Source organism: Fundulus heteroclitus, chromosome 4 (genome assembly GCF_011125445.2).
Source record: "Fundulus heteroclitus isolate FHET01 chromosome 4, MU-UCD_Fhet_4.1, whole genome shotgun sequence".
NCBI classification, from domain to species: domain Eukaryota; kingdom Metazoa; phylum Chordata; class Actinopteri; order Cyprinodontiformes; family Fundulidae; genus Fundulus; species Fundulus heteroclitus.
In genome coordinates this window covers 27,601,426-27,849,838 of record NC_046364.1, presented here as the reverse complement: position 1 = coordinate 27,849,838, position 248,413 = coordinate 27,601,426, and the positions used below count along the sequence as shown (strand labels likewise).

At 42.2% G+C, this 248,413-nt stretch overlaps 8 protein-coding genes and 1 long non-coding RNA gene across 13 annotated transcripts; 3 read left to right on the top strand and 6 right to left on the bottom strand.

Moving 5' to 3' along the window:
* Positions 1-6,120: 6,120 nt before the first annotated feature.
* LOC118562841 (mucin-5AC-like) lies at positions 6,121-9,261 on the bottom strand. The gene has a single exon (XM_036135722.1). It carries the CDS (start codon positions 9,226-9,228, stop codon positions 6,121-6,123), a length of 3,108 nt encoding a protein of 1,035 aa, XP_035991615.1. The 5' UTR covers positions 9,229-9,261.
* A 13-nt stretch (positions 9,262-9,274) lies between these two features.
* Positions 9,275-26,820, bottom strand: LOC105925652 (mucin-5AC). The gene is made up of 29 exons (XM_036135721.1): positions 26,764-26,820; positions 26,416-26,674; positions 25,619-25,733; positions 24,745-24,829; positions 23,771-23,877; positions 22,252-22,462; positions 21,995-22,120; positions 21,770-21,887; positions 21,219-21,357; positions 20,731-20,841; positions 19,677-19,746; positions 19,140-19,277; positions 18,869-19,033; positions 17,974-18,068; positions 17,760-17,886; positions 17,400-17,655; positions 16,021-16,070; positions 15,826-15,935; positions 15,576-15,727; positions 15,243-15,381; positions 14,981-15,091; positions 12,654-12,830; positions 12,159-12,398; positions 11,842-11,998; positions 11,353-11,481; positions 10,232-10,379; positions 9,704-9,747; positions 9,413-9,616; positions 9,275-9,321 (listed from the first exon to the last, which is right to left on the bottom strand). Exons 1-29 carry the CDS (start codon positions 26,798-26,800, stop codon positions 9,275-9,277), a joined length of 3,867 nt encoding a protein of 1,288 aa, XP_035991614.1. The 5' UTR covers positions 26,801-26,820.
* Positions 26,821-33,042: 6,222 nt separating this feature from the next.
* On the bottom strand, positions 33,043-53,680 carry snrpa1 (small nuclear ribonucleoprotein polypeptide A'). The gene is made up of 9 exons (XM_012861665.3): positions 53,462-53,680; positions 52,886-53,033; positions 51,520-51,598; positions 43,162-43,208; positions 42,971-43,073; positions 42,806-42,885; positions 42,591-42,666; positions 41,943-42,036; positions 33,043-33,289 (listed from the first exon to the last, which is right to left on the bottom strand). The coding sequence occupies exons 1-9, from the start codon at positions 53,541-53,543 to the stop codon at positions 33,144-33,146; spliced, it is 855 nt and encodes a 284-aa protein (XP_012717119.1). The 5' UTR covers positions 53,544-53,680; the 3' UTR covers positions 33,043-33,143.
* Positions 53,681-62,434: 8,754 nt separating this feature from the next.
* LOC118562959 lies at positions 62,435-65,316 on the top strand. Its single transcript, XM_036136309.1, has 3 exons — positions 62,435-62,512; positions 63,589-64,438; positions 64,519-65,316. Exons 2-3 carry the CDS (start codon positions 63,602-63,604, stop codon positions 64,843-64,845), a joined length of 1,164 nt encoding a protein of 387 aa, XP_035992202.1. The 5' UTR covers positions 62,435-62,512; positions 63,589-63,601; the 3' UTR covers positions 64,846-65,316.
* Positions 65,317-74,863: 9,547 nt separating this feature from the next.
* selenos (selenoprotein S) lies at positions 74,864-80,555 on the top strand. 2 transcript variants are annotated; one of them, XM_021315977.2, is made up of 6 exons: positions 74,864-75,134; positions 75,352-75,480; positions 77,384-77,490; positions 77,568-77,654; positions 78,445-78,517; positions 79,673-79,749. In XM_021315977.2, exons 1-6 carry the CDS (start codon positions 75,041-75,043, stop codon positions 79,747-79,749), a joined length of 567 nt encoding a protein of 188 aa, XP_021171652.1. In that variant the 5' UTR covers positions 74,864-75,040. The 2 variants fall into 2 exon arrangements, with proteins under 2 accessions (XP_021171652.1, XP_012717086.1); XM_012861632.3 differs by having other exon boundaries at positions 74,885-75,134; positions 75,349-75,480; positions 79,673-80,555.
* A 2,009-nt stretch (positions 80,556-82,564) lies between these two features.
* On the bottom strand, positions 82,565-83,787 carry LOC110368478. 3 transcript variants are annotated; one of them, XR_002428106.2, is made up of 5 exons: positions 83,663-83,787; positions 83,410-83,572; positions 83,279-83,334; positions 83,030-83,130; positions 82,565-82,926 (listed from the first exon to the last, which is right to left on the bottom strand). It is a non-coding gene; the product is annotated as an uncharacterized LOC110368478 (long non-coding RNA). The 3 variants fall into 3 exon arrangements; XR_002428105.2 differs by having other exon boundaries at positions 83,410-83,775; XR_004930917.1 differs by having other exon boundaries at positions 82,565-82,841; positions 83,410-83,775.
* A 127-nt stretch (positions 83,788-83,914) lies between these two features.
* chsy1 (chondroitin sulfate synthase 1) lies at positions 83,915-124,109 on the top strand. The gene is made up of 3 exons (XM_012861631.3): positions 83,915-84,645; positions 86,728-87,223; positions 121,380-124,109. The coding sequence occupies exons 1-3, from the start codon at positions 84,338-84,340 to the stop codon at positions 122,970-122,972; spliced, it is 2,397 nt and encodes a 798-aa protein (XP_012717085.1). The 5' UTR covers positions 83,915-84,337; the 3' UTR covers positions 122,973-124,109.
* Positions 124,110-136,435: 12,326 nt separating this feature from the next.
* On the bottom strand, positions 136,436-209,168 carry lrrk1 (leucine-rich repeat kinase 1). 2 transcript variants are annotated; one of them, XM_012861629.3, is made up of 38 exons: positions 208,985-209,168; positions 198,331-198,471; positions 191,647-191,828; positions 190,845-191,016; positions 189,374-189,553; positions 188,180-188,316; positions 186,467-186,693; positions 186,246-186,373; positions 185,742-185,905; positions 184,029-184,166; positions 183,087-183,199; positions 181,423-181,493; positions 179,755-179,884; positions 179,266-179,378; positions 178,624-178,838; positions 178,348-178,512; positions 175,874-176,046; positions 173,699-173,825; positions 172,025-172,184; positions 171,456-171,634; positions 171,270-171,367; positions 170,106-170,277; positions 169,855-170,021; positions 167,063-167,202; positions 166,093-166,345; positions 164,118-164,287; positions 162,070-162,273; positions 161,831-161,970; positions 161,597-161,734; positions 160,445-160,639; positions 158,347-158,498; positions 150,385-150,502; positions 150,180-150,296; positions 148,331-148,528; positions 147,985-148,199; positions 146,281-146,724; positions 145,348-145,449; positions 136,436-139,439 (listed from the first exon to the last, which is right to left on the bottom strand). In XM_012861629.3, exons 2-38 carry the CDS (start codon positions 198,398-198,400, stop codon positions 139,259-139,261), a joined length of 6,048 nt encoding a protein of 2,015 aa, XP_012717083.2. In that variant the 5' UTR covers positions 198,401-198,471; positions 208,985-209,168; the 3' UTR covers positions 136,436-139,258. The 2 variants fall into 2 exon arrangements, with proteins under 2 accessions (XP_012717083.2, XP_021171639.2); XM_021315964.2 differs by having other exon boundaries at positions 208,916-209,003.
* A 7,446-nt stretch (positions 209,169-216,614) lies between these two features.
* aldh1a3 (aldehyde dehydrogenase 1 family, member A3) lies at positions 216,615-244,303 on the bottom strand. The gene is made up of 13 exons (XM_012861630.3): positions 244,184-244,303; positions 243,950-244,054; positions 242,650-242,790; positions 240,961-241,090; positions 235,475-235,536; positions 234,227-234,355; positions 233,016-233,129; positions 224,555-224,657; positions 223,377-223,561; positions 222,273-222,437; positions 221,752-221,909; positions 221,500-221,574; positions 216,615-221,408 (listed from the first exon to the last, which is right to left on the bottom strand). Exons 1-13 carry the CDS (start codon positions 244,280-244,282, stop codon positions 221,339-221,341), a joined length of 1,536 nt encoding a protein of 511 aa, XP_012717084.2. The 5' UTR covers positions 244,283-244,303; the 3' UTR covers positions 216,615-221,338.
* Between the last annotated feature and the right edge of the window lie 4,110 nt (positions 244,304-248,413).

Here is a 248,413-nt window from a genome sequence, read left to right as displayed (position 1 = left end):
CCAGGTACTGCAGTTGTAGTTTCAACAACTTCTGTAATGGAGCCAGTCACCGGGCCTGTTGTGACAACTTTTGGAGGTTTTGTTGAGCCAATGTTTACAGTTGTTGTTTCTGAGCCAGTTGTTTCAACAAACTTTGTTGTAGCTCTCTGGGAGATGCTGAAAGGGCCTGGTGTAGTTGTTGTAGAAAGGGAGGGCTTTGATGATATAGTTGTTCCTTCGCTGCTTTTTGTAGTTGCCCCTGGCACTGAAGTTGTGGTTTCAAGAACTGCTGTGGTGGAGGATGTTAGTTGACCAGTGGTTGCTTCAACAGGCTTTCTTGTACTTGCAGTTGTTTCTTGACCTTCGGATGTTGTAGTTCCAGAAGCGTTTGTTGTAAATCCTCCAGTGGTTCTGGCTGGTGTTGTTGTGGTTTTGGTAACAATGGATGGCTTTAGATGTTACAACTGCTTCTTGACTTGTTGTCATGACTCCAGGTACTGCAGTTGTAGTTTCAACAACTTCTGTAATGGAGCCAGTCACCGGGCCTGTTGTGACAACTTTTGGAGGTTTTGTTGAGCCAATGTTTACAGTTGTTGTTTCTGAGCCAGTTGTTTCAACAAACTTTGTTGTAGCTTCTGGGAGATGCTGAAAGGGCCTGGTGTAGTTGTTGTAGAAAGGGAGGGCTTTGATGATATAGTTGTTCCTTCGCTGCTTTTTGTAGTTGCCCCTGGCACTGAAGTTGTGGTTTCATGAACTGCTGTGGTGGAGGATGTTAGTTGACCAGTGGTTGCTTCAACAGGCTTTCTTGTACTTGCAGTTGTTTCTTGACCTTCGGATGTTGTAGTTCCAGAAGCGTTTGTTGTAAATCCTCCAGTGGTTCTGGCTGGTGTTGTTGTGGTTTTGGTAACAATGGATGGTTTAGATGTTACAACTGCTTCTTGACTTGTTGTCATGACTCCAGGTACTGCAGTTGTAGTTTCAACAACTTCTGTAATGGAGCCAGTCACCGGGCCTGTTGTGACAACTTTTGGAGGTTTTGTTGAGCCAATGTTTACAGTTGTTGTTTCTGAGCCAGTTGTTTCAACAAACTTTGTTGTAGCTTTCTGGGAGATGCTGAAAGGGCCTGGTGTAGTTGTTGTAGAAAGGGAGGGCTTTGATGATATAGTTGTTCCTTCACTGCTTTTTGTAGTTGCCCCTGGCAGTGGAGTTGTGGTTTCAAGAACTGCTGTGGTGGAGGATGTTAGTTGACCAGTGGTTGCTTCAACAGGCTTTCTTGTACTTGCAGTTGTTTCTTGACCTTCGGATGTTGTAGTTCCAGAAGCGTTTGTTGTAAATCCTCCAGTGGTTCTGGCTGGTGTTGTTGTGGTTTTGGTAACAATGGATGGTTTAGATGTTACAACTGCTTCTTGACTTGTTGTCATGACTCCAGGTACTGCAGTTGTAGTTTCAACAACTTCTGTAATGGAGCCAGTCACCGGGCCTGTTGTGACAACTTTTGGAGGTTTTGTTGAGCCGAATGTTTACAGTTGTTGTTTCTGAGCCAGTTGTTTCAACAAACTTTGTTGTAGCTCTCTGGGAGATGCTGAAAGGGCCTGGTGTAGTTGTTGTAGAAAGGGAGGGCTTTGATGATATAGTTGTTCCTTCGCTGCTTTTTGTAGTTGCCCCTGGCACTGAAGTTGTGGTTTCAAGAACTGCTGTGGTGGAGGATGTTAGTTGACCAGTGGTTGCTTCAACAGGCTTTCTTGTACTTGCAGTTGTTTCTTGACCTTCGGATGTTGTAGTTCCAGAAGCGTTTGTTGTAAATCCTCCAGTGGTTCTGGCTGGTGTTGTTGTGGTTTTGGTAACAATGGATGGCTTTAGATGTTACAACTGCTTCTTGACTTGTTGTCATGACTTCCAGGTACTGCAGTTGTAGTTTCAACAACTTCTGTAATGGAGCCAGTCACCGGGCCTGTTGTGACAACTTTTGGAGGTTTTGTTGAGCCAATGTTTACAGTTGTTGTTTCTGAGCCAGTTGTTTCAACAAACTTTGTTGTAGCTCTCTGGGAGATGCTGAAAGGGCCTGGTGTAGTTGTTGTAGAAAGGGAGGGCTTTGATGATATAGTTGTTCCTTCGCTGCTTTTTGTAGTTGCCCCTGGCACTGAAGTTGTGGTTTCAAGAACTGCTGTGGTGGAGGATGTTAGTTGACCAGTGGTTGCTTCAACAGGCTTTCTTGTACTTGCAGTTGTTTCTTGACCTTCGGATGTTGTAGTTCCAGAAGCGTTTGTTGTAAATCCTCCAGTGGTTCTGGCTGGTGTTGTTGTGGTTTTGGTAACAATGGATGGCTTTAGATGTTACAACTGCTTCTTGACTTGTTGTCATGACTCCAGGTACTGCAGTTGTAGTTTCAACAACTTCTGTAATGGAGCCAGTCACCGGGCCTGTTGTGACAACTTTTGGAGGTTTTGTTGAGCCAATGTTTACAGTTGTTGTTTCTGAGCCAGTTGTTTCAACAAACTTTGTTGTAGCTCTCTGGGAGATGCTGAAAGGGCCTGGTGTAGTTGTTGTAGAAAGGGAGGGCTTTGATGATATAGTTGTTCCTTCAGCTGCTTTTTGTAGTTGCCCCTGGCACTGAAGTTGTGGTTTCAAGAACTGCTGTGGTGGAGGATGTTAGTTGAACAGTGGTTGCTTCAACAGGCTTTCTTGTACTTACAGTTGTTTCTTGACCTTCGGATGTTGTAGTTCCAGAAGCGTTTGTTGTAAATCCTCCAGTGGTTCTGGCTGGTGTTGTTGTGGTTTTGGTAACAATGGATGGCTTAGATGTTACAACTGCTTCCTGACTTGTTGTCATGACTTCCAGGTACTGCAGTTGTAGTTTCAACAACTTCTGTAATGGAGCCAGTCACCGGGCCTGTTGTGACAACTTTTGGAGGTTTTGTTGAGCCAATGTTTACAGTTGTTGTTTCTGAGCCAGTTGTTTCAACAAACTTTGTTGTAGCTCTCTGGGAGATGCTGAAAGGGCCTGGTGTAGTTGTTGTAGAAAGGGAGGGCTTTGATGATATAGTTGTTCCTTCGCTGCTTTTTGTAGTTGCCCCTGGCACTGAAGTTGTGGTTTCAAGAACTGCTGTGGTGGAGGATGTTAGTTGACCAGTGGTTGCTTCAACAGGCTTTCTTGTACTTGCAGTTGTTTCTTGACCTTCGGATGTTGTAGTTCCAGAAGCGTTTGTTGTAAATCCTCCAGTGGTTCTGGCTGGTGTTGTTGTGGATTTGGTAACAATGGATGGCTTAGATGTTACAACTGCTTCTTGACTTGTTGTCATGACTTCAGGTACTGCAGTTGTAGTTTCAACAACTTCTGTAATGGAGCCAGTCACCGGGCCTGTTGTGACAACTTTTGGAGGTTTTGTTGAGCCAATGTTTACAGTTGTTGTTTCTGAGCCAGTTGTTTCAACAAACTTTGTTGTAGCTCTCTGGGAGATGCTGAAAGGGCCTGGAGTAGTTGTTGTAGAAAGGGAGGGCTTTGATGATATAGTTGTTCCTTCGCTGCCTTTTGTAGTTGCCCCTGGCACTGAAGTTGTGGTTTCAAGAACTGCTGTGGTGGAGGATGTTAGTTGACCAGTGGTTGCTTCAACAGGCTTTCTTGTACTTGACAGTTGTTTCTTGACCTTCGGATGTTGTAGTTCCAGAAGCGTTTGTTGTAAATCCTCCAGTGGTTCTGGCTGGTGTTGTTGTGGTTTTGGTAACAATGGATGGCTTAGATGTTACAACTGCTTCCTGACTTGTTGTCATGACTTCCAGGTACTGCAGTTGTAGTTTCAACAACTTCTGTAATGGAGCCAGTCACCGGGCCTGTTGTGACAACTTTTGGAGGTTTTGTTGAGCCAATGTTTACAGTTGTTGTTTCTGAGCCAGTTGTTTCAACAAACTTTGTTGTAGCTCTCTGGGAGATGCTGAAAGGGCCTGGTGTAGTTGTTGTAGAAAGGGAGGGCTTTGATGATATAGTTGTTCCTTCGCTGCTTTTTGTAGTTGCCCCTGGCACTGAAGTTGTGGTTTCAAGAACTGCTGTGGTGGAGGATGTTAGTTGACCAGTGGTTGCTTCAACAGGCTTTCTTGTACTTACAGTTGTTTCTTGACCTTCGGATGTTGTAGTTCCAGAAGCGTTTGTTGTAAATCCTCCAGTGGTTCTGGCTGGTGTTGTTGTGGATTTGGTAACAATGGATGGCTTAGATGTTACAACTGCTTCTTGACTTGTTGTCATGACTTCAGGTACTGCAGTTGTAGTTTCAACAACTTCTGTAATGGAGCCAGTCACCGGGCCTGTTGTGACAACTTTTGGAGGTTTTGTTGAGCCAATGTTTACAGTTGTTGTTTCTGAGCCAGTTGTTTCAACAAACTTTGTTGTAGCTCTCTGGGAGATGCTGAAAGGGCCTGGTGTAGTTGTTGTAGAAAGGGAGGGCTTTGATGATATAGTTGTTCCTTCACTGCTTTTTGTAGTTGCCCCTGGCAGTGGAGATGTGGTTTCAAGAACTGCTGTGGTGGAGGATGTTAGTTGAACAGTGGTTGCTTCAACAGGCTTTCTTGTACTTACAGTTGTTTCTTGACCTTCGGATGTTGTAGTTCCAGAAGCGTTTGTTGTAAATCCTCCAGTGGTTCTGGCTGGTGTTGTTGTGGTTTTGGTAACAATGGATGGTTTAGATGTTACAACTGCTTCCTGACTTGTTGTCATGACTTCAGGTACTGCAGTTGTAGTTTCAACAACTTCTGTAATGGAGCCAGTCACCGGGCCTGTTGTGACAACTTTTGGAGGTTTTGTTGAGCCAATGTTTACAGTTGTTGTTTCTGAGCCAGTTGTTTCAACAAACTTTGTTGTAGCTCTCTGGGAGATGCTGAAAGGGCCTGGTGTAGTTGTTGTAGAAAGGGAGGGCTTTGATGATATAGTTGTTCCTTCGCTGCTTTTTGTAGTTGCCCCTGGCACTGAAGTTGTGGTTTCAAGAACTGCTGTGGTGGAGGATGTTAGTTGACCAGTGGTTGCTTCAACAGGCTTTCTTGTACTTACAGTTGTTTCTTGACCTTCGGATGTTGTAGTTCCAGAAGCGTTTGTTGTAAATCCTCCAGTGGTTCTGGCTGGTGTTGTTGTGGATTTTGGTAACAATGGATGGCTTAGATGTTACAACTGCTTCTTGACTTGTTGTCATGACTTCCAGGTACTGCAGTTGTAGTTTCAACAACTTCTGTAATGGAGCCAGTCACCGGGCCTGTTGTGACAACTTTTGGAGGTTTTGTTGAGCCAATGTTTACAGTTGTTGTTTCTGAGCCAGTTGTTTCAACAAACTTTGTTGTAGCTCTCTGGGAGATGCTGAAAGGGCCTGGTGTAGTTGTTGTAGAAAGGGAGGGCTTTGATGATATAGTTGTTCCTTCACTGCTTTTTGTAGTTGCCCCTGGCACTGAAGTTGTGGTTTCAAGAACTGCTGTGGTGGAGGATGTTAGTTGACCAGTGGTTGCTTCAACAGGCTTTCTTGTACTTGACAGTTGTTTCTTGACCTTCGGATGTTGTAGTTCCAGAAGCGTTTGTTGTAAATCCTCCAGTGGTTCTGGCTGGTGTTGTTGTGGTTTTGGTAACAATGGATGGCTTTAGATGTTACAACTGCTTCCTGACTTGTTGTCATGACTTCCAGGTACTGCAGTTGTAGTTTCAACAACTTCTGTAATGGAGCCAGTCACCGGGCCTGTTGTGACAACTTTTGGAGGTTTTGTTGAGCCAATGTTTACAGTTGTTGTTTCTGAGCCAGTTGTTTCAACAAACTTTGTTGTAGCTCTCTGGGAGATGCTGAAAGGGCCTGGTGTAGTTGTTGTAGAAAGGGAGGGCTTTGATGATATAGTTGTTCCTTCGCTGCTTTTTGTAGTTGCCCCTGGCACTGAAGTTGTGGTTTCAAGAACTGCTGTGGTGGAGGATGTTAGTTGACCAGTGGTTGCTTCAACAGGCTTTCTTGTACTTACAGTTGTTTCTTGACCTTCGGATGTTGTAGTTCCAGAAGCGTTTGTTGTAAATCCTCCAGTGGTTCTGGCTGGTGTTGTTGTGGTTTTGGTAACAATGGATGGCTTTAGATGTTACAACTGCTTCCTTGACTTGTTGTCATGACTTCAGGTACTGCAGTTGTAGTTTCAACAACTTCTGTAATGGAGCCAGTCACCGGGCCTGTTGTGACAACTTTTGGAGGTTTTGTTGAGCCGAATGTTTACAGTTGTTGTTTCTGAGCCAGTTGTTTCAACAAACTTTGTTGTAGCTCTCTGGGAGATGCTGAAAGGGCCTGGTGTAGTTGTTGTAGAAAGGGAGGGCTTTGATGATATAGTTGTTCCTTCGCTGCTTTTTGTAGTTGCCCCTGGCACTGAAGTTGTGGTTTCAAGAACTGCTGTGGTGGAGGATGTTAGTTGACCAGTGGTTGCTTCAACAGGCTTTCTTGTACTTACAGTTGTTTCTTGACCTTCGGATGTTGTAGTTCCAGAAGCGTTTGTTGTAAATCCTCCAGTGGTTCTGGCTGGTGTTGTTGTGGTTTTGGTAACAATGGATGGCTTAGATGTTACAACTGCTTCCTGACTTGTTGTCATGACTTCAGGTACTGCAGTTGTAGTTTCAACAACTTCTGTAATGGAGCCAGTCACCGGGCCTGTTGTGACAACTTTTGGAGGTTTTGTTGAGCCAATGTTTACAGTTGTTGTTTCTGAGCCAGTTGTTTCAACAAACTTTGTTGTAGCTCTCTGGGAGATGCTGAAAGGGCCTGGTGTAGTTGTTGTAGAAAGGGAGGGCTTTGATGATATAGTTGTTCCTTCACTGCTTTTTGTAGTTGCCCCTGGCAGTGGAGTTGTGGTTTCAAGAACTGCTGTGGTGGAGGATGTTAGTTGAACAGTGGTTGCTTCAACGGGCTTTCTTGTACTTACAGTTGTTTCTTGACCTTCGGATGTTGTAGTTCCAGAAGCGTTTGTTGTAAATCCTCCAGTGGTTCTGGCTGGTGTTGTTGTGGTTTTGGTAACAATGGATGGCTTAGATGTTACAACTGCTTCCTGACTTGTTGTCATGACTTCAGGTACTGCAGTTGTAGTTTCAACAACTTCTGTAATGGAGCCAGTCACCGGGCCTGTTGTGACAACTTTTGGAGGTTTTGTTGAGCCAATGTTTACAGTTGTTGTTTCTGAGCCAGTTGTTTCAACAAACTTTGTTGTAGCTCTCTGGGAGATGCTGAAAGGGCCTGGTGTAGTTGTTGTAGAAAGGGAGGGCTTTGATGATATAGTTGTTCCTTCACTGCTTTTTGTAGTTGCCCCTGGCAGTGGAGTTGTGGTTTCAAGAACTGCTGTGGTGGAGGATGTTAGTTGAACAGTGGTTGCTTCAACGGGCTTTCTTGTACTTACAGTTGTTTCTTGACCTTCGGATGTTGTAGTTCCAGAAGCGTTTGTTGTAAATCCTCCAGTGGTTCTGGCTGGTGTTGTTGTGGTTTTGGTAACAATGGATGGCTTAGATGTTACAACTGCTTCCTGACTTGTTGTCATGACTTCAGGTACTGCAGTTGTAGTTTCAACAACTTCTGTAATGGAGCCAGTCACCGGGCCTGTTGTGACAACTTTTGGAGGTTTTGTTGAGCCGATGTTTACAGTTGTTGTTTCTGAGCCAGTTGTTTCAACAAACTTTGTTGTAGCTCTCTGGGAGATGCTGAAAGGGCCTGGTGTAGTTGTTGTAGAAAGGGAGGGCTTTGATGATATAGTTGTTCCTTCACTGCTTTTTGTAGTTGCCCCTGGCACTGAAGTTGTGGTTTCAAGAACTGCTGTGGTGGAGGATGTTAGTTGACCAGTGGTTGCTTCAACGGGCTTTCTTGTACTTACAGTTGTTTCTTGACCTTCGGATGTTGTAGTTCCAGAAGCGTTTGTTGTAAATCCTCCAGTGGTTCTGGCTGGTGTTGTTGTGGTTTTGGTAACAATGGATGGCTTAGATGTTACAACTGCTTCCTGACTTGTTGTCATGACTTCAGGTACTGCAGTTGTAGTTTCAACAACTTCTGTAATGGAGCCAGTCACCGGGCCTGTTGTGACAACTTTTGGAGGTTTTGTTGAGCCGATGTTTACAGTTGTTGTTTCTGAGCCAGTTGTTTCAACAAACTTTGTTGTAGCTCTCTGGGAGATGCTGAAAGGGCCTGGTGTAGTTGTTGTAGAAAGGGAGGGCTTTGATGATATAGTTGTTCCTTCACTGCTTTGTGTAGTCGCCCCTGGCAGTGGAGTTGTGGTTTCAAGAACTGCTGTGGTGGAGGATGTTAGTTGACCAGTGGTTGCTTCAACAGGCTTTCTTGTACTTACAGTTGTTTCTTGACCTTCGGATGTTGTAGTTCCAGAAGCGTTTGTTGTAAATCCTCCAGTGGTTCTGGCTGGTGTTGTTGTGGTTTTGGTAACAATGGATGGCTTAGATGTTACAACTGCTTCCTGACTTGTTGTCATGACTTCAGGTACTGCAGTTGTAGTTTCAACAACTTCTGTAATGGAGCCAGTCACCGGGCCTGTTGTGACAACTTTTGGAGGTTTTGTTGAGCCAATGTTTACAGTTGTTGTTTCTGAGCCAGTTGTTTCAACAAACTTTGTTGTAGCTCTCTGGGAGATGCTGAAAGGGCCTGGTGTAGTTGTTGTAGAAAGGGAGGGCTTTGATGATATAGTTGTTCCTTCGCTGCTTTTTGTAGTTGCCCCTGGCACTGAAGTTGTGGTTTCAAGAACTGCTGTGGTGGAGGATGTTAGTTGAACAGTGGTTGCTTCAACAGGCTTTCTTGTACTTACAGTTGTTTCTTGACCTTCGGATGTTGTAGTTCCAGAAGCGTTTGTTGTAAATCCTCCAGTGGTTCTGGCTGGTGTTGTTGTGGTTTTGGTAACAATGGATGGCTTAGATGTTACAACTGCTTCCTGACTTGTTGTCATGACTTCAGGTACTGCAGTTGTAGTTTCAACAACTTCTGTAATGGAGCCAGTCACCGGGCCTGTTGTGACAACTTTTGGAGGTTTTGTTGAGCCAATGTTTACAGTTGTTGTTTCTGAGCCAGTTGTTTCAACAAACTTTGTTGTAGCTCTCTGGGAGATGCTGAAAGGGCCTGGTGTAGTTGTTGTAGAAAGGGAGGGCTTTGATGATATAGTTGTTCCTTCGCTGTTTTTTGTAGTTGTTTCTGAGACAATGGTTTCTACAATTTCAGTTGTATGTGTCTTAGAAGTTATGATTGGGCCTTCTGTAGTTTTGTTTCCTAACATTGTTGTAGTGATATATGTTGCTGTATTTGTTGTTTCCTCTGTTGGTTTACTTGTTGTTCCCTTTGTACTGGATGTGATGATCAACGTGGAAGTCTTTGTAACAGCTTAAAAAAAGATCAATACATATTAGAAAATATTTGATGAAGTTTTCATGTCATAACCAAACCATGATATTGACTTATACCTGTTGTAGGTGTCAGAGCTGTGCTAAATGTAAATGGAGATGTGGAAGGCCCAGCAGTTGTGGTACTAATGCATTGGGAGATTTTTCTTGATACTGTCCCATTGGCTGCACACTCAGCTGTCATGCAGTTTCCCAGACCATCCGAAGTGTTGTAGATGGTGGCACCATAGTTGTAAATTTTTCCATTTATTGTGCAGGTACAGACTGCAAGTTAAATATTTATTCAGATAAAACAGCCTTTATATTGTATATCAGGTATGCTGATTACTATCATTGATGATATATACTCACAATTAACACTGTAGGTACATATTATCCCAGATAATGTACAGGAGCTTAAAAGAATTAGAACACAATGTTAATTTCATTGTTTGTTATCAAATTGTTGAACAAAATATGAAATACACAAAAGTTTACCTTTGTATTTTCTTTTTTTAAATATCACTTTGTATTAAAATTACAATTACACAATAGCTCTTTCTAACTTCTTTCTAACCGATCAAGAAATGAAGAATTCAGTTCAGGAGAAAATTCTAAAAACACTGATTCAGATCAAGTATAAGTAGTCACAAAATAATTGCTATGTCACAGCTGGGGGAAATTACAAATCCTCAACCATGAATCATATTAGTATGCCCAGGACTCTAATGGAACATAGCTCATAATAAAGATACACACAAAGTCATGTAATATGAGTCTATATAGTAAGACAATTCCTTAATGAGTCAGACCAGACACATCATAATCAACTTATTAGTGTTTTATTGCACCAGTTAGGCTCATAAGATAATAAGATGGTGATCCCTATAAGAGACGTACCAAGTGTAACAGTTGCTGGATGGAACCTGCTCTCCAACGCTGTAATGGGTGCCTCTGTCATCATAGCATCCACACTGGTCCCATGCAACACATTTCATTGTGCCATCATCAAAAAATGGCTTGGTCTGAGGGCACTGTGGATAGCACCCTATGTAATACAACAACAACAACATATTAATTAATAGAGAATGAAATGGCAATTAAGCAGTAAAAGTGAGGAGAGGCATTTTTTTTTCTCATAATGTTTTAATGCATTGGATATTGGTAAAAAACAGGTAACTTCTGTTATACTGAAAAAACCTATTAAATTTTACTAACCATTATCTGCATAGCATATACCTCTTTGACACCTACTGATTTGTTTATTATTAATTATATATTATGCTGTGGGTAAATCAGGTTGTGGTACAAATATAATGTAGACCAATTAGCCAACTCTTTAGCCAAATATCTACCTCTGGAATCCAGAGGTAGATATCCTTCATTCATATGATCCCCCATCCCCATCAAACTAGCATGCGTTTGGTATGTGATCATAAAAAAGGCATACTCTGGAGTCCTTGCATTGTATTCATGTTTCAAAGTTTAAACTTAATTAGTATCACACATGCCTTCATGCTTTTTATCAGCCATTACGGCAATTTAAAAAAAAAAAAACATGCAAAGTTTGGATTCACTATGTGCACACATAGGCAAAGCTGAACGGCTTGATAAATATGACCCAAACAGAACGAAAATGAAACGAAACAATAGCCTTTTTTTGTGATGATTCTCTAAAGTTTGCACTCAGCTAAAGTTAGTAGGCAAGTTAAAGAAAGGTTTAAGATTTTACTACACTTAGTAATATTGTAATTTCTATTCGAGTGAAAGACAGCTTGGCTCTTTCAAAACACAGGTGGTGAAGGTCTAATAAGAACTGGAGAGGCAGGATGGTGCAGAAATGTCATTAATTTTCTCTTTTGTAAACACTCAGCACCACTGGCAGCTTGAACACATGAGCTTATGAAATGTATAAGCTTTATAGAACATCACTGATTAACATTTGCCTTTTAGCTGAGAAAAAATATCATATAACTGATCATTTATCATTGAGTTACAAGATTTGCTGAATACATGCATACCTTCCAGATTGCTGACGAGCTTGGAACAGTTTCCTGATGGATTTCTACATGTCTTCATACAGTCAGCTCCACAGGGCTTGTAATGCCATTCACAGCCACCGGGTGAGTTATAGTAGTCACAGAAAATAGCTAGAAAGACAAAACAAGCAAGGATTAGGTATTGGTTTAAAATTCAAGTTTACATGAAATAACAAGGCACAATACATTACACTGAGTAATGGTTTACTTCATACAAATATACCTAATATAAATATGCATATTTTGAATCTGATTTAAAAGAAGATTTAGCTAGATTGAAAAATGTATCTAAATAATTTATGTGTTTTTAAGATTTTTAGTTTTTGTATTTGTCAAGCATTTCAAAGTTACTAATGTACTGTATTGATGCTTTGTAAAAACAAAACTAAACAAATTAAAATTTTCATTCCTCTCTTATAGCTTCTAAAACTGCCCCAACATCATTGCAGCACTGGCGATGGACAAACTTACGGCACAGTTTTGGAGATCTCCACCTGATGCAGGCCCCAGCCGAGTTGCAAGCTTTGGCATAGGCGGCCACGGCAGTGCAAAAACACTCACAGTCACCGCCAGTGTCACAAGCGCAAGAGTCTCTCACGCAAGAATCATAGTATGGACCAGGATCAACCTTAGACACAAGGTAATTATATTCAGTAGTTCTCATTTTCATTATAACCATGTAAGATATACTCTAATGCTACATATATTGAAAGAAATTCAAGAAAGACCAATTCACAGAAAAACCTGCATACTCATTATAAATATTCTCCCTGCTGTATGTAGGTTACCTTTGCATGGCAGCTCTGGAAGGTGGTACTGGTTATGATGCTGCACTGCTTCTGAGACCAAGCTGCCCGGTAGCGGTTGGAGGCACATGGATCACTGACAAGCTGGGCATTGGAGCAGCTAGATGACACTTTCCAGCTGTTCCCAAACTCTAAAACATCTGTCACTGTCTCTTGAGAACGTGTGGTGAAATCATTTTTACTGTTGCCATCGTAGTTCCCACAGAGACCACAGACTTGACCCTAGCAGGGAGGGGAAAAAACCCAGAACAATCCTAAATCTGATATGAAAAGGCAATTTCTGGAAATTATTCAGGATTAATCGGAGGTGGGCAAAAATACAAAGAACTAATAAATGAAATAATCTTAACTAAATTAGATGCATTTATGCATCTTTCAGTCTTCTAATAGTGTGTTCTAACATTAGGCCTGTCTGAAGTCAACTGAAATAAAGCTTATAGATGTAGCTTATAGAAGCTGAAACTTGTGATTTTTTACCTGGAACTGTGGGCTGAGGGAAATGAAAAGGCTGGTCTTCTGGTCCCACATGACTACAAGCCCTGACTGGACAGTCACCACCAGGTAAATACCCATTTTTTGTACTGAAGCAGGGAGCACCTTGGTGTTGCCTTTTATCACGTGGAAACTGTCATCTTTAAGATGGAATTCATTATCCTGTACACAACAGGATTAAAAAAAAGCAGACAAAAATATTAAATACTGTAATGGTAAATGGCCTGTATTTGCATAGCGCTTTATCAAGTCCTGGGGACGCCAAAGCACTTTACACTACATTCAGTCATTCACACACTTTCACAGGCTGACGGATGGAGAGCTGCATTGTAGCCACATCGGCCCTGGGGCAGACTGACTGCATGGCTGCCAGACAATCACCGCCACCAGGAGAAGGGATGTTTGAACCAGCAACCCACCGTTTACAGGACCAACTCCTAGCTACGGCTCCACTGTCGCCCCAGTTCAGCTTATGTGTTAGCAGTACGTTGCCCATGGCTTTAAGGTGGTTTGCAATGAGGTTGGTGCTTTTCTTTATAAACACCCTGACAGTTTTCTGTCACATCTTATAGCCTGTGTCCGTGTTTCCCGCTGTATACATATTCTATTCTGCACCTGAACATTATTCTTATAGAAGAATACATGCATGAAAAATTCTCAACACCCAGGTGCGACAGTGCTACAAAAGGACACATTTTGTTTCAAATCAGATTTAATCTTGATCTTTTTAAGGTTCAAAAAAATTACCTTATTATGTGTTTCTGTTCTCACAAACCATGACATACACTGTGACGTGTGGTGGGTGGAAGCGCCAAGATTTCTTATTGCAAAGCAACCACTGAGCAAAATGGGGACACTTTATGTTACAGATTTTTGACCCTATCTGAAAACACCATTTTAAAATTTCCAAAATATATCAAATTTGACACAGTTGCTGAGCAGATCCGGTAAGCTTGTTGCTTTGTGACAACAGAGAGTTAAATAGTCTCAGAGACAGCCTCCAATGGAGCGACAGGAATGATGTCCTGTGATAAAAACCTTGTTACCTGTTTTAATAAATGAGAAAAACCATTTGTCTGGTGTTTTTCTCCTCTCTGCGGAAATATATGGCCCAGGACCATTCATACACTTTATGGGAACATAAGGGTTAACTTAAGTATCGGTCTAGGACTTTAATAGTTAGCTCAGGTAATCTGGTTTAGGACCAGAGAATTAATTATCCAAGCAAGAACCAGTTAATCTTTTTAAAATTGCATTATCATCTTTTATCATCCATCCATTAATCCATCATCTACCACCTATCTTAGATCAGGTCGCTGCGGCAACAGGACCAGGAGGAAAACCCCAGACATCCCTCTCCCCAATGACATCCTCCAGCTCATTGTGGGCAAACCTAAGGAGTTCCCAGAGCATATGGGATATAAAGTCCCTCCAGGGTGTTTAAGCTCCCACAGGTAACAGAGCTCATTTTGGCCGCTGGGATCCATACCTTAAGATCAGAGGTGAGAGTTGGAGCATAGGTGGACGACAACCAATAAATCTAGAGCTTTGCTTTTTGGCTCAACTTTTTCTTCCCTGCAACGGATCAAAAGCAGTGCCTGCATTACTGCAGACGAAGCCCCAATTCATCTTCCGTTCCATCCCACCATCACTCAGGAACCAACATAGTTAGACTCATCAGCTTGACTCCCAACCCAGGCTTTTATCCTCTTTCTAAAAAGTTACTGTTCCTAAACTATGAAAAAGTTGCATTGTTAATTTTCCAATGTTTACATTTGTATGAACCATAATCATTTCAAAGTGACCAAAATTGTCTTTAGCTTGTATTTGCTAAAGATACAAGCGGCCTTAGGTGTGGGTAAAATAAATAGACATCATCCTGTCAGATATTATTTTACCATTACATAACAAAAATACATCTCACTAAATTTATTTAACAGAATCTTAATCTGCTTTTTCCATTCTGGATTACTGAAAGGCTTCTAAGTTAATAGTCATTTCTTTTAGAAAAAAAAGACATCAAATTGTTATTGTTACAGATATTATGTTTTATGTTGTTTCCAGCTCCCTATATGTTGCTATGTATCTAGATAAATGATCAATAAAATTTGTTTTTATGAAATATTTGAACTATAACAGGCAGCAGTGTATCTATAAGTAGTATTATTGTATCAGGATTTTAAATATTTGTTAGAATATTGTTAGGTTGTTGTGTTTTTGCTTACGTGTCATAATCTCCTTCCAACCATTTGGAAGGTTTTTAGAACTAGATTACATGCAGTATATATACGCTATAGGTGTTGTGTGTTTACCTCCAGAAAGATCTTGATGGTCTTGGAACAGGTGGTTCCTGTGGTTCCACATGGAACATTCTCAGTGATAATACTGAAGCTCCCATTCCCCTGACCAGGGCTGCAATAATCCTGAGGAAGACAATGCAATTGATCCAATTACAGGATATCCTCTCTAGAGGTATGCTTCTTGTGATTTAAATACATTGTTACTGGTTTACTGTACAATACGTTTAAAATCTTTAAATTCCCTAAATTAAACATTGTCCCGTAGCCTCTGTACCTGCAGGAGGGTGTATTCGCATTCTCCACTGAAGTCAAACCTTTTGTCATCAAATGTAATGTAATGACCGTCTCCATAGATCCCACAAACTGCATTGCACACGTTGTTGGTACAAGTGAAGTTTCTTCCACTGCAAGAACTGCGGAGACACACAAGTCCGACATCCAAATTAAATCAAGGAAATATACAGATATCCGATAATATCTAAGTCAGATGTGAGAGATGGATGATGGCTGAACTGTGATGGCAGAGAATTAGGATCAAAGAGAAACATTTGTGATACAGTTTTGAGGTCATGGAGCAGCACCACAGTCAGAGATGCCTCAGACATACCAGGTGTTGCAGTCCACTGTCAGAGTCTGTCCCGGCTGGTAGATCTGCCCGTTGTGAACACACGGACAGCTCATCTCATTGATGCAGCCACCTGCTCCGTCTGATAGCAGGCCGTCTGGGCACATGCAGCCGGATGCACAACCTGTACTGATCTGTCAGCAGCCAGAGCCAAGCAACATGTTAGGCTACACAAGGCTGCTGGATTTGCATCCAAATGCTTTCTTAAACAGACATCTTCTGCTCTACTTACACAAGGCATGTCCACCGTGCTGCAGCTCCTCTGGCACTCAGCCCCAGTTGTCCCGGGCTTCGCCGTGGAGCAATCGAAATAAACCTCGGGGGCAATGCAGGTTTTGGCGGCTGGGAGATTTAGATTGTTTTAAAACGAGAAATTAAGGACTAAAACATCATCAGTTGGAAAGAGATAAAATGTGAGAAAACCTACTTTGTATTTGGGATCCTCCCAGGCAGCTGAGGACTCCATGTCTGCAGACACTGTGAGGACAAGACAGGCAGAGTAATAGTTGTGGTATTTGTGGAGGAAATCTACTGATCTGATCCCAAGTAACAGCTCAGGCTGCCAGTCAAGACACTTTTTGAATAGTTAGTGTCAGAAAAGTTGACTGCATTTAACCCCCCCACTGTTGCTCTACTTGTTATGGTCTTATCTCAGTAGGATTGAACACTGTGAACAGGACAACTGGTGCTCCTGTGGTTTGGAAGCATTTTGAAACAGTCCATGTTACAGAGGTTGAAAGGTCTCCTTGACCCCCCCCCCCCCCCCCCCCCCTCCCCAACCTTTAGCTCCCTCCAATGACAGATTCAAGAAGTGATAGAAGCAGTGGAGACTTCTGCCTCCCACTGACCAGCTGGTTCCTAGAAGACTGCCCAGCTGGTTGGAGAGGAGACAGCACTGACCAACTTCTCACCATTTATCAACACTACAACAAGTCCTTCAAACTAAATCAGACAGACAGTAAGGTCATGCAACACAATTTTGTTCCCAAAGGTGAGTAATAAGGCAAAATAACAGAATGGGAGAATAAACCCCTCTGGGTGAGGAAACCTTCTCAATGGTGGAGAATGTAGGTTTTCGTCACCCTATGCAGCTGGTTCACTTTATTTTAGGTGATAAAGCAAGAAATATGAAAAATAAATGGACGATTTAGGGATTGTAAGCTGCTTCAATGCTTTCAAGAACTTTAAACTTATGTTGTTCCACAGAGGCGGCGCGAGTACATCGCCAGGCTCACTGTCCCTGTATATTATATTCGGTACATATCCAGCTGTAAATTTAGTTCACAATACTAGTTATCTATATATTATACTCATAGGACAAATCTATCAGTAAAATTCTGTTTATAATAGTATCAATCTCTATATTTATTCAGTAAAAACCCATGACCTGTACTTATGGAACTATTGTTTATCCTGCACTTGCTGCTATTGCACTTCTGGTTAGACCTAAACTGCATTTCGTTGCCTTGTACCTGTACCTGTGTAATGTCAATAAAGTTAAATCTAATCTAATCTAATCTAATCTAAAGAGGTCATTGTCATATGCACACCATTTATTATCATAATGTACGCTGAGAATCAGAGCTGTAAAAATGCAGGTATCAGGCAGAGACTTGGTACCAGTGCATACTTCATATTAAAGAACTTTGACTGGTATCAGGGGCAACATACTTCTAACTGGAACATCTGGGATTTGGTTATAATTTCACTTTAAAACCAAAGGTCTCTTGGGGATAAAACTGTAATCTGGTAAAGTCAGGCTCATATGGATGTGAAAATCCCGAACGAGCATGTATGAGTGGTTACCATGTTATTCCGTCTTTGATGATAGCCTGTCCAGCAGGAATAAAGATGTCCTTGTCATAGCAGGGGCAGCTTGCACTGGACACACACTGTCTATCTTCGTTCATGTAGGTTCCCTCAGCACAGCCGCAGCCATCCACAGCGGCTAGGTCTACCTGGCAGGAGTAATCGGCCTGGCTGAGGGAGCGGCACGTACGGCCACAAGATGTCATGTTGTACTCATAAACCATCTCTGTCGGGCATGATTCGCTAAACTTTCCTGTTGAAAGAAAAATGCCAAAGAGCCGTCAAAACACTCCAGTGAACCTCGCAGAAGGCCATGTTTCTGCGAAGGAAAACGACGTGCTGTGGTGTTTCGCTCACCGCAGACGGTTTCCCTCCAGGCCCTGATGTGGACTCCTGCTGCTGAGCAGGCGTAGACGTACGAGGAGACGGCAGCGCACATACAGTCCTCACTTTTTTCACAGTTGCAGCTGTCATACATGCAGTTCTGGAGAAAGAAATAGCGGACATTGGGTAAATATGTGACACTTAAACGGGTTAATACGTGGCCAGTGCCTGGTGTTTGCAGACCTACATCTTTGTATGAGCTGGGGCTGACGACAGAGTGGCAAGGAGCAAACACTCCCAGGGGATCTGTCAGTTTGGAACACCAGAACTGTGCATAGTCCTCTGAAACACAGATAATATAAACGTAGTCATCATAAAAGATATACCTTTAATCGTACCCAGTAGTGGTTCTCTGGTGAATGGCGCTCCTGAATGAGAGTTTAATTAGAGTTTAATGTAGCAAATTGTCAGAGATTCTGGGCGGTGCGTCATTTCAGCTTTAACTTTCTGTTCTCTCTCTTTTTTCTTCATAGTAGGTAGACCTGGTCTGGCGTTCTGTTAACTGTGACATCATCCAGAGAAGACGGCTCACCCGCTACTACCATCTAATGTAGAACAGATAACTGGATCAATGTGTGCTTCTGTGCTTTTTTGTTTCTCTTGTTGTGTCTCTGTTCTGTCTTCTCTAACCCCAGTCGGTCGAGGCAGATGACCGTTCATACTGAGCCCGGTTCTGCTGGAGGTTTTCCTTCCCGTTAATGGGGAGTTTTTCTTTCCACTGTCGCTTCATGCTTGCTCAGTATGAGGGATTGCTGCAAAGCCATGGACAATGCAGACGACTCTCCCTGTGGCTCTACGTTTCTCCAGGAGTGAATGCTGCTTGTCGGGACTTTGATGCAATCAACTGGTTCCCTTATATAGGACATTTTTGACCAATCTGTATAATCTGACCCAATCTGTGTAATCTGATTGAACTTGACTTTGTAAAGTGCCTTGAGATGACATGTATCATGAATTGGAGCTATATAAATAAAATTGAATTGAATTGAATCCAATTGAAATGAATTGAATTAAATCCAATTGAATTGAATTGAATTGAATTGAATTGAATTGAATCACATCATGTGCAGGATTATCTGTACCTCTGCTGATGTCCTGGCTGCAGGGATGTCCAAAGCGTGGCACAACGTCAGGACAGCTGATTCTAGTTTTCCAGGTGTTGCCAAATGCTGCAGCAGTTCCCTCCACAAGGCCACTGATCACCCGGAAGTCGTCACTCATTATGTTGTTGAAGTTGCCACACAATCCTGTGGAGCATTGATGGACAGAGATGGGTGATAAACGCAAGGGTCATTAACCTGAGGCCGGTTAAGGTACCAGTTATGCTCTAAGATACAATACATGGAGACGTACCTGAGGTGGCTCCTTTGAGAGACACGTCAGCAGAAACGAACACTTGCATCACAGGGGAGAGCTGGACCATCACTTGGATGCCCACTTTGGTGCTGATTACGACATAGAAGGAGGACGGCTGAAAGGCGCTCAGCTCAGCTGCAGAGGTCAGAGTACAACACTGAGTGAACGGCCAGTATTAAAGCAACCTGTTTCATTTAAGCCACATGTCTATTTCAGTCCAAGAGCAGCTCCGTGGCCCGTTGCGGTGATGAGCAGCCTGCTAACTGCCTGGGGTTTGCTGCCTAGTTGGATGTTTGATTTCAGTCCTTCTCCAGCGTCTCTCTGGGTTGAGTCTGAGAGCTCTGGTTTTCCTCCATTTCATTATTTACCGTAGAAAACTGACCACAGGTGTGCATGCGTTTGGGATCATGTGGCTGCACACTGAATGTCAGCTTAGAAAGGCTGCACAATCCCACCACCTCATAGAGGAATACAGAACAGCTGTAGCTACTGGGTGTGCATGTTAGATGGAAAGAGATACTAAAGTCCACTTACATGTAAACAATGGAAGCTGAGAAAGAATGTTGTTGACGTAGACTTGACCAGATGCTTGAATTTTGATGACCTGGTATTTTGTGGAAAGACACAAGCGTGAATGTATTGTCATTTCAAAAATACAGTAAATGTTCATTTGCCTAGAGTGCCATATAAATAAAACGAGTCAGTTGTAATCAAGAGAACACTCAGTAAAAAAAAAAATTATATTACTACAGTCATATTCAGTCAATTAGATATATAATATAATATATAAAATAATCAGATAAAAAAAACTTTAAGCAAGTAACAAACATACATTTCATTAAGCAGAGATTGCTGTAATAAGGATGAGTTTCTTTTGTTGGTTTGAAGCTATATTCTGATCTTAAATGTCATGTTTCTATTTTAGGTACGGAAAAACTCATCGTTATTAACTGAAATAAACGCTTTAAAACATTAGTCTGTGAGTATTTAATCTATAAAACATGTTTACGGTAGTTAATTGGGTTACTGAAACAAACTGACTTTTTGATAATATTTTAATTTATCAATAATCACTGTCGCTTCATCCTTGCTTGGTATGAGGGATTGCTGCAAAGCCATGGACAATGCAGACGACTGTCCAGTGTGGCTCTACACTCTTTCAGGAGGAGTGAATGCTGCTTGTCAGGACTTTGATGCAATCTACTGGGTCCCTAGAGAGGAAATGCTTTGACCAATCTGTTTAATTTGACCCAGTCTGTATAATCTGATTGAAGTTGACTCTGGAAAGTGCCTTCAGATGACATGTTTCATGAATTGGTACTATATAAAATTTAATTGAATTAATTTATTGACTATGACTGTAGATGCACTCCTCTCAGGAGGGATTTGGTCTTTGGTTCAGTTTTTACCCCCTTGTTTTTCTGGTACTTTCAAAGTTTTAACAGACTTTAGCTAAATTGGGGAATAGCTTGATTAAAATTAAATGTATTTTAGATATTTCTCTAGATCTGTTTAGCTTCTTCCATTTTGGATTTAGTTTTCACAGACAAACTGATCCAAGTCTTTGGCATTTTTCCTGCGTGCTTACCACGGCATTGCTGCCCAGGGCCAGCGTGACCGCTCTGAGACAAGTCCTGCTGTCCGTCAGGCCACATTTGACCAGGTCCACCAACACGGTGTACAAAGAGCCATCACTCTGCTGCAACACACAATGAAACCAAACACATTACCACAAACCCCGTCCCAGTTAGAAGACCCATGTTGGTGTCAGCATGGGCTGGTTACCAGTATCAAGAGACACTGAAATGTTTCTGCTCCCAAAGTTTCTCCAGTTGTAAGTAGCATAGAGGCTAATGCTGCCCCTCTCACACCTGCTGCTGCGCACTGCTGCTTCGCTGGCTGAAAGAAGGCTACTATGTCTTTTCTTCTAGTTACAGAAAAGGCCAATTAGGTGGCCTAATTGCCACCTAAATATGCATTCCAATTAGGTAATGCATATTTTACTGCTCAGTAAGCACATTCATTATAAATGAATCTAAGCACTGATATGGTATACAGGGGTATAAAGCTCTTTACTTTAGCCAGAACATAGGAGCAATCTCCATGGAAGGTGTAGACTTTTCCATCGAAGGTAGTGACGTGAGCTCCTCCCTCCACTGAACAGGTCCCTGAGCAGTTTTCCTCCGTGCATATCCAGTGGCCCCGCTCACAAACACTGTGATCAACACACAAACACAGTTTAAATTATTCACTTGATAGGTGTTAAAGTAAACAACAGCATTCATTTAGTTGCGCTTTATTGCATCATTGCACCCTGATATAGCCGGTGAGCAGCTAGCGGGGTGTGTTATTGGACTCGTCCATGATAAGACTTTAGCTTTGAGCTCAACAGCTGCATGTGTAACCTGTGTACCTTCAAAGCATTAGCATGAGAGCATGAAATGCATGTTAAAAAATGCATTTTAAATCAATTATTCACCCAAAATATAGAGTCACTGTCTCTGCTTGTCCTGTGCACAGGTGAGTCAGGCATAGAGCACGTTTATGGCTTATTCAGATTTTGAACACTATGATTAGATTTCTTTCTACATCTTGACCTAACAATGTGACACATGTTGCCAGCTTACCAGGATTTACAGCTGAACGAGTAGGACTCTCCTGAATGATAGATCTGGGTTCCGTGAAGACATGGGCACTGATCAGCTGTGACGCATCCGGTGTTACCAATGTCATCAAACACCATTCCTGAAGGGAGGGTAGATGGTGTTAGATATACAGGTGCCTGAGCAATAACTAACGTCCCAAATGCTTCCTTAAATCAGCAAAATAAAACCCGATGAATGCGAGAATACCCGCAGGACAGCTGCAGCCATCGTGGCAGTGACGGTCGCAGGTCTGGCTGGCCTGTGGGTTGGAGCAGGAGTCCTGGCACGGGCTGCTACATTCCAGAAACTCCATGTTGAACGGACATTGCTTGTCTGCGAAAAAAAATAATTAGTTTTACTTCGCCGAATCAATCCAAGGAAGCTAATCTTGAAACAAAACAACGCATCCCAAAAAATACAAGACTTCAGGATTACGATCTTCAAATAAGGTTTGTTGAACTCACAGCAAAAGGTTTGATTCCTCCACGGCTGGGGGCTTCCTCCTGCATGGACACATTGTCTGGAGAACTCTGAGATGGTTTTGCAGAGGATGGAGTCTGTGCTTTCTTCTGAGTTGCACATGTCTTCCACACATGCTTTAGTAAATGATTCAACATCGAGAAGGTTCTGGCAGCTGCTGAATGGATCCCTGGAGAAGATCTCCTCACAGAGCAGCTGGGGGAGAAATATTGCATATAATTTCAGTCTGTTGCCTTCTCAGTTCTCGCTAGCTTCTGGTCAATTATGGGGATTCATTTATTATGCTGGTTTAAATCTTATCTATCGGACAGATTCCAGTTTGTTCATATTAATAATAAATCTTCTTCAAACTCTAGGATCACTTGTGGAGTACCACAGTGTCCAATCCTTGGGCCAATTCTCTTTACTATATATATGCTTCTGATTGGCAAAATTATCAGACAGCATGGGATTATTTTTTCCACTGTTATGCTGATGACACTCAGCTACATTTATCCATAAATCCTGATGAATCCAATCAGTTACTTGGACTACAGGCATGTCTTGATGACATCAAAACCTGGATGACCTTAATTTTTCTGCTTTTAAATTCTGACGACAGAAGTTGTCATTTTTTATCTAGAGTCCTTAAAAAATAAACTTCTTAATCACTTAATCTGGGTGGGATTAAATTGGCCTCTGGTAATTAAGTAAAAAAAAACTTTGGTGTCATTTTTTTCCAAGACATGTCATCTAAATCCCATATTAAACAGGTTTCCATGGTTTCCTTAGATTCCATGGTTTCCTTAGATTACCAAAATTAGAAATATTTTGTTAAGGAGTGATGCTGAAAAACTAGTCCATGCTTTGTTACTTCAAGGCTGGAATATTCTTTATCAGGAATCATTTCAGCTTTTAACTTTTTGCTCTCTCTCTTTTTCTTCATAGTAGGTACACCTGGTCTGGCGTTCTGTTAACTGTGACATCATCCAGAGAAGACAGATCACCTGCTACTACCATCTAATGTAGAACAGATTACTAGATCAATGTGTGCTTCTGTGCTTTTTTGTCTCTCTTGTTGTGTCTCTGTTCTGTCTTCTGTAACCCCAGTCGGTCGAGCCAGATGACCGTTCATACTGAGCCCGGTTCTGCTGGAGGTTTTTTTTCCCGTTAATGGGGAGTTTTTCTTTCCACTGTCGCTTCATGCTTGCTCAGTATGAGGGATTGCAGCAAAGCCATGTACAATGCAGACGACTCTCCCTGTGGCTCTACGGTTCCCCAGGAGTGAATGCTGCTTGTCAGGACTTTGATGCAATCAACTGGTTCCCTTATATAGGAATTTTTTGAACAATCTGTATAATATGATTGATTTTGACGTTGTAAAGTGCCTCGAGATGACATATTTCATGAATTGGCGCTATATAAATAAAATTGAATTGATCTGATGACACCTTTGCTCCAGAACAGTTTGTTGGTGATATCTGATGAGGAATAATGTGTGGGCTTGGTTCTGTGAGCCATTACCTTATCCCCACAGCTCAGGACAGGGCTGATGTCAGGCTCCACACAGGTCTCTGTGGGCCCGTTCACCTTGTAGGTCTCAGCGTAGTCAACCACAGACAAGACAGCCCCTACAAAACAGCAGTCAATCACTCAGCAGCCATCATCATCTGCTGTGTAAATACACCCTTCACATTGTTTTAGGAAAACTGAAAGGTGTGGTTGTAGAATATTAATTAAGAAACAAAAGAGAGTCCAAAATACATGTGCATGAAAGGGGCATCCAAAGGACAAAATTCTACATCAATAAGTAAATGATTCAGACAAAATACAAGCATAAACAGATTTAATAGTCATAATAGCTTTCTGAAAATGAGTTGGCATGTTTCTAACTTCCCCACATAACTGACTGAAAGAACAACAGAACAGTTATTTTCTATATATGTCTTTGAAACAGAGTAAAGCAAATTATTTCACAGGTCTATTAAATGTCATCAGCAAGCAATATAAGAAGCTGTGAAAAACTAAAAGCTAAAGTATACAACCATAATGTTATCCTCAGAAAAGGTTTCATTGAGTCATGCTTTTGAAGCCTGAGTGGATTTAGAGATGAAGAGAAAAAGAGTCCATTTCTCTTTCAAATGATGATCCAATTTCTTTTTTGGTGCAACTTTAGAGTTTCTCGTAGCAAACATGTGCTGCAGAAAACATACTGCCTCTTGAATGAATGTTCAAATGTAGAACTACACAACATGTCTTTGTGTGCCACATTGCAGGAATATAATCCTACAAACTAGGCAATTCTTAAGGCTTTTTCCTCTCAGACCCTGGTTATGTATGTCCAGAGCTGGTCCTTGTCAAAATTCTGGTTCCCACTTAACGTTCATTCTTATGAGGCAAATTTGAACACAACTAAAATCACTGACCAAGGAAAGCATTTGTAGAAGCTAACGGGAAATCTGCATCGCCCATTGAGATATTATTATAACAGGCATTACCATCTTTCATAAAATCATTAGACATCCCATCAAAGTTGCCACACAGTCCGCATGTCTGGTTCTGATATTTGTTGTCCAGTTCGATCTGTAAAGAGACAAAACATACGAAAAGAAGAGATTAGGTCATTAGATTTCATTTCAGTCTCTTAATAATGCTGCTTGTTTTAGAAATGTGTGTAAAGCCCAGAGACAAAGGCAGCAATGTGTGCTTGCCACCTTTTAAACTTGAGCAAATAAAAAAATAAAAACTTGAACTACAGTAATTATAACTGTGTTTGGTTTGAACAGTTATAATAATAGAGAGGTATCATAGCTCCATAACTATAAATGGCAGTGCTTACTGGGGTCTCAATCATAACTGAATTAAGTACATTTTGATTATTTTTTCTCTTCTTGGAGCCATGCTTCTGGATAACTTCTGGGTCTCTCACACAAGTGAAAAGCCCGTATATGTCCCTTAGGTAATTGTCTCAATGCAGAAATATCAAGACGAGATTTGCAACCAGCAGTAATCCCATATCTATGCTCTTAGGAACCAAACTCCTCCAGGGTATTAGTGCCCACCCCCACATAGTTGCTTTTATCAGGGACCACCTCCAGAATCTGGGGATGGGAAGGATAGAATAGCTACATGCGGTCTTCACCTTAAACCCTCTGAACATGTGTGGCCATACTAACCCCACTCTAGGTGTTAGTCCTAAATGTAGTCAGATAGAGCCATTTAATGTGTTGGTTTTACATTTGAGACATTTGTGTTATTGCAGGCATTCTAAGAGTTTGACACTTTGTTAAGAAAGAGTGCAATGTTGTGGAACAAGCTTCAGCGCATTTGGAAATTATGACAAAACTAGGGGTTAGTCTGTGTCCTGCGTACATCTAAGGAGTCATCCAGGTTCCAAATAGCCTTAATCCCAAGGTTAGCTTCAACAAAGATGCTTGAGGTGGTCCTTTTGATGGTCACTCCAAATGCAACGAGTGGCAGAGACACCCTGTAGCAAAGAGAGAGGATTTAAGATGAGTCGAAGCGCAGAAGCTAAAACTGAAGAAACATTCTGAGGCTAAATTAAATACGGATTTCTGGACTGAAGCTATTCAGTGCGCTTTACACAATAGTCACATTCACTTAGTCTAACAGTTGTTAAATGTCTTATTTGACAGCTAACATTTTTTTCTTCCCTTTTAACATAAAGATCCTTTAAGTGGAGAACTTGCAAGGTCATTTGGAAAATTTGACATCAGGTCCTGAAAACCGACAGAGAACAATCCTATGTGTGAATCCAAAATCATTACTATTTCCTCTTGGGGACAGAACTTAGTTCTCTACTGTAGGCGAGGCAGGTGGTTCAACTGTCACACAAGCACTCCTGTCTCATCCATGGAGCTCATGCATCCTTTCCTTGTTTTAACTATATAAACTGATGGCTCTCAGCCAAACTACCATCGCTACACGCTGTGTTTTGTCTACATACAACAACCTGTTTCCAGGGGAAATGATCACTGATCACAACTGCTTTTACAACAATGAGTTTAAATGCACACAACTGTGTCAAAAATAAATTCCCAAATATTCCCAAATGCCAAATATATGCAGCAGATATTCATATTGTAGCATACATGACATGAAACAGAGGATTTTATAAAGCCAGCAGACTATCTCTGGACCGGACTCACATCTGGCCGTTGAATATCACCGAGCTGTTAGAGAGCTCCACCACCGAACCATCCAGCTTCATGGAGATGCTGCTGATGGTGGGGATGTTGTCGACCAGGCCACGCCTCATCTGGATGATGAAGCTCTCATAGCTTCCCTTACAGTGTGAGACCAGCACATGGTTACAGGTGGAGGCCAGCTGGAAGAAATGGCCATCAAAGCTCTTGAAGTGAAAGTGGCCCCAGGTTGTGCAGACTCGGTCCAGGTGAGATGTGTTAGCTATAGAAGGAGCGCATCAGAAAAAAGCATCATAAATAAATAATGACATAAGGAACTGAACCACAGAATGTTGGTATTTGTGTAGTTACCTGAATTCAGATTCAGTGTTTGTAGAGAAGGGACCATCGTTACTGTGGTGAAAAAAAGAAATAAAGACTAATTGAACACAATATTTTTGTATTTTGAATCAAATATTTTGATAAATCATTAAAGCTCAGTACATAATTAATTCACAGGGATTTCTGTGGGATCACTGAATCAGTGTCACAAGACTTTCTTTTCAGTTGTACAGTTTGAAGTATTTTTCCATTTAAAGGGGTTCTATGGGAACGTGAATTCAACCTGTCCTGAAAATTACCATTCTCAGAAAGTAGAAAAAAAAAAAAAATTCAGACAACACATTTATATCAAGAACCATTTTATGTGGATATCCTTAGATGTTACAGTAAAGTAGTTAAGTTGGCAAGTAGCTTGACTCCAATTGTGAAGGTGTAAAATGTAAAAAGATTTACCAGTCTGAGACAGGGAGCCCACCAGCAGCGCCAGGTAGACGAGCCATAAGGTAAGCTGGAGTCCTTGGGTACCCATGTTGGTCCTATGGGTTGACTCTATGACACAACTCAACAGGAGCACCAGTCTTTTATAATATTCCAGCAAAGGTGGAGCTGGACTGCACACGACATTACAAAGTGTTTACTCAGGAATCATGCCGCTACTCTGAGCACCTTCTTCACTCTTTGTCTCAGCTACAGCTGTTTTTTTAACATTTGATTAAAAAAAAATTGATACAAACTCTGGGAATGAGTGCGAGATTTAACAATGCAGAATGGAAAACCACAAAAGCTGATGATGTCTGCTATAATTTAAATAAAATGAAACCATTACCAGAACATACAAAGGTTCTATGTTTCTTTCTTAATTTATTTATTTTTCAAAATACTATACGAAATTCCCCCTTGGACAAAAAAAAAAACATTCAAAAACATGATGGCCTGAAACAAAATCAAAGACACTGCACAGTTGTTGGCTTTTATGTCTGTGACAGGGGTGTCAAACTGATTTCTATATTTGGCCACTTTGGCATCATGAAGTCATTAAAAGGGCCTGTTGGACCTGTATAGATGATACTTTTGGCTTCATAATTTAATTCCAATTCACATAAAAATGTAAAGAAAAAAATCACAATAACATAAAATTAGCACCCTTAGGTCCATTTGAACAGTTTGTCTGCAAAAAAAAAGTTGATATTGGGGTGAGTTACACTTTTTCCCTTTTTGGACATTTCTGGGTTGTCTTAATGTGTTGAGGGAAAACTGTCATTTAGGGGCAGGATGCTGTTACTACACACTTCATGTCACTTTATGACACATAAATTCATTTTTTGGCTCTTGAGGGACGGATAAATTGCCTTGATGTGCCGGATTCGGGCCACGGGCCATGAGTGTGACACATGTGGTCTGTGATGTCATACAAAACTCCTGGGTTGGGCATGGTAGCGCGACCCATGTACGGAGGCCTTAGTCCTCGACGCGGTTTGACCCGCGATCGGTCCTTTGCCGCATGTCTCTCCCCCTCTTCTACCCCCCTTCCTGTCAGATAAACCTCTGATTATATAGGCAACTACGTGTGTCCCTCCATCTGGGTTATACAGCTCCGTTAAAATTGTACATTTCAGGGCGTTGTGGTGGTGTGGGGGCAGAACGTGAGAGACCCATGTACAGGGGCCTCAGAGTCCCCTGTACATGGGGCCGTACCGGGTGGAGTCCCAGCCTGTGGTACTTTGCTGTATGTCTCCCCCTGCTGAAGCTGATCAAAAATGTTAGCTTGATCTAAATCTCTGACCCTTAGGACACGAACACCACAGTCCTCATCTCTTCTCCCCCTTTACATCCACAAAAACAGAACTTTTATCCGCAAGCATTGAAATATTGGCAGCCCATGCCCAAAGTTTAAAACTTTATTTTATTAAATACATAATTTTTGCATTTATATAGTTTCATTACTCTGAATACTGTTTAAGAAGGTATTTTCTATTTATTTAATCATATAATGCTAGTGGTAATTAAAATATCCGTTAAGCTGATGCAGTTTAGTAGAGTCATATTTGTTTTTTAATCTATTCTATTTAAATAAATTCTGCATGAGTCAACGTTTTCTGGCTATTCTTTTATTTTATCACCAAATTACTGTGTTTCCTTTTAGTATTCTAGATGTTAACTGCATTACATTTAAAAGTGAATATTGCATGTTGCATTTAATATAAATGCTCTAAAGTTCTGTAGAGTAAAATGTGACCAGGCTGAGCAGATTATAATCCTACATACTGGGGCGCCATTCAGTAATGTTGAAAGTGAATATTAACCGACAGTAATAGTCTTGTATCAAATATTAGAAAAGGTTTCCTTGGCATGAACACCAGCTGCAATATCATCTTTATACTGTAGTAAATATCAATTTGCCGAGTTGATGCTCTAACATACTTCCTCTTTTACTTAGGTTGCTCTGTAACTCATGTTAATGTCAGAGATGACTGTATGTATATATATATATATATATATATATATATATATATATATATATATATATATATATATATATATATATATATATATAAATATATATGCATAAGGTGTTTCCGTAATAAACTTTATATGATTGAGAATACGCCTACAAATTGGCCCCAGAAGACACAAACTGTAATGACTAATTTGGTTGACTGTAAAAACAGATTATTATGCCTCCTTTGCTTACCTTTACTCATACTGATCAAACAAATGCAGCTTATTGACTTTCAGCGCTGTGCTTCTCTACTGGACATGGTCCTTTGTTATGAGTGTATGTCCCCATGCTTGTCTCTGTATCTCTATGGTGTCCATGGTTATTTCTGTAATCTCTCTAGTCTCCTTGGTTGTCTCTGCAGTCTCTATAGTGTCTTTATTGTCCATGGTTGTCTCTGCAGTCTCTATAGTGTCTTTATTGTCCATGGTTGTCTCTGTAGTCTCTCTAATCCCTATGGTTGTCTATATAGTGTCTCTAGTGTCTGTGGCTGTCTCTCCTTTGTGCCCATGATTGTCTCTTTAGTGTATTTAGTGTCCGTGGTTGTCTCCATAGTGTCTCCATAGTGTACATGGTTGTCCCTGTGGGGAAGTGGTGCCCTGTCCACATTATACTGTGCTTTGTGTGGACGTCTTTATTTTTTTCATCCACTGTGAGGGAACATTTGTGCTTTTGTTTTCCACTGACATTTCTACTTCTTGCTTAAGAAAATATGTTGAGATGCATCATTTCACCATTGTTTGCACTGGACTGGGCTCATTGCTTCCAGCTACATATCAGATCTAAAAAATATAAGCTGTGTAGGTCCCAGTTTGTTCCCTCTGTAGTATGATAAAATGCTTGCAGTGCAAACTAAAACATGTAAAATGCAAAACAGTAAATAAAAACATCCACCAAGTAGTCTTAATAAAAACATTTTGATGGAAGAAAAAATAGTAACTATTGTAAATGGGAATATTAAATCAGCAATGCCGAATTTTATGTTAATAGCATATTAATCCAAATATGATTCTGCAGTTATTACAAATATTTGTCAGAATTTCCAACAAATTGTAATATTATCTGCACTTGTCATTTTGAAAACTGAAGGTAATTTGGCCTATTGTTGAACCAAACACTTGTTCCTGCTTCTCTAAGGAGGACAACAATGTTGGAACCTGCGTCAGTCCAAGCGACTGAGCTCTCCTGCTCCAGGATGTTCATCCTGTAGCACCCAGTTAATCACCCACATCTGTTGGAAGAATTATTGTGTGATATTTGTGTTTGACTTGTAGTGTTTTTATCATTTTTTACTTATCCACTTTTCTCCTTTAAAGCGGAGCTTTCCAATAGGCTTATTACATGCATAATAAGCCTATAGCACAGGTTTTTATGGTGGAGTTGAAGATAGCACTAACAGCTTACAGTAATAACTTATGAGTAATTCTTTTTAATGTTTTCCAGATGGTTTTACAAAGTACATGCACTGCATGCAGCGTGTCTGCAGCTTTTTTGGATTCTTAGATAAACTCCGTACTCCTATGTACCACCTCAGTCTTGGAGATACAACATCATGAGAAATATTGCTATATTCTAATTTACGCTTTTTAGTGTTTCATATAAAATTAATGTAGCACATTTAGAGTTTTACAGCTGTAACATTTTGACAGTGCAGCTTTATTCTTCTGCTGCGGGAAAATCTCCACCTGATAAACCCTGAATAATTCTTGAGACATCGGAGTGCCAGGGGATGCCTTTGGGCTGGTAGACATGGTGTGATTCTCCTACTTTCCAGAAGTTCCCGTAAAGATTATCTCTATTTCTAAATCACACATTTCCTAACACATCAGGCTGGATTAAATCTGAATTATAAACATCCTTGTATAACAGGAATCTCATGGATACATTTTCTCTCCACTGGTTAAGACTATGAAAGATCTGACGTGGGGATGTTTGCAGTGTGGTACCGCCTTGCCCAAAGGCACTGTGTTCTGTTCAGCTCCATACTGTGTTTGATTTCTTAGCCCTGCCCTGGAACTCCTTTGAGACCTTTATTCTTAAAGTCCTGCGCAAATAGCAATGGTTAGGAGATCAACCGGGAGCAGGATGTGGCTTGGGCAACAATGTTAAGAGCTAATAGGCAAAGGCTTGATTGATGGCATTCAGCTTAATCTCAAGTACTACCACAGGCCAAGCTGGGAGCTGACTCATATACCCACACAAACATCTGATACGTGAACAACTGTCATTTGGAGCACATTCACTTTGTTCAAATAAACCTGGAGACAATTTGATCTAATTTATATTTGAGAACATACTATTCTGATGACCATTCTGTTCTGTTTCTGATTTTTAAATGTCTTGGAGGAGCTCTGGTCGATTGAGACCAAAACAAAATTTAGGGTGGTACCCCAGAAGGCCCCCCATGGATGGCTGAGAGATTTTAGATGTTGTTAATCGGTAAACCCTTTATAACTCATTCATAAGTGTTTATCATACATTAAAGGCAAGAAAGAGGCTAAACTGACCAGCTGTGCTCACAAAGTAGCAACTAAGTCTAGAAGAAATATATAGTTGAACAGGTTAGTCTATTTGGCAAGCAACTGGTCAGTTTTGTCTCTTCATTAAAGCATAAACACTTATGAATGAGCCATATAGTGGTTACAGATTAATGACATATCTATCAACCGGTTCCGGCCCGCCGAACAATTTAGTCCGGCACGGTGGCTAAATGCATTATCATTATTAAAAAAAATATATATATATATATATAATTTATTTTTCAGTGTCCTGTCTGGCAATGTGACAATAAGAATTGTCTTAATGCCAAAAAGAGCTCATCAGATTTGACTTTCACAAGTGGAGCAGTACTGCTTTTGCCATAGTGCTCCGCTTGATTTATGAATGTGAATAGTTTTATCATGATTCATGCGGGGAATATCTCAAATGATACGGACACTACAATGGGAAACGTTCAAGGTGTATGAATAACTTTGCAGAGCACTAAATGAGAGGGCTGAGGCTGTATTTTTTACTTTTTTGTTCTGTACATAAACATTCCTGTCTGATTCGACACATGAATATGAATTAGCTCATTAGTAATGTCTTTTGACCACGTCCACAGAGGACAGTACGGGTTGCTTATGGCATCTGAAATCTTCCATTTAAGTTCAGGGTATGATCTGGGTTGGACAGACCATGTTGACCTCCCTGGAGCAGCTGCTCCCACACAGGAGAGGAGACGCGTCAGATAGTCTCCACTTTTTTATGGACGTTTAGTTCTCCCAATCAAACAACTGTCTTCACATGACTCAGTGGTGTAGCTATTCTGATTAATCGGCCACAAATCCAAAATACATCCAATTCAAATCTATTCTATTGAGCACAAAACGCAGGAAAACCAGTTTATGTTTGGACATCATGCATTTAGCAGCCAGCTGTCTTGGTATGAACATCTGTTCACCTTCACTTGTGTTTTTTTTATTTTTTTTGGGGGGGGGGGAGACATGGAGCAAAACAAGCACAGCGCTTCCTCTGCTCCTGATTAGCAGCAGCAGTGTGGGATTCACACAGAGAACATGGCTACTTAGACAGGAAGCATTTACACTTTAGTTAGGTTTTTTATTTCTATTCCTGAAGTCTAATCATCCAGTGTGTGTAATTCCTACATAGAACCCACACCAAGAGCTCTGCAGTAGTGGTTCGGTTTTCAGCCTTTTGGACCCCAAGTCTCAGTAAATGGTCAGATAATGTTGCTGAAGTCAAGGAATGCAGCAATGGTTACAGAAGAAAAATAAACTGAGACTTTATTAGACAAAAGAATATTGCCTCACTCAGAGGAGTACAAGAAATCTGTTTAATGAGAGTCAATGTACAAAATAAAACAGCACTGATGTGCAACAAGAAAGGTAAGGAGAAAAAAAAAAAAACTGATTCAGGAGCCATTTTCATGAGGCTCATCCTCCATATCTTCTTCCTCTCCCTGGTCCCCGTTATTTACGCCATCTCCGTAACCTTCCTCCATATGCGTCTCTGCACCATCATAGTCTTCCTCTTCTTCCTCCTCCATGCCACTGGGATCTGATTTAAAAAAACGAAGACGCATGAGTTCATCTGTCATCACACAGAAAAGCAAGACTTCACATATCTAGATCCTGCCGCTCTTAAATGTCTGCCGGTTTTATTGGGGCTGGGAACAAGAGTTCTTCAGTTCTTGTTCCCAGTGGACTCAGTTCTTCGCTGATGTAATGCCAGCATGCGGCTCTATCAAGGTGTCACAGGAGGTTGAATTCAGAGTACAACAGTGATGGGAACCAAGCTAGTGCTGATTTAGCCTTGTCTGAGATCTCCAGGGAATCAGGTTTGTCTTGTGAGTCCTGTATGGATGTGAGCTCGCCCTTTAGGACCATTACCTTTAAAATGTCAGAGGATTGGGAAGCTTGGAAAGATACTTTTAGTAAATACAGCTGTGTTCCAGAGGTTCTTTACATTCTACTACACATTTCTAATCACTCATTGTTCAAACACAGAGACTTTAACAAATCAAAACAGCATTAAAGTCTAAGTACATTTCTACACAGACTTTAATCAGTTTGTCCGATTTTGCAAACGTGTGTCAACAATAAATGGAAATAAAGTGTGAAAAAAAAAGCTAACTTTTTTTACAGTAGCAGGCCACACACTATCATGTAGGAGGGCGCACTTATGCCGGTGCCCGAGCCCCGGAGGGGAGAGTTTTGAAAAATAGACTCTCCCTGATATATTTTGGAAGCTTTCAAGACAGGTGATTATTTAAACAATAGAGTCAGAGTGCATGTTTCAAATTCAATAAAAGGCAAAAAATGTGAATGATCAATTCTTCAAAAACATTTCTTTTTTATCATTATTCTTAAAACATTATTTTTTCACATGATGTTATCATCATGTTTTAACAAGGTAAGGTAATCTCCATTTGCATAAAATTAGTTTAATTTGAATTACTAGCACCACATAAAACAGATCAGATTAGGTGAGGTCTATTCATCTTATTATTATTATTCACAGTTCTGTTCTAAAAACGATGGTAACATTTCTTCACGAACAAAGTCAAATTTTTATGATAAAAATACAGGGTTGGAATTTGAAATTGAATTTACATGTTGAATTTATTTCAGTCAAATCGCTCTTTGGAAATCTCTTATCCCATTTTAATTTCACTTGCACTCATCACATACACAATATCATATATTCGGCGAGGATTCTAGAGACGAACACAAAATGCATCCCCTGAAAACTTTGATAATTTGCTGCTGTAATATTATATGTAATATTATAGATTTTTCAGAATAAAAAGCTAACAGATGTGCATAATCAAAAAATAGAAATACTATTATAGAGCATTCAGCATTGTAAGAAAGCCCACGCTGTTTCTGGATAAATACATTATTGTATGAGTTAAGTTCTATTCCGTTTTATTCCTCTTTCCTTGTAAGTTTGAAATGTCCCATGCTCCTGAATGCACCATAGCTTTCTGACACTTTCGAATGCATCACACTGGTCTGTGTAGATGCACGTTTGATCTTCCACTTAAAGCTTTGCAGTTTCAAAACTCACGTCGGTTCTCACGGTTTATTGTTGTGTGTGAATGACAGTAGACAACAACAAATAAATCAGCCGTTCCTCGGATAAAAACTTTGGATTTAATGTTGTTCATAACACCAGTAATTTTGTAAACGAATCTACCAAATAACAGTTTTCCCCCCACAAGAGGTTTAATAAAACGTTTTGATATCATTAATTTAAGAACAAGTAACTGCGTTGGTCACATTTTAATCTGTTTTCTTCGTCGATATTCAGTTGTACAGAGCGAGGCGCGTTCCCGCGACAGGGGATACATATCTCGGCAGGCAAGCACTTTTTGGAATAACACCGGTCTGTGTTTTGATCGGAAAAGTAGCATCTCGGTTGGAACAAGGAACCAAATCACTCGTTAATGTTGCTCTCAGTGGAGACAGATGCAAAGGGGATTTCTGGGATGTATAATCGGGGAAATGTAGGCGGGGGCAAGACCTGCTATAGACGCCGATTTGCCACCGCTGACCGGCTACTTTTGACTGCCATGTATGTATGTATGTAATATATATAATCACTGTTACTAAAATGTCTTTGTCTGTATACATTGCCTGAGTTCACACTATGTACGTCTAATTTTACCAGAAAGGATTGTAATCAGAACCACCCATTAAACGAGGTGAATAAAGTGACTCAAGCTGTGCGGTAATCAGGTAATTATTTTAGTGCAACAGTTTCAGATAAAAAAAGATTTATTATACTTATATCCTGCTTTGTTATCCAGGGTGGAATCACTGGCTTTGCGCATGCGTTATACATTTGCACTGTGAAAACAGAGCAGGTCTCCTCTCTGCTCTCTTTGCTCTGACTGCATGCAGGGCTTTCAGGACGAGGCAGCTGCCTCTGCCTGTGAGACAGAGCTGAGGGTATAGGGGGATATACCACAGCTCTAGTCGCTGTCTTGAGACAGTAACTGTAGACAGATTGCTGCTTTCACGCAAAGTCGCTAAATTGCCAAAAACAAAGAGAAAAGACTAGTTTCTACTCGCTTTTTTAATAAAAGCTGCTAGAGCAGTCTGAAAAGTCCCAAAATATAGTGAGAGAGACACTATGGCAGCACTAGGGCTGCAACAATTAGTCAACGTTATCGACAATGTCAACAATGAAAAATCTTTTACTGCAAAAACTTCCGCATCGACGTGTTGTTTAAAATATATCAACATTGCTGCGGTCTCAAAGTTTCACTTTGAATGTAGTTGAAATCCCAAGCAGTTCACTAAGGTTGCAGCAGAGGGCAGTATAGCCTCAGTCACATGACTGCAGCTCAATGCAGTATTGGCCGAATGAAGAAGGCACTGCAGTTGGTAAAGTTTGGTAAATTACACTTTATTTGATACAAAATTTACTTTTAGATTGATTTTAGGTGAAAATGTGGCTGTTTAAAGCCGAAATATCTGCTTGGTTTGTCAAAATGTGACTTAGGTGTGAAATGCCCGTTCTCGGTGATCAAGCTCCTCAGTCATGGAGGATGACTGTTTTGAATCTACGGTGACAATTCAATCAGATGAGATCTAACAGCTATTATTGGGTTCATTTCAGTGTTCATTTATCACTAAGAATACAGGTTGAGATTAAAGTGAAGCCAAAGGACGGGATCATTTTATTTAACTTTAATGTGTGACGAGAACGCTGGAGTTTATTTTGAAATGAATAATTTTTAATATTGATGCTCGGAATATTGCCTAATTAACGAGAACAAGCCTGACTGCAAACATGTTAATATGCTCCCCTTTTTTACACTGGGCCACAGTTTAAAATATTTTTAAACACTAAGCAACGTTAAAAGAGTGAAGGTCAGAAGATTGTTTTAAAAATATTTTTATAGTCAAAAATCTACTTTGATAGAAATATTAAAAATTAACCAAGTCAGTTAAATTTAAAATTATGAAAGATTATTTATAAAGTTAATAAAGGAGAGGTGACAACAAGAGGCAATAAAGAGGCGTTCGAAGGTGTGTAGACAAGAGCAGGTGAGTCAAAAACTTTTTTTGTATGATGGAAATCAGACCCAAAAAAAAAGTCCTGATTAGTCAACTAATGGAAAAAAATTATTGATAGATTAGTCGACAATAGAAACTAGAACTGCAAGCAGTTATTAACGGGTTCCAAGCCCACGCACCGCCCCCTTTGAGCATGTTCCTGGACTTCAGCATTCAATCCCACAGCATCTGGTGGAAAAACTGGAACATCTGGGCTTCAGCACACCCCTTCACCACTTCCTCACCTCCTGAGCACTGTCGGTCCGGGGTCTGACAGACCACCTCTGATGTCATCACCCATCAGCACGGGCTCCCCTCAGGGCTGCATCCGGAGCCCCTTGCTGTTTACTCTGATGACACACGACTGCACCCCCAGGTTCACACCCAATCACATCATGAAGTTCGCAGATGACATAAACTCATCAACAGCTCAGCTGTGGAGGTGGTTAGCTGGTTAGTTCCTCGGGGTGCACATCACGGTCAACCTCACCTGGTCTGTGAACACCACGTCACTGGTAAAGAGGGCACATAAGCGCTTGTACTTCCTGCAGAGGATGAGGAGAGCCCACCTGTCCCCGCACATTCTCACAACCTTCTACAGAAGTACCATAGAGAGCATTCTAACCAGCTGTCTCTCTGTGTGGTTTGGAGGCGGCAGCACCTCCGACTGGTGGAAAATGAGAGTGGTGGGGACAGCAGAAGGGATCATAGGGGCTCCTCTTTCCTCCATTAAGGACATTTCATCCCAGCGCTGCATGTCCCCAGCCCATAGCATCAGCGCTGCATGTCCCCAACCCATAGCATCAACAAATAATATGATTGAACTTGACTTTGTAAAGTGCCCTTGAGATGACATGTTTCATGATTTGGCGCTATAAAATTAAATTGAATTGAATTGAATTGAATTGAACAGAGACCCTCAAACCCCCACCATGAACTGTTCCCCATATATATATATATATATATATATATATATATATATATATATATATATATATATATATATATATAGATAGATAGATAGATAGATAGATAGATAGATAGATATAGATATATATATATATATAATGAATGTTCTTCATTTACAGTGACCCTTTAAACCATTAATGCTATTACTCCTTTTCATGACAACTCATAATATATGAATTACATGTTTCCCGTAACTTATACCTTTTTATTCTAAGTTCAACCAAGATATTCTCTTCTTATCCTTGTAGCTTGTAGTGTTAAATAAGACTAAAATCGTTTCATTTGAATCAAGGTATGCAGATGTTGATAGATATATCTATCTATCAGTGACGTGCGGTAGGGTTTATAGCTGGTGAAGCACTGACGTCATCAGTCAGATTTACAAATATATACACTCTACAGAGTAGACTCATTGCAAAGTGCTGAAGGGGACTGGTTGAGCCAAATCAATTAACCAAGAGACATGGAAAAAATATTGATTATTTGTTTAAAAAATAAATAAAACTAAATTATTTGTCATTTGATTGGTAGCAGTTTATGAGTTATGATGGATTTCTACATTTGTAACACATTCAAAAACTAACCTACATTACGCACATTTCATTACAAAAACAAAACATGAATAATTATTGCTGTCTTACTTCTACTTAGAAATGAAGTCCAGCTGCACTCTTTCTGAACAAAAATATCAGTCACTTTCCGGTAAAAGTTCTTTTTATCTTCTTCAGTTTTAAAAGTTTCTCAGTCTCAGTGGAGCTCACTGCCAGGGAGGAAAGCCTTCCTTCATCAGTCCTGTTCCAGCTGTATGTTTAGAGTCTTTTTAGTGCTTTACTTGTTTAGCAAAACTCGCTAATAACACATCCATAACTTGCTTTGACTCTACTATTTTGGGATAAGAGCGGTGCCCCTTGAGCGCCCCCCTGCCTAGAGGCCAAGGAACTGCCGGCCTCACCTACAACCAGCTCTTTGGCTTTTATGATCGCCCAGCAGCACACGAAAACACATAGTTTAATGACCAAAACAGAATTCGTAATCCACATATATTAAATTGTGGAAAATCAGTTCATCAGTGTTTGAACAATTGAATTTATGATCTAGAGACAGGAAGATGCATTCACGGAATGGAAGTCAGCGCAGTTAACATGGGATTGCGCAATCCATGGGGAGACCAAGATCGCTGGCTTGGTGGCGCTTCACTATCAAGCACCACCAAGGATTTACGTTTAAAATAGCCAAAAGTCTTCGACTTTAAAGAGAATATCATAAAAAAATAAGGAAATTAGATTAAAAAAACAATTATTATTACAAATGACTGAGTGAATCACAATATATATTGTTATCATTATTCTATATTTTCTTTCTTTCCATGATTGCCTCCCCTGAATGCATGTCACTGCTATCTATAACTATAACCCATAAACTTTGCACAACATTCGCATATTTGCTCATTTTGCATCATTGCATCTCCAACTAGCATTACAAATGCTGTCGAACTCTCAGTTTCTAAATGCATTCTCGCACAAATGCCCTTTGCACAATCAATTCAGTACATACAAATGGTTTTAAAAATCCTTACCTGTACACTGTGACTTTCTCATGCATTGTTTACACTTCAATTGTTTACTTTTAAATCACTGCTGCACCTTATACTGTAATTTAAATTCACTGTAATTTACAAGCTGTATTCTTGCACAAGTTGCCCTCTGCACAATCAATTCTGCATATATAAATGTTTTTTAAAAATACACACCTGTACACTGTGACTTCTCCTGATTTGTTTGCATTTCAATTGTTTACTTCAAATCACTGCTGCACCTTATACTGTAATTTATTTTACAGCAATTTACAAGCTGTATGCAACAGAATTTCGTTCTGTACGCACTCTGTGCATACAAAATGACAAATAAAGTTTTCTAATTCTCTCTAAGTCTATCTATCTATCTATCTATCCATATTATATTATAGCGTTACTTTTCGAATAAGTCTGATCCATATCTGAACTATGGATCTTTGCAAATGTTCTTGCCATTACTTCTACTTTTTATTCATTTGTTAATGCTGTTCCTTCTTCATGTTTTAGAACTGGATATGTTCTCTCTGATCTATTTCCCTTCATTTTCTTAATCATTCCCCATACCTCAGCTATAGAAGTTGTTCTGCCTATTGAATCACAAAAATCTCTCCATTTTGTCTTCTTTGCCTTCTAAATAACTTTCCTTGCTTCTGCTTGATCTTTTTTATATTCAATTAATTTTTTTAAATTATGTTTTCTTTAGAAAACCTTAAAAGCTATCCTCTCTCTTCAAGTCTCTGCTCCGCTTAGAAAAAACCACGGGATGTGACGTCACTTCCGGTGATGTGCCCAAATATGGGCATAATGGCCGTCCTGTTCACAGATCTGGATGGGAGAGCTCTGGTTGATGAGAGATGTGAACTGATCACAAACTTTATAAATTTGTTAAAAATCAACGGTTTGCTCTAAAATTCTGAAAATATTCATGGATCTCAAAGAGTGCTTTATCTAACTATGTGATTTTTTTAAACGCCCATTAAAAAAGCGTTTCAGAGAAAAAAAAATATTAGCCTTTATAGTCTTGCACGTGTGAATTTCAAAGTCTTTGAAATAGTTTAAAATCAGCTGGATTTTTCCCAAACTGAAGTAAACATTTAGTCTGAATGTGCTTTACAAATAGTGGCCATTTGTATTGGGATTGAACAATATTTGTGGAAAATACATTGATTTCTCCATTTTACAAACTTTTAAAAAATCAGAGTGTGCAACTTTGAAAAACCTTGATACATGCAGTGAGAGAATTGTTACACCTTATTCAAGGAATGCATCCTGAAAATCTGAGATCGTTACACCACAAAATTGATTTTTAGTAATTTTTTGAAGTTTTAAAGGTTTTTTTCACACTTTTGGAAATAGGCCCCGCCCACTTGTTTCAATCATTAACATATTTAAGACTTTAGTTAAGGGCTATTACTGGAAGGGGATGAAAAAGGTTTTGAAAAAATCGGATAAGCCATTCTTGCGTAGTAGATTTCTTGACATCACAGCGCCCCCTATTGATGGATGATTCTCAAACGCGGGTCACATGTGCAAAATCTTATTTGGACTATGTGTTATGAAGGACATGTCAAAATCTGTTATGGTTTTAGAATAATCAGCAATTACATTTAGAGCTAGCTAGCTAGCAATCACTTATTTTAGCGTTACTTTTCGAAAAAGTCAAAATTCAAAAATCTGCCGCGTTAACTTTTTTTATTTGTCCATTACATGGTTATATATGGAGTTTTGCGCAGATTGCACAAAATATGTAGGAGGAGTTTAACTAGAAAGGTTTAAGCTTTGTAGCCATGTAGCGCGAAAACTAGCTGGGAAACAAAGGGTGTGCCAATTCACTTTATTTTGCAGAATCCTCCAATAAACAAAGTGCCATCAAGTTTTTGAGTGTAGGACCAGTAGTTTGGTGGTTACAGGCGTAAACGCGTTGTCCTTTATTATAGCGCCCCCTAGTTGTTGAGGGGTCTGAATTTCTGGGTTTGAGTAGGGGCGCACGTTCTGCACTTAGATACCTGATCCATTTGATTCGTTACAAATCCGCGTGGGCTCCACAACGCGTTTTAATTCCGTAATAATAATAATAATAATAATAATAATAAATAATTTAAAAACACGAGAAAAACAATAGGGTTCTCTGCTCACAGAGCAGACGAACGGCATAGCCGTTCGCCTGCGCTGCGGGCTTGGAACCCTAATAATTGTTAGGCCACACTAGACTGTTGTTTCTAGTTTTCCTTCATTACCGAGAGCAGCGCACAGCAGCTTCAACACTAGCAGCTTCGCAGTATTTATTATTATTATTATTATTTATTATTTTCAAAATAAAGTCAATTTTAACATTTCATGATATTTAAACTCATTTTAAATTGTAATTATGATTAAAATAAGCGTGCAATTATACAGTAGCTATGCTATATGATATGCTTTACATGGTTTTAAAAAGTCATTTATGAAAACTACTTTTCGCCAATGATTTGGCCATTCTAAAAGTAGGATGAGTGAGCAACGTTGCCTCTTCAGATTGATAACACACATTAGGAACCAAAAATGGCCAAACACCCTCCCTGACTGGTTCAGAAGAATCAAACACTGGCCAATCAACACTGACCTTGTCTGGGATCTCGTCCTGGGATCTGTCCGGCCTGCAGCATCCCCTTCAACCTCTCCACCTCCGCCAGCGATGAGGCGTTGGCGATGGCATGCTGGAATACAAACGTTCACACAAAGCTCAGCTCATTTGGCCAGACTACAGCCACTCCAAGTCATTCTGCAAGTTCTCTGCACAAAAATGCAAACTCGGCTTCTGGTTTTCGGTAAATATCTGGGGTGCTTCGGCCCTGCTTTGGTTTTCCTCTCATTCCTCATTTGGTTGGATTTTAGAAATCATTTAGCTGATTGTCAGTGGCGATAACTGAACAGGTGATGGAGGCAAAGGCTTTGTAGGCAGGTGTGAACACATAACGCACATTATTAAAACAGTGAAATTAAAGGTTTAGTTAAGAATCTTATGAGCCCCAGTCTAAGTGTCAACACAAAGGTTTGCTCTCAGTATTACTGTTTCTACACTTTAAATATGGAATCTAGAAAAGCCAGAGAGCAGCTGAGAGTGTATGGCTGCAACTTTACACAGAGGTCTTAAATCGGAGTAAATCTGAGAGCAAACTCACACTCGTTTATTTTCAAAGCTTATGGGAAGTGCCTGAATCAAATCCCACACGTGCCCAGACCGCCCAGACGTCCCGTTGGACAAACTGACCTTGATGGCTTCCACATCAGCTTGAGATGGACCCGTCCTCCTCTTCTCAGGCTGCGCCGCCACTCCAGGAGTGAATCTGAAAGGAACAGGCCTCTTTAGACCACCGTCTCCTGGCCTGTATCTGTGACTGGGACAGGCTGCACACTGCGTGCTTCACCACTCCTAGTCTACTGAACAGGATGGAAAGACAGAACCCACCCACACTCTAAACTCACGTTTTTGATCGCCTGGCCATGTCCTTTGCGAGCTGAACGCCTCGTTTGCCTCTGAACATTTTCTCTGCCTCCTGCCGCTCCTGGAGCAACACACGTTGTAAGGAGAAATGTTCAGGGTCAGATTTATTAGCAACATCAGCAGCGTTCGGACGTGCCAGAACTTACCTTGAGCTTTACTTTCTGAAAATCGAGCACACGGATCTGTGGGATTTTGTTGATGACGTAGAGCCTGTAATGCTTCTTGTTTGTCACCGGGTTCTTTAACAAGCTGCAAAAGACAGAGAGGATTGTGACATAAGTCTGCGTGTCGATCACCAGCTGGTGGCCAGGGGTCACATCCGTTAGTAAAGTAATACCTGAGAAGGGTTAGCGTCTTCACTGAGGCCAGCGGGTCCAAGTCTCCCTGTGGAGAAAAGGGGACAAACATACAGAGAGCACGCAGCTGTTTTACAGTAGCTAGTCAGTCAAGACATGAACACACATACATTTTAGTTTTACAGCCTAGGGCTGGACGATAATTCAATAACAATATATATCGATCGATAGAGGTGTGGCGCGATAGGAAAAATAGGGTCGATAAAACTTTGATAGAGTTTTCCTTCCTTCCTTTCAGCCTATCATATTAGTTGATGCTACAGTCACTACTTCCTCTCGACCAATCGTAATGGCGGACCCAGGCACGCCGTCACAAAGCGCCGCCCTCTCAAACCACAACACAGTCTGGTAACGCAACCAACTTGTTTCATCACGTAAACCGCTCACTCCAACAGCAGCGCGAGCTGTGTCAGCCCCGCACGACAACGCGTCGTCTTCTTAGGAATCTTCTGCTTCTTCCAAAACAAAGCAGGTATAGCAGCTAAACTGGGCTCCCTTCTTTGTGATAAAATGGTATTGGTATATTTATTTTGGTCATTTTACTGGTCACTTTAGTTCTTTGTCAGTATTTAATAACATAACTCCGGTCTCTTAAGTTATTTTTCTTTTAAAAAAAAATTCTGTTATGGTTAAAAAAGTTGGTTAAATAAAGATTTAATTGGAATTCTGTGTTTGTGTTCTTTATTAAAATTAAATCATTTAGCAATATCATAAAATATCCAGGCAGAGTTGCACATAACATATGGTTCTATTTCATCCCTACTGACCGCCAGAGGCGGTGCTTAAAGCACTGAATGATCACTCTTGCGCATGCACAGGTCGAGAATCTTATACCAACATAGTCACGTGTGACCCCCGGTGACTCCGGAGCCCATATAGTCACGTGACAGCGACAGCTCAGTCCCTTTCAATCTTCTCGCATGCAGGTTGTGCAGGTGGTAAGTCACTGATTGTTGCTTGTCGCTGGTAGCCTCGAGACTACGGTCGGGGCTGCGAGGATTTTCTCGCCCTCCAGAGGCTGCGCAAGCTATTCTTATTACAACTCTTTCTTCAATTGGTAAGTTGTTTTCCTTTATTCGACGGGAAGCGGGACGCGTTCGCTCCCTGCGTCGATTTCCTTTGCCTTTTTGGCGACTCCGACCAACCTGTTGCTTGCCGTTTGGTTTTTGGTTGGTGCATATTTTGTTAATCGCTCCCGCTTTCGGGCGTGCGTTTCTTATTTACTCTACAGCCGTTTTTGCGGCTTGCCTTTATCTTGGCAAATTGCAGCCGTGTTGGCTTACATATACTGATTGAGCTTGCGTCTCATTACCGTGCAGCCGTTTTCGGGCTTGCCTCCTTCATTTACCGTGCAGCCGTTTTCGGGCTTGCCTCCTCCGTTTACCGTGCAGCCGTTTTCGGGCTTGCCTCCTCCGTTTACCGTGCAGCCGTTTTCGGGCTTGCCTCCTCCGTTTACCGTGCAGCCGTTTTCGGGCTTGCCTCCTTCATTTACCGTGCAGCCGTTTTCGGGCTTGCCTCCTCCGTTTACCGGGCAGCCGTTTTCGGGCTTGCCTCCTTCATTTACCGTGCAGCCGTTTTCGGGCTTGCCTCCTTTATTTGCCGGGCAGCCGTTCCCGAGCTTGCCTCCTTTATTTGCCGGGCAGCCGTTCCCGAGCTTGCCTCCCTTATTTACGGGGCAGCCGTTCCCGAGCTTGCCTCATTTATTTACCGGGCAGCCGTTCCCGAGCTTGCCTCCTTCATTTACCGGGCAGCCGTTCCCGAGCTTGCCTATTAAGTTAATTGCGGCCGTTTTCGGGCTCGCCTTCTCATTGTGAGCAGCCGTGTTCGGCTTCCCTCACAGTGCTCTTTGCAGCTTTTCCACTGCTGGGGAACCCCTGGTGGCGTGTTCTGCTCGACCGGGTTTCCTGGCCTATTTGCTCGTCTGCTAGTGTCAAGAGTAGCGTTTTCAGCTCGACCTGACCTAGTCCTGCGAGCACATGATGTTGGACGTGCCGTGCTGCAGAGCTTGTTTGGCCCCTCTCCAGTTAGAGGATGGGCATGACCTCTGTCCCTCTTGTTTGGGACCGGATCACCTGAGGGAGGCCTTGACTGAAGCGGCCTGCCCTAATTGTTCTGTTCTTCCCTTGTCCCTGCGTAATGCTCGCTTAGCTGACTGTCAGGGCACCGGCCAGCCTAGGAAGCGTACGGTTCCTGAGGCTGCGGGGCCCCCCCGGAAGAGGACCAAGAGAAACCCTACGGATTCCGAGGGCTTATCTGGGCAGGTGGCTCATCTTACTTCTGAGTTGAAGGAGATGAAAGCGCTGCTGGAGTCCCTCAGGGACGGACGTGGCGCGGGCTTGGTTGAAGACCCTGACCCGGTGCAGAGCATGGGTTCAGGACTCTCTGCCTTGGAGGACGATGCTATTTCCCTAGCAGCATCGGGTACTGATTTTCAGGATCAGCTTGACTCCGGCTCGCATCTGTCGGATGCCGGTTCGCATATCTCTTCCGATTCTCGGTCGGAAGAGGACGATTCTATAGTGGGTGCGTTAAAAACTGCTTTTGCCCGGTTGCAGCTGGATGCTCCGCAGAACCAACCTGTGACTTCCAGTGCGTTCTTTCGACGTCCTCCTGCTAGGTCGTCCTTTATGGTTCCCCCATCAGCCGAATATGTTAAAGAGGTTCATACCTGTTGGGCAGACACTAAGGTCTTCTCACGGCCGACCTCTGATGGCAGGGTTCTGGCGGCCATGCAAGATGCGCCCAAGTTTGGCTTGGGCCATATGCCTTCTGTTGAGCCCGCAATAGCATCCCTCATTGTGGCGCCAGATGAGGCTTTGAGAGCTAACGCCAGGTGTCCTCGTCCTCAGTGCCGGGTGACTGATGACCTGCTGTGCAGGGCCTATGATGCGGGGTCTCGTTTAGGGCGGCTTGGTAACTCGTTGTCTCATTTGTTACTAGGTCTCTCAGCCTCCTTGGAAGGCTTTGCAATTGACGCCCCCACTCGGGGGCTGTTGGACGCATCGCTTCATGCCTTTGCCCTTTTGTCAAGGGAAATCGGCCGTGTCCTGTCCACCCTGGTTCAGGCACGCCGTCAAGTGTGGCTGGCTCAGTCTCCTTTGACTGAAGCCTGTAGACGGACCCTGATGAGCCTTCCAGTGGTTCCGGGGGAGTTGTTTGGCTCTGCTGCACTTGCAGCCTTGGAGCGGTCGGCCCAGGCTTCCCGTACCAAGCAGCAGTTGGCTGGCCTTCATCGCAGACCATCGCGGCATCCTGCTGCGGGTGCCTCGGCATCCCTTTCACGCACATATGTTGCTCGGACTACACCCCCCATGGGGCCGCCGCGACCTGCTGCGGCACCTACTGCAGCGCCTACTGCAGGACCTGCTCGGGTCGCTTCCCGACCCGGACAGTTTCCTCGGCGGCCCTCCCGCCCTCTTAAGGGCAGGGGGTCTCGGAAATGACATCACCGAGCTGGCGGTGGGACACTTTACCCCGGACCAGCTCAGTTGTTGGGCCGCTCTCGTTCCCGATCCGTGGGTGGTGTCTACAATTACCCGGGGTTATGCGCTACAGTTCCGCCGCCGCCCCCCAGTTCCTGGTCGAGTCAGGATGACGGTGATTCACGGCCTGGAAATGGCTCAGACTCTGAGCCAAGAGATAGGCGCCTTGCTGGCCAAGGGTGCTATATTGCCTGTCGACCCCCTGCAGGATCCAGGGGCTTTTACTCAAAATATTTTTTAGTCCCAAAAAAGACTGGCGGACTCCGCCCAATTTTGGACCTGAGAGGTCTGAATGTTTTCTTGAAGGCTATCCCCTTCCACATGTTGAGCGTCAGGGATGTGCTTCAGGCAGTCTCCCCAGGCGACTGGTTCACCTTGGTCGACTTGAAGGACGCATACTTTCATGTCCCGATTGCACCGCATCATCAGCAGTTCCTCCTCTTTGCGTTTCAGGGCAAGCATTTTCAGTTCAGAGTCCTTCCGTTCGGCCTCTCCCAGTCCCCACGTGTGTTCACGCGGTGCGTAGCTGCGGCCCTGTGTCCTCTGCAGGCCAAGGGGTTGAAGATCCTGCCCTACTTGGACGACTGGCTCATCTGTGCGCCCACAGAAGCTCAAGCCGCTGCAGACACACGCACGCTGCTCGATCATATAGAGCTGTTGGGTCTTCATGTGAACTGGCAGAAGAGCAACTTGGTTCCATCTCAGGTGGTCACGTTTCTCGGCATCACGATGGACTCCTTAACCATGACTGCTCGACCATCGCCTCAGCGTGTCGAGAGCATTCTGCAGATGCTGCCCCGCTTTTCTGCCCGGCCATGCACCCCCCTTTATTCTCTATCTTCGTCTATTGGGCATGCTGACTGCGGCTGCTGCGGTAACACCCCTGGGGCTGCTGTCTCTGCGACCACTGCAAATGTGGCTCAACAGCCAGAGGCTGGACCCTTCTCTTACGCCGCACCGCCGCAAGAGGCTGCGGGTGTCCTCTTATTGCCTCGCGTCACTGGCTCAGTGGCGGGATGCAGCATTTATGACCCGGGGGGTTCCACTGGGCTCTCTGCCGTCTCGACGGGAGGTCGTCTCTACCGACGCATCCACCACAGGGTGGGGGGCGTCGTGGCAGCGGCAGATTGCCCGAGGGACATGGTCTCCGCAGGAAAAGCGGCAGCACATCAACGTCCTGGAGCTAGAGGCTGTGCGGCGGGCGTTGCAACACTTCCTCCCAGGCCTGCGCCACAGGCATGTCCTGGTGCGGTCGGACAATACTTCGGTGGTGTTTCATATCAACCATCAGGGGGGAACACGGTCGATAGCCCTGCTGAGGCTGACCCAGAAGCTCTTGTCTTGGGCGGCCCCTCTTTTCACCAGCCTCAGAGCAGCCCACATTCCAGGGGTCCAGAATGTTCCGGCCGATATTCTCTCTCGGGGACGCCCACCACCGGGGGAGTGGAGGCTCCATCCGGAGGTAGTGGAGATCATTTGGCAGAGGTACGGAAGGGCGGCTGTAGATCTGTTCGCATCCAAGGAGACAACACATTGCCCCCTGTGGTTCTCCCTGGCAGACAGTGCCAGTCCCCTGGGTCAGGATGCGCTGGCACACGACTGGCCCAGGGTGCTGCTCTATGCGTTTCCGCCACTTCCCCTGATAGGCCCAACACTCCTGAGGGTCCTTCAGGAAGGGCATCAGGTCGTTCTGGTAGCCCCCCGGTGGCCGGGGAGGACCTGGTTTCCACTGCTGCACAGGCTCTGTTGCAGCTCTCCGATGCCTCTTCCCCGCAGGAAGGACCTCCTGTCACAACTGGGTGGTCAGATCCTGCATCCCAACCCCAGTCGCCTCCATCTCTGGGTTTGGCCGCTACAGGGCCCGGCGTGTCCTTCTCTGAGTATGACGGAGACATCGGGCATACAATGACTAATGCCAGGGCCCCTTCCACACGACTGGTGTACACTCATAAGTGGAAAGTTTTTAGCAGCTGGTGTCAGGCAAGACACGAAGACCCGGTGCACTGCCCTGTTTCTGTTATTTTGACCTTCCTTCAAGGACTGCTCTCCCAAGGTCGGTCTCCTTCCACTCTGAAAGTTTATGTTGCTGCCATCTCTTGCTGGCATTCAGGGATGAGTGGGGAAACGGTTGGCCATAACAAAGATATTTCTTTGTTTCTGAGAGGCGCCCGTCGCTTGCGCCCTCCCACACGCCCTGTTGTGCCCGTGTGGGACCTCTCCCTTGTCCTCGCCGCCCTGCGATCTCCTCCATTTGAACCATTGGCGGAGGCGAGTCTTGAGTGCGTGTCAAAAAAGACAGCTTTTCTCCTCGCCATGGCTTCAGCAAAACGGGTGGGTGAGCTCCATGCGTTGTCTGTTCATGAGTCCTGTTGCCGCTGGAACCCGGCTGGTTCTGGCGTCACACTCTGGCCTGACGCTGCTTTTCTTCCCAAAGTGGCCTCTACTGCGAGCCATGCTGTGCCCCTCCAGCTTGCTCACCTTGATGCAGGTGGGGCCGATGAGCCTCTCTGCCCTGTTCGGGCACTAGAGGCATATGTCAGACTCACAGCTTCCCTCCGGCAGTCTAATAGTCTGTTTGTTTGCTATGCTGGGCCCCGCAAGGGGCAGGCCCTTTCTAAACAGCGTCTGGCACGTTGGATTGTGGACGTGGTAGAACAAGCTTACGTTCTACAGGGCCGACAGCCCCCTGCTGGTGTACGATGCCATTCCACCAGGAGCATTAGTGTGTCATGGGCTGCCATGACTGGGGTTTCTCTGGAGGCTATTTGTGCAGCAGCCTCTTGGTCATCCCCGAATACCTTTGCTAGGTTTTACAGGGTTAACCTGGCTGCCCTTCACCCAATGGAGGCGATCCTATCCCAAGGACCACCATCATCCCAGTGAGGTGGGCATGTTTTTTTTCTGGGGTCCTCTCTTTTCCATGTGTGATTCCTCAGGACTCTGTTGGTAATCGTCATCCAGTGCTTTAAGCACCGCCTCTGGCGGTCAGTAGGGATGAAATAGAACGAAAGTTACGACTGTAACTACGGTTCTATGAATCCCGGATGACCGCCAGAGCGCTCGGTCCCTCGGAATCATCGTGTTGTTCGCGAGAAGATTAAGGGACTGAGCTGTCGCTGTCACGTGACTATATGGGCTCCGGAGTCACCGGGGGTCACACGTGACTATGTTGGTATAAGATTCTCGACCTGTGCATGCGCAAGAGTGATCATTCAGTGCTTTAAGCACCGCCTCTGGCGGTCATCCGGGATTCATAGAACCGTAGTTACAGTCGTAACTTTCGTTTTAAATATTTTCAATAATTATCGATATCGATCAATATCCATTTTTTTTTAATCGATAAACTTTTCTATATCGTCCAGCCCTATTACAGCCCTGCTTAATTTAGACAAACGATCCCGGATAAGGCTGTGAGAGCGGCACCATGGGAAACTGTCATAGTCCATTCAGGCTGTCCGTCTAACCAGGACACCTGAACAGGAAGTAACCTGCTGAAGAGCTCAGGGCCTCATTTCTAAAACATAATATGCAGAATCCGGATGAAATTTTCCCATGAGTCAACAGAAAAACTGCGCAGTGAGCTGCCAGGTATCGACTGAGCTTCCAGCTGCCGAAGATTAGCGCGTCTACTCACTGCTCAGCGCCCACCTTTCCTCTCTCGCCAGGACTTGTTTTGATTGGTCAACATGGCCAATCACGTGAGGGCCATACCGTTATGTGAAAACAGATCGCCATCGGGAGTGTGAGGCCTGGAAGGAGGAGTGGGCCGCCTAGTTTGGGTCTGGGCCGCTGCAACCGCACCGCTCTAACTGCGCAGATGTCACTGCTGGCCGCTTCACCGCGACATTTTCATAGGGATAACGTGTAAATCCGCCGTGGTCGGTCCGAACACACCATTAGATTAACATTTAAATTAAAAAGGAGCAATAAGCCATTATTTTAGATAGAAAGGACAAAAAAAAAATTGTTCTCTGAAGAACTAAAAGGATCTTTTTGAATGGACTATGAAACGTTACACACCATCTCTCTGTGTTGTTCTCCAATCTCTTGTTTACGTAGCCGGGCCGGCCGCGCATTCACATTGGTGCACGCAAACAGGTTTTTTGCAGTTTGACTAAAGTATTACATCGTCCTGTAAATCAATTTTCTTACATTTTTAACGTGAACACTTAATTTCTCTCTGAATATGCCTTATTTATTATTAATTGCATAGAACTTCTCTCTCTGCTGCTGTACAGTTTAACTTTAAATCATATTAATTAATCTTGTGTATAAGTCTGGTGTCTAGGCCTACCTGCTTTGCCACTGTCACACCCAAATTTCCCCACTGTGGGACAGTAAAGGTATTTCTATTTTATTAAACATAGACAACAATAGTTTAAAAAGGAAGTATTTATTAAGCCTGAATCTAAAATTAGCCATTTACCTTTGTGATGAATGTGTAATTATTTTATTGTCCATTTGTGGACTAAAAAAAACCAAAGAGTTTAATTTAGCCCTTAAGTACACTAGAAGGGTTCCGTTTTATGTGAACAGAATTAAGCTTTGTAATCTAAAAAAAACAATAATCAACATGCAAGTGAAACTTTACGCATTTTTGTTTGTGATCATTTTCTCTACAGAGGCAGCTGCACTGTATTGATGTTAAGTCTACCACAAAGGGCTGAGTTTTTAACACTTTAATTCTAGAACCTTTTAGCTGAAAATTTAAAAGAATAGTATTATTTGCTAATTTGCATTTTTCCTTTATTCCTATTACCCAAAATAAACTTAAGTCAGGGTTTCCCCCAGCATATTATAAGCTTTGTTCCCCCTGACAAACAGCACAGAGGGAGCCTTTCAGAAAAAGTTACTCACCAGCTCCTGGATGCTGTTGTTTGTGAGCACCAGCTCTCTGAGACTCGGCAGGGACTGCTCCAGGTTCTCCCCGATCCGACTGGAGGAACACACGGCATGATTAGCAACACAAACAACCCGCCGCAACACGATCCTTTGGTGATGACAAGCGCAGCTCATGTAAAGGCCTTTCAGCCTTGATGACCAGCAGCGTCCTGCCCTCACTGGTAGACAAGAGGCCGAGACAGATCCCTGATATCCGGCACCACACTGAGACCCTCCGTCAGGCTCGGTCACCATGGCAGAGCCCGTAACTGGCAGCAGCAACTCACTTTCAGCAGATTATCTAAATAAATATCTAGCTTTTGTACCAAAAACACAATGACCAGTAAGGAACTGGCACATCCTGAAAAACACCAGAGGGCATAAGGGGTGGTCTCACAACCTGAGCATCTGACAGTGAAAACAGAGAGCGAAGGCCACATAACCCAGAGGGTGTCTCATTCATCCAACATACCGTATCAGGTCTACTCTTTACAGCATGAAATAAAGCGGAAATGTTCAGATACCCAGCAGTCCCAACATCGACCCACTGCTCCACCTGTGCACCTAACAAGCTGAGCCAGAAAATGACATTGCTCTTTTCATCCGTACCAGAGTCGCTCTCCTTCACAAGCTGTGCTTTTGACCAAGCGAATCTGGAAACACGGTGCACCTTGGTGGCGTGAAAATGTCTCCATCACCTGATCTCTAGAGACTGACCGTGGCTTCAGTCACAATGTCTCAGCGGGAGAGTTCGCCGTTTTCCATGCACAGAGAATATTTAACACCCAGGTCAGGCAGTGACTGTGCCTGTTTTACACCTTGGTACCAGACGTAAACAGCCCAGCATCAGTTAGCCTCTTACTATGACACTAATGGGCCGAACACATCTATGAACTGTGAACGTGGCTTGGATGCTCTGGCCTCTGCCTGATCAACACCACAGAGCCGCTCATCATGCCACCGCTTTCCTCTGACCACCTCTTTGGCTCATTTCCATGGATGGCTCAACATTCGCCTCTGAGGATAAAGTTATTTGACTATCAGGTAGGATTTGAGACTTAGACAACTTTATTTGTCATTGTGTATGCACAGAGTGCTTACAGAACGATACTTTGTTGCATACTGCTTGTAAATTGCAGTAGAAATCAAATTACAGTATAAGGTGCAGCAGTGATTTAAAAGTGAACAATTCAAACGTAGACAATGCAGGAGAAGTCACAGTGTACAGGTGAGTATTTTTAAAACCATTTGTATGCACAGAATTTGATTGTGCAAAGGGCATTTGTGCAAGAATGCATTTAGAAACTAAGAGTTCGGCAGAGTCTAGGCCAAGCTAACCTACCAGATTCTGTTGTTGTTCATCAGCAATGTTTTCAGCCTTCTGAGCAAAGGGAAGCCGTCCAGTTTCCTCACTTCGTTGTCAGAGAAATCGATGGTGTCAAACTGGTCCAGAGTGGCTCCGAGGTTTTCCAGGACTGGGATTTTATAGCCTTTAAAAAGGTAAATCACAGGAAATAGACTTTTAACACACGGTTCATTAAAAAAAGCACAATAATACAGTTTTTCACGCAAACACATCAGGCCTCCAGCTTTTTCTTTTAGCATACAAAGCCATGCTGGAAATTACAGAAACTCTCCTGATGGTGGATTAGCTCTGCCAACTTTAACTTCCTACCAAGTTAGCGTTAGCATCTGAGAATCTTCCCCAGCAGTTAGCAGGTTAGCTTCCACGGATTAGCCCAGCATCATTAATCAGCTACTAGCATCGCCGTAAAGTAAGGCAGTTGGTCAACAGGCCGTGTTGGAGCCGAGGTTCTACCCCGCTGACAGGGTTCCTCCACGGGCTAATGTGCGCTGATGGAACCGAGTTAAAAGCAACGAGGCCTGAAGCTGCCGTGCAGGAACCGGTTTTAGTTACCTCGTAAATCCAGCTCCCGGTCTCTCACCGGGTTGGTGTACTGAGCAGCCTGCTCTATCAGCTCCGCAGATAACTTCACCATGGCGGAAATAAAGCCACGCTTTTAACTTCAACTAGTTTCCTTGACCAAATGAATCAAAACGTGTCTGTTTCGGTGTCACACACACTACCGCCAGAACAAAGATTTCTTCTTCGTGCGTTTATTTTCTTCTTCGGCGGTAGGTGGCGGTTTGCAAACAGTTATAAAGCTCTATTACTGCCTCCTAGGGGCGGAGAGAGAGAATCAGATGTTTGAGAGGGATTCTCGGATAGAGTGGCTAAACCCAGTGAATAATGGAAAAAAAGCTACATAGTTACGCACCCCTTATTCTCCTGAGCAGGGTGGGTGGCTCTCTATTTCTCAAGCTCGGGTCCTACCAGAAGCTTGGGAGCTTCAGGGTTCTTCTTAGGATCTTAGCTAGTTTAGTTCCTAACATTGCACTCTTCTGGACTGAGATGTTTGATGTTTCTCCAGCTATCTATTGTAGACACTTCTCCAGAGTGGAGGTTACTGCCCTGAGGGCTCCAATGACCATGGGCACTACTGCGGTCTTCACCTTCCAGGCTCTATTGAGTTCTTCCCTGTTCCCTGAGCCCTTGGCATTTCTCCAGTTATGTATATATATAGTTTAAAAAAAAAAGACAAAAAAATAGAATTGTCCTGGGCAGAGGTTTTAGTGCTGTTAACCTACTGGCACAAAGTGGTTGATTCAGTCAGATGTGCTGGTCTTCATCAGGGTGTGATGTTAGTGCTACCGACCTGTAGCTGTTGAGGTCTCTGGAGTGTGCAGTTTTAGGCACTGGTACCACACAGGAGGTTTTCCATAGCACTGTAGTATTTTTCTTTGCTTCTGATGAAGATGTGCCCCATGATGCCATAGCTGATCTGCCCAGCGTTCCAGGAGCTTGGAGCTGATGCCATCCATTCTTGCAGCCTTTCTCACTCTGGTCTTTCGCAGAATGTTCCTCTCTTGGAGCACTGAAAAGGGCAAAGTAGTGGAAAGGGATTCATTTGTGTAGTCATCTGAAGCGGAGGGGGTTGATGAGAGTTGAGAACCGAAAGAACGCAGTTGTCCAGGGTGAGGGTGTTTACATGATAACAGATAATGGTTGGGGGCTGGTTGGTCAAACCTCAGAATGTGCTGATTCAGCTCACTCACCTATCTCAAGTCCCCGGCAGCCTGGATGTTCTCTTTGTGACTTGAAATTGTTTTCAGGCTTTTCCAAACCTCCCTGATTTTATCCTGCACCTCCATTCTCTTCCTGTAGCTGTTTATTCCTTCTCTGACCTTCCTAATCAGTTTTTTGCTGTACATCTCTCAGCTCTTCTTTATTTCCTGACCGGAAAGCCCTTCTCTTTTCCCTCAGCAAAGATTGATGGATTCTGTTATTCCGTCTATGTCCTCCCCATGAGGAAAGCAAAGTTCATTCCACACAGTGGAGCTGAAGCAGTCTCTCAGGGCTTCTTTGCCCTCCTCAGACTATTTCTTTACTGTATCACAACTGGTTCACTGTGCACAAGGGGTTTGTACACAGGCTGGGGTATACTAAATTGTGATCTGAGCCCCACAGGAGTGGGATGGATGATTAACTATATGGCTCTTTGCAACTTATATACACTAACTCCAGTATTTTTTATTGTTTCTAGTTTTGCAGATAACATGATGAAAGGTGAGTGGGGTGGAGGACATGGATGCATGGTTAAAGTCCCCTAAGTTTAGAAAAAGAGCTTGGGGATGTTTTGTTTGCATTCTGGTCATGATGGTGTGGACGACGTCACAGGCTGCCTCGATTGCGGATATGGGGGTCATACATATGATATCACGATCACATGTGAGAAATTTTCGGGTAAACACGTTAGGCCTCAGTCCAATGGTTAACAGCTCTGTATCCTTAGTGTCACTTTAATTTTAACATGTTCTGAGCTACACCATCTGTTATTAACAAACATGGCCACACCCCCTCCTCGCTTCTTACCACTGTCCCTCGTTCTGTCAGCTCTGACCAGATGGAAGCCATTGATGTTAACACTGGTGTCTGGGATTTGCTCTGTTAGCAAGGTCTCAGTTAGCATCAGCAAACTAGCCTCTCTATATAGTTTCTGCTGTTTTATTAGAGTATCCCATTCCTCCACTTTATCTGTTATGGATCTTACATTTCCACTGATGATGAATGGAGACGCGAGTCTATATCTTGGTTCTATATGTAGCCGCCTCCTGTAACGGAGGCAGGCAATGTGCCAAAAGTGGTGGAGATCATGACATTGTAACGAACGATAACGTAGGACCCAAGATTCGACACAGCACAGGTCAGTGGTTGGTAACAGGCTTTATTTTGACTGTGCATGCGCTGCGCGTGGAGCGCGCGGGTAGCTCTCGAGCCGGTAACCCCCTGAGACGGAGACAACAGGTTAGTGATCAGTCAGGGAGGAAAAAGGGAAAAGAGGTAATCTGAAACACTAACCTGTTAGAGGGTTTGTGAGCTTGGGGACCGGCTCGGCAGGAAGGGGCTTGCGGGGGTTTGAGCCGTTGAGCGGCTGACTGTCCACTGGGGTCTTTGACGGGTGATGGTCTGTGGGGCAAAGTCCAGTGAGCCAAATCCAGGCAGAGGTACAAGAGGGGAAATCCAGAAGGCAGGTCCAGGTCCAATCCAAGGTCCAAAAAACTAGCAGATACACAGACGTCAGGGGTTAGGCAGATTCGAAAAACTCACGGTCAGACAGGTCAGGTTCACAGGCAAGAAATCCAAGGCGAAGGCAGATGCAGAAATTCAGGGACGGGCCGGGTCAGGTTTCCAGACGTGGGCAGACAGAATCAGATAAGGGGTTAGGCACTCTCGGTGGTCAAGGCAGAACAGGTCAGGTACGGGTTAGCAGACAGAACAGGGAAAAACGCTGGAAGGTACTCGCTAGCAAGCTATGAGACGATCTGGCACTGGAAGCTGATTTGAACGGGGCTTATATGGAGGGGAAAACAGCTGAAGCCAGTAAAGGATAATTGTGAGCAGGGCAGAGAGGAACAGGTGTGCAGAGTGTAGAAAAATCAGCGCCAGTGCCAAGAACATCACAGACATTGTGTCTTGTACTGTACTTGCTCCTAAATGTTGCAATTGTGGAGGCAGTAATATGGCCTCTTTGACGGATTGTCACCAGTTTATAAAAGCTAAACAAGAGCAGGAAGTCAAACAACATCAACGGGTCTCTTATGCTGAAGCCTTGAAAAGGGTGGAAAGAAAGATTGATACATCAAGTACTGAAAACCCCTCATTGCGTGTGTCAACAGGGGGCAGCAGCCCACTGTCCAGTAACTCCAACTAAGACGTTCTTGTATATACAGAGGTTTTTTCTTGCTTTTATTGTGGATGTACTTTATGGGACCCGTGACGAACAATCAAGGTCTCACGTCATACAATTTGTGTCTGAAGCCTCTGTAAGATTGTTAGGGTTGTCTGGTTTGGGGCCTGCAACGCCTCAGACTGGAAATGTGGAGAGAGAGACAGAGAAAGGTCATCATATAGAAGAGTGGGACTTTGACAACATTGATGTTAATTTCTTATTTATATTATTATGGTCTGTGTCCTGCAGTAGAATGTAGAAGTCAGGAGTTGAAGTTAAACTGGACCTTATGTTTGCAGGAAACATGGTTGGAACTGTGCCTTGATTTCTCCATTCCAGAGTATGTCTGCCTTCACAAGGACATCATCAATAGGCCTGCAGGTGGATGTGCCACATTTATAAAAACAGGTCTACAATACAAATTGTGCTGTCAATTGAATGTTTCATTATTGAGGTGTGGACCACTGACGGTAAAAGGTGTGTAGTAAATAGTTACAAGTTAACCTCTGTAAACTCCTTGTGTTGACAGGGCTTGAGGAGTTCATTAATAAAACAGGGGGTCATGCTCTTCAGGTTGGTGATTTTAATGCCCACAGCCCACTGTGGGAAGTCAAGACCAAGATTCTAATGATATAGTGATTGAAGGATTTTATAGATAGAGGAAATTTAATATTCTTGAATAATAGCAGTCCTACACATTCATGCCTTGATCTAGGATTTGCTACTCCAGCTTTAGCTAAAATAGCAGAATGCAAAGTTTTGGATAAAGATACATTTTGTAGTGACAATTTTCATGTTATGTGTATTTTCAAAAAGTCTTTGGTGACAAATGTGACAGAGTGACTATAGGTACATTTTTTTCAAGAGCTGACTAGAACACGTTTAAGAGAAGGTACGTGTCACGTTTACACTTTCCAGGATCGACCCAGAAGCAACAAACAATCATGAGACAACAGTGTAGTGATAAAAGGTTTATTGAAGGTTTGGATATATGGGAGGAGAGAAAGTGGGATTGGGAACAGGCCAATTGGGTTGTATCAGGTCAGACTGTGGGGAAATAGAATAGAAAGAATTGAGCACTGGCAACAAGCGGGAAGGCAAGATGGTGCGGCAGAGGCTGGTTTACGCAGAGGGTAGTCTGTGGTGAGCCGGAGGTGATGAGGTAGGTGATGGTCAGTGCTGGGGGCCTGGGTGGAAGTGTGGTTGGAGGCTTGACGGAACAACACGTTGGAGGGTAGGCCAGGTTGTGATGGAAGCCAAGGACCCCAGCGAGGCTGGAGCAGCAGCAGTCAACATGAGTGCCAGGGACTTGGAACAGATTCTAGAGTGAGTGATCTTCTGGAAAATTGAGAGGAAAAACAAGGAGGTTTAGCTGAGGAGAACTAGGAACCAGAAGGACTTTGTATGAAACCTTCATAACTTTGAGCTTGGATCTGGCTAGCTATCGCTCAGGGTGAGCTAATGCTCTGACGCCTTCCATCCGTCTCCAAGGTTCCTCCTAATAGGTGTGAATAGGAAACACCTACAGCTGGCCTCCACCTGTCGCACCCTGCTGGAGAGAGGTGAGAACACACCACACATCCACTGCAGAGAACTGCATACCTGACAGTACAGTTAAAGGCTTGGATATGATTAATGATCGTTCAGTAGAGGGAATGGATGAATCATTAACAGATATGATTATAGGAGAAGGGTCAGAGTCCATCCCTTGTAGGGGGTTTCCCTTTTATCGATATATTGTGCCATGGTGGAACAAAGATTATGAGGAAGCAGTAAAAACACTTAACTGTAATACTCCAGTGAATTAGAGTTGGTCAATAATTAAGATGTCAGGTAAGATTGGTAATTTGTCAACTCCAGTTTTAAAAGATGGATGTACAGAGGCTATTTTTGACAAAGGAGAAAGCTGATATGTGAGCATTTAGAGATGACCATTACTCGACCTATGCTACGGGTCAGTAAAGGAGGCATATAAGTGACTTCTACCTTCTCTGGGCCACGGAGACCACAACTGTGTGTATCTCATGCCCATATACAGAACTGTGCTGAAGAGGGAAAAGGTATCTACAAAGGTCATTAAAGACTGGACTGAAGAATCTGTGCAGAATCTGTGCCTGTTTTGATCGTGTTAATTGGGACGTGTTCATGGAGGCTTTTTGGGAAGACCTAGATTAGTTAGTTGATGTAATATGTTCTTATATAGCATTTTGTAGAGACATGATCGTCAAATGCAAAAGGGTAAAAATGTATTGCAAAAATAAGCTACGATTCACTAAATCCGTCAATGGGACCGCCTCTGAACTGTACACAGTCACAAAAGATTTCAAAATTGAAATCCTTGGAGCTAAAAGGGACTACAAAACAATTCTGGAAAATAAAATAACTGCTACCAACTTGGGCTCAGCATGGTCAAGTATGAAATATCAGTAACTCAAAAAACAGTATCAACGTTATCTTGGAGAATTTTGCTCTTATTTGCTCTTATCAACCCCACATTTTAACTGAAAGACTGTAAGAGCAATTTAATTTGAGCAAAGATCTTGTGGGCTTGGTTTTAGATGTTGTCATTGTCAGCCTGCTACAAGGTAATAAGACAGGCCATGGCCCAGTCATCCAGGATTTTGTAGATAGGTGTTAGCAGTCCTTCCTACAGATGAACATTTCCAAAACAAAAATATGTCATAAAGTATGTTGACTTTAGGAAACTGCCCAGGGTTACAGAACCAACCAGTATAAATTGTCAGAAAGTGGAGTGTGTAGACAACTACAAACCTTGAGACCATCATCAACAGCAAACTAAGTTTTGAGGCAAACTGTGAGGCTGTGTATAAAAAGGCAAACCAGCGCCTACAATGCCCAAGGAAACTATCCTTCCATATGGACAAAAAGATGCTCACTATGTTTTACAGATGCTTCATTGAATCTGTAATTTCGTTTAGTCTGGTGTCCTGGTTCAGCAACCTACCCCTAAAAAAAAAAAAAACCTCAATGACTCAATCAGATTGTGAGGTGGGCCAGTATGTTAATAGGAGCCACAGCTGAATCTAGAAACCCTTTACACTAGGCAGCTACAGAGTTTAGTGGGGTCCATCCTAGAAGATGGATCCCACCCACAACACGGTGAATTCCATCTGGCCGTAGGTTTAAAATGCCTGCAGGTTAAACCAGAAGGTACAGAGGTAGTTTTGTTCCTTCGACTATAAAGACCCTGAAAAACACTTAGGCTATTTGTAGACTACACACTAATCTTTTTAAATTAGGCACAGCCTTCCTAATCTATTTATTTAATTATTTATGACCCAGATTTTTTGTACTTTTTTATAATATGGTGGTTTTTACTCTGTATTTTGTCTACGGTATTTTGATAGTACAATTTTTTATGTTTTACTATATGCCTGGAGCACATGCTGTTGTTGTTACTATTATGTCATTGCCTTCTGTCAATGTTGTCAGTGTTGTTTGTGTGTAGTGTGTGTATGCAGCTCACTCTTTCTACCTGCAACCAAATCTACCCTCAGGTACAAATAAAGTTGCCTTGACCTTGAATTCAGTTTTACAATCTGCAGGTTGGAAGTTGACAGGTAGAGTAGATACAAATAATTGTGCTTTTAATAAGTATTTTCTCTTAAAGGAACTAAAAGATGCAGTGAAGGCTGGTGCCAACATGTCACCAGGACAGGATAGAATAAGTTGCAAACTTGTGCAACACAATGATGGTGTTGTATTAGAGGAGATCCTTGTCCTCTTTATTACTTCTGGGAAACCAGAACTGTGCCTAAATCTTGGAAGAAGGCTGTGGCGTCCTCTCCATCATCTTATAGACACTGCGTTGCTGTGTCAGGTGATTTGTTTACTTTTTAGAAGTTGCTAGGTTTTTGTAATTATCAGAATGGGTGTAGAATTAGAATAACTCCATGGACTCTGTGATATTAGATGAGAGATTATCAATAAAGAACTAGTATTTTAAAATCCATATTTTAAGGTTCTCTGAGCTACAGGGAGCCAGTGGAAGGACTTTAGAACTGGGGTGATGTGCTCTATCTTCCTGATTTTAGTGGAATGGAGCATCCAATCAGAAAACTGTTGTCAAATGTGAAAAGATTAATAATGTGCTTCACAGTTTGTCAGACGCTGACAGAGAAGCAGAGGGATCTATAGGGTCTATAGACTGATGCTTAGGTTATAACGGAGTCATTACTGAACTTTGTTATAAACACACAAATAGTATTTTGTTGGTTCTTACATACGACTGCATTATGGAAACCAATGGGATTTAAGTGAGCCTGTGACTTTAAGAGTGGGAGCCCCTCACTGAGCTGTATAATACACTGGAGTGCTGATTTTGCCGAAAAACTGAAGCCACTGGCCGCCATCTTGCTACTCCCTACTCTCACAGAATCCCACAGGATTTGGTTGCAACAACAAGCAGTTTTCTGGCTGAGTGAAAACGTTTCACAGGTAATTCTACAGTCAGTGGATGTACTAACACTATCAACTTCTAGGAAATTAGGTGCTGAAATATTTTACATGTTATTCATATTAAATATACATATATGTATATATAAGTATGTGTATATGTATATATGTATATATATGTATACACATATGTAAATATATGTTGTTGTACATTGTTATTTATATATTTATAAATGTTAAACATATATATTTTACTACGGCGTATTAGGGCCATTTTAGACCAAAAAAAAAAAAAAAGTAAATTTCCGCCTAAAAACTCAGAAATTTGGAGATTAATTTCACATATTTTCCAGAAAAAAATCGGAAATTTTCTAATTTTGAAAAGTCACAAATCTCTTCCTAAAAACTCAGAAGTTTTGAGATTAATTTCACAAATTTTCAAGGGAAAACTCGGAAAATTTCGGTCGTTCATAGGTCGCACATTTGTGGGGAAATAAAACAAATATTTTCATGATTAAAGGCAGATATTTTTAACATTTAAAGTAGGATATTTTCCGACATTGTTAATTCAGAAATTTGCAAGAACAAAACTCTGCAATTTATTAGAAAAAAACTCTGAAATTTGCTGATATTTTAAAAGCAGATATTTCTGACAAATGATGCCTGAAGTCCTCTGAGATTGAAGTAGCAAATTAACGAGATGCGCTTCTAGACGTTTCCCAAAGTCTGCGGTCGCTACATGCGCTCTCTCTTCCTTGATGAGGTTGACTTCTCTCGGGTGCAGAATTGACATTATCCGCCTCGGACTTATCATCGTTTGTGAGGAAGAACCTTCCACATGGCTGCATCAAGTAGGTGGCATTATGCTTCTGTAGTAACTAATGCATGGGAGTTACAAGTCACATCTGAATTTTCTGGCAGACAGCTCAGTTAGCAGTCTTTTAGTTAACGCTAATGACATGGTGCTCCGAGCACGGTCTGTTAAGCTTTGGCACCAACTGTTTAAATATTGTTAGATAATGTTCTGATACAAAGACAACTTTTTGTTATCCTTCTATATAGATAATATGTTGGGGTGGTGTGATAAACAACAAATAAGTGGTGCACGTCTGTGCAAAATTGACAGTCAACCTGTTGCCACTGTTAGATATCCACTATTGTGTTACATCTTCACAGAAACGCGTGGAGTGACCACTGTGTCCGAATTTCTTCGTGAGCGCAGAGTTCCAGAAGAAGTCATCAACCGTTTGGAAGAGGAAAAGGTAACAGATGAGAGATCCTTATATGAATTGGAGTGATAATGGCCTAGGTTTATGAGTGGTGATTTATAAAAGATAATAGCACATGAATAAAACATTTATTCCAGCAGGATAACCGCAACACTTTAGGGCATATATGGCCAGTATGTAGGATTAAGAGCCATTTTTGTCCTAGTTTAGAGAGGATGTTTTATACTTTATCTAAAATTACTCGTATTTTCATTCTCCTGTAGCAATTTCTAATCATAATTTGCTAATGAATGTGCTTTATTTAGAATTAAACAGACTTGATGGGGTGTAAACGTAGATTACCAAAATGTGATTAAGTTGGTATACTGTAATAATAACTATGGGCTCAGAAAAGTGTAGATGAAAAAAATGCAGAGAAGCATTATTTATAAATTTAAAAAAGTTATACTTTTAGTGCACTTCATTTAAAATTATACTGAAATTGCATTCTTTTTCTTTAGTCCAATTTTTTAAGATCATTATTCATTTGAGTACTTAGCATTAAAACAGAAACTGAAAATGTTTGCTGTCGTACAGTATATATATAAAAAAAAAACATCCAAAAATGTCAGTCAGGCCTCACAATGGCTTCTTCTAATGTATTTGAATGTGCTTTATTTTGAATTAAACACACTTGTGTATTGTCACAATAATCATGAAAACTTACAAACAATGTCATTACTATAGCAACAAATTGAAGCCATAATAATTTTGGCTTAAGTCCTCAAATAGTTATCAGGGAATCCTTGACTTGGGAATTATTGCAATTCAAGGGTTGTAATTTTTAATATACAAAAGGTGTTCTTAGATTTTATACATGTATAGATCATGACAGCAAGTTTTGCATATTTTCTAATGTTATTCTCATTTATTTCTTACAATAAGCTTTTTATATCAGTAAGGCATGGGGATGATAAATAAAATATAAAGATATTTGCTTTTTAAAAGGGGACTAACTAAGTCCTTTTTATGTTTTTAGTGTGACAGTACTTCAACAGCTAGACCATTAGTGAATTTAATGTAGAAAAATATTCTGCAAAAATGGTAACTTTATTTTTATCTCTTCACAGACCTGGATCTGAAATGACGCCCATGACGGATGATCTAATTAAATTATACTTCTCCATTGGATTTAGTAACAAGGAGATACTAATGTTATTGGCACAGAATCACAGAATAGTGCTAAGTATCCGGACGTTAAAGAGACATTGCCGTGAACTGGGACTGTTCAGAAGAAAACACCATTCAGATCTGAATGACGTAAAAGCTTTTCTGCAGCAGGAACTACAGCATGATGGACAGATGCAAGGATATCGCTGGCTGCATCTTCGGGCAGTTCAGAATGGACTTGTGGTACAGCAGGACACAATACGACAGATCATCAAGTTCCTTGATCCTGAGGGTGTGGAACTTAGAAGAACTCGTCGTCTTAGAAGGCGGCAGTACAACACTAAAGGCCCAAACGCTCTTTGGCACATGGACTCTTATGATAAATTGAAACCCTATGGTATTGGGATTAATGGATGCATTGATGGCTTCAGCCGTTTTGTTTTATGGATGGAAGCTTACACAACAAACAATGACCCAAAAGTTGTAGCCAACTATTTTATAGAATGTGTCACACGTTTGGGTGGGTGTCCAGAGAGGATCCGGGCAGACAATGGAACTGAAAATGGAAATGTTGCCAACATGCAGGTGTTTCTAAGAAGAAACCACACCGACAGTTTTGCCAAAGACAGCAGTTTCATTTATGGACGGAGCACTGCCAATCAGCGCATAGAATCCTGGTGGGGAATTCTGAGAAAACAAAGCATTCAGTTCTGGATGAACATATTCAAAACACTTCAAGAGAATGGACATTTCTCTGGGAGCTTTTTGGATAAAAGCTTAGTCCAGTTTTGCTTTCTCAACCTGGTCCAGGTAGACCTCAGTTTTATCATTACTTGTTGCAAACAATAATCTACCTATATATTGTCCTAACCCTTTGTTTTCATCCCTAGAGAGATGTGAATGAAGTAGTGAGAACATGGAATACCCACTATATCAGACCAAGACCTGGACAAGAAGTTGCTGGAGGTCGACCCATCCTCATGTACACAGTCCCTCAGGAGTATGATGCTGAGGACTGTCTTAAAACAGTGGACATGGAGGAGGTTGCGGTATGCAAGGAGGAGTGCACACCCAAGAGTCAGTTTCCCTGTGATGAGACTGTCTTTGAGCTGTGTCTACTACTAATGCAGGAGAATGAATGGGAGGCTCCTACCGATGCTTATAATGCAGCTGAATTGTACACCTCACTTAGAGCAGTATTACTTCAAAATCTTTGAACATGCTGATTGATTTTCCAGTTTCAGCATCCTTGCTATTATATGGTGGCAGTGGTATCATAATTATTTCTTATTCAGTTAAATAATTAATGTTTGCTAATGTTAAAAACCTTCCTGATGTTTACTAAAGCAGTGAAGAAGCACACCCATCTAAGCAATATTGTGGGTTTTTTTGTTCATGAATTGCCTGGTTAGGGTTCAACAGTGACATGGTTTAAGTTACAGTAAGTTTTGTCTTTTAGGTTGGGTGTGCTGGTTGCAACGGTGTCTGTGTTATGTGATATACGAACTGCACTATAACACTGTACTACAATAAACTACTGTTAGAATTATTTTTACTATTCTCTATATGTTTATTTAATTTTCCATATTCATCGTATTTATCATGTAACAAATAAGCTTTTTACCTTGGTGTGCAGTTGTGTGATTGTAGTCTGTAATTAATTGAGCCGCAAAGAATCCCGATTTTAATTGCCGTTTTGGATTATGAAACTACGTTTTTCCTTCAACAACTGCAACCTGTAATAAAGGTGTCTAATTTCATTTTAACTCATACTGAAAAATCTCTTATAAGATTCTCTTATAAATCAGGGAAACAGCTAAAGTAAATAAGATGTGTTATAACAAATTTGAACACAGTTTTTAACTTGATTCATTACTTGTTCCTCCATGTTCACATGCCTTGGTGAAAACAGGATTTTTTAAGAGCCTTGTGTTATCTGCTTGTTTTGCTTTGGACTTTTCTGGACTTTCTCACCCTGTCACCTCTAAGCAACCAGCCACAGTCCAATCAGCTCAGCCAGCAGTCAATTAGCCCAGATGAGCTCCACCTGCTGCTAGTAGTTACTATCAACTCTGGTCACCTGTTCACCTGGCTACATACAGTACACCTGCTTCAGCCAACTCATCCCTGCCAGAACTTCTCGTCTTATCCCATCTCATGTGCTTTGACTCTACCAGTTCCTGTGTGCTTAGGCAGCTGGAATCTTCTGTTGCTTCTCTGAAGAAAGTTGCCTGTGTCTGCATGCTGCATTTCTGCCTGTTTCCCCATGAATTTCAATCACTTGCTCTGGCAGTTCTGTAGGTTCACAGATCCACATCGCCTGTTCTGGTCTGTTTACTACCTGAATCTTCTGTTCTGCTTCTCTCTGCCCACCTGCACCATCAGATATTATTCTGTCAAGTCTGGTTCTTCCTTCAATAAACCTTTAAACCAGATTGTAACTGTGGGCCGGCAATGGATTCATGTTTAAAGCCAGAATGTACAGTAATGAATAATGCTGGTGAACCTGATATTTAGCCGTACAGTGTTACAATTTAAAATATTTATTGAGGATGGGGACCAGACTTGACAGACTGTACAATGGCTGATGGCCATGGCAGGGATGAGCAGGAGACCAGAGGATGCAGGCAGTGACAGAGCAGAACAGGCAATGTGGACCCGGGAACCACCAGAACGTGCAGTGCGGGTGGCTTGAACTCACGGGGAAACAGGCAGAACTGCAGCATGCAGACACAAGTGACTTTCTTTAGAGAAGCGACAGAACAGTCCAGCTGTTTGAGCACACAGGATCTGGTAGAGTTGAAGCACATCAAACAAGAGAAGATGAGATGAAATGAGTAGAGAGGTTCTGGCATGGATGAGTTGGCTGAGGCATGTAAATGAAGGCAGGTGAACAGGTGAGCACGGCTGACAGTAATTACTGTCAGCGGGTGGAGTTGATTTGGGCTATTTGATGTTGACTGAGCTGATTGGATAGTGGCTGGTGGCTGAGAGGTGACAGGCTGATAAGAAAAGTCCAAAGCAAAATAAAAAGATCTAAATAAAGACAAGTTTGTTTGACATTACATGAAGCTTCAGGTTGTTGGAGCAAAAATTGGGAAAACACCAGATAATTCACATTGACACTATATCTGTATATTCAAGAAATATATATTTAGAAGTTTAATCAGATTTTTGATTCTCAACTAAAGGTGTCCTTTCTAGCATTTGGTATTATTTTTGTTACTTTTTAAAATCATTCACTGTCAGACTATATAGTTCTTGTGTGTAATCAAACATTTATTGAATATGAATGACAACTTGCATATTCCCTTTGTAACAAAATATGAAGCACATTTTTAAACAATTGTGCTGAGAAAATAAAGGTGCACTTGTGCTACTCAGCAGAGCATATGAGCAAAAAAAAACTAAATATAAACAGTTCAGTTGAACTTACAAATAAAGATTTTAAACATTTTTAAAATGCATACAAATTAAATATCAAATAGGGTGTATACACCAAAAACATAAATCCTCCATAACTGGAGCCTTCTTTACATGGCCTAAACCTCCATGTATAAATCATGCTGCTTGATTTTGCTATACAGAAAGGGATGTATAACTATAAGAAAAACATGAAGCTGTACCCCTTGAGGAATTTCAAGTAATTATGTAAATATTTTTTGTAACATGAACAATATTGAAATCTTTTCCTTGGCTGAAAGAAAATGTTGTCTATCGCAAAAAATGGGTACATATAAATGTTAATACACAAAGTTGTTTATAAAATGTGGATAAACAAGTGATCTAATATCTTGCTATTAAGCGATCATCAAACCCACCTCTTTTTAGTAGCCTTTGTTGAATGTATGTATGAGCTACACAATGTCCATAATCCAGATGTTGCAGTCCAACACTGCATTGAATTCATCATAGATAAGGTTAGTACTTGTGTCACCATGGTAATCAGGTTGTGTTAATGAAGGGTAGTCCATTGAGTAAACTTCTGTGATGTTGTGAAGGGAACCATCATCTTGCTCTTGTGGTAGGGAATCATTTTCTTCCTGAAAGTTAATGTTCCTCTCCTGACCAGCATCACATTCTCTCACTTGAACGACATACACATCGTCCAACAACAACACATCCTGATCGTCATCATTAATCTGCTCAGAATTTTCAAGGACTTTTATGACAGCATTATCCGGGGTTCCATCGTCCTCCACATCCTTCTTGGGGAAGGTAGCTATGTAAAAGCGTAGCCTGGACATGCAAAGAGTGTCATAGATCAAACCAATGGTTAGGTTGTCTTGGACAGGGTTTTGTTTGTAATCCCACACTTCAAAGTTAAAGTGTGATTCGTGGCCTTTGGTTGATATTCCATTTGGGAAAAATAATTCTTTGCCTTTTTGTAGAACAGTATCAATGCCGCATTGTACTCCAATAAGTACTGCCCTTGTGCCTCCTCCGTATTTTGCCCTGATATGTTTTACCTGTCCATTTTCACAGTGCAGCCAACCAATTTCAATTGTTCTGTGACTAGCTTTCCCTCTTCTCCTTTTAGGAACTGGAAGTACCCCTTCTTCTGTTGCTTTTGGGACTGAGTCTTTGTCTGTGGTTTTGTTTGCATCAGATTCCTTTCGCATCTGAAGTTTTGCCTGGAGTTTTTCAAACAGACCCATTTTTTGTGTCTTCATTGTTTTTTGGGCTTTGCAAAAGTTCAACAGTGCCAAGCGATCTCCATAAGAAGAAATATATTTGGCCAGGTCCCCGTCTTCCATAAGAGGAATGACATCTTTGTCGATCTGTTGAAAGAATGCGACAGAGTTAATATAGTTCTCTCTATGATAACATGCACTGATTTCTAATAAGGCTACACATATTGTCCCCTTTAGCATTATTTCATACATTCAGTGTCCAAATTTTGGATCAAATTGCACTCCAAAACATAAATATTACTTACAGAGTAACATCCTGTTAAAATTAAACTATGATTTTAAATTGAAACTTGCCAGATGTTAGAATAATTTTGAGCTGAACTGTCTTTGTCTATGGATAAAATACAAGTTATAGGAAAAAAGTAACTAAATGTACATCAATCAGTATAGTTGGTACAGTTTAGCCAAAAGATCTTACTGTAGATGGAATAGCATAGAATTTTCTCAACACATTATTGCAAAGAATTAATTGAAGAAACACGTTCCCATTCAAAATATTCTTAAATATATATAGCAAAAAATTATGGGACTAAACTGACCGAGTGAGAAACAGCTCCAGGAATAATGTAGTTATCAACAATGAATTTAGTTATCAAGAGAACTCTCGAACTGGCTACTACAGTAGTTAATTTGAATTCCATTCAATTTAATTTATATAGCGCTAATTCAGGATACATGTCATCTCAAGGCACTTTACAAAGTCAAATTCAATCAGATTATACAGATAGGATCACATTATACAGATTGGTCAAAAAGTTTCCTCTCTAAGGAAACCCAGTAGATTGCATCAAAGTCCCGACAAGCAGCATTCCCTCCTGGAGAAGCATAGAGCCACAGGGAGAGTCGTCTGCATTGTACATGGCTTTGCAGCAATCCCTCATACTGAGCAAGCATGAAACGACAGTGGAAAGAAAAACTACCCATTAGCGGGAAGGAAAAACCTCCGGCAGAACCGGGCTCAGTATGAACGGTCATCTGCCTCGACCGACTGGGGTTACAGAAGACAGAGTAGAGACACAACAAGAGAGACAAAAAAGCACAGAAGCATACATTGATCTAGTAATCTGTTCTACATTAGATGGTAGTAGCGGGTGATCTGTCTTCCCTGGATAATGTCACAGTTAACAGAACGTCAGACCAGGTGTACCTACTATGAAGAAAAAAATTACAGAACAAAAAGACAAAAGATTAAATAACAATCAAGCAAAGTAGATTGGAGAACTGATGGATAACTCAGCAGAGTGAGAGAAATAGACCCTGATGTCAGAGTTTGAAAGCATGACATTTAAAGTCATCCAGCTTTTGATGTCATCAAGACATGACTGTAGTCCAAGTAACTGATTGGATTCATCAGGATTTATGGATAAATATAGCTGAGTGTCATCAGCATAACAGTTGAAATTAATCCCATGCTGTCTGATAATTTTGCCAATCGGAAGCATATATATAGTAAAGAGAATTGGTCCAAGGACTGAACCCTGTGGTACTCCACAGATGACCCTAGAGTTTGAGGAAGATTTATTATTAACGTGAACAAACTGGAATCTGTCTGACAGATAAGATTTAAACCAGCCTAATGCTTTCCCCTTAATCCCTACAGTATGCTCAAGTCTTTGTAGGAGAATATTGTGATCAACTGTATCAAATGCAGCACTGAGATCTAACAGGACAAGTATAGACACAAGTCCATTATCTGAGGCCATGAGAATATCATCATAATGATATTCTCTCTCATATATATATATATATATATATATATATATATATATATATATATATATATATATATATATATATATATATATATATATATATATATCTTATTCACACTGCAATAAAGTTACACAGAACATCCACAGCAGAAGCCAGAGAAAGATCGGTCGAACCTCCACAACCTGAAACGTCTCTGAAGCAGGTGGATTCTCAGACTAAACTCTAATGATCTGCCTGTGTGTGTTCTGACTATTTATTTCATGTACCAGCTTCTTAATCTGAGTCTGACTCACAATTTACGCCGTAAAATACAAACATGAAAAAGTTTGATTTGATTTGTGTCTGATGATGAGCGAGTCAGCAAGCTACACTTTGGTAGAGCAGCACAGAGTAACAATAACAGAGCGCTCCATAAAGATGGTATTAATCAGAGGAATAAAAAGTTACTGTTTACAGTTTCTTATTGTTTTACAGCGGTTACACCCAGCAGGAAAACACGCCCATAGCAACACTCCTCAGCTCTCCGTAGCCCCATCTCCGGTTTACCTGTTTCTGTCTGAATATGCGCTTAAACTGCATCTGTAAATTGAATTGTGCCTGTCTGAATCACAATAAAAAGTAAAACAGCTCTGTGCGTGAGCATAATCAAGAAATTGCATCTATCACCACTAATCCCCCCAGCATGAGCGGTAATGGCAGCGGTGTGTGCGTGACATGCACGTCAGAGCTTGTCACTGGTTCAATCACGGCCCCATGAGCAGCGCTTTGTAGACGCTGCGCAATCCATAGAGATGGTCACTCATTTTAGTCTTCTAAATAAAACTTTTCGGCCCTCTGCTGATGTAAACAACGTAAATTCAGGAGAGAGAAAGAGACATTTTCTGATTCTAGCTCGTTTTCTTCTCCCGGATCCGTTGCGATTCTCTCTTCTGTTGCCTCCAATTTCTCTCTCACTCTCTTCCTCTCCTTCTTAATGACTAACTTTGACCTTAAATGTCTCACCTGCCTGACAGTTTCATGATTTCAGCCAATTGAGCATATTTGCCAGAATGATTTAAGCAGAGATCACAAGCCATGTGCGCATACAGCACAATGCAGATATTTCATCTTAAAATCAAGCGAAGAAGATTTGTTTTAAATAAATACATTTTCATGTGATTACTGTAACGTGCCATTACGACACCCAAGCACCAGACCGAGGTTTTGCTGCTAACACTTTATTTTAGGACGAACAGAATGGGACAGCTTTCACTCCGCCAGTCCCCTGAACCATCGCTCCTCCCCCCGGAAGCCATACATTTCTTCCAGTATGACTCCAAAACAACCTAACTTAAAGAAACAGTAAGTGTGCAACAGCATTTAGCAATAAAGCCTAATACGGGTCATTATAATTAAAAAAAATTATTGATTAAATTTACAGTTTTTAAATTTAATCTTGACAAAGGATATGTTTATTTATATGTCTTTATGGTGTGGGGGGAAAAATACTGTCACACTGCCATTACAGTTTTCAGCTCGTGCACCCTTGCATCAAACTTTGGGAATCCCTGCTATAGATGTGTAGAGCGCCATTTTCTCTCCAATTTACTCATATTGTGCAAGTATAGACACAAATTTCGAACGTAGCTCGAAATTAAACCAGCTTCCTCTGTATAATCAGCTTCTTTTTCAAGGGTCTAATGCAAAAACGCAACAAGGGAGTAACACCATCAACAAAGGCATCTATTTGTGAATTGGAAGAAACAACATTGCTGCCATCTGCAGGGCATTTCTGTGATACTGAAGATATTAAAAGGGGGACAGACTCTTTAAAGTTTGATACAGCATTATCTGATAAAGATCTACTATAATGAAACCTTCTTTTAGGGTTGAAGAACTCTTTTAAACTGAACTCAAAGGTTATCAAAAAATGGTCAGACAGGACAGGGTTGTGAGGAAATACTGTTCTTCACTATCAATGCCATATGTCAGCACATGGTCCAAAGTATGAAGGCAAGAGTGCATCGGTTTATGCACATTCTGCGCAAAACCAATTGAATCTAGGAAAGTTTTAAAGGCTACACTAAGGTTATCACATTCAGTGTCAACATGAATGTTAAATTCCCCCACTACAATAACCTTGTCAGTGTTTAACACCAAATCACATAAGAGGTCTGAGAACTGATCCAAAAATTGCGAGTAAGAGCCTGGTGGATTATACAAAACAACAAATAGAGGAGGTTTTATTGCTTAGCAGTTTGGATGAGGGAAACTGAGGGTTAAATATTCAAAGGAATTGTAGTTATTAATTGGCCTGGGACAAATTAATAAATCAGACTAGAAGATGGTTGATACTCCTCGACTGGCTAAGGGCCGGCTATCAGCTGTTTTTTCAACAGCACGGTGCTGCGTCACCAATTCTGACACCCTTGCTCCGAAAGCTACAAAATGTTCATGTACCATTATCTCTAAAGGATGCAGAGGAATACTTAAACATCTGACACAGAAAGCAGGAGATAGGAGGAGACTGAGACAGAGATGAAGAAGCTGAAGGAAGAGTAAAAGAAGAAGCCATTGCGAGGCCTGACTGACATTTTTGGATGGAGTTTTTTTATATACGTCAGCGGACATTTTCAGTTTCTATTTTAATGCTATGTACTCAAATGAATAATGATCTCAACAATTTGGACTAAAGAAAAAGCAGCCAATTTCCCTGCAATTTTAAATCAAGTGCACTAAATGTACAACTTTTGTTAAATTTATAAATAATGCTTCTCTGCTAACACTTTTCTGAGCCCATAGTTATTATTACAGTATACTAACTTAATCACATTTTGGTAATCTACGTTTGCACCCCATCAAGTCTGTTTAATTCTAAATAAAGCACATTCATTAGCAAATTATGATTAGAAATTGCTACAGGAAAATGAAAATACGAGTAATTTTAGATAAAGTATAAAACATCCTCTCTAAACTAGGACAAAAATGGCTCTTTATCCTACATACTGGCCATATAGGCCCTAAAGTGTTGTGGTTATCCTGCTGGAATAAATGTTTTATTCATGTGCTATTATCTTTTATAAATCACCACTCATAAACCTAGACCATTATCACTCCAATTCATATAAGGATCTCTCATCTGTTACCTTTTCCTCTTCCAAACGGTTGATGACTTCTTCTGGAACTCTGCGCTCACGAAGAAATTCGGACACGGTGGTCACTCCGCGCGTTTCTGTGAAGATGTAACACAATAGTGGATATCTAACAGTGGCAACAGGTTGACTGTCAATTTTGCACAGACGTGCACCACTTATTTGTTGTTTATCACACCACCCCAACACATTATCTATATAGAAGGATAACAAACAGTTGTCTTTGTATCAGAACATTATCTAACAATATTTAAACAGTTGGTGCCAAAGCTTAACAGACCGTGCTCGGAGCACCATGTCATTAGCGTTAACTAAAAGACTGCTAACTGAGCTGTCTGCCAGAAAATTCAGATGTGACTTGTAACTCCCATGCATTAGTTACTACAGAAGCATAATGCCACATACTTGATGCAGCCATGTGGAAGGTTCTTCCTCACAAACGATGATAAGTCCGAGGCGGATAATGTCAATTCTGCACCCGAGAGAAGTCAACCTCATCAAGGAAGAGAGAGCGCATGTAGCGACCGCAGACTTTGGGAAACGTCTAGAAGCGCATCTCGTTAATTTGCTACTTCAATCTCAGAGAACTTCAGGCATCATTTGTCAGAAATATCTGCTTTTAAAATATCAGCAAATTTCAGAGTTTTTTTCTAATAAATTGCAGAGTTTTGTTCTTGCAAATTTCTGAATTAACAATGTCGGAAAATATCCTACTTTAAATGTTAAAAATATCTGCCTTTAATCATGAAAATATTTGATTTATTTCCTCACAAATGTGCGACCTATGAACGACCGAAATTTTCCGAGTTTTCCCTTGAAAATTTGTGAAATTAATCTCAAAACTTCTGAGTTTTTAGGAAGAGATTTGTGACTTTTCAAAATTAGAAAATTTCCGATTTTTTTCTGGAAAATATGTGAAATTAATCTCCAAATTTCTGAGTCTTTAGGCGGAAATTTACTTTTTTTTCCTTTTTTTTTTGGTCTAAAATGGCCCTAATACGCCGTCGTAATATTTAAATGAATAAAATGCAAAATATTTCAGCACATGACTTTCTCAGTACTTCATATTTTTAGAACATAACATAAAACTATATGGCATTTGACATTTTAAAAGTTTTAAGCCCCCCCTGAACATGAGAAAATCCTCGTCATTCGATGCTGTAGCGCACATATTCCCTAGTTACTGGGGGGAAATAGGGAGTACCAATATGGCGGCTGGTGGCTTCAAAGCGACTCGTTCAAACAGACGGTGATTAGCACTCCAGTGTATAATATAGCTCAGTGGAGCCCCTCTGCTTTATTTCTTCTTTGGCGGTATTTTTGTCTTAAAATGTTTGTGCCCCCTTAGCTCTCCCCATTTGTGATCTTGTCCAGCAGTTAGATCCTGCTTATTATTATTTTTTTCATCAAAGCACATCCAGTTATTTATAGATTTATTAAGTAAATATGTTTTACCATCATCGTTGTCATGCATAGATCCACACAGATCTTTATTTTTACATAACATTTACTTTCTAACAGTTTATCTGGTTATTTGATATGCTTCGCTGGATGATATATATATATATATATGTGTGTGTGTGTGTGTGTGTGTGTGTGTGTGTGTGTGTGTGTGTGTGTGTGTGTTAATGACACTTATGTATGTATAAGTGTCATTATGCCTCCGCGCCAGGTGGCGGCGCCAAGCAAGCTCTGACGCGCCGACAGAAGAAGAGACGCCTGCGAAAACAAACACGTCACCGTGAATCTTCTGGACAGAGCGGCCGGTTTCTGGTCTTAGGTCGGTTTGCTGTGAACCCACTGAGGTGGAGCTGGAGCCTCTGGCTGATCTGGGCCTTTAATACCGCGGAGGCTGTTTGTAGCGGCCGGATAAAATGGATGACGTGGAAATAACAGATGTCGACGACGACAACTCTCCCCGCCAGGTTCCCCTGAAGAACCCGGACCTCAGTCCGCTGAGCTTCTCTGGTAACTTCCTGGAGCGTTCATGCCTCCGCCTATTACATAGAGACCATTTACCTGGCAGGGAACTATAGACATGGAGATCAGAAGAAAGTAGTGTTTAATGAGGCCGATGGGTTGTTGTGGGGAAGCCCACAGCATGGTCGGTGCAGTCTCAGGATTGAAGGTGTGATTGTGACCCTCTCCTCTCCTCTCCTCTCCTCTCCTCTCCCACCGGCAGCAGCGGAGTTCCTGTCCCTGTATGGGTGGCACCTGCTGGCTCTCAGCCTCGCAGTCTTCGTGCTCATCCAGCAGCTCAGGAAGAGGAGATCCGACCGGAACCGACGGGAGTCCGTCCTACAGACAATGCAAGGTCAGCATCAGGACCCATGAGTCCGACTGAAGCCGCCTTCCTAACAACATGTCCGCTTCCAGTTCCTTAGAAACAACCAATCTAGTGTTGGAGTAATGGAGCTGGACATGAGGTCCTTTTATGAGCAGCAGGCGTTCATGCTCTCTGTGGCAGTTCCATCTTTGGGGATACTTGTTGTTCAGCGGACACTGAGATCATCATAAAACGCAAAGAAGCTGTAAACGGCCTTTGTGATGACACTGTTGTGTTGAGATAAATCTAACTTTTGTTTTTCTCCCTGTGGTTGATTCAGCTGCTCACTAAATGCAATTAGTCTGCACAAGAACCCAAAGCACAAAGGTTCTGCTAAATATTTGTCCTTTTGAACCCATAGCAGCATTATTCCACGTCATGAGGTGATGTTTTCCCGACATGGCCTTAGTAGCAATAATAATAATCATAATAATAATAATAATGATGATGATTTAAAAACTACTGAACTAACACAGGACCTATAAATGTATCGCCTTCAGGTTTTTAGAGTTTCTGAAGATCTAAACATTGAGAGAGGAACAGAAGTTCAGGATACTGATGGGATCTGTAGTTTAGTGTTTTCACCAGGAATGCAGCTAAAGTAGTAAATGAGGGATTGCTGCCAAGGCAACAGCAGAATGGCAAGCAGCCGCCCCCCGTGGCTGCATGCTCATCCAGGAGGAAGGAAGTTAGATTTATTGCAGACGAGGAGAAAGTTAGGTAGTCTTCATTTAGACAGCGGTGCACAGCAACAGGTGGGGGAGGGCGTATTGCTCTATGACTCCAGTACTTTCTCTGGCATTTCATGAAAAAGGAGTTCAGAGTTTCCCCCAGAAAACTGGCTAAGCCTGGTGGGAGGTGCTGCTAGGGCGGCCCGCCATGTTTTGGTTAGAAGATGTTAAAAGTTGACAGTAAATTTGAAAATATGATTGTTTTCATTATGTGTTGTCGTACAGACGTTGACTATACTTAAACTCCAACTATAGACTCTTACAAAAAGGAACTCTCTTGAAATACATCATCAATAACACTAAATACAATTAAAAATGCTATATTTGCATTTTTAATAGCTTGCAACTAGTTTGCAGCTAGGATACGCCAGCAAATCTTAAAGCAAGCAATGCAATGCTGGCAACATTTGAAAGTAAAATAAATGAGTAAATAAAGTGCCTACAAGGAACCGACAAAGTGATCCTGCCAGGCCAAGGGATCAAACCAGGGAACTCCCAGAGGAGGCTTGTTGCTCTGTTTGGACCTCTACGTTATCTTGCGCCCCCTGCAGGTTGAGTCACTAAATGCAACCCCTCTGAGATTTTCCAAGCACTCCTCCAGAGCCTCTTGGTCGGCCAGCCCAGCCACAGAGAGTTCGTTTATTTTGATGCAGTGGTGGAGAGAACCATGTGTGTTTCGCACGTCTAGCCTATAAGTTGTTAAAGGATCTTCAACGAAGACTCTGGTTGAGGATCCTTGCGTTGTCCAGCGGCAGTGTGTGCGGCACCCAGAAAAACGTACTTAAGAACGCCACAGAAAAGCCACAGCTATTAATAAAGTGTCTCTAATGTTGAATTTAATAGCATTTTATTGCTAAACCAACATGAAATTAGAATGCATAAAATTGTTAAAATATACATGTGGTACAAAACATGCTTACCGCACTCTGTCTTGAACTAAGCATTCTGGGTTAAATCCACTAGCTCTATGTGTAGCTCTATGTGTAGCATCGCGGCTCGCAGAAGGCTGCTCTTAACATGCTAGCATCCACAATCTCCGCAGCAGAGAGCGGGGGGGTTAGGTTTGGTAGACACTGATAACCAGCCCAGGACTGTTCGGCTCCATTATCTTTCATATTAAAATTTAGCTTGGATTGTGCTTTTCCTCTCTATTCCTGAAGATGCATCTCTAGTGGCAAAAAGACAGGAGGCCATGGAAGCAGCTCGGCGAAAGATGCAGGAGGAGCTGGACGCCAAAGCTGCCATCTTTAAGGAGAAACAGAGACAGGTGCGGTGGTGGACCAGAGAGCGCCATGGCTGAGCCGGGCGCAGTCTTAACTTTACCCAATGTGTCGTTATCAACAGCAAGAAGAGGAGAAGAGAAGGCAGAAGATCGAGGACTGGGAGAACATGAAGCAGGGGAAGAGCTCCAAAGGAAACAAACTGTCTGAGGTAAGTTCAGTGTGGGCTAACTGGACAGAATCAGAGGCTGCTGCCTCAGCTTGGCGCGTTACTTCTGACACATTTAGTTTTGGCTCTTTTTGCCAGAATGCAGTTAAATGTATAACCCCTGTAAGGTCCCCTGGTAATTGCTCAGAAACAGCTTCAACACGGTTGCTTTGCTTTCTGATCATCTGTGTGTAAAAGAATGGAGTCAGGCCCGTCTTGGCATGTAGCTGTAGTTTGCTGTTGTGACTAGTGTTGCACCGATACCAGTATGACGGGAACCTGATCCAGCACTAAAATGGTGGTACCGGTATCAGCGAGTACCAACAAATAGGCACAGATACCATTTTGATGTTTGTATGTCACCTGAACGCAGCCTTCTCTCTCCCGACTGGTATTATACATGTTATAGAAGTTCATGAAAGTTGCACTATTTTGGCATTTGAGAGCCAAAACTTTGGGTTTAAAAGAGATTATTCAATTATTAATGTAATTTTACTGTTGCACTACTGTTATACATGTTATAATTTCACAAATGTTGCTCTATTTTGACCTTTGAGAGCCAACGGTTTATTCAACTATTGTCACCCATTCCAGGTAGGCAATAAAAAGTTCTACTACCCTAAGTAGTATGCAGTTCTTCATATACACACACACACATCAGTTTCAAACAGATGGTATCGGTATGGGCTAATACTGCACAGCCAGGTATCGGGTATTGGGGCCAAAAAAAGGCATTGGTGCAACACTAGTTGTGACACATCAAAGGTATCTGATACCTGTGTGACGCCTGCAGGGCACCGAGGAGGCCGGCTCATCGTCTGCTGCGCTGAAGCCGAAGACGGACAAGAAGCCGCTGCGCAGTGACGGTACGTCCTCAGAGCAGCAGGATCAGCCTGTGTATGGGGGGGAAATGCAAGATAACCAATAGAGTTAGAATATGTAGAAAAAGTCTGTGAGCAGAGGTCCTTTGAAGCAACAGCTGCAAGGGTTTCATTTCTTCAGTCTTCTACACGGAGCTTTCTCTCTCCTGTTTGCATTTCTCAGTTTCACGTCCTGTCCAGCTGCGGCTCAGCAGAAACAGGAGCAGTCATTTAACGGGCCTTGGCAACGTGTTCACAGCCCGTGGCAATCCTTTAAGGAAACTGGTTAGATGGTGGAAAACCAGGTGGACGATAACAACCCTAAACATGCGGCCGGATCTACAATGGAAGCGTTTTGACCAGGCCAGAGTCCACGCCTGAACCCAGCTCAGTGCTTAGACTTTAAACTAGAAGTGCACCCTGGGAAGAGCTTGACTGTCTGGATGTGCAGAGACTGGCCCAGAGGACCTGCAGCTGTGATGGCGCTGAAAGATGGTTCTACTCAGCAATGCCTCAGGGCGGCTAAAACAAAATGCTCACTTCACATTTTCATTTGGAAAAGAAAAACTTATAATTGCATATCTTTTTCTTTCCACTTGATGGTTATGCATTTCGCTGTCTTGGTCTTTCACATCAATCCCAATAAAACCCACAGTAGCCCAGGGCTGGACGATACGGCCAAAACCTATATCACAGTATATATTTACGAATTTCAGTCGATACAATATAAAGATATCAGTATAAACAAAATACAAACCCCAGACTGCCAAGAAAGCCCACATCAGATGCCTGTATAAAATTATGACAATTATTTTTGCCATGTTTATAAAACTCCTCCAATATAACATTTTAGAAATATTAGCTTTAAAAAACTAAAACTAAATAAAACCCAGAACATCAGTCAAGGACAGATGCTGTAATCATAGACTAAGGTATATTGAAATACATCAGCTTTAATGAATAAAGTAATAATGCAATATGTATTAATATTGAATTAGTGTCCAACCCTATTGGAGTCTGAGGTTAGAGAGTTGTAATTCTGCTCGGCCCTGTCACTGCTTCAGTTCAGGAGTCTCCTTTCTGATTTTCCTCCGTCTGCATGTGGACGCGTCCCATAAAGGGTGGAGGAAGGAGTCTTTAAGGTTTTTATCTGTGTTTCAGGCTACAATCCTCTGATGGGACCAGGAGGCTCCTGCACCTGGAGGCCGGGGAGGAGGGGCCCGTCAGCAGGTGGATGAGGTTAAACGCTGGAGGTGCTCTGACCACCTCCGGCGTAACGTGCACGCTGACTGCCTGGACCAAGCTGCCAGTGACACAGAGCCCATGCTTTTACATCACCGCTTAAACTTCTGCTCTAGAGACGTGAGCACATCCATTTAGAAAACCACACATCAGAAGGTGACTCCGTCCCACTCTCTGAACCCAGAACTGGTTCTCCTTCGCTCAGGCTGGAGAACCTGATTATACGGTAGTCAAAAATCAAACCAAAGCGATCCTTTTACTGTCCATTATTGTCACAATATCTTCCTGCTTCGGGCCCTAAATGTTTAATATTTGACATAAACTTACATTATTTCAGAAGGAGCATTGGATGATGAGCTTCAAACGAACGGATGTGTTAATGGGTGTACACGCTCACTGGAGTTGAAGTTTTTTTGTTCTGTATCAGGTCCCACTCTCTCCTGCTAAGATACCAGGTTTGACAGGTTTTGGGCTAAACTGTGTAACTGAAAGCTTGACATGAAGCCGTTCCTTGAAATGGTCTCCAACCAGGAGGTTTGGCTGATTCTTCCACAGTCAGTGTGCTTTTTCATGGATTTCATTTTGTATTTCTGAAGGTTTTGAGTTAAGCTCCTAGCAGCAGCTGTATCTGGTGATCACTCTGTACATTCTGACTTTATGGATCTGAACAAGTGTAAGGACTTGTCTGTTTCTCTGCTTAACTTAATGCAATAAAGACTGTCACTGGGAGTGTAAGTTTGATCTATAACTGATATAAACTGTACGTTTATAAAGCCATGTGAATGTTCATTGTGAAGGGAAATGACACATAGATCTCTTTTTTTAACGCTGTTCTTTAGCCTTGTACTTTCACTATTCCTGCTTCAGAACGGCCCAGTCAAAGTCCAGACCTCAATCCAATTAAGAATATAGAGCATGACTTGGAAATTGATATTCAGATGCTCTTATGCAATCTGACTGAGCTTGGCCTATTTTGCAGAGAACAATTGGCAAACATTTGTGTCTCTAAAAGACTCGCAGCTGTTATTGCAGCAAAAGATGATTCTTGACTCAGGGGCTAAAGACAAATGCGCTCCACACTTTTCAGATAGCTTCTTCCTTCCCCCTCAATGAAGCAATGAGAATCAGATAAAATTTGTAAAATACAATAATGTTAAATGAATACTTTGGAAGGTGCTGTAAATATGCACAGTTACCACGGTGACACCATTAGATTGACCTTTTGACAGCCGAGGCTTTGGTTTGAATGTTTTACCCTCATCAGTACCTCTATGTGCTAATTGTTCTAAACCTAAAGAATCGTTTGTAATCTGTGCTTCAGATTCAGGAAGGTGGTGGCTACTACTTCCTGTCCTGGGCTGACCAATCCTGACACAGCATCAAAATCCAATTTACTTCTGGACTTTGACTAGGCCATTCTAAAAACTGCATAACCCAAGCACAATTAAGCTGAAGGTCACATTTGATGGCTGGATATTCCCCTTTAGGCAGCTGTTGAGCTCTGTTGCTCCTCTGGCGGAGCGCACAGTTCATAGCTCCGTCGACTACGGCAGGTTGTCCAGATCCTGAAGAAGCAAAGCAGCTCTTGCCCATCAGCTTAAGACCAGTTTGGTATAATACTCTGCTTCTTAAAAGCTGTTAGTTTTACACCAGATATTACAGGAGGCAAAACAGACACTTTTTTTTTCTTTCTCAGAATACATTCCCAAAGGTTTTGGGGATCATTTTGATGTGAGCTGGACCTCATGTTCGTTTTAGTACATTTCATTTAAGTTACTCTGAGCTAATGCATCCTATTAGATTGTTCAATTTAATGCCATTAAGCTGGTATAATACTTTGATATTATAGGGATTTTGACATGGCCACATTGGTCCTGATTTGGTGGCTTGTTTTCATGAAAACCTTTAAGAACTGTTGATAGCAACTAGATAAAAAGCCAAATGAGATAATCTGCTGGTGTGATGACTTCAATCATTTCCAATGAGTCTGTCTTGAGGAGTAGTCCTCGGGTGGACATGCCAGGAAGCTGAAATAAACGCCACAGCGAACGTTTTAGAAAACAAAACATTTCCTCTGGTTCAGTCAGTTAGTTTCAGTATTTGACTTTTTACCTTTTAGCCCACATTCAACGATCCGCTGACTTAATTAAACTGGTTCTAGTTTAGCACGTCATGCCATCTATTTTCCACATGTGCTTTATGCTGGCTGGTGCTGATCCAGCAGTCACTGTCCTGTGGGAATATTTTACACGCATCATGCAGTAGCAGCAGTCCATGAGGATTTAATGTGAAATGGGTTTAGACCAAAGCAGAAATATAAAGCTTTTTGGGGCTGAAACCTCGGGTGGTGGTAGAAATGTAAACCAGGCTCTGTTGAAACACTGTTGGTTTCTTTAAGACAGAACAAAAACGACAAATGTTTCAGGTCTGAGGGGGAATAAATGCACATTTCTGAGTCATGCCGGTTGTTTTTTTGTTGTCACTGAGTGACGAAGATTTCAACTGAAACGGACCATAAAACCTGGTGTCCAACAATCTCTATGAGTCTACCCTGGAAAACCTGGGCGGCTCTCTGGCACGTGGATAAGATGTTATTAAAGGGTGGGGTTAAATCAGCAGGAATGCAAGTAAAAGCCAGACAAGTGTTTCTCTGTTATCCCTATTGCTGAAACATTACTTATGGCAGTGACAAAAAACTTTTTAACAGATTTCTTCCGTTTTTTGTGGTAATAATTCACACTATTGGTAGATTTTCAATTGTTATTTTTTGCAAAGTAAACAGATATACTATTTTACTGCAGAGCTTCATTCGCTAAAAAGTTTTATTTTATTTACAAAGAAAAAAAACACACGGAACATCTTTTTACCCAAAAACTTGATTTTTGGTAATCATCAGACTGATCGGGATAAACCGGGAGCAGATGTGCCTGAAGTGTTTGTCTGCTTGTGTTAGCAATGGTGACCAGAATCAGCCTTCATCTCTGCATCAGAATGGCAGCACAGACAGGACACTGGGGACAGAGCAGCTTTCTGGACCATCAACAGAGAGGCTCTGCAGAAGAGAAGGAGGCTTCAGGGTGTCCTCTTCCTCAGGAGGGTGATACAGAATAATGTAGTACAAAGATGGACTGCAGAAGACTGCAGTTACATTTGCTGATGAGTCTTGTGGATATCTGGAAAATCAATTAGGAGAAGGAGACAATGCTAGAGCTACCATGTGCTCAGTGTGGTGCTGGAGAAGACACAACTGATAGAGTTCATCTGTGGGGTTGTTACCTCATCCTCACAGTCCAACATCACTGCCATGCATAGAGTGGGATCAAAATGTCTTCCTGGAGCAAATTCCTCCTCCAGTGCTGGCCCAGCTGGGTGGTGATCTGTGTATAGGGCCAAATATGATGGTGTCACAAAGAATACAACATTGATGCTTTGGGGCTGTGAGTCTTGATTTTAACCACATTAGGAACTTGTGACCGTTTTTTTTTAAAGCAGGTGGAAAAACAGAAGCTAACAAACTGTAATTACCTGTTTTTCAGACAGGAATCAGTGACAAGCAGCCAGAATCTTATGGAAAAGTTCATCTGCATTATGTCAGAGGTTTACATGTTAAAAAGTGTTCAGATAAAGTTAAAAACGGAAACATGCTGAGTGTTTACCTGTTCTTCTCTGTGGTCATCGAGAAATGCGAGAAGATCAAAATAAAAAATGCTGAAAGCACAAAACAATTGCTGATGTGCAGAACCAACGCGTGAAGGCTCAGAGGCATTTGGCCACTAGGTGGCGCTCAACATGAGGCGTGCAGCTCTCCAGTTATTCTGACTAGATGACCACAAAAAGGGGAAATATAACCAACCTTCCAATAACAGTTTAATTGCAGGGCTGAAACTAAAACTTAAAATAGACATCCACCTGCTTTTTAGTCCCCCTGAACACGGGCCAGCACATCAACAATGGTTCTTAGTGAGGCTGATTTCGCCTACATTTTAATGTTTATCACTGTTGAAACTCTAGCTTGCCCACATTAGATGTGTGCTGCAGACAACTCCAGCGGTAAAGAAGGGATTTCCGGTTTAAAAAAAAAAAAAGAAAAAAAAGAAAAAGAAAACGTGTACGCTGCGTCGTCTGCGAGTCAGAACATTTCTACGGAAACCCAGTTGGGTCAAACCAGTATTAAACCCTTCGAGATCCGCGAGCTGCTGGGTCGTCAGACATTCCAGCTACCGTGTGGGGGACAAACCAGACGGGATCCGCCGCTCCAAGCCGCGAATGAAAGCCGCTCGCTGCGTCGCTCGGCGGTGGATGGTGGCGGGCTGCTGGCTGGCCGGAGGGAGCAGCGGCGGAGTCCAGGGCTCCAGGTAGCGGCTTCAAGGAGACTGCTGCGATGCTACGTGGGCATCTGGAAGAAAAGCGCTTTTCTGCTCCGAGACGGTGTGTGTGTGAGCCGCTGGAAGACCGCCGAGCCGGCTTTAGCTGCTAGGCTGTTTTTTTTAGCCCTTTTATTTTTTTTAGGTCTTTTTTAGAGAGCCGCTGCCTTGGAACCAGAGCAGCGGGCATTTTTACGCCGAGCTGGTGAAGTTTCGGGGAATGGCAGGTCGAAGCCGAAGAGCCTGGTTTAGTGTTCTGCTGGGACTGGTGGTCGGCTTCACGCTGGCTTCCAGGCTCATCCTCCCCAGGGCGACCGAGCTGAAGGGAGCCGGGCAGAAGCGCAAGAGCCCCGCAGCCTGCGGGCTCAGCGGGGGGCTGAGGAAGGAGCGCGGCGGGGTCCCGTGGGCACCGCAGGCGGACGGCTCCCCCACCACCGACAAGCCCGACTCCGGCTCCAAGAGCTTCCTGTTCGTCGGCGTGATGACGGCCCAGAAGTACCTGAAGAGCCGGGCCGTGGCGGCACACAGGTAAGCAGGAGGGCTGAGGAGCCAGCACGGGCTCCCGGTTCCGCTCCCCTCCATCCGGCGGTGGCCCGTCCGGGCGGCAGCCAGCCTCCTCCGGGCTGTCAGCACACCCAGACCCCGGGGAGGACCCCCACTGTCCCCCCGCTGGAGTCAGCAGGGCCGGGGCCCCGGGCTGTAAGGGGCCCGGCAGCGTTCAGCTGTAGGGGGAGGGACCCCCTGCTGGTTTAACAAAGCTCCGCTGATGTCGCGATGTTTCTTTTATTCTGTCATTTACCATAAAACAGCAGCAGAAATACATGAACCATGAAGCCACGTTTAAACGGACTCTCTGCACTTCCAGAAGAAAGAGGAGCAGAAGTAGCTTATAGGGCCTCATTTCTAGAGTGCTGACAGTATAAACAACAACATAGCAACAGGCAGAATTCACACTCTTTATTTTTTTTAATCTTTTCCATGTTTATACTCCATCTTAAAGGCCTTGCAGCACAAAGGTCCTGGCTTTAAACCCGGGCCTGGGTTCTTTTGCACGTTCTCCCTGTGCATGCCTGGGTTCTCTCCCGGTACTCCGGCTTCCTCCCACAGCCCAGCGTGACTGTTAGCTTAACTGGGCCTCTTTTTTTATTAAACCCCTGGTATATTTTAGTTATGCAGCAAATGAGAGCACAAATATCCAGCAACTTGTACCAGAAAGCTGACCTGGGTGCAGCCGCGTCTCCAGGAGCCTCAGTCGGCGTGGCTAAATACGGCCAGCAGTTTTTAAAGGAAGAGAGACCCCAATCCCCTCGTTCTAGCGTGTTTCTGACTTTTTGTTCGTAAACTCCGTCATGTGTCAGTGGCTGGTTGGTTGTGTGTGTGTTTTTGTTGTTGTTTGCCTAGGCTTGGGGGAAAAGCAATAGAATAAACCAGCCGACAAACGGAGAACGCAAAGGACTTTGCTCTGTCTAACCTTTCCACCTAAGAGGAAGTCCTCCGTTTTATTTGGAAAAACACCTTTCACAGTCAAGAGATTGCCAGCTACTCCGCCGAGTAAAAAAAATAAAAAAAATTTTTATTGCCAATACCGAATATTGTGACATCGGTCTCACCGATACCCGATACGGGCTGCCGATTTTAAGTTTTTATTGTTTTTGTTTTTTTTGTGGGGGGCATTATTGAAGCCGATATTTCTTTTTCTTCCTCCATTTACATGATAAAAAAAGACGCAAACAAAGTCTCAAAATTCCCGTTTAAACCAGCTAATAATAACAGCCGCAATGTGTGCGCCTCATGCTGATTGGCCGATTCCGATACAGGAAGGAAAAACCGCAAATATGGGCCGACCTCTGCCGTATAGGTTGCAGTCGCTCTTCTGCTTGCTTTTCACACGATGTGAGCGTCAGAGTCCCAAGTCAGAGTGGTTGTCTGTGCCCTCGAACGCGGGGAATAAAGTTAATCCTGATTCTGAAATATGGAGTGTTTCAGAACTCCGAGGCGCCACGGAGCTGATCAGAGAATCAAGTCATTGAATAAGATGGTTGAAAATAACATGTATCTATCAGTCGATCTGCAGCCAGCTGCCTGTGTGCAGGGTGAGATCATTCAGGATTAAGGTTTAGGCCTCCTGCTGAAACACACCGGTACCCTGAGGAAAACCTCTTTTCTTCTCTTTTGTGCTGCTGGCGCCACCTTTTAAATGACGTGGATATGGAGTTTCTGTCGGCGCTGAACATCGCAGCTAGATCGTTCTGCTTTGGACCAACAGAAGTTCTGTGTGGTAAAGTTCTGGCCCTATTTGCCGTCCACATGGAACAAAAGCGCTCCCAGGTTGCAGCCTCTGAAGTCCTGCAAATATGGAAATGCCTGCAGCACCTGGCTGCTGGATAAAGTATTAATAGGCTAATTAAAGTTTGATGAAAGTCGGTCATCACATCCCAACACCCTGAGGAGAGCGTAATGAAGCTGCCGCTGCACTGATGCCATGATGTGGTCTCAAACGGCCTTTAGACCAACGACTTTTGTCTTGGAGTTGGTCGTAGTGTTCGGGTTTCATTGGCATACATTACCCAGAAGGCTTTCCCTCACTTTGTGTCTCTGTTGTTTTCACAGGACATGGGCTCAGACCATCCCAGGTAGGGTTGAATTCTTCTCCAGCGAGGGTTCCGACACCTCCATCCCCATCCCGATCGTGGCCCTGAGGAACGTGGACGATTCCTACCCACCACAGAAGAAGTCCTTCATGATGCTGAAGTACATGCACGACCATTACTTGGACAAGTACGAGTGGTTCATGAGGGCGGACGACGACGTCTACATCAAGAGCGAGAAGCTGGAGAGCTTCCTGCGAAGCCTCAACAGCAGCGAGGCCCTCTTCCTGGGCCAGACGGGGATGGGGGCCCGCGATGAACTCGGGAAGCTGGCCCTAGAACCCGGGGAGAACTTCTGCATGGGCGGTCCGGGGGTCATCATGAGCCGCGAGGTCCTCAGGAGGATGGTGCCCCACATCCGGGAATGTTTGCAGGAGATGTACACGACCCATGAGGACGTGGAGGTGGGCCGCTGTGTGAGGAGGTTCGCCAAGGTCCAGTGCGTCTGGTCCTACGAGGTAGGAATACTTTTTATTTTATTTACAAAGCCCAGCTTTTGTGGTATTCATGGGTAAATGTCTAATTTGACCGTAACGGGGGCAGAGATGGGGAGTTATTCTTCCACATGGGGACCGGGTTGGTCCACAAAGCTAACAGGTGAAATGGTCGTTTGGAAGCTCGTTGGTCCCTTTACTCAGGCTGTTTTTGTCTAAGAAGAGAGGAGTGGAAGTCAATCCAAAGCTGTAGGGGGCTGGAACTGTGTCCTGGCTCCTGGTGGATGCTGACACTACTGCCTGCCAGAGCGAGCATTAGAGCCAAGCTGAGCAGAAAGCAGGTGAAATCAGAGGAGCAGTGGAGGAGCGGGCAGAGCGAGCTGGAAACCTTTAAACATTCCTCTCCTTATCTCTGCCTGTTTACTCCCTCCATCCTTATCTTCTAGGCTAATATTTACTGTTGCCCGCGTACAGTCGAGTAGTTTGTTCTCCGTATTAATGGCCCGTCTAGATGAGCTCATTACTGGGCAAATAACTGCAGTGTGCGGGGCATGACTGCAAGTTTTCCAATAAGACTGCACTCCAGGCAGCAGACCACTTTCTCAGTAGCTGGAGGAGGGGGGGGGGGGGGGGGGGGGGGGGGGCTGCAGGGTTCCCACTGCGTGTCTTTGCTTCTGCCACGCTGCAGTGCCACCTCGTAGCGCTCGCAGCTTTTATGTTCCTAACAGTATTTAACATTTAGTTCCCATGGAGATGATGCTTGACGGTACCACACTAACGTCTGGGCGCTGTGCCGTAAATGCACGGCTGGGCTTCTCCAGGCTCCAGGCAGGTTTTGGGTTCCCCTGCAGAACGTCACCAAAGCACCGTGAAGCTGGGCTGGGAAGCAGAACCTTCCCACGTCTGCCTAGCACGGCTTCCTGAGAGGGAAGGGAAGCTTCTGATGACTGTAATATGATAGTTTTGTGTTAACATCACCGGTGTTCTATTGTAGCAATGAGGTTCTGCTTTATGGGTCTGAACTGAGACTACTGCTGGTTCTGGAAGGGCTTAATGTGGAAATATACATTAAGTTGATTATCTGCAGAGCTTCATTTAAGGCTCATTTTAAAGAATGGATATTAGAAAACACAGGTGCTTTTATCATGTGACAAAACTACAGGCCCCATGATGCATTGAGACAATCGTATCCCTGAACATCCCCCAGCGTGCACCTCTGCTGCACACCGGGGCTAAAATTCTGCTCCCTATGGCTTAAAGTTGGCTCGTGTGTTTCAGGTGACTGAAATGCAGCTGTTGTTGGGACGCTGCATGGAACAGACTGCATTTAAACGGTTTAGTTTGGTAGGAAGGTGAATTACACAGAGCGTCAGTCAGTCTGGTGAGGCTGCGTTCCCTCCGGCCCAAAACAGACCGGACCAATCACAATGCGGGCCATAACAGTCAATGTATCCTCTGATTTTTTTTTTTTTTTTTTTTTTAGACCAAAGCTGCAAAAAAAAGATATCCACTGGAGAGTTTGCTCGATGCCATGACATGTTTCACAGAGTACAAATTGAAAGAACAGAACGCGTCACTTGGAGTTTTTTGCGATCCATCCGTAGTTATGTGATTGGTTGTAACCTGATGAGGCTGACCTTTTTAGTCCCGCGTTTTAAATCAGCTCTACCAGCTCCTTACCAGACTGATAGGCAGTGTAGACGCTGTAGTTAAAACTATGAAACAGGTGGGAAACCTTCAAGCCACGTGCCGGGGATGGAAAAAACTTGTTTTCCTTAAGCTCTTGAGTTAAATAAAAGTTGTTACGGTTTTAAAATGGAATAAAAAGAGCGGAGATTGTATTTGCAAAGATCCTCAGAGTTCTCGTAGAGAGCGCCAGTCTTAGTCTAAAAACTGCTGAGGAGGAAATTTAGCTTCAGAGCGATTCAGATAGGCGTTCTGTCATCTATCAGCTACTATCTTGGGGAGGAGATGTGGTGGACCGCGTTGCTAGGTGTGACCCTGTCTTCTGAGAGCTGGGATTGATAACTAGGAGAACAGATGTTGCTTTTTTAGGTGTTTCTTCGATCAATCAAAGGAGAGAAATGAACCCGTTAGACCAGATAAACAAAATAAATCAATTTTCACCTGGATCATGTCGCAAATAGGTGGACTTTGAAGCGCAACATCAGTGCCTCTTTTTCCCTGACTTTACACGGCAGCCTGGAAGGTGAGGAGTGGTGCGTGCAGCGATGAAAGGCCAGGGAGGAGATGGCTTCATGACCATTAAGGCTGCCGACATCATGCACCTTACAGCAAAAACTTTTTCTCCTCTTTTAATGCTTCCCTCTGTGTATATAGAGTGGATATTATTCTACTTTACCTTGTCTAGAGTATTTCTTTCTCTGCGACCTTTTCCAAATCTTTTAATATGTCTATTGAGAGGATTTTACAGTCTGTAAATGCTAATGGAATCCCTCTGCGCTATATTGTTTGTACATTTTTTGCACTTTTTATTCCCAATTATTCAATGTTATTCTAAAAAATGGTGTTACTAACCCGCCCGGCTGCTGAAGCTAATTACCCCCCCCCCCCCCCTTTGGGATGATGACATTGATCTTATCTACATATTAATAGTTGTATGATTGTTAAAGTTTCTGTGCTCATTTCCTCCCCAGTTTAGGTGGTGGATCAGCCAATCAGCTCTCTCTGTTTCCACCATCTTCCTGCTTCAAAAAGTCCTCCCCACTCCTGACATTTTTCCACTTTAGGAGCTCTCTTAAGGCCTAAGGTGCTTTGTGAATAACTTTTATCTTACCGAGGTAAAATTGTAAGAATAAATTTAGATTGTGAGAGATTGTTCCTAAAATGACGTCACTAAGAGCTGCTTTTAGTCTTGCTGGCAGGAATTGTGATATTGAGCGTTGATACGTTGGAAATGGGTTCAGGCTGAAAAAGTGCAGCAGAACGGTGTGATCAGACTGCTAAAGTGACGGCATTCAGACGTGAGTCACATCAACACTCCAGGCCTCAGAAATGCCTGTGAAAGTCCCAGTAAGGGCCAATTATCAAGCAGCTAAATATGTGACCCTGCAGTTCACCTTGGATCTCTTTCTGCGTGCCGGGTTCTCCTCAGCCAGGCTGCCTCATGATGGGCCACATACAGGAAGTCATCCACCCACACACCAGCAATGCCTCCACATGCTCTTATCTCCGTGACTCTCCTGCTAACACCGTTCATCTCTGTCTCGGTCTGAGAAAAAAAAAAGTTTCTTTGTTTCTTTCTAGTCGAGGCCTCTAAAGACGGGTTGTTCTAATGTTTTTACAGGAACTGGAGTCTTAAAGGTTTACAGAAAGGTTCAGGATGGGTGACATTTCAACATACAAAGCTGTTGTGCAGTGCCTCCAGACTTGTTGAGGCATTTTGCATGCAGGCACAAGTACGATCATGCATGTAGGAGAGGAGGGGGCAGCAGCTCACTGGTCCACAGGCCGGAGGGCGTGAAGGAGTGTGCTACTTAAATTGAACTGGCTAACATGATTCTAAAGGAAAAATAAACCTTAAATGTAATCTGAAAGGAAGATGTTGACCAAAACATGGATCTCAGCAGAACATGAAGACGCTGCCATGGCATGAAGCAGCCAGTTTCTGGCCTGGCTGGTCTCGGTGGCTGAAAACATTCGAGGCAGTCTGCTCTGCATCGACGTCAGGAGGTGTAAGAGGCTATTGGGAAGAAAACATGTTCTGTGGAGCGCTGCCTGCTGTGAAGTCTAGAGTCCAGGTTAGCGCGGCAGCCGCAGGGATCTCTGCAGACAACAGCAAAACTGTAAGGAGCGTCCTGAGCCTGTGTTGTTGCAGCCTGTTTGAATGTTTTTATTGTTAATTAAAAGGCGGCTCATACTCATACTCGTCCTGATAGTCTTTACTTAGTGCTTTTTGAACCACAAAAGAACTTAACAGGCTCGATCAGCAGACGGAAACATTGTTGTGCACCGCAGAACCGTTAGAAAGCAAGATGGCGATAATTACCGCTGCTACTGAAAGAGCCAGCAGACCGTCCTGCAACGACTCGGCGTGGTCCAGGACCAAGCTGATCTACATGGTTACTTTACCTCTTTCTGTTTTCACCTCTGCTGGACGGAGCTGACTCTCTGGCCTCCATTGCTTCTCTTTGTTTACTCATTGCACGCATGCCCAGCATCGTACCTCCGGTCACGTTGTCTTGTTATGGTAAATATAAACAAAGCGCTTTGTTTGCTAACAAGAACCAAAACAAAGTGAAAAACGAATAAAATATACTAATGGGGTGCACGATAATAATTTAATCGGAAAACCTCTGCATGCAACCAGAGTGAGCTACTGGTGTAGAAATCCTAAAAAGTCATAGTATGTGACGATGCCCCTTTAATCCTAACCATCCGAATTATCCTCCGTGCTAATATAACGTGATGGTCAGTGACCCTTTAACCGCCAGAAAAAAAGCTTAGATGCTGTTCTTCCACCCTCTGGAGTAAATGCTAAAGCTAGGTGTCTTTGTAGGGGTAACACTTTAAACATTTTAACTGAGCAGTCCAGTTTGTTGTCCTGCTAACCAGTTTTTAGTTATTGAAGTTGGAACACAAGTTATGCATTATTTTTTTTTTGTTCTGGTTTGTTAATGAACTTCTTGGTCATGCAACTGCAGACTGATAAAGGAGTCGTTTCTATGACAATTTGAAGTCAGTAGCGTAAAAATATTCTTTTTTTTAAAGTTAGAAATATTAAGGAATGACAACATGTCACATAAAGAAGATAAAGTAGTTCCAGTTCAGTTTGGCTAAACATTTATTTGAACACCCCCTAAGAACCTGCAGCACCGCCACCATAAACGGACATGTAGAGCGAATCTGTGGCGAAACTCACGACTACGGCCGTGTTTGATGAGGAAGTCTCATACGGTAAAATGTAAGGATTGGAGAGAGAAGCCGTTGCCACGGACACCGTCTCTCTCCAATGCTGACACCAACGGTGCCTCTTATTTATCAGCGGCCCTTGTTTGGTGGTTTGGCTGTTAAGGCTGTCTTTGTGCTTTCCATGCGTATTTTTTCCATCGGGCTGTCTTAATAGTGAGCTGTTCCAAACAGGACGGCGTTGCAGGTCTCCTGCCCATTTCTTGTGGCACCGAAGAGACTCCAACGCTCTGCTGCATCTGGTGCGGCGCAGGCTGGAATGTGTAATTCAGACAGGAATCCAGCGAGGACGATCAGATATCAGGATGCTTTGATAGAGTTTTTGGATTTTCAGGGTTTGGCTTTAGCTCGGCATCATCTCCTCCCGCTGCTGTGCTGTAGACTGACGCTCCCGCTCCACATTCCTGCTGGCACAGCTCATTTCTAGCAGAAAACCTCCAGCTGCGAAGTTTGCGTCTTGGAAGCAACTACGGACACGTCCTCAGCAAAGTGTCTGCCCGTCCTCCTAAATGTCTCTGGTGTTCATGCTGGGGAGAGGCTTTTGGCCTTTCCAGCAGATGATGCATAAATCTTGTCCACCCAGCAGACCATTAGGGCCAGAGTGTCTTCTGCTTCCTTAGAAATCCCAACTGTTGACCTTTTCTAAGCTTGTCGTGCAACAGCTGTGTTTAGTTCGCTGTGGCTGGGAAAACCTGCCGCCATAGTCGCTAGATTCATCTCAGACTTTCCAGGAAGGCAGAAGTCGACAGCTTGGACCGTCAGCGTGAATAGAACTTGTCGAGCGCTTTCAGAAAGCGCCGCATGTGGTCAGCCTCGGGTATTTTCAGACATCCTGTGGCCACCGCGTCCAAGACCCGTCGACTGTCACTTTGCCGCTGTGGAAGTCGGCCCAGCAATGAATGTTTATGCTCACAGTTCAAAAATAAACAGAAAGTGGAGGCGAGAGTGCTGAATTAGCGTGAATTATAGCCCTGCAGCAGGAACAACAGACAGCTTGTGTCTGCAGCACCACAGCACTGGGATACAGAATGTGCAGAATGCTAATTTTTTCCCCTTCTTCCCAAGTAGAAGTGGACGTGGAGAAGGAAACGTTAGTTTGCCTCCGTGACTCCACCGTCTGGGAGCGAGGAAAGCAAACGCACAACGATCCCCTGATCTCAGGCCAGAGGGAGACCCGACCAGGAGACCTCACCTCTGGACCTGAGGGCTGAAGGAAGACTGATGCGTGTGCGTCAATCAGTTAGCTTAGCGGCGCAGAAACAGTTCAGATCAAATAGATTATTTACTCAGTGATATTTATGGCTGTTAATTTAGATAATTCGGGCTTATGGCTGAAGAAAACTATCATTTCCTTAGAGAAAATGAATATTTCTTCATACATACTGAAAATGACAGCATGTCCATGTACTGTGCAGGATCTGCGCTCGCTTGTGGCTCCTTCTGCATAAATTACTGTAGCCATGCGGCGTGGGATGGAGGTGATCAGCCTGGGTTCAGCCAAGGCTTGCTGGCCAATCAGTGAGAGGGAAATGGTGGATGTTACAGCAGGAAGTCTAACCAGGGCAGGGTAAAGGGACGCATGAAGTCCTGTAAAACATCCCGGTGGTCAGCTGCTCTGACTATAGACTTGAGAAAATGGACCAAAATCAACTGATGGCAGGGCGCCCCACATTGTCACTGACTGATGGACTCTGAACTGTATTTCTAAATAAAATGCTAAGTTTATTTTCATCAGAAAAGAGGACTGAGCACCACGGTCCAGTGGTCCCTCTGCTCAGCCCAGGAAAGACGTTCCTCCTGTCCCTGGCCCAGGATTAGCTTGACTGAAGGCACGCCGCCCGTGATCTGGATGGGCTGAATTGGCTTTGCCTCGCATTCCCCTGAAGGCTGCCGTTATCTCTGTTGGATGAGCGTCTTTTTCTTTTTTCCTTCCAGTAAACTTCCCTTCGATATGCGTGGATACGGCACTCTGAACCAGAGCCAGCGTCTTTTATCAGACATCTGGTGGTGCGCCCCCCCTGTAGAGGGTGTCAGTGATCGTCTCCTGGACGTCTGCCGCCCAGCAGTCACATGCTGGATGTCAGACAGGCTGACTTTGGGACCTGTATGTGCAGCAATCAGCTAGAGTGATGTTATGTTTGTAATGAACTGCACAATAAATGAGTTTCCCTTCTGGAACTGAGTTACAGGTTTATATTAGAATATTTATAGGGATGTCCAAGTATGCAACCCCTGGGATGTGATTTAAGTTTTTTTGGTTTAATAGACAAAAAGATATGAATTAAAATAATCCATATTTCAGTGGGAGCCAGTGTGGAGACGCCGGCTGCGTGTGTGGGGGGGTGGGGGGGGGGGGGCAGATCTGGGGCTATATGGCCTCAGACACCTCGCTACAATTATGGGCCACTAATATATCAGGGCCTTCTCTAAGTGCACATTACGTTGACACTGCACTTTAATGGTGTGGCCTCCAAACTCCATCCAGTATAATACCCCTGGTGGGGGGTGGTGGGGGGTGGGGGGGTCAACAATAGCCTTTTATTGTAAGCTGAAGGAGTGCCAGCTCCAACCTGTGGCTCTAACTCACTTAATGGGAATCACAAGGCTGCATTGCTGAGTCAACTGCCTAATCCTCCGTTCTCCTGGGTGGCGTGCAGAGCTGCCAAAGCTTCTGCCAGGCCTTTCTAAGCTTCCCCCTGCCTGGCAGCCTCGCTTTAGCTTCAGCTTCGTCACTTCTTTCATTTGCATTCTCATTTAGTGGCTCCGGTTCTGCCCACTGGAGCATTTAACAAGTGCCCACTTTTGTTTTTTCCCTTCAGCTCAGCTGAAGCATTTTCCATGAAATGCTCTACCTTCTACAAGCGTGTTCCTGAATGCAGTTTGGAGATGGACCAGTTAGCCGTGCTCTTCCTTCTCTGTGCAGAAGCTGATCTCAACAGAGACCTCTGCCATTGGACCCGGCCGGCTTACTGCAGCTATTTAACCACGCTGGTTGTTACTCACTCACATCTTCATGCTTTCTCCCGATTCCTCAGCGACTAGTCAGAGCTAAAAAGCCCCTTAGTCCACCAACTGATCATCTTGAGGCGTTACAGTGGCGTGCTGTGCAGCCTGATGGCTGGGAGGCGCAGCAGGAGCGTTTGGGAGTTGGCTGGTGGAGTCTAAGCAGAAGCTGGGAGACTGACCCTGGTAGTTGCTGCTGCCTGTTCCAGCCCATGTGCAATAAACCCTAAGAGCGATGTCTCAACACATCAGCCCCGGGGTTCCTGTACCGGTCGGTTGCGTGGCGTTTTGCAATAGTTGTAGGAAATGTGCCCATTGACCATGCTGTGTGTTGACAGCTCGTAGGTGACGGTGCGTTAGCAGCGCTGCAGAGCTCGGGGACAGGAGAACGTTTGGTCCACCTGGACTTTTACCGGTCCCAACATGACCAACTGGACCGTTTATAATGAAACCTGAGCCAATCAGAACCTCTGTATCAGATATTTAAAGCACGTCTGCGTTACTTCTGCGTTACTTCCACCTACCCACGACATCTAGCTATTGATGTAACGGCTAGTAGTCAACAGCTTTAAACCACCTATCTTGTAACTCTTCTGAATACTTTTATTTAACTCTAACTTTTCTTCACAGATCTGTCGTGCTTCCTGCAACACTGAATACCAATAGCTTGAGCTAAAATCCTCCAGGTTCTGGGGCAGTGTAAAAAAACAAAAGCATATCTTATTTAGTCTTTCACACGATAAGTTGTAGACTTTTGTTTATGCAGTCGAGGGTGAGGTCCAGAGTGGGCGCTAGTGGGTGGGTGGGGCTTGGGAAAAGCCTGACTGTAGAGTCCAGGCGGTACCAGAGGATGCCTCCTGCAAACCTTTCACTGATTGCATCAGTCAGGGTTTGTGTGCTTACTCAGGGGTGTCTGTGTGGTTGTTCAGCAGAATTGTGATGACTTGCATGTCCAACTCACACCGTCTACGGGCAAACCTGTTGAGGCTAGAAACAAACATGTGATTAAAAATGCCAGAAGGAAACCCGATCATGGGAAAGGACCGTTTCTACGCTCTACTGGAGCCCTCGCTTTTCCCTGGAATCTTCTCCAAACTGAGTTGGCGTTGGCTGAGGCGTTAACCTGTTGGTGTTCATCTCACTGCCACATCCTGAGCTAAGTGAGTTTAGTTATCTTGGCCTCTTACTAAAGGACAGGGTGTTTTCCTGCGATATTCTAAATCCCAACGAGTTGTTTCCCCATGGTGTGGAAGGAGGAGCGTTGCTGGGAAGCGGCAGCTCCATTCACCAGGCACTAGCATGATGCTCATCACAATCAGCCACCGCACAGATTCTAAGCCTCCAGTATCCAATTAGAGGAGATTAGTTTCTAAGAGTCTTACAATGACCATACAGGTTGTCACCATGTGTTTCCGCTTCATAGACGGATCACTGAGGAGGCATCATTGATGGCATTTATGTTCACAGCCGCTGAGCATGCGCTAAAATTCAGATTTTGTTGCCTCTCTTCCATTTGTTGTACTTTGATAGTTTTTTTTTTATGGCTGCTGAATAAAATGTGCGTTCTACTGGGTTAAATGCTGCTGACTCAACCATGTGATTTTTATTAATAAGCAGAATTCAGTGGTTTCCGTCAAGAACGTTTCCCACCACATCTATGACGGCTCTGCTTAGGGAAACTGAAGCCTCGCTTGGATCGTCCTCTCTTTCATCAGCCATGCGTGTTTATTAGGCCTCGCGATCAACAGAACGGTCCCAGCGTGGGACAGGGGCAGGAATCAACCCACCCATACGACGCCCCCCATCCACCATGGGAGGTAGTAATAAAGCTGGAACCATGCGCCGTCATTGTGTGAGTGATGCTAAAAAAACTGCACATAATTAAGCGGTGTGGCGAAGTATGACCCTCCCCTTTACCAGACACATTTTCACACTGTTACCGGGTACTTGAAAGGGGGCATATCATGCTTTTTCACTTTTCCTTTTCACATTGAAGTCATTCAGTTGTGTCCTTTATAAAGTTTTTTCCTTTGGTCTGATTCCTCGTTAATTTACCCCCACACTTCCCCATTTTTACTCCTGTTCTGAGGTGCGTCTGAAAGCAACTTGTTTTGGTGCCGTCGCTTTAAATCTGAAGGAGGCCCTTCACTCCCTGTCCCCCCTCCAGGTCACAGAGCATTCCACACTACTCTGATCGGCCATTTTGGTAGTCTTAATGAAAAACTGTATATTTTGACTTATCCACTTGTAGCATCAACATCCTTAAGCTTGGACCACAAAATCGCTCCGAGAAATAAAAAAAAAAAAAAGCTGGAAGTCCATGACTTTGTGTAGCAGCTGTGCAACAAATACTGAGACGTAATTGTAAACCTCTTAACTGTCACAGGGACACTGGTGTCCCCATGAAAGGTATTGCTGACTTCTAAGTGTCGTAGTTTGTACCTGAGGCCTCTATTCTAGAGATGCTGGCATCAGAATGGTCGCCTAGCCCCCTCCTCCTTTCAGTAACACCTCTTTTGACCAACTGGATTTATCTACAGTTCCTCCTGAGCCAATGCTATTCACCATAGCTCATTTCTGAAACTCCCTCCTCCTCCTGTTCTCACACACGTTACTCAGTTTGGACCAGCAGTTCCCAAACTTTTTTAGCCGCACACCCCCTTCTGTATCCCAACCGGGTTGATGCACCCCAATCTTAAAAATAAATAAATAAATTGCTATAAAGTTACAACATCCGCAACAGAATCCTGAGGTTTTTCATGTGCATTGGTGGCTCAGCCTGGAGCGAGAGAAAGAAAGACGCTGAGATTGGCCACACCTCCACAACCTGAAACATCCAAGACCATCCAGGTGGATTCACAGATTAAGCTCTGATCTACCTGTGTGTGTTCTCTCTTTATTTCATGGAGAGAGAGACAGAGAGAGAACATGGCCAGCTTCCCTGTTCCTGTCTGAATATGCTGCTAAAATGACCTGCAGATGTCTGAATCACAATGAAATGTACTACAGCTCTATGCGTGAGCATGGTCAAGAAACCACGTCTATCACTTTCCGTTTTTCCCACCAGCAGCAGCGGGGCTTGTCACCGGTTCAGAGTCACAGCACCATGGGCAGCGCTCTGTCGGTGCTGCGCAATCAATAGAGATACAGAGTCACTCAATTTAATCTTGTAAATAAAACTTTCGGCCCAAATTGAATTTTTCCTCTGCTGACATAAATGACGTGAAGTAATGAGAGAGATGGAGACATTTTCTGATTCTCGCTAGTTTTCTTCTCCAGGATCCATTGCAATTCTCTCCTCTGTTGCCTCCAATTCCTCACTCCCTCTTGGTTCCTCTCCTCCTTCATCACTAACTTTGACCTTAGATGTCTCACCTGCATGACAGTTTCCCTGATTTCAGACAATAAAGCATATTTGCCAGAATGATTGAAGGAGAGGCCACAAGCTAGGTGCTCATATACAGCACAATGTGTAGAACATAACGTCCTCTATATTTAATCTTAAAATGAAGCATAGAAGAAGACTTCTTCTAAAGAAATAGATTTTTGTGTGAATACATTTTATTTATTTATTAAATTTACAATTTTGTAGATGTTTATTTGCACAGACCTCCATTTACACTTTTGACCTTGCGCACCCCTGAATCTGTGGTTCAGACGATCATTGTGACAAATGCAGCTTTTAGCCAAAAAGATTACCGTCACATGGATGTATGTCTATGTCCCCTTTAAAAAAACCTCTAATAGAGACCTCATATAATCCAGTGTCTGTCGGATCTGAGAAATCTGTCAATCGGCAGAATCTGATACAGATGGTAACCTGCTGAGGTTGGAACTCAACAACTTTGCTTATATTGAAGCACTGAACACGTTTGGATAGCCTGCCTACATGAGGAACTTGACAAAGAGCTCAGCTCTGTGTTGTAAGCCACGCCCATTTGGTTCTGCTAGCCCAGCTGGATGTTCTGCAAGCACACATGACCGATGATCTCAGTGGATGTACTTGTATGGTGTGAAAGGGCAAAGTGATGCATCATAGGATGTTTGTGGCTGCAGATGTAATGTGCGACAGTGAACTGAACAGGCTCGAGGCTGATGTCGAAACAATGCTAAACAGAAAATTGCTGAATTAATTAAAACCAGAAAGTGGAATGTGGTACCAGCCCTGGCCAACTTGAGATTACGTAACGCTCTCCAAGCCACCACATTAGTACTTTGGTTGTGGTGCTACACGCTGCATACCAGTTGCACATCTGACACAAGGACCAAGCATTCTGTTCAGAATTTACAGAAACATTAAAAACATCCGAGCGAGGAACTGTACATATTTATCTGCAGATGGAAAAACCTCTTGATGCATGTAAGCCTGTTGAGTTTTGAAATCCTGATGCAACGACTACTGCTCTGTCAAGCTCATTAGTATGGCCTTCAGTTGTAAAGACAAGCTTAAATCAGACTACCAATGCCACATCAGGACATTGGTTGGATAGTTGACATTGGTCAGATCATGGTTAACCAATGCCATGTTTTGAGTTGTTATGTCGTTTCTGACCGAGCTAAGTGGGATTTCCCTGTCCTGTTGGGCTCTCAGCAGTTTAATATGTACAATATGTCATAAATATCTCAGTATCAGCGTGGGACAAACGAATGAGTGGACTATAAGGAGCTTTGCCTACCAGCCTTCTTAAGTTTGTCATAAATTTAGGTAAAAAAATTCTTATGTCTGTCTATAGTTGGATAATCTGCTGCACAAAATGTAAATTCAACACTAACCACATGAGCAAAATATGACAATAAATTCCAACAGAGTATAACCAGATTAAAAAACAAAACAAAAAAAAAACTAGTGAGTTTGCAGAGTAAAAACCCAAAAGGTTCTGCTGAAGGAGAACTAAAAGCCAGTGGGGTTCAGCTCTGACACTTTTACCTTTGTCCCTGGATCTAGGAATGTCTAACAGTTGATCTGGGAACCTCAAAGATGGTGGTGCCCCTGAAAAGAAGCAATGTGATTTTAAACATGTTCCTGAACTGGACCAGATGCCGGGGGGAAGAGGCCAGAACAGGTGTGACGTGATGACAGCACCTCTTTCTTGCCACGAGGCATGCAGCTGTGTTTTGGACTGCTTTCATCCTTCCAAAGGGAGGATTTATGAAGTTCAGCATACAGAGAGTTAGTGATTTAAGCAAGAGGGTGGAATGTAGGACTTTACTAAGGAACACGCTCTTATTAACCAGTGAATTGATTTGTCAAATTTAAAGACAGCAGAGAAGGTTACCATGGACCTTTGTTTCACTGTTTTCTATGGTAGCCGACAGGCGCTAACTCGCAGCTAAACGCTGAACTCACCACCAACAGCCAAGCTGACACACAAAAAAACAACATAAAAACACTGATTTTTGCTGCAAATTTATATATACTGCAAGTATCAAAAACAACAGCAAGTAAAAAGAAGCTAAAAACTCCTTCTAACCCCCCCCCCCCCCCCTTCCCCCATATTTAAAAAAACTACTAGAGGGAGTTGACCACCAAGTCAGGTGGCACCCAGCCCTCAGTAAATACAAGAATGCTACTATTGTCTCGGTAGATGTGTTGATAGTATTGTTCAAGATTACAGCCACGTGTTTTTAAAAGACTTTCTTCTGGGCATCATTAATATCTTTACTGGGGGCCTGGTCCCATCTGACTTGATGGTTGCCTCCCCCGGTGGTCTGGCCAACTTCGGTTTTTTATTTCGTTTATGTTTATTAAAGGGAGTTTTCAGGTTGTTCACTTGCTCTTTTTGTTTGTTTGTTTGTTTATTTTTTTTGGTACTTTCAGTATTTTTCATTTACAGTGTTTCTGTCTGACATTTCTTTTTTTGTGTTTTTACAACTTTTCATATTCAGGAAAAAACTGGTAAAAAATATATTTTAAAAAAAGTATAAAAACAATTTGGCAATAGAGCTATTACCACATACAGCCAGAGCCCCATAAACAGAATTAATAGTGATATCACATATTGCATAGGGCTAAAATAATATCTCTATTATATCTAAGCAATATACAATATGTATAGATCACAATATTTAAAATCAATTTGTCATATTAATGTTAATATTAATGGAGCTTCAACAGCAGAAGGGAAAACAACAAACCCTACAGCGCACTTTCCACTGAATCCAACAGAAGATGTGACTTCTAGGCTGTCCAACTGCAAAACAAAAGGTAGGTTCAGCTGCCCATTTAGAGAGCAAAAAAACAAACAAATACTGATAACTGAAAATTTTGGTTAAAAGAAATCCTTGTAACTAACTAAATATTCAGAACACAGGATAAGTTCACTGAAAAATACTCAAAGCACCAATAATTAAGAATTAAACAGAAAAAGCACAAAGTGTAAAGACTGCAGATATGAGCTGAGCAGAGCAAGATGACTTAATCAGTTTATTTAAAATAATATTTCTCCTTACAAAAGAGAAAAAATCACTAAGCGCCCAGTGAATTAGATGTAAACGGGTAAAAATTGGTATGGACAATAAAAAAAAAAAAAATATTGATATTGGGTGATGGTGTCATTTTCAGATTTCACAAAGAATAAAACCTGATATTTATACCAAGGAATTACGCTGCCCTACGTAGGTGTAATGAAACCTTGTGATATGGAGAGGCAACAATATTTCTAGGTAAAGGGAAGTCTGTGTAGCATGGGCTGTCCAGTTGCTGAGTCAGCATGACTTTCTGTTGAAAAAGTCTCAAGTGTTAGGAGCCCCGAATATGAAGCTGACTGGGTCAGTCTTTATGCTCTGAATCAATTCAGAGACTTGTATTCAGTTGAAATAACTAAATTGAGTTTTTGACACATCTGTAGACGGACATATTTTTACAGTTTCAAAACCTCCAAAGCATATCATGATCTTATAAAGAATGCTGTTTGATATCGATTTAAATCTGAATAACATTCAGATGAAGGGGAACTGTTGTTTTTCTCTAACGGGTCCCATCTTTGATTCCTCAGTGCTGTTATCATAAGAGTTAGACATCAAGAGACCTTGCATCAATCTATGGATTTTCTTCATAAATGGCCATAATAGAGTTCAGTGATAGAAGCATAAAAATCTTGTATGTCTTAAAAAAAATACTGCTTTGCCCTTGTGTCCTCACTTCCTAAATATCAGTGAAAAGTTGAAGGCACGTGATGAAGAAGGAATTCTTTGTCTTCTAGAGGGTGCTGAGTGTGGATTTGGGTTGTAGAAAGAAGTCTTTGTCTCAGAACCAGAGCAGGTTCCACCTATTTGTAAGGCTCATGTTGCTAAGGAGAGACTGAAGGAGGCGTAACAGTCAGTGGCATTTTGCTTTCTGTTATGGGAGTATCAGAAAGCAAAGCATGAGATACATGCTGGTATGACTGAAGCTCAAAGATACAAATAAGTGTCTTTATGTTTTTGCAGTATTCAATGTCTTGCTGTGCAACAATTAGCCAGAAGCTGCATTTCAAAAGCATTTTGTACTCAGGGAAAATAAATAGAAGCTACAGGCAGAAGTTACGGCCGCCATAGATACAGAGGCAGGAGTGTTGCAGCTCCGACGTGGAATCTCAATAACACTAAAGAAATTGCAAAACTTTTTTTTCCCACAATCTAATCTGATCGACTTTGAGAGAAAAGACCTGTGAGCCAAGGTCAGAACTGGAGGCTTGTACATCTAATAATCTCATAGCGGTATGTATTCTGATATATTACATATGATCAGGAATGTGTCCTCTTAGGAAGATGAAATTCTTATAATCCCTATTAACATCAAAGCCAACACTGGGCAAACATTAAATGGGACAGCCCACATCTTTGATTGTAATTAGACATGTGAGCTGTCCAAACGCAGTCATCTGTGGCTGTCAGGACAGCTTCCATGGAGTGTTAAACTCAGGCTAACAACATGGCAGCACTTCATTAGCAGAGCTGAGGGTTGCTGAGTCCATTCGAGTGAAGGATCGCCATATTCCAGAAGAAACTTAACAGATCTGACATCCTCCCCACAGGACAATGAATGACTCTGGCGTCAAAGTTTTACTTCAACGACTAAGTGTGTTGTTAACTCGGGTCATGTGGATATGTCCTTAAAAAACAGAGTAAAGAATTCTTGGAAAACTGACCTATCTAAAGCTTGAGTGACATCTTTTATTGAGCTTTATCTGATGCACTTCTAAAGGAGGTAACAGACATTTCTTTCAGCTGTTTTAGATTAACATAGAAGATCTAACTTTTTGCCACTGAAATTACTCTACAAGACAAATAATCCCACTTCTGTGATGCACACTACTTGGTAACAAAAAGGAACAGCAGCTCTTTTCTAAATCAATTAAGTTGATTAAAATCCTAACAGAGCAAATTTATTTTTGAGTCTCAGATGTCCAGAGGAAGCTTAACGTTGATGGTCTAAGTAGAAGTTTTATGACCTGATTACATAACTTCTGGTGTTGGGGCTCCTAACTCAGTCACATGGAGAACTGAACTGCACACAGAGAACAAATCCCAAAATACGTGCCGTTAAATAGTTAAGTTTATTTATTAAGTGACTTTCACAGACACAAATTCACAAAAGTTTGTACAACAAAAGTAAAATACATAGTATAAAAACAAGCATAAAATTGCCATAAAGTCATGATATAAAAGTCTAGTAGAACAAAACAGCTTTCAGTGTCCTTTTAAAGTTGTCCACAGAGTTGCAGGGCCAAACTGTTCCACAGTTTAAGAGCCACAAACGGAAAGGCCACCTTGGTTTTTAGTCTTGTACGAAGAACAACCAGGACATCTGGACTTGGGATCGAAGGCAACAAGCAGCAAGAGTGTTTGATTGAAAGCTGACACAAATAATTAGGGGCCTACGAAAACTAATTCTAAACCCATTTGGAGCCAGTGCAGAGAGTATGAGACCAGGGTAATGTGAGTGTGTTTACCAGGTTTAGTAAGAAGGCTGCTGCAGCGTTCCGAATAGTTTGCAGACGTGAAATCGATAATCTGTCCAGACTGGAAAAGAGAGCATGACAATTGTCTAAATGTGATTATACAAATGCATAAATAATATTCTTTAGTTCCACTTGGGAGACCATGTCTGATTTTTTTTTTTTTTTTTTTTTTTTTTTTTGAAAATATTTCTTAAATGAAACAAACAAGAATTAGAAATGGAATCATTAGTCAAAGTCAAATCAGTAGTCAAATGATTCCTAGAGCAACTATCTGTTTAATTTTAGAATGCAGGGGACTTGGGGCTATTACCATTGTCTCTCACAATTTGATTTCATCTGCATAAATGTGATAGGACATATCAGAAAAAGACTGAATAATGTTAGTTAATGGAAGAATGTGAAAATAAAATAACAATAGGCCAAGAACAAGCCTTTGTGGAACCCCACAGGGGAGACAAGCAGGGCATGAAGGAATACTTGATAGATGAGAATAAGACCAATTTAATGCAGGAATACCAGCCAAAACGTTCAACCCTATTTAACAAAGTTTTGTGGTTGATAGCATCACTGAAATCTAGAATGACTAATACAGAACATTTTCCTGCATCTGCAGTGATTAAGAATAAAACATATTGTCAACATGTAATCGTAGTAAAATGTTGATGACACTGGGTGTCATTAAGAGGCCAGGTAATGATCTACTTTTAGTAAAAAGGGATTTCTAGTGATTCCCCATGATGTCATAAAAGTATATAAGTCTGCACAGGGGAGCATTATTCTTCTTTCTGCAGCTCTCAACCAAAAACTGCATTGTTGTAGAAGAACCTTGGATTCAAATTAAAGTACACGCAGCCATTAGTGTATCTGGTGACTGTACAGACTAGCTGCAACTGCCTGGCCGAGCTTCCGCAGAAAGAATATGAGCATAGAATCTTCAAGAAGAGACTGCGTATTTGATCATGTTGACAAAGTGGTTTCTTTCCAATGGCCTGAAGAAGACTGCATCAAAACCAGAGCTCCATGCGTCAAATGCGTTTCCCAGTCCTGAGCAACCAGTTGCTTAGAACAGTCACTGCAACTTTCTGGCCTTTTGGACATGATAAACCTAACTTGGTTCATCAGAACAATACACAGAAAAAGGTTGTCTGAGCAGCATAAAACAGACAAAAACCAACCAGAGCAGGCCCCAGGCCACTAACCCGAGGCCATAAGCTTTGTTTACCAGTACTTTACCAATTCTTTGGAGTACCAGTAATCAAGCAACATGAGCCATTTTCTCTGTTTCGTCTTCCTTTCCTCTCACTGACCCACAGAAGTATGAAGTCAGCATAGTCCTTAGAAACAACTGAGATGGTAGTTGTTTATCCAGACTGCCAACGCTAACGCCTTGCCTCTAGTTCCAGACATGACAGCAGTGCACCTTCTGTCCGCCGCCGTCTTGTGAGTCCATAGACAGTTTTTGCCACCGTCTTGGTAGCACTTTGTTCTGCTCAAGCCGTCACTGTGATGGCGGATTATCACAATATTAGGAGTCAATAATAATGTTTTATTTTATTTTATTTTATTTTATTTTTGCACTTTCTTGCAGTGCAAAATGGGTGTTTAAACACCTAACAGCCGTTGTTCTTTCTGTTAGCTTTAGGCCTAATTTGGTCTTATGTCCAATTCCTCGCAAAATTCATTGGTGTCTGGAAAAATACAGATCAATCCTAAACTGCGATATTACTGCATTGTTATTTTATTGTTCTTTTTACTGTTATTCTTAAGTATTTTTTTGTTTTGTTTTTTTTTACTGGATTTCTACCTGTTGTTTTCATTTTTGTTAGTAATTTAGTCGAATGTTACCAGCCTCGTTACATGCCGCAGACTTTGCACGTAAGTTTTCTGCTTCCTCGTTCAGTTAGGCTCCTGCAGCCAGGAGGGCCAACTTAACAAGCAGAGTATAATGCCGGGAGAGGAGCGGGTCTCATCGGCAGCGTGTGTGCTGTTCCAGCCTTCCAAGGAAGGCTTGGATGTCTGGTGTTTCCTGAAAGAAGTGTTTCCTGTTAATTGCAGGAAAGCCAGTTTTGATTTGAGTTGTGGCTGAGTGGCGTGGTTCAAGTTTAAGTGTTGATGGAATTTAAGTGTTGTCTGTTAACCTGTTTAGCCTGTGGCTTATTTAGTTGCCTTTGCTGGCAATGCAAAGCAAGTTTATTTATATAGCACTTTTTAGACGAGATGGGTACAAAACCCGGTATAAAAACGGCCCTGGACCACGTCGGACCGTTCTCATGGACCGACCAGCTTCAGCCTTATCAGTCCTCTTAATGGTATTATTAAGCTCGCATGTCATTTTTCAGGGAGACAACATCGTTTTGCCCGATCTCCACCTCTTTATGAAACACACGCCAAGAGGACTGATGGGAGGAGCTAACGTTCTGCTCTCACATGTTCGCCTCGCTTACTTTCATCAACTCTGTTGCCAACTATTTAGCAACTTTTTAGACCGCTCTAGCGACTTTTTTATTTATCCAACAGTGACAAGCAACAAATCTAGCAAATTTGTCTGTGTTGTTTTGAGACTTTGGCAACAAGTACAATCACCGATCCCTCTGAGTTTACTGTTTCTTCAGCAAACCACCAGTGCAGCTGTGAGCCCCCTCCGCTTTGAAAGTTCTGACAGGCGGTCAGTCAGTCAGCCTCGCCGTGCTGCCACAGCAAACTGCCTCAAGTCAGAGAGACGAGACCGACTCGTCTGTTTCCCCATTGAAAATGAGACACGCATGAGCAAAGCTTCCACTAGATTACAAAGGCGGATGTAAATATAGTATAAAAATAATCTTTAACAGGTAATGGACATTTTTTCCCCCTCTGAAACTGTTGCACTCAATATATCCTTCCCTGTAACTGATTCACTCAGCTTCTCATTTACTCACCTCATCCACTGTAGGTGGCTCTGCTATCTTTTGGTTAAAATTGATAATACAAAAATGCATAAATGTAGTTTGGATTTAGGTAAAATAATATTGAATACTTGAAATTATTTTAGAGTTCTTTTTTGTTTTGAGCATATTTTGTGTTTTTATTTGTTTTTATTTTATTTCATTTTCTGTCTTGTCAGTGTTGATATTCCTCTCTCCTACATACTTTTTATTCAGGATAGTGTTTTAGCCTTTTGTTTATACATAGTTATTTATATAATGCTTTTAATGCTCTATTTATAAAATATTTATTTTGTATATATAATAAGTATTGATAAGGGTACAGATAAAATACCGGATGGATAAGGAGTGTCTTTAAGAGTAGTAGTATTGATAAATCCTTAACGGTACCCATCCCTACTTTTCAGTAACAAGACTATTCAAAGTGCTGTACATGAACAGAAAAACATTACAGACAGAAAAAAACAAAGGCATAAGCTAAATAAATCCTTGATTAGACATATTTCATAAATTAACAAAAAATGTTTTGGTTGGTGCTGTTAAAACTTGGTTCGTTAGGTTTTCCTTTTGTATAAAAGTTACTTTATCTTTGTAAATAAAAGAGTATTGATATAATTTGCCTTCCTTCTCCATGTTCTTTCCTTTTCCATGGTTATGCCTTTCATACAGTGTGCTTTGCTTTGAGAACACCAGAATGGGGAATTAATCAAACCATCTATTGTTGCATAATGCCACGCCTCACTAGGCAGGTATTCATAAAACAATGGCTGATAGAGAGCTTTTTGGCTATTCATGTCTGATAAGACTGGGCAAAGTTGTAAAAGAATAGAGGAAAACATTATTAATCCCCATGGGGAAATTCCAAGGAAAGAGAAAAGAAGTAAATGTTTTAGAAGTGCAGGATATCCAACAAACTGTGGCAGAACTACAGGGATAGAACGGTGAACAGTGTTGGTTTAGACAAGGCTGCTTACTTTCTTAGAATCACTCTGTTTCCACCGGCTTATCCAGCTCTTGCTAGAGGAGCAGTAGCTTTGCTCCACCAGTTCATCCATCTGCCCACAAGTCACTCCAAAGATGGGATAGGCTAGTTAGGACTGGTGTTGACTTCTGTGTCATCCAGAGGCTCCTCTCTGAGTTATTAATACAAACATCATAACCACATCATAACTAATCCAGGAGTACTTTCTCTGTTAAAGAAATGTAAAAGTTATTGTCAGTAGCTCCTTTACTGGTTTCATCTAGGAAAGAAATGCAGATAAGCTCTGAACCAGTTTTCAAGTCTAGAGGATGAAAGAGAGCACATACAGTTAATAGCAGTAAAAGCTCAGCCAGTAGAAGTATCAAGAAGAGAGATGGGGTTAAACACTGAAAGACAGGGCTGACTGGATCATCTGTAGAAAGGGAATCCGAAGTTTTTGGCAGCAGTAGCTTAGCCGGTATTCCCCTCCAGGATGATGTTAAATTGAAATGACAACAAATAATGCAAGACTGGAGAGTAGTAGGAAAATTTGCATAGTGAGGGAAAGTTGTTTCCAACTTCTTTATTCAACAAAAAGCTTGATGTAGCAGACATAACTTCTGGAGATGAGTGACAATCAGAGCATATAATATTTTCGAGAGAGAGGTGTATAAATAATACGTTATGCCAGGTAAATGCATTCTGATAATTTTTTCATTCATTGAATCCAATCCATCTGAGGCTTTGGTGCTCTGCATCCTTTGTTTGCTAGGGTACAGTGTGCTGTACTGACCTTTGGCAGTAGAGATGGCAGAAAGTGTTCCTAAATCGAGCAAGATAAAGGAATATTAGAAGCACCTGCTGAGATTAGAAGTGGAACATTCGACGGTTGTTGCGTCAGGATTGGGTGGATTTTAGGTCGGGAGGCTTTCTATAGCCTATCTCAAAGTTTCTTCGCTATAAAAGTATCTGTCCAGCCAGTAGGCCGTGTCGGTGCCTTATGCCCGTCTTTGTGCTGTTACTTAGCAAGTTTCACAGAGTGGCAGAGCACATTGTCCTGGTGAGAAAGGCCACGGCTGTTGGAGAGTGTGGTTGCCATAGTGAGATGTGCTTTGTTTGCAGCAATGTTTAGGTGGGTGGTACATGTCAAAGTATTGTAGGATTCACAGCTTGCCAACAGAACCGGCTCCTAAAAAGGGAATCTGTGTTTTTCACTTCAAATTCTACAAACATTAGCATCTCAAACTACACGTAAAGTAGTTATTATTAGTATTGATACCAATGACCCTCAACAACGACAATGATAGTGACATAACTAATAATTTCAGCTGACTGTATTCTGTTTAATGAGGTTCATCCACTTTTATTTAATTAAACTGATCAGGAAACACCTTGGTGTTACTTGTATTTCAACTCTAATGGCCATTTGCTAGGAATAACTTAACATTTTTACTTTGGGGTGTACTCACTTTTGTTCCCAGCAGCTTAGACATGTATTGCTGTGTGTTGAGTTATTTTGATCTTGGGTCCTGAATATCACCAGTCGGGTTCCACAGGAATCACTCCTAGACCAACCCCATTCAACATCTATATTGTGGGTCACATCACTGGCAAGCAGGGACTGCCATGCCACTATTACACCAAAGACACTCAGCAGTCTTTGGGAGAGCCCCTTGCTTGGCTGTGATAGAGGCATGGATATTAAACCACTGCCTCGAGCTGCATCGCCACCCTTAACCCCCTTCAGCTGCGTTACACCAGTTTCCGTATTTCCTTTCTTCGCCATACCAGTGTGCTAACACTCTGGAGGCCAAATCTGACTGTCATCTATGGCTTGATACTCCTGTCCTGAGAGTAGACTACAGACTCTGGACTGTTGACATGAAGCAGTTTTTTAGGAACGCCTAACAGAAGTGCTACTATTTTACCCTGTTGCACATGGCTTTTATTTAGTTCTGACAATGTTTCATCTTTCTTGTAGCACTCTTGAGTTTTATTTCAGACCTAAAGGGCCTTATAAAAAGCATTTCACAACAGCAAACCTAGAAACCTGTAACATGATCCAGGCGCTTGGATTTAAGACGGACAAGCAACAATTATTCGGAGTTACAGCACTACAATATGTTGAGTGTTTGCAATTGTTGTAATCTGCAACTTATATTTGTTGCTTAAAATGGATTGAGCAAAAATAATGTCGATTAAATCACTACAGAAGTTAGTGCCAACAATATTGTACCGTTGTTGTTGTACTCTTTATAGGGAAACACTGATAATTCGGGTTAATTACTCAGGTAGCCAGCCGTTAGTTGCTTGAGCGGCATGCTGCTCATTGCCAGCTATGGTTTTATAATGGGGGCTCATTAGACCATCACTGAAAATAATCTGTATTGTAACCATTGGGAAAAATCTTCAAACCATTCTGGTGTCCTCCTTTCAGTCAGCTCACAGTCAGTGTGCAGCAGTGTTACTCTGTGCTTCACACAACCAGGAAAGCCTCATTCCGGTGCTTTTTCTGGCATGTAGTTTTAAAAGGGCTCTAAACCATAAGAACAGTGTGACAGACGGAGGAAGTGGTTTTGTACATTTTATAAGCTTGGAGTACATTTTTATCACTTACCACCCCGTTCCTGGGTATACTGATTAACCTACCTTATAGCTAAAGATGAAATGCCTTTTAGAACAGTTGGGGGGGGGGGGTGTAGAAGGACTTAAACTATCAATATCATTTTTGGCATTTAATGCGTTGGTGATAAAAGTCTGGAAAGTTTTCAAAAATGCAGTCAGTGCATATTATTAGAACATCACAAAGCCAAATACTGCTCCAGAAATGAAATGCATCAATAAATGAAGAGGCTACTGCACAGTTATGTGAAGCAGTGTACTGCTAAACGGCCCACGGTAATCACGCTTTTCTGCAAACGTCCTCTACATTGGTAACATTAGGTCAGGAAATATTACAATGATCAGCAGACCTTGTAGAACCCGTGTTTGATAGTATTTACTGGTTTTTCCATTTGGATCAAGTTCTATTTCCTGCTTGTTAAAAACTTATGAGGCTGGTGTGAGTGGTGAGGTTTAGCCAGCAGATTGTACATGGTATTCATGCTTGTTCTAGACTAGGACTCTGTCGTTCTGCTGAATGAGCTTCTCCATTCGCTGAGGTTATGACGGGGGTTGACACTGGTGGGCTTATTCTTGGCACTTAATGTTCCACAGCATTCAAAGACTGAACGAAGAACAGAAAGACTGCAATTCCAGCTGTGTTAGATAAAAAAAAGAGAAGCCGCTAATGGACACTGTGGTACCATGTGCATTTGTTTGTGTTGGTTATGGACTCTCTTTCTGGGTGGCACCGTCAAGACAGTACAAAGCTCTGTAAATCCAGTTAGCAGCATCCGTACCCTCCCCCTCACCAACCTATCTGGATTTCAGGACACCTGCTGCCCTTTGCTTGGGCCCTGACGTAACAGCACTGCCCAAGTTTTGTTTAAGCACTTTAAAAGCAGAAGATTTAGACTGTCTAGCTTCTGTTCTGGAGGAAGGATCCCAACATTTGGCCAACATGTTTGTCTCAGCAAAACTCTGTAACATCCAGAAAGCACCATCGGTCCCCTCCCCCACACCAGTCTCTAGGCCTCACCCAGTTTAGACGCTATCTACTGTCCATCAACACCTCCCCCACCTAAACCAACGATTACAAAAATAGTTTGACCAGATCAAGATGTTTCAAGAGCCAGCCTGGAAAACGCAGCTCTCCGCCAGATTTAGTTGGAAGCAAAAAGATGATAGACCATCTTGGTGGGGTTGGAAGATATTTCTTTTCAATCAGTGGCTGTCATCTGGTTGCTGGAAGGAAACTGCAGTGATTTCAGATCATTCCCCAGGCCAGCTGCAGGTCACATCTGGAGCATTAGCTGTAACATCAGCACACAGCTGGAGCTCTGTTAACCGAGAGCTTGGGTGGATCGGTGGGATCAAACAGGGACAGGGTTGTAATTAGCATCCCGCACCCCTTATGTCCTCTTTGGCAGGCTGCTCGGTTGGGCGAGGAAGTGATTACTGCATACACTAGTTCTGAGGTTCAGTTTTGAAAGATTCAGTAATTCTACTGGAGCCCCAAGAAAGTGCTGATAACTGCAGCTCTAGTTTTCCTCAAACTTCACATAGGGTGTTTTACATTAAAACAATTGCACTGCCTTATCAATGAATATATTATTGTTTGTAAGCTCAAAATGCAGCTGTCCACTTGTATTGCTATTATTAGCTGGCTCTGATAAGCAAGAACAACAATGAGCAAGCCCGGCTGGTTTCGTGGCCATATAAAGCAAAGTCCTCACTAAACAGATCTCTGTGCATCCTTAATCTGACACAAACACACACACACACACACTGAAGGGACTGAGTCTCATTTCTGTGTCATGCCTGAAAGATGTGGGAATGAAATGCATCTGGATCAATACAATTATTGGAGCGATGGTTTTTCTGAACTCCCCTGAATGGCTGCGTGAGCAGCGTAAGCAACTAAAGCTAAGGGGGAAACAATTTGATACCTATAGCACCTTTGAACAACAGTACTTCACAGCTAGAGCAAGATGCTAAACCACCTATCAATAAAACAACTGGTTTAAACCAGCTTCAAAAAGATGAGCATTTGTCTCCTTTCTTAAAGAGACATGTGAGTTCACAGATCTCCAGCAGAGGGGCAAGAGACTGGGAGTTACCATTGCAAAAGCTTCTTTAGTTTTCAAACTTACCATGCAAAGCCAACATCATATAAGCTCACGTTCCTCCATGTATTCTGATTCTAGTCTCTGTTAAGCTCTGATATGTCCAACGTCCTAATATGGTCACAAAGTAAAGCCATCAAACACCTGAGGAAATTAAAGGTATACTATGCAACCTGGGTTGATTTTCCAGCGAGGCTCCCCCCAGAGGGTGAAAGTAAAAGTGCACTGTCATAAAGATGCTCAGCTGTTCTGGTTTCTCCGTCAAGCCAGGCGCGGTTGTTTTGAGCTTAGCAGACAGGCAAACGCAACGAAAAGTAAAAAAAACGGAAGTACAAACAATGACTAACACAGTGAAAGTATGAACATCAGGCTTCCCGCAGCGCTATCTTGGCGAGGCGGCCGGCAACATTAAAAAAAAAAATAAAATAATAATAATAAAACTCGATATGCTTGCATGTTTATTTGACGTTAACGCGCGGTTCTTTGTTGTTGCTTTTGCGCGTGCATATAGTGAATGGCAGGGCAAAAACACATGGAGTTCTCGCCGTAAAGCAAGATCGACTCTCGCTGTCTTGCACGAGACTTCTGAGCCTGTGGGTGCGGGCCGAGGGCTCTTGCAATAGCGTACCGCGCACGTGACGTCACCGTCTCAAGAGCAACGCCCCTTTTGCCGCTTTGGTAGGGCATACAGGTAGAGAACGCCCGTAGCAACCAGCAGAAACAGCGATATGACCGACTTTACAGCCATTAAACTTTCCCAAGATGATGTCCCAGGCACACGGATTACTGGTCGCACTGTCGAAGAACACACCAACCTTCAGCTCAAACGATGGCTTGAGTGTCGAGGGCTTAAAAAGACCGGAAAACGGGCCGAGTTGAACGAACGGTAAGCTTTGTTTTTTATTTCCTGCAAGCGGCGGTCATGGCGTCGTCGGCCGTTTTTTTTTTTTGTAATCATCGTCCAGGAATCGGTATATGTTTAATGTTTGTCTTATTTGAAATGTTTTTGAGTAAGCTATCCTGGTAGCAGGGTATCATGTTAGCGCCTGCTACCATGATAGCCTATATGCTATCATGGTAGCAGGCGCTTCAATATTAACATGTCGGCCACCAAAATACTCTTACCTGTTCACTACTTGATGTCGCTGGAATTGGGTCAGGATGTTCTTCGGTTGGGCCCTTCCCTCCAACAAAATGCTTGCTACATATGTAGGCCGACCGCACCGGTGTACCCAGCGCACACATTTCTCCTTGGCAGTCTTGAAGAAAACATCCTTCATATGCGTCGATCAGCGTACCTGGAGTCGCTGTTGCACGTTCCATAGTCTTAGATTTGGAAAAAGCAGTCGTTTACCGAGTAAAACCAAGGGTAACGCACGTCTCTTTTACAGCGACACAGCGGCGGACTATGCAAGCTTGCCCTAATGTGTACCACGTGATGTGACATCATCGTGACATTACGTTTCTAAAAATAGCTCGCTCGCGGTACGCTATTGCAAGTACGGTATTTCACCCACAGACCACCAGGGCGGCCGAGAAAACCTTTGTTCGACCTGAAATGACTCATTTAATCATCCAAAACGGTATGGAACACATTAATTAACTGAAAAATTTTGCATAGTATGCCTTTAAAGTATCAGTGGAACAGGTGGCATCTTGGGACTTTAAATGATATAAACTATTTGCTGCCTAGCAGTGACTAGAAAATGCACCTAAATTCACCTATTGAAGCCTATAATGGAAACACTAATGGCCCCAAAATAGAACCTTGTGGCACACCATGGGATAAGAAAGTAAGAAATTCTGGAAACCTTTTATTTGAAAGTATAGACAAAATCATTATAGTTAATTTAGCAAAAAAAATCCACAAGACCAGATCTAAACTGCAATTACCAGGTGCCAGGGGACTTGATGAGTAAGTGATAGAACGCCTTTGGGATAAATTTAGAGCGGAGACTGAGAGCCAGACCTTCTCGTCCAACACAGTGTCAATCAAAAGTTCCCATAAACACTCTAGAAGCTTGTGGACAGCCTTCCCAGGAGAGCTGAAGCTGTTATAGTGGGATATCACTTTAGTTCATATGTGAATCAAGACAGGTGGGCGAATACTTTTGGCCATATAGAGGCGTGTTTGTTGGATTAAAAGTACCTTTTGAAAAAAAAAAAAAAAAAACAGTTTTCATGAAGCCCCCATTTCTGCATGAAAAATATTGTTTTCAGCTCTTAGCTGTCACCAAACTGAGCTCGTCAGCAAGTTACAGAGTAAATGGTAAAATTTTCTGCTGGTTGCTGAGGTGGTTTCCAGTACCTAGAACATGTTCCATGTTCTCTTCCCCCCTCAGTATCAGTGTTACAGTTCCCCGGTTCCTCTATATTGCCATGCGCTTTGACAAATCATTAAAACTGCGCGCTGCCTTCCATATGCTCATCGCTGAGTGACTGGACAGGACACATTTTATATCATGTCGAATGTTTAGCACCTGAACAAGTTTCGAAGGTTCTCTGAAAGGTCGGTTTTACAGCCAAATGTGAGAAACATGCTTGTAGATGGCGGTAGGTTTGTGAGGACCGTGGAAGCCTGTGTTTTACCTGCCTCTAGCTTTCCACACCCTGCACCTGTTTACACACACCATGGCACCACCTCTAACTGCGCAGGCTGAAATGAAAGAGTGGACCTCAAGAAGAGACGACTGTGATGGGCAGGGCCTCGGTTCCAGATTGCAGGCTTGCATGGACAGATTCCCTTTGAGTCGTTGATCTTTGTGTACATGTGTGGAAAGAGTTGTCACCAAACGTTCCTACAGCCATGTATTTACGTCCCCTTGGCAACTCTCACTCACTGCTTGCTCCTTGGGCTGCTGCAGCGTTCTGGTGCCCACCACAGCTATAATTACCCTCTAGGTTAAAGCTGGGCCAAAAATGTGGCTGGCTTTTTCTCTCTTTTTTTCTCTTTTCTGGAAATTTTTAAACTGAAGTAAGTACGTGCGTTAAAGTTAGAAAGTTGGGTAAAAGCCCCCGGTCTCTTCAGCCGACTCACAGACGGTTGCTGTGGGGCTGAAGAGCCTCCTCTGAGGGTTAACAGTAATGTCTGGCACCGATTGCTGTGGCATTCAAGTTTTTTATCCTTGACTTATTTTGTGGGCTGATTTGCATTGATGTCTTTGAGTGAATTATTTATGGTTCGATTCCGACCTCATCTGGGACTTTTATGCGACAGGCCATATTAGGAATGTTTAGACTGAGGAAAAGCATATTTAATAGTTATATTAGATACTAGTGTTGTGCCGATGCCTTTTTTGGCCCCGATACCTGATACCTGGCTGTGCAGTATTGGCCTATACCGATACCATACCAATACCATCTGTTTGAAACTGATGTGTGTGTGTATATATGAAGAACTGCATACTACTTAGGGTAGTAGAACTTTTTATTGCCTACCTGGAATGGGTAACAATAGTTGAATAAACTTTTGGCTCTCAAATGCCAAAAATAGTGCAACTTTCATGAACTTCTATAACATGTATAATACTAGTCGGGAGAGAGAAGGCTGCGTTCAAGTGACATACAAACATCAAAATGGTATCGGTGCCCTATTTGTTGGTACTTGCTGATACCGATACCACCATTTTAGTGCTGGATCGGGGCCACGTCCGATACTGGTATCGGTATCGGCGCAACACTATTAGATACTGGATAGAAAAGATAAATTTGGCTAGAACTAGAATTTTTATTTCCTGTAAAAAAGCATTTAGGTGGTCATTTACTGTCTTTTTTTCTTTTTTGATTGATTGAAGCACGCATTCCAATAAAACCTTAGACATTTGGCTCTGGCACACGTTTCTATTTTAGGCTAAAGGAGGATTTGCTTATCAACTACATGGGACGACGTGGCACAGAGGTTAGGAGGTTAGTTCGTCTTGCTATTGGCGGGTTGCCGGTTCAATCCCCCGCTGTCGTTGTGTTTTTGGGCAAGACACTTCACCCGCATTGCCTGCTGGCGGTGGTCAGAGGGCCCGGTGGCGCCGGTGCATGACAGAGATGAGGCGCCCTGCCCTGCCCAGGGCAGCTGTAGCTACTAACATAGCTCACCACCGTCAGGGTGTGAATGTGTGTGTGAATGACAGAACTGTAGTGTGAAGCGCTTTGGAGGTCGTCAAGACTAGTTAAAGCGCTATACAAGTACAAGCCATTTATCATTTACATGTTTAGTAAACAGTCTTAAGGGAAAACACGTCCAAAATCCAGTTGAAATCATTTAACTGGATTAATTAAATTGAGTAAGAAAAGAATCCTGCCTAGGAGTCATTAGCGCACATGCACAGTAGCTAGCAGTGCACAATATTTCTGCGAGTTGGCAGCGATGGCCGCCTGTAGCTGTGGAGCAGATGTTGCATTAAGCTTCATCATTTGCAGTCCTGCGCTGACTCTTGCTTTAGCCGGCCTGAAGGCAGGAGAGACTTGTGACTTACTGCTGGTCACAGCTGGAGCCAGATCAGCTGAAGTGAAGCAACATGGCGGGTAGCGGGATCTGGGCTCGCAGCAGCGACCAGGCCACTTCGTACCGATGCGCTCTGTACCCGAGGAGAAATCATCTAGTGAGCTGATTTTTATGTTGCTGCAGACCTGGCTAGAATGCTCAGAGGGTAATCTGAGAGAGGCTTTTATTCCTGTAGCCTACTCTCTCTGGTTAGGGAGTCCATTAACGGAGCTTATCTCCCGCCTCTCCCTGGAAACATGAGCAGATCGAGACGTCGGGGTAACGCCAGGTGGCTTTAAGGAACAAAGGTTCTTTTCTGCTGTCTGTTCATCAGATTATTTTAATACTTCCACAAAACACAAACCAAAGGCTCTGTGCACATTCTGCCTTTATTAATGCTGGCGTAATAAGATATCCAGTGCCACACTGAGCAATAATGACATAAATCAAGATAATGATCCTTCTATTGTGAGATGAAACACATGGAGCCTGAGAGGAGATTTTATCCCTCTATAATTTAGGGTTTAGACTGGAGCTGATTTCAGTTCTACTCCCAGCAACAACTGGAACTCAGACACGCTTTTTAGTCGCTTCTTTGGATTTGTTAGAAACTCTGAGCTAGGAACACTTTGTGAATAATCTTAAAGTGTCTTCATTTCCATCAGTTCAAATATGACCTTGTTTAGAGAATCTGTGAATCAACAGGCCAGAGACTAGAGAAAGCTGGAAATCAAAACCCCTTATCAATCCATCTCCAGATAATTTAGCCGGTTCTGGTTTAATCATGCTGCTGCCGAGTCAGCAACAGTCACAAAAACAACCGTGAGTCAGTTGTTACTTGGATTTCTCAGGTTGAGACCAAGGTAATATTAGCATACTAGTTGAAGTGATGTGCATAGATAGCGACCGGATCCTTCCTGCTGGACCACTGTGAGCTGTCAGGAACACGTTGGCACCTGTGGAATATTCCTTTGGGCATTTCCTCCTGATAACACAAGGGTGTGCTGCCTCATTTTGCTCCTACAACACTTCTTTGGACAACTTGTTTCTTTCTCACTAACGTGAATACAGGGAGAAAGGTGCTGGAACACTTGGACACGCCACAGAAAGCCTTTTTGTCTTTCAAATTCTGTCTTTAGAATCAGCCGAATCAAACTGAATTGAATTCATTTGAACCTCTTTGCTAATTTTACTGATAAAGTGAGGACATTGATGTAAAGTGAGGGCCTTGTTTGGTCCTCACTTTTATTCTGGGCTAGGGGTTAGGTTTAAGACTAAGGTGTCAGTTAGGTTTAGGTTAGGGCGAGGTATAAAGCCGTAAAGGTTAGGGCTAGGGTCAGGGTTAGGAATTGAACGGACATCCATGGAAGGCGAGGCACGGTCCTCACTACGTACTTTACACAAGGCTGTGGTTGTGGCTGTGCTGTGATGGACTACTGACCTGTCCAGGTTGTAATGCCCCCCACCACCACTGGGAACCACTCTACCCACTCTGGCTCAGTGGTCATCCTGCAATAGAAGGGTTGTGGGTTCCATTCCGACTTCCACTGTCACATGTCAATGTGCCCTCGGGCAAGGCTCTTAACCCCCGGGTTGCCTGTGGATGTGTGTCTCGGTGGGTTAATGTGGCTCTAGTGTGGAGCTCTTGGACTAGAATGACTAGAAAAGAGCTATTCCAGGTCAGTCCATTTGCCTTTTATTATTTTTTTAATTGGTGGGCATTGATCCGACTGGTGCTGTTTAATTAAAAGGATGCATCTATACTTTATAAATTATATAAACCTAGCAACCCTCTTATGTTGCAGACCAAAAAAAGGAATCAAAGATCCCCTCTCTCCTTATTAGCACATGGTAGTTGGCAGGGTGCCTGCCTGGATTAGATAAAGTCACATGTTGTCCTGATGTCCACCAAAAGCATCAATACCAGCCCTACTGTGGAGCTGCCTCTGGTGTGAGAAGCTTTTCCTAGAGTGGAAAATTAATTTGGACCGATCGCCACTGTCTGTTAGAGGGCCAGTAGCAGCAGCAGCATTCTGCTGCCTCCAATTAGATTTGGATGGTGGGGTGGGCGCTTCTTATTGTTCTGCAGATTAAACCCATCCACCGTCTCAGTGAGGCCTCTGACCCAGCCGGTGGAGCTGCCATACTCTCACCATCTGCCCAGTCAGTGAGTGCGGAGCAGTGAGAGTAAAGCCAAACGCATATCCTGCTATTCTCCCAGGACGCCGTGTTTGCTGGCTGAGCCCTGCTGTTTGATCATTCATCCATATGTTTACACTAACACTACAGAACATGAGGCCCAGTTCCACAGGCTCTTATTGGCCACACACCACACGACCCGGCTCACTTTGGAGGGTTTCAGGAGTAGTTCCTTTCACGGCCAGCCCAGTTCCCTCCGGCTCTGCTGAAGTCCAGTACAGCTCAAACTGTACGACGAAACTGCGGGGTTTAAAAGTTCACACGTCCGACTCAACCCCTTAGAGAGATGGCGCTAGTTGGACTCGTCCATCCGGAAGCCAAACTTAGATAGTGGAAGAAGAAAAAGACGTCGATGCTCACTGTTAAATATGAGGCTCACTAGAACGAAACGTGCTGCCTTGGCAATTCTACGAGTTGCTCCTCCGTAGTTTGACTCCTCCGTAGTTTGACTTCATGCCACACGGACCGCCGCCATGCTTCTCTCCACTCTTATGTTTTCGTCTGAGGAGAAGAAGAAGAAGAATAGGGAATTCATTGATGGGAATTCAGCCGGGGGCTTGCTGAAGCTGCAGGGCAGCTTTGAATTGAAGCCGCTCTGCTCTGAGGAGCACTCGGCTTCATTTCTTGTTCTTTCCAGACTGAGACCGCTCTGACGGCTTTGTTCTGAAGTAAGATGCTTCCTACGACTGAGCACTCTGCACAAGCCCGCATGCAGTAAACAAGTGAAGCCTTTCAGACGTTTGTCTTTAACAAAATGCACAGGCCTCCTTCCTGGAATAACTGGCCCCTCACCTCAGATGACCCTTGTCAGAAAGCTGTTTTGACTCGTTAGCAGAGAGAAATGACGTTGGATTAATGGGTGTGAAGAAACCAACCTAATGGCTAGGAGTGAGGAGGAAGGCTAATGAATGTGACGCCACAGGGGAAGGTCAGGAGGACGTTGTGAGCAGCTGGCTGCCAGCTGAAGGCCCTGCAGGGTGCTGTCTGGGAAAGCACTGGGCTTTCATCCAGCATCAATATCAACTCCAATCCATCAGGGGGGAAAACTCTTTGAAATGATTTCAATCCATTTATTGTGAAGCTTTTCTAGACAATTAAAAGACATAGAAAAAGGTGGAGCTTTTGTTCAACGGTGTTTCCGCTGTCATTGAAGTTGACTGGGGGACCACACAGCTCCCAGGAAGTTCTCCAAATGGACAGAAGGTCAACGATGGGAATTCAGCCGGGGGCCCAAAGTTGCTGGGAGCTGTTCTGCGTCATGGCAGCATCTTCCGAGGGGGAGCCTCCCTCTGCGGGGGCTGTGATTGGCTGGCAGTCAGTAACCATCCATCATGCAGCGGCCGCGCCTTGGTGTTGACCACAGCTCTTACTGTCACCAACCCATTTGTCAGCCGTGCAGCAGGGATTCACACGCAGCTCGGGGCCTGAATGGTCTCGAGCTGCGTGTTCAGGGAACGTTGGAGCCCAACACCTACCCTTCAGAACCGCAGCATCACGCTGGGATGTTTGGGAACACGTTAGACACAAATCCACATGTTTTTATTAAGATCAGCTGTCCTCACTGCCAGGGGTAAGTTTGGTTGGTTACCGGTCTAGTTTCAAACAGTCCCCTTCTGGTCCATGGGGGGACAATCCTTCCCAGGCGAGGGTTGTCAGTAACAGCCCATAACTTTAAAGAGCATAGAACAATGTTGTTTTGGTTGAGAGCAATGCGACCAGCGACGAGCAGGAATCTGAGTTAAGGGTCAGTTTTATCAGCAGAGGCCGTTCCTGCTCTCTGATCACTCGTTTTATGAAGTCCGTTTTCTGGCTGCCTTTGTTTCCTGTTTTCCTTAAGTCTATTTTTCACTGCTGGCTGCTGCGCAGCATTCTTGTGCCATAACAGTGAGTCCAGGGCCAGCTGGGGCAGTGGTCCCCTCCTCGGGTTGCGGGCATCTGTGCATGTGGACAAACGGCCGATGTTGTACATGTGGAAATGAGCCCAAATTGTCCTGACGGCAAACTGTCTTCTTTCTCTGCAGATGCAGCAACTCTTCTACGAGAACTACGAGCCAAATAAGAAGGGCTACATCCGAGAGCTCCACAACAGCAAGATCCACCGGGCCATCACCCTGCACCCCAACAAGAACCCTCCCTACCAGTACCGCCTGCACAGCTACCTGCTCAGCCGCAAGATCGCAGACCTGCGTCACAGAACCATTCAGCTGCATCGGGAGATCGTCCAGATGGGGCGCTATGGAGCAGCCGAGCCCAGCCGAGAGGACCTCCAGCTCGGCATTCCTCCTTCGTTCATGCGCTTCCACCCCCATCAACGAGAGGAAGTTCTGGAGTGGGAGTTTCTGACGGGGAAGTACCTGTTCTCGTCGTCGGACAGCCAGCCGCCCCGCCGGGGGATGGACTCCTCTCAGAGGCAGGCTCTGGATGACATCATCATGCAGGTTATGGAGATGATCAATGCGAACGCCAAGACGCGAGGCCGAGTCATCGATTTCAAAGAGATCCAGTATGGCTACCGAAGGGTCAACCCGCTGTATGGGGCGGAGTACGTGCTGGATCTGCTGTTGCTGTACAAGAAGCACAAGGGGAAGACCATGACGGTTCCTGTGAGGAGGCACGCGTACCTTCAGCAGACGTTCAGCCAGATCCAGTTCAGGGAGGAGGAGGAGATGGACGCCACGGCTCTTGCGAGCCACATCAACCAGGAGTCCGACTCGCTGTCGTTTCTGTCTAACTCGCTGAAAATGCTGGTGCCTTTCAAGCTCACTAACTCTGGACAGGACCAGCGGGAGCCCAAGGAAAACAAAGTCAACATCCTGGTTCCTCTGTCGGGGCGCTACGACATCTTTGTGCGCTTCATGGCTAACTTTGAGAAGGTTTGTCTGATCCCCAACCTGAATGTGAAACTGCTGGTTCTGCTGTTCAGCACAGACAACAACACCGAGCGGGTCAAGCAGGTGGAGCTGATGAGGGAGTACCACATGAAGTACCCCAGGGCGGACCTGGAGATCAAGCCTGTGGCCGGCTCCTTCTCCAGGGCTCTGGCTTTGGAAGTGGGCTCTCTGCATTTCTCCAACGATTCCTTGCTCTTCTACTGTGACGTGGACCTGCTCTTCTCCAGCGACTTCCTAAAGCGATGTCGGACCAACACCGGCCTGGGGGAGCAGGCCTACTTCCCTATCATCTTCAGCCAGTATGACCCCAAGATAGTGTACTCTGGGAAGGTCCCGAGCAACAACCACTACGTCTTCACCTCCAAGACGGGCCTGTGGAGGACCTATGGTTTTGGGATCGTCTGCGCCTACAAGGGAGACCTGGTCCGAGCCGGGGGCTTTGACACCTCCATCCAGGGGTGGGGCTTAGAGGACGTTGACCTTTATAATAAATTTGTCCAGTCAGGGATCAAGCTGTTCAGAAGCACAGACACGGGGATCGTGCACGTCCACCACCCGGTCCTATGCGACCCCAACCTGGAGGCCAAGCAGTACAAGATGTGCCTGGGCTCCAAAGCGTCGTCGTACGGCTCCACCCAGCAGCTCTCTGAGCTCTGGCTGGAGAAGAACGAGCACGGCTACAGGAGGCTGGCCAGCAGCAACGCCTCGGTCAGGACAGCATGATGAAGACCAAGTGTCTGTGTTCGCTTCCGCCTCACGGCTCCGTTTTCATCACTATTTATTTTTACTGCAATGAAAGATATCCTGTTGACGCAGTTTGACCGTTTCCCCGTCGGGGCCCAGAAGTAACGTCGGTGGGCGTTAAACAGAACGGGGGGCTCTTCTACACTGTGAAACGTTCCATCAGTACAGTGGAAACAGGCGAGGACGTTTCTGCGGCCCTCAGGGACGGACACAGTCGTGCTCTTTAAACTTTGTTTGTCTTGTGTGCGAGGACGTCACACAGCAAGTGAGCTTGGAGCAGAATTCCCCTCCTGATTAGGAGTGTTTACACAAGGCCGAGCCTGAACACGATCCCAGAGAAAACTCCGGTCAGAGCTGGAGGAAAAGCAAAGAGCCGTTCAGTCAGACTTCCATCATCTACAGTGTCTTTTTACCTGCTTTCCTCTGGTTTCAGTTAGATGTTGTTACACTGTTTTCCTTTATATATATATATATATATATATATATATATATATATATATATATATATATTTCAGTTTTTTAACTATTATTATTTTTGTAAACCCTACTGCTGGATTTGATATCTGCAATTCACTATTTGTTGTCTAATTTATTGAATTTGCAGGCTCTGTTTTCTACCTTCTGGTTTTTCAGCCACGTATATTGAAAGGATTGTATAACCTCATCAGTAGTCGTGGAATAGCCTTTCATTTCCTCTTCTCTGCAAACCTAGTTTTAAACTTCTCACCAAAGAGTTCTGCAGTCTGCTTTAGGTGCGTGTGTGTGTGTGTGTGTGTGCGTGTGTGTGTGTGTGTGTGTGTGTGTGTGTGTGTGTTTGGCCAGCGTTCTGCAGGTGCAAACATAAAGCTGGCTGTATGATGGAGTGCAGACAGACGCTCCATCTGTCCCGGGCCTTTCCAGCAGACTGAAGCGAGGGCCCCTCAGGTCGTCGTACCAGCGTAATAAAATGGGAGCAGAGCTCTTGTCGGCCATCTTAAGTCACACGTTGCTGTTCCCTTTTTTTTATAAATGACTTCTTTGTTGAAATAAAGTGTTGTGGCTCATTCCTGCCTGTGTGGGCGTGTCTGCAGTTTCTGTTCTGTTGCAATATGAAATAAACGCCTGTGTTTGATCTTGTCTGCCAGGTTTTCATGACTCTGTCATCAGTCCCCTCATTCTCTCCCTCGGTTGCTACATGAATGCATAATGAGGATGAGTGTGTGGGAAAGCCATGCCCACGGTGAGCCAGCTGTAGTTCCCTGCCTTTCCTTTGGAGGAATCCAGCCTTGGGGACATTCCTCTGCTCTCAATCATTATTAGTCTGGAACTAGTTTGCAACAAGGTCTATATACAAATGGTCACAGCATTTCTTTCCTTGTGCGCTTAATGAAAATGTAAATCATGTGGGCCTGTGGCTGCCGAAGGAGGGGGGGGGTGCTGAAGGAAAGGGCGAAGCAGCTGAGGGGCGGTTCAGTGTGGCTCCTTTTTTCTTCACAGAAAGACGGCAACAATGATGGGATTTCCACGCTGTGAGAGAGAGAGTGTGTGGGGGAGGTGGTGCTTGTCGTCACGGTTGCCAAGGAGGACCAGGACAACATTTCAATTCATCCTTTTACAGTTGTGCTCAATAGTTCATTGGAAACGCAGAATTGTCTTTGAGATGGGGTCAACGGTTGGGCGAAGAAGCCGTTTATTATCACCTGATTTTTTTTTATCACCTGATAAGGAAAACAGACGCTACTCAAATGATCTAAGTTTGTATAACCTTGTTTGATTCTTGCTTGGCCCTGTTTAACCCCAGCAGCCCCTGGGAGTCTTCTGTGGTAGCTGTGAAGAAGATGCCGAAGCTCTCCATGTTTCTTGGTAAAAGTCCTCCACTGCCGTCCTGCGGGGATAACAGCTCTGACCCTGAGGTCTGGACACCAGGATGGCCTCTCCAGAAGCTTCCCTTCCTGCTGTAGCCAGTGAAAGATGGACTTGGCCTTTTGGTCCTTGCCATGTTGGAACGACCACGGATGCAGCAGCGCAGCTTCCAGGCTGATGAGAGCAAATCTTCCTCCAGTCTTTTCTCATAACTTGCTGCAGTCATCTTGCCATTAATACTGACCCAGTTTTTCCCCCAACCATCAGCACCTCTGTGCCTCCCAGCAGGAATAAAGCTCTCATCCCAGACTGCGCTGACTCCTCCAAAGGTAGCGTTAGTGGTTGTGGCCTTAAAGTTGGATCTTGGTCTCTCCAGGTCTCTGTGCTCTTTGGTGGATTCTCAGCAGACTGCTGGTGTAGTAACGGCTTTCTTCTGCCGACCCAACCATGTGGGCCACTTTTCTACAACTGGTTCCTTATTGTGGGTCCTAAAAGAGCCCCGCTGCTGTTTTTCCAGGAGTAATTCATGTCAGCTGGAGAAATTTGTGTCATGAACAAAAGACACAAATATGTGGCAGAAAGTTTGATCAGTCTACCTGACTGTTTCAACATAATCCCTCATTTTCCTCCCCTTAATTAATCTGATGGGTGTTTACCTTTCGCTGGCTTTTAAATCCACTTATTTCAACCTGTGCGTATGGTATCAGGTAAAACGTGCAGGTTTAGTAAGAAAAGGCTTTTTCCTTGTTCTGTGAAAAATGCCAAAAATGAGAAATTCTGCCAGGACATGAAAACCAGAGGAGAAGTAATCAAACCACAATTTTCTGATTGCAAGAGTACTACTTCCCCTTGAGCAACACTCTCAACTGTCACTGGATCAGCCAGACTGTCGTTGGGGTGGTATTAATGCAAATTAAAATAGGAGGAATAAGTGATCACATGTGCAAGGTTACGTTGCCTTACTTTGTGAGAAGAAAGCGAGAACATACGGAGGAACGAAGGTTGTTTAGAACAGGTTAGAGAGCACAGAGACCGGAGCCACCATCATGACCATCTCAGTGGAGACATCTGCACTAAATCTGATCTGCCTCCCAAACACACACACACAGAGGTCCTGGTGTTCCTAAACGGCTTTAGCTCATGTTTTAACGACCAACTTTGAGGGGAAAAAAAAGAACATTCGGCATCAGAGGAGCCTGGTTTCAGAGTTTTCTTAATGCTTAATGGGTGTACCCTGCCTCTTACCCAGTGATCAGAACCAGCCTGGACCAGGAGCAGGAAGAAGCACATATGGGAAACAGATGGATGGACAGTGGAGCCATACTACGGCAGTATCAGATGATCAGACTGGAATATTTTGGTGGAATAGACAAATCAACCTGATTAGGTTTCCAATGGTCACATATTTGCTATGAGAATTTCTCTGCAAAACAAACCTTTGTAATCAGCATCACACCTTTTAGATCAAGAAAAGGGAAACGATGAACCACTTAATACTGAGGAGGGAGAATTGGTGTTGATTCATAAAAAAGTGTTTTTAATTGTTTGAGACAGACACCCTTTTCCCTAAATAAATGTTCAGCGACACCGAACCGATTGGATTTTCACACAGTTCGTCCAGTGGATGGGTGCTTTATCTTTATAAAGGCCTTCCTTAACACTGAAGCTCTGGATTGATGGAGTGTGGCTAGAGAATGTGAGCTCAGGTGTGATAAACCACAGTTATGGTCTGCTTTATCGGTGGCAATCACCGGTAAAGCATCACCGTCACGTTTGGATTTTTTTCTCATTTAATAATTAAAACCTTCATTGAAACATTGCATTTTTTGTTTACTTGTGTTGTCTTTGGCTAATATTTAAATTAGTGTGATGTTCTGAAACACAAGAAACCAGGAAAGGGGCAAACATTTTTCCACACCACTTCTATCGATCTATCTATCATAACAATCACATTTATCAATGAAGGTGAAAAAAACAACAATCCATTTTGGTTAATAGTGTACTAAAATAGAATTGGGAAAAAAATAGTGTCAATGTACTGTAGTCTTTTTTTTATTTGCATGCTGTCCAGACAGGGGCTGCACAGTGGGGCAGTGGGTAGAGCTGCAAGAAGGTTCTGGGTTCAAATCCAACCCTGAGTCTTTCTGCATGGAGCTTGCATGTTCTCCCTGTGCATGCGTGGGTTCTCTCCGGGTACTCCAGCTTCCTCCCACAGTCCAAAAACATGACATTGCCTTCTCTAAAATTGTCCTTAAGTGTCCATGAATGGTTGTTTGTCCTGTTTGTCTCTATGTGTTGCCCTGCAACAGACTGGCGACCTGTCCAGGGTGAACCCCGCCTCACGCCCAGTGGGTGCTGGAGATAGACACCAGCATCCCCCGCGACCCCATGAGGGATTAAGCGGGTCAGAAGATGGATGGATGGATGCTGTCCAGACATTATTTCTTGCTCGTTGCTTTTCTTAATGTTCAATCTTTCAGTCGAGAAATATTTCCAAAAGCATCTTGCTTGATACTTTTTCTTTCTGTAAGGAAAGCGGATAGTTTTTGTCACGTTAACTGTAGGTCAGAATACAATGGTTTGGCTCTTTGGGAACCAAAACACTGAGATCAGCAAAGATAAAGGTTAATGTTGAGAAGATCTGATTTCGGGTTTTCACTCAAACATCTACCATCTGTGTTCTAAAGTCCATGTTTGGTGACCACATACTGCTAGTTGTTATTAAAACAAAGCTGCAGTGACTGAGTGGAATGGCTTTCGAGCAGTTGGAGCAACTTGACATGTTGAGTGGAGAGGAAATATCATTCTCAAGCTGTGCAAGAACGAAGTGGAACTCACAGGTTAATACTACGGAGCAGGAAGTGGCTTACTGTGGTAACTTTAGAATCAACTTGGGGTTTTCTGTATCCTGAAGCTGGTCCAGTTCTCACCTGGGTCTGTTGCTGTAGCAACCCAAACTAGAAACTAGAAACCTAACCTCTGAGGCTAAGAATTCAGCTCTTTGGGAATAACCTTGTTTTTGCAAAAACAACTTCATGAGTTCATGTTATTTGTTCCTGTTAATTTATTGCTGTTTTGTGCTGCAAACAATAGCTGAGAGAAGATGTTTAACAGGAAAACACAGACGCACGTAAAACAACCAAGAACAAAATATCACTTAACACTAAAGTGACCAGAAATGTAAACCATAGGAATTTACAGAAATACAAAAAAGACAAAGTTGGAAAATTAGACTAAATGTCCTCCAGGATTGAGTTAGAACTCAATTTCTGACCTGTTTCCACTTAGTGCTTAGTTTACTAACAAATAGAACCAAAACAACGTGTAAAACACAGAAATAAAATATAATAAGCCAACAGTGTGCAATGATTTGATTATAAAACCTTCTTATGCAACCAGAGTGAGCTACTGGTTAATTCATCAAGTCATGGTACGTGACTAGGCCCCTTTAAAAGTCCTTATTCCTGGTCCCCATGTGTGATGCTACAATAAAATATGGAAATGAAAGTAGTTCAGACTTTTTCAGTGATGATTTGAAAGAAAAAACAAAGGAACATAAACCGACCACAGCATTATCCACATGATCTCGGGGTTCTTTGTAATTTTCTTTAAAATGAGGAACTGTGTGGCCAACAAGCAACAATATAGAAGCAGGAATCCAGCAACAGTGTTGTGCAGACTATCAGCTGACAGCTGGCCTGAATGATGCTGTTAAGGTTCCTCTTGACCAGAGAGACTTCTGGGCAAACTTTAGAGATCAACCACATAAACACTGATGCTGATAACACAGCTGCCAGATGCTTTCCATCGTCAGGTATCCTCCAAGGTTTCAGACCAGCATAATTAGTGAATGTGCATGTAGTTCCTTTATAAACAGAGCAGATGTTGATGCCTGCAGTGGTAGATTATGTGCTGTTATCGTCAGCTGAAAGGCCGGCTTTTTACATGTCAGGCCCTTACATAACGAAGGATTACTTCCTAAAGAACATGTCAGCAGTACATTATACAGATTTAAAGTAGAAGTTTACTGAAATAAATGGCAGCTAAATATGCTACATATACACACAGCTGGTGTTCCAATAAAAGGATAAAAGGACAGTGGGGCTTCCAGCTGTGGGGGAGAGACCTTCTTCCCAGTCAGCCATGGTCAGGAATGATTCCTTCTCCGTTTGAAGGTCAAGGTAAGTAACGCTCCATGAAGGCCATTCAAAACCAGAATGTAGTTGTTTCACTTGCAGAAGCCTACTGCTGACTCCGTGTGCACCGAGACACCGGGAAACCGTTCTGAAACCAAACTCAGCTGCTGTGGAACCGATGCAGCGTGGTGAGAAAACATAGCTTTATGACAGACGTGCTAATAGAATCTGTAGATCCAGTTACCTTCAGGTCATGCTGGATGTTTTTGTCCTCTTCTTGCTGTGTGCCAGAAGGAAAGTCATGCTCTAAATTCACTGGACTATTAGTAGAATGTTATTAAATATTTCCTTCACCTCAGTGGAGTCGTTTCCAGTGGGAATTTCTGTTCTGGGATTTAGAAACTGATAGTTGGTTGAGTAGTCTGATAAAGAAATATCCAGCACAGATGGGTGCACATCTCGCCAGGTCCATGCTGAGAATGACCGGGTCCAAAGGGAAGAACACTGGGGGAGCACTTTGATGCTGTGGATCAAAGAGATCCAGAAGTTCCCACCACCACATCCTGACAGGCACCACAGACTATCTCTGCTCAGTATTGTTGAAAAAAATAATACAAATCATGAAAAAAAAAAAAGATTTTTTTAAATAATTTTTTGTCCGAAGAAATCTTAAGACTTGTGACAATATTTGGAGCCCTGAGGATCATGAATATGTGGAAACACCTACAGGTGTCCAGTTCTTCCCAAAATACAGAAATATTACTTGGCTTTGCTGTTTCATCTGCATTATATGAGCCATCATATTAGCTTTTTAAATTTCACATTATTTACGGTTGGAATGAGATATTGACATACAATGCCCATTTACCTTTTTTGTTACATTACCGCCTCTCTGCAGTCTAAGTGTCATATGACCTGTCAGTATAAACACACCTTTTTCTGAAAGGTCCCAGAGGCCCAGGGTGGGGTTAGAAAACAATATCCAAACCCAAAGCACGTCCCACCATCCCAACAACACCATCCCCACAGTCACATACGGTGGTGGCAGCATCATGCTGTGGGGATGTTTTACTTTTTTATAAAGCTTTATAGTTAGAGTTGCTCAGGTTACCTTGAACTATCTCTGCAGTTGTGCAGCCATAGGAGTGGTTCCCAGCCCTGGTCCTCAGGGACCCCAGTCCTGCATGTTTTAGATGTGTCCCTGTTCCAGGTCCCCACAATCAAAAAACTGCTTGACCTCCTCTGTCCTGCAGAAGCCTCATTCGTCTTTTTATTTAAGTCAGGTGTGTGGCAACAAAGAGGCACCTAAAGTATGCAGGAAAGGTGGAATTGGAATTTTATTAACTTGGATTCTGCTAAATTGGTTTGATTTATTATTTTTTTGCAGCCATGTTGTGAAACAGAGCTATGAAATCAAATCATTATTTAACAGTGAAAATGCTGATATTCATCCTAACTGGAGTTATCTTTCTTGTTGTCTCCAAAAGCTGCAAAACCCGTGTTACATTACTGCTTCAGCTTTCCGTGAACCTTAGTGACTCTGTATAAATTATCAATGATCAATATGTCAGAATCATCCCTTATAGGTTTATTGCTGAACTATAGAATTGTTATTTTCATGATGAGAGTTGCTTTCCTACACTGCTGAATGAGAACCCGGTCAACCCTGCTGCCTGCTCAGCCCTCTGGGCTTCACAGTGGATACAGGTTAAATAAAAGCTCTGGAAGCATTAGTCCCCCCCCCCCCCCCCCCCCCCCCCAGGTCTCATAGTCCAAATGCATCATGTCCCTTTTGAGCTGTGAGTATCAAACTGACATTATCACCACAGTGGTTAGTTAAACACTCGCAACAAGGGGCAATTTTAGAGTGACCAATTAACAGTCATGGACTTTGCGACAAATCCAGGGTGCCCAGAGAGAACCTACGGATGCACAGTGGAGAACATACAAACTGTGTGCTGAACGACCCCAGGAGCCGCAATTAGAAACCCAAGATGTTCTTCCTGCAAGGCAACAGTGCTGACCAACCAATGTGCCACCAGAAAGCCCCAAAACTAAACATGTTAACTTTATCCATACGGAGGAACTATGTTTCACAAAGAAATGCAAAAGTCAAAAACATAACGGAGGTGGGAAGACGTGCTGTGATGCAAGTTCTGAGCCTCATATGAGAAGGTTGAAAAGTACAGCTTGGTCAGCTGGGATCCAGATTAATCTGAGGCAAAGATGAATGAATTTTTCATCTCTACAAAGGAAGGTAGAGATAGGTCCTTTAGCCACCTGGTAACTAATTTCCTGGCATGCTTTGGGTTCATTTGAAGACCCATTTGGGCTCATTCTGTCTGATCTCTTGAGGTGTTCCTTTAACATATCCAGGTAATTTTCTTTCCTCTTGATGCCATCCATTCTGTGAAGTGTGCCATTCCTTCCTGCAGCAAAACAGCCACACATCATGATGCTGCCACCACCATGCTTCATAGTCAGGATGATGATGCCAGACCTGCTTTTTCATTCAGATATCATCATTATGGCCCGATACTTGAGTTGTTTTTTCATCTCAGAATGCATTTGCATTTACTGACCTGGCTTCTGATGACCGATACCAGACTTGCTTTACTATGAATAATGACTCTGTCTTACCAGTTTCAGACAGCATCTTTCCAAGGTCTTACTTTTGTTCTGGTGTTGCTACAAACATTTTGCTCCATGATGTATGATCATTGCCTTCTTTTCGGAATGTCCTATGCGCTTCGACCCGTACATTGGTATGAACAGAGAGGGGGTCCTTGTGCAACCAAATGCTGAGCTCCATCACATCTTCAACAGAGAGAAGGAGTTTGTGGTCTGTTTCACATCAACAAACATGCCATTAGTAAAACTCAACAGAACCCTGTTGTTCAGTTTAGCAGTGTGTTTCACGTGGAGTGATCATTGCAACATACTCCATGCTATTGTTTAAGCAGTGGTTAAAGTATTGCAAAACTGAATAGCATAGCGTTTACACGAACACTGTGTGCTTCTAGCAAATGTTTTTATTTGTTTACATAAAATAAAGATGTTCCAAGAGTTATCCTTCATACTAGAACGTTAAGAGAACCCCTGTACAATCTGAGCTGTCCCTTTAAGAACATATTTAAAAAGATAAGGTATTGTACTTCCACAACGGTTTCAAACTACGTCATTAGAAAAAATAAATAAATAAATAAAAACAGGAAGTAATTTATACTATAGAAAAATCCCAGGTTGGTTTGACGTATGAATTCAACCAGGTAGATCCGAGGGAGGATTAACCTGCATGAAAGCAGTTTCCTGTAGAATCGTCCCTCTAGCGCCCCCTGCTGTTCACTGGTCTGTGACGAGGGTGAGCGCTGCCTGAACACCAGACAGCTACGTTCACCGCTACAGCTCAATGTAAAGCCTGTCTGTGGTGAGAGGGCTGGTCCAGAGCCAGGCTGAGGAGCAGCTCCAGCCAGTGAGGCCATGATGATGTGACCCCAACAGCAGCTCGCTCGCTCGCTCAGAGCCCACTCTAGGATTTATTCACATCAGTCACATACACAGTGGACTATTTGAAGGTGACAAGAACATCATTCATGATATTTGCAGAGGCACCACACTGGCTGCAGAGTTCCTGGAACCAACAGGACCGTCTTGTTTCCAGCTGAACCAGATGGGGAACAGGAAGAAATGTTGGCTCATTTCTATTCGGGCTCATTCAGGAAAACAAGAAACCCAAACCATTCACAACAGATTGTTTATTGTGTGGATATGAGCATTGCTCCCTGCGAGAAATCCCACATTCCTGACACAGTTCAGCTCCTACAGCCTGCCCCGGTTTGTCTGTGCTATAATAGAAATAACACTTTAATGTCAAAAGGCTTTCCATGAATCTGTACCTTAGGGATAAGAGGTTATGATTTTGATTGAGTCAATTTACTTTGACTTTGGAAAGTGCCTTGAGATGACATGAATGTATGTATGAATTGGTGCTATATAAATAACATTTTATTGAATTCTCATTTCCCTGTTAGCTGTCCCCACAAGCCAACATGTGCCATGCTGCAACGACTTATATTTACATTTGAAACCGTTTACACTGTATGTGTTTAAAACCGGCCCCTTTTTTCAGCAATGTCTGAAATGAAGTCAGATTTAGCCAGTTTCAGGCGAGTTAGGATTAACAAAACAACTTCTCTCTGCTCAATCCCAGAATGAGAGATACATTGTTTGAACCATTCTTGAAATTAAGAAGATTATAAACATCTCCTTAGTATTTGGCCAAATTACCTTTTAAACTGTATGACTTGAGTCAAACGTGTGACATCTTAGAAAAACCTGAAAAATCAGCCAAGATATCAGGTAGAGAATTGCTGACCCCTGCAAATTGGGTTCGTCTCCGGGTCCTCCCAGGAGCCTGAAGATGTCATCCATCTGTCCTAACTGTTATATGTGAGTGATAACACCATTGAGGAAGGACATGGATCATGTGTCCTGGAGATGAACATTATTAGAAGCAAAATGTTTGTAGCAACACCAGAACAATTTCTGAATGAAAAAGCAGGTCTGGCATCATCATCCTGACTATGAAGCATGGTGGTGGCAGCATCATGATGTGTGGCTGTTTTGCTGCAGGAAGGAATGGCACACTTTACAGAATAGATGGTATCAAAAGGAAAGAAAATGATCTGGATATGTTAAAGAAACACCTCAAGAGATCAGACAGAATGGGCCCAAATGGGTCGACCCGAAGCATGCCAGAAAATTAGTTACCAGGTGAATTGAAGACATCAGAGTCAACGTGGTGGAGTGGAAATCACAAAATCCTGATCCCAGTCCCTTACAGCGGAAGTCCCAAAAGTGGGGGTCAGGACCTGCCGGGGGGTTGCGAAATGATTTGATGCTGATGTGCTAAAAGGGTTTAGCACTTTCCCTGCACTGTTTTGTAAGAGTTCTTATAACAATACGACTTTATTCCGATGTGGTTTTCCAGAAACAGCTGAACTTCGAGGAATCTGAATCAAACTACTACATGCAAGAGGAATATGACAGGAATGGATTAGACTTCATTCCATTTGGCCCACTGATTAGAGTTTTCTTTTAGACTGGTTGCCTAGAAGAAATAAACTAAACAATTCAATGCATGTAGTAGCCTGCCAGGAAACTGTTATTTCTGTCTGAAGTGAGACAAAACCTGGGATCGGGATCTGGCCTCTTTTGTTCCAAAAACTAAACACTGTTGACCGCCCCTTCCGCCCTACCTCAGGCATCACTGCATCTAACCAAGAGCGTTTCACACATGGATGTGGAAGGAAGTGAGAGCACAATAAACTGCTCTTCAATACTTGCTAGGTTTCACACAACTTGAACGTGTTGCCCCATGAAAAGCCCAAAACTTCCATGAGTTTGGGTGTGATTTCACGTGAGGGCAACACAAAGCAGTGCAGATCCTACCAAGTGGAAGGGAAAATGATCAAGGTTTAAAAAGGAACCTCCAATGATTGGTGTACCTTTGAGCACTGAACCACTTTTAAATCTGAAACCCCAAAATACAACCTAGAACAACCTAGCACCAGTAGAAGTCCCCTAATTAGGAACCAGAGTCCATCTGGGTGTAGCTTAACCCCAGTATAAATCAGTGGTTCTGTTTCTGGCCTCAAAGGTTTCCTAGAGAACATTGGAGAATAAACAGAATCATGAAGACCAAGGAACCCAGCAGGCAGGTTATGGAGAAACGTGTTCAAGCCTTTAGAGCAGGTTAGGTTCTCAAACAACAGCCCACGCTTAGAAAAACAAGACAACTTCCAAGAGTGTTTGAGCTATTCTCTGACAATGAGAAGTGTATGGCCACCTAAAGAGACATTCAGGGAAAGGAGAGCATTAACCAGAGATCTGTGGGAACCCTGGGATCTCTGGAACAGCTGCAGAGATCCTCAGCTCAGGTGGGAAAATCTCTAGAAAGGACAACTAATACAGGTATATCTAAAACAATTGCATAAAAGGGATTCGGCCATCATCCAAGAAACTGAAACTCATATAGTATATATAATCATTATAAATTGAACAATCTATTCCAAGCCTTTGTTTCTTGTTATTTTGATGATTATGGATTACAGGTAATGAAAACCGAAAATCTAGTCTCTCAGAAAATTATAATACTGTGAAAAAGTTCATTATTGGTGTCTCACTCTAACCAGCTAATGAATTAAAAATACCTGCAAAGATTTCATGAGCCTCTAAAAGGTCTCCACCTCTGGGTCAGTAGGCGACGCCATCATGGGGAAGACGGCTGACTGGACAGATGTCCAGAAGACGGTCATCAACACCCTTCACAAGGAGGGGAAGACACTAAAGGTCATTGCTGAAGAAGCTGGTTGTTCACAGAGTTCTGGATCCAAGCATATTAACAGAAAATTAAGTGAAGAATTGTGGTAGTAAAAGGTGCACCAGAAACAGAAATGTCAGCCCAACTAAATATCTAAACAGACAATTCACAGAAAATGAGCCGTAAACAAAATTAAAGAAAAGCACTAACACATGCATAGAAATGAAGAGACTTTCCAGAAGCCTGACATTTGTGCTTAAAACATCATTTTTTAATGGTCTAATGTGGTATTCTAATTTTCTGAGACACTGAATTTTAGGTTTTCCTTATCTGTAACTAAGACATAATCATTAAAATTACAAGAAATAATAAAAATTACTCTAAGCGTAATTAATTTGTATAAAATATCTGTTTCACTTTCTGAGATGACTGGCAAAATAACTTTTTGCCACTTTTACACAAACTTGTTTTTGTATTTATTTTTTCCAGATGTATACCTGTTGATGTCTGCCCCCCCCCCCCCTCCTCCAACTATAACATTAATGAAGGCGTAGCGTGTAGAAAGCAAGCCATAAGAAGCTTTGTTTAAAGTTTGCAGCAGCCACGCAGGGGGCACAGCAAACACGGGGCGGGAGCTGCTCAGGTCACAGAAGACCTAAAAGAAATGCCGTGGGCCTGCATGCAAACCGCTTTGTGTCGAGGAAAGCCATCACTGCACACGTCTCCATGTCAGCATCATAATGTGAGATGTGTTTCTTCAGCAGGGACAAGCAAGCTGAGAGGAAGAGGGATGGTTGGTAATGTTGCAACAAAACATTTGGAGGCTTCAGGCTGGGGTGGAGGTCCGCCTTCTGTCAGGACATCAACCCTAAACATCCAGCCAGAGCTGCAATGGAAGGGTGTAGACCACAGCCCCCATGTGGTAGACTGAATTTATCTAAAAAAAAAAAAAGACTGGGCCAACCTTTCTTCTAGATGTGATACATACGCAGCTAGAGAAACAACTCCCAGAGAGTCAACGTTAGCTTGTCGTGTTAAAGTTCTATAAAAATGCAGCTTTGAGGTTGGTAACGTGACATAATGTGTGAAGGTGTGGGAATACCACTGCCACGTTCCCGTTGCACCTAGTGATTAGAAACAGGTCTGAGAAAAACATTTTATTTACAAAAAATGTATTTGACAGGAATTCATACAACGTTCAGCATCAGTAATGTTCATTATATACAGTTCTAATAACCTTTGTCTCCTTACAATAAAACTGCAGTCTTTTGGTCACTAATTAAAAGGGTATAAATAACTATTGGCTGCAAAGATCAACGTCTGGATGCTCCACTTCCTCGGTTTGCCGTGTCTGTTGTCTGTCCCACAGCGGCGCCTTCAGCTCTGAACAGCTACACCTCATGAAGTGGGTCTCACTGCTTCTCTGGACTCAGTCAGAAACCTAGTGAAGGATTATGTGTTCACTGGCAAGACGAGAAAAACCCGCCACCCTCTCCCCATGACTGTGGCTCATTGGGAAGGGCACACATCCTGCAAGTAGAAAGTTGTGGGTTTGATTCCAGCTTCCATGTCGATGTGCCTCTGGGCAAGGCACTTAAACGCAACTTGTCTAGCGATCAGCACATCGAGGAATGAATGTGAGTGGTGCTGGGTGAATGTGGCTCTAGTGTAAAGCGCTTTGAGGGGTCGGCGTGACTAGAACAGCGCTCTGTAAATGATTTACGGCACAGGTTCTGTGTGTTAGAACCGAACAGACCTGGACAGATCCTCAGCGTCTCCCAGCCGTAGCTGATCTCTGAGCTGGGACAGGCTTCAGCCGGCCCGGCCTGCACAGCAGAGAGAAGCCAAGAGGGTCGTCACATGGGGGGATGCTGGTGTGCAACAACACTTCAGACAGGATTGGGACAAGTGAAGAATGTTGTTCTAATGTTGTGTCAGTTCTAACAGATCCACTTATGTTAATGGGGGGATCTCAGCTCTGTGCTCAGTTTCTGCCTCTTAACGCTGAACTGTGCAGCTTTGCTCTGAAACCTGAAGCAGAGCTGCTCTGCATCTGTTTATAGAGCAGCCAAGCAGACGACATGAGAGGATTCATCCTGCTTTTACCCAGCAGCTTTCAAAGGACAGGGAGCCTCTGCCTCATGTCCACTTCATTCCTCGCCTGTCCCTGGAAACTTCCTCTGAGGCCTTGGGGGGGACCTGTTACGAAAAGTTAGATGAGGGACAACTAAAAATGCTGCTTCACGGTCAGGTGGGGACCTTAAGGCGTCCTCTCAGATGATCAACCATGTTAGGACGACACAGACAGCTTAACTCAACAGGACAAACTGTTTTTCTGCAGAACAGAGCGCTGAGGCTAGCCTGCTCGTTTCAGGACTTCCAGCTGTGCCCCCCCCCCCCCCCCCCCCCCGCAGATTCATCTGGCACTGTTTAGGCCCAAAAAGGATTTTTGGAAAAGGTTCGTTGTGTTGCAAGAGTTTAACGGACAGTGTGACTGCATTCCACCCATCTACCAGCAGCAGCGTTTTCCTTCAACAGAGCTCTGTTATTGGGCTCGGACACAGCACAGCCAGGACTTGTCCTCCAGGAATGTTCCAACAGCTCCACAGGCCACACTGTCCCATTCTGGGGGACAGCAACATGTGGTGCTGATCATATCACTGCTTAAAGCAGAGGTTCTCGCCTCCTGCTTCACGGCTTCTAACGTGTGCTTTGGCTTTAGTTTCAACCAGACTTTCACATTTACATATTAAAAGACACACAGCCTGTTTTATCCCTCACTGTCAGCTAATACATCAGACGAATCATTTCCTACATCAGGGCAGTCCAGATCAGCTAAATTAATTGCTAAATGCCAGACTAATGTGACATTTTTCCACACATTTGTGCCCAACGGGGGGAATTTCTTCGGCTGCTGCCTCAGTGTTTCCACATAATGTTCTTCTTTCGTGATGACGGTTCCTGCAGAAAACCACCCCTAAGAGCATGATGATACCATCCATCACAGTTGGGATGGTATTCTCAGGCCCTTTTTCTTCTGAATATCTATGGTCACGTTGGCCAATCATTGGAGTTTTAGTTTCATCAGACCACTGGACAGGGCTCCCATAATTAAGGACTTTGTTCCTCAGCGAATCAGCAAAGTCAAAAATCTGGTTTCATCCTCTCTTAGTGGCCTTTCCTTCCATGTCTGTCCACTCACTTCACTGTGGAAATTTAGACTCTTAGAAATTTAAACCAGACTCTTCACATGGTCTTTATTTGCCAGTAAGCTGGGGGACGGTTTATTTGCTGGTTTCAGACCAAACACTGTTCATCTCTGGGACACAGACTCCATCTCACTCCTTCACGCTGTGACCATCGCATATTCCTCAGCTGTTCATGCTTGCATCTCATTGTCGGAACAGACAAATATTGTCCCTTTAGGAATCTGGACACTGGACCCAAGGATGAAGCAGACTTGTGGCGGTCCGGAGCCATCTTCCTTCATCTCAACTGATTTCCGTTGACTTTTCTGTGATCCCACACATGGAAGCAGTGTGTTGGAGGTGTTGCCTTAAGACACACTGCCTGTGTTCGTGACCTAATCTATAGGAGGCTTATAAAGCCAAGACATCATCATCTGGGCTTTGCCCAATCGTTTAAAGGCACAGGAATATTAATGCCTGCAATCATCTGAATTTCAACAAAGTAGCAAAAAATATCTCCCTCATTATTTCTGACATTTAGCAAAGAGAAATAGTTTTAGTAAGTCTAACTAAGCTAGGGGAAGAAAGGTTTGGCCTTATTTCATGTCAGATGGTGATGCTGTCTTTCAGCCTCCAGCTGGATGTGGGGGCCTGACAGCCCAGCTCCTTTTACTGGTAGGATGTCCCTCTGCTCTGCAGTCAGTCAGGCAGATTTCCCCTCGGCTCCCCCACCGTACAGAGCTGTGATTCTACAACCAAGCCGTTGGAGGACAACAGCTACCTTCTTTTCCTCATGTTGCTGTCGGAGCGGTACAGCTCCTCATAGGACTGGTAGAAGACGTTGAGCTCACTGCAGCCCCAGGCTCTCCAGACAACCAGGCACCACTCCATGTTTTCCTTCTGCTGGAAGCCACATACGACCGTGTCCTTTGCCACCAGCGCTGCCTCCTCCAGGGCCCTGGGAGGGAGAAACCAAAGAGAGAGGAGGATGTGAGGAAGGCAGGAGAAAAACAGATCTGTGCAGAGAGATGAAGGAGCCGGTGGAATATGTCCATTTGTCACGTCATCTGCTTTTCCTAGAAACTTTTTGGCAGCTCTGCGAGGCCGCTGGTTTAAAAGCCATCAGGGTACTACATTCACTGCCTGTGAATTAGCAAAGTACTCTTTAACTAAAACAACGTACTTGTCTTGGTTTTAAGATACTAAAGGTGTAGCAGTGTAGAACATCAGGACTGAGCTGTCTTCTCAGAAACTCAGTGGTTTATGATGGATGTGTCCTGTCCTCAGCTCAGCCGGCCACGGGTATAAAAACAAGCTTAAATGTCCTACTTCCACAGCCGTTTCATCTTTGCTAGGAGCATCATTAACCTGTTCCTGTGTGAGTTCAGGCTGTGGGATTTACAGCCCTGTAACTAAGCCTCAACGTACCTCTGATCCTTCTGCCCTGGAGCAGTAAAGACTTAAAGGAAGCTGGTGCTTTAGAAGAGTTCTCTGTCCCACAGAACCAAACTAACACGGCCCACTGGCTACAACCTGTGTGAGCTGTACGAGGACAAACAGAGGAATGCCACAGCCTTGGGATCATAGTGTCTCTAATGGAGGCAAATATCTGAGCATTAAGTACTGAGCACAAAAACCCCAGAGACGTAATGTTTTAAGCACAAATCCACGCAAACTTTTGACCTGCCGCTTAGAATATTCAGCAATCAAACCACAAAGTCCTAAAACATCATTCAGTTCATTTAACTCAAGGAGCAGTGAACCTGAAGTTTTTCATGACTTAAGCTTTTATGGTTTAAACCCATACAAGGAATCTGAATTCCATTTAGCTTCATACAAAAACGTTACATACCTAGAAATGTTGGAAACACCCTCAATCAGATGGAAACTGTAAATACACATGTTGTTGTCAGATGATGTAAATGAGCCTCTGTCTGCGCTTGGGAGCATAACATGCATGTAAATGAGTCTGTTGGTCTCACTGAGCACAGAATGGTGTCAGGTCAGCAGATTAACTCCTAAAGAGTCAACTGAGATGATTCCTAAAGTGGAGATAGTGACATGCATCCATAAACAGCTGCGTAAAGTTGTGTTATTGTGGCACGATGGCAGCGTTGGCGCTGCAGGAGGACATCGCTGATGGAGGAATGTGGAGGGAGCGCATTTTCAGGGATCCTGCTGACCTGCTGGCACGTGATGATGAGCGGCTTATTAGCCGGTTCAGATTCCCCAGGCCAATCACCTTGGACATCTGCACTGAACTGGAACCTGTATTGCTGAGGGAAACTAGGAGGAACCATGCGTTGTCAGTTTAAGTGAGCCGGCTGACAGCCATCCCTGTGCCGTGCCCTGACTACAGCATGGGGCGGTCTCATGAGTAGTTTGACCAGATATATAAAGTTCTCCTACATGGTAGCTGAACAGGTAGAAACTAAATTGCAATTTGCAGAAAGGAGCTGATTTCCAAATGTGATTGGATCCATCAGCTGCACTGGCATTGCTATAAAAGCATCCTCTGTAAATGAATTAAACCATATATACATAAACTGTATACTCACACCTAAGGGCAAGAGAGACCAATTGACCTAACAGTCATGTTTTTGCAGTGCCCACAATTTATTTGATGTAGTTGAAAAATTGACAGGGGGAATCTGATGTCTCAGATGAACCCATATTCAAAGCTTTAGAATATTATCACATAATAATAAATGTTCCCCAATAACTACGCCAGCTGCTACAAGAGCAAAGAAAGTTACTGTAGAATAAAATCTGCCATTTTTTACTTGGTATTTTAAGTAATGCAGATAAAACAACATGCATGGGATAAATGCTACTAATAAACATGTGTGCCTTTCAGATGAGTGCTCCAACTATTTACATGTCCAGGTATTACACTTCACATTCACAGCCCAAAAGCATGCAGTAGTTAACCAAAAAAGTCTAAACTGCCTTTAGGTATGTGTGTATGACGGGGTGGCTGGCTGCCCTATGTGTTGGCCCTGTGATGGATTACAACATGTAAAAGTGCCTGTCTCTTGACTAATGAAGGCTGGAAACAGGTACCAGCTTCAACTCAAATGTACCCCATGTAAGTGAAAGACTCCCTCGTTTTAGAATCTTTGGAGTTTTGGTTTTAAAGGAGCAATAAGCAATATTTCACCACTAGCTGGTGTTTGAGCGCTGTCTGTAGACCAAAACAAAACCCAGCCCCTCCTTCCCTTCTCACGCGTTGCCTTCTATGAGCATATTTGTAAAGGACCAAAACACGGCAAAACAGCCTCACCTTTCGGAGGAACATTTCAAGTAAAGTAGTAAGTAACTCATAGCTTGATAATGCTGTTAGCAAGAGAACATTTTGATCTGCTGGGGTGCTCTCCGCCATGTTGTTCCAACACTGCGCTGCTCTGACGGTGGTATTTTAGCACAGGGATGGGCTAAACCCTGAGTGGCAGCTGTTCACATGCACGTACATGCATGTACGCAGGTACACACACGGTCCAGCCCGGGTATGTAAACAAGAGACTGGAGAACAACGCGGAGAGCTGCGGCGGTGTGAAGTCGTGCCATAGTCCATCTGAAATATTACCTTTAGTTCTTCACATCATTCTTTTGTAGTTTTATCTAAAATATGGACATTTTGCATATTGCTTTTTTGAAGAGATACTCAAAGCATTAAAATGATCTACTTGAGTAAATAAGTTTTAAATTAAATACGTGTGGAATTAAATGTTACAGTTCAGCTTTCTAAATCTCCTAATCTGTCCAACTGTTTCTTCAGGCAAAGATTTTAGTCTGAAAACAGTTTTCTGTTCATTAGGATCACATGAGAATAAAGTCATTAGCCTCTTTTCCGTTCAAAGCCCCAAGATGTAATCCCCAGGCTCTTAGGTTTGATTTCTTAGGGTAAACCAAAGTCTGGGGCTTTTGAATTTTCGTGTTTCCATAAGCCAGAAGCCATTTATGTAAAACAGGCCCAATGACGTATGGGATGTTGTGAGAAGAAACTGCAGTACCATTCCAGTCCAGCAGGCGGTAAGACACAAACAGACACATGCAGAGAAGTTGTATCCATATCCACTCCGGAATCTGTAGAACCAGGAGGACAACGCACAATTGATGGCATTACATCTCCTTAGCCCCTTTTACACCGCCCCCAACTCTACTTCTGGGCTCCACTCTATTCTACTTCTGTTGATATAAAAAAATAAAAAATAAAGCACAGCTTCTTTCTACCTGGGCACCGCGGGAACTGCAGTGGTGTGGGGGTGGGACAGAAGTGGAGTGGAGACGAGACTGATCTTTAGAGCTTTATGGGTATAATGGTTCCTCAGCCATGGCAAGAACGACCTGGGCAGTTTTTAAATACAGTATTGCGGAGTTTTGATCACAGCAAAAAATATACGAGCTGAGAAGGTCTCCTCCTCTATCACTGCCACGAAAAGTGAGCCTGCTTCACCACGTGTGCGTGCACACACACGCTTTCTATGCCTTAACCTAAACTCAATTCACACCTTAACCCTAAAGCTAAGCATTAGCCCAATTTGCATTGTGTGGACCTTGCAAAATGTCCTCGCAATGCAAATTGTCCACACAACGTTGGTCTACTGTCAAGTTTTGGTCCACACAACAACAGAAATGCACACGCGCAAACACACACGGTGGCGAAACAGTTTATAATTAACTCAAAACACCGAAAACAGCCAGAGGCAGATATTCCCCACTAATGTAGTAAATGCTTTATATGGACTTTTCAGCTGCAACAAACATGATCCATTCTGCGGGAAATCACAGACGGTCTGGCTGGCTACATGCCACCGCAGTGGGGCTGGTCGCTCCGGGGAGGCCAATCTGTCAGTGGGTCTCTGCCACTGCCGTCCAGTCCGAGCAGATTTAAAATTGACTCATAATCCTGATGAACTGACTGCACAGATGAAGTTTGGAGGTGTACTTTCTCGCCTAAAAGCATCTTAAAACACATTTTTGTGATAAATTAAGGTTATAAAGTCGATAGGTTTGTAAACTCCGCATCTTCTTACGATCATGATTCAGTTTTGGCCTGGCCTTTTTCCCTGTTATTTTTCAGTTCTTCCTCCTCTCACTCACCTCACCCTCCACTCCCTCAGCAATCAGTCACACCTGTTAGGCACTAATTAGTCAGAACTCACTCCACCTGCCAGCCTCCCTACAAAAGCCTCCCTCAGTCTTCTCTTCCCCGCTGGTTCGTCTTCAGTCTCTACCAACTACACGCCTGTCTAGTACTGTTTTCATCAGTCTCCACTCACTCCACGTCTGTCAGCCTTGTTTGTTCCCTGTTTTGTTGCTGGATTTCTTGCCACCTCTGTGCTTCAAGTAAGGACTCTGCTAGCTGCTTGGTTACATACCTCCTCTGTGCCTCACGTAAAGCCTCTGCTAGCTGCTGGATTTACTGCAGCCCCCAGATCTCAAGAACTGTCCCTGCTGCCCTGCTGGACTGCCTGCTACCCCTGTGCTCCAGGTTTGCTCTCTGCTCTGTTGCTGGACTGCCTGCTACCCTGTGCTCCAGGTTTGCTCTCTGCTCTGTTGCTGGACTGCCTGCTACCCTGTGCTCCAGCAGTCCTACACCCCAAGTACTGTCTCGCTCTGCACCTCTCGTCTGACAGCAGCCCAGCATCTCCAAGAACTCTCTCCAGTTTCTTCCAGTCAGCCTGCTTCTGCAATCATCATCTCCAATCCGGTTTCTAACTCTGGTCATCATCATCCAACTCATTACTTTCAATAAACTGCTATAGAATAAGCTCTGTGTGTGCGTGCTCTGTCCGGGTTCACGTAGACAAATAATTACACTTACTGCTCCTTACTTCCCCCTTGTGGCAGACAATTTTTCTTGCTGCATGCAACTCCACCCCCTGAACAAGACCCGAGAAAACAGAGCAAGTACAAAGCAATCCAAAGTACAGGGTCACTTGGGGGACCAACGCCCCAGGAATGTAAAGCCCGGGAAAAATGAAATTAGTCAGGTAAATATGTATGGAAACGCTTCCTGTGATTTGCAAAGCCCCAGGCTTTGCAAATCAATGAATCTGGCAATGAAAAAGGAACTATTGAGTATTAAAGGAGATATATGCTTTTCAGATCTTTCTTTTGCACATTAAAATGTTTCAGTAGGGGTCTGCAATGCTTTGGTCTGAATTGTTTGTTAATTTACCCCTTCATTTCCCCTTTTTACACCTATCCTGAGGTGTGTCTGAGAGCAACTCATTTTGGTGCTGCCTCTTTAAATCTAAAGGAGGTCCCCCCCCCCAGATTGCAGAGCAATTCACACCACCCAGATCGGCCATTTTTGTAGTATATTGAGGTGTGGTGTAATGAGCAACTGATGACTTATCACCTCGTAGCTTCGCCATGCTTCATCTTGGACTACAAAATAAATAAATGGATTCACACAAAGTTGGTAAACCAGCAGTCGACCTTGTTTTGCAGTTCTGCAACAAACAGGCTACGGAGATGTAATTCCTCAAAAAACAGAACCGAAAACAGAGAAACCTCAACGGTTGGAAAAGTATGACAAACGCAGCTCCTGGACAGACTACATTGACAATTTCCACATTCCTTCAAGTACACCACAAAATGTATTTAAAACGTTAAAAAAGTGGATTTTGCATGATATATCCACTTTAACATTGCGTTGGGGTGTTGGCAGTTACTTGTCATTACTAAACCATCAAAACCGAACTAGGGTCAAACATTTCAGATTAGCTTTGGTAAAAAGGGGTACGTTATTATTTTTACTCAACACTTGTGCCAAGAAAATAAACCAATAAATAAAATAAAGTCACACCAAATGGAGTAAACCAGCACTGCAAAACCAAAGTACAGTGGACACTTACCCCAGAGAGGACAGTCCTGGTGGGCTGAGGACCGCCGTGACACGTCCCCTGAGATGACTGACACATGACTGGATTTCAATGATCAGCATATCACCTCCACGCCTGTCAAACACACACGCTCAGTATTCAGTTTTTCCAAGATTGCATTACAGAATTCACATTCCCTTCAAAGTTAGAGGAATGGACTGGCCGTCTGAGCTGCAGCAAACAGTGACAGGCAAGCTAGGAGGCGGGGGGCAAGCTGAAGATGTTTCTTTTCTACAACTTGAACAACCAAACTCTACATTTCACCCAAAAAAAAAAAAAAACACAAAAAATATATTGTGTATATCACACAATATATTTTCAGTTCCCAGGCTAGTGTTTGGCTGGGAACTGTTATGTCCTTGATTCTATGAACAGGAAGATAATCAGTGTTGTAATGGCCCAGTTTAAGTCTATACCTGCTGTCTGTGTCCATTATAGTTTAACAAGAGCAAACACAGTTGTTTGATAATTGAAAATTCTTCATATTATAAGTCAACTTATGACCATGACAGTATGACCTCAAATAAATGATGTCCTGCTGTGGAATTACACAAATATTGCAAACAAGACTCTTTAAAAATAACATCATCACATTGTTTTACTTTTATCCATGTAAGACTATTGCTTTTGTCTCTGGAACATTTAAAGCAAAAACAGAGGGTTAAATGGTAAATGGACTGAACTTATATAGCGCTTTTCCAGTCATGCTGACCACCCAAGGCGCTGGTTAGTAGTACTTACTAAACTATCATCCCCCCACTCAACGTTTCACCACCGTGCTGTGTGTATTGGATAATCTTGTAGCTAAAGTTTTACATTTGAAGGCAATGGAAATGTCATGTTTGCCATTTCAGCTCAATTAAAAACATAAAGTTGGCGTCATAAAGTGGGTTGGAGTGTTCTTACCTGGGGATCCACAGGGTTCCATTCACTGGCAGCAGACTGAAGGCCTGCAGCTCAGGTATTGAAGGCTTTACGGTTTCTGCAGGGTCCGGATTAGGATTTGTGGACGCCTGCTGGTCCTGCTGCATGCCTGAGTCCAGCAGGTTTTGAGGCAGTGGCAGGCAACTTCTACTTTTTAATGAGCTGTAGTCTGTGGTGCTCACAGAGTTTGATTCTAGTGGTTCCAGGGAGCAGGTAGAGGATAGGGAGCAATAGTCGGTCACAGAATCCTGGTGCTGGATTATTTGAGTGCCTGCCTCCTCACTAAAAATCAGTGTCACGTCTCCATTAGACCATTCAAGCTTTCCGTTTTGGTCTGTGGTGTTAACATCATCTCCTGCCACCTGGGCCATTCCTGCAGGACGCTGCACATTGAAGACATCCCGAAGGGGATTCATGTCCCCGCAGCTGGAATCAAGAGGAAAACAGCACAAAGTCAAACTCAACTATGTCTCAACAGAGAGATGAGCACGATATTACTGAGCAAAGTCTTAGGGATGGTTAAAATGTTACATCTATTCATATTTCTGCTGCTGGATTGTAAACTAGGTTTTAGGGTGAGCTCCAAAATACAAAAAGAAGAAACAGGAACAAGAAAACTCTAAAAACCGCACTAAAAGTGTTCATAAAGGACTCAGTAGTGAGTAATCCACCAATGTCCTCGTTGACCCTTTCCAGAATTTGCTTAGACACGCTTAATGCAAGTATTTCTATAAGGGTAGTGGGGACTTGCTCCATGCTGTGAAGGTGGCTCCGTGAAGGTCATCAATGGCCTGGGACAGATATGGGCTTTTAAAACTCCCTCTCCATCCTTCCCCAAAAATGCACAATGGGATTTAGATCAGAAGAACAAGCAGGATGGTCCAAAAGAGGGGTGTTATTCTGACGAGTAAGCCATTTGTTAGTCAGCAGCTTTGTTCTGTTGAGGGCTCCATCTATCACATCACTGATAACTTAGAGTGTAAGACACCAGGATGTCTGCCGCAGCATCTCCCACTGGCCCGCTGAGCTTTGAAGGAAAATGCTCCAGGATCAAGATGGAGTCTGGTCCATTTTGTTGTTCTTTATATCCTCAAGGCTCTAACTTGGGCCTGTGGATCCTCTGGTTCAGGTGACATTTGTTGACATCTGCCATTTGATTTTTTTCTCTGAACTGTATCCAACCTCAGCAGTGAGGGCCCCTTGCAGGAGGCCCTGGATATGCATTTCAACAATCTTAATTCATTTAACATTTAAAATATTGAGATCTTATCAGATGCTAAGGACCATCTGCACGCTCTTTAGCTTCTCAGAGCTGTTGTCAGCACATTCAACTTCAACACTATGTTCTGATTTGTCTGTGGATTTTGTGTGAATTTGGCTCACCAAAATGTCATTATGGTTACATGATAAAGAATCTTGATTCCAACACGGAAAGTGTTTCAGTCTTTGCCATCAGAGGCTCATTGCAGTGTGAATGCCTGACTGATAATTCAGTCAGTAATTCAGTACTATTGTAAACTTTTCTACACCAAGAAAATCCTAAAGAAATTCTAGACTTTGAACCCCCATGCTGTCTGCTCAGATACATTTAGCTTAAAAGGAACATTTGTTGACTGCTGGTTTATTGTATCTCAGATAATGCATGTCAACGGTACTTCCCTGGGGGTCCTGGTGATGAAAACCTACCAGTAGGTGGCGCACAGCTCGTAGGAGGCGGCGTAGTAGAGCAGCACGGTGTTGCTGTGGTCGTCCAGGGTCCACACTGCTTCCTCTCCCCAGAGACTGAAACTGGTTGTCATGCTTATTATGGAGGATGGCGGCTTGTAAGGTTCCAGCCTTCGAATTGCCTGAAGACTCGTTGTGTCAACAACCAGCAGGCCGGGACCATTGGAGAACCATAACTGATGAAGCATCAACAAGGATCAACACAGGAAAACACATCACTTTAAATCTGGTGTTGAAAATCCAAACTAAAATGATGAGCTCTGTTGTTTGGCCCATTATGAATGTGAAAATGCAGCTTCATGGTCACCTGTGAGCCACTGCTGACCAGAGCCATGCTCCTGACAGGGTAGGGTCTCTGCCTCGGATCAGAGTCCTTCAGACCAAACACGGTCTTGTTTAACGTGTGTGAGCACAGGTACATTTCTCCATCCAGAGGAACGTCGTCCACCAAGGTGTAGACGGCTACCAGACCGTCGGACATCCCTGCAAACACTTTGGCTAGGCTCTGGGTAGAGAAGCAAAATACATGTTTTTACCTTATAAGGTAAGGTATTCCTGTACAATCAACACATTTTCAAGGGAACTAGGTTCTTGGCGCGTCAGGCCAGACCGAGCCAGTTTACTGTTAGCAGATGCTTTGGTGAAGAAATGGCAAAAAGTTGACCTGTTTCCAGTTTTTAACCAGGACCACTTTGCTTCAAAAACAGGTTTTAATCAAAATGGTTTGAATAGACATAGCAGCAGGACCTTTCTTCAGGATCCAGAGACATTTGGTGAGCTTGTTTGTCTCGCACCAATGGTTTGGGATGAGGGAACCCGGGCCAAATTGTGACTTTACTCTGACCCTTCAAGCCAGAGCATTTCTGTTTGGTTGAGTATTCAGGCCCACACACACCATTCAAACTCAAGCGCTGATGATGAACTACCAGCTTGTTTTCAGGTTTACTTGATGATGGAAACTCAGCACTAATGGGTAGCCATCTCATTTCTAATGCATCCTGGGCTACTGTTTACCGTCGTTGGCAGCAGAAACAGAGAAAAGGCTCTCCTTTTAACCCATTAATGTCAACATGTTTTACTGCACTACCATCCTGGGGTAGGCCTCCACATAAAAATAACCACATACCTCCAGGAATGTGTTTCATTTGCAGATTTTTTATATGGGCTAATCAGAAGAAACTGTTTGTGTTCTTTTAGACCTATGAAAGGGTGATCAGACTTCCCCTCAAGCACACACTGGATGCTGTATGATTTTTTTTTCTTCACCTTTTAAACCTTTTTTTATAGTCAGAAACAGAATAATACTGAATACCTGCCGGACACTGAAAGAAGTCCTGAGGTGGCAGGTTGCACATTGGTTCATTGCTAAAAAAAAAAAAAAAAATCCAGACGGCCTTTAAATAAATCTGGTCTTAGAAGGCTAAACTTTCCATTTGGAGTAGTACAGTATTTAATTGCAGTAGGAATTTTGGCCTCTTGAAAAAAAGCGACTCAGCTGTGGCAGAGTAAACGGGACACATATACCATCTCTGACAGTTCCTCAGCACCGCTACGGAGCAGGGCTGAAGAGGAAGAACAGCGAGTAGTTGTTTAAGGTGGGATATTTTACCTGGAAACATACTGACAAAGTAGTTCAGAACCAATGAACACCCAACTAGAACTAATGCCACATTTATGTGCAGGACTACAGGTTTCCAAACACTTCTTCTCTGTAGCTGCTGGAAACCTGGACGGTCTAAAGCCTTCTAGTCTGCTCTGTTGGGCCCTTGACCCCAAAGCCTGGATTATGTAAAGTTGGTCAACGGTAGCAGCCCACTAGAGTCCAATAGCGGTCTCAGCAGATGGGCACGTGCTGGCGGGTAGCACCAGGAAAATGCTATACAAAGAAAACTACGGTCCGATTATGATCCAAAGAAAAACTACAGCAAAGCTCATTTTAAAGGAATATAATGAGGATCTTCTGTTTCTCCTGTGTGAATAATTTGTCTCTCTGGGATAACAAGGATTAATAAACAGGCTTTATTTTCTGGTGAGAAAAGCATTTTTTCATTTAGCTTGTCTTTTTCTGTTCGGTGCGTCTCTGAAAGGAACAGCATTGCAAAGATCACATGGACATCAGTCAACAAGTGTTTATCTCTGTTGTCGAGGGAACTGACCTGCTCTCCAGCGGGAACGTGGAACAAACAGGTGACGACGGCTGGACAGGACAAGCGTTTCTGGGGCTGACTGATGGGACACATGTCCTTCAGGCTGTAGATGAACACCTCTTGCTCCTTTCAAGGATTAAATGTATAGTCAGTCCCCATCCAACATTAAATATACTCCAAATCATGCAAATATTAGTGCTGTTATTGTTGGCACCTCAGTAGCCATCCATAGAGAGTTACGCATCTTCATCTGGCAGCTGATCCTGCTGCCTGGACAAGACATCCTCTTTACCTCCACCTGGCCCTTCTCCACATTCACCACACTGTAGTTCCTGCACAGGCCACAGGCAATCGTCAGGTCTGGCCGGTTTATACAATGATTGAAAGGAGAACTCAACACAAACAGACTACTGCCAGGTATTATGAGCAACACCACGTTCCCCCCGGTAATTTACTCATTTGATAGGACGCATGTTTGGACTGTTTTGCTGTACACACCCCTCTAGAGCTGCCATTTGTAGTCTTAGTAGAGGATATGGCAAACAGTGCAGCGCTTTTAGAGGCCGAGAGGAAGTTTTAGTCCAAGATTACAACTTGCTCAGTCCCATTGGGTTTCCATTTGGTTGGAAGCGTGCTCCGAGCTGCAGCTGATTCAGGAGCATGCAGAGAGGAACCCAGACAACTGCTGGCCACTCCAAGCAGCTCAGGATGGGCTTATTACGAGTTAGAGCTAATAGCCAACAACTGGGTTTTTAGTCCCCTAGTTATTCAGGTTGATGACGGTAACGGGACACAGGATGACGGTGAGAGGCCCATAAAGTCCCAGGAGGAGGCCCTGTGTGACATTTTAAACAACTCGTGTCAGCAGCCTTCTCTCTGGAGAAGGTGTCTGATGGTAAAGACTGCACCAACGGCTCACACGCTCATGGGGTAACAACAGACTGGTTTTGTTTCTGACAGGTCAAATGAAAAGTTTCTTTAGAAGCAGAATGAGACAGAATGGTAGAAGTTCATGAAAGAAGCAACCTGCAGAGCCGTGTGCAGAAACCTCTAACGGATATCAAAAGGATATATCATGAAACATGGAGATATCAGTAACTGCCAAGCTCAGACTGCCTCCTCCGGTCAGAGAGGAGGGGGTTATCCAGCTCCTCTCAAGGACTGCAGATTTACTCTTTTTCATAGTTTAGGAAAACACATGGTGAAAATGTCTTCTGTGGTGCAGATGAGATAAAATCAAGTCAAAATTAATGAAGTCCAACAATATAAAATTGTTAAAGACTAATATAAAGAAAGGAACATTATCAATACTTCTCACTTCTCTCTTCTGAGGAGTCAAACTTTGTTGCAACATTTTCACCAGTTTTTCTCTCATTTCTTTAAACAATCTGGCTAAACAAGCAAAACGTTAAAGGTGCAGGGAGTGGATAGATGAAACCCAAATAATAACTTTGAGACTTTTGATTGAAAATATAACAATAAAGTCTGATTCCTTCACATAAATCACAACAATCCAGGGTGACTGAAGTGGTACATGTTTTATATATTAATTTTAAATGCTAAATATATTAATTAAAAACTGGTACTGTGTCATATAAAAACTTTAATATTTTGGACCCGCCCTGAGCTTCAGGATCCTAACACCGCCTCCACTATGTAACGTTCTGTTGTGGTTTTGATTTAGCATTATTTCTGTTTCTTGTGTTAGAGTTATGCTTAGCCTGTTTTTGTTATCTGGCCTTTGTTATTAGTTTATTTCAGCCCTTGCCTGTTTAGCCTTATTTCTTACCTTAAGTTTTTGTCTATCAGTCTGTTGCTCCCTTTATTATTTCCACCTGTTTTGGTTAATTAGTCCCGCCCTGCTCTTCTGTTCCGTTCGTCTATTTAAGCCCACCTTCGTTTCTGCTCAGTTGCTGGATTATCTCGTCTCGTCCCTGTCCGTTACCTCATGGTAAGAGCTTTGCAGCCTCTGTTTATGTTATATGTTGTTTACCCCGAATTATCTGTCCTGTTTTTTGAGTCTGTCCCAGCCTTTTTTTACCCTGGAGGATCCGTCATCTTTTTCAATAAAAACCCTTTTTTAGCATAAGCTCCGTGTTTGGCTTAACTTTGGATTCACCACATCAAATCATTACAGTATAATCCAGCCACCATGAATCCAAAGCCAACACATCCTCTCCGTACCGGAGGAGCTATGCTTGTCCCGGCCTGCGCTCCATTCACCTCTAGCAACCACTCACCGGATTTCTTCTGTCAGTCCCCTTCACCGCCGTTCAAGCCAGATCCGGACTTTTTTCTGGAGGTTGACGCGGAGGTGATCCAGGAGCTCCGTCCGGACCTTTTTTTGGAGTCGGTCCCTTTTCCTTCTCCTGGCGATGAGGCGCATGAATCGCCGTTGGCGTCGGCGGTCCCCTTCCGTCAGGAGGAATCAGTATCTCCGCCAAGCCCATCATCCCGCCGCCGGAGGAAGAGACGACGGCTTGTTGACCACTCCGCCAGCCGTTCTAAGCAGCCGTCAGTTGAGCCTGGTCAGCCTCAAACGGTCGGTGCTGCTCAGCCCTTGCCGGTTGCCCCGTCATCTCCTTCCGCTGCTTCCTGTTCAGCAGACCGGGGTCCTCCACTTCCCTGTCCGACCCCGCCCACAGCTCCTCCTAGTGGTGATGCAGAAGCTGTTCACAAGGAGTTGGAGGACAAAATAAGGACGTTTGCACCCATAATTAAACGCCTCAGGGAGGCTCTTCTCAGTCATTATTCAGAGGAGCTGGAGGGAAAATTAAAGGAGGTTGAGGGACATTATAGATCAGCCCTTCAGGCCTTCTACAGCCGACCTAAACCTGTCCCCGAGGGTCTGGAAGACGCCTCGGCCCCTGAGTCTGTCCCCAAGGGTCTGGAAGACGCCTCGGCCCCTGAGTCTGTCCCCGAGGATCTGGAAGGCGCCTCGGCTCTCGTGAAGCCCAACGAGGGGGTCCAGGAGGATCTGCCTCTGCCCAAGTCCAGAGAGGTGGTCCAGGAGGACCTGCCTCTTCTGACCTGCGACGTGGGAACCCAGAGGGGCCCGCCACGGACGTGCGACGTAGGAACCCAGAGGGGCCCGCCACGGACGTGCGACGTAGGAACCCAGGGGGGTCCGTCGCAGACGTCCGACGTGGGAACCCAGAGGGGTCCGTCGCAGACGTCCGACGTAGGAACCCAGAGGGGTCCGTCGCAGACGTCCGACGTGGGAACCCAGGGGGGTCCGTCGCAGACGTCCGACGTGGGAACCCAGGGGGGTCCGTCGCAGACGTCCGACGTGGGAACCCAGGGGGGTCCGTCGCAGACGTCCGACGTGGGGACCCAGGGGGATCCTTCGTTCTTCGGGCACCCAGGGCCGCCGAAGAGGAAGCAGCAACTGTGGCCTCCTGAAGACTTAGAGCCTCATAGTATTGTGTTTAAGCCAAGACTCCTTATTACCCTCATGGACAGCCAACTCTGGGAGAGACTTTATTGGATGTCCCTTTCTGAGACCCTTCAGGAGCTGATCCTGAGACTCCTGGTGGCTAAGGGTCTGACTTTGGTGCCTGAAGCCTGCAGCCCGGGGTCTCCTGAAGCCTGCAGCCCGGGGCCTCCTGAAACCTGTAGCCCGGGGTCTCCTGAAACCTGTAGCCCGGGGTCTCCTGAAGCCTGCAGCCCGGGGTCTCCTGAAGCCTGCAGCCCGGGGTCTCCTGAAGCCTGCAGCCCGGGGTCTCCTGAAGCCTGCAGCCGGGGTCTCCTGAAGCCTGCAGCCCGGGGTCTCCTGAAGCCTGCAGCCCGGGGTCTTCTGTAGCCCTGTGGCCTCTGTAGCCTGTAGCCCTGTGGCCTCTGTAGCCTGTAGCCCTGTGGCCTCTGTAGCCTGTAGCCAGGCTCTCACCTTAGCAGCCTGTAGCCAGGCTCTCACCTTAGCAGCCTGTAGCCAGGCTCCCACGTTAGCAGCCTGTAGCCAGGCTCTCACCTTAGCAGCCTGTAGCCAGGCTCTCACCTTAGCAGCCTGTAGCCAGGCTCTCACCTTAGCAGCCTGTAGCCAGGCTCCCACCTTAACAGCCTGTAGCCAGGCTCCCACGTTAGCAGCCTGTAGCCAGGCTCCCACGTTAGCAGCCTGTAGCCAGGCTCCCACGTTAGCAGCCTGTAGCCAGGCTCCCACGTTAGCAGCCTGTAGCCAGGCTCCCACGTTAGCAGCCTGTAGCCAGGCTCCCACGTTAGCAGCCTGTAGCCAGGCTCCCACGTTAGCAGCCTGTAGCCAGGCTCCCACGTTAGCAGCCTGTAGCCAGGCTCCCACGTTAGCAGCCTGTAGCCAGGCTCCCACGTTAGCAGCCTGTAGCCAGGCTCCCACGTTAGCAGCCTGTAGCCAGGCTCCCACGTTAGCAGCCTGTAGCCAGGCTCCCACGTTAGCAGCCTGTAGCCAGGCTCCCACGTTAGCAGCCTGTAGCCAGGCTCCCACGTTAGCAGCCTGTTGCCAGGCTCCCACGTTAGCTGCCTGTAGCCAGGCTTCCCCTTCAGTCGCCTGTAGCCAGGCTTCCCCTTCAGTCGCCTGTAGCCAGGCTTCCCCTTCAGTCGCCTGTAGCCAGGCTTCCCCTTCAGTCGCCTGTAGCCAGGCTTCCCCTTTAGTCGCCTGTAGCCAGGCTTCCCCTTCAGTCGCCTGTAGCCAGGCTCTTTCCTCCATCGCCTGTAGTCAGGCTCCTTTGTTAGTCACCTGTAACCAGGCTCCTTTTTCAGTCGCCTATAGCCAGGCATCCCCCTCAGTCGCCTGTAGCCAGGCTTCCCCTTCGGTCGCCTGTAGTCAGGCTCCTTCGTCTGTCGCCTGTAGTCAGGCCCCTTCGTCTGTCGCCTGTAGTCAGGCTCCTTCGTCGGTCGCCTGTAGTCAGGCTCCCCCTTCGGTCGCCTGTAGTCAGGCTCCCCCTTCGGTCGCCTGTAGTCAGGCTCCCCCTTCGGTCGCCTGTAGTCAGGCTCCCCCTTCGGTCGCCTGTAGTCAGGCTCCCCCTTCGGTCGCCTGTAGTCAGGCTTCTCCTTCGGTCGCCTGTAACCAGGCTCCTTCGTCCGTCGCCTGTAGCCAGGCTCCTTTGTCAGTCGCCTGTAACCAGGCTTCTTTGTCAGTCGCCTGTAACCAGGCTCCTTCGTCAGTCGCCTGTAACCAGGCTCCTTCGTCAGTCGCCTGTAGCCAGGCTCCTTCGTCAGTCGCCTGTAGCCAGGCTCCTTCGTCAGTCGCCTGTAGCCAGGCTCCTTTTTCAGTCGCCTGTAGCCAGGCTCCCGCACTGGGAACCAGTGACCAGGCGCCGCCGCCTGTAGCCGTTAACCAGGCGCCGCTGCCTGTAGCCGTTAACCAGGCGCCGCCGCTTGTAGCCACTAACCAGGCGCCTCCTTTAGCCTGTAGTCCGGCGCCTTCCTCAGCCTGTAGTCCGGCGCCAGGTTCTATTTTCTTCCTCTCCAGACCCCGCCGACGGCCTCCGAGGTTTCTGGTCCGTCGACGGCCGTCTGTCACCTTGATCCGCCGACGGCCTCCTGGACTTCCGCCGGAGAGCCTGTCACGCCGGGGCCGTCCGCCGGAGAGCCTGTCACGCCGGGGCCGTCCGCCGGAGAGCCTGTCACGCCGGGGCCGTCCGCCGGAGAGCCTGTCACGCCGGGGCCGTCCGCCGGAGAGCCTGTCACGCCGGGGCCGTCCGCCGGAGAGCCTGTCACGCCGGGGCCGTCCGCCGGAGAGCCTGTCACGCCGGGGCCGTCCGCCGGAGAGCCTGTCACGCCGGGGCCGTCCGCCGGAGAGCCTGTCACGCCGGGGCCGTCCGCCGGAGAGCCTGTCACGCCGGGGCCGTCCGCCGGAGAGCCTGTCACGCCGGGGCCGTCCGCCGGAGAGCCTGTCACGCCGGGGCCGTCCGCCGGAGAGCCTGTCACGCCGGGGCCGTCCGCCGGAGAGCCTGTCACGCCGGGGCCGTCCGCCGGAGAGCCTGTCACGCCGGGGCCGTCCGCCGGAGAGCCTGTCACGCCGGGGCCGTCCGCCGGAGAGCCTGTCACGCCGGGGCCGTCCGCCGGGACGACCGCCGGAGAACCTGTCACGTCTGGGCCGTCCGCCGGGACGTCCACCGGAGAACCTGTCACGCCGGGGCCGTCCTCCGGGAGGTCCATCAGACTCTTGTTTTTTTCTGAATGACTGTCTGTTATGACCTGCCCTTTGAGGGTTGTTTTCTGTTGAGGGACTTGTATTTTCGATATTGTTTTTCTTTTTCAGATTCTGACCCTCCAGCCTGTAACCCCCTCCACCCGCCCGGTTGGACTTTCCTTTTGTTTTGTTTGTACTTTTCGAGACGGTTGAGGGCGTCTAGGATCCGCCCTTGAGGGAGGGGCTCTGTAACGTTCTGTTGTGGTTTTGATTTAGCATTATTTCTGTTTCTTGTGTTAGAGTTATGCTTAGCCTGTTTTTGTTATCTGGCCTTTGTTATTAGTTTATTTCAGCCCTTGCCTGTTTAGCCTTATTTCTTACCTTAAGTTTTTGTCTATCAGTCTGTTGCTCCCTTTATTATTTCCACCTGTTTTGGTTAATTAGTCCCGCCCTGCTCTTCTGTTCCGTTCGTCTATTTAAGCCCACCTTCGTTTCTGCTCAGTTGCTGGATTATCTCGTCTCGTCCCTGTCCGTTACCTCATGGTAAGAGCTTTGCAGCCTCTGTTTATGTTATATGTTGTTTACCCCGAATTATCTGTCCTGTTTTTTGAGTCTGTCCCAGCCTTTTTTTACCCTGGAGGATCCGTCATCTTTTTCAATAAAAACCCTTTTTTAGCATAAGCTCCGTGTTTGGCTTAACTTTGGATTCACCACATCAAATCATTACACACTATGCCAGTGGGCATATTTAGTTTCTGCTGATAAGGACCCGAATGCAAAAAGCAGGCAGGAAAGTGGATACGAGATATTCATATGTGTAAAAACAAAACAAAAAATCCAAATGGAGGCTGTACAGGAAGTGAGGCAGACATTAGAGACAGCCGATGTTCCAGGACAGCTTGAAGAGCACAGCCCTTGAGGCAACCACATCCCACAGTTGGCCCCTCTAGGAAGCAGCTGCTGGTGGAGAGCAGGGGGGAGGGAGAGTAAAAACAGAAAAACCCTGCAGGGGTCCACACGTATAATTAATACCACCTGTAGGTGGGCTTGAAAGCTGCTTTCATTGCCTAGGAACACACACACACACACACACACACACACACTGGGTATTGAGCTGACGACCTCTGGACAGGCCTTAATGGCATGAAGGACAGCAGAGAAGCCAAGGAAATCATCAAGGACACGCTGACATTTTGCAGGAGGAACAGAGATGGACCTCAGCAGCCTGCCACCTTAATTTCTCTACTGAATCCTTTGCAGTACGTTTTGACCAAAGGACATGTGCTTGTCTGAAGGAAGGCTGTGAGCTTCAACCTTACGTTCCGAGTGGTGTAGAGTTGTAGGATGGAAGGAAGCAGGCGCGCTAACAGAGCTCTGCCATGAATCAAGAGTGAGATCAAAAACATCCTTGAAGACCATCTTCTTCCAGTAAGCCCAAAACAGTTTCATGATGATCTCTGTATTTGAGTGATGGAGAACCGTTTATCAAAGAAAAAGAACTGAAAAAAAGTCAGTGGCTGAAATCTGAACCCTCAACCAGGTGTGGAGATCATGAGCCAAGAAAGTCCAGCAGGGGAGGCTCAATATTCACATGACTCTTTAACGATTTACACACATTAATATTGCAATGACTGTTGAAAGTCTATATACTATGTGGCTCTCATAGCAGCCAATAAACTGATGGGTCATCAAAGTTTGACTCATCACAGGTATGGGTCATCGCAGGACGCAGATATCCAATAAGAAAAGAGTCAGTACCAGAAAATCTTCACTCCTTACAGGAAATTCCTGGATTTAAAACTTATCTGATGTTTTTATTGTTCTTTGCTGTAAATCACCTAAAAATGATGAAGGCAAAAAACAAAAAAACAAAAAAAAAAAAACATTTATTTCCCTGCCAAAACTACCTACTAAAATTAAAATGTCATTCATTTCTTGACAACATTGTTGTCAGGTTAAAAGAAATGCTCTTTCCAACGTCTGTATTTCGGTTAACTTAGCATCACCATTTTTTGTTGCAAAGACATCTGATTAGCAGAGCAGGTAGGGGTGGCCAGCTGAGCAGAAACACACCTGTCGTCGTTGTCTCCGTGCCAGAACACAGCACTGTATCCCTGCAGCTGCGACAGGAAGAGCTGCGACTGGCTGTCGCAGGACAATAAATACCTCAGGCAGGGGAAACTGGGCTCCTCCATCTGTCTCACACACCGTGATGCCACTGGCCTCTAAAAACAAACACACACACACACACACACACACACACACACACAGCAAACATCACATGTGAGATATTTCTAGAACCCATAGCTAAATGTTTTCCAGACCTCAGGACCATATCTGACCACATTGAGTATAGAGACGCATAACAGACTTTTCCTAGTTTTAGTTTTTTTTCTTCTGACCTGCCCTCAGATTTGACTGATTTAGATTTCCTTTCTAAGGATTTACATGTATAGAAATTTTTTTATTGTGTAAATGGTATTTTTTCAAAGCTATAACTGGTAATCCTGTTCAGAGACAATTTTTGCTCTACTGGCTGAAATGTTCCTTCCATCCTGACAGTATTAAATACATTATGTATTCAGAAAAAGGAGGTTAAAAAAAAGAATTGATCTCTGTAGGAGCAACAGGCCTTTAAACTCTAAGCAATCCCTGCTCTTCGTAGAGGCAGGGATTGATCAGTTTGGTGACCAGTGATACAGTTGGTGTATGTGGTGTTGTCCCACATGTTAATCACTCTGACAGCAGTGAGCGTGCACATTCCTTGTTAGTCTCCGCTTGCTGGCTGCCCATGCGCACTTCTAGTGTTTGTGTATCCGGTTAGCTTAGCGGTTAGCTTCAATGTTCAATGTAGCTCCGCTGCTCACACCGTATACTTTAAACATGGCTCAGTGTCACAAAAAACAAACTGCATACAAGTTTATGAGAAGAGGAAGGCCTCAGTGGAAAGAAATAAGACCAGAGTGGATCTGGGAGATTATTTTCACACGATCCCCCTGAGGAGTGGAAGAGCAGGTAACACGGTCTTGCACATGCACAGTTACTGAAAGAGGGACTTGAAGAAACTTCTGGAAAAATCGCCGACTCTAGGTTTAACTTTTTAGCTTTTTTCATTAAAACTCATTCATGCTCCTATAGTTCACATGAAAAGGCCTAAATGTAACAAACATTTATCATTCAGTGAATGAAACTAAAAATATATACAGTGTACTTTTATGCATTTCAAAGGAATTATTCATTGTAGCTACATTTATTTTGTATCTCTTTAAAACCCAAGGTTTGGTCAGTGCAGTATTTAACCCACTAGTGTTTTATTCACTAGTCTAAAATGAAAGCACCTCCTAAATTCAGCAACTAACAGAGCTGCTAGTTCCTGTGAGAGGTTGCACATTAGAGAGAACTGTACTTCCTCATTTTTGTATGCATGAATCTACTTTTTTAGCTTACATGATTACACCATACTCCCCAATTGCCTTTAGTTTCACACTTGCATGTTGAAGGAGATAAATCGCTCAAGAGTGAAGAGGCATCATCTCAGCATGACAGATTGTTTAGTCAAACAAAAGCTCTGAATCAAAAGGTGCAGTAGGATACTAGTTCACAAAGTTCCTCAGGACGGACCGTCTTGATAATGTTCTGCCCCTCAGCTGCCTCTTACCTGACTACCAGGGCTCCCACTGTCACTGAGCTACAGTGTGATGGCAGAGGACGAATAGGTGGGTTAGGGTTGGAGTTTTGGGGAGCAGGGTAAAGGGGGCTGGGCTACTGAGTGTCCTCTTGAATTTACTGTTCTTGGCCCCACACATATTGCTGAAGAGGCAAGAGTCATTATCCAGAGCAAGAAAGTCTGGATTCAGTGTCTGCTCGGAAAACCTACCCTTCACTGCTAACCAAACCGTAACTTCAAGCACAAGGAAGCAAGGAATAAAAAGCAAAAATGATACCTCAAAGTAAAACTACTCAAAAACATGACATGTTCCTTAAATAATGATAAAATAAAATCCAACCTTTGTCATTACTAGCTATTTACTATTATATATTCTGTTGGTGGCATGGAGACCCAGGAGACATTCCCGGATCCATCACGACAACAAAGCAAAGCAAGACAAACCCCTTCAGGTTTCATTACTAATGGCTAAGCTAGCCAATGCCAGGTCTGTGATAAACTCACCTTCTCAGGCTTGGTGTCCCAGCACTCAGTCATTAGAGTGTGGAGGCTGTAGAACTGGACCTCTTCCAGACGCCCCAGCACCGGCCGAATGCCCCTGGAGAGCTTCTTGGCTATCTGAAGCTGGTGGTTTCCCAGTGCTGGCCTTTGTCCAGACAGCAGCTCGTACACCACCATACCATATGAGAACATGTCCACCTTGATGGAGAGATGACGGCAGAAAACATGGAGGAGCATTTAAGTAGACCGCATGTTCTACACGTCCAAACACGGTTCGATAGATTAGATCAAATGCAAGACCAGAACAGAAACTGACCTTAACAAGCAATTAGGTCAAAATATTTTTACTACTCAGCCAAACTATTCATACCCCCAGCAGATAGATTTACAAGCATTTTGATTGAACCAAAGAATTCATTTGTGATAGGAAGTGAGACAGAAGTTAAACAATGGAAAAGGAGGATTAACTTTGAAATAAATAATTTTGCTTTCTATTTACATTTAAAAACACACAGATGTGGAAAGCTCTTTACATTCTTCTTAACAATCCAAAGAGGAACTTTCTTACAACAATCAAACGCTTTTTGCACGTTCCCATTGGTATTTACAATGTATCTTTGGTGATGAGCTCCAGGTATGTGACTAACAATCACCCTGATCTGTAGCTCCCTCTGCAGGTTTCTATGAGCTTCAAGTCAGGTCTCTGGCTGGGCTACTCCAGCGCATTAATCAGAGGTCAGTAAAATATAGAGATTATTGTAAATCTAATACTGAGTCATTTGGGGCCTAACTGTAAATATTGTGTTGCTCTGGTTTTTGTGATTTGCAGACATAATGTAGGACACAACTGTGAAGTGGAAGGACATTCTTTTTGCAAACAAAAATCTGGAAAGTGCATTGTGCCTTTGTAGTCAGCACCCTTATTACTCATTTTGGAAAGCTTCCTTTGTGCTGAAAATACAACTATAGACCTTTAGGTCCAGCTTTGGGAATTTAGAGTTTGAAAGTTTTGCCCATCCTTTCTGTGCTAAATGGGTCAAACACTGCAGAAGAAAAAGACCAGCAAACAGGCGTCCCTTGCCTAACTACACAGTTAACCATGAATAAAAATACAACAGTGTTTGCTGAGTTTAGTAAAGAGGAGGAGCTTTGTACCTTCTCATCATACACAATGCCTGGTCGGACCTCGGGAGCCTGGTATCCCGGCGTTCCCTCAACTCCCAATGCCCCTTCATGGAAGGATTGCCGGGAGATCCCATAATCAGACAGTTTAATGTTGATGGGATCGTGCAACTAGAACAGGAAAGTTTAATGAGTCTGCTGATTGTAGGCATGGGATCACTGCTTTTGTGTAATGAACCCAAATGTAATATTTATCCACATACGGACCTCCAAAGACCACACCAGGATGTTGTCTGATTTCAGGTCACAGAAGATGATGTTCTTTCGGTGCAGGTACGCCAGTCCTGCTGCGACCTGATAGGCTACCTTAAAGGTTAGCATGTAACCAAGAGGCATGTAGTCTGAGCCTAGACAAGAAATAGAATTCCACATACTTTTTAATTAAAACTGAAAAAAAAGGTTAAAGCAATTTTACCATGGAAATCAGCGGAGACAGTACTCCATACTTTTGCCTTTGTGCTTCTGCTCCAGCACGGTGTTGAGGCTACCCAGAGGAGCTAGCTGCAGGGCGAAGCATAGCGGGTGAATGCTGATGCCCACCAGAGAGACGATGCAGGGATGCTGCAAAGAATGCAACATACTGGCCTCCTGACGAAAGTCTGAGAAGCTGCGACATGCATTGACAAACTGCAGGTGCTTCACCATGGTATCTGAGGAGGGAGAAAAACAATAAGAGTTTCTAATGTCAGGCAATCATCAAACTCTCCTGTTTAAGCAAGCAGCAGCTGGTAAGTTTTATCCAACCTTTTGATTATAAAAATCGTTCCCAGATCAGTAAATACTGGGGAAGGGGGGGGGGGGGGGGAAAGGACATAGCACCTGAGAGCTTCAATTTATATTTTATAAAAATGGACAATGCAGTGAAAGAATCTTTATCCCCTTACAGAGGTTTTTTTTTTTTTTTTTTGCTTTTTTGGTGCAATTAGATGAATCAGAATAAAACTAAATGTAATTGTTAAACAAAAATAACCCTGCGGAGAAACAAAATGCAGTTTTAAAATGATTAAATTAATTAAAGGGTAAAAAAAACTATCTAAACCCACCTAGATCTGTGGGCCTTATTGACAATTGGTGATGAGTTTATTTCAATCACTGCAGAACAATGTTGACCCACCTTTACTTGTAGAATTGGTTTAAATAAGCCCCATTGGAGGGTTTTCAAACATGAACTGCCTGTTTACTGTCAAGTTGGGTATCTCAATTAGATGTTAGACTGGACTTTGACAAGGCTCCACTCCTCCAAATTCCCTCCATTCAGATAAGGTCTAGCTAGAGTGTTTTCAGAACATTATCAGACAGAAACAGAGAGGGGGGTGAGACTGTCTGATCTGCTCCAAAGTTTACCTCACGGAGTTAAAATGTAGGGCTTCATGAAGAAGCTTTTGCCTTAGCCATGGCAAGAACGATGATAATAACTTTAAAGCACAGAACCACAAACCTTTGATGACAGCGGAATTACTTTTACCGATTGGATGTTGGATATTTATACTGCACTGATTCAGGCGAGGGTTCTTTGGGTTAAAAGCAGAGAGAAGAGCTGGTGGCTGAGCTGAGTAGGGCAGGGCCAAGCGGAGCTCATGGAAAAGGGTAACTAGGTGCTCTGGGTTATTTTGAGACTCACTGGACGAGTTGTAGATGCGGACTGGACTAGATTTGGTGGGTTGTCCACTCCTTGGAAGGTTCGCCACTGTCTCAGGGTTTCTCCATCTGTGGATAATTGCTCCCATAGTTGTTGCTTTCCAGACATAGATGGTGGTGACTATTTTGCTTTTTAAGGCTCCATTAGCCGTTACTTCATGTTGTGATGGGTACTCATATATCCATCTATTTTCCTTCACGCTTTATACCTGTTGGGGTCACGAGGGGTGCTGGTGCCTATCTCCAGCTGTCAATGGGCGAGAGGCGGGTTACACCCTGGACAGGTCGAGATGGGTATTATTTAAGTATTTACTTGATTCAACAGTTCAGGGATACAACGGGTATTAGCCATGGTTGTGGCTAGTGAAGCTGAACGCAGCTTTCCAAGAACTGTGGTTAATCACAGCAATTAAAGAAGGGAGATGATTACTTTTCCCATAAGACTAATTGATTGGTAGACATTTTTCCCCTTAATAAATGGTCTATGATATTACATTTTGTTGGATAATCTAATACATTAAGGTTTGACAAAAATAGTGGGGTGTAAGAGACAAGTACCTTTCAAGTGCACTGTCTATTGAAATGTCACTAGAAGGCTGGATTCTGTATTGATTGTTATTTTAAGCCATTTCGACTGCTTCATGTGAAGAAGTTCAACGTTTAACAGAATATAGACAGAGAAAGAACTCACAGCTGAACATTTCCTGGGTTTTAGATGAAGTCAGTAATATGTGCATGGTGTAATGAAAGACAGTTCTGTGAGGTGTAATGGTTGTACCATTATAATACATAAATATTATTCCAAACTGAAAGTAACTTTCATAAGCCAAAATACAAAAGAAGAAAGATATTCCACCTGTATCACTGGTCACCGTCAGCTGTCGACATCTCTTGAAATGAAAGTGTTTCACAGCAACAGGTTGGTCTTTATATCTCGCTCTGTAGATGATGGTTCCACTGCCACCCTGACCAAGAATGTCCTTTTCCTCTTCAGAGAGCTCCAGCTGAGCCTTCTCCAGAAACAACCTGACAATACACCCAAACACACTCACTTAAAATATAGCTAATTATTACGTCCCACACCTAAAGACACCAGGGGGTGAGGATAGGAAACTCACATCTCCCCCTCTCATTCTCAACACTGGCACACCGTAGGGCTGTGTCCTCAGCCCTGCTCTCTTCACTCTCTTCACACACAAGTGCTTTGCTATTGAGCCTACAAACATGTTTGTTAAGTCTGTGGAAGACACCACTGTGGTGGGTCTTGTATCAAACAACGATGAGACCCACTACAGAAAGGATGTCCACAATCTGACACAGCAGTGCTCCAGGAACAACCTCACCCTGCAAGACCAAGGAGGTCACGGTGGACTACAGGAGGTCCAAGAAGACTGAACATGCTGGTGGAGTGTGTGGACAGCATAAAATTCCTGGGCATTCATCTCCTCTGACCTCTCCTGGACTGTTAACACCTCTCACCTGGTAAAGAAGGCCCAACAACGGCTCTTCTTCTTCAGGAAACTGAAACAGACTGGACTTTCAACTCAGCTCCAAATGAACTTCTATAGAGCCACAATTGAAAGCATCCATGTGGTATGGGAGCTGCCTGGCAGAGGAGAGGAAGGATTTAGCACGGGGGGTCAGGATAGCGCAGGGGATTGTGGAATGCCGTCTACAAGATCTGGACATTGTTTAGCTAAAAGAGTCCAGAAAAGGGCCAGGCTATCACCCCCTGCTGAGAATAAAGTAAATCACCAGCCCAGTTTGTAGTCTGTTTACATGTTTACAAACCTGCCACTGGTTCCACTGGTTCTTGATCGGATTAAGGTTTACACTGTCTCTCACATGCTAATGTCTTTTTGCACACTTTTAGTTTCTCAGGGAATGTTTGTTTTGACATCCATGGACATTGCACAGACCTTTAACTTGAACATTTACATTTTTGCTAATGACTTCATTAATAATCGTTGTCTGATACATTGATGCAGTTGTCATTGTTCTGTAAAGAGACTGTCATCTGTCTTTATTTAATGGAACATTTAACTCTTATCAGATGCTAAGGACTATTTGCACACTTTTAGTTCCTCAGAGGTGGTGTTGATGCAGTAAACTTGAACATCATGTCTTGATTTGTGTCTGCGTGTCATTTGTGAATTCTGAACTGGTGTCCCACCAAAATTTCATTATGGTTACATAAAGACTCCTGATTCTTGGTCCTACATTGTGGATATTTCTACTGAAATGTCTCCTGAGAGTGTGTTGTGTTCTAGCAGAACATGATGTGCAAGTGACCACCTGATCTACAAATGGAACCAGGAACCCAGATCATCATGTTATATGCATCTCACATGTTGATACAGTGAGACCATTGGCCTGTGAATGCTTTCAGAAAATGCTGCACATAACTGTGCAACTCATCATGTGGGACTAATATCCACAGAGCTTTGTGTCATGTGCTTCATGCAGATGACCTAAAGGGTAGGTTTAGGTTAGACTTTAGGTGCAACTAAAGCAAATTTTAACAAGGGTTTTGATACCGTTAGGGATGATGTTCTGGTTATGGATCAGGCCACAATCAGCATGATGCCTTTTAAAGTAAGCAAAGGTCAGTTTGGCCAACAGAAGAAAACATTACATGATATGCATGTTCCTCCTGGTATTCAACCCCCCCACCCCTCCAAAACAGACTTTTACTGCTTACCGAGTATGAAATAAAAAGTTAATTAAAGATGAACCCTATCTACATCAGTAAATTCCCTCATCAGTTGGTGCCAAACCTGTGAACATCTTCCCAGAGATAAAATGCATTGAGTGGTTTAGATATGTTTTACCGTGCAGGGAAGTCGGTCATAAAGAGTTCTGGCACCAGCTCTTGTAAGGGGACTGGCTGGTCGGGATGCTGAGGACAGATGATGCACTCCTTTTCCACAGCAGCCAGCACACAGTCCTCCATGTTGAAGTAATGGACCTCTGCTTCTCTTCTTCTGCCCTCCTCTTGCAGTGGCTGATCCCACGGGCCACAGAGAGAACAGGGCACATACTGCTCAATGAGGAGACTCCCATCACTCTGAGTGGCTGTCAAAGCTAGAATAGGGGACAGGAAGACAAAAGAAATGATGAGACCATGTTTCATGGAGCACAAGCATAACACCTCACCTGCAGGAAAATAATAGGCCTACTCCAGTTTTAAATAGATGCAAGAGATCACTCAGTTGAACAATTTTGTGCAGACATACGAACATCACCACCACTTTCAGCTAGTAGAACAGCTAAAAGTGGGCTGACACTTTCATACTCCCACTTAAATCCTGAAAAAGAGGGCTTAGTGTTTCTTTTTTGGGGGTATTTTTGGGTAACACAAAAAGCATTTTGAATGAATTTTAAACCAAACCAGGGCTGTGTAGTATGTAATAGATTGCTGTCATGCAGTGCTTAACACCTAGTGTAGCTGAATCCTGTTAGTCCGTGACAACCCCGTACGTCTACAGTACTGACTGGAATTCTGACACGGCGGGTTTACCATCACAATTGGATCAAAAGCAGCAAAGACAAGCAACCTGGAAGTGTGCGACTCTGGCAGGAGGTTTAATATGTGCTCCTGGCTCTCAAACTGTAGCAGAGCATGTACAGTATCATTAGGACACAACACGCATCATTTCATTTCTGTGTGACCTTTAAGTGAGAGCAGGACACTGTTGAAGAGTGAAAATAAAACAATCCTCATGTTCAAGCAAAAATGTGTGCTCTTGAGAAAGGATCATTGTTTTATAGACTGTGGGATGAAGCGGCAGGTGCACTGACCAGGAAACCACTGTTCAATCAGGGAGTTGACATGGTCAGTGATGAAGGCCATGGCAGAGAAATCTCTCATGTCGGACTGACAGATGATCTTTATGCCTCCGCTCTTCGTCTTCTTCCAGTTAACATCCGATGACTCCACACTGCAAACATGAAGATGTTACATCCTTTAAATCTTTAACAGTGCCTGTAACAGCGGCTGTTAATTTACATTGGACTTTTTTTTTCTAATATGATAAATGTACAAATATAATGCTATTTTATATTCAGTACTTTGAACAGAAATGTTAACACATCCACTTTTAATTTCTTTTATCTCTAAAACAGGAACAAGATTTAATTAAAGGTAAACAAAAATAATTAATCTGTCTATCTCTATCCCCTCTATACCCTCTTTGTTGAAACAACTTCAGCAGGACGATTCTCGCCCCAGGCACCAGTCCGCAGCATCTCAGTGAGACTAAGATCTGAGCTTCCATGCTGAAACAAGGTCTCATTCAGATTGGACTGCATAACAAGCATCCCCATACCATGACTGTTCCACCTCCATTCTTTGCTGCTGGTTCTGTACTGAAATGTTGTATTTGACTGATGCCAAGCATGTCATCTGTTCTGCTGTGACAATAATTTATTTTAAGACTCATCTATCCAAAGAAAATCTTTACACAACCTTTGTCTACTCGGTCTCTGGCAAACTTCAGCCAGGCCTTTGTGTTTTTCTTAGAGATCTGTCCTCCTTGCACAGCTTCAATGAAACTTAAACGTGTGCTGCATCCTTCTGGTTGTACAGACATGTAATTTATTGTCAGCAGCAGCAAGAGCCTGAGGTCAGTCCAATGGAGACATTTTTTGCATCACTCGTCCGATTTAAGTCCACGGGAATGGCTTATTTCACGTTCTTTTGAGAACTCTTTAAATCCCTTACCAGACTCATAAGCTGCTGTGCTCTTCTCTTTGAAGGCCCCAGACAGCTCTCTCAATCTAACCTCAACCTCAACCGTCAGGAGCACCAAACTAAATATCAGAGGTTTAAACAGGGTAACACTCCTCAAGATGCTGAGCAACCTTGTTCTCATCACGTGCAAGTGAGGTGACACCTGTGTGCCATTTTAGCCATTTTGAGAAGGAATAAATGAGGGAGTGTCCTAATATTCAGGTCATTAGGATTGCATTTTTAAAAAGCCATTTTACACAACATTTAAAATGCTTTTTGTTTTAATTAAACCAAAAAAAGGTTTAAATATAAAACAACTGGACTTCAACAATCATGCCCACCTGCACTTCAAGGACAGAGGACACTCCTCTGAGGACCAAAATGTTCACATTTTGGACAAAGAAGACAGATGGTTTGAGGGAGGGGTGAAGGAAGCCATTTACATAAAGCGAGAAAAAACAACTTTAAACAGAGGACGACTCAGGTTTCATCTTTCAAAAACTTACAACACAGCTATAGGATTGATTCCTGCTAGGTTTCACCCTCCATGCATGTGACCACTACATTCCTCTTGTGAGCCAGGCAAACGATGAGCCTAACGACTCTCCATTGTTGGGCCAATCAGTTCCAGGTGTATTTATATTTAAATCTAAGCTCTAACAAGGCCTGCCAGCATATCTATAGCCCCATTTACACTACCCTTTTTTAACCGATCCATGCCGAGGTTCGGACCGAGTTTGGATCAGTTAACCGTGCCAAGCTTGGTTCTTTCGACCATTTACACATCACGCTAGCACGGCTCCTCGCCTCCTAGTGACGATCTACGGTACTATTGCTCTCTAGGATTGAAGGAGGGACTCAAGCAAATAAAAATGGCAGCGCCCGTAACATTCAGGAAGTTATGTTTTGTTTTAATGGTGATATTTCGTTGTTTGCGGACGGAGAGTCAGGCGTAGAAGGAAACCTTTGGTGACGTGGATAAGACAAATGAACGTCTAATCAGGGCTTACAGACGCAGGAAACGACAGACGCTGAGGTTCATCACTGCTAAGCAGAATCATCTCTGGAAATCGTGTGGCACGGTAGGAAAGCTAGTATTTTTATGAATGTCTGACGAGATGACGCGGTCTGCTCATGCGCTCTTTGTTATCAGAGAACCGGGCCACTGAAAAGCCGGGCCGAGCCCACCTATCAAACTGGTCTTGATTTAGCGTGGTTCGGTTGTGTCTGGCACGCTTCAGTTCAGTTTGCGTTCCATTTACACTCGATAGTCATCTCAGTTACCGAGCTCTGCCGTTCTCGGCACGATTAAAAAAAGAGTCTTGTAAATGGGGCTTATGAAGCTTGGAACTTCACACTACTCCAGACATTTTGAACTGAGAAAGCGTCCTGGATGGGAGGCGAAACGTCTTCAGCTTCAGAATAGAAGTCCAGTTGTTTTATTTTTTAACCTTATTTTGGATTGATCATGACCTGGATGACTGAGAATCTTCACCAACATACAGTTTTAATTAAGTTTTACAATCTAAATTTCACTCTGTTGTCAAATTGATGTTAAATATCCAAATGTCCAAATATGTTAGAAAGACACATGCTTTGATGGTGTCCTAGGTTTCTCTCTCAGGCTATAGGACTCAGTAATTTATAACTTGGCTGTGGATCAACCTAAAAACAGCTGTTCATTGAGATTAAAAAAAATCTTTAAAAACTGATCAGTTGTGCTACAGAGTCCTTCTAGCAAATGTTCACATCTCTTTATGCTGTCTGAGGAATAATGTTTCCCAACTCTACTTCCTCTAAACCAAATTGCTTCCATAATCGCTCCATAAATGGATACCATGCATGAGCCCCCCATTCTGACCTGAGGTAACCTCCATCAAAAGTGACCAGAAGCCCCTCCTTCCAGTAGATAGTCTGGCTGCGCCGGACTCTGAAGGTGCTGCATCGGTTCCTCTGCTGGCTACCAGCAAAGCTGTAGATCAGGGAACTCCTGCGATTCTGGCTCCTTTTTTTGAGCGGATCTAAAGACTGCAAGATCACAATAATTAGGTTGAAATGAAGACGCCATTATAGAGATGTGGGTGATAATTGAGGACCCAATGGGACATGCACCTGAAGGTCCATCTCTGTGAGGCTTATGAGCATCCTGGCGATGAAACGCTCCCAAAATCCTGCAGGAACAAAGCTCATCTTAAAAAGACGCTGCAGGGTGTTGTTGGTGTGCTGGTGGAAGCTGTGGATATCCATGGCTGGCTTTGGAGGAAGGAGGTGTGGCAGCAAGTAGCTACAGAAAGGATTAAAAAGGAAAATAAAGATTTAATCACTTAAACTCAACTGTATGGAAATAGATTTGAGAGTGAGACATTGAATTAATGTGGATTAAATTAAAATGAAAGGTAAAGTGAAGTGCTGCTCTATAAAGAAACTGATAAAAACTCAACTTTTATTCAGTAATATTTCACAAAGTTCTACATTTCCAATATTCACAAGTAATTTCTTCAAATCCTTTTAAGATAGCATGAATTTGATTATTGTTGTTCCTTCAAAGCTTACATACTGCATTGAAGGAATCTGACTGGGAGCAAAGTGAATATTTCTGAAAGTCAAAAGTCATTTCCAAATAAGGAGCGCTAAATTGGATGGGAGAAAAAAACTGTGGGAGCAGTAAGAGGCGTGTGCAGGTGATCTACAAAGATTGCATCCGCGATGGATAAGATGTGCAAAACCAATTCGGTCCGCACCATTTAACTGAGTAAATTGCGTGTGCTACTGGCTACTGGAGCTGCTGTAAAAGAAAGACGAAGTTCTAATCGTTCATATTCTGAATGCCAGCCAGAAACAGCCGTCACATAATCTCACTTTTTGTGACACCTGGGACACATAGAACTATTTTTTAGTAAATGGAGAACATCTGGACGTGATTTTGTTTCTTTTATTGAAGGCAATATAATTATTATTATTGAAAATAACGGGAAAATGTGTTGTTTCGTCAGCAGTTCTGCGAAAACTGTTCAACTACATAATAACAAAACAGAAAGCAAAACCTTTATTTTATTTCTACTTTTCTTAGATTAAAAGAAACAAAATTACAGCAGACAAATCAGATTTACTCATTCTACTGGTTGGTGTATCAGCGACGGTGGCCATGTCAAACTGTTTTAAAATAATAATAACATAGAAAGATCTGTCCAGGGTGGACCCCGCCTCTCAGCCATTGACCGATGTGGATAGGCACCAAACAACCTCAAGTGAACTTGAGGTTGTTCAGTCTTTTACCTGTGGTTGGCAACAGGCAGCGCTATCTCAAACTTTGCCAAAAACTGGAAATACTGCTCCTTTGTTTCCTCTGTGAAGCCTGTCCCGTCCAACAGCTCCTGCACAGCAGAGATCACGTCTACAGAAGGTTAGGATATGCACTAAAACACAACAACAGACACTGAAAGCCTGCATTCTGCAGCTCACACTCAGGGCTTCAGCTTGGATCACTCCATTCCTGGTTACAGGGCGACAAGAGTTCAGATGTACGATCCTCTCTAAGCAGTCTGACAGCCACACCGGACAGAGGAAGTACAGAGTACACAGGCCATGGCTGGTGTCGGGGAAGTGCAGCAGGGTTCCAGTTTCAATCAAGAAGCCGATGGCTGGATGAAGAACAAAGAACAGAGAAGCCAAGTGTCATCAATTCAGTGCCGTTTCTTTCAAAGCAGGATAAATATGCTGGAACACGAACAGTAGTCTCATGCTTCAAATAGATACATCTATATGCAGAAACCTTAACCTCACCATCTGATGCAACCCCAGATAAGAAGTCAAGGACAACTAACTATACTGAGTCTGTGTCAAATGATGCAGTGGTGTTTTGATTAAAAAAAAAAGAAGCTCAGCCATCAATAAACTGCTAGCACATGCAGCATAGCAGGAGACTGATGGTAAGCTTTTTCCCCAGTCAGGGTATATACACCCTCTATACGACCAAGTAACTGTAAATGTTCTACGATTCACACAAATAGTTTCATTTGCAGTCTTCGTACCAGTTTGCAGGTCCTCATAATCTCTGATGTCACTCTCTGGGTTCTGTTCAATGATTTGGAGTAACTGAGCATCAGTCAGGTACTGGACCTCTCTGTCAGCATCTCTCCTCTTCTTCTCTGCTATCACCGCCTCCTGTAGGATGAGGTAGCTCCTCGGAATCTGGCAGGAGAGGCATAGAAAGAAAGGCGCATAAAAAAATGAAACAAACAGAACATACGAGATAACTTTGGCATTACACACAAAACAGCATAGGCTGGGATTGTTTTTAGCCACAAATAAATGTAAAAACTTGGCAGAAATTTATCTTTTGATTGTGATTCTACGGATTTGGCTGGAAATCAGAGTAAACAGAATGCTGTTAATTGTGATCTATGGTGCATGAACCTGTTTAATATGCTTTGTGTGTTTTGTATAGATAATCCACTTGGCCCTGTCTTTCAGTGGTTAACCCTGGTTCTCTCTCTCCAGACATCCAGTAGTTATTGGCTGCACTTTTACTACAACTAACTCTATGTTAGCCTGAAAACTTGCTCAGAGCTCATCTGCCTAGCTGGGTTTCTCTCCTAGTTAGAACCACTAACGGAGCGAGTACTGCCATGAACTCTGCTATTCCATTCACATTGAAAGTATTCCTGGATGAATGTTTCTGTGATTTTTGTGTCTCTGCTCGGTCTTCTCTAACCCCCAGTCGGTCGTGGCAGATGGTCGTTCACACGGAGCCTGGTTCTGGTTCTGCTGGAGGGTTTCCTTCCTATTAAAGGGATGCTTTCCTCTCCACTGTCATGGATACAGACATGCATGCTCAGTATGAGGGATTGCTGCAAAGCCACGTACAATGCAGACGACTGTCCCTGTGGCTCTACTCTCTTTCATGGAGGAGTGAATGCTGCAAGTCAATGACTTCATGCAATCTGCTGGGCTTCCTTTGATAGAATTTTTTTTTTTTAGCAAACTGAAAAATAAACTAAACTTGACTGCATTATTTAACAACTAGGATTGAATTGGAACGTATGTGACTGACTTTAAATCTGTATTATGGGATTGAATTTAATTTATTTTTGTAAAATATATGAGACAATAAACGGACATAAATTCCCACTCAACATAAAACATAAACTTATTTCCTCTGCTAAACCTGGGAAATTTAGAAAATATTTTGTGACCAAAAGGACATAGAAAGCCATCCACTATTCTTTTACACATATACAGTGTCTTCACTGTATACCCCGAAACACTTTCACATTTTTCTTATTTTAATCAGACACTTATTTTAATCAGACAAAAAAAAGGCACTATTGACCCCAAGTTACCTACCGATCTGAGTATCAGTGTATGGATATGTGTGTGTTAGGGAGAGGGACTTGGTGAATGGGGCTCTAATGTAAAGTTCTTTGAGTTGTAAGACTAGAAAAGCACTATATACATCTAATCCATCCACCATTTAACCTATCCTATAATGGTAAACTCGCTGCTAGGGTCATTTCCCATACCTCAGGGTCATAAGTGATGGAAGAACAATAGAGAGGGAGCAGTAAATCAGAGAACCTGACTTTGATGTTCAGGTTCTCACAGCAAAGCATTGACTGCGAGAACCTGTCAACTGCAAATAAATAAAGATGGTAAATGAAGGGTCCATGTAGTAGATGTACGGTCCAGAGCAGCACAGGACTCACCAGTCTGCCCAGCAGCTTACTACCACAGGCTGAGCTGCTGCTGCTGCTGTCTTTCATGGAGAGAGCCACGTGGTAAATCAGCGTCTTCAAACCATCAAAACCCTCCAAGGTCTTACACGACACTTCGCTGAGAACCAGGAGAAGCACAAACAGATGAGTGCAGCAGGAGTTTCCATGGATGACCCTTCACAACCTCTACAGCCATGATAACCTTTGGGAGTGTTGACACATTGGAAACAGCTCGTTATCTTTTAACTTGACCAAAGAGTGTCTTTGGACTGAAAAAGGAAACAAATGTCTTTAAATAATATGTTACATTGTGAGATACATTTCAGCAAAAAGAAACAAATTTTTATGCTTGTCTAACATTTTATGTAAAATAATACCTGAAATCATTCATACCCATTGCAAACTGTTCCAACATTATTAAGCTTTAGATGTTACAGGTACCTTTTTCAAGCCATGTTACATGACACTAAGGAATAAATGGACATGTGATGTTTTCCACTGGGTGAGAGTGACAGTGAACTGAGTCTTCTCCTCATTCCATCATCCAGAAAGTGATGTCTGTTTCGTAACAGTCCACTAAGAATACATTTAGATGTAAAGATTTGCTGTATGTATTCAACTATTTGTTATAATACAGTTTTGTACTTGACTACTACAATATTTTGTTTGGATGTTTAATGAATTCTCTTCTATTTAACTGATGACTTGTGATTGAAATATCCAATACCACGTAGTTAAACACTAATTTACCAGGTCACTGAACCTAATGAAATATCATTATTATATATTCCTTATACAATGTGCAATGACAGTAGGCAGTAAGCTGGTTTAAATTGTATTTGTCCAACAGATTCCCGTTTGTTCATGTAAATGAAAAATCTTCTTCACACCAGGGTTACTTGTGGAGTACCACAGAGCTCAGTGCTTAGCCCAGTTCTCTTTACCATATAAAAACATGAGACCACGTTGGATACATTTTCTCTGTTATGCGGATGACACTTGGCTATACTTATCCATAAATGTTGATGAAGCTAATCAGCTAGATAAACCCAAGGAATTAAGACATACAATTTAGATTACTTTAAATGTTCTGCTTTTAAATTCAGAAAAGACAGAAGTTATCATCTTTGGAATAGAGTCTTTGAAAAAGAAACTGCTTAATCAAGCACTTAATTTGGATGGCATTAAATTGCCCTCTAGTAATAAAGTAAAGAACCTTGCTGTCATTTTTAAGCAGAACATATATACTGCTCAGAAAAATAAAGGGAACACTTTAACAACACAATGTAACTCCAAGTGTTCCCTTTTATTTTTTTAAGCAGTATATTTTAAATCCCATATTAAAACAGGTTTTTAGGATTTCATTCCATCAACTCCTGAACATTGGCAAAATTAGAAGTCTCCTGTCCAGGACTTGTTGCTTCAAGTTTGGACTATTATTATTCTTTTCTATCAGAAAGTCCATAGAAACCCCTTTTACTATTCTCTTACATAGAAAGTACTCCTGGATCAGTGCTTCTGTGTTCTGTTTGTTTGAACTTGACTGCATTATTAGATAACCAGAACCAATTAGAATGTATGTACTCTACTTGTAATCTGTCTGGATTATTTACATCCATCCATCCATTTTCTATCACGCTTGTCCCTTGTGGGGTTGTCTGGATTATTTGACTCTTTTTAGGTGCCTTAAGAGGACGTGTTGAGAAATGGCACTATGTAACCTGAATTGACCAGTCCCTGGTAGGCACCAGCCCTCACGAGATCCTGAAACTGCAAGGACTAAGCAGGACAGAGGGGTGTAGTGACGGCACAGTTCCCACTTTCATTCACCACTGGACACTATTGATAGGCAAGTACTAGAGGTTCAATGTCTTGCCAAAGAACACTTCAACATGTGGAGAAGGGAAGCTGGAATTCTACTCCCAACCGACTGCCAAATGATTATTCCTCCCACTGAGAAATAAGTGTAAATACCTGATATACAGGAAGAGGCTTTGCGTTTGGATTTGTTTGGTGGTTCTTGTATAAGAATTGTTCTTGGATGCCACAAGTTTTGTCAAGAGCCATTTCTCAACTGTTAGGAACCTTTAGGAACCTTTAGGAAATTTATTCCAGATAAATAAATGCTTCTTCTATAGAGTTTCATGGGTTGAAAACATGTCTTACTGCAGATGTTTGAAGGTGATGTCGGGGTAACCCACAGCTCGTGCTCCAGACGGGGATCGACACAGGGCGAGTACATAAGCCCTCAGCGTTGCCAGCCTTTCTGTGCGGAACTTGGTATCAATGAGATCCAAATGAGTTCCTACAACCACCACAGCAGAGTTGGGTGCTCGTGCCTACAGGACACAAATCACTGAAAATTATAGATTTATTTGAATGAATCAGTGAAAGATGAAAGACCTGTGGAAAACATGTATATTTATCTGGAGAAGTTTCTCAGACAGGGGGTGAAACGTCACAAGGAAACAAACAAATGAAGTCCAGTTGTCTTGTGTTGAATAAATTAGAAAAACACGGCAGGATAATGTTCTCTGTCTCAGGGTCAGAGCCTGATTCCACACCAGTGGCAGTTTCTGATATGGGCGACGGCAGCTTCTCGCCTAGGGCATCATCAGATTCCCCTCGGACTGACAATGTTCACAGCGCCTAATGCACTACTCCATCTGTGGGTATTTGGTGCCCTCTGTCTGCTGCAGTGCATGTAGCTTTCTACCATAGTTGTCTAACCGACAGGCTTTAACAGAAGGGGGGGGGGGGGGGGGAGTGGGAGGACCCTATGTTGCTTCATTGCCAGCGTGCATGCGCCGTGGCCATATTTGATTTGGATAAATGTTGAGCAGGAAAACTGGAATAGTTTACTTGTATCTGCCAGAGTGAGTCGCGATATGATGATCATGACCCAAGGGAGAGTTTTTTTTTCATTGGTTTTCCTAAACCCCTGGGGAATGCAGATAAATGTCAGTGTTGGATACAAGCTTGTAACTGAAAGGACTATCATGGAATCTGACCAAAGACACTTATGTGCTCTACATTTCCTCTGTGGTAAGGAGCCAGCAGTTGAATGTCCAGACCTACTACCAGAAACTGTAACGTCTGCGCAGGTAGGCAACGTTTATGTGGCTTTTTCCTTAGTTTCATGAAAACATCATACAATCCATGAGGGGTGTTTATGTCAGCTTCAGTGTTGCATAGTCCACTTATTATGAGCAACTTGTTTTTCTCTAAAGCTCTTCTCCTACTTTTCTATTAGTACAGCTCATTTTAAGGCCTCTACATTTCAACCAACGTTTAAGCTGCTGTACAATTTGATCCATATTTCTTGTTTGAAAAATACGGTGGGGTTTTTCTAACTTGACCCTAGCCAAATGAATTTTGCTCTGCCTAGCTCCACTCATCCATCTGGAACATAGGAATGCCGTTTCAGAAGGCTGGGCCTTATCAAAAATTCTTGCATATGATTGGATAAGCCACTTGTCTGTCATCTTTATCGACGCGCTATTTCAACCACTCACACCGAAGCCAACCCGTGACGCTGATGAGAGCGACGCAGGAAAAAACAAAACAGAACAGCCAACAAAAGCCTTCAGAGGCGTTCTCTGATGTTCTTTTAATGAAACAATATTAGGTAGATTGGACAACACGGAAGAAATAGCAGCATCAATGTTAACGCTTGCTTCCTCGATGAGAGCCGCCATTGTTGTCTGAATCAAAACAGTCTCACAGACACTTGTCCACTACGTCACATCTATGAAACTCCAGCCCTGCGTCCTGATTGGCTGGACAATAAAATTGGTTGAAGAAATCACTCTCTATGGAAGAGGTCCCAGATGGATGTGAGTGAAGCTAGGCAGAACGAAATTCATCTGGCTCGTCAGGTTAGGGTTTTTCACCCAGGGCACCAAACAGGCTAGGACTGCCCCTGTTCCACACTAACAATAGTTTGAAGTAGTTTAATTTACAAAAGAAGTTGGATATTGGACAAGCTGAACAGAGACAATAAAACACAAAAACATGTCCTCTATAGCCTCTTTTCCACCGGCTCAACTCGGTTCCGCTCTGCTTGGCGAGCATCTCAAATACAATGTTTTCAGTCCCGGGCTGGGGTTTTCAGCCCTGCCCAGGAGTTAGTAGATCAGAAAGGAATGGGACCAAGATGTGACGTGAACAGTCAGCTGTTCTCTGATTGGCTGAGAAGAAACGAAAAGGTTTTCTCCGACGAAGTGCAGGCAAAAGTAAAACCAAAGAATATTAAGGACAAGAGTGAACAAAGTGAGTCAAACTGAAATATAATGTTAATATTTACAAACTATGAACCACGCCTGAAGGAAACAAAAGAAAAGAAAATGGACACTTCAGCTTTTTAGCAACACAGACAGCTGGAGGTGGGGCTAAAGCCACGCTCAGGATGTGTTCATCAACCCTCGGGCCTTACTGGGTCTGCTGAAAACCAACAACAGTAGAATAAAGTGGAGCCCGGCTGACCAACCAGAACCGCACACTTTTTACACTGGCCCTACCTTAGAGTAGGGCCAGTGTAAAAAGGGCTAATAATTCAGTACTGAACAGTGACCTGCTTTAAATAAGACTCATCATAAAATAAATATGTGTAAATGTGTTTGTGAGAAGAAAAAAATCACCTCAATGTTGAGAAGCCATGTCTGCAGGTTTGCCACAGCCTCTTCTCCCAGAGCAAGGTTCCAGATAACCACATACAGTGATTTATCAGTGAAGAAACACTGGTTCACTGTGGTCATGCTCGCCGGACCACCAATATCCCACATGTTGAACATGACTGACTCCTTCTGTGTAGACCACATGAGGAAATATGCCAGCGATCAGTTGTAAGGTCTGAGTCCACCTGCATGCTGAGCTCACAGTAAATGCATAGTATGAGTTCTCTGCAGCTTCCTCACATTATTTTTGCCTGCATTGGGTTTTTCCAGCTCCCAGCTGAAGGTGGAGATGCTGCAGTCTGAGGGGGTGAAGGGAGATGCCTTGCCCGTGAGTAGAGCCTCTACCAGGGCTGACTTCCCCTGCCGGGGCGGACCGACCACCAGCATCTTCAGCAGTCTGCAGGGCTCTGCTTTTCGAAGCTGAGCCCGGAGGAATGCCAGAACAGAAGCAGGGCCTGTTTTCCAACACATGACAGGACCACAGAGGAGTTCAGACAGGATGCATCTGAATTTCATGTGCACACCCTGTTTTATTAGAATCTTCAGTACTTCACAGTATTATTCACAGGGTTAGTACAGGGCCACTGTGTGTAAAACGCAACATGTCCTTTGTCTAAGATTATAAAAACTAAAAACGGGACCTGATATAAAACATTAATAACTAAATAAAGTGATTTATGTCAAATTAAGAGGAGTTTATCAACTACAACACCAAGCATCAGCAATAGAATTACCCACATAAGAGGACGTTCCTTTGCTTGTTTATTTAAAAGGGGAAACAAACAAGACTGATCTAGCAGCAGAGCACTTAGCTTTTATAAAACAGAACTTAAAATGCCATTTATTGTTTCTATAAAGAGTGTTTCTATAGTGAAGCAGTACCTTCATTTCTTACTGCCTGTGGGATATTGTTAATGTTGAGGTTTTCAATGTCCAGCTGCCACAGGTTGGAAAGTTGTCCGAGTTCTGCCGGTAGCTCCCGGATCCCAGGATTACTATCAGCAGAAAAACAGGAACATCCATCAGCAACTGACGGCAAGAGACATCCTCAGCTAGCAGCTGTCTGAAAGTCCAAGCCGTGGAATCTAGATGCTTGTCACCTACTTGGTAGAACATTTTAAACGAGATCAATCTAAGTTAACTATGATCATTTTTATCCTATGAGAACAACAAAATGTAATTAAGTCAGTAAATTGTTTCTTGAATAGAATAGCTTCTGTTCAGTGGGCTGATGTCATGCAAAGACACTGATGGTAACAGTTTTATTTAACCACAATAAATGATTCCATTTGTTTTAAATCCCAAACATCACTTCCACATGTTGACTTCAACACCATGTCAGCAGTCAGGGAGACGCACAGAGGGACTCACTTGGAGAGATACAGCTCAGTAAGGTTGTTCAGACCACACAGGGACTGGGGAATGCACTCCAGCTGGTTATCATTCAGGATAAGCACTTCCAGGGAATCTCGCAGAGCGCTGGGAAACTCAATAGGACACACTATGAAACGGAGTAAGAACGAGAGTCATAGCTTCTCAGCTCAAACACACCCATTATAGACCATAGAATGCATGTTTCTAATGAAAATGAATGTTTACAGAACAGGGATCTTCGTAGCATTCAAAAGCCCCAGGGCAAATCGTCTGTGTTAACACTTTGGTTTATTGATTCAGGGACAGTATACAGAAAAACATTAAACTCTAACAGTAAAGATTCACTGCACCAGATTCTAGCTTAGCTAGTTTCCATCTGCAGAACCAAGAGCAGGTAAGAATTAAAAGAAAAATGCAGGAAAATAAGTCGTTAGAGCACAAACAATGCTGATAGTATATAAGATTACACAGATAAAACACCATGCAAACTCCAATGTTACAAAACATCTCTACAATGTTAATCATAAAACCCATAAAAATAAATCAAAAGATCATCCAGATGTCATTCTTTTTTTGTTGTTTGTTTCCCTGAGAAAGGTTGAGTACTTCGTAGCGATTTCTACTACGATAATACGGATACTTACAAAGAAATAGTTAACTAGACAGTAGCAGGAGTGTGATCACAAGCAGGACCTGGAATTTGAATTAAAGGTCTTGTTGCGGACCATGTTCTCCCGTACAAACACGGAAAATAATTGTCCGCACATTAATTTGTATGTTTTTGCTCAAAGGGGCAATTTACAAGGGTGTTCTTCAGTGGCGCAGTGGTTAGTGCGCGCCACCCATGTACGGACCTGTGGTCCTTTGCCGCATGTCTCTACCCCTCTGTCGTACCCCCTTTCCTGTCAGTCCACTGTACAAAATGTGCCACTAGTGCCGTAAAAACCTTAAGGGTAAAAAAAGGGGCATTTACAACGCTTATGCTAGTTAAATTGAAAGATGAGAGACAAATTGTGGCAACAAATAAAATTTGTATATAAAGCTTAAAAAAAATCTGGGCAGACAGTCTGCTGCCTTCCACTTGCACCAAAGGCATGCACACCAGACTTTGTAAAGCTATTTCACTGTCAAAACCTGTGCAAGGCAAGGTGTGTTTCCTGCTATGCAAATTTAACACAATGAAGGCATCTGTCTGACAAAAAACAAGAAAGAAGGTGACCTGCTGCATTGTTGGCTTTACACAACGAGGGCCGGGACAGAAACTACAGTTCAACTGCTCTACCAGTGAAGAACGCTTGATATTGTTGTTTTTTTGCTAATTATTTCTCTGTCTACATCAAAACTCAGTTAAACTCAGCCTGAGATCTTATCATTCCTGTAGTTGTTCCCCTCCTACCGCATGGTAGAGCATTCCAACAGATGATGCTTTTCAAAGAAAGGTTAACAAACAAGAAATGAACAGTGTAGTGTAGTGAATTCTAGTCAGATATATTAAATATTCTACTTTGTGAACTGATGACAAGAATTATACTAAATTAATGGGTGTACTGTAAAAGACCGAGTTTGCATTACTATTGCTTTCCACCTCTTTGAAAACCAACTTGTGCTTGTTCCACATCAACTGGACTCCACAGAATAACTCACTTACTGCTAATGCTGTATTACCTGGGTCTGGATCCCTCCTGTTCCATGTTGTCAGGAAAGCAAGCCTCCTGGATTTGGGCCCCTCTTCAGTTCTAAAACACAGAATTTGCAGTCAAGTAAGAAGTACACACCTACTTTAATAGCATTAGAGACACACAATGTCCCTTTTATTCACAGTACAGTTCCTGTGCGTCCGTTAGTTTAAAATATTGGCTCAGCTTACATTTCTCTTATGTTAAAGAAGTTTAACACAACACATTTTTCTTCTTAAGTGACAGTGTAAATGAGTAGCAATGCTGTAATGGTTCCAACTGAAGCAGAAAAAACATTTTCTTTTCCATATTAATTAAACATATTTAAAAAAGGCTGTACAAATATAAAATATAAGAAAACCACTGGTTAGTCTAGGTTAGCAGAATTGCATCTACAGAAAACCAGTCAAAACCTTTAGAACAATCACTTTGCCGTCATTGAGCTAACCAAGAACTCCGTGGAAAAGAAAAGGTCAACATGCAAAGAAGAAGTGGTTACTCTTGTTCCGTAGAAAAGTGGAACTTTTTTATTTTTTTGGTTTTCCCAATGAGACTGAAAGTTGCTGCTGAAAATCAAGCCCAACCCTTGCAACTCTTTCAGCGGTCCTAGAAGACGCTCTACGCAGGCAACATGTGCTGACAAGTCCAGGTTAGCAGAAAAAGACAAACACACAGTGGAATGGCAGGAGAGGACAGAATGACAAGAGAGCTAGTGTCCATTTCCTCCTAATATCTACACCACAAACCAATGTTTGCTCTTTTTTTATCCAGTTGTGAAATAAATTAGATCCTGTTTAAATAGGGTTGAATAAGGTAGTTTGTGCACGCTTTCATTCAGAACTCACAATGATGGAAAATCAGTCCATCGTTTTGTCTCACTAGGTTCTTGGTCTTCTAGGTTGCATCAAGAACTCCTTAAGCATTTATGTTCCATCATCATGAGAGAATGAGCGCATGCCCTAAACTTCCCTGATGAAAATGTGAGGGTTCATCTTGGTGGTGGCATGCTGGCCTCATCACAAAGCTGCGACTTACATCACATAGCGGCACATTTGATGGAGGAAAAAGCGCACACACCTCCATGCTCCACACGTAGGGCAGGGTGCTGAGGTCAAGGGAAGATGTGATGTGTCCATGTTGGGGTTTAAGTTTAAAAAGCATTTGGCACAAAGCCCTGGCCTCATAGTGAGTAGTGAGGAGCACGAGGATGAAAAGGCCTAAGCTGCAGTTTACATGCTTTAAAGCACATCCTTACATAAGTCACAACAAAACTAGTGTTTGCATTTGCTGTATCATAATTCACATAATAAAGGTTACAACACGTCAGTCTATGTAATGAATCTATATAATGTGTTTCACTTAGTCAATAGTTGCTCCAACAAGTGAAACCTTTCAATGCTATTCTGATTTGTTAATGACCTTATATTTATATTTAGTCTTTTCTTCATACCAAAAGGTGGATTTCCAAACTATCCCACTTTAAAAACGGCATAATAATAGCTAAACACCATATAATATAAAATGTTATGTTTTAAAGAATCGATCAATCAACTTAGTTGAAGGTGATTTTTACCCAGAGTAATTCACTGCCAGATCATTTGAACTGGCTGCCAGTGAACCAGGAAGTGTCTACACGTGTGTGGGCGGACCTACCTGCCAAGCTGGTTCCTGGAGAGATCCAGAGTCTTGAGCTTAGAGCACTTCCACTTATTGGGAGCAGGGAGCGTTTCAATGAGATTCCCACAGAGTTTTAATGAGACAATAGCCTGGAGAGGAAATGAATGCGAGGAGGGTGAGACAGCAGAAAGCGCCGACATACTGCAGGATGGTAGTGTTCCTCATCCTCAGACCCCTGTACCCGCTGGTGACATCATAGCGACATCCTGAAGAGTTCAGTCAAGATCAACCAACAATAACAGCACTGGGCACTTTTACGCTGCCAGAGTTCATGCTATAGTTAAGGTTTCTGAATACAAACCAAAGCCAAATGGCACTCTTACCACTACCCCCTGTTTTCTAGTGCATGTAAAGGCATTTCCTTTTTCATTTCCAAGATTTGATACGATGCAAATCAAGCTTAGTGGTTCTACAAATCTGGTTATAAGCCAAGTAAATCAACCCAGAGCGTTTGACTCGGAAAACAAGTGGGTTCATTTCAAACAGGTGGAGTTGGCATGGAATGACCGATAAAATCTACAAGCTATGGAGGTAAGGGTAGGAAAACAAATAAAACCCATTGGATCTAAAAAATGTTTACACACGCCAACAGTTAAAGGTATAGTGGACAATCTTTTTGGGGAAATAAAACTCATGAAGAGGTTTATGAACAACCATGAGCACGCTCTTTGAAGAAACAACTCTTTGAAGAAAACTAGATAATATGAATAACAACTTTTGATTTCCCTTTAGGATTAATAAAGTATTGTTTAGTTTGAACTAAACTGATAACGCCTCATTTAAATGGGGTTAACTGCCTCAGCACAGAGAGGCATTGTTTACATGGGAAAGCTGTGGAAAATGAGTTTTATATATTTACGTAATTAATTGTAGAAGCACATAAACACACCCAATAACAATCCACATGATGGTCCATACCTCCAGTTCAAAGATGTAGGAGGGAAGCTCTTTGATGCAGTTCTCAGAGAAGTCCACCTCCTGCAGCTGACTCCTCCAGAAGATGGAGATGGTGTTCGGCAGGTTCTCAATTATATTGGAAGAAGCTTTGCAGTTCTTCTACATTAAAAGGAGCCAGAAAAATGTAAACGGTGTTACAGTGACGGCATTTTAGATTCTGTTTGATTTACATACAGGTTTGCTGCCAATCCATAATTGTTTATCCACGAGTAGGATCTTCTCTAAATGGTTACGATAAGTAGGACGCCCCTATCACTGCTTCTGCACCCTCTGAGCGTATTTGTTTCATGTTTCACACTTGGAGTCTGCACACTTTGCTGTAAAACATGCATGTAAATATTGTTTTCCTTTTAGAGCCAACACTGCTATCCCTCCTGTGACCCAATGCAAGAACAGCCAGCAGCGTCTGATCAGGAACTCTGAATGTACCTCAATGCAGTTTTTGCTGTAGTTCTCTAGAGTCCTTGTCTCTCTGTTATTTGCCATCTTTTACCACAATGAAAAAACAAACTGTAGCCTTTGTTAATCAGGTTTTGTCTACATTATGCAGACTCCTGATCAGACTTACTAATGAACTGTTCTGACAGAGGCCAGAACAAGAGGAGGCAGATTCTAGGTTTTCTCTGACTAAGAGACGAGTCAGCTTGAAACTGCTTTTCAGCTTTTCTTTCAGTCTGAAGGCTACTTTCAGATGTAACCTGAGGGATGCCGGCCCAGACCTCAGACTCCTTTAGACCTGTCAGGTCATCCAAGGCCTTGGTGGGCAATGCTTTCCTATTGAATTGTCATTCTTCAAATCCTACCTTTATTCTCTTCAACATTATAATTACCAAAAATGTCTTTGCACTGATCTGATGCCTAACTCACACAGGCTTACATTTCTATCAGTAACTGCACAGAACATCTTCACACCCAAAAACATGCAATTCATCTTATTAAACCACTTCTTCATTTGTTTCATTTGCACTGACCTTAAAACACTTTCAGCATTTAACATTTACACAAAAATGTATTTCTACACATGTATGGTGTTTTTCTCTTTAATATTATTCCAACATACATACTGACTAAAAGTACACCTAGTACAGGATTCTTCGGTTAATCAACTGATACATAAAACCAATAATTAAAGCTGATCTCTGCGTCACAGATCACTGCTTGGGCGCAACAGATCTATCACCGTGCATTCACACTATGTATGCCAAGAATATACTAAGGCCAGTTTTCATTAACTAAACTGATTCACTGGATGTAGATTTTAGCGACTGAGCAGCTAGAGCTCCCGGAGAGCAGCGGAAGGATGAGGAAAATGTGGTATAATTGCAGAAAACAACGTAATTCTGGAAAATAATATCTGACTTTCATGGGGGGTTTTCAATTAGATGTAGATCAACTAATAATAACTTCTATACACACTTCAAAATGTTGCAAAGCACTTTATGTTAAGATTCAATCTCCTTCGGATTAAACCCATGTCCTGGGAGCTCCATCAAAAACTGAAGCTAGCAGTGCAATTAAACAACCTGGCTTGTAACAGATGCTGAATGAATCATGTCATTTTCTTTGTAGACATGAAGGTAAGATCCTAGATACCTGCTTACATTGGTAATTTAATATATGATTGTTTATTGTTGATGAATAAAACAGCGGTTCTGAAGCAGCTGGGCATCTTACCAGTGGGCAGGCCCAGGGGTCTGGGAACGCGGTCAGTCTGTTTCTGCTCACATCAAGGCAGCGCAGTAACTTTAAACAATGCATGACTGATGTAGGAAGGCTGGTTAGACGATTGCCGGCCACCTCCAGCTCCTCCAGCCTACGGAGACCGATCCAGTTCACATCTGACAGTAACAATTTAAAACAAGTTTTATATATGTGGAAGAAAAAACACAACCTAAACATATCATGTACAACTGCATCACTTTTAAATTCAATTGTAATATTCTTTATATATATTATACAGAATGCAGACATACAGCCGAATGACAGTGTGCTAGCTCAAGGCTGCTTTACTTTCACCACAACAATTAACTCTACACATGAATCCACAACGCCTGAAAGCAAAACAACTGAACAGCTTTCCTCTTTCTTTGACTTAGAAAATATTTCAGATTTCAGTGGCACAACTTCCAGAAGATGCAAAGTCCTCGAGCAGCACCGTAAATCTGATATGGAACATACTGGCAGGGACGTCGAACAGGCTGGTGAGCTGATTATCGGCAGCACGGAGTTTCTGAAGGTGGGTCAGATGGAGAAGTCCAGTTGGTAAACTCTTAAGCTGGTTCTGAGAGAGATTCACCACTTGTAACCTGAACCATTGAAAAGAGGAGGTCTGAGAAGCAAAATCTACCATTTAACTGTTTTGACACATGTCATTGTACAGCATGTAAAAGGTCATGTACCTGGAGCAGATAACATCCTGGGAGTTCTGAGCAAACGGCAGTTCTTTAAGAGCATTGTTAGACAGATTCAGAGTTTTCAATTGGATGAGACCCCAGGGGACCACCGAGGGCACAGCACCGAGGCTGTTGGAGGACAGATCCAGGTGTGTAATCTGGGAGCAGACATCCAGGAACCAGTCCAGCTCCAAATATGGCAGCTTCAAGCCGCTCCAGTACACACTGACAGTCTGCAGACAGAAAGAGACATGCAGACTGACCCACATGATGCATGATCTCAGAGACACCAGCAAATGTGACATTTTACACCTGCTGGCTATAAACATGTCTTGCTAACATTAGAACTAACATCAAATGGGAATTTGCAAGATTGTAATGAAAGTTAGGGCCCATTCCCACTGCAGGCAAATGTGGCCCAAATCAGGTAGTTTTTGGATCAAGTGTCCAGGTCAGACTTTTAAGAACCAATGAACGTTCAGATCAGATTTTTTCAAGTCAGATCTGAGCCACCTGCATATGGTCCTGAATCTGACTTGTTCCTGATCTTTAGGAAGGTGACTCTAGTGGGAACAACCAAGGTGGATTTGATGCGACTCTAACGTCACATCGACATTTTTCACAACTTTGCGCCGATGGCAAGTGATGGCAGTTAGCAGGATGAATGGCAGCTGTGACAGGAACAGCAAGACTGTCCCTCCACTGTCCACCTCATTAATAAATGGAGCAAAACCTCCATTTAAGCCAAACTGGAAGCTCGCATAGCAATCATTTGGATGAGGGATATGGTGCACGGCAGTGCAAAGGTTTTATTAAATCCTGCACACAGAGGACTTTGCAAAGCCAAAGAGTTTAGCCAACGTGAGGTAATCTGAACCTATTGCAATGCAAAGGATCGACCTTCTTCCATGTGCCCTGCCTTATTGGTCGAGAGGGGAGGTGTTGACACGTATAATTAAACGTTGCTCCTCCTAAAGGTCTAAATGATCTCTGTCTCTGTGAAGTTGTTGACGTTCTACCAATCCTGGCTACGTCCCTGCATCCAAACAGACCTCTCTGCTAAATTAGGTAACCAATACCTAGTCTCACTCCTCTTTTTATTTGTGTTTCCCCCTCAATAACTGCTGACATATTAAATGGCTTCCATTGGACACTTAAAGCCATAACACCTATTTCCGTCATGTTTCCTGGACCAAAGCGTGCTGGGCGTGATGTCATTGTTATTTTGCTTTTGTGCAATCGAGTCAGTTTGGAGCTGCAAGCAGTTCTCTTTGTTGGCAGATATAGGCAACATTTAAAAGTAATGTAAATGACCTAGAAAAAAAAAGGTCAGTTTTCAGAGAAAATTCTGGATTGAGCATTAAGACCTGCAGTGTGAACATAGGATAATAAATCTGTGATTTGTGAGGGTAAAAAATGAAACGAGAAGTGTTCTCAGAGTACGGCAATGAATGCTGCTCTTGACGAAGACGTTAGGAATTAAGGTCGGCTGAAATGTGGAATCCAAATATGTATTAAAATGACTACATGGAGATTTGCTTTAGCTGACTCTACTTCATACATTAACACCTTTTTTATTATCAGTCATTCTGAATGACTGCACATGGTAAAATATAATTAGCTAATAATAGATATATCAAACATTTGAACCAGTGTTATCATTATTATTTGTGTTCTTAGTAAAGATAAAACCTGACTTGTTTTAGTTAACACACAGACCTCCACTCCATTTTCACCAGATGTTTCCTGGAGTTTCTGTCTCAGGAGACGCTTGCTGAAGTCTGGATAGTCCATCAGGGTGTAAGATGAAAATTCAGCACCATTCTCTAGTAAGTAATGAGCGATCTCTTCATTACCTAGAACACAAAACACATCGTTTAGCCCATCCCCATGAAAGCCCAGAGCTAACAAGGTATTTAAGAATCTTTCTCCTGAACTCTTTTGGCACATCTGGTAGGACACGTCTTGTGTCTTACTGTTTTTCTGTTTGTTCAGAGTTTCTCAAACTATGAAGCCTATAGACACCTGGTGTGAACTGTGCTCTAATCATTTCAGACAGAGCTTTCCTGGTTTCTTTTTTTCATTGTATATATTTCTGATATCAAGCCATTCATCAATTGTCTATAACTACATGTCCTTGCAGGGTGGCAGAGGGCTGGAGTCTATCTCTGGCAGTCATTGGGCAGGTGGTAGTACACACCCTGGGCAGGGACAAAACCCAGGTGTCTTCATGCACTCACACCTCAACTTTAACAACCACATTGTTTTGGTAAATTAACCTTCTAATACATTTCCTGACTATTGCTTTTACAACAGGATAACCCCATACATGGAAATATTTCTTGTATTTTCTGAAACAGGAGAATTCTGTTTCAAACACATTACATGTACTATATCTATAACAGATCCAGAATCCTAATCCACGGCAGAATACTGACAATATCAAATAAGAGCTGCGCCTTTACAGAGACAATGTTTTCACATTTAGACCTTGCATCAGTGGGCTGATTAAAATGAGTGTTTCCCTTCCAAGTTATTTTAAATCAGAAACCACAGCCCTTGCCCTTTGACTTAACGTGACTTAGATTTCATTTAAAAGCTTGAAAATTAAAAAGGACTAAGACCAGTCAATAAGCTCTCATTTCTATTTTTCTGTCTGCCACCAACCTCAATTAATACAAGGAGCCACATTTAAGACCTAATGATAAAGCAACACCAGGAAAAGGACAAGACCCATTTGCTGAAGACATCTGCTGAAAGACAGGACAAATGGTTGAATCAATCTGTTGATGTTTTTAGACCATCAATACTTTTTAATTATCAAATGTAATTACACATCAAGAAAGTACAACGATGGAAATCCCACTCTTCATGCTTCCTCAGATTATACCCCTGTTGTATCTGTCTTCTTACTTGCTTTTGCGGCTGCATACAGCGGCAGCCCATGCAGGACAGCAAACTCATCGCTGTGGATGGCAAAGTCCTTCACGTCGGCATCATAGCTGTGGACGAGCAGACGAACCACATCCAGGTGGCCCTGCTCACACGCTGTGGTCAGCAGGCAGTTCACCAGATCTCTCTTCAGACATGTGCCTAAATGGTGGGCGAGAGATGTTACTGTATATTTACTGCTTCATAAAAAAACTGTAACTGTCAAACTTTCCAGGGTTCTCTGAAAGCAGAAAACAGGAAAATATACCTGCTCAAAGCTGAGCATGTATGTTTTTAGAGTTATTTCTCTATTGCTTTATTTAAGGATCCCCATTAGTACCTACCACAGTAAGGACTATTCTTCCTGGGGTCCATTCTCATTATAAAAACATCAGTGACTACAAAAACAAACAGTTCATCACATCCTAACAACAGACTTACATCACATTTAACAACTACAAATAACGCTCAAAAAAACAACAGACCAAATAAATACTGTATCTATGCCTACGTTAGCAAGGTGTGCCTGGAGCCAAGAGGCTGCTAGCTGCTGTGATCAGCAAATCTAACATTGACTTTAAATGTAAGGAAGATGTAAGAGCTGAATTTAGAGTGTAGAAAACAGCCTTTTCATTGGGTTTTTTTTCTTCATGTTTTCTACACTTTATCACTTGAGGAAAAAAAAGTTGCTAAACCTGAGCTAAAGCTTTAACTTTGGGACACTATAATCTTTGGTACAGAGGAGATCTCTGAAGGTGAACAATTGCCAGCACATTGCCCTCAAAATTCCTGAAGTTCGGTATATGCTGGTAGTTTCAGAGAGTGGCCTGTGTTGCCTGCTCTGTTCTGCTGGATGCTGAGATGCCTTGAGATAACCTACCTGCATTCAGCTGCCTGACCTACTTTTGGATTAACCAAGCTAGTAATAATCACATGACAATTTAGGGAGGCATTCATCGAGCACTTAACAATAAACCAGTGTTGCTAGTTGGTCCTTAAACAAGGACAAAAAAAGGAAAGGATACATCATGTTCCTTAGATAGGAGATTTGTTTTGACTAATCTGTATAATCTGATCGAACTTGACTTTGAAAGTGCCTTGAGATGACATGTTTCATGAACTGGCGCTATATAAATAAAATTTAAATTGGATTGGATTGAATCATGTCACATTAAAAGTAACATACTTGTCTCAGTGCTGTAGAACACCATATTCTACACCCTGCATCTTCATGAAGAAATACAAAAAGGTAAGGCATAAAAAGTGACTCATAAACCTCAAAACACATGAAAGGACTTTACGTTGAAATCCATTTCATTTGCTTAAAATTTAGCCCCACGCCACATACAGTTTTAGTCACACCAACATACATGGGTATCATTAAATGAATTTTGAAATGGATTAAAATTAAAAGTGAAATCTAGAATATGTGATGAGCTGTTTCTTCTCGTACCATGTATAGAATCCAGCATCTCTTTGAGCAGGTTGCTAAAGCCACAATGTGCTGCCAGAACGGCCGGATTGCAGAGTGATGGCTCCTGAGGCACAGGGACACGGGCTTCTTTTAGAAGGTAGCAGACACTCGCTACATCAGAGTGCTGAGTGGCCACAGTCAGCAGACGGACCTGGAAGAAGACACGTAATAAGAAGATTACCTCAGGCCTCTAATTTCTGCATATCTAATACATAGTCCCAGTTCATACAACTAGCATTGAAAGAAATCTTCCAATGACATCACCATTAAAGTTTTCCCTTTCATACTCAATGTTGGCATTATTTATATTTTTATTTATTTATTGAACTTGAATACATTGAAAAATGAATACTTTATTAAGTATACGTTTAATAAAGTATCCTGTTGACAGCATCGCCAGCGAGATATTCCCTACCCTTAAAGAGGAACCTCCGTTTTTATGTCTACGTTTGAGCCTGAAGTCATTAACATATCAAAATTCACTCCATCACATTTAAGTTCCCACATATTTGAAATAATCAGGTACATCTGAAGGGCAGACAATGTCGTTTTTAAAGAGGGGGAAATTATACTTCTTTGCTATTGTTTTCAGCATTGTTATTACCTGTGAAAAACGAGAAACGAGACCGAAAACCACAACAATCCCCAAGCATGGAGTCATAATGTCCTTTGTTCAGATCATGTGATATTTTTGATTATTCTGGGGTTTGACCGTACCAGTGATCAAAAACAAAGCTTGATATGAGCCTATTTAACCTGCTTTTTGACACGACTGACTCACTCCATCAGGCTGGATCCCCATGGAGCAGTCCACACAGCAGGCCTGCTGAATCAGCTCCCTCGCAGTCTCCTCATCACCGTCTTCATATGCTGCCTTGATTTTCTCCAAGGTTGAAGCCTTTCTGGAGTTGGGATCAGCAGTCTCCACCAGGGATGCCTCGGCTCCCGTTTCCTCCCCAGTGCCTGACAAAAAAAAGAAAAAGAGAAGTTGAAAAGTTGAGCATTTTGGTTTCACAAAATCTAACATCTAGTGCACATTGTGAAAGGAGCAAAATCCTCAGGACACACGTGTAACAAACTGTTCATAGCAACTTACAGCACTGATATTGATCTGGTTTGAAAAAGATAAGGTCCCACCCACAGGCTGAACACTCGGTTCAAACTACACTCAACATTACTGTCCGCATACACAACTAACACAGACTCCAAGTTCACATCAGGACCAGTTTACTGGAATGTGGAAAGAGAATTAGGATCATATCGAACCAAAACTCTTCCGTCTGAAAATCTTTTGAGTGCAAAGATTAGCTGTGACATCATCCAGGGAAGACAGATCACCCGCTACTACCATCTAATGTAGAACAGATTACTGGATCAATGTGTGCTTCTGTGCTTTTTTTGTTTCTCTTGTTGTGTCTCAGTTCTGTCTTCTCTAAGCCCCAGTCGGTCGAGGCAGGAAGTATCGTCATGATCCTACATTAAAACTACACCCACCCACTGGACGTCTGCTTATGCTGAGCAGACAGTGTGAAAACTTGGACCTAGTTGGGAGGAATCTCATTCTCCCAGCTAGAAACAAAGTTCTAAAACACAACCCCCACCTTAAACCTTTAACATTTAAAACATTAAACCATAATTAATCCTAACCTACAACAAAGTCAAACAATGTGCATGAGAACAGCAGAGGGCAGCAATTGGTAGAGGAAATGAATGTGTGAGCCTGTGATCAAATGTGATCATATATTATATCGTTGGTAAAATCCAGATAAAGAAAACATTTTTCCTGTAAGAGCATCAAGCCTAAAAACAAGTCAACAGACTTGTTCTTTCAAGTTGATGGTAGCACGGTTGCCTTGCAGTTCATAAAGTGTGTGTGTGTGTGTGTGTGTGTGTGTGTGCGTGTGTGTGTGTGTGCGTGTGTGTGTGTGTGTGTGTGTGTGTGTGTGTGTGTGTGTGTGTGTGTCTTTACAGTTCCTTTCAAGTTGACACCCTCTATCAACGAACCTGCAGCACCTTTTCCTTGTAGTCCACCTTTGTTTACATTTAATTGTACTACTGTATTATTATTTATTATTATTTTCATTTCTATCCGGTCTGTTTGAGCAGATGGATCAAGTTTAATGGCAGTCACTTTTAAATTAATAATGAAAAAACAAGTGGAGTCAGAGTGCTGTGCTTATGCTATTTGAAAAACCCTGAGGGAGTGAAACCATTTGACTCACAATAGACAGATTTAAATCCAGCATCATTCCTCTCCTAACACATCGGAAACCTGCAAGAGACCTTGAGATTAAAGAATCAGATAAATATAAAGCTGCTTCCATCCAATAAGTAAATCACTTGCAGACTTCTGTCTGTACAGAAGCTATAGTAGAGTTTGCCGTCTCCTGTCTGCCATATAAACAGATGACTCAACTCTTCTGAACTCACCTACCACTGATATTAGATCTGTAGGCGGGTCTCACTTGACAAGACATTGTTGATAAAAAAAACAGCTTGCAGCCAAACCTTTCCATCAGAACGGCCTCACATGCAGGAAACTGTTTTCTGGATCATAAAAAAGTTTAAGCAGGTTCAGCTGCAGTGAAATTTACTCTTAATGGGACAGTGTGTAACTAATTTGCCATTTAATTAGCAAAAATCCAGTATTGATTTTATAAATAAATATTCTGCAAAACTCTAATAACATCACATCAAAAATGAAAGCATTCCCATAACCTAGAATTCCTCTCCACTGTCACCACACACTTTATGGTGTGTACAGATGGAGGGGTTGTTGAATAGTTGGCGACTCAATGCATTTGGCTAGGCTTGCTTAGACAGAGCCTTTTACAACTTTTACATGGTCAGCTTATTTTGTTAAATTTGATGATTATAGCCTAGAGAGCTTTAAGCCTAGGATGCATACTATGTTGTAAACAGGTGCCGCTCTGTGACTTTCTGATCACTGCCTGCTTCATCTCATTCCAATTTACAGGAAAAAAAACTGAAAACCTCTAAGCCAGTAGTTAGGACTGCTAGGAAGTGGACTGATGAGTCAAAAAAAAATATATAGGCATGCTTTAAATGCAAAAATTGGAGTGTGTTTGAAGCTTCGTCCACTGACCAGAATTCTTTTACTGCCACTGTGAAATCGAACATCACTTTTTGAGGACGTGTGTGCAGACAAAGACCTTTCACACATATAACAACAACAAACTACACTTCCCTTCACATTTAAATAACCTGCATGAAAACAAGGAAGAGGCTTACAGCAGTAGAGACTGGGCTCTGTATAAGCAGGCCAAGAAAAAGCTCACAGACGATCTGCCATTACTATTTTAACATCGAAAGGATTCCTGGATCAATGTGTGCTTCTGTGCTTTTGTGTCTCTGCTCTGTCTTCTGTAACCTCCAGTCGGTCGAGGCAGATGACCGTTCATACTGAGCCTGGTTCTGCTGGAGGTTTTCCTTCCTGTTAAAAGGGAGTTTTCCTCTCCACTGTCGCTTCATGCTTGCTCAGTATGAGGGATTGCTGCAAAGCCATGGACAATGCAGACGACTTTCACGAGGAGTGAATGCTGCTTATAAAAACCCGATACAATCTACTGGGTTTCCTTAAATAGGAAACTTTTTGACCAATTTGTCTGTCTGATTGATTGAATTTGACTTTGTAAAGTGCCTTGAGATGATGTGCTGTGAATTGGTGCTGTATAAATAAAACTGAACTCAATTGATATCAAGGCAGCTTAAAGACGCTGTGCAGACAGGCTGAAAAATATTTTTTCTACCAGGGACCCAGTCAAAGTTTGGAATGCTTAGAGAAAAATCACGGACTATAGGAGCCCGTCCACCCTCATCTGGCAGATGACCTTTCCAGCTTCTACTGCAGGGCTGAGAAGCAGCCACCTACCACCAACACATCCACATCTTAGAATGTGTTTTAAAGTCACATTTAATTCCAAAATATTTGTCTTTTTTAAGCCGTGCTGAACTGTTCAACTGACATAGGTGGCATTTCTTCATTGCTCTTTTAGCAACTATGGCCACTGTTGTTAAAACAACAACAATGACAATAACACTGTTCTACGCGGTATTTGGTCCATATAAATAGCACTGAATCATCATGTCTTATGAACACTGAAAAGTAGTACCTGTAAGACTGATGCTACAAACCGGATTCCAAAAAAGTTGGGACACTAAACAAATTGTGAATAAGAACTGAATGCAATTACAAGCTTTCTGACTTGTAATTCCGACTTTGGGGTTGCTCCAGTTCCTACTCGGAGGTCTGAGTACTGGACAAATAGAACACAGCGAAATGTCTCTGTTCTTGCAGAAAATGTATTGGCCTTGAATGAGTAGACCTGAAGAAGCCCCAGCTGAGGAAGGTCAAAGTAACCAATCACATTGAGGTTTATTGACTAGTTTTACACAAAGAAATTTGCCCTGGTGGTCTGGGCTTCATGAGTAAATAAAAAAAGTGTGCAGTTTCCAACTAAAAGCTGGCGGCAGCGAGAAGATTTTGAAACTTGCGGCACACAAATCACACCGCTGTATAAAAACCGTACAAACACGTGTGACCAGACACCTTTGCTTTATACATAGGAATTAGTGGGGCACAGCTGCAGGGACTAGTGTTGCGTTGATCATGAGTCATTCAAACGAATGGATCATTTGTGTGAAAGAACTGAACTGAATCACTACTTTCTTTTAATTTAATTTATTTTAACAGGGACATTACAACAAAACTTTGTTACCAGTGGGCAACTGATGCACCGTACATAGAGCTTGGAGCAGAATGCTAATTTACAACCCCTGTCCCTGGTAATTTTGATCCTTTGACTGAAAATGCTGATTACTCAGTTAAGTTACTTTCTGTTACTTTCTCAGTTGATCCGGTTGCACAGTGACTCAGCCTATGAAGCCTGTGTTACAGTGTGAACGAACAAACTGCTCCAATTTGTGCTGTATGCAAACCATACTGAAAGTGGCGCTATGTTACTTAATCGCATACTACACCAATGGACTGAGATAAGACAAATGTGATTTTGGATAGATAATACAATAGATGCAATAGATTTTTTTTCTGACAAAATCTTGAATTATAGCTTTTTCAGAAGTGATAAATGTTTTATCCAAAAGTCTTATTTAGAGATATATTTTTTCCTATTTCCAACTGAGCTAATTCATTTCAAGTTCTTAGAACTTCAAAATAAGGTAAAAAGAGAATGTGAAGAGTCTGTCTGATTCTTATTACCTGTTTTACAAACAAATTAGGCAGTTAAGGTTCTATAAATAGCGCTCTTAGTGTCACTAAAGCCATGATATTACCTATTTCAAATGTAAAAGAATAGAAAATGCAGTTAAAGCTCTACGAATTGCACACTAAATGTGGACCTGAGCCATGCTTATTGCCTATTTTAACTGTAAGGAATCGAAAATTATTTTTTTTTAGTTCCTTTAACTAAAAACATTTTTAGTTAAATCATTGAACGAATAATTTTAATGAACTGATCCTAGTGATTCAGTACACTCAAAACAACTGTCCTTCTCATCACTAGCAGGAACCACATGGTCCTGCTCCTGCCTACAAATAAATATGCAAAGTAGTATAAATAGCTGGAACGTGCCAACCACGTGTCCAAAAAACTATGACAACGGCGGGGGTCAGGAAGGGAAAGAAGAGGAGATTCACAAAATGTGAAACAAAGGTATTAGTACCGGAGGTGGAGGCAAGGTGTCGAATTTTCTTCGCCAGTCATTTCTCTGGAATCAGTAACAAAAGGAAACAAATGCAGTGGCAGAAGGTGGTGAAGGTGGTGAATGTCGTAAATGCGAATGGAAGATCTGTGGCCGACATAAAACAGGTAAATATGTAAATATGTTCCCCATATTTGTAGCAGGACTGTCATCAAACGCACAATGTGAGGAACAATTAAATCCCTAAACTGATTCAGGACCTCATGTAAAATAATCAAACTTACCTAGAAGCCGTCCATCGTGAACGGCCCCTGCTTAAAGTCTGTTTCCAACAGTAGCTACTATTCCATAGTAGAAAAGAATCATGTGTTGCACTGGCCAACATGCATCTGTATTTGTTAGGCATATTTGCATATCACATATAGTTATAGATTTATTGAATGGAACAAAAGCAAATTCATTTAAAGAGGATGCCCATATAGCGACACAAGTGCAGTTGATTGCTCCGGTGAGATTGGCTGCTTGCTGCAAATTGCTATTTCTACCTGTTCAGCTACCGTGTAGGGCAGGGGTGTCAAACTCATTTTGGTTGAGGGGCCGCATACAGCTTAATCTGATCTCAAGAGGGCCACACGAGTAAACTCATGGCAAGATTGAATAGAACTAATAAATGTGGACTTCTTGTTGATTTTTATAGTAAATAATTTCACTTTTACACAATATATTATGAATAACCTCAGCGTTTTTAAGAAAAGTATGTGCAATTTCAACAATACTTTTACTCAGTTAAACATTTACTTAAGTGCATTATGCATAAGAACTGATCACAGTGATTATACAATGTTGAAAAACATTTATTCACTTTTTTGGAACTTAAAAACACTGTCCTGCATGAGAAAATACATCAAACAGATAAAAATTAAGAAATTATTTAAATTTTTCCACACCTGAAGCTTAATCTGCTAATTAAAACACAGTGCACACACTGCATATTTTCAATTAAACAAAATACATGTTTTTTTTTCAATAATTGTTTTATCATTCTCTTCCTTTTATCTTGTCCACTTGTGAAAGTCAAATCTGATGAGCTCTTTGTGGCATCTTATTGCCACATTGCCAGACAGGACACTGGGAAAAGAAAAGAAAAAAAAAAAATTTATTTATTTTTTTTTTTTTTTTATAATGATAATGCATTTAGCCACAGGGCCGGACTAAATTGTTCGGCAGGCGTTGCAATTTGTTACTGTCGATTGAAAAGGTTTGTGTGGCTACGGCACATTTTTTTTTTTACATCCTGAGCTGTTTGTGAATTTTTCCCTCGCAGGTTTTTTTGTGTACGTAGGGCCCCAGGTGATTTGGTGCACCACGGTTAGGATGAACACTTTGTAAATAATGAATACTATGAAACACTATGAATGGATGTTTTAGTAAACTCAAAGTAGTCACGTATATGCAAATAATGCAAACAGCCTGTCTGTCTCACTGACGGTTAAAACCAGAAAGCTCTGTCAGCGCTCGGTGAGCACAGCTTAGACCATATAAAAGGCGTACAGCAACAGTTCTGGATTCTCACTATGATGGTTTCACTTCTCTTTTTGCTAAATTTAAGCAGCTCTACTGTCACTCACACACAGAATCAAATTAGCTTAAAGTAGCTTTGTCTTCAGGATGAGCTTTTTCAATCTTGCAGTGTGGTGTGAAGGCCAGGTCTAAGGCTTTCATACTGAAGGCAAGCGTAAGGCTGAATTTGGAGAGAATGATGAGATGATGGAAAATGACTCACCGTTTCTTTGCTCCATGCTGCTGGGAGGCTCTCCAGTTTCTTGGGAAACGCCAACAGACCAGTAGGACATTCCTACTGGAGTCAGTGGCGAAGTTAATCACAATCAGAACACAGGTCCTTCAACGGCACACGATTGACAACCTGCACGAAGAAAAAAAAGCATTTCTGAGGATCAGTTGAACTATATGGAACCTTATTTTAAAAAAATCTAATTAAACAGTTGTTTGCACATCAAGCCATCATCTCCCACACATCTCTAGTCCAAGCTTCCCCAGAGGATGGAAGGCTGCACACTCTGTAAGGCTGAGTCATCCGTTTAAGGCACTGAGGCAAAACCTTAAATCTCCCCTGCCCCCACGTGGGGGGAGCAGTCCACCTTCCTCTGGCTAAGGACCACGGCCTCAGACTCAGACCGAGGAGCTGATTCTCATCTTGACTGCCTCACACATATTTGTGAATAGTTCCAGTGTGGACTAAAAGTCAAGGCCTGAAGATGCCAAGAGAACCACAGCATGTTCAAAATGAGTCCCTGAGGTTTCCAAACCAGACCTTCCTTCTTTTCACAAATATTCCAGTAGTATAGTCTTTAAATTAAGATGGAACATTTTTGTCTTAAAAAACATTAAAATTTTCTAACAATCAGCTTTATTCCAAATAGTACAACCCTTTTCTGAAATAATACAGGTGAAAAAAGCAGGATTAAAGCTATATTTATTGTTTTCCATTTCATTTTCAGAACATTGGAGAAACATCAGTGGGCATAGGACAGATGGCCAAAAAACTATCTACAATCTTTAAAAAGTAAAGATGGAGATGATTGGTGGACTTGGCGAGTTTATTGGAGTAGCTCAGAGTGAGGTTTACATCTTGCAAAGCACTCTGCTCTTGATGGATGATATAATTACGTTCCAAAGATAGTGAGCAGACTGGCTCCTGAGACCAATGCTGACAGATGGAGCAGAAAGCTGGAAGTATGAGGAACTGCCAGCTGAGTTGTTTGAGGATGAGAGTGATGTGTAATCCTTCATATGAGCTTCAGGTCAGCAGTGTTTTGGCTTGGATGTGTTTCATGGATAGAAGTGTGGGTTGGACCAGAAAAAAAAAAAGAGTTCAGATATCAATACAGTGAGGCAAAAAAGTATTTATTCATCCACTGATTGTCCAAGTTCTTCCACTTAGAAAGATGAGAGAGGTCTGTAATTGTCATTATAAGTTCACTTCAACTATGAGAGACAAAATGAGAAGAAAAAAAAAAACAGGAAATCATATCGTAGGATTTTTAAAGAATTAATTTGTAATTTAGCGTGAAAAGTAAGTATTTGGTCAATAACAACCAAGCAAGATGTCTGGCCCTCACAGACCTGTAACGTCTTCTTTAAGAAGCTCTTCTGTCCCCCCGCTCGTTAACTGTATTAATTGCACCTGTTTGAACTCGTTACCTGTAGAAAAGACACCTGTCCACAGCCTTAAACACTCAGACTCCAAACCATGGCCAAGACCAAAGAGCTGTCAAAGGACACCAGGAAGGCAATTGTGGGCCTGAAGCAGGCTGGGAAGAGTGAATCTACAATAGGCAGCTGGTTGGTGTGAAGAAATCAACTGTAGGAGCAATTATAAGAAAATGGAAGACATACAAGACCACTGATAATCTCACTCGGTCTGGGGCCTCACGCAAGATTTCCCCCTGTGGGGTCAAAATGATCATGAGAACGGTGAGAAAAAACATCCCAGTGGTACAGAGAGGATGAATGACCTGTAGAGAGCTGGGACCAAAGCAGCAAAGGCTACCATCAGTTACACACTACGTAGAGAGGGAGTCAAATCCTGCAGTTCCAGGCATGTTCCCCTGCTTAAACCAGTACATGTCAAGGCCTGTTTGAAGTTTGCATGAGAGCATATGGATGATCCAGGAGAGGATTGGGAGAATATCATGAGATCAGATGAAACCAAACTAGAACTCGTCTTGTTTGGAGAAAGAAGAATGCTGAGTGTCATCCCAAGAACACCATACCTACTGTGAAGCATTGGCGTGGAAACGTCATGCTCATGACTGATCCGTGTTAAGGAAGAATGAACGGGGCCATGTATGGTGAGATTTTAAGCCAAAACCTCCTTCCATCAGTGACAGCATTGAATATGGAACATGGCTGGGTCTTCCAGCATGATAATGATCCCAGACACACCACTCGGGCAACAACAGAATCTTGATTCTGATTCTGAAAGGATGGGTGCCACAAAAAGTATTTTAAGCTCCTGGAGTGGCCTAACGAGTCTCCAGTCCTCAACCATATAGAACATTTGTGGAGGGAGATGAAAGTCTGTGTTGCCCAGCGACAGCTCCAAAATATCACTGATCTAGAGGAGATCTGCTCGGAGGAATGGGCCAAAGTAGCAGCTACAGTGGTGCAAACCTGGCGAAGACTTACAGGAAACATTCGGCCTATGTCATTGCTCACAAAGGTTATGCTACAAAGTATTTAGCTGAACCTTTGTTCAACTCAATTTATTGGCCAAATACTTGTTTTCCACCATAATTTACAAATACATTCTTTAAAAAAAATCCTACGATGTGATTTCCAGAATTTTTCCCCCTAATTTTGTCTCTCATAGTTGAAGTGAACCTATGATGAAAATTCCAGACCTCTCTCATCTTTCTAAGGAGAACTTGGACAATAAGTGGCAGAATAAATCCTTTTTTGCCTCACTGTATGTGGGTTTAACAATGTTACAATGAGAACAACTCTGCTGACGGCTGTGAGAGGTTGACGAAGACTGTTAAGTGTGTGGGCCATAAAAGAAGAAGTAGAGAGACTAGGGAACTGTTTTAATAATGAACCTTTGCTTGGAAAAGTACATTTTAGGTAATTCAACCACTTTACAGATCATCTTTATTGTTCACATGGTTCTATTTCAGATTATGGGGCTGAGTGTGCTTTCTGATTATTTAACTAGGACAGCAAGTTTAAGAGATATGTTGTGTCATTTCCAATAATACCCAGGTAAACTCTCAGTCACAATCCTCAGTCACAGGCTGTACAGATGGATTCAACACTTCAAACACACATAAGTATGCTGTGCATGGTCCTCAGCATCGCTCTGCATCAGATTCTGCTGATTAAGATACTGCTCAAATGAGAGGGACCCTGGAAGTAAATAAAAAACTCGTTGGTCCTCCTGCACCCCTGACTGTGACACTGGTAGAGTCTTTGCTTTGTATCGTATCACTAAATCACACTCATTCTGCAACCTAGCCTTACCCTTCATTTGACTACTGCTCTGACAACTTCCTGAGCAGAATGAGGCATAACAACAGTAGATCACAGATTTGGATCAGAAATGGCTGAATAGGAGGTCTCAGAGGCAGAGCCACAGAATCTTGAAATGTCTACAGTGACCAAGAAATAGAGACACTTATGCAAGCCTGTTTTACCCAAACAGTAATAAAATGAATTTTGTGTTTCCTGCAAGTCAAACTTGGATGGAGTAAAAGTCAGGATTCCTGCAAAGCTCTACTGAAAGTTGGGAATACGCAATGATTGATTTATAAGTCTTAGAAGCTGAGAGCAGGCAGAAAGGTATGATGCCAACTAGACTGATCAGTCCAGAAGAATATTGGTGGAAGTGATAAGAGAACTGCAGCCAGTTGGGAAAGGATGAGTATGGAGAAGGGAGAGTAAGTCTGTTGTTACAAGCCAGTTAATCAAAGTCATCAAGTTAGAAAGATTACAAAAAAAAATGGTAAAAAGAAGACTGGGCAATGATTCTCACCAAGGTTCATTGGGGATTGAACAGGTATGGCTTGTTTCAAATGGTTACCAGAGGCAGGGGCGGTTCTAGACCAAATTTACCAGGGGGGCCAAGGTGGGGCCAGTATTTTTTCACAGGGGCACAGAACAAAAAAATTAAAAAACAATAAAATGGCAATATTCAACTGTGTAATAATATTAAGTGAGCCACTTGTGGCTCTGGAACTGCAGGTTCCAGACCCCTGATCTAGCAGTTGAATACTTTGCCCCCTGCTCAATACAGCTAAAGCTAAACGTGAAACATCTTAAGTTTTAAAATCTTTTTAGAGTAAAGCTGTATAGGTAAAAAATAATATTGGTCAAAGTGACCAATCAGTTATGGTTTCTTTGCCATTGCAAATAATTATGAGAAGTTTATTTAACATCATGCTTTCAGTACAGGGGCCAGGGCCATTTCTACAGGGGCATGGGCCCCTGTTGGCCCCTGTCTAGAACCGCCCCTGACCAGAGGAAACCCTCTTCTTTATAAAATCAATATGGCACCATGTGGTTTCCAAAGCTGCACCTGAATGAACCTCAAATCTTCTGGATCAATGTCCTCAGGATAGATGAGACTAAACCCATCTCTAAGCTAAACTAAGCTCTGAGTTCTCTCAGTTCTCAGGAACTGGATTTATCAACAGCCCAAAGATCCTTAATATTGCTGAGCAAGTGCAAAAGAATGGATGAAAAGCTCAAAGTCAATGTCTTTGTGAATATTTATGATAGCTTATAAGGTTTATCCAAAAGAGCAAAAAGGTTTATAAACTCACATTCTATCCCTGTAGGGCAGAACAGCACAAAATATCTACACTAACTGACCAAATCAGTTGAGATCCAAAAGGAATAGTCTTATTTTAAGTCTCGCACACCTATAGTGATGCTGTGTTCCATTAACCCCGGAACTCAAAACAGGGAAGTTGGAGATTATGTCATCTGGGAGTTACTGCATTACAGTTTCCAGCTAGCCTGACTGGGAAAAACCATGGATGCTGTATTTGTTAAATGTACAAATCCAGCCAACTCAAGTCTCAGAATATTTTAAATGCAACTTTTTATTACAAAATCTTCGTCTTTTTTTAAGCCATCCAGTCTTATGAACACTGAAAAGTAGCATGTGAATGGTCGACTAAATGTAACATAAATTATAGAAAACTGCTAACAACAGTAAAACACGTATCAACAGTTGTGGGGGGGTGTTGGCCTCGTGGTTAGAGCAGTGCACTAGCGCTCTGAGAAGGTTGCAAGTACCTGGTTCGATCCCCACTGCTCCCCAAGGGGATGGGTTAAGATGCAGAAGTGAATTTCTCCAATGTGAGATCAATAAAGTTCAATTATTATTATCATTATTATTAAAAGTATGACGCTTTAGTCATCTTGAATGCAGAAGTCGGGTATGGTCCCGTTATTCCGACTTTCCGAGTAGTAAATCCGACTTTATGGGCTGTCCCAGTTGAAATTTCCTACATGGAGGTTGGAATTTCTGACTTCCGAGTACAAATGGAACACAGCATGACACAAGAGACAATAACCCACGGGCATTGTTAGCACAACTGAACTGGAGCATGTGGGCCATACAGATACCACAAAGTCCACAACAAGCCGTTCCTTCCCGGTGCTTAGCTGGTGCCGTCAGCGCTACTTATGAGGGAGGGGTACATGAATACCAACGCATACTTTATATGGAATACCTGAGGGAGAGAAAACCTTCACATTAAAATTTGCTAAATGCGTTTTAGTTTTAAAAGCGAAAAAAACAACCTGAACATTCAGTGGTATTAGACGAATGTGGAAATGAGCATGAACACGAATATTCAGAACGATGCAGGCTGGTGAGGGGAAATATGTTTCAGTGCTCCCTTTTGTTTTATATAAACATATTTTTTTATATTTCACTTATTTCAAATAGTTGATAGTTCCTGATCTCGACAAAACAGGAACAAACTTTAGAGTAACCAGCTTCTGCTTTAGGATGCATACAGTGCCTTGGAATCCTATTAACACCCCCAAACCTTTTCACATTTTGTCATGTTACAACCAACCATCAGCGTATTCTGACCAGAAGCATTGCATGCTATTCTTTTCACAGAAGCCCAATGATTGCGTTGGCAAAATAATATCCTGATTTTCCAAAACCTTAATCTTAAAAAAAATTGTAAATTCAAAATAATTGATAAAATCGATTTATCACCCAGTCCTAGTTCAACCTCACTGAATCAGAGCACCTGCAGAATCACCTTCTCACTGCAGTTATACCTACAAGCTTTTTGGGGTAACCAGCTGCTTTGCAGTACAAGTCTCTGGCCCAAAGTTCAAATTCACCAGATTTAAGAGAAGGTTCTGAGTTGTAAAACCTTTATTTATGAACATAAAAGAATAGAAAGAACACCCAATTGAAACAACCCAGTTCTGGAGTTATGCATAATGTTCTAACTGTCTAATAATGGGTTATGGCTATTTGGGAATCGTCTGTTAACCCAGCAGCATCGGATGGATAAAGTTTGGCAGCAGGACAGTGATCCAAACACTGTGGCTAATCTACAGCTAAAGGAATAAAATCCAAAAGAATTAGGGTGTTGCAATGGTCCGGTCAAAGTCTGAAATGCAACCTGACTCAAAACTTTGGTGGGACTTTTATGAGAGCTGTGTAGAAACTGATATCAGGAGAGCTCAATAAACTGAAGGAATGTTGTGAATGGTGAACAGTTTGGATAGGAGCTCCAAACAGATTCTTCCCAAACATACAGGATGTGAGAGGTTTTTAAAACCAATCGACTGCTTTAACTTACTGCTGCCATAGACTTTACAAAGTACTTCATCACGGGGTGTACTTAGCTTTTCCATGCACAGTTCCTCCATTTTGGTTTCATGTTTCTTTAATAAATATTAGTAGTGTGTGATCGCTTGTGTCTTTGCAGTGTCAGCCTAAACAATGGCATAAAATACAGTCTGGTGAAAAATTAATAACTACCTTACAACTGTAGTTACATTTTTGTCACACTTAAATGTTTTAGATCATCAAACCAGTGTTATTGTCAGGCAAAGAAAACCCAAGTAAATCAATTCAAAAGCAGTTTTGAATCGATGATTTCAAGGGAAATATGTATCTAAACAAACCTGGCTTTGTGAGAAAATATATGTGCAGGGTGGTTTAATAATAAATTGTGAATAAACACATTTTTGGTACAAATTTACAAGCTTCACCTAGACCTGACTGCTGCCCAACCAAGACCTGATTGCTTGCTAGGTAGAACCAAGAAATCAACTAAATAGGACAACGTGAAGCACATGGATTTTTTATTTTTTTTTATTATTAAAAGTAAAAAAATTCTAAAGAATGTCACCGACATCTATTAGTCGTAAAAGCACTACAAAGCCATTTCAAAGGCCTTGCAAATCCAGTGAAACAGTCACTGGCTGTTTCTACAAATGGAGAAAACATGGAGCAGGGGTAGAACTGCCAACCAAAACTACTCTAAGAGTGTAATGAGGGTTAATGCAGGAGGTCACAAAAACCCAGACATCCAAAGTTCTGCGGGTTTCATTTGTCTCAGTTAAACTCAGTGGTCAAGATTCACAGTAACAAATAAATTGCAAACCTGCAATCATGGGAGATTTCCAAGGTGAAAACCAGTGCTGACCAAAAGGATCCATCTCACATATACCAAAAAAAATAAAGATCCTAAAGAATTTTAGGAAAATATTATGTAGACTGACGAGACAAACGAGGGATTTTTTTTCTGGAAAGTGTGTCCCATTGCATCTGGTGTAGAGCAAAGAATTTGAGTAATGGTCTGTGGCTGCTTCATGGTCTGTAACCCTGGCAGTAGTTTATGGAAAATCACGAAGAAGAATGTCTGTGGAACAAGGATCCAAAGCTCACCAGCAGTCCACTTCTGAATATCCCTGGACACGTTGGAGTGGCCTACTCAAAGTATTGGGTATCCATTCAATTGAGATGATGCAGCCTGGCTTTAAATAGTATAATCAGTTATTAGGGACAGTTCCTTTTACATACAGAAACAGGTTGATTTGGATAACTTCTCTTCACCTAAAGAATTTAAACATTATTTGAAAATTGCCTTTTGCATTTACACTGGTTGTCTTTGTCTGATATTCAAATGTATCTGATTGTCTAAAATATTTAATACACTGGGGACATTTTGAACCTCTTAAGAGCCAATACATTTTAGCCAATTGATGCCTCAAGTGTCTAAAAGCCTATGTTTGGACTAAGGTTTTTGGGTACAAAGAGTTTAAGGAGGCAAACCCTATTCCACAGCATGGAGGATATAACTGGGTAATATCTTAAGGTCACACTACACGATTTATTTACCAGATTTTACCAACAACTCAATGTTGGGCCAAGTCTGCACCAGTCTGGCCTAGTTGTGCACGATAGAGTGCCATGTTGGTTTAAACTGTCGCCCTCAAAAGAGTTTGATGCATAAAGCTGGGATTACTTTGTTTGACAGATCATGTAGTCTGTGATGCTTCATCCGCCACAGTCTTAAAGTGCATGATCCACAATGATTCAGTCATCAGACAAGAATCTGCAGAAAAAAGTCTAAACTCCAACTCTTTACAAAACTGAAAGTTATGTTCAGTTATGTTCAACTGAGCCCCCAGAGGTAGATCAAGCCGCGGGTATCCCTCCATGATCTAGAGGTCTCCCTACAGTTCAGACGTGAATAATGTCCCATTTGTTCCCTCTTTTCAGATGGACAGCATTCACGGCAGCTCATGGTTTAAACACTGTAATTATCAGATGCATGCAGAAAAAGAATCCTTAACCTGAAGACAAGCATTCCTAACGGACAACCCAAACTACAAAGTTTGACCTCACAAGTATTCCTTTGCAAAAATATTCCTTGTATTCATGCTGAGCACTATGCGTGCTTGTAAATAACAAATCTGCTTTCAGACTGTTTGGCGAGCAGCGTCTTTGGAAAGACACTGAAATGGCGTGCTTCTGTCGGGAGATCCCATTCGTTAGGACAGAAACCAGGTAGATCTCTTGAAGGAGCTGTAATACTGACACCATGTGGCTCAAATTGGTACAGCTTGCCAATCACAACAATCCAATATACTGTTTTTAAACGGTGTGTTGCTGTTGGGAATTTTTACTTACATGATTTTGTCTTTTGTTCTATTTCTGGTATGTTTGCATGTTGCTGCTTTTTTGCCAAAATAAAATAACAAATGCTGTGCTCTGTGTTGGAAACCAATCTCATAAGCTCATAAGATTGACTGAGGAACCAGGAAGTAAACACGGGCTACACACTGAACCAAAGTAGTTCCGCACCGTACCTCTAGGTTTGAAAGGAGAAAAACGTGACAAAGACGTTGTTGATGGAGAGCACTGACTGTTCATAGGGAATGTTCTGTGCATCCTAGGTGAAAAATGAAAATGATTAAGGTTGATTTTGCAGTAAATATCTTACGTATAGCTCCTTTAATGTCTGAATTTTTAGGAAACAAAAATGTTTTACAGCTATCTAGAAGTCAGAGCAGGGTTAAGACAAAAATGGAGTTGAGTGATGTTGAGACAACAAGACAGCAGCAGCACATCCATCTATGGGCGCACACAGTGTCCTTGATCTCGCTAGTTCAACTTGGGCGATGTAAATGACAAACTGATCCATAAAGGGGCGTTTGTGACTGGATGTTTACTGAGGACCAGTTGGTCTTTCAAAAACAATAAAACAGTTATATACTGTAGGTAACCTCTCCACTGAACCACATTACAAATAAGTAAAATAAAAAAAACTAAACTCTCCCTTTAATGTCCTGGAATTTAGGAATGTCCCTGAATGGTACACCACAGTGCATTCTGGGAACTCGATAGGTACTTGGCAGGCAAGCTAAAACAGGGAGAATAAAGAAAGAGTGATAGAGATGCAGAGACAAAAATCCCAGAATGTGAAGATTAAATGTTTTTTTAGTTAGAGACTGTCAAAACAGGCTAGGGCCCGCTTTTAAACATACTTTTAAACATTTAACTCTTTTTGTTAGAAATTCCTTCTTTTCAAATAGCTGGAATTATACAAGCTGACAGTTTTGACGATTGCCGTTTAGTAATAAAGAATATAAATTAGTAATAAAAAACTAAGCATTGATCTGTTTTTGTGGCGACTCCCTGATGGTACCTTCCATTGTCATCTGTCTCAATTACAACACAAATCTCGGACAGACCACATGTCGGCATACTAGGACGTCGGTTTACTTTCATTTGTACAAAATAAGGCATTTCTACATTATTGGTGAATTGTTTTTACACTGTGTGAAAGCATCTTTCTAACGCGCTGTGTGACGGTGCAATGAGATGACGCTGTGAGACTTAATTCCTGATTTTGGTCCAAACAATTTTAAAATATTGCATACTAACCTGTATAGTTTCGTCATTAAGAACATATATAAACATGAACAATACAGATCAGAGCTGCAGTTTTCTTCTGTTTCCTATAAATAGGCTACCTCCATAACTCAACTGTAATACTTTTAAAAGGCTGAAAATATTTTCCAGGGAACTGTTTGCAGGAGACAGCCTGGCGCGGTTAGTGTCCGCCTTGATGCGCACATTAACTGCGCCACTGTTCCAGCTCCAGGAACGGTTAACACGCCCTCTCACTGCAGCCAAGACAGCTGCCAGAGTTCTGGTTACTGGAGGCCCAGTGTGAAGAAGTTTCTGGGCCAGTGACTCCGGAAGTGTAGATCTGCTCCATGTTTCTAAAAGCTTTAATCCTTTCTAAAGACGCGTCAGCCTGCAGCAGCTTCAGCGTCTAGAACTCAGCCCCTACCAAATCTGGGCTGCTGTCCCGAACCGCAGCGCACTTCCTCAGCCTTCCAGACAGGACCAGCCCGCTCACCTCACGGCTGACGCCTCCAGCTCTCATCCCGACAGGACAGCATTATTCCCGCAGCGTTGCGCAGCGTCCGGCCGGCCGCAGCAACCCGAACCGATCAATGCCTGGCGCGGCTCTAAACTTCGAGTCGACTTCCTAAATCTCAGCTCCAAACTGTCCAACCCAACCGACAGCATGCCGCTGCTACACATGCGCAGCCAGGAGCAGCTGGGCTTCACAACAACAACTACAGTTCCGCTATTCATTCCTAAAATAACTGCGCGCCCACAGCGTCACCAGCGGCAGCAACAGGAGCGCTGCAGTCCTGCTGGTTCATGGAGCGACAAGGAACCCCCAGTAATGAGAAATAAATGTCCTGTAAACACTACATAAATAAAACACCGTTTCATTTTAGGGCGATTCTGACCTCTATAAACTTTACAGTGCTAACGCCAACAGTGTGTATTTTTATTTTTTATTTTTTTGTTAATTCTGGCATCAGTTTCAGCGGCAGTTCAAGGCCAAATTTACCAGGGTGGCCAGGGTAGGGCTGGTGTTTTTTTCATGGGGTCACAGAACAAAAGAATGAAACAAACACACAAAAAAACAGTATTTTATACAATATTTCATTGTTTAATATATTAAGTGAGCCACAGAGCTACTTGCGGCTCTGGAACCGCATGTTGGAGACCCCTGATCTAGCAGAGAAAACTATGATCCTACCTCAATACGGCAAAAGTTAAAAGTGCCACACTTTAATTTTTAAATCATTGTTAAAATAAAACTGTAAAAGTAAAAAGTGAAATTGGTCCAAGGGGGCAATCCATTATGGTTTGTATGCCAGCGCATATTATCATAAGAAATTGGTTTTGTATTATGTCTTCAGTACAGGGGCCACAACAGGGGCCAGGACCAGTTCTACAGGGGCATTGGTCCCTGATGGTCCCTGTCTAGAACCACCCATGATCAGTTTACATTGAAACATGATTGTATTTACAGATTTCTGCTGATGTCGATGGGAAACAGCTGCAGGAAAGAAGGCCCTGACCGAATCGACACAGACGCAGCAGGGCTGGAACTGCTCACTGAAATCTATGACTTCCATGATATTCTTGGTCAACACATACTTTGTAGCCATGTCAGAAGGAACCCCTGGTTGCCTGTGCCCCATGCGTCCTCCATATGCAGAGATGGGTAACTAGGTTTTAATTCATTTCCAATTACACAAGTAATTTATTTTAACATAATTGTAGGAGAAGTCCTACTTTTTACTTCCACTTGATTACTTCTTTGAGCACAGTGTCTTGCTACTCTAGTTACCTCAAGAAAAACAGCCCCCCCCCCCCTCCTCCTCTCCTAGTAAATGACACAACAAGCTTCATTGTTCTAGTGTCATTTACTATCAGCTGCGTAGAGGTCCAGTGAACATACAATAAACAGGATATATTGTCTCTGAAAATAGTTTTCACTGTTCTAACACACATTATCTGCTGGAGGTACTGGCATCAGAAGCTCTATACTGTAAAAACATGATTGGGAAATGTTTGTTTATTCTGCCTGAATTTGTTATTTTTAAATCATCTTTGTTCTCCTTTTTATTTCAACCTCCAAATGTAACATATTTTGAACATAACTTCATATTTTCTCTGTCTGATGACATATTTTTTCTCAAATCAGATCAGAATTCATGATAAAACAGTAACTCCCTCCCTGTGTTGCCTTTTTAACAAAAACCTTTTTACTCTTGAGTCATTTTTTTGGATGACCACATTTTACATCTACTTGAGTCAAAATCTATTGAGCTGATGTTACGCTTACTTGAGTGCAAGTTGTGGCTACTCTACCCACCTCTGTTCACATGTCAGAGGCACTTGGTAAAATTCACAGATCAAAAAGAAACTGGCATAGCTGGCTACCCACAATGCACCAAGCTATTTGGCCAGACTGGAAGATGTGAAAACAGTTGAACACATACTGAAGTGTTCATTTTAAACAAGGCTGCACTTATTAAGGAGCAAAGGTTAAAAAAGGTTTTCAGTAAACAGGACGTACACTGTACTGAATTCAGGTGTTCCAAATACTTCCAGGGCCATAGGTGTTATTCTTTCACAAATGTTTTTAGACTCCTTCGCCAGACAATAGGCCACTCCCAGGACCTCAGGGACCTCCAGTGTGGTACCGTTACAGGTTCCGACCTGTGCAGTGAGTCCAGTTTGGTACTTTCCTCTTAAGTAAATATTAATGAGAACATTATCCTCTTACATCTAAGTGAATATAATATACTTTACTCATCCCTTAGTTCCAGTAAAATAAACAGGATGGTGACCTGGCGCTGTGCTGTTGCAGCCATCATCAGTTATTGAAGGAAACTAATGGGAAAAGCCCAATTCTTGTTCCTCAGGTACATATGCAGCTGTGTTGCATGAAGAAGCTGCTGGGTGGCCGTGTGCAAACATTGTGTTACGGCCAGTGGCCTTTGTCTGTTTTGTTTATCTTTCTTGTATGTTTGCAGGTGTAGTTCCAGTTTCTTGACAGCTGATGCCACTGTGGGAGTTTTCAGACCTCCTCAAGTCCTTCTTGTTTTGTCCTCAGTCATTTCCTGCTGCCATCATCCTCGTTCCGGATTGGACACTCACTTGATTGCCTCACCAATCTGTGGAGAGCCCTCCTGATTTAAACACGGCTCTCCCACACAAACAGGGCAGCTGTGTTTTAGAGCAGCTTGACTCACTGATGGATGGTTAGTGCTTGTTGTGCTAGGTTTTTGCTGTGACACTCTGTTTAAACCTGACAAATGCTGGTTGTGTCACTAGTTTGATGATTTGCTTTTGGTTTATTTCAGTGTTGCTCCAGCATCAACGCTTCACTTCTTGTGGCATTAAGTCATTTTAGGATTTTTTTTGTTATTAGATCACTTCCTGTCCTTTTTGAAAGTGTACTTATTTCCAGCCAACTAAACAATAAATTACGTTTTTACCTAACATTTCCATGTTGGCTCTAATGTTACTTCCCCTAGACGAGTTGGGTCGTAACAAGTGGGGACTTGACCAGGAGTTTGTAAGATAAAAAGTTTGATTCTTTTCAAGTAATGTCAATTGAGTCTCATTGGCTCACAGTCTTGAGATTAGGACAATTTAATTGGCATATGTTTTTGGTGCATGCTGATTAGAGGATGGAGTACAGCTGTGTTTTGTTGTGCAGCTTGCCTTGTATACATGGTGTCTCCCGTTTTGCTATGGCCTTTAAACCAGGTTGTAACAATTGGAATGGTGGTTTTTAGTCTTATTAAGGGGGAACGAAAAAAATGTGTCTGTTCGTTTATAGGAAATGACAAAACTCTTTTTGTAATGGTTAAATCATTGTTCAGGAAATATTGATTTATGGTTGAAAATACCAAGTGTTTTAATGTGATTAAGATGTTTCCGTATTTAAAATGAAATAATTTACAACTAAGCTGAGAATTCTGACAAATGCAGAATCCAAATGAGTGGCAAGGCGTGACAACATCCCATAAAGCCTATTTAAAAGAACAATTGTTCTGTTTTAAGTATCTCAAAGAAAGAACAAAACTTAGCAAAAAAAAAGTGTACATATATATATGATTCTTATACTGAAACGAATTACTGGACAATATCATATTTGGGGGCTTATGAATACTTTCTCTTTGAAAAAAAAAAATCTAACTTTACCATAAACTGCTTTGATTCCCTCTGTCATTCAACAGATGCATCTCTGACCAAATACCTTTATAATAAAGCTTGGAAGAAAGCGTTTGTTTGCTATAGTTATAAACCTGTAGTTCCACAGACGTGTTGAAGAGCAGATCCTTTGCTCCCACCAGCGGATGTTGCGATCATGTTTTCTCTCCATGGTCTGCATCCAGGAATCTTGACTGGCTTGAGTCACTTCTGCTGTGCAGCATTTTCATGGTCTACCAAATCAATATTGGTAGACAAATCAATACTGACCTGAGTATCACATATTGATAAACAGGTCAGTAGGCAACGTGGGGCTAAGTGCTTTACCCATGGGCACATTGACATATGACGAGTGGAAGATGGAATCAAACCCAAAACCTTCCAATTGCAAGATGACAACTCCACCCACTATCCAAGTAACACATCCATTAACTGTTTTTACTTGTTAATTCGTGTATCCTTCCCAGGCTTGGGCTTATATCCAGGGATCATTTGGCAAGGCAGGATACACTCTGGACAGGTTTCCAGTCCATTACAGAGCAACACATAAGGGCAACATAACCTGGGCATTTTTGTCCAAGTTCACACTCAGAGCTGCATAATTTATTCACACAGTGATGTGCACATTGATCCCTTTTGTGCACAAGTAATATTTGTATTGCAAGTACTGTAGACGGCTAGCTAAAGCATAATTATTGTGATAAAAAGGTTTAACGAACAAAGGATCTCATCGTGCCTGGGTACTGAAATAATTTAAATAGGATCTAAAACATAAAACAAACCCTGACATCCTTCACAATGTCATGAATTAAATAACACAAGTATGTGAAGATAGAGGGGTGAGTGAGTGTGTGTACTTGCAGTTCAGTGTGAAGATATTTTTAAAATTTTAGCACCAAAGTGGACTTTTTTGGTCCTCACTTTTTTCTGGGCTGGGGTTTAGGTTTATGTCAGGGTTTGGGGTAAATACTGGTAATGGTTAGGTTTAGGGTTAGGCAGTAGAAAGAGTTGAAAATGAATGGAAGTCAAGGCACGGTCCTCAGTAAGTATTTCAAACAAGAATGTGTATGTGTGTCTAAAAATTAATTTGTATCTATCCACATACTGTTTCTGAGGAGATGTTTTTTTTGTTGTTCTTAATATAGTTATTTAGGTGAGTATTTCAGAGCAGGACCAAAGTACAAACTGGGAAACGGCATCTGCATAGTAATTGGAAGACTATGGTTGAGAAGAGAAACCAGAAACTCACAAGGAAGGCATGATGGGAATAGGGCATCAACCTAGAATGAATGCACAGAAGAATCCAGCACTGAACCAATGAACCAAAGAGCTTAAATACAGAAGAAATGTGATTATTGACACGGGAACCAGGCGAGTCTAATCAGTAGAATGTTGAACAGCTGTGGAGGAGAGACTGAGGAAAGGAGACTATTTAAACAGAGAGGGAGCTGAACCACAACACAAAGAAACTGCAAGACTAACATAAATGAATAACCTAAATGCACAAACAGAACATCAGAAATAAATAAAAAGCTAAATACTAAGGAATGACAGGACCTAAACAACAATAATAAGCACATAATCAACTGGATATAGAAAGGCAAGTTTATTTATAAAGCCATTTTCAGTAACAAGATGATGCAAAGTGCTGTACACAGAAAAAAACTGAGAGAAAAGGAAAAAAAACATTACAATCATTATAGAGGAAAGCACATTGCAGTGGAATAGTACCAGCAGGCCAAGACGAGTTGGACTACAAACTTTAAAATTAACATTTAAAGGCAATTCTAAACAAATAGGTTTTTAACCTGGATTTAAATGAACTCAAGTGTTTCAGCATTTTTACAGTCTGTGGGGAGTTTGTTTCAGATTAATGGAGCATAAAACTAAATGCTGCTTCTCTCTGTCTGGTTCTGGTTCCAGGTATGCAACGTAGGTTTGAGCCAGAAGACCTTAGTGGTCTGGAGGGTTGATACATGGACAACAGCTCTGTGATCTATATATTTGAATGTTAAACAGGTGGAACCAGTGAGGACTAATTGCAGAGGGAGAGGAATGGAGCAGGTGTAAAGAATTGTAATCAGATCGGCTTCAGTGCCAGAACATTACAAAAGTAAATAATTTTACTGGGCAAATCAGTCTTTAGAATGTTATTTACTCAAAATAATTTTCTGGTTAACTTGGGATTTGCATTGTGAATGGGTTGAAACACATGTCAAATGTTGTTCTGAATTAGTCAAGCTAATTTAACCTCAATTTACCTTCTTTAAGTTGAACTTTGGTTTTTTAACTTAAACAAACTATTATTTCATCAAATAATGTTTAGTTTAACTCAGGATTCGCATTGTGAATGGATTGAAACACATGCCAAATGTTTCCATAAATTAGTTAAGCTAATTTAACTCCATTTAATTCCATGCATTTTCTAATCAGATCTGCAGTGAACGGGATTGACTGAATTATTCTGATTATGATCCACCACTTTTGTTTTGTCTTTTGTCCTGTTTTTGCATGTAAATAGTTCCTTAGCTTAGCTTCTTTGTATCTTCATTTTGCTTAGTAGTTAAGTTAGGTTTCACTAGCCTAATAGAGAGGATTTGTTAATCGAAATATAGTGTTAATTCAGATAAACCGCATTACATAGGGATGTTCTCTGGATGTTTATTCTATTTCTCTTATTAAATTCTTGAACTTGAAAAGAAGTTGTCACTCCTTTATTCTATGTGTGTGCAGAGTTTGCTGTTAAAAGATTGCTAGTGCTCGAATTCATCCCTTTCAACCATTGTCTTGATTTAATAAACATTAAATAACTTTAAACAGTATGCTGGTGAAGATTCTCAGTCCTCCAGGTCATTGTCATTCCAAAAAAAGTTCAAAAAGTCTGTTTCTGTTGAATTTGCATGTTATCTAAGCCGTTACAAGGTCTTTGTTGGGCAGTAATATAACGCTTGATACTACACAATACTCCAGACTTTTTGAATTGGGAAAGTTTCCTGGATAGAAAGCGAAACGTCTTCAAACTACAAAAAACAAGTCCAGTTGCTTTGTTTTTGGTTTTTTTTAACTTTTTTTGGACATCTTTTTTGGACATCTTGTCAAAATCAGTTCTGGTTGGAGACAACATTGGTACTGAACAGCCGCGTGAAGCTGAAACCCCACCCATGTACTGAACCTGATATGGATGTACAGACTGATCCTCTAATCATTTGGATTTTGGAATGAACAAATAATGAAAACTCAAAAGTGATCAGTGCACAAACACAATACCCAAACACCAATGGATCTAGTTTGCATAAACTACTTACAAACTACCTCTGAACGTGACAGTATCAGAGTATAGTGAATTGAATACATATGCACACCACACATCATAAGAAAATAAAAGGCCACAACACTTACTATACTCTCTTTACTTGTGTTTTTACAGAAAGATCTGCTCAAAAGCTTTTGACAGAGTGGAATGGAATTATTTATTCTCAGTCTTAATTAGGTTCAGCTTTAGTCAGAGTTTTGTTTTGTGGATTAAATTATGATACAGTCCCCCAGTTGCCAGTGTAAAAACTAACTCAACACAGTCCAACTTCTTTCCTTTAACACGCGGCTGCTAACAAGGATGCCCACTATTACCATTGCTCTTCGTCGTCGCAATTGAACCGCTTTACATTGCCCTTAAGAGCTCACCACTTTTTACCAGTGTATATAAGAACGGGAATGAGCACAGAGTATCACTTTACGCTGATGACCTTTTACTCTATGTCTCAAATCCCACTGTCTGCATGGACAAAATTCTGGACATTTTACACACTTTTGGTTCCTTATCTGGCTATAAGTTGAACATTAAAAAAAGCGAATGCTTCCCTCTTAATGATACAGGAAGACAGATGCCGGCTCAATCACTACCGTTCTGCTTAGCCTCTTCTAGGTTTCAATATTTAGGAATTAATATTTTGAACACTGTGGAGCTGGTCAGAAAGGTGAAGTCAGATCTATTACACTGGAATAATCTTCCACTGTCACTGTCACTACCAAAGTTTTTATTTATTTTTCAGTGTTTACGTATATAGCTGCCCAAAACTTTTTTCAATGAATTGGATAAGATTGTTTCACATTTAATTTGGGCAGGAAAGACTCCAAGGGCAAAGTACTCAATATTGCAAAGACCCAAGGACAAGGGAGGCCTTGCATTGCCGGATTTCAGGGCATATTATTGGGCAGCCAATATTCAAAAAGTCTATACCTGGTACAACTCCCCCAACACAGACTGGTGTCAGATGGAAGCTTACTCATGTACCCCTGTCTCGCTATCAGTTTTACTGTGTACCCTTCTAAATGCACACCCCACTAAAGTCACCTCCAACCCAATTGTATTATCTATGTTGAAGCCGCTTGCTTCCCCGGGTCCGTTGAGTCATGTGCAGGACTTAGTCTAAGAGTGCAACAAAAACTTAGCCAAGGAAACAGAATTGAAGTTTCACCTTTGCAAAGGGAGAGAAGTTGCACCAGCCAACCCCTGCGAGCAACAACTCTATCCTCTTCCTTGTGCAGGCTCTTTTTATTAACTTCAAAGGGGAGGGTCTCACAGAGTTACATGAGCAAATGACACACCTTAACAATACTTCTACCCTATATGGGGTTGCTTCTTTGGCTGCCTTGTTCTGGTTCTTCCGGTCATTGCTTGCAGGCTGCTACACTACACTGGTTCTTCCGGTCATCGCCTGCAAGCCGCTGACCACAACCCCGAACCTTGAGCTAAACAAAAGGTTTTGCAAGACAGAAACCCATCTTGCAAATTCCAAGAATTCCAAATTCTTTTACCAACAGGCCCGGTTTTGAAGCTTTCTGCCAGCTATCTTAAAAGCATATTAAAGCATATAAACACATGTTAAACCTTCATAAAAGTGTAAGAAACGGATCAAAGTTAATTCATTCCACATCTACTATAAAAATCCCGAGACAGTTTACACGGCACTTTAAAATCACCAGTCTCTTCCGCCTAATGCCCCTTTGTGAAAACTACTTATTTACACCCGCATCACTTGATCCAACTTTTTCTCTGTGGAAAGACAAAGGGCTGGTAAACTTTGATCAACTTTATCACAAGAACATTTTTACATTTTTACAATCCCATTTGCTTAGGCATTTTCAAGCTAGAGATTTTGTTTGTTGTAACTTTCCCAATTTTCCCCATAAACCTATTCTATCTCTCCCAGCGGCTCGTGGATTCATTTCAGTCGTGACAAAATGGAACTTGTCAACAATACCACCCTCGCTGGTGACTAGAAATTCATGGGAAAAGGAGTTAGGTTGCACCTTGTCAGACGAGGGGTGGGAGAGGGCCCTTGACAGGGTCAACTCCACCTCGTCTTGTGCCAGTCTGACTAATTCAGTTGAAGGTCCTACACAGAATACCAAAGCTAAACTTAAAAAACTGTGTAATACAAGTGATACCTGTGACAGATATTCTCTGTCACCAGCCAGTCATACACACATGTTCTTTTCCTGTCCCAGATTAAGCTCATTTTGGTCGTCTTTCTGCAATACTTTCACAAAAGCTCTAAACAAGCCGGTGCTCCAGAGTCCTTTCACCTCCATCTTTGGTGTGCTTCAGGAATTCACACACTTCACGAACAGGGAAAGTAATGCTATTGCTTTTGCATCTCAGGTAGCCCGGAGATGCATATTACTCCAGTGGAAGAATAACAATCCTCCCTCCCCTGACTCTTGGCTGAAGGATCTAATGCCACTCCAACACTTAAAAAAAATCAGGTATAGCATTAGGGTATGTGTCGACAAATTTTTATAAAACTTGGAATCCCATTCTTTCCTTAGTTGATTCAACTCCCTCCTTTGATGATTAAAGAATATGGTTCCAATTAAGATACACTGACGTAACTCCTCTCTAATTCAATCACTCCTAATTTTTCCAGCCAGGATTATAAGAGAGGCCAGTAGTTGGGTTAGGGATTTGGTGGTTGAACTTAAAGTAAACAGTCAATGTAAAAATTGTTATAGTTACATTTTTGATTTTCTTTTCCAAGCATTTCAGATCCCTCCTCTAAATGTTGCTTGTTATTATTGTTATGATTATGATTATTATTATTATTTATCCTTTTTATTTTTTTTATGTAATTTGCTTGTTGGTTTGGTAACTGTTCTCCCCTCCTGTTTTCTCGTTAAGAGGGAGAGAGTCATGTTTGCTCATTGTTAACATTACTCACTGTATTCTGTTTGTTTGGTAATGTAGGGGGGTGGGGGATAGGTGAAACGTATTCTCATGAAAAGACATGTATTGTACCCTTATAACCCAATAAAATATATATGAAAGAAAGATCCTTTACACAACTGTAATGAATGACTTGCAACAATTGCTGGTTAAAGAATGGGATCCCATTCCACAGCTGTGCGTGACCAAGCTGTTGACCAGGATGAGGTACCTGGCTGGTGTGGTTGACTACGGGCTTTCCAGGAAAACCCGTAGTCAACCACACCATCCATCAGTGCACATCAGTGTCATACATTTACAAATAACACCGTTGGTAGTACCAACGGCTTTAGTTGTTGAATAAATGAATTGTTAAATGTCTTCCTTGTTTAAACCCCAATTATCCAATCCAATGATCAACACCAAACAAGAGTCAAAACCAGAATAAGTTGTTTGACATTAGCAGAGAGGATTTAACGAATTTTCATGATTGCAGTTACGCTTTTAGGTCTTAGAAGTAAATGTGTGGTACAAATTAATCTCCGTTTATCTTTTTTGGGCCTAGCCATTAGAACCAAAAGGACTGAAGTGAACAAGCAAACAAAACTGACTGGTAAAAACTCAATCCCAGAATGCCCTGTATACCCATAACAGCTTCCAGGAAGGAGTTTCACAAGTCATGTATCCATCTGATTGCCATGCAAATTTTTTAAATTTTTAAAAAACTTTAAAAATGTCACAAAAAAAAGCAGATTAGGAAAGTTTCCATTCACTGGTTTAGAGCGGATTAACCAGGCATATTTTCATCAGTGGTTGCCCTCACGCAATGCTGTAATAAACAAGAAGTTGAGGTTGCAAACTAGTATGAACCACACATCAAAAAAAGGAGAGAGGTTTTCAGGAATGTGTTGCTATCGGACGAGTTGCAATTGTCTTTTCATGTCAACTAGTGTTGGCAATGTCCCGTGCAGTCCGGAGATGCTGAGAAAGAAATGCAATTCTATGTGCACTATGGGGATATCCTGGAAGACAATGACAGTGAAAACAGCTGACAGGACTTAAGTATGGAGGGTAGGGTGTGGGGGAGACAGCGCCTCTGGGTTCGTGGGGTGGGCTCTGGTTGGCTGGCCCCATCTCGGGGTGGATGGGCTTGTGGGTCGTCTGGGCTGGGATTGGGGTGGGGTTTTCCCATCCTGGTGATGGGGTTCACCTCTCAGGTCTGGATACCCCTCTGGGGTGCCAGTACCTGGACGTGGAAGTATAGGATGTGTAGTCAATGTGTGTACTGCGTCCCTTTTTTTTATGGGTAAGCGTGTATGTATGTGGGGGTACTAGGGTGGGAACATATGAATGTGACTGTGTACCTGGTTTTCTGCATCTTGGAAGAATTTATTGGACAAGAGGCAGCTTACACCTAGAGGGACCAATTAACCTAGCAGTCATCTAGGAAGCTGGAAGTGGTCAAATCCCACACTTACCCATAAAAGTCCCCACGCCGGGACCTGCATGGGTAAGTGTGGGGTCTGACGTCCAGCTGCACCACCATGCCTGAACACAAAGCAATTGTTCTTAATTAGTTTTAAAGCTACTTTAACCTCATTGATTGCTTACATATTCCATACATCTTTGGTTTCAGTCTTATTATCCATCCCTTTTTTTCCATTGTTTATTAGTTTTGCTTATTATTTTCATTTCTGGCTTTGTTTAGTTCAATTTTAGGAGCTTAGTTAAATAGTTTGCTGACCAAAGTATTTTAACTAAAAGTTAAAGTATTTTGTTTCTAAAGTTTTATCTTTTGGAGAGAAGTTGTTTGTGTTTATTCTGTATCTGTGCAAGGCTTGCTGTTTGAAAACAACAGTGAGTAAATTCACAGTATCTAGTGTTCTATAAAACCACAGCTGACCAGGCAGGTATTCATAAAATAATAACTGATCGAGATTGAGAATGTTTTGGCTCTTATTTTCTGAAAATCTGGTGCCCAGATTTGGTCCTTTTGATTAAAATGACTAACTTTGTTATCCATAGCCAAACCAAACATTTCGTTGCACAACATTACCTTCACAATAACTTCCCTGCAGCAAAGCACGTTGGTGTCAGTATCATGCTTTACTTAAAATTTTTAGGAAATCATCGGGGAAATTCTGAAGATAAACATTTCCAGCAATTTTCTAAGACTGAAATATGTTAATTAAATTATGCAAATCATACAGATATAAGAAATGCTAATGTTAAAGCTTTTTAAAGGCATTGTAATATGTTGCTGATATATACTTGCATAAGAAGCATCCTTCTGCACAATCTTTCCTTGAAAAGGTGAAAAAATTATGACATTTATGTCGACGGTCATATCCTGGGTAACCTAAGACTATAAATCAACCTTTCTATTGTTCTGATTTGTTTTAGATGGGATGGTATAGTGAGCACGACGGGTGACGGCAACAAGAGAGCGCAGGTTGAAATGGACTTTCCCAGATCCTCTCACATGGTTTCACTCATCTTGAAGGTGACGGTTTTTACTTCAGAGTACTCTGCCAGGGCATATTCTCCACTAGAGGGATCAGTCAGAGCAGAAAACAAAAAACCCTCAGTCAAGACGATATAAAGAAAATGACACATGATGAAGTGCTGATGCTTCTTACAGTTCTCTTCCATTTCCTGACATCTTGTATCCTCCAAAGGGAGTCTGGACATGCAGGGCATTGTAGCAGTTTATCCTTGACAGAGGTTGAGAGAAAAAGGCTTCAAAGATTTTTTTTCTATTTCAATCTTTTCGTGTTTCTCACGACAGCTGCAGTAAAGCCAGGCCAATGAAAACTTTTGAGGGTTGTGTTCAAAAGGTTTTTAGAAGCTCATCTAAATCTAATCCCTTGTGATATGAAGATGGAGCTTACCAGACAGTTCCAGTCTCCATGGCTCCAGAGACAGACAGAGCTCTATCCATGCTTGTTGTGAACACTGCAGACACCAGGCCATAGCGTGAGTTGTTCGCTCTTTCTATGACTTCCTGTTGGCTCTTAAAGCGGAATATACAAAGCACAGGGCCAAAGATCTAAAAGCACAAATATATAAATGAGGACCAGTTACCATATATTGCCCTAAACACTCTAATGCCCATGGTCCTCTCTGATGTACATCAATGTAAAGCTCTAAAAACATGTACATATCTTTTAAATTTACTTTACAATGGTGAATGGAGTTCTTTATGAAGTCTCAATTTTTAGGGTACCTCTAGACTTCATCATCCAAACATTTCCATCTTAAGCAGTAAGGTGTGTGTAAACTGTTGGCTAGTCAGCCTGTTTTTCTGCTCGATTAATTTTCTTACAATAATGTGTCTTTTGGGGCTTTTCTTTTAATCACTTTCTCTCATACATCAGTGCCATTTCCCTAATGCAGTGTAACGGACTGTAACCTCTTCCACGGCGATCCTCATGCTGTCTTTGACCTCGGAGAAGATGGTGGGTTGAATAAAGAGGCTTTTTTCACCCAGATAACCTCCTCCGTATTCCAGCTTGGCACCTTCTTTTTTCCCACTCTCTATCAGGTCCATAATTTTGTCAAAATGTTGTTGGTCAATCTGGTAACAGTATAAAAGATAAACAAAATAATAATAAGAATTCATTGAAATAATCATTAGTATCATTACATTTTGAGACTAAATCCCTGAATTACCTTTTGGCCCTAAAATACATTTGGCAAGTTGAGACGTCCTACAAAGGAGATGTCAAACATTTGGTACAACTACCCATTTCCACTTGGACAAACCATTTTTCTGTCACTGTCTGATAAGACTAAATATTTCCTATTTCTGTCCAGTTAGGATTATTAAATCTATTTCTATTTGTTAATTGCCATTAATATGAACAAGAGATTTTGTTTATAACTTTCTTCACATTGAAAAGTATTTGGTAGAATTTCCTTTTAAAATGTCTGTGAAATATTGAGGATGGAGCTTCTCCAACAGTTTACTGAAATTTGGTCCCAATCCTAAATGGACTCAGCTTTTATAATACTTGTCTAATGTTTTCCTTAAGATTTAAAGTGCTTTACACTAAACCAAAAGCCACATTCCCTCAGTCACACTCATAACTGTACACATATCCATGTTTAGATGCTTCTGAATTTAGGGTTCACGAAATTCAAAATTAGTAAAAATGATCTTAAAAATCTATTATATCTAGTTTTAGTAAACAGAAATAACTTTAGTAATCCCAACAGATCTATCAGTGTCTTTTTATATAGTCCATGCAGATAGATACAACTGCATGTTGAATAGACAGGGCTGTCTAGATGGAGGGATTCATAAACGTTACATTCATAATTTGGTTACATCCATTCTAATTCATTCTTAGTTATAATACAGTGTTAACAAATGTATTTTTAGTACCAGTTGGTAAATATATATTTTTCTGTTTATTTATTCATTTCCTTTTATTTTCGTTTGAATTTCACCTAACTAATTTGAGACGTTTTATATAAAACTATCTGATTTAAGCCTAAAGGTAAGCTTTCTCACCTGAGGCCCGTGTGTTGTCTGGGGGTCCAGTGGGTCTCCTATGACAATCTTCTTGGCGCTTTCTATGCTACGGCGCACAAACTCCTCATAAATCTTTTCCTGCACAAAGACACGTGATGCAGCTGTGCAGCACTGGCCTTGGTTGTAAAAAGCTCCTTTTTGAATTTCCTCCACAGCCAACTGCACTGAACACAAACAGACAGAAATGACTGTAAATTTAAGAAGAAATGTCATCTTCTCTAGATCACAAATCAGTCATTCAGTGATGTGCGAGAATTTGCTCATCCATGGTGTATACTGTTCAATGATACTAGGTTTTACAGAAACTCTCCCAATTATCCTAAAACATTCTTAAGAACTGTCATGTGTTGGACTGCCCTCTCTGAATTGACAAGGTTGGTCATTTAAAATGTTTCAAACCAAGATCCAGACCATCTTTACGAAATAAGGTAAGATAAGGTAACCGTAAATGGACTGAATTTATATAACACATTTGTAATTATACTGAACATTCAAAGCACTATACACTAGACACCCATTTACCCAATCACACTCACATTTGTACACTTATCCGTAGGCAACTTGGGGTTAAGTGTCTTCCCCTGACATGTGTCAGGAGGAAACTGGGATTGTACCTTTGAATGCAAGACAACTACTTGTTCCACTGAGCCGCAGTCACCCTTAAGTACTTGTACCCTGAACCTAATAACTGAATGTGCAACACTTGGAGGCATTGACTGCCATGAAGATTTGCAGTTACTTGCAATGATTGAGTGCAGATAAAAAACAAAGTTTTAATTCAGCCACATTTGGAGGGTTTTTTAGTAGGAACGACTCAATTAAGGTTTTGTCACAGTATTTCAATCACACACACACACACACACACACGCGTCCTTGTTTACTCTAAATCGTGAGGACTGTGCCTCGACTTCCATTCCTTTTCAAGCCTTTCTATGGCATTACCCCGACTCTACGCTTAACCTTTATTGGTTATTACGTAGCCTTAACCTAAACCTAATTGACACCTTAGTCCTAAACCTAACCTCTACCCCAGTAAAAAGTGAGGACCTCTTTTTGGTCGTGCTTTGCTAGTAAAATTAGCAAAAAAATGTTCTTCCTCAGCTGGAATTACAAGAACACACACACAAACACACGCAGGCAAATATCTATTTACTTACAGTCACAATCAGCAAACACAATGCAGGGGTTTTTCCCTCCCAACTCCAAAGTCACTCTCTTGAGATTGCTTTTGGCTGCCGACTCTTTGATCAGCTGACCCACCTGCAAGCAATTGGGAAATAAACTCCACTTACGTCGCAAACAAAGATGCCAATGCAAATATGTCAAAACATAACATGAGCCACAATTGTGTGATAGAGATAAAAAAAAATGTATTCACTATTAGACAACCAAATTCAACACGAGTGGAGGCAACTCTTTAACGTTTACCTCTTATTGAGTATTTTTTTGTGATTTGAGAAGAAAGTCCAAGTAATGCATACTACTAAAGTGGAAGGGAAATTATGTTTTAAAAAGTGTTTTACAGATAAAAATATGAAAAGTGTGGTGTGCATATGTCTTCAACTCACTATACTCTGATACTGTCATGTTCAGAGATAGTTTGTGACGCAAATGCAAGAAAACCACTCAGGACAATAAAAACTGTTTTAAAGGGTTTATTGAGGAGAAGATGATCGTTTTCTGTAGGAAGGATAGTAAGAGTTAGTTTTGGAGAGTTATGACTGATGGTGATGTTTAGATAGAGAGTGATGTAAGCTTACTGTGTCTGTTGGGAGGAGGTGGCTCAGAGGGAGAGGTTACCGTCTGGTTTGGAGGTGAGGTGCTTCAAGCTTTCCAGAGGGACTATCACTGCAGACTGGCAGGTGAGTGGAAGAGTGGCAGGCATAGACAACCATGAAACTAGGGAGGTACGCGAGGAGGTGTCAGCTTTTGGCTGGCGGAGGCTCAAAGGTGAATGTAGCTGTAGGACAAGAAAATACATTTGAGGTGGCTTTATTTAAGAACTTGCACCAACACTATGTCTATGAGTAGGCGCGCAGTAAGCGCTTGTTGCACCTGCCGGCTGTCGGCCGCAGGCAGGAGTAGGACCTTTTCCCCTACATGTTTAGTAGGGTTGTTGCCAAACTGTTGTTTGTTAAATGTTTTGTTGTACAGCTCTTTGTATTACTTTTCTTTCTTTTGTTCACTTACTCAGCTCTTACTCAGTACATGATGGTTCTCATGTCTTAATATGTTTTGTTTGGCGCATGAATAATACTAATAATGAAGAAGTTACGGGTATGCACCTGGAATGTATGGGGTGTCCATAGTCCTATTAAGCGGAGAAAAATAATTACATGCATAAGGAAAGATGATATAGATGTTGCTATGTTACAAGAGATGCAACTTAATGACATAGAGCATTTAAAGGTACAACAAGGGCCATTTGGCCAAGTATTCCTCTCTTCGTTTACATTGAGAAGCAGGGTGTAGCAGTGTTGATAAGGAAGAATCTACCTCTTATAGTATCTGACTGTGTTAAGGACCCGAGTGGTCGCTATGTGATAGTCGAAGGAACTTTGCAAGGTCAGAATATTGTAATGATGAATGTGTACATTCCACCTGCCCACCCAGTTAATTTTCTAACTAAAATGTTTCTGGACTTAGCTCCATTTTTTTCTAGTTCCACTGTTATCGTTGCCGGTGATTTTAACTTGATATTAAATCCGCTTATTGACAAATTTCCGCATAGTAACGTACCCTCAGGCCAATACGCTCCGTGCTCTGTGTGAGGAGCTTGGGCTTATAGACGCTTGAAGATGCACCCACCCCTCTGGTAAACAATATACATTCTTTTCTTCCCCACATAAGTATCAAACCAGGATTGATTAATTCCTTCTCCCAAAAACCGCCTTACAGTCAGTTTTATCATGCATAATTATACTGGTTATGTCGCATGGTGTCGCATGGTGTGGTTAATTATAAGAGTAATTTTGGAACTCTATGTTAAAACAGCGTTATATCACTCTCGCCACTGGAGAAATTCACCTCCAACTTCTCTAGTGAACTTAAAATGTTTTTTTTTTTAAATTAATGCTCCATTTGCTAGCAATGCCTCTGTCTAGTGGGAAACATGTAAAGCCTATGCCAGAGGGCTAATTATTTCCTACTCTGCAACAAAGAAGCACCAAAGACAGGAGAAACAAAAATCTTTAGAGAATGAATTGGCTGATAAAGAAAAAGCATATATAACCTCTCCATCACCACCACTGTGGCAAGAAATCACGACAATTAGAACAGCTTTAAATTGCCTTTTTACCAGGGATGCAGAGAAGAAAATCAAATACGCAAGACAGAGGTTTTATGAACATGGAGACAAAGCAGGCAAATGTCTGGCATATTGTGTGAACAAACATGCAGAATCCCAAATTATTGCTGCTATATCAGACAAAGATGGCCACAAGGTATATGAAAATAAATTAATAAATATATATGTTTGAAGACTTTTTATGAAAACCTATACTCTTCTGATCGAAACCAGGAGCAAGGGCAGCTCATGGACAATTTCTTTGCTCAAATAGATTTACCACATCTGTCAGAAGAGCATAGAACTGCCCTCAATAGCCCCATAACTAAAACTGAAGTGATTAAAGCTATCAAAGTGTTACAAAATGGGAAGTCGCCTGGCTCTGACGGATTCTGTTCCGAATTTTACAAACAACTTCAAGATATCCTAGTAGATCCCCTTCTTGAAATGTTCAACCACTCCTTTACTACAGGAGTATTCCCACAGACACTGAAGGAGGCCAATATATCTTTAATCTTAAAAAAGGGGAAGTGTTCTGAATTATGTGGATCCTATAGGCCCATAGCTCTTCTAAATGTAGATAGGAAGCTGTTGTCTAAGATCCTGGCCTCACGTTTGGAACATTTTTGCCTGCACTGATAAAAGAAGACCAGACAGGCTTTGTAAAGGGTCGGAATTCAGCCTCCAATGTAAGACGTTTGTTGAATGCTATCATAGCTTTCAAGCAGAAATCTATTAATGGAGTGGTGCTTTCTTTAGATGCAGAGAAGGCTTTCGACGAATTGAATGGTCTTTCTTACTGTATACACCGACCGATTTAGTCGTTTCTCCGGTTATAAGATTAACCTGACTAAATCTGAGGCGATGCCCCTTGGTACCCTCTCAAATATACCATCTACTACACCTCCCTGTCCTTTTAATGGTCTCCCAATGGGTTTGTGTACTTAGGAATCTTCATCACCCCATCCTTTGATCAATTATATAAAGCCAACTTTCCCCTCTTATTTTGTAAAATTAAACAGGACCTAGAGCGATGGATGTCGCTTCCCATTTCCTGCCAGGGACGCATTGCTCTGGTCAAAATGAATGTACTGCCTAGGTTATTGTATCCTATCTAAATTATTCCTGTGTTGTTTTCTAAAAGGGTGTTGAAGGATATGGATGGTTGGCTTAGCGCTTTCATTTGGAGCAAGCGCAGACCCAGGCTTAAGATGGCTGTGTTACATCTACCAAGCACAAAGGGCAGCCTAGATCTACCTAATATTAAAATTTACCAGCTTTGTGCCCATTTGAGATTTGTACATGAATGGGTCACAGGTAAAACCTCCATTTGGATGGACAGTGAGACAGCACTATCACACTGCAGATTAAGCGACCTATTATTTTTTAATAATTTTACAGAAATTAAAACCCTCTGTGCAAATCCTGTAACAATCAATATTTTAAAAGCATGGCGGATTACCCAGCGTCTTGAGAGAAGATCAAATATCACATCCATTTTTACCCCAATAATAAATAATCCTGCTTTTCCCCCAGGCTCCTCTGAACCTGGTTTTCAACAATGGTCTAACAAGAACAAAAAATCCCTTAGTGACCTATTTGCAGATCATAAGCTAATGTCATTTAAGCAGCTGGCTAACATTTACAAGCTCTCCAAACAGGATTTCTATCGTTTCCTGCAAATAAGGCATTATATTACTCACAGCAGAAGCCTTATTGACCACCCTGAAACATCTGCTGTTGAGAAAATTCTGTTTAATCAACAAGTGAAAGTGTCTCTGAGCTCATTTTACCATAAATTGAATGGAGTTTCAGCTACTGATGCACAGGGGGTCAGGGGTGTGTGGGAGAGGGAGTTGTCTGTAACCATAGATGAGGACAAGTGGGATACTATCTGGTCTCTTGCTAAAGGGATCTCAGTTGTACTCAGACAAGAGAAATACAATTTAAGATCTTACTTAGACTACATGTCTCCTCTCATCGTAGAACCTCTTTAACCGCTCTCTTTCCCCTCTCTGTCTCAAGTGCAAAATTTATGTGGGAACTCCATCTCACTGTCTCTGGTCTTGTCACAAACTTCAAAGATACTGGGCTGAAATTCTAAGTGAAATGGTGAAAATATTTCATATTATTATATTTATTAATATTATTATATTTCTCTCGGCTGGCCTGGGAGCGCCTTGGGATTCCTCCTGAGGAGCTGGCCCCAGTGACCGGGGAGAGGGACGTCTGGGCCTCCCTACTGAAGCTGCTACCCCCACGACCCGACCCTGGATAAGCGGAAAAAAACGGATGGACGGACGGACGGACCCCATGTCCTTGATTCTGGGTCTACCAAGTGCCTGTCTGAAAACAGCAGCCAACAAAAGACTGTACAATATCTTAACCTTTGCAGCTAGAAAAAATATTCTTCAGCAGTGGGTCAGTGACAAAGTTCCTTCTGTCTGTGGTTGGCGTAAAATTATTTTTGAACTAATTCCTCTGGAATATCTAACCAATGTTATGCATCACAGCAAAGACCAGTTTTACAGAGTATGGCGCCCTTTTTTGGACTATATTGGACCGGACCTCTCCTCCACACTATTAAGAGGCTTGCTGTGGGCCTGAACAGTATATGTGCATCATAGGACTGATTCACCACCTTTTGCACCATGTTATATGGTTATCTGCCATGTAAGAGCTGTCATGTAGGTTTTGTTTGTTCTGTTCTGTGTCTAATATAAAATTTGTTGAAACACTGAAAATGCAATAAAATAAAAAAAAATATATTAGTCATTACATCCTCCCAGCTAATCATAAACGCAGACTCGGGAACACTCCATCACTGAGCTCTGCCCCTTTCAAAGAGCTCAGAGAGCACATGTTCTTTTTTCTTTTTTAAAAACTTGCAGTTTTGGTCAAACGTTGGTTGAATAAACTTTGTGTGTTCTGTATCTAAAAATAGGTCACTAAGCAACAGCATAAAATAGCCAGGGCTGCACTTAAAATATGTTTGGAATTTGTTGATGATTATCAATATCAATTATCAATATCAAAATCTGCTATTTTATCAATACGATTTTTTTTTCTATCTTCCAGCCCTAATGCTGCCCTCTACAGATGGAAAATGAGATGGCTGCTTACCCAGACAAACCTCAAAAGGAGATAATATGGTGGCAGTGGACACATGGGAGCCTTGGGCATATGTGACCCAAGGAAGATTGGTACTCTTGGTGGAAGAGGTTAAAAGAACGCAGGAACCTAAGCTTGGCCTCTAGTTCCTGGTTCATAAATATTTTTTTTTGGGGGGGGGGGGGGGGGTGGAGGTCTACACTGAGGGTAGAAACCAGAGGTCAATGAACAACTGAAATCAATGAATAACTCTACAATGTAGTTGTTTCCTTGTTTAAATACTCCAGAGGCACTGATTACATTAACATTGCTCTCAAGGTTTTGCAAATCTTTTAAAAGTTCTGATATGAAATCATCACACAGAGACTAGGTAAAGAATACAAATCATCAGCCTCACCTGCTGCTGGAAGTCAGTCAGGAAGCTGGTTATCCCATACTGTGAGGTGGGTGAGCCTCTGGTGGAGGATATCTGTGTTGATCTTGTTGAAGGCCAAGTGGATGTCTTTAAACAGGATCCTGGCGTATGTCCCTGGATGGTCCAGGTAGTGCAGGGTGAAGTGTAGACCCAGGTTGACAGCATCCTCTGCTGATCTCTTTGCCCAGGAAGCAACAGGTCCAACAGGGGGCCTGTGATGTCTGTCAGATGCTTCAGCACCAGGTGCTCAAAGGATTTATGACCACACACAATAGGCAATATAGCCATTTATTCCTGTGATTGTCCATTTATTGGGGACGGGGATGATGGTGGAGCGTTTTAAGCAGGTGAGAACTTCACACATTTCTAGAGACTTGTTGAACATGTTGGTGAAGATGGGGATCAGTTGGTCAACACATTTTTAAGCAGAGGGGGAGACAACATTGGGATATGGTGCTTTCTTCCTATTCAGATGCTTGAAGGCCCCATTTAGATCATCCTCTTTGATCTTAGGTGCCAGCAGAGGTGGAGCAGAGGAGGTTGAAGAGTTGTTGGTGGAGAGGTTTGGGGCCCTTTGTGTCAGAGTGAGATGTAAAAGCTGATGATGCAATCTGCAAAAGAAGTGGTTCAGATCCTCAGCTAGGTGGGGGTCATCAAGGCATGTGCAGGAGAGGTTTTGTAGTTTATTATGGATTACAGGCTCTTCCACACTGAAGAAATGTCATTTGCGGAGAAGCTTTTTTTGTTATTTTCTAATAGAAATGTCTTTTTGCTAACTCGATCTGTTTTGTCAGCTTGTTTCTAGTCTGCTCATACAGGGCCAGGTCTCCGCTGTTGAAAGCTTCTTCTTTGGTGCGAACACAGATGCCTCAAATGTGATGAGAACCATGGTTTGTTGTTGTTGAGACTGTGGACAATCTATTCTGCATGTACTTGTCCTCCTGCGTCTTTGGTAAAACCCACAGAGTGCTGCCCTCTTCCAACCAGGATCTCAGAAAAGCTTTCCGGTTCAATAAAAGACAGTGAGAAACAACGCAGAGAGGAGTCCCTGATGTTTAGGAGTTGCTCTATGTTAAAAGTAGCTGCCCCGCTACAATCTGTCTCTTTTCACCGGCTGCGTTAAGCAGCATATGGGAGCCTCTGATCATCCTCTGCGGAGGATCTGACTGGAGTTTGGTTTGAAGAAGTTGCTCCATGGACGTTTGCAGTGCCAGGCAGGCTAAGTAAATTCTGTTTTCTGTGAAATCAACATTGGCATTTAAACAGACGATTGTCATGAAAACAGGCCACTTGTAACTCACTCTCAGCTTTTGCAGGAGAAAAGCTGATTTGAAAATTGTCCTTCAAGCTGTGCAGGAATCCCAAGAACACAACCACGCTAGGAAGGCAATGTTACCTACCCCTTATTACAGCATTAATAGAGAACATTAATGTTAAATTAATGGTGTTTGTGTAACTTTAGGATTAGCCGTTAAGCTAATGACCGGTCGTGCCCTCTAGCTTCCTAGGTTACCAGGTCGCGTCTAATTATTTCCTGGAGAAATAATGACATTAATAAAATCAAGTGTCCTAAAGGTTATTGATTTTTATTTATCAAATAATTCTTTAAAATATTATTTCCTCAAATAATGTTTAATATAACTCAGACTTGCATTGTGAATGGGTTTAACATACCAAATGTTGTTTTAGATTAGTCAAGCAAATGTAATCTCATTTCATATTCTTTAAGATAAACTTTGGTTCTCTAACTTAGACCAGCAGTGAACCAGGATTCACTGAGTCATTCTGATGATGGTTTTCGACTATTTTTATTTTCCTTTTTGTTTCTTTTGTGTGTACATAGTTCCTTAGATTCTTTTTATCTTAATTTTACTTAGTAGTTTAAGTTTCACTAGCCAAGTACAGAGGATTTGTTGATTGAAATATAGTGTTAATTCAGGAAAACAACATTCTATAGTGATGTTCTCTGGATGTTCATTAGAAGAAAAGTTGTCACTCATTTATTCGAAATGTGTGTAGAGTTTGCTGTTAAAACAATGCCAATGCTCGAATCATCCCTTTCAACTATTGTCCTGATATCAGCAGTTTGGGCTGATATCCACCAGACAATACCTAACAGACCAAGAGTTATTCATTAAACATTAAATAACTTATGGCACAACACCTCATTTAAGTTAGACAGATTGATCTCATATCAAAATTAAGCTGTGTCCGAGTTGGACCGATAATTATTTGAATATAGATTTTTGTAAAAAGTTCTAAAAAATGTATTAATAATTTTCTTGCTACCTTTTCTCTATTCATTTTCAATAGATTTGCTATATGTTAGCTTTGGGACTAAATTTGTTTTCAAAGGAGTATGCCTAGTATATATTAAGTATTTTTTTTAAATGACTTAGATAAATATTCTGGCCTTTACAGGCACGTTACTATTTAATGAAAGCACTTTATATGCATTTAATGTTGCCTGCCTAGACTTTTAATGACCACCACACCCTAAGGACATCAAGTCCTTTCTTTTCTCACTATTATACCACCACCTAGTGGAAACAATATGTCTCTTCAAAGTTTCAAACCATCTTCACAGAAACGCCTTACATTTTAATTTCTTTTGAAATACCCATGTTTCTACAATTTACCACAGTGCTCAGTATTTCATGAGAAGGATGAACAAAGAGTATGATAAAAACCAAAACCTAACCGCTCAAATGGCTGTTTAATATGAAATCACCTGTTAACCTATATAAGGTATCAATCTTTTCTCTAGGTCTATACAGCAGAAACGTTTTCTCGTGCACTCACAGACCTCTGTGGAGCCGGTGAAGGCCACTTTATCAATACCACAATGGCTCGCAAATGCTGCTCCTGCTGTGGGTCCAAACCCTGGAAGGATGTTAACAACTCCAGGAGGGAACTCTGCCTGAAATAGACATCCAGAGAGCATGTTAATGCAGGAGATCAGAAATCATTGGCCCAACTAACACACACTTCTAAAAGCCATTTGCTCTCATCAGAAAATCAAGACATTAAAGTCAGGGACAGGTGAGGCTAACCCTGTCCAGTAACCTGAGGCAAACCCTGCCTACTGTTGGCCGATGTTAAAACTTGTAGCACTTTACAGTAGAAAATATGACTTGTAGAAAGCGACTGATCTCTCATTACTGGGTCGCTATGCTTTAAAGTAAAAGGGAGTTGCTTACGGATTGAGGATTTATTTATTTAGTGGCAATAGTAGCCTTTAATGGACAGTCTGCCTGAGAGGAATAGCATTTTAGATTTACATTTCACAGTTTACATTGACGAGACTCAAAGTAAACCTGAAAAGCTTTAAATCTTCTGAAAAGCATGCATTTCATAATCATTTGAGGCTGTTACTGATGCACTGGGTGATAGAGTGAAAATACAACATACAGGTTTCTTTACCATGGGTCAAAACTATACATATACTCCCGATAATATGAGGATTACTGTCCCTTACGAAGGTGCAAAGAAACCAATGTGGCCATTAAAAAAGTCCCCTTATAATTCTGGCTGGGTCCTTGACAGTACTTTTCCTACAAAAATGTGGTGAGGATGTTTTAAGTGGTGAGGATGTTCTTAACAGGAAGATGGGTCCCTGTATCATGTATCCCATATATACCATATTCTGCTTAAGGCCCCATAAAACCATCCTTTCCTGGTTTGGATGTAAAAGTCTGTCTTGGACTATATGTGTTTAGAACAAAAGGACTAAAGGATATTATTGAAGAAATATTTGTTATGATTCTAAGCTTAATGTTTCAAGAACATCATCAAGTCAAACCCAAGACGTTTCACTGGATTTCTCCAGAAACCGTGAGACGAGATAAAGGTACTGTCTTTTTCGGCAAAAGATGATTAAACCTAATAATGTATAATTTTCCATGAGAAGCCATGCCATAATTACTGTAATATTTTGTTCAAACATTTATTCTAAAAGACAATATGATTTTTCCTTCATAGGTTTGGTTTGACCCCATTTCAGTTTTGCAATCAGACCTCTTTGATCAGTGATCCGATGTGGAGTGCTGTAAGGGGGGTCTGCTCTGCTGGCTTAATGACCACAGTGTTTCCACAACACAGGGCTGGGGCGATCTTCCACATGAGCATCAGGAGAGGGAAGTTCCACTGGTGGACACAAAAGAAGAACATGGTGAGAGCTTTTAGGAGCTGTTGCAACATATTACAAACATGTCAATGTTCCTCTTAATAAACGTGTTTAAAGTGCTTATTAACGTGAAGTTCATAACAGATGCAATAACAACCAAAATAATTCAGATAGAAAAAGAGCAACACAAAATAGGCTCTACATTGAGTCCTTCCTAAGAAAATAGAAAGGCAAATAAAAAAAGCATTAAAACACTGAATGTATTTATTTCTTCGTAGAAGACCCTTGGTTGGTAATGAGAGTTTAAATAAGGGTTTGATAGGTGTAACGACAACAAAGATCTTTCAGCTTACTTTGAAAATTGTACAAATCATTTTCAACATGCTAATTTCTTTAAAAAAATTAATAAAAACAGAAAGATTTTTTTACACACTCCTCTCACATTGTTAAAGATGTTCACCTCATTTCTTATTAAAACTTCTTAGTTGAATGGAAGTCATTTTAAGTCTAAATCTGCCAGAGTATGAATAATTGGGACCTAAACTGTACATCATGTATCGATATTACCATCCCAAACATGATTCTGTAGAAAATAATGAGATGTGTTTCCAAAGTCTTGGGGATTCCATGACATGGAGGTTGGCAAGAACTGTCCTACATATCCTTCCTGACTCCTGAGGTAGAGCTGGACGATAATTAAATTTTAATATATATCGATCGATAGACGTATGTCGATAATAGAAAAAAAAGGTCAATAAGAAGTTCAATAGAATAACAGTTTTCTTTCCTTTTTGCATTCTAGCCATGTAGGTAAATATTACAGTCCTCCCAACCAATCACATAGACAGAAACGCTCTGTCACCAGGCTCCGCCCCCTTCAAAGAGTTCAGAGCACTGCGTCTTTTCTCTTTTTTTTAAAAAACTTGCAGTTTTGGTAAAAAGTTGGTAGAATAAAGGGTTGAGTTTAAATTCAGTGTTTGTGTGTCTGTAGCTAAAAATGTGTCGCTAAGCAACAGCATACAATGGTCTGGGCTGCACTGACATAGGTCTTGAATTTGTTGATAATTATCAATATCGATATCAATATGATTTTAATTAAAATTAAAATTATTCCTCTATAAAGAATAATTTGGACTTACTGGAATTATGGCTCCGCAAATGCCAATAGGTTCGTGTTTGGTAATGCACATGAAGGTTTCATCTGTGGAGAAAACACAAAGCAAATAGTTATTTCCGCCTTCAGGACTTTTTCTTTTTAGTGTTTGTCCAAATTCATTTACCACATTAAGCTCTAGTAGGTGCCAGAAAAATCAATCTCTAGTGATCTAGAAGTTTCAGTAGTGCAATATAATTAGAATTAGCAATTTCTTGTCCCAGAGAGACTTTTGTTCATGTCGTTGTTTCTTTTATCCTGAAATATTACCACTCATTATTATGAGAAAACTCTCTATAACGCCCTCAGTGGAAATAAATAAATCTGATATCAAATCAGCCTGCTCCATTATCTGGCTGTAACACCATTGATGCCCTTTTGTGAGTGTATTATGGATAGCACCATGACAGACCAAAGCAATACCCACGTTACAGAAGACAAGGCCTGTCACAGAAGACAATCTGTCACTCATGAAAACTATACAAAGATAAACTCCTCCACTTGAAGCAAATACCGACCATCCATTCCCGATTCAGAACCATGGCCACACACTTGGAGGAGCCGACTCTCATTCCAGCTGCTATACACTCCGCTGTTGAAGGCTCCTCTACACTGTTCTTTCCAAGACAGTGCCTTGAGATCCTGTGCATGAAAACCAAAAACAAAACCAGTAACAAGGACCAGCCCTGGCGGAGTCCAACTCTCACTGGGAACAAGTTTGACTTTACAGCGACAACGTAGTCACAGCTCTTTGTTTAGGTACTCCCACAGTGCCTGTCACAGAATGCCTTGTTGGACATGGCTGTAAGCTGTCTTCACAACCACAAATCGCACGTGGACTGGACAACTAAACTACCATGTTCCCCTCATCAGTTCTAAGAGTAAAGATCTGGTTCTGTTCCAAAGCCAGGATGAAAACCATGCTGTCCTCTCAAACCTGGGGGTTGAAGCTTGCTTTCTGACACTCTAGACTAAGCTTTCCAGAGGGATTGAGAAGTCCGGTCCCATTTCTTAAAGAGTCGGACCACCAGTTTGGCCTGCTGCTCCACAGCTGTTGTCCTACTCTTCTATGCAACAGTGTGTCAACCACAACAGGCTAACTATGTTAAGAGCCATCAGCATCTGTGGAGGAATAAGATAAAATAACATAAGAAATTTCTTTATTGTCCCACAATGGGGAAATTTGGATGTGATGGTGGCAAAAACACAAAGAGTTACACACAGTTTATAGTGGTGAAAAAGGAAGAATAAAGAACAAGCTAGTCAAGTCTAAAATGAGTTCCAAAGAAATTGCAAGAATAAAAAGATACCACAATACATTTTACGCAATTACTGCTAACATGGCATACTCAGGTAAAAATAAGATGAAATGTTCAAGTTTAACAGTGGGAAAAAACTCCAGCCTATTTACAGAACTTGACTTAATATAATATGCAATATGAATCATAGTACAGAATCTCCTCCACACCTGCTGCCCTGCTGCTGGGGAGCTTTACTAATACCTCAGCGACTCTATGATGAACACCTTTTCCTGAGTACTCTGTCACAGTGACAAGGTGACTGGTCTTGGTTTCATTTGCAGTTTTGATCTTCAGTTACCGTTTTACTTCACAGACCTTAGTTCCTATTTTATTTTGGTCGTATGCTTTCTTTGGTGAGCAGTGTTCCATTTAGTTAAATTTTTTGCTGTTACCCCTGTTAATAAGTTTCACTGTTCTGTACTGTATAGGTTTTATATTTTGAGTAATTCTTGTATTGTTTATGGATCATTTAGTTTCCTGGTTATTGGGTTAGTTCCCATTCAGCCATTCATCAGCTGTTTCTATTGTGTTTGGTCAAGCCCAGCATTTCAAATCTGTCAATTAGTTTTACCTTTTTCTCATTCAGGAATCACATGTAACTGTTTGTGGTGTTATTACAAAGAAGAAGCAATAATTATGAGACATCAAAATGGAAAGCCACTTTGTAATACCAAATAACAGATAAAGTTGTGTTACACATGCCAACACTGGACTCAAGAGCAGTGGAAACATGTGCTCTGCAGAGTCAATTCGTGCCAGTCAGGAAATTATGGACCAATCTGGCTTTAGAAGTTCCTAAAACAACAGCACTTTCCCCAAAGCATCATGTTAAATGTAAAGTTTGATGATGAGGGGATCGTTGTGTGGGGATGTTTTTTAAATGCTTTGCAATGCTCAATAGTTTCAGTAAAATATTGCTCCAAAATGACTGCACACCAGTGCACAAAGCAAGGTTTATAAAATATGGCTTGGTGAGTTTGGGGTGGTTTAAAAACTTGACTGGCTTGCACAGAGTGCTGATGTTAATCTGAGGGATGAAATAGAGTGGAGACTGTGAACCAGACCTTCTTGTCTAACATCAGCATCTATACTCACAAATCCAGTTATGAAGAATAGTAAAAAAAAAAAAAAAATCCATAAACACATTCCTAAGCTTTTTGCAAAACTTCCCAGATGAGTTTAAGCTTTTATAGCTGCAAACCCTGTGGATTAAATACAGTCAAGTTCATCACTTGAGCAGTGCATTCTAGACTTGTGGTGGTTGCATGTTGCAGTAGCTCTGTTGTTTTTATTTTGCAAATCGTTCTAAGGAACTGCAATTCCTCCTTTTTGTGGGTCAAAAGTTGCTTGTTGGATGTTTTTATCGACTGGTGTCAGATGCTGTGCTACTAAAAGGATTTTAGGCGGGGGTTTTTTTTTTGTTATAATGTGTAACCATAGCAACCAGTTGGTTTTCTACAACCAGGAGCAGCTGGTTAACATCTGAAAAGATGAAATAATACTTAAACTACATCCCCAAATCCCAAATAAGATGAAAAAGAGGCACCGGGGCTGCAGAGCAGGAGCAAGAGAAGAAGGAGGAAATATAAAATCATCTCTTCCATCGATTATTATGGGCAATGTGAGATCTTTGGGAAACAAGTTGGAGGAACTTCAAGCCTTGACAAGGACCCAGCCAGAATATTGGCAATTCAGTATTATGTTTTTGACTGAAACATGGCTGCAAGATTATATTCCAGATTTTTATAATTGAACAGAATTGAAACCCTTGCTTATATGTGTGTGACGGCAGACAAACAATTACTTTGGCAGTGTAACGTATCTTTCCTGCTTCACTGGTTCCCTTCACTGTTAGTTTCTCCATTTGTTCACTTTTCGTATTTCTGAGGCTGGGTTTCTGGATTTGCCTCTGCCAGGATTTTTGGATATGCTCTGCTTTACAAAGACTGTTTCAGTATATTCATTCAGTCATTAAAACAGCTTCAAACTGCATCCCACATGCCTTTCTGCATTTGGGTCCTCCATACCAGCTTTTAATGAACAGTAGTGGGGCAGAATGATCCTCACCTTTTCCACAGGCTCCACTTGACCAGGCTATACTCGCTTTGGGAGCATTTTGATTTTTTTTTTCTTTTTATGCCAGGCTGGCATTTTTTATGATCCAGATTTTTATTCCTGTGGATTATCTTATCCTTAAAAATATTCAAGACATTCTTGCATTGACAATAATACAAACATTACATGTATTATTTTTTTGTTTTTTTCTGCATGATTTATTATACTTTCATTCTTTACAGTTTATCACAGATTTCTTTAAAGTATTAATGTCACACAGTAATGCTTAATAGTGGCAGAGCACACAGCACTGAGGGCTGGAGGTGGGGCAGAAGCCACCCCCAGGAGGCGTTCACCACCTCCTGGCTATACCAGGTCTGTGGGAAAGTAGAGCTCGGGCGGGGTGAGTAGAGTTGTGGGGGCTGAAAATTACAATAGAAAACAGCATAATAGGAAGAGAGAACAGCTATACTGAAATTGTTGTTTTGTAGGTTCAATTTGAACATACATTTTTTTTAACAAATTATAGTGCTAATTCCTGCTAATAAAAGGCATAGACCACAGACTATAGGACGCATCACCATGTGATCAATAGACCCAGAATAGGGAAAACACCAAGAGGAACCCAGTTACTACTCCCCAGTCTTTATTATCAAAGCCCACCTTCTTATACCAAAAGCACACACACACACACGGTTTGGCCGATAACACAAGTTTTGACTGCAACTTTTGAAGCTCATTTAGTTAATCAAGTAACATTTCAGAATGTCCAGTTTTCAGACATCTGGTGCACCGAAAAAGAAAAGACAATAAGAAAAGATGAAAGCAGAAGCTTGAGGGATTTTATGAATAAATATATATATTTTTAAATCTGTGGATGAGGCTGGAACAAGTGCAGCAGGAAGGCAATCACAGGTGAATGATGCCCATCCAGAGCCAGGGTAAGAAGCAATGCAGCCACTCATGCTTTGCAGTGCAGCTTATCATCCATTGGCAATTGTAAAATACTCAACATGTTATCTGTAGGAGCAACAGTTGAGCTTAGCGGCTCTGACCCAACAGAGAACAGAGGAATGGCGGAGGTCCAGGTGCAGGTCCAGTGAGAACGGAGCAGGAGAGCTAGCTGAGCCAGAGAGCTTGGCTAACAGTCACAGTGACAGAGAGAAAGATGCAAGACCCCCTGAGAGCGCAGAGACAGAGTAGACTGTGTAAGGAGGAGACAGAGAGAGCCATCCCCATCAAGTTATTTACTAGGAATGATGACCATTAGTAAAACCCAGTACTCTATAAATGCTGCAGCTTCTGACCACAAAAAAGTGAACACAAGTGAATAATCTATACTGGCACAGTGTGACGCAGCGGTGCAGAAGTAAACTGGCAATGTAACCCAGTTTTCTTACACAATGCTGCCCAGCATTTTGTTGAGATACTTGAACATTAACTGAGCTTTTGATAATCAGGTTTAAGAATATGATAACAGAACAGATGACCAAGGTGGTGAGAGATAAAAAAGAAGGTTCATCTAGCCATTTCCAGGATCCTGTCTGCACCTTGGTCCAGCACCCAAATCACAAACTCTGAGAAATATACTAAAACATTCATCAGTCATTCATATAAAGTTGGGATTTGTTTTTATTTCTCTTAATTCCATAAATTTCTAAAAGGCAGAGAAATTGTGAATAACAGCGGTATCTGATAAACATAAAGTGTTACTTAGACTTTAAATAGACATTTATCAACTGAGCTTATATTGAAGTTTTCTATTCGTACTGACCACCTTTAACACTAGAGCCCCATCCGCTCCATACACTGATACACAGACTGGTGGGCAACTTGGGGATAAGGACCTTGTCAAAGAGGGCGCTGACGTATGATTTGGACAGCAACTGGAATTGAACCTACAACTTACCAACTGAGCCACTACTGCCCTGTGTGGGGAAAAGGCCATTCTTTTGGTCTTTAAAGCCTGCATTCTGTTATTTCAGTTAATTTCATTTCTTTTAGCTCATTCCATCTAAGTGAATGATTAACTTTACAGTGGGAGGAGTCTGTCCTCAGCTACTCAGTTACTCAGTTACAAGCTGAACGCGGGAGGAATGGGTCCGCACACACTTACCCACAGGCACACTCTTGCCATGAATCTTGTCGGCCCAGCCTGCATAGTAACGCAGGGTTCTGATGCTGCCTTCCAGGTCAACGAAGAAAGCTTGGAGAAATGGTTTCCCTGTGTCTAGTGACTCCAAGGTCTGAAGATTCAAGAAAAAAAGGCAACTGTACTCAATGCATTATCTCTTTTTTTTATTTCCAATTACTTTTTGCAAAGGCTTTTAGAAAATATCTCAAGTGGATTTTTTTTTTTAATACAACAGACAGAAAACAGTAACACCAATAACATCCAAAAAGGCTACAGTTGAATGTACCTGTTGTTTTTCATTAAAAGGCAAGCTGCAGATGTGGTTACTGTCACGATCGGGGACATGGACCCAGTATTCAGCCGGACAAGAGGTACGTTTAAGAAGGTTTATTTGCAAAAACATAGGTGTGAGCAGGAACCAAGAAAAACAGGCAGGCAAAAATGAAGGGCAGGACAAAAAAAATAAACAGTCCAAGGCAAAAAAGGAGAAAAACTGATAACAAAACAAAATCAAACCACAATAAAACCCAAACTATTCCAAAACTGATACAGAACCTAAACCTAAGACTAAACAGAACACAGGCTATAATAGAAACCAAACAAGAAAAACCCCAAAACAGAAACTGAACTTAAGGCAGGATAGTGAACTAAATAATCAAATAACAAACATAAACCATAACAAAACCCAAATCATGACAGTTACATATTTAAAAGATGGACCATGAGCTGACCTTTAGGCTCCATAGCCTGAGCATGTTTCATCTATTAATCTATCGGCGATCAAACTGTACAAATACACAACCCAACTCATGACATAGCAAAATCTGCAAATCGCTGATAGAAAGTGTGTTCTGGAATAAAATCTGGAAATGTTTTTTTCTCCATAATTCCACACATATTTAGGTCTAGAAAGTGCTAAATGCAAATGCCATACACAGCCATAATTTAAAGTCAAATCGGCGGACTTCTACAAATATCCCCACTGCTTTCGATTGAACTCACAGCCAGAGTTTCAGCTGGCAAACCTTTCCTGCTCTTATTAAAGCTGTAAGTATTCTCCACAAAGTCCAGTTCTAAAAACATCTGTCCACTGTCTAGAAAGCAGCTCAGGTTGCTAAGCATTATTGTGATTTAGGCAGAAGCTTGAGCAGAATTTGCCACCTGGGGTAAACTGTAACAGAGTCCTGGGAACTAGTTTCCTATCAGTGAGACGAACAAACATAAAGTAAAGAGTGCAGGTAGACATTTACTTGATAAATAATTCAATGTGATTGAGAATTTAAATTTTTATTGTGAATATAAATATTAAAAAAAATTGATAACTCCAGATGAATAGCAATGAACACTTGGTGGGTTAGGTTTATTATATACCTGTGATTACTCAAAGATATTGAAACAATATGCATATAGAACCAATTCCTGCAATGTGGACACACCCTGAATGGTTAACCGGGTGAATAAAGGCAGACCCTTAGACAGTAGTGGTGAGTGTATGTATCAGAAAGTTGGTCTAAGTTGGAACATTCGAATGTGGCCGCTCAGTGATATTGGACCAAAATGGTGGGTTGTGAAAGCGTGGGTTCAGGTGTTTACAGTGCTCTCCCAAAAAGATCGTGCATGGCTCAAATGTTTTTGTCTCCTATCAGATGCATCTTTTAGATGGGGTTTTACCGCGATCAGCAGCCGGTCCCTCTCCACCAGGTCGGCCAGTCTGTGCAGCAACCTTCCCCGGCGGGACGGCTCCATCTTCCGCCACGCAGAGCCGAGCTGCATGGCCACTTTGGCTGCAGCCACCGCCTTATCAACGTCCTCCTGTACCAGGGAGGCCGTGAGGAATGAGCACATCAGTCAGGATCCACTCAGGCTGCCAGCTGTTACCTGCAACTATGTCTGACAGACCCACCTTTTCAGAAGGTTTTAGTCCAGAAAGAGGTCTGACTTTAACCATAAGTCATTATAGTAGGTTAGGTAGTAGAAAGGTGTCCCACCTTAAGTGGAGTTTAACTTTATTACTACACCAGTAACATCAGTGCAGTTAACATAAGACCAGTGTGAACTTTTTACATTACTCTGACCTATTTTAGTGACAGACTGGCAGCTAATCTATGTACTGTACAGTTGAAATGTTCACTGCCTAGCTGCAGAAATGTACATTGATCTACTGTACTGCTGGATGAGCAGCTTTATCGTCTATGTATTTGTGCATAAACATGTCCAGAGTCAAATAAATTCACTCAGAATTTAACTCTTACTCTGTGTTCCAACTAAATAACCTTACCATTTATTTCAAATAAACAGCATTATAGAATAAAAAAATTACAAAATGAACAAATTCAGTATTTCAAAAATAAATGACTCATTTAAATATTGTGTTAGTGTATAACTGTTCTATTGAAATTCAGATTTAGTGGAGTTTTTATGATTGCCGACGTATCAAACACAATGTTATTTAACATCTCTGCATGTTGCAATTCTTATAAAAGAAATGTTTAACCGTTTTTATGTCTGTTAGGACTTTACATTGTTGCAAAATAAAAAATAGACCTGTTTAAACTATGTATTCAAATATATTAAGTACACTAAAGCTAAAAAAAATATTCATACCACTGACAGGTTTATAGTGATGTTTGAATTTGTCTGTCAGACCTCCTCTGACTGGAAATAATATTAACGTTTTGGTGTGGCCCATCCAGAGGCCTGATTTAAATCTGAGAAAGAATCTGAGTCAGAGATGATGGGTGACATTAAGAAGTATTTTAGGAGGGTAAAGGGTCAAAATACCAGTGGAAACATGCAAAAGGCTGGTGAGCAAAAATAAAAGGGTTTGATTAATACTTCGTTTAGATTGTTTTATTATATTTTTTAGAGATGCCTGTCTCATTTCTTGTGAGAAACAAATTTTTGGGTTGAATAAATAATAATAATTTGGCTTTAATTGTTTTTTTTTTCTGTGAATCTTTGGAGTTCTTACTTTGTCTGCTTCTTGGACCTCACATATTGTGTCCCCAGTTGCTGGGTTCAGTGTTGGGAATGTCCTCCCACTGATGGATGTGTGCCACTCATTGTTGATGAAAATCTGTGGAGAATCCACATTTGCTTGTGACAATTTCTTTTCAGTCTGACTTTAAATAAAAAGACCTCTAGACATTGATGTGACTCCAAAATTAAACAAGCAAAACTCAAACGCGTGTGTGGAGCTGCGTACCTTGGTGTTCCTGACCTGCTGGACTTTGACAGGCTGAGGTAAATCTGAAGCTGGGGTCTTCTCTGCCACTCTGTTCCTCGTTGTCCCGCTCTGTGCCATGTTTAGGTCCCAGTGCAGTGCAGACTGGAGTCTCACTGCTGATTCTCCAGTTCCAGCCTTTAAAGTGTATACCCCCCCTCCTCACAGAAAGTTCCTGGGAGCTCAGCTCCGCCCCTTGCAAATTGAACAGGAACCTCGTTCCTGTAAACTCTGAGGAAGAGCCAGAGCTTTACTACTGTTTGTAAGGTTTTTATTCATAATTCACTTACTACGTGAACAACAATAATAATGTTTAAAGGTGACATATTATGAAAAATGTACTTTTTGCATGTTTTGTACTTTTAGTCTATTGCTTCTAAAAGAGTCCAAGGGTATCAACATCCAGCTGTTTTTTGGCAATAAGAAAACATTTTGTTGGTGTCTGGAAAATGCTAATTTGCATTGAAAATCTTATAGGAACGCTAGCGTTAGTAGCATCTTAATCTTTCTCAGATTTTTCCGAACTAAAACAAGCAAAATGCCTCCTAGACGTACCTTCCACAAACCAGCACTTTACGAAAACAAAACACTCACAGACAGATGTTTCTAGGCAGTTGAGAAGATATAACAGGATAGTTTAACACTGCAGAAACGTGGCTTTTAATGTAGCCTTGGAACTCAAGGTAGCCCTGTAGGAATAGACTACCTACCATTCAGACACTGCTGCTGCATCAGTGCTTGTTCTGACGCAGGCAGGGTTGCCGTCAGGAATTTTGGGTCCAAGACAAAAAATCAAGAATAGTTCTGACATTTCCCCCCTACACAGCAGCCCTGGCAGGAGGCTCCTCTTCTTCAGCTTCTGGGTCGGACTCATGGCCAAAGATGTACTGTTGTACCATACTGCATCTGTTTGCAGCTTTTTTCACGTGTATATGTGAATGTAAACATTTAGTTGGGTGGTGAGGCCAACTATAGCTTATCTGCATAAAGGTTGTGGAGCCCTAAAAACAGCTTGTTCTGACAAATGAGAAAATAGGTGAAATCTCTTTATCTGAGAATGATTTTGTGTAAAAATTTAATGAACATGTTTTGTATAGCCCATAGACCTATCCTAACAGCTAGGATGCTTTAATTTCTGTATGCCTGGAATAACACATTCACTGCTGACTGTGTCTTGGAAAAATGAGTCAATAATGAGAAAATAGCTCATTGGGTTGTGAAATGTTTACATTGCTCAGCACAATCTCTGATCTGTGACCGAAATGAAGCCAAGATGCAGCAATCATCGATTAAGAAAAAGTAGAATTAGTGTTTTTCAGAAATCTTTTGCACCTGGCTTTGCAGAAGCCCAGCAGAGTCAACAAATGCTTGCAAAGACTTGCGCTCACACACAGATGGCTACTGTTTCCTCTTCAGTCCGTCTTTGTGCCAGTGTTTAATTAGAACAGCAAGCTTTTTCAAGCCCGTTTTTCACTTCAGCAACTCCATAATGATACATACAAATGGATTTAACTGAGCGGACAAATAAACAAAAAGATCGAGGAGAAAGGACAAAGAGATAAAAGTGAAGTTTGTCTGTGAGACAGTGGGTTAAGAAAACCTTAAACCCATGCAAATAAGCAAAGGGGGAATGAATAAAGCATTTATATGCACCTAACTAAAAAGACTAATGGTTAAAAGAAGAACACCCTCTGTCACTTCTAGGGTTTTAACATATAAATCATTTGTTCTTTGCTTTTTTTTTTAGTAATAAAACTAATGCATACTGCTCAGATGGTTAAAATAAAAGTATAATAAAGCAGATGGATATTTCAGTTTCTGGAGCAAAGCTACTAAATAATTTAGACAACAATTAGAAAAGAGGTTGTTAATTTTATTCAGATTAAAAAAAATTATATTAGTAGAAAATAACTAGGCATCATGAATTCGGAAAGTAAAATTATTGGAAAAAAATTTGTTTGTTTTAATGTAAAAATGTGTAAAAAGATTTGCATCTGTTTTATCATTGTTATTTTATATAAGAGGGAAAGGTTATATAATAATAGTAATAATAATAATAATAATAATAATAATAATAATAATAATAATAATGATAATAATAATAATAATAATAATAATAATAATAATAATAATAATAATAATAATAATAATAATAATAATAATAATAATAACAGATTATTATTATTATTATTAACATATCAAAACACAGCACCTTTTTGAATCATGTTTATTTTAAGTTTGAATTTGTGAAGTTAATTCTGATGTATGAGCACAGAAATGAAATAAAATAAGTAAGGTTGGCTCAATGACTAGCTGAAGTCAAAATTATGCCTCTTTTGGACAAGGAATTTCTTATTTCTTTTTCTCCTTATGTTGTTTTTATGCTGTAAAGCACTTTGAACTGCCTTGCTGCTGAAATGTGCTATACAAATAAACTTGAATTGATTTGACTTTTTTTCTGTTTTGAAATATCTTTAGATTCAAAGTAGAAAAAACTAAATAGAACTGAACAGGTTTCGAATGTGATAGATGTAAAATATAGACAATTCTTATTCTGGGACCATCTGAAGGAATCTAATTGGGAACAATAACACAACTGTGACTGGGAATCCTTCTCTTGATTAAGACAAGGAGAGCAGAAACATGCAAAAGCCTTCTCCATGGCAGATTAGATCAGACAGACTGTAAGATTAGAAAAATTCTACTTCCCGGAAGTGGAGGAGACACTGTAGAATTTTTATTTTTTTTTGGAGATTTTCTGAGGCTCTAGTGGCTCGCTTTTTATTACAGTAGGCTGACAGGAAGGGGGGGAGAGACATGCAGCAAAGGACTGCAGGTTGGAGTTGAACCTGGGTCGACCGCGTCGAGGACTAAAGGTCTTCATACATGGGTCTGGCTACCCGCTGCGCCACCAGCACACCCGACACTGTAGAACTCTGAAAGGATATCCAATCCTTACAAAAATATGAGTGGGTTAAATGAATCTATCTTTCCTGAATTAAATTTACTTTCCTGGATGCAATTTACTGTGATCTTTCGAGCTGTATGCAAACGAAATTTTGTTCTGTACGCACTTTGTGCATACAAAATGACAATAAGGTTGTTTAAGTCTGAGTCTAAATTTCCAACTTCTTTTCATTCACAATGAAGAAAATAAAAAGAAAACTTTCTTCTTATTAGGTTACAAAATACAAGCAGCAAAGTTCATAGAAAAATTGGTTCAATGCAGAATTTGAGTAATTTGCTACAGAGAAAACAAACTTTATCCAGCTGACATTTTGCTTCACAGATCTGCAGTGCAGAACTGCAGCCAGTGCTTTTCTCTGTGTAGTTGCCATGTCACCTTCTCTGAATGTGGGGGTTTCTGCTAGTACTACAGCTTCCAAAAACATGCATGTTAGGTTAACTGGAGACTTTAATATGACTATTTTTGTGTCTTCCTACTAAGTTACACTTGGAACTCAGATAGCTACAATGATTACTATGATAAACAGCAAAACAACATAAATCATAAAAAATCACATGGACACATTGTTTGGAAGGAGCAGGCCAATTGCAGGTTTAGATTCTGAATCCTAAACATAAGTATGAACATGATAACATTAGCCTTATGAGAAACAATATATTAGGTTGCAGTTTGAGTTGAATGCTTTCACATGATGTGCTCTCGCTGTTTATAACCCCTGTTAATGCTGAAGACCACTGATAATAAAATATTACATTTGGACATTTGTTTGTGCAAATGATGCCACATACAGTATAAGAGAATCATTTTACTTATGCAGTACCGTTGTAGATCTATCAACTGTTGCCTTTATGAGCACAGCGGCTCTTTGCACTGATCAACTAGCCTCGCAAAGTTTAACTGCTTGTTGAAATTTCTATGCTGATTGGTAAAATTGAGATGAAGTACGAGACATATTTTCATATTTTTCACCATTTCAAGATATTTCAAGAGGATTATTTTGAAACATAGAAAGTATGGAAAGAAAGTATAAACCAAAGTTTTTTGGAACCAAAGCGAATGCATTTATTCAGCTCCATTTGACTCTAATCAAGCCCCAGCATATTTGGTTTCTCTGAAAGGTAAAACAAATTAGGAATAAAAATAAAGTGAAACGCAATGGAAATATATGTCACTAACCTAATCAACAATGCTAAAGTAGAACAGGAATTCCACCTCCGATTCAGTCCCATGGGATATATTAAAAT

Excerpts from the sequence above, each read along its gene's own strand:
- LOC118562841 (XM_036135722.1), bottom strand. The coding sequence starts at position 9,228 with ATGTTAGGAAACAAAACTACAGAAGGCCCAATCATAACTTCTAAGACA.
- LOC105925652 (XM_036135721.1), bottom strand. The coding sequence starts at position 26,800 with ATGGTCCCTTCTCTACAAACACTGAATCTGAATTCAG. Across the intron at positions 21,888-21,994 it reads TGGCTGCAGCTGTCCTGCGG|GAATGGTGTTTGATGACATT; the intron begins GTATTCTCGCAT and ends CCCTCCCTTCAG. Across the intron at positions 17,656-17,759 it reads CTGGAGGGAAACCGTCTGCG|GAAAGTTTAGCGAATCATGC; the intron begins GTGAGCGAAACA and ends TTCTTTCAACAG.
- snrpa1 (XM_012861665.3), bottom strand. The coding sequence starts at position 53,543 with ATGGTGAAGTTATCTGCGGAGCTGATAGAGCAGGCTGCTCAGTACACC. Across the intron at positions 42,886-42,970 it reads TTCAGAAAGTAAAGCTCAAG|GAGCGGCAGGAGGCAGAGAA; the intron begins GTAAGTTCTGGC and ends GTGTTGCTCCAG. Across the intron at positions 42,667-42,805 it reads ATGGCCAGGCGATCAAAAAC|ATTCACTCCTGGAGTGGCGG; the intron begins GTGAGTTTAGAG and ends TGTTCCTTTCAG.
- LOC118562959 (XM_036136309.1), top strand. The coding sequence starts at position 63,602 with ATGACGCCCATGACGGATGATCTAATTAAATTATACTTCTCCATTGGA. Across the intron at positions 64,439-64,518 it reads GCTTTCTCAACCTGGTCCAG|AGAGATGTGAATGAAGTAGT; the intron begins GTAGACCTCAGT and ends TTTCATCCCTAG.
- selenos (XM_012861632.3), top strand. The coding sequence starts at position 75,041 with ATGGATGACGTGGAAATAACAGATGTCGACGACGACAACTCTCCCCGC. Across the intron at positions 75,481-77,383 it reads CGTCCTACAGACAATGCAAG|ATGCATCTCTAGTGGCAAAA; the intron begins GTCAGCATCAGG and ends CTATTCCTGAAG. Across the intron at positions 78,518-79,672 it reads GAAGCCGCTGCGCAGTGACG|GCTACAATCCTCTGATGGGA; the intron begins GTACGTCCTCAG and ends TCTGTGTTTCAG.
- chsy1 (XM_012861631.3), top strand. The coding sequence starts at position 84,338 with ATGGCAGGTCGAAGCCGAAGAGCCTGGTTTAGTGTTCTGCTGGGACTG. Across the intron at positions 84,646-86,727 it reads CGGGCCGTGGCGGCACACAG|GACATGGGCTCAGACCATCC; the intron begins GTAAGCAGGAGG and ends TTGTTTTCACAG. Across the intron at positions 87,224-121,379 it reads AGTGCGTCTGGTCCTACGAG|ATGCAGCAACTCTTCTACGA; the intron begins GTAGGAATACTT and ends CTTTCTCTGCAG.
- lrrk1 (XM_012861629.3), bottom strand. The coding sequence starts at position 198,400 with ATGTCCTACTGGTCTGTTGGCGTTTCCCAAGAAACTGGAGAGCCTCCC. Across the intron at positions 191,017-191,646 it reads TGGGGATCCAGCCTGATGGA|GTCCGTCTGCTGACTGTGGC; the intron begins GTGAGTCAGTCG and ends GTCTTCTTCCAG. Across the intron at positions 171,635-172,024 it reads TTATGAGGACCTGCAAACTG|CCATCGGCTTCTTGATTGAA; the intron begins GTACGAAGACTG and ends TTCTTCATCCAG.
- aldh1a3 (XM_012861630.3), bottom strand. The coding sequence starts at position 244,282 with ATGGCACAGAGCGGGACAACGAGGAACAGAGTGGCAGAGAAGACCCCA. Across the intron at positions 242,791-243,949 it reads AGGTCCAAGAAGCAGACAAA|GAGGACGTTGATAAGGCGGT; the intron begins GTAAGAACTCCA and ends TCCCTGGTACAG. Across the intron at positions 222,438-223,376 it reads AGACAACACACGGGCCTCAG|ATTGACCAACAACATTTTGA; the intron begins GTGAGAAAGCTT and ends TACTGTTACCAG.